We start from the raw sequence: 267,545 nt of genomic DNA, 5'->3' as shown, positions 1-267,545 counted from the left end.
CCCCCCCGGGTCCCCCCGGCACTGCTCGGCCGGGCGGCCCCGGGACCCGTGGGACCTTTCCCGGGACCGGGACCGCCGCCGGTCGGGGCTCGGCGGGGCTGGCAGGGCCAGAGGGGAGAGGGTGGGAAGAGAAGAGAAAAATGGGAAGGGGGGAAAAAAAGGGGGAGGAGAGGGAAAATGGAAAAGGAGGGAAGGGAAGAAAGGCAAGGAAAAGGGGGAAAATGGAAACGGGGAAAAAGGAAAGCGGGGGAAAAAAAGGCAGGGCAAGAAAGGAAAACAAAAAAAGAAAAGAAAAACCCCGGGAAATAAATTAGGGGAAAAAGAGGGAATGGGCGCGGGGGGAAGGCTCCGGCCGGCCCCCACGTCCCACGCGTGTCCCCATCCCGGGGTGGGTGCTCCCGGTGGGTGCTCCCGGGGCTGGATGCTCCTGGAGTGGATGCTCCCAGGGTGGGTGCTCCCAGGGTGGGTGCTCCCGGTGGGTGCTGCAGGGGTGGGTGTTCCAGGGGTGGGTGCTCCCGGTGGGTGCTCCCGGTGGGTGCTGCAGGGGTGGGTGTTCCAGGGGTGGGTGCTCCCAGGGTGGGTGCTCCCGGTGGGTGCTCCCGGTGGGTGCTCCCAGGGTGGGTGCTCCGGGTGGGTGCTGCAGGGGTGGGTGTTCCAGGGGTGGGTGCTCCCGGTGGGTGCTCCCGGTGGGTGCTCCCGGTGGGTGCTGCCGGGGCGGGCGCAGCCCCGCGGCGCTCCCGGGGCGCTCGGGCTCAGGGCGGCGGCCGCGGCGCTACTCCCTAGCGCGGTCTCTGTGGCGCAATCGGTTAGCGCGTTCGGCTGTTAACCGAAAGGTTGGTGGTTCGAGCCCACCCAGGGACGGGCCGCACCTTTTCCCTATTTAGCTCACTTTTTTATTTTTTTATTTTTTCCTCCCTCCCCGCCCAAGTCCAACCCGACGGAGCGGCCGAGGGCGACAGGCAGAGGAGGCCAGCGCCGGGCAGGGGGGGGTCATTTTGCAAAGCCTGCGGGGGGGCTTTCCTGGCTCCCCTGCAGCAGGAGGGAGGGGGCAGCCGGTGTCCGGCGGCTCCTTGCCCTCGGACCGGGCCGAGATGGACCGGGAGAGGCTGCGAAGGGGCAGGCGGTGGCCCTGTGCACACCGAGGGCTCACAGCTCGCTCTGGGGGGAAGCTTGCCCCGGGTCAGAGCCTGAGCACGAACGGTTCTGCTCAGCCCCTGCCCCCTGCCCCCTGCCCCGAACAGAGACTTGGAAGCGTTTCCACCCAGAGCCTGCATTTTGTTTCAAAAAAAGCTGAAGGGGGTCCAAACTCTGCATTGCTAAAGTTCTCTCCTACAAAGTCTTGTATAATCTATTTATGTTCCCCGCCTGCCCAGATTTTATTTTCATACCCGAAATAACGCAGTTAATGTTTCGATGCGGGGCGCGAGGCAGTGCCAGGCGGATCCCCGGTGTTTCCAGCCCAGAGCCACAAACAACGCTCCCCTGGCCGAGCCCAGCGGTGCCGGGGCTGGGGATGAGGATTTCTGCTGCCGTCCGCGTCCGAGAGCACAAAGGGCAGAGAGGTGCCCAGCGGGCATCGCCTCCCCGGCACCACCTGAGCCCGCCGGGGCCGCGGAGGAGCGAGGCTCTGCTGAAATCTGCCTTTGATTTCCGTCTGGCTTTGGTGCTCCTTCTCTCCCCAGCGTGTGGCATGTTCCTGCCAGACAAAGTGTGGCCTCTGACTTCATTCCCGCAAGAAACATTTTACAATGGAAAACTCTTTAAAAATACAACAGCCATGGGACAGGCTGAGCCTCTGGGGCTCGGTCCCTGGGCGGGTGAGCAGGCCCTGCACGGGCCGGAGGTTTTCATTGAAACCAGGCGGGCTGATCTGGTGTGCATTTGAGAGCGTTTCCAAACACATGGATCTCTTTCCCTTTGGCACAACATCACTCCCCTAAATTAAACGTTTAATCCTGTCTCCTCCAGGAGAGGGGAGAGCTGGCGAGCGGGGATGGGGAAGGAAATCCAATACTCTGCAGAGCGCAAATCCCCCTTTCATTTGCTTTCTGAATAAAAAACACCCTCGCAACCACTTGCCAGGCCCTTTCCCCTCCCCGGGATGGGCCACGACTCACTGCTCTACAGAGCGACTTCGTCGTGCTGCCCTTTCCAAAACGGGGCACGTCTGGGCTTTTGCCCCTGGCTCCCAGTAGGACAAGGACAGATGGAGGATGCACGAAGCCTGAGCCGCGCAGGGCTGTGCCCAGTGAAGCAGGACGGGTTTCCTGGGGTTTTTAGTTCAGTTCAGAGAAGTTTGGGCAACTTTTTCCAGTGCCGAACAGGAGATGCCGGGGCCACACTGGGCTGAGTTCGGCCGATCTCAACTTGTCCCCCCCCCTCCCGCTGATCGTGGCTGTGCCAGGGTGACAGGAACGTGCGTGTGTGCAGGGGACAAGCAGGAGGCTGCAGCACAGGGACAGCTCCAGAACCACCAGGAATGCGCCTGCCAGCTGGGCACTGCCTCTGCACGGACACCCAGCTGTGCATTGCTTCTGCACGGACACCCAGCTGTGCACTGCCATTGCACGGACACCCAGCTGTGCAACCACCCAGCTGGGCACTGCCTCTGCACGGCCGCCCAGTTGCACCCTGCCCCTGCACGGACACCCCGCTGTGCAACCGCCCAGCTGGGCAACGTCCCTGCCCAGACACCCAGCTGTTGTGCCGGGGCCTTGCACACGCGTCCAGCTGTGTGGTGCCCTGCACGTCCCTCCGGCGGGGCGATGCCCCCGTGCCCATCCAGCTGTGCCCCCTGCCTCCAGCTGTGCCCCCCGCACCCAGCTGTGCCCCCCCGCACCCAGCTGTGCCCCCCGCCTCCAGCTGTGCCCCCCGCCTCCAGCTGTGCCCCCCGCACCCAGCTGTGCCCCCCGCACCCAGCCGTGCCCCCCCGCCTCCAGCCGTGCCCCCCGCCCCCAGCCGTGCCCCCCGCATCCAGCTGTGCCCCCCGCCCCCAGCTGTGCCCCCCACATCCAGCTGTGCCCCCCCGCATCCAGCTGTGCCCCCGCATCCAGCTGTGCCCCCCGCACCCAGCTGTGCCCCCCGCACCCAGCTGTGCCCCCCGCACCCAGCCGTGTCCCCCCGCCTCCAGCCGTGCCCCCCGCCTCCAGCTGTGCCCCCGCACCCAGCTGTGCCCCCGCATCCAGCTGTGCCCCCCGCACCCAGCTGTGCCCCCCGCACCCAGCTGTGCCCCCCGCACCCAGCCGTGCCCCCCCGCCTCCAGCCGTGCCCCCCGCCCCCAGCCGTGCCCCCCGCCCCCAGCCGTGCCCCCCCCGCACCCAGCCGTGCCCCCCGCCTCCAGCCGTGCCCCCCCGCATCCAGCCGTGCCCCCTGCCTCCAGCCGTGCCCCCCCGCACCCAGCCGTGCCCCCCGCACCCAGCCGTGCCCCCCGCACCCAGCCGTGCCCCCCGCCTCCAGCCGTGCCCCCCGCACCCAGCCGTGCCCCCCGCACCCAGCCGTGCCCCCCATCCAGCTGTGCCCCCCCGCACCCAGCCGTGCCCCCCGCACCCAGCCGTGCCCCCCGCACCCAGCCGTGCCCCCCGCACCCAGCCGTGCCCCCCGCACCCAGCCGTGCCCCCCCGCCCCCAGCTCCGCTCGCCGCGCCCCCGCCCCTCGGTCCGCCGCCGTCCCGGCATGCCCCGCTCCCCGTGACTCTTCACTTTTCTCCCCCTGCCCACACCCCTCCAGCCCCGCCCCTCGGCGGGCCCAGCCGCCAATGGCGAGCGGCGAGCGGCGAGCGGCGGCCAATGGGAGGAGGAGGGAGGCGGGACGAAGGAGCCGGAGCGGCGGCGGCGGAGGCGGCAGAAGCAGCAGGGTCGGGCCTGGCGGGGGAAGAGCGGCCGGCACCATGGTGAGCACCGGGGCGGGCCGGGGGTACCGGGGGGTACCCGGAGGGCTCGGGGGGGCCCGGAGGGTCCTGGGGGGAGGGCAGGGGAGACCCCGCGGGGTTCCACGGGAGTCCCGGGGGGTCCCAAGGGCTCCCGGTGGGGCCTGGGGGAGGGCCCCCGGGATGCCGGGAGGGCTCGGGGGGTCCCGGAGGGTCCCGGGAGGAGGGCAGGGGGGACCCCGGGGGGCTCCCGGGGAGTCCCGGAGGGTTCCAAGGGCTCCCGGGAGGGTCCCGGTGCGGACTGGGGGAGGGCCTGGGGGAGTCCCGGGGGGGTTCCGGGGTTCCCGGTGCGGCCCCGCCGCCCCCCCTCACCCGGCCCCGTCTCGCAGTCGATCATGTCGTACAACGGCGGGGCCGTAATGGCCATGAAGGGGAAGAGCTGCGTGGCCATCGCGGCGGACCGGCGGTTCGGCATCCAGGCGCAGATGGTGACCACGGACTTCCAGAAGATTTTCCCCATGGGGGAGAGGCTGTACATCGGGCTGGCGGGGCTGGCCACCGACGTGCAGACCGTGTAAGCGCTGCTCCGGCCCGCGGGTTCACAGAGGCTGGAAGAGGCACCTTTACGTGGGGACTGACGGCTGAGCGTCACCGGGTTTGCTCGTTTGGGGAGGGCGCGAAGCCGGTACCAGCACTCCTCTTCTTGGGCTCCCCTCGCTGGGGCTCTCTTGGGCTGTCTGCAGACAAGCCAGAAGGCTCTGACTTAGGTCAGTGCTCTGCTCGTCTTTGATCTCACAGTATATATGGATTGTGCGATTTCCCTAGTTTTTTGTTTCTCAGGTTTATGAAGCTTCTGCTTATGTTTGCAATACAAGAGCAGATTCTTTTCTAAAAATAAAACTGCATGTGATTTAAGGTCTCGTCACTGCTAAGACACCTGAATCATTTCATGTATAAAAGGAGCTGCATCTGGGGTACTTGCCTATCGTAGGCATGCATCAGATTTGCTACCTCTCAGCACACAACAGAACAGTTCAGGCCTGGGTGAAGATGAAAGTGAAAGGAGCCTTCTCTGGCTTTAACGTTGTTTCTCCTCTCTTCTTGCAGTGCCCAACGACTGAAGTTCAGGCTGAATCTCTACGAGCTGAAGGAAGGCAGGCAGATCAAGCCTCAGACTTTTATGAGCATGGTTTCCAATCTGCTCTATGAGAGACGGTAACTGTCAAACACCCAAGTCACTTTGTGGGTTAGTGAAGGCTGTGGTTGTTGGAACCGATCCTATTCCAGAGAGCTGGGAGGATGAGGAGGACTCCTTGTAAAGACTTGTTTTGGTATGGGAAAAGGAGATTTCCATCTAGAGACAATGTTATCTTTAATTTTCTTGCAAAACAACACTGAGTTTTGTTAAAATGTTCCTGTAACAGTACAAGTTCATTTAGTTTGCCATGCTAAAACCATTGCGGGATGCTTCTAGATTGACCTGAAAGATCCCCCAGCAAAAGGATCTGTGTAATTTTTTCCTTGTATGGAGCCTTACATGTTAATGTGCGGCTGCTTCCAGGTGGTTGAACTGGAGCAAAACTGAGAATAAAACCATGCTGTGCTTTTCTTCACAGGTTTGGACCTTACTACACAGAACCGGTCATTGCTGGACTGGACCCCATAACACACGAACCTTTCATCTGCTCTCTAGACCTGATCGGCTGCCCCATGATAACCGACGACTTTGTGGTCAGCGGCACCTGCTCAGAGCAGATGTACGGCATGTGCGAGTCCCTCTGGGAGCCTGATATGGTGAGTGAGGGGGCCAAGTTCAGCTCTGCTTCTTGGATTCAGCCTCCTGCTGTTAACTGGAGAACCTGAGCTAAACAGGCTGGATGAAAAGCTCTCTCCTTTGATACTTCCTGGAGAAGTTCAGAAGAAAGAGGCTATAGCTTACAGCAGCCTGCAGGAAAAATCTTGCAGCATCTATGGCTGATATCTTGAGGTTTGAACAAAATCTGATGACTCAACACCTAGTTTTTACACCAACTAAAATAGCTTCTGTTCTTCAGGAACCCGATCACCTCTTTGAAACGATCTCGCAGGCCATGTTGAATGCAGTGGACAGAGATGCCGTATCTGGAATGGGCGTAGTAGTACACATAATGTAAGTGCTGCTCTCTTCCCCTACAGAACAGCAGTAGAATTTAACAAGCTGTATGTTAAAGTCAGGTGAGGGATCTCACTTCCTTTCAGTAGCATTCTTAATAATGCTGTGTCTGTTCTAAGTGCTGTTTGATTTCTCATGGCTGCTCTCTGCTGCAGTTTATGGCTGTTGCTACAGCAGCCAGGGGAAGTTAACTCTAGAGTTCAACTCTCACTACGTAGGGCTTCCCTAGCTGCATTCCCATCGGTATTTAGTAGTGCAATTCCTCACATGTGGGTAGCACTGGCCAAGAGATTGCTCTTTGCCAAAGCTGGATGCGTGGTTTGCTTCAGAAGTCCAAATGCAGTCAGGAAGCTGCTTATTTTGCTCGTGGTGTTGCTTACTACTGTGTACAGTAAGCAGTATCCCAGGCATTACTGCTTATTGCACCTACTGAGCTCCCTTGGGGAGAAGGGGCAGGAGGATTGGATTTTCCGAGTTTTAACAGCCACCTTCAGGTTTAGATGATCCCGCCTGCACTAGCAAACAAACTACATATGCACATTCCATCTTGCTAAGGAAGTGATGATCTTTAAGGAAGTATTTAACAGGAATTTACTGGTAGTTTTCTCTCTCTCTCCCTCTCTAGTGAAAAAGACAAGATCACTACCCGGACCCTGAAAGCTCGCATGGACTAGCCCAGCACAACTGTGTGTGCGTTTCACATCCCAGTCTGCTTGGATTTTTTTTTTTTTAATAAAATTCTTTATTGTAGTGAACTTTCCTTTTCTTGAATCTGAACAGTAAGATTAAGTTCTAATCTCAAAGCTATCCGAAGGAGCTTGGGTTTCACATAGTAGAATTTATCTTTCTCTCTAAGCCACCTATACTGATCTTTCCAGGTACACCTACATGTGGCTGAGCTTCAGCTGCACCCTAGGGAGTCAGCAGCATCTCCTTCAAGGCAGTGTGAGCTTTTCCTGTTAGCTCTAATTTGTTCTCATATCCAGTACTTGGTAAAATTAGTTTTTACTTAGGAGCCCCAGTTTACAGGCATGTATAAACAGACTTTTCCAGCTGTGGTTAATACAGGACTTAAAATGAGCACATACCTCATGGAGTAACAGCTGATCATTAGAACACTCTTAAACAGGACAACAACGAGGAACAGATGTACACAAAGTTTTAATTTTATTTTTCTCTGGTTGGAGACTCATCTTGTAACATGCATGCATTTCAAAACAGTAACAGTGTCTCAAACTGCTCCTAGCAAACAGACAAGCACAGAGGACTTAAAATTCCTATTTAAAAAACAGCAGTGAAAAAAACCTAGAATGCATTTTTTTTAAACTTAATTTATTCACATTTTTTTCAGTTGCACTGATTAGCCCTGCCCACCCTTGTAACCTGTGTGTAATACACTCACTTGACACAACTCCATCCAGCTGCACTTAGCATTGTGCAGCTAAACAAAGACCAGCACAAGTTCTGAGTGGTGAAAACTGAAACCACTAAAAATGATGGATGACCAGAAGTTGGTTCCCCACGCTTTGCCATTGCTATTACACAAGAATTCATTTCAAAGAGCAAGGAAAATCAGTAGTGGCTAATACGGATACTGGAGAATGGCTCTGCAGAAGTAGGGGAAGGTGACAGGCAAACCTGAAATGGGGCATTAAGACACGGCTGGGGAGAAGATAGCCGTTTTGTTTTTGGAGCGTAGTATTACAATGATCTGTCTCAGCTCGGTTACGCCGTGTTGCAAACCACGTTTTAGTACACACACTGACTTCTGGAAGGTTTGTACCACCTCAGGGTTGAACACTTTTGACCTCTGTGCAGCTTGAAGGGAGGCGTCTATGAAGACTGCATAGTAGTCACAGGACTGGGAGGCAGCTGTTGAGAGCGAGCCACAACCCCTACACCGAACACGGCCCGTAACTACCATACGGCCTCACTTTGTGCCTTTAACTGGGCTGAAAGGAGAGACCCCATCAAAGGTCCCACTGGAAGTAGCTGGGGCTCTGGAGGGGAAAGCAGGGCTTTTCTCCCAGACAACAAGGAAATAACGTCTGAAGTGGTGCAGTGGTCTTGCTGGTTACGATAAAGCAATTTAAAACTAGGGTGCTCAGATGTGGGAGAACAGCCTCGTTTACACAGGAAATCAGGAGACACCTACCGCCCCAGAAGTTTTCCTTGTGAGGAATTTCATGATCGTGGCTATTACAATTAAAAACCGATCAATCAGAGACTGTCCATGAGCCAAGAGGGAAGGGTTCCCCTGCTCCTCGTGATGAGAAGTGAACTCTGCTGACACTGGTTACATATTGCAAATGCCAGGCCCTCTCCCTGGCACTGACACAAAGGATGGGTGCTGCCTGCTATCTCCAGAACATGGGCTTCCTATTAAAGGGTGACCCAGTGTTCTCAAGTGGTTTTTATTGCACTAAAGGTGCAGAACAGCACTCTAACTGTGACCGCACTCTGCCTTCTCCCTCTCCCACTCTTCTTTATGCCCTAGGAGCTATCTCAGCGGGGAAGAGGCAAGCTCTGGATTCAAAGCAGTTTGTAGTTCTTAAATTTTGACGTTTTTGGCCCACGTTCGCAAAGAGAGAGACCCCCAGTACAGGCAGGACGATGGATCGAGCAGCTCCCTTCTGACACAAACTCACCCTGCCGTCAGGCACTGGAGTCACTCTGCCCACTAAGGTTTTCTTCCTTTTTGAACCTCCAGCTGACCAAAGAATTGCACTGCAATTTCTTGAGAAATCCTGCACTACGCCTGGGATCAGAGCGATCTGCCTACCTACAGCAACTCTTTCAGCCGAGGGTGGTTTTCAGTCAAATGCACTTCAGTGTAAAGTGTTCCGCAGGGTACATGCTACAGACAGAAATATCTACATTCAGCAAACTAGAACTAAATTCACACCAGAAACAGACAACAAACTAGCACAAGCAGTTGTAAAACCAGAATTGAAAGGGCTGGGTTTTCTTTTTAAATACTTGAGTTAAAAAAGTGACCTAAAACAAGATTAAAAAACAAAACAACAACAACGAAAAAAAGAAAAGAAAAAGTCCCTTTTAAAAACAAATCAAATATTTGCAGCTTCACCTCTTATTCTGGTAATAAAAATACTGTCTAGAAACAAAAATTAGCATTTTTAACATAATGCTACCTCTCAAAATGTAAACAATATACAAAATGCTTACGTTAAACAAAGTTACATACCTGGGTAATACATCATTAAGTGAGAAAATTGCATTTAATTACTTTAATACACACAGTATGGCAACTCGACAGAAGTGGCAGAATTGGGGAAGTGCTAAAGTGAATAGAGTTCACGGGGCTTTTTTGTATCACTTGAGCCAGAGACATCCAATTCAGTTCTAGGAGTTTGTTCAGAGTGGAGTAAGAAGAGCAGTTAGCTGCTCTTAAGCCCTTGGGATCATGAGTTCTGTACAGACTGCTGCAGGAATTAACTGCATCTTAATTTCATTCCTGTTTACGAACTTCAGTGAATGAAATCGTTGCTCCTAGCTACACAAGCTCCATTCTTCTACCGTCTCTGGGTTGCTTGGTTTTTTAGTGTCTCATCGTAGGATGTCTGCAGTTCACTGATTTCCCTCTCTCTCCTCCCCCCCTTTCTTCTTCCTTTTTAATACATGATTTAAGGATACACAGTTTAAAAAGTACAAGCTAGTTTCCCAAAAGGAGAACAGCAAACTTACCAGGCCAAAGTTGCAGATTCAATGCGGATTTTTAAAACTGTCAAGAATAAAAAGTGATTGGTATTTAATTTCCAATTGATAGTAAATGTAAGTGCTTATTTCTAAGAGAAAAGGAACCAATATAATGCCCACAAAACTAAGCTGACAATACCCTCTAAGTCCTCCCTTTTCAAGGTGTTCTCATACCTGCACTTGTTTTGTGGCTTTTGCAGCTAGGCACCTTAAGACACGAGACTCACCGGCCTCTCGGACAACGGTGCGTTAGCCCCCCACGTCACCCCAAACAGGGACTGGACTACAGAGGCAGAAGAAATTTGTCCCACATCAAAGGGAATGACCCACGAATGAATAAAGATGTATATCCCATTATGACTCCCAATATTCACGTCTGACTTCCTTAACGCCCTACTTACAGTGCACTCTCATGGGCTGACACTTTAGCCCCCTTTTGTCCCCTTCAAAGCTGAGACCTGCGGCATTCACATCGCGAACGTGGGTACGGACACAAAAACCCAGGCCCACATTCAGAATCCAGACCAGAGCTAGCATTAGTCTAGGGAAATTACCAGGATGTGATGAGCACCAGTTATCTCTCAAAAGGACCAAGTTCCACACAGCAAACTGTTGCACGCGTTACAGCACAGGACAGACATTCAAAAGAGCTTATTCCCGAAACAAAGGCATATGTGAAAACAGTTTCAAGGCAGATAAGCAACATGTTTCAACTGCAAGAGTTTGGTTCAAAACACTAAATCCTGCTTAAAAAGAAAAAGAAGATTAAAAAAAGAACCAAAAGATCTGTAACTGTTGTGCAGCGGAGCTAACAAAACCCAAAGCAAGTCGGACAAGCTTGGCTGTGAAAAATATTACAAGCGTTCTGGAGACAAAACAGGACGTTATTCACGCAGATCAGTCCCAGTCTGGGAGGGGGAAAGGATGGGGGGGGAGAATCTGGCGCAAGTGTTCGAATATTTCCACTCCTTGACTGTCGCTCTAGAGAGGGGCATGGAGCAAAGAGTAAAAACGATTACAGCTCAAGTCCTGAGTCCTCTTGAGCAGCGGAACTTGCTCCAGTCACAGCTCCCAGCACTCCCCACGGGTAGCGAGTCCAATTCCTTCGTGTGCAAGTCACATTGCCATCTCAAAAATAAACCAACCAGGCAAAGAACCTCTGTCAGGAAACAAATTCAAGTACCTGTTGCAGATCGGGTGAGTAAGGAAGACTGAACATTAGCTAGATTAACACTGGCAGAACTGCAATGTGAAGCTATATCTAAGAGACATGGCAATTCCTGACTGAGGTGCAAGAGGGAAATGTTCCAGATAGTCAAATACTATCCCAAACCTACAGGTACAAAACACATTTTTCTTCTTCTTTCACAAACTCTTCGTAGCTGGCCAATTTAAAGCACGATGGCTCTGAGCACATTATCATCTGAGGTTGTGCAATGTCTCTACTACTTCTCACATTGTTATTTTAAGTTCCAGGAGTTACACCTTTTTAAGCGATCATCTTTGGTAGATGTTCATTTCCCTCATCTTTCTTGTAAATCAAGTGCAGTTACAAAAAAAAAAAAAAAAAAGGTTTTGTTACTTAAATTAACCAAAAAATATAAAGTGTCCCAGTCTGAATTTACCTAAAGTTCAGCGACTCCTCCTTATCAGAGTAATATTTTCCGTCCTCGAAATGGTGAGCTATTTTCCTTCCAATTCCTACCAAGAGGGAAATAAAAGGGCTCGTACATCTTTCTGTTAAAGACAGTCCAATAATAATAATAATTAAAAAAAAAAAAAAGTAGTAGTTTGTGGAATCAGGCACTGCTTCACTCTCACTGGATGTGATCTAGAGCGACCCTTTCATACAGTGCCACATGTCATATCCCTACGGGAGTCTCTTGATCAGAGAGGAGAAAACATCATTACAAAGAGCAGTGCTGAAACAATGCACTTTTCTCGTTTTAAAAAGCCCTCGAATCTACGTCTGGGCACTTCTGTAACAAAAACCCACTTTTCCACCTGGGTCAAGTGGACTGTTGGAGGGTGCACCTAGAATTAGTTTTCTCTTAAGTCACACAGTGCCACACACTCACTCTTGCTCACACGCGCACAAACACACACACACACCCCACAAGCTGCTACAGTGTCTGTTTTAGTGTCACAGGCTGCGTTCTCTGGTTGGAAGTAGCCCCTCTTCTCTTCATTTTTCGCTGAAGGCTGAAGATGACTATGTCAGGATATTGGACATAAATTCGTTGAAGCGTTTAGAGTACTGCTCGGGGTTCACGGTGGAGATCTCTGCCCCAGCCTGCAAGGCAGAGAGGAGACAAGTCAGAACACCCTCCTCGGGAGGCAAACCCTGCCGCACTGCAAAGCTGGGGGACGGTGGACAGCAGGAGTGATCACGTCAACATGGCCTGGCTCTGCTGGGAAAGACCCACAGAAGAACCTGCAAGTTCTAGGAAAAAACAGGTCTAGAGAGATCCCCAAGGAACCTGATTTTAGCTCCGTCTGGATCCTCTGCAGTCCACTGAGTCAAAGCACTGGAGTTGTTCTTTTACGGTTTAGAAGAGGAAGAGCATGAAAAACTCCACGTCCCACTAAACAGGGATTTTTGAGCCCCTTTGGGAAGTTCGAAGTTGATGCCAGGGAACAGGACTGGCCCCAGGAAGGGGCAGGGCGCTGCGTCTCCCTGCAGCCAGTCCACCCCTGCTCTGTGAGGCCGCTGGGTCCACACCAGGGAACCTGAGCACCTCCCAGACCAGGTCATCTCCCAGGCATTGCATTACCCAGGTGAAGGGCAGGCAGAAAGGGATCATTAAGACCACCAGGAGCAGATCAGAGAATGCAGCGAGGCACACCAGTGACTGCATGATAATTACTTGTTCTGCTCCAGGAAGGAACAGGGAACCTCAGGTCTTGCTATCCACCAACCAGAGGGAAAGCCTTCCAAGACAGTCTGAGGAGACAGTGAAGGAACAGCTGTTCCTGGACACGGGATCACCAGAGGATTTCCATACTGGTAGAAAATCAGCGTCAAAAGGCATCACTCACGCACACAGGCATGCAGGCAAAGCAGAAGCCCCAAAGCCCATCCTCCCTGCAGGCGGCAGGCTGCTTACCCCATGTTTCACCGTTTTGGCAGCGTGTGCAGCTTTCTTCTTCGCATCGTATGGCGTAAGAATGTCTATAATGGCCATGAAGTACACTTCCTTCTTGGGGGCACCTAGCGAGGCAAGAGAGTTGCTAGCACACCCTGAGCTGTGAGCAAAGCCCGGCTGCACCCCCCTCCTTAAGAAATACACGGCAGGTCTGTGTCAGTGCAACCAGCAGAGAAAGCAAGGCAGCTGGAGGCTGTAGAAGGGCAAAGAAATGACTGGAAACGGCACACCAGAGACCCCCACACTCTCTGAACACTTAACTGCCCTCCAAGCATCACTTCCAACCTTTCAAACTCACACCATCTACAACACTCCAACACTTGGCAGGCTCCCTGCCTCTCTGCGGACAGCCCTTCACTCCATTTAGCTCAGCCAGACCAGAGGACACCTCCTCTGCCCTCCAGACCCGCTTCGGGGCAATATTCCACGATACTCACTTTCGTGACTTTTCATGGCATAGACGTCCACAGAAGGATCGAACTCTCCAGGCCCAAAGAAGCGAGGGTAGTTGAGGAGATTGCCAGGGCTGTCAGGGGGCGTGCCGTAGGAGGAAATGGGGTTGCCTCCAAGACCATCGTTCTCGCACTCCTCATCCTCTGCCCGATCCTCCACTTCCATCTCTTCCTGCTCTGCTCGGTCAACATCATGGATCCCGACCAGCAGGCTGTAGTCCATAATCTTCAGCTGAGCTAAAAACTGGGAGAAAGAGATGAGTGGGGAGAAGAAAAAAAAAGAGTATCCATGTGGGATCAGAAATCCTCAGTCCGACCCTCCCAATATCTCCCTAAGGAAGTGCGGCAGTGAAAGCTAAACCCTTATTAGACTCCACGGAATCTACACAGGCACTCATGTGCCCTCTGCCACCAGCACAATCCTGACTGCGTTTGTCTGGCTGGTGCAGGAGCGACCTGCTTCTCAGCCACTGCTGGACCGCTTGGGCCAGAGGCCACAGCGACGACCCAGGTATGGGAGGCACACTCGGAGTAAAAGCCGTCCCCAGGAAACTTTACCTCCACGTCCCGCTTCAGCTTTTCAAGGAAGTTCTTTTTACTCTCCTCTCCAACGTGCAGCTTCTGACCCTCGTTCAAGAAGTCGTTGTCCTTGAACGTTGGCAGATCCTTGGCCTGCAACAAAAAGCCCGTGTCAAACTCTCCACACCCTCACTCCTCGGAGGAAGGCAGGTACGCCGATCCTTCAGCGATGTGCTGATGTTGCTCAGGGACCGAGTGTGGGGTGGCACCAGAATATCTCTTGCCTATCTGTAAGGCCTCATCCTGTCCACTAAGTATGAAAAATGCAAGAGGCAGAGCACAGCGTTTGCCAATGAATCCACGTGCTGAGCCGTACCTCAGGGGAGGTGAAGGGAGACAGAGAGCAACTCAGCTTTAAAGACTGCCAGGAAGATGTGCTGCAGGCTGAAAGCTTGACAGCTGGGCTCTAGCCAGAGACGATCCAACCGGCTCCCAGAATAGAAAAGAAATGCGTTTTGTTGTTTTCTGATGGGGGGATGAAAAAAAAAATGCTTCTTTCCCTAAAGACTTGAGGAAAAAATTAAAACCACCATGTTTTGAGGAATTTGTTTGCAACAGGCCCCAGGGAGTTCTCAAGGATATAGAATACACAACCCCTTGTGCAACTGGGAATTAAATTATTTTGTTCTTAGAATGATATATGAGTGCGCGGTGGCTTTATATAGATCTAATATGAATAGTCTGAGACAAACTGCATAAGCAGAAAAAGCCAGAGACTAAACAGCCAGTGAGCCAGGGGTACTTGGGCACCATGCAGCTGTGCCTTGATGCCAGAGCTTTTGGCATAAGAGGGACTTCCTTTGCTTATGACAGTGACTAATTTTGGGGCAAACTGAAACGGGCTTACTCTATGGTCTCAAGCCTGCAAAGCCCATGTGCATGTGCAAATCAAACAAAAAAGTAGCACCAGGACTTTTCATGTCAGTGTCAGAGCCAAAGTTTTCAGGGGCAGGATTCTTAGCTGTAGGTTCCCCTTAACAGCACCAGAAACCAATTTCACAAACATGGTGAGATATGCCAAGAATCTGAGAAGAGCTGCTCTGGTTTATAAAAGCAGCTGCTGGAAAAGCTAACTGCTGACCTGGCTCAGTTTGATACACTCGAGGGTGTTATCAAGAACTCCTTCCATACAGACACCACTGCACTTACGTGGGTTTTGGTACTTGGGGGGTTGTCTCACAACAAGCTCCCCTCCCACCCCGGGTAGTGTCAACATAACGGAGCAGGGCAGCACCAGGTCTGCACCATCTCTGCCTAAGCAGTTCCTGGGTACAGCCTGGAAGGTGGGACGCAAACAGGGTACCGCTCAGGGCCCATTTAACTTCCCCTGCTCAGTGCCCCTTGGGAGGAGGGAAGTCAGTGGGATCCCACCTGCTTCCAAAGACCAGGAGGAAGGAAAGGCTGGTCGGGGACAGTCCATACCTTCTCCTTATCGCTCGCTTCCCTGGATACTGTTGAGCCCTAGCAAAAGAATAAAGAGGTCATTGTTGCACTGTGTTATATTCCTGAGGAATTTATTGACACCATTTAAGTCCTTTGTGCAGGTTAAAAAAAAAAAAAAAAAAAATCAAACCACCAACCAAACAAAAAACACACCCCCTCAACAATATTTAAAAACCAGTACCAAATCCCTTTTCATGCCTGAGACGGACTTGCAGACCTCCCTGGTGTAGCACAGGCTGCTTGGAATGGGGGAATTGAATGATACTTGAGTCTTAAGTGGAGCCCTAGCCAGAGACCCCAAAACCTGAACAAAAAGCAAAGCCCTGGACCTCCTCTAGCAGGTGTTACAAAGACCAGCTCTCGCCCTCCCAGAAAAGGAGCCCTCCTTTCCACGACTGCCATCCAAACGCTCACCTTCAGGTCGTATTTCCGATGCACAGTCAGCCTGTGACTAAACACGTTTCTGGTAACCACCATGTAGGTTTCCACTCCATCCACGGTGAGCCGGTACATGCCAAGGAACTGGGGCAGGAGGGTGTTCCCATGGCACTCCACTATGAACTGGAGGGGTGCGGGGAAGGGGAGGGCAGAGAAGGACAGCACTGTCAGACGGAGCCCATCCCCGACAGGACACGAGCTCAGCAAGAAGGGGACAGGGAAGCCTCTGGTTCCAGCCATCTGACACTGATGTGAAAGGAAAGGAGGCTTGCAAACGGCTCCTGGCACCTCAAAAAAGGCAAGTTAGGGCATTGTAAGATGCTTCCAGCCCTGAACTGAGACAGAGCATCTCGCCGCGTGCGTGTCCAGCCTGCTGTAACAAGCTCCGTGTGTATTTCTGTAACCTGCTCACAGCACGGCAGGTCTGTTGTTGGCACTGGCTAATATCACTTCTTGGGGTTACGCAAATGTATCTGAAAGTAAGGAGCAGATGGACCGGCAGATAACGTGGGCCAGGGTAGAATGTTTCCAGTTGTGCCACTTGCCTCCTCTTCCCTGCTGCAAGAAACTGTCTCCTCCCCAGTCCCTTCGGAAAGGCTAACCCAAAGCACTGAGTTCGGAGCACGTTTACAGGTCTCAGGTAACAGCAGCCCATCATTCACTGATGGAAGGGACAGGGTGAGCTGCGAAGGACTCAGAGCTGTGAAGCAGCAGGCGGCCGTGCCCTAGTTGGCTCTCAGGTGCTAAGGAACACCGCTTTCTTCTGCAGAAGCTGTTCGCAAGCTCTGCCAGGCTGCTCACTGCGCATCCGAGCTCCAGTTCTCCAGCTAATCCCAAGCCGCTCCCCGAGCCGTTCGCCACCTCCCCTCCCAGGGTTCCAGACTCACCATACCTGATGGTACTTCTTTAAGATGTTGTGCATCTCCGCTACGTCCTCGCTTGACACCGCCTTAATGACAAACCTCCTGTCGTAGGTGGTGAGGAACCGGGCCCCGCAGCGGCCCTGGCTGTCGCTGTTCACCGGGGCGCTTCGCGTCACCGAGTTCTGAGGGAACCAGGACAAAAACGTGAGGAGGAGAGGCAGGAGCTGCCACCCCCCCGGAGAAGAAAAAAGAGCAGCCTCAGAAAGCAGGTGAGACACGGGTGACCAGGACCAGCTCCACAGCCCGGCTCTGGAAGAACACCAGCCCAGGGACTCGATGCTCCACCTTCGGAGCCGTGGCAGCGTCCCAGCCAAGCTCCCGAGCACACTCACAAACCAGCTGTGACTTAATAAGCAAGCATCTTCGAGAGCTCAGGTCTGCTGAGGTTAAAGCCCGCTTGACTCATTTAGAAGTCCGAACGTGGAGTTTAGAGCTTTCACCTAGGCCTTCAGTTTGTTAACGTTTTACTCCAACACCTGGCACGCACTTCTGAAGATTATTATTATTATTTTTTAACAAATTGGTTTTTAAGAAGGCAGTATCAAAACTTCTTGGGATTTCCTCCCGGAAAACTAACAACTGTCAGAATATTTCTAAGGTTTAAGTAAAACCAGAACAAAATGAACGAAAATGGCCTGTCTCCCTTCCCACCCAAAAGCAGCGCCTAAGCTGGCAAAAGTCTCCTTGTTCAGGAACTCCTCACAGGTCATTCTGAAACCAAAAGCCAGTTATTCTTACAATCGGATGGAAAGGATTGTGAGTATAAATAGCCCGGCCGTTCTTCCAACAACCAGCAGCATCTGTCTTTACATCCCTGTCTCCACCCTTAGCAACGAAACACCGCAGCTTCTTTTTGTACTTGCAGCACAACTGGAAAATCCCAAGCAAACTGCAGAGCTGCTGCCTGCTTCCTTCCCCGAGCCACGCCACCACTCTTTGTTCTCATCCCACCCCGATGCCTCTGCCCAGGCGGGAGGACTTTCTGCGAGCCTCCTCCTCCTGTTAGAGCACTTCGCACCTTCCAGGCTAACCTGAGCAGGTCGCCCGGGCTCCGCTGCCACGTCTCAAAAACTGCCTTGCAACTGCACCGCCCCAGTTACCTGCGTGTGTTCAGAAGCCATTTTGTCAGCCCCCAGTACAGGCTCAAGCTGGTATTTCCTTGCCACTGGTGCAGCTGGGGCCAGCTGTGCTCCGAGGCACAGCGGCACTGACGTCTCAATCACGGTCTTTAGCTCGAGGTGATGTCTTTCGGGATCTCAGGGCTGGCAGCGCAGCTCGTGATGTATTTTTTAGCTACCAGTTACACTGCTCTCGCCTCCCCTTAGCTGTCTGAGGAGCAGACGGCAGAGGGAGCCTGCTCTTCTGCAGACGCAGACACGCAGGCGAGCAGAGCCTGCTGCGACCGAGGGATTTACCATGTCACGCTGCAAGCGAGCCGAGAGGTTTCCTTTCAGAATGAAGCATTTAAAGCTTTTAAAACTTTAATGAAGCAGGGGAAAAACTCTACTCCTGCCAACGGCTTTAGAAGCTGTCAGGAAAATAAAGGCAAACAAAAAACCCTCACTTCTTGCTGACATTTGCAAATGAGTCCGTGCTACACAGTTTAATCACCCCTCACCTCAAAACCACAGAGCGTTTCTGGTAGAGGAGATGGGAAGCAGAAATTGTGACCACATATGGACATTACCAAACTCCCAGCCCTTAGGTTTACTTCATTCCCTTCCTGTCATTTCCACCTCCTCCAGAGCCGGAGTGTTATATTTAGCATCCTGGCTCAATTCCCACTGCATTTTACCCACCTGAATTTAGCTCAATAAATGTTTTCTGCTTTCTGTTCTAACTAGACACTTTTAAACAGCCGAACGGCTCTACCCGAGATGGAAGAAGCAATCCTTCAGCGCAACAAGTGAGGTGTAAAGGACAGGCCAGGTAATAGGAACCAAGGGGACTGGGGGTGCTCCTACGGACGTTACTTCCTACGGTTTTGACCATTTCTTAAAACACAAAATAAAAAAAATGTCTAAAATATACCGTAGCAGATGGACCGGAAGAAAAAATAATTAGGAGCTGATCACTTCACTGCATGCGAGAAGTTCATTAAAGGGTACGGAGGAAGGCAGCACGAAGCAATGCCCCGGCCCAGCCAGCCCCAGGGGCAGGGTGCTGCTGGCCCCGCGGCCCCCCCGAGAGCCCCACAGCCCGGCGTTGACTCCTGCCAACACACCGGGAGGCAACGGGACCCATTCCCCTGGCGAAACGCCACCGCTGCCCAGAGAAAGGGCCTGGGGGGACGAGGGGGAAAGGAGAATGAATAATCCTACCGGCAGGCGGGCCGGCACCCAGAGCGGGGCTGCCACGGGCAGCAGCCAGCATTTACTGCTCCTCCTGGGGATGGCCAGCCCCTTGCGGAAGAAAAACGAAGCAAACCATCAGTTCTGCACCAAAAAGGCGTCTTGCAGAGCAAACACCCTCGGTGCGCCCAGCTCCAGCACGACGGGGCAGGCAGCAGAGGACGGTCCCCAGCAGCCAGCAGAGAGGCAACTCTGAGACACAGAAAAAGAAGCAAAAAGCCCCAGGCACCGATGGCAGTGTCCTCGGAGGCTGTCCCTTCTCACAGAGGGACCCGAGAGCTCTCCCCTGGGTCTGGGAACAGGGCAGAAGAAGGGATGCAGGTGCTACGCATCTGCTCCTCGTGCCATGAGACCAGAAACCAGACTGGGGACATCCCGTTCCTCACTAGCACAACAAGCCACGCTGCTGGGCTAAGCGAACCCATCTCTTCGTTCCGTTAAGCTCAGAAGAGGAGCTGATCAGCAATAACCTAGACATGGGGAGAATTCTGACAGTCGTGGGGAAGTTGCGCACACGCACGTGGGCTCACCTACTACCAGAAAGAAGCAGCTCGGTGAGATTTGCAGGAGTAACCCCGCTCCCATCTCCTCTCTCCCACAGCGCAGCGTGGCCGGGCTCGTATGAGAAGTAAAGAAGGGAAGGAGCACGAAGCTTGCAGCCCTCACCCCCTGCTATCTGCTGCTCTGCGCTGGCAGATCCCACCGAGCGTTTTGGTTCAAGCCCTCGACCAGTCGGTGCTGGCGCAATGCCCGCCTTTATCAACGGCAGCCGAGTGCCAAAGATAACGGGTTTAATTACCCAGCACTCGGCCGGCTAAAGGCCACGCAGCTATCAAAGCCACCCTCTTACTGCCCCGCTGGCTTTTCCCTCATTTAAGTGGCCTCTAACCAGCGGGCTGCTGCACAGCCTCCCGCGTGTGTGAGACTACGAGCTGCGCGCCGAAGGGCGGCCCTGCTGTAAGAGCTTCAACATCTTTCACTGGATTTAAGCCCAGCTGTACCAACACAAGGAAATGTCTCCTCTCCAAGGCAAGCCGGAGCCCCCGGCCTTGGCGGACGTGTCCCCACGCAGCAGCCACCTGGATAAACCCAATTCAGCAGCACACGCTTAGTTAAAGCAGCACCCAAATCTGCCAAAACATGACAGGCGGATCTGGATCGTTGTTACCCCCAGCTCCTGCCTGTCTGCAGCAAGCTGCTGCCTCCTGTTGTATGCCCACCCTGTGAGCTCTCTGGAGCAGGGATCACCTTTTCGTTCTGCGACTGCCCACTGCTTGACACAGCAAGGTCTCATCCACTGCTGGGGGCCAGCGGTAAAACCATTCAAACCGTGATCATAAGCCCATAAAAACTGACCACAAAGAATGTCGGTACTGTGTTCTCTCCCCCAGCTTTGTTATTCTGTCCAGGAGAAAGGATTCAGGAGGGCAGGGAGAGAAGGGAAGGTACCTGGTAGTCTTGATCGTCAATCCCAAATCTTTCCCGGAGGTTTCGGAACACCAGCGGGCAGTACTCCTTAAATTTAAAGCGACTCGGCAAGTTTTCCCTAGGGCAAAGCAGAACAGATATCCTTGTGAAATGATCAGCTGGTGAAATCAGGCTCGATTCGCCTCCCTCTACATCACCCACCCCGGATATCCAAGCCCCCTCCTGCCCACGAGGGCCCCGTCCTGCAGATGTTTGCCCCTGGTAGGGCAGCTTGTTTTTTCGGATGCCTACAGAAGTCATCTGGTACAGGAATGCTTGCAGGATCCTTGACTTAGAGGCTCTGTGGACGAGGACGTCTGCCTTACGGAACAACCCCTCCTGTCACAAGCGCAGGTCTGACAGAATAATTTCCCCTTCCTCCTCCTCTGTCGCTTTGCTCCGTTCGGTAACACGGCTGCCCCCTGCAACACGCTGCTGCTGTTTAAGATGAAAAGCTGGAGGAAAAGGGGCGTGGGGGGGGGGGGGCTCTGATTTCAGACGGGATCAGATCACCGGTGCGTCAAAAGAAAGGTCGGCGTGAGCCAAACCTCGCCCAGAACACAGGGGAGAGGCTGACTCGGCTCCAGCCTGGCACGCTGCAGAGCACTGCGACCAGCCCAGCGCTATCCCTGTCCCTCGCTGCCCAGCACAGCACCGAGGGCAGCGTGTGCTGCTCCCTGGAGCTGGGGGACATCACCGGGGCTCCCTCCCACGGCTCTTCCTCTGCCCCGTGTTAAGCAGAGGACGGTCCTGCCCGGGCACAGCGGGAGGTTTTGTCTGCTCCTCCTCCACGAGAATCCTTTGGGCCAAAGCTTGGGAAAATAAAACCTAGGTAAAGAGGGGAAGAGCAGCTACTGCAGATTGCTGGTGCCAGAGACAAACTTTTGAACCACGCTCCCGCTCTCTAAAGCTGATCCACGTGAAATTTGGTGAAAAGGAAGCACCAGTCAGGGAGCACTGCGGACCTGCACACGGAGCCAGGGTGAACACGGCTCTCGGCACCAGTCACAGCCATGGTTTTAAAACGGTTTCCAAAAGCTGATCTCTTGGGAAAAGGAGAAGGGGCTGACTCCACACAAGCCCCAGGGGGCCAGGGGCACAACGCAGCATCACGGCTGTCACCTGTGAACAGCCTCAAAGAGACAAGGATCCCGGCAGGCCATGGGGAGCAACTCCTGCCCTGTCCTCAAAGCGCAGACACGAAGCCACAAGGCAGCACCTCGGTGGCAGATGCCCCCCTCCCACGTCCCCGTGTCCCGCTGCGTGGTCTTGGCAGGACACAGCCAGCCCAGATCCTCTTGGCATTAGAGCAGGGAACAAACCAAAAGGCCTCCACCGCACCAGCTGCCCCTACTAAGGCAAAGAGCTTTAGTTACAAATAAGGTGTGGAGCTCACGCTTACTTGTTAAATAGATGATTGTCCACCTTAATCTTACTGTAGGCTTTGAAGTCGTCGGGCATTAACATGACAGGGACGGGAACGTTGCTGAGTTCATTGATCTAAAAGAGAAAGGAAAAGCAGACTCAAAACCCAAATTCCACCGCCCTGCAGTTACCATCCATGGATTCACGGGACGCCAGCTACCCCAGGAGCTGGTTTTAATGGGATATAACCCATCAGGCTTTCAGAGCAGCTTGCTGTGCTGAAGCAGCCTGGAGAACACTGGTTACAAGCCACAGAAACATCTCGTTCAATCGATCACGGGGCGAGTGCTCCCCCAGCCAGCCTCGGCTCTTTCATCTGATCGCCCAGGATCCAGCTTAGAATCGAGACAAACCTACAGACCAAGAAACAGCAGGTTTCACGTTTTAAATAAATCGCCTTCGCCTTTATTTAGGGAGCGTTGCGTCAGCCCACTTCTGGACTAGCTCTCGGTGTTACAAACCACGGACGGCCGAAACCTCCAGCGCGACCAGCCGGAACAACGAGCGGGCAGCTCGGGCGCAGCGCCGCGCAGCCCCCCTGCGGGTGCCGTTTCTCTGTTTGCTGCCTCTCGTTGCTCTTATCCCACCTTCTCCGGAGGGATGAGTCACTCCCCTAGCTGGTTTTTGCTCCTCAGGCATGTGCGGCAGCCACAGGGATGGAGGGGAGCGGAAGAACGAATGCTCAGCTACGATTGTACGGGCGGGCTCACGCTGCAGCACCCCGCAGCCACCGCCGAGGACGGTGCTGGGCTGCCCTGCCCCAGGCAGCGCCCTGACAAGGAGGTGCCAGCGCTCGAGAGCAGGCAGTGCTGGAGAGCAGCTGGGTTCTGCTCTGGGTTCTGCAGCTGGGTTCTGCTCCCAGCGCCCAAAGCCCAGCAGGCCGAGCGACCCCCAGCACGCCCGGACAGCGCGTGGCATCGTCCTGCCGCCCGGGGACAGGGTCCAGGCTGCCAGCCTAGGGACACGGAGCCCAGTGCTGGGGCTCCCTGCACGCACAAACAGCCCAGAGATGCCGCCACGTCTCCACCGAGGAGCTGGAGACGAAAGGAGGCAGGAGGAGAGCATCCCGCAGCGGGATCCGTGGCACAGTTGGGCTCCGCGAGGGGCACGGCGGCGCTGGCTGCGGAGCTGTGCCGCGAGCTGTCCAGCACAGGAGCACGCCCTGACGAGGCGGGTATTCTTCACATCCTCTCCCCGTCGTTACCGACGAAAAAACCGGACCAGATTTAACAAACGTCAGGCTGGAAAGACACGCGCGCGCTGCAAAGAGAAACGACGCCTATTTTCAGAGGCTGCCATCCCACACAACAGATAAGCGGAAAGGAAAGCGGCTGCCGCTCTGCCAGGAGCCACGCCGGTGCTCTCTAAAGCCCTGCCCAGTATTTACTTTAGAGCAGCACCGAGGAGCATTAAGCACTCCCATGAAGTGCTTCGGGACGTATGGGGAATGCCGCGCTAGGGAACGAATAAATCACGTCACACGCCTCCGTCGGCTGTGATCACAGCGGAGCAGGAGGCCAAAACCCCCCGGCTTCAGCCACGTCCTGCACCGAGCGGCCCCTTGGGCTACAGCGAGAGGAGAGGAGAGGCAACAGGACCGGGGGAGGCTCCCAAACCCCGGGGTCCAGGTCCCAGCCACTGCAGGCAGCGCCTCGGCGAGCCCCTTGCTGTGACTTTCCCGCTGGCAGAAAGGGGAAGAGAAAACAGCTAATTCCGCGCCGAGCAAGAGGTGCTGCCTCCAGCCGCTAATTATTGCTGTCTAACGGGAGGGGAAGCCCGACAGCGCCGAGACACGCCTGCTCTCAGCCCTCTTCCCGGCGGTGCTGAGGCACAAACAAGCCATTAGCAGCCTGTTCCAGGGTGGAGGGAGGGTGCTGACGGCTGAGAGGGAACAGCAATTTCGAGATTTTCTCCTCCCTGCCAGAAACGCAGACACGGGCGTTAGCAAAGTGAGATGTCAAGGCGTCTCCGGGTGTCCTCGTTTCTGCCAAAGCAGAAACCTCAAAGCAAACGCTGTACCTGTTGCGCGTCTCCTGACTGGCAGAAACGGTGCGCCAAGCTGCCTCGCCTCGCTTAAAAGCGGTCCGCACTCCTCCAGGATACGACAGCCAAAAAAATACCCCCACGGAAGCCTCTCCCCGCTTCCAGCTGCGTGCGGCAGAGCTTTCTGGATGCTTCGGGATTCTGGCTCTGCAGGACAGGGGGAAGGAAGGGATTTGTGCCACGAATCGCCGCCTCGCGGAGCTGCCGAGGAGCTGAACTGGCCGCCTGTGGTCCCAGCGCTCGCAGCAGCTCCTCCACCGCCGTCTGCGGGGTCCTGGTTCCTGACACCAGCCTGAGATAAAGCATGGCTTTGGGATCGATCGATTTATGTTTTAGCAAGAGGGATGTGCCCTGCGTGCTCCCACAACTCCGGTGCTTGATGCTTTTCTCAGGATCCCAAGGGAAGAGGAAGGAAAAGCCCCACACCGTGCCGTGGGTAGGGGAGATCTCAACCCCGCCTTCTCGCAGGGCGATCCCAAGGGTGGCAGGGCCTGGCCCCGCAGCAGCACTGAGCGACACACCAGGTCTTGCCCAAACCGAAGCAGAGAACGGCAGTGGCCAGCCCTGCTCCGCAGGGCTCCTCTCCTGTGCTTATCGCGGTGGAATCTGAGCAGCCTCCGGGAGCAACGTGACGAACGCCTGGCACATGTTTGCTCTCTCGCCTTCTCCCCAGGGAGAGGCGTGCAGCAGATTATATATAGCAGAGCGTGTCTCCGGGTATTTATGCTACAGGAGGCAAGGTCACAGCAAGGTGCCCAGCAGCGAGGTGCCCAGCACTCCCACGGCCCGACCCCGCTGTCTCCCCCAGGTGTATCCCATCCGTACCACGTTTGCCTGTACCTGGAGCTCCGGAGGTCTCCCCCGGGGCTGGCGCTGGCCACGAGGTGGGCAGAGGGATCTTGGGCTGGGTTCTTGGCTCTGGAAGAGGCAGCTGCTGGGAGCGGAGGGGCAGCGGCAGACAGCACCCGTCAGTCCCTCAGCATAGGCTCAGGTCGTCTTGAGAGGCACAGGAACAGGAGCGCAGGAGTTTCCCATTTCCCCGCTGGGCAGAAAGCACAGGCAACCTGACGGGGACCCAGCCCCGAGCTGACAGCACCGCCGAGAAGAGCATCTTGCCACTGCCACCCGCACTTTGCAGCAGCTCCCACAAAACCGATCCTGCCCCAGGTCACGGCACACAGGGCACCAGCCCAACGGCCTTGCAGGAAACTCAGGCACCCACCAGGCTCGCAGGGCCCCAGGGGATTTAAAACCAAGCCCCGTTTCAGACAAACCGGCCGGCATCCTCACCAGGCAACGGCACGGGTGCTGCAGGAGAGACGCTTCACGATGCTCGGCTGGTTTCACCATGCTCCGAGACCAAAGGACAGCCCCGTGCCCGGAGGTTGTCCCAGCACGGAGGAACAAGACAGCGGTGGCTCGGTGTCAGGACAGCCGGTCCCAGCCGCTGCTTTTATGCGGGGAAGGGCGACCAGGTGCCACCAGAGCGGGGACCACGGCTTGGGGCAAAGCAGCAGGCGAGGGAGGGAAGAGGAGACCCCCCCCCTTTCTCTCCTGAGCCTCAGTTCTCCCTCCTTGCCCCTTTGCCTGGCAGCAGAGGAACAGCAGTCAGCAGGACCCTGGGTTTATCTGCGGCTGATCGTTCGTCTCTGCCACCAAAGCCAATTCCTTCTTCAATAAAATACGCATCAATATTCCGTGTCATTCAGGGACAGCTGTCAGAACGAACGGGCCAGGCATAATTCTGTTTCAAAACCTGACTGGAGCCTCAAAGTGGCAATTACCATTAGTAAATTGATGGGAAAATGCGATTTGTTTACTAACAAGATCCAGATGATGGAGTGTGAGAGTCTCCTCTCTAGGATTCTTTACAACAGGAATTTGTGCAGGAAAATACAAATACTTTGTTCCTCTCGATGCCTTTCAGCCCGGCAGCCCCACGTACCTCCCGAACGCCCGTTAAACCTCACAGCACCCCGAGGAAGCAGGTAAGAGACGCGCAGCAAAAATCACTCCAACCAGCACGGAGACAAACCCACATCTGCAGCAAAACTTTGCAGCTGCTCAGCACAGAACAACCAGGCGATGGTTAGAGGGAAAAAAAAACACCGTTTTCCATGAATTAGAGCGTGATTAATCAGCATCCAGGCTAACAAACCCCCATGCAACGCTGTGGGAGAATGATTCTTGGAGTCAATAATTTCTATCAGCGCCCTGGGGACGCCGGCGTGCCTTGAGAGAGGAGAGCAGCCCCCGGCGACGGCGGAGCCTCCTCTTTGGGAGCGAAGTAGTCGGAGGCCCGCTGGCAAGCAGTCCCACGTCCTGACGGGGCCGCAGCACGGACAGGGCAGGCAGCACCGTGCCCCCGGGGGGAAAACGGGGCCGAGGAGCACAAAGCTTCAGCCACCTACCCACAGCCTGCAGCTCAGCCGGCACCCGAGCCCCGCGCTGCTAGCTGAGCTGCCCGGGAACAGCTCCTTTCCTCGGCGTTTCCCCCAAGGGAAGAAGCTCTCGGCATCCCTGTTTTAACAGAAGGTCCCGGGATGCGAAGGCTCACAACCTATTATCATTAACCTAATCAACAACCTAAATCATTAACACCGGCTACCATCGCCCCCCGCCGTACGCCGCGCTCTGCAGAGCTCCATCAGAGCCGCGGCAGGCAGCAAGTGCTGCAGAGGATGAGCGCCCGCCGCCTGCCCCGTGCCAGTCCCAATTTACAGGGCTTCACCGTTTGATACGTGGCAGATGCTGCCCTGGCTGGAATGAGCACGGCAACACCAGAAACAACGCTGCAGAGAAGGGAGAAGCGTGCTGCAAATCCCAATTTTGCTATTGCGCTCGAATGCTAACTAGCCGCGCTTTGTGCTGGCTGGCACCGCTCCTACGGGGCCGAGGAGATCGGCTGCTGCCTCGGCCAGCAATCCGAGCCTCTGGAGCGCAGGAGGCTGCCTCGGGCGAGATCCGCAGTGACAGCAGCGGAGATCTACCCCTTTTCAACAGAAACGGGAATTTTTTTACACCTGCCAGCATCCCTGGAGCTCCAGGGATGGCTTCCAGTTGCCGACCTGGCTCCTGGAGAAGCGTCGTCGCGCGCCGCAGGAACTCGCCCGCTCGTTCAAGGAGCAGAAACACAAGTCACCCCCCCCAGCAGCCCCCGAGCTCGCCGGGATGGCAGCGCCTTGCACAATCAGCACCTTCCACCCGTTTCTATGGTTTCCGGAGCATCACACCACGCCGCCGTGTTCGTTTTGCCGTTCGTTCGGTGCGAGATGGCTTCTCCCCTCCAGCCACCGCGGCTTCCCCCTCGCTGCCGGCGAGCTCCCACGTGCACGCACCCAGCCAGGGCACAGAGGAGGCGCGCGGAGCACGGCGCCGAGGAGCTGCGTCGCCTCTCCCAGTGCCATGACAACAGCAGGCACGAGCAGAGCTCCCAAGGAGCCATCTCCACGTTTGCCGGATTTTACACCGCTGGCTAGCGGCTCGCAGAAGACTCAGAAATCGAGGGCGAGCCTCCGGGACTCCGCTCCCTCCTCTCATCTGCAGGAGTCCGCGCAGAGTCCTCTCCCCTCCGTGGTTTTCTGGTTCGAAATTTGGCTGCTGGGCTGACGCCACCCACGTTTGGCCCTGTTTACGCCAGCCTCGGCCCCACCCCGGCTCCAATTGCTCTAAGTGTTGGCTGGGGACCACCAGGACAGCCAAGACCCGGCTCAATATTTGAACAGAACTGCTCGGAGTTGGTGTTCCAGAACCCAGCTCCTGTTCCTCGCTGCTCCAGATGCTCTCCAGACCCATCGCTGTATTCGCACCAGCTGCTGGTCAGCCTGTTCAAACACAAGGCAGGGCCGAACCGCTGCCAGACTCGGTTAATGGACCCAAGAGAATTTCCTCACTCAGCAGAGATGGTGGATTGCATAAAACGCTTGGTTGTTTGTTTGATTTGTCCATGAAAAAGTTCGTCCCAACTGCAACATTTCGGACAGCATCTTCCTGGCCGTGCCAACAGCGGCGCTTTCTGCTGCAGGGACCCCGAGGCAGGTCCCACAGCCCCGGGATCCACCCCGCCTTGAAAAACTGGGGTGCAGAAGCCAAACACCAAAGAAGCCCCCGTAAGATTTCTAACGACGTTCAAAGGCACTCCTGAAAACGCTCGCGAGCTGCCCAGACCCATCTGCTGGAAGAACATCAGCAATTCCGCTCCCTGGATAAGCGGGACACCGACATCTCACCCTGCTCCGCGCTCGGGAGGCGCAGCTGCTCGCGTGTTGAGCAAACACAAACGCTCCTGGCGCGCAGCCGGCTCCGCGGCACGGCCACGCCAGCTCCCAGCCCTTGCAGGCACCCCAAGGCTCACCCCAACGCAAGGCGAGAGCAGCGGCAGAGAGCTGGGGGAAAGCGAACGAGGAAGAGTCTGTTGGGAAACGCTGGGTGCCTGTCCAAGGGTGAGGAGGTCACGGCTGAAGTTTGCTAAACCCTTTCCCAGCCCCTCGGGGTACGGACCTCATTTCTGGCAGCAGTTTCTTCATAACAATCATCTGATGTATCTCGTTACTTCAGCGTTCAGACACGGCTATCAGCTTGCCTTCTTCCCCGTGCCCAAGCATTTCACGGCCAAGTGCTCCAAAAGTTACAGCGCCCTGATTCCGAGCCTAAAAAAGATGCCAGGACTCCCAGTACCAGGCAGCTACAAAAGAGACGGCTCGCTGCCACCACGCAACCACTGTCCCTAGGAGCCCACAAACGAAACCGGGAAGAATCTCGCCGATCTCCCCGTTTCTTCACGGCTCCTAATAGCATCACTGATCAAAGCCTGATTAATTCCATTACCCTGCTTCTCGGGCAAGGCTCTGAGCAGCAAGCACTTGGAACATCCTTTGAGGAAGACAATGCCGTGTTGAACTGCACTTGGAAGCCTTCACTCCGTTGTCACGCACGCTAGAAATAAAATTCTGTTCTTCTGAGAGCGTTATTTGTTTCTGCAAAGAATAAGCCCTGACCCCTTTCACTCTCTAGGAAACCTCTGTTAACGCAACAGGGAAATAGGTGTCTGAACCCGAGGGTGCGTCCACTTAAGGGATGAGGCTTCTGAACCCTTTGGCCACCTGAACCACCTCCCAGAGCAGCGTCCATCACCCGCATCCAGGACTGCGCAGAGGCAAGCTGCCCTTCCCGTGCGAGGTTTGTGCCTGCCCTCGCCGAGAGGGGAGAGGTTCCCAGAGCAGAACCTAAGGATGGGCTCAGGGACGAGCAGCGGAGGTGGGCCCGAGAGCGGAGCCTCCGCCGGCATTTCCACGGGAGCCACCGGACCGGTGCCGACAGCTCCTGGGGAAACTGAGGCCGAGCCCCGGGAGCGCACGGCCTCGGTTCTGGCAGCTGAAAGCCTGAAGTCGGAGGGAGGCGAGGGCGGACAAACGGTGCCCGAGCGTTTTAGGACGGAGCCGAGACACGTCACGCTCCCGTACCGCCGGCGGCGGGATCCTGGGGGACGCAACGGAGCCCCCAGCCCACGGCAGGGCCACGGGGGCCGCCCTGAGCGAGCGGGCCGGGGGCTGAGCGGGGGGGTGCGGAGCTGGGGGCGCTGGGGGACGGCCCTGGGGGCGCTGGGGGAGCCGGCAGGACACCGGCACCCTGCGGGAGGGGACGGCACCGGGCTGGGCAAGGAGGGGAGGCGCTGCGGAGGGGGATGCGGGGGGACAGGAGGGTGCCGGGGGGGCGGCGGGGCCGGGGGGGCCCGGAGGGACCGGGGGGGGGCCCGGAGGGACCGGGGGGGAGGGGGCCGAGGGAGCCCCCGGTGGGGGGGGGCAGGGACCGGGGCCGGCCCCACCGAGCGCCCCTCACGGGGTGGGCGCCCAGGGGCCGGGGGGAGCCCCGAGGGGGGGGGGAACCGGGGGGGGGGGGGGGTCCGGGGGCGCTCACCGTGTGGTTGGCCCCCCACATGAGGACGCTGAGCAGCGGCTCGGAGGCCCGGAACAGCTTCACCTTCTGGCACACGAAGTGCTTCTTCTTCGTCTTGGTCTTGCTGGCGCTCAGCGCCGAGCCCAGCGCCGAGCCGCCGCCGCCGCCGCCCCCCCCCCGCCGCCGCCGCCGAGCCCCCCGCGCAGTTCGAGGCCATGGCGGAGCCCCCGAGCCCCCGGCCGCGCCCCCCCCCCCCTACCAGCGCCTCCGCATGGTCCCGCCCGGCGCGGCGCCTCCCCCCCCCCCCGCCCGCAGTGGTACCGCCCGCCCCTGTCAAGCCCCGGCGCCGGCCTGGCCCCTCGGCTTCCCCCACCCCCCCTCTCTCCGCCGCGGTGGTTCCGTCCCCGCCTACCCCGTCCCGTCCCCCCCGCCCCCCCCTCCGGCTGCCCCCGCAGTGGTTCGTTCCGCCGCGCCCGGCTGAGCCCGAGCGGCGCCGCGCTGAGGGGGAGCCAAGATGGCGGAGGGGAGGGGGCGGGGCCGGGCGGGGCCATGGCTGAGGAGCGGGGGGGGGGGGGGATAAGGGGGGTGCTTAAGGGGCGGCGGCGCGGAGCCGGTCACCGGTTAGCCCCGGGCCGAGCGGAGCAGAACGCAGCGGACCGGAGCGGAGCGGGGCTGGGCTGCGGCGGGCTGCCTGCCGAGGAGCCGCTGGAGGAGAAAGGACGCGTAGACCAAGGCCGGCCCCCCCCCCCCCCTCCCTGAGGTGGTCTCGCCCAGCTGGCGTGACGTCCCCGCCCGGGCCACGCCCCCCCTCGCGGGGATGGACCAATCAGCAGCGAGGCGCCTGGAATTATGAATGGGCCGCCGGCGACGTCACGGGACGCTGCGAAAAGGCGCCCCCGGTGTTGCCCCGCGCCGCCGTACGGCCCCGGCCCCCCCCCAGCGGCACGAGAAGGGGCTCGGCAGGAACGGCTCCGGCAGGAAGGGCTCGGCAGGAACGGTTCTATTTAACACGCAGTTCTTTGGTGCCGCGCACCCACACCTCGCCCGCACCCACCCCGAGCCCCCCGTGCGGCGCCAGCTCCGCTCCTCGCCGTTCCCTCCGGAGGCAACCCCCCGGGAGCGATCCCCCCCCCCCCCCCCGGCCGGGGCTGTTTCACGCACCGGGCCCGCAGCAGCCTCCTCACCCGCACCGGGAGGGAGCGGAGCGGCGTGCTGCCCTGGGTGCTGCAGCGTTACCACGGACAGCGAGCTCGCGCGGGGACTGGGTGGGCTGCGGGGGCTGCCAGAAGCGGGGCTTTGCTCAACCGAAGGAGCCTGCGCACCCTGCCTGACGCGGAGCAGCTGCCGCCCCGCGGAGCCTGGCACTAAGGATCTACAGAAGGGTACCACGCGAGGTGGAGAGAACAGGAAGAGATCTGGCACTAGTCTATGCAACACGAGGGCACGCGGCTCCTCCAGCTGCGGCTTGTTGGCGAGGTCGTGGTCATCACGAAGGGGTTCGCAGGGCCAGAAGTTCAGAGCGCCCCGCGGGCCGCAGCAGGGAAATCCAGCGCCTCTTTGGGAGACGGGAGCTGTCCCCGGAGAGAGCAGTGAACCTGTGCTGGAGGTCTCACCTCTAGGGATACGTGTCCGCTTAGCTCCTGCACAGGAGCAGAGGAAGAACAAGTTTCATCTCTGCATAAAGTTTTTTTCCAAGGCCGCAGGAGTTCTCTGAAGGGAGTGGATATTGCGTTTTACTCGGTCTTCTAGAGTGGAAGTAGACGCACTCTCTAGTTTTAAGCGACTGCAGAAAAAATAACGAATCAAAAAATTAGACTCTCTTTCCAAACGTAACACCATTTCTAGCAGGCTTCGTTATCCCCAAGTCATCCACCTAAATGAATCTAAAATAGAAAGCAGCAAATTGTTTCACATTAAAGTCTGCTCTGAAAGAACTGCCTAGCTTTTACTTTGGCTTGTAACAAATTCAGTGCTTTATTTATCTGTGCTCAGAAACATACTTTCAGTAGTTTTCAAGTCTCCTCCATCTTCCAAATATAACTATTAGTTATAAAAGCATCTGTCACAGGGGAGTTGATTGCTTTCTGGGAAGCAAACGAGGGAAAAGCAACGTGTTCCTGAACCAAGGGTGGCATGCCACTACAATGGTCCACGTTGTTGTTGCGCACAGGTTTCAGTCCCACACGCCCCTGGCACACAAACTCCCAATGGATTTGCAGGACTAAAGCTGTTGCAAGCTCCTAAAAATAGATTTTTTTAACATCTGCTTGTGAAGCACTAGGCATTTCTACAGGATGGAGAAAAATAACTAACCGCCAGTCTCCTGGTCTGAGTACTGAGACTAACACAGAAGTTTATGGTATTTTTGGGATTAAGAACAGAATTTGGAAAAGCTAGATGTCACTAGTTCTACTGCACAAGAAAGCACAGACAGATCTACGCCATAATCTGAGCATCTCAAACGCTGATTCCACCACCCACTCACTCCTGAAAAGATGTGGCCTGTAGTTCCCCTGAATGAAAAAGCAGATAATAAAGACACTCACTGCAAGAACTTTCCATCTCGGGAGTCCAGCTTCTCCAGCTCTCGTTCCAGCTCCTCCTCTTTTCGGTGTTTCCTGAGGTTGTTTGCTCTCTCTTCTTCCCGCCACTTGGCATTTTCCATCATTTCCTGGCGTTTACGCTCCAGTTCCTCCGGAGAGATCTTTCTATATGTGCAGAAAACACCACTATAAATAAAAAGTACACTAGGCCACCACCCTCTCTTCCTTTCGGTTCTTTATGAGTTATGACCCTCAAAATTAGAGGTGTTTAACATGGCTTTTCCTTTGGTACCCCATCAGCAAAGCTTGCAAGTTCAAGTCTAAATGTTCTGCTCTACCATGCCCCCAGGAAAGCCTGTTTTTCTCCTCTTTTCAGCCTTCTCATTTTTAATTGACAGGTAAGGTGATGCTGTCAAGGTCACGTTTTCCTGATGACAGTAAAACAGAACGCTTCTAATTAACAGTCCGTAGGACAAAGGCTTTCTTCACATTACTGCCTTGCGAAGTGATGCGAGACACATGGCGAACCAGCAGCCACGTGAATCACTTTGGGAAGCTGTCCAAGGAGTTAACTAACACCCAAGCTCCAGAGCACTGAGCTGAGCACTTCATCGCTCTCTGTCTGACTTTCTCGACATCTGATACAATCTATTTCAGACAGAGTAAAATTTGATTCACAGATTACACCCAACTGTTTCACCGTCTTTGGGGCAACCTCCCCCCAAAAGCACAGGGACAAGATTTTGCTTACCTTGTGTACCCTGGAACATGCTGTCGTCGATAGCTCTTTTTAGGGGAAGGGCTTCTAGCTCTTCCTTTCTCCTCTCGATTGCTGTGTTTGTAACACAAAAATACCTCTTTTTAGTACAGATGAATAAAACATACATTATTACACCTCTAAATGTTACCTGGATTTTTTGTACACATTCTGAAACTAAAATCTCTCCTGGAACTAAAGGACCGTTACCTGGCCACTTTGTAAACAAATTTTAATGGAAACTAATAGTGTATTGAGTCATATATTTTTAATCTGTTTTAATTATTTCATTAGCAAGCAATGAGTACTTGGTATCTGATTTTATCAGCGTTTAGTAGGGGTAATTCAGCAATTACAAGTACCTTCTAAAGGAAATTAGTAGCCCAAATTAAGTACAGTCATAAGCAATACCTAATGTGTGCACCCAGAAGGAGGGTGTCGCAAACGAACAGCACACTGTGGAAACAGGCCCCCTCCAGCTGCTAACTCGTGTTTCTGCACTCACGTACAGCTGTGCAGCTCCTGCCTTTACACCCAGAACTGAACACTGTGGCAGAAGGAGACTGAGTAACAGGGCTTTCGTTTCTCAGGAACCACCCCCACCAGCAGCCCTTGGTTTACGTTACCCGTGTCAGCCACACTCACTGTTTGCTGTGTCTAGATGGAGATCTCGATCCCCTGCACCCAGACTGTTCTGTGCTCTTCTTGCTCACACGTCTCTGCGGCGAGCGGGACTGGCTCCTGGACCTGGAGCGATCCCGGTGCTTGTGGGGGGCCCTCTCTTGGCCGGCAGCTGGGGAACTCCGAGACTTGTGGCTCAGGTCAGAGTCTCTAACCTGGAATGCAAAAGTGACCCTCAGGAGAGAGGTCCCGTGAGAGCATCACAGCGCTGGGAGGCTACAGAGGAGACCTCAGGTTAGACGAAGGGCAGGAGCCAGCAAACATTTTTGTAAACACTTATAATAATAAGTAAACACTTATCTCACTTCCTAGGCTCTTATTAAAGCCTGTACCTAAGAAGAGAGTTTAACTTATGGTGCATCATACAAGAAATTGTCATGACAATTAAGCACAGTATTTAAACAGATGTGTGACCCTGGTAAGAGAAAGTAAATAAATCCTAACTTGAGCTCAGAGAGAATAAAAGTCCTACCAGCATCTGAACAGCTCTGGTTTCAAGACTTGGATGGCTCCAAATTGAACTTTCTTAAATCATAATCCTCTTCTACTTGGTGGAACAGCCTCTTGCAACAAGCTGCCTAAACTCTTGCTCCTCCCTAACCCACGAATTTGCTGCTGAAAGCTGTGCGAAACACAGGTACTTACCTGTAAGCCGTATCCTGGGACTTTGGTAGGAGCAGGTTTCCAGGAGGAACTGTTCATCTTCTTCTGAGACCTAAAGAGAAAACAGAAGAGTAGTTTTGAAGCAGATGAACTCAATAATATAACATTTTTTAAATTAAGATGTCATAAAAATAATGATACAAAAACAATGAAGTAACAATGCAGAAATGGTTAAGCAAATTAAGAGCATTAATCAGAAAGGTAAGACTTGCAGAGGATTAGAAAGGCAAGAAAAACAGCCAACTGAAACAGGACACGATATTTTTATTACAAAACCCTGAAACATACCTAGCTTTGCTTCGCTCCTCATCACTGCTGGCACTTTCACTGCTAGAACTGCGATGTCGATGTTTCTTGTGCTTCTTCTTCTTCTCTTTCTTCTTCTTTTTCTCTTTTTTATCCAAACTGTTTTGCAGCTATAAAGCAAAACGCTATCTCATTAGCAATAATTACTGTCCCTACACCCGTGCAGTCAGCATCACAAGGAAAGGGCAAAGTAACAGAGTTCTCTGTGGAGAGGCTCTTGGGACAAAAGATAAAGCTTTTAGCAAGGTCCTCTCTCAAAACTAGAGAGCTCAACGGAGTGTCAGCACGGTACCAATTCACGCAAAATCCTGCATCTGCTATCACTCTGTGGTACTAAGTCAACAATTAATCACTAGCTGAAAAAGCACATCTTAGGAGCAGGAAGAGAAAAATACGCCTGTATCCAAAAGGATGAGAAATTAGTTGTTGCCGACAGACTGATAGGGAACCTTGTCCTATTATACGGGGATTATACAAAGCTGAATTTATTCCGTTTTCCTACGAAAGTCAGTAAACAGAACTCAGCTCCTCCTCCTAAATATTAACTTGACCTATGAACCTGTCCTCAGTGCGTTCAGTGCTTTGAGTCTGTGAAGGAGTACTGAGAAACACCTACCAGTTCTTTGATTTTCTTCATTTTTACAGGATTATTCAAAACTTCTCTCTTCTTCTCCTCCTCTCTCTTTCTAAAACAGAGTAAAAGAAAATTAAACTAGTATTTGCAAGCAACTCAAAGTATATTTTCATGAAAGACCCCAAGCGCAACCTCTAAAAACATATAAAGCAGAAAAACAGGCAAGTTTGGTATATTCAGCAAAACAGGTCCAACTAAGATGAAGTCTGTCCTTTTCTTCTCCACGAGAGCACAACTAGTAGGGTAAACAAAAATTGTTTTGTTAACATCCATTGGGCTACAGCGCTGTTAAACGGCTCAACTCTCAGAGCAGACCAGATATATTTACACGCACATAAGTGGGTGACCTAAGTTTGCAGAGATGAATCAAAGAAGAATGACAATCTTTGTTCAATTCAAGTTAGCACAACTATTGAAAAGCAGCAAACTGACTCAAATTATTTGACATGTTGCTGTGTCTAGAAAACACAACCAAAAACCTGTTAGTCACGTAAGCAGCTGATGAACTCTGCAGCCAGGACTGCCACCTACAACCTAAAGCTCACAAACAAACAGAAGAAACTCTGAGGAACGAGCTTAACGGCAATCTTTATGTAAAAGACTAAGATAGTTCTTATCAAGCTACTATCATGAATGCTTTGCCTGATCCACTACTGCTTTCACCCCCACATTTGGTACCTTATCATGAAGAGCGGATCCTCACGGATTTTGTTCGCCATGTCTAGAACAGAATTGGCACCAGACTTGGCAAAAATGGAGCCTGGGAGAAGTCCTGTCTCGTTGGAACAGCCCGCATCCTTGTCTTCTGTCTTCTCAAAGACGTATTTGTCCACGGGGCGACCCATCAGGTATTCCTCTCTGTTGACCATGCCCCCAGGACCCTGGTACATCCACTCCAACTTCTCTTCTCTTTTCCTGTTGCAAACAAGAGCGTTTTATTTTCTATTACAGAGCTCTAAAGGTAAAACTTTTACCTTCTAAAGGTAAAACTAAAAGGTAAAACTTAAAGCGCTGGCTTACGAAGGTGAGCAGAAAACTTTCCGCATCGTACACGTTAAAAACAGTGCTGAAAATACATCCCTCAGGGGCACCAGCAGGGCACGGAGCACCTCGCCAGGCAGCACCGGGCCCAGCGGCCGCTCCTCACCTGACGGTGCCCATGTCCTCGGCGTAGCGCTGCATCTCCTCGCGGGCCCGCTCCTCCTGCAGCTCCCGCTGCAGCTCCTCGATCTTCTTGCGCTCGGCCTCATGCTTCTGCTCGGCCTTCCACACCTTCTCCACATTGCGCAGGGTCTGCGGGTGCCAGCTCTTCTTCAGGTTCTGCAGGGAGCGACACCACAGGAGGGCCCTTACTCAGCGCCCCAGTAAGGGGCCGGGGAACGGCCTCGGGACCCTCCCGAGCGCGACGGGGCCCTAAGCCCGCACCCCGAGGCCCTGTCCCGACCCCCCGAGGCCCGGTGCCGGTACCCGGAGCCCACACCCCGAGGCCCGGTGCCGGTACCGGAGGCCCGGGGCCGCCTCCAGGACCCCACGGGCCCGGAGCCCGCACCCCGAGGGCCCTTTCCCAGCCCCCCCCGAGGCCCTGTCCCGATCCCTCGAGGACCCGGGCCCACACCCCGAGGCCCGGTGCCGGTGCCCGAGGCCTCCCCCCCCCAAGCCCGCCCCCCCCTCACCAGGTCGCCCCCCCCCATGGCGCCGCTCGCTCCGCGCTCCCCTCCCCGCCGGGCCCCGGCCGCCGCTCGTCACCGGGCCGTGACGCCGTTTGTCGACGTCACTTCCGCCGCGCCGCTGAGGGCAGCCGCCAAGATGGCGGAAGGAGGCGGCGGGGCAGGGCCCGGCCCCCCCGCAGCCGCAGCCCGTTCGCGTCACCGAGCCCCGGTGCCCCTGGGGCTGGGTCCGCCCGCGGCGGGCTTCGAACCGGGGACCTCCAGGCTCCCAGCCCGGCGCCTTGCCCCGGAGCCACGCGCGGCCCCGTAACGCGCGGCCCCGGCCGCTGGGGCGTGGCGCAGGGGGAGCGCGGCTGCCCGCGGGGCCGGAGGTGGCGGGTTCGAGCCCCTCGGGGGGCGGGAGTCGGCGCCTGGCTGCGTTAATCACGGCTTCCATAAAGCCGCGGTGCCCGCTGTTTATTTCAATTACTACTCAGGCAGGAAAAACTAGATCTGCATCGCCTCTGGTGCTTGTGTGTACGTGCGTTGTTCAGCAAAACCACAGGAGAAACAGGAACGTCAGACCTGGTGGTGTGGCGTAAAGCCGGCAGGAGGCTGGGTACCACACGGCTGCTTCCAGCTCCCTCTCTCCAGGTGGGATGGGGGAGAGAACCCGAAAGGGAAAAATACAAGAACTCATGGGTCGTAATAAAGGCAGTTTACTAGGTAAAGCACAAGCTGCACACACAAAGCAAAACAAGGAATGAATTCACCATTTCCCATCACCTGGCAGGCGTTCAGCCACTCCCAGTAGAGCACGGCTCATCATGCATGAAGGCACGTGCCTGCCCAAGAAACTCCAAATGTTGTCAGCCGCCTCCTTCTTTACCCCAGCTTTTATTGCACGGCATCGTATGGTACAGAGTACTTCTTTGGCCAGTGTGGGTCAGCCGTCTTGGTCTGTGTCCCGCTCCTGGCTTGTGCATTCCCAACCTTCTCCCAGCAGGGCAGCACGAGAAGAAAAGTCCTTGGTCCTGTGGAAGCTCTGCTTTGCAGCAACTAAAACATCAGTGTATTATCACCACTATTTTCATCAAAAATCCAAAACACAGCATCATACAAGCATTAACCAAGAAAATTAGTTCTCTCCCAACTGAAACCGTGACAGTTTGGCAAAAGAACTTGAAGTGACTTCTAAAACCTCTGGGGAATAAGAAGGTCTCTCCCTATTCTGTCTGTAAAGAAGAAAGGTTGGAAAAGGAGGTAAAGAGGGGGCACCTGGAGTTGAACCAGGGACCTCTTGATCTGCAGTCAAATGCTCTACCACTGAGCTATACCCCCTGCAGCACCACCTGCACAAGGTGCTTTTAAAAGCAGTTACACACGCCCAGTGTCTGACCAGAGACTAAGATTCATCACCCTGACAGCAGCCTGGATGGGGCAATGGACGTCATTTCTGCAAAGAGTTACTACAGAAAATCCCAAACTTACACAAAAACAGCGCAGAGCAACTCAGAGCAGAAGCCCTGAGCTTTCCTGGGCAAAAGGCTGGCGGAAAAAGACATTTAAGGGAGGGGGCACCTGGAGTTGAACCAGGGACCTCTTGATCTGCAGTCAAATGCTCTACCACTGAGCTATACCCCCCTAAAACACCCCCTGCCCAGAGGTATTTTACACCATTGTGCGTGGAGCCCGGTGTCCATGTCCAGTGGTTAGAAGCTTTTAACTGACAGCCCCCCGGGCATGGTAATGTACGTAGCATAATGGCAGCAGGGAGTCACTGCAAGAAATCAAGAACAACCACACACAGACAGCACAGAGCTACTCACGCAGTGCAGAAGCCCAGTAGTTTCCTAGCAGGCAGGCACTGAGTGTCTCGAATATTGCAGCACAAAGACTTCAACACATAGGGCAAGCTCTTGAGACCTCAGGTGATGTGTCCATCTTCTTCCTGTGGGGAATTCTGGCAAAAGGCAGGCTGAAAAAGAGGGGGCACCTGGAGTTGAACCAGGGACCTCTTGATCTGCAGTCAAATGCTCTGCCACTGAGCTATACCCCCTGCAGCACCACCTGCACAAGGTGCTTTTAAAAGCAGCTACACACACCCAGTGTCTGACCATGGGTTAAGATCCATTCACTTGGCAGCAGCCTGGACGGAGTAATGTACATAATTTCTGCAAAGAGACACTACAGAGAATTACAAACTCACACAAAAACACACAGACAGCACAGAGGTACTTGGAGCAGAAGTCCTGACCTCTCCTAAGCAAAAGCCAAGTTGAAAAAGATAATAAAAAGAGGGGGCACCTGGAGTTGAACCAGGGACCTCTTGATCTGCAGTCAAATGCTCTGCCACTGAGCTATACCCCCCTGAAGAACCACCTGCACAGAGGTATTTTACACCATTGTACATGGAGTACACAGCATCTGCCCATGGCTTAAGGTTCAGTAACTTGGCAGCTGCCTGGACAGGGTAATGGGCGTCATTTCTGCAAAGAGTTACTACGCAGAATTAGAAACTCACACAAAACACACGGACAGCACAGAGCTACTCAGAGCAGAAGTCCCAAACTTTCCCAGACCAAAAGCAGGCTGAAAAAGACACCACAGAGGGGGCACCTGGAGTTGAACCAGGGACCTCTTGATCTGCAGTCAAATGCTCTGCCACTGAGCTATACCCCCTGTGCTAGACTCCTACAAGGCTGGAAATTTTCTGGTCATTCCGAACAACCCCAGCACACCAACAAATTACTCCCGGCACAAAAAACACTGACGGAAATACCTCTCTGCTCACAACCTCCACGGTGCTGGTCCTCTTCTCTTGTCAATCTTCTTCTTGATGCCAGGCTACCACCACGTCTGCCAGAGGACGTTCCCTGCAGGCAAACAGTTCAGGGGAAAGCAGTCAGCTGAGAAGCCCCAGATGGACCTTTTGGGGACAAAAAGAGGAAAAAGGGAGGGGGCACCCGGATTTGAACCGGGGACCTCTTGATCTGCAGTCAAATGCTCTACCCCTGAGCTATACCCCCACCTGGCCAACACCTGCCCGGGAAGCTCCTTGTGGCCGCTCACGGGGCAGCTCTGCCGCATTCCAGAGCCTGCGCTCACAGCACCTGCAGCACGGCTCCCGCAGGACCTCCCTCTCCTTGGGCTCCCCCAGGACCTCCCTCTCCTTGGGCTCCCCCAGGACCTCCCTCTCCTTGGGCTCCCCCAGGACCTCCCTCTCCTTGGGCTCCCCCAGGACCTCCCTCTCCGGGGCCTCCTCCCGGCCTCGCCAGCCCCAGGCCTCGCACCGCGCCTGCTCACGGGCTCCTGGGGGACGCGCCAACCGCTTCCCACCTTGCTTTCTCTCACAGCACCCCGTGGTGGAGTGGCAAAACAGAACGCTCGGAAACACCCACCTCAGAGCCGTGCCGCTGTTTGCTCAGGGCCTGCCCTGCCAGCAGAGCACACAAACCTCACCGGGAGCAGCTCCTGCGCTGCCCGCGGCCTCGCTGCCTTCCCCTGCCGACGGGCCGGAGGCTGCAGCAAAGGGAACCGCCAACACCCAGAGGCTTTCCTCCAACTTCCAGCCGTGCCGTGCCCTGTGAGGGTGAGAGCAAACGTTTTAGCATCAGACAGACATCAAAGGCTTCAGCTTCAGGTAAAAAAATCCTTGCAAGAAGTAGCGAGTCACAGCTAGGGAGCGCCGGGGTGTGTAATTAACGTAATGAAGCAAAGGGATAATGAATTATAAGTGGGGATAACGAGCTATAGGTGTGGATAACGAGCTATAAGCATCTCCCACCCCAGCCTGCTTATGCAGGGGTCGCAGCCCCGTGCCCAGCCCACCTCACACCGCCGCCCGTTACAGGCCGGGCCCCACCAGCGCCACACCAGACCCCGGTGCCGGGCAGACCCCACCCGACCGCGGCTCCCGGGGCAGGCGGGCAGCGGCTGCCGGTAACGGGGCCCAGGGCAGGGGTACCGCCAGGCCCGCGGGTGCCCCCGGTGCGCATCGCCCCCGGCCCCGCCACCGGCCCGGCCTCCGCCGCCGCTCGTCGCTGAGGCCTGGCGCCGTTTGACGACGTCGCTTCCGCCGCGCCGCTGAGGGCAGCCGCCAAGCCGAGCCCTAAGCGGGACCCCAGGCAGCACGGACGGGGCCTCCTTCCGCCCTTAAAATGTGCTCCCAACGGGAGCCTTTGGGTACGCCTCAGCTGCCCGGGGCAGCCTTTACGAAACCTCACACGCGACAGGACGCTGCGCCTTCTCTCTTTCCAAACAAACCTCATTGTATCCATAACGGTACCACGACACCTAAACCTGACCCTAACACCAATCCCTACTCTAACCAGAACCCTATCCCGAACCCTAACCCTAAACCTAACCCTAATGATACTACACCTAACCCTAAACCTAAACTTAACCTTAACCCTAAGCTAACACTAACCCAAACCCTAACGACACTACACCCTATCATAAACCAAACCCTAACCCTAACCCTAATGACCCTACACCAAACCCTAAACCTAACCATAACTCTAACCCTAACCCTAACTCTAACCTTAATCCTAGACCTAACCCTAACGACCCTACACCCAATTCTAAACCTAAACTTAATCGCAACCCTAACCCTAGCCCGAACCCAACCCCTAATCCTAACCCTAACACTAATGACCACACACCTAACCATAACCTAAACTTAACCCCAACCCTAAGCTAACACTAACCCTAACCCTAACCCTAATGACCCTACACCCCCAATCATAAACTTAACCCTAGCCCTAGCCCTAACCCTAGTGACCCTAACAGTAACCCTAGCCCTAACCAATGATACTACACCTAACCCTAAACCTAACCTTAACGCTAACACTAACCGCAAAGAGCCCCTAACCCTAACCCTATCCCTAACCCTAAACCTAATCCTAGTCTCTAGCCCTAACCCTAATGATACTACACATACCCCTAAACTTAAACTTAACTTTAGCCCTAGCCCCAGCTAATGACTACACCAAACCTTAACCCTAACCCTAACCCCTACCCTAAAACCCTACACCCAAACTGAAACGTGAACTTAACCCCAACCCTAATCCTAACCAGAAACCTAACACTAACACCCTAATGACCCTACACCCTAATAACTGTAACCCTAACTCTAACCCTGATACCCTAACCCTAACCCTAATGACCCTATACCCTAACCGTAACACCTAACGAATGACCCTAATAAACCTGACCCTACCCCTAACCCTAACCATTACCCTAGCCCTAGCCCTAACCCTAACGACCCTAATCCTAACCCTAACCTTAAAACAAATGGAGTCTCCCCTGTGGAGCTAACCCTACCCTAACCCTACCCCTAACCCTATCCTTAACCCTTACCCTAACGACCTTAACCCTAACCCTAATCCTAGGCACTGGGCTTCATTTCTGGACATGGCAATGGAGTTAATTGCTGCAAAGAGATACAGAGAGCTACAAACACACAGAGCACATGGACAGCACAGAGCTACTCCCAGCAGAAGTCCCAGACTTTCCCAGACCAAAAGCAGGCTGGAAAAAGACACCGCAGAGGGGGCACCCGGAGTTGAACCGGGGACCTCTTGATCTGCAGTCAAATGCTCTGCCACTGAGCTATACCCCCTTTGGGGCAGCAGCCAGAACGGTGCAGGAAAAAAAATACAGACAGCTCAGATTTTATGTCCACTGGGGAGATTGTTTTTTTTATTTGACAGGCTCCTTTGCATTAAAATGTACACGCCAAAGTGTATTCAGAGAATCAGTACAGGAGACAAAGCGTGGAACCACTGCAGCCTCTTGGCTGATCAAAACACATGACTCCTACAGCCCAGGAACTGGCATCGTGCCTTTGCCTAGTCACTGACATGCATGCGAATTTGGCCGTGAGTTTTTAGATTAACGCTCTGTGTTGGGTTTGGTTCAGAGAGCAGCCCTTTGGCCATGCAGCAGCACGCAGGATCTAAAAGTGAGGCACGCGCCTCATACATTTTCCTGAGAAAAGCACAATTGCAAGGGGGCACCTAGAGTTGAACCAGGGACCTCTTGATCTGCAGTCAAATGCTCTGCCACTGAGCTATACCCCCTGCAGCACCACCTGCACAAGGTGCTTTTAAAAGCAGTTACACACACCCAGTGTCTGGCCACAGGTTAAGATTCATCACCCTGACAGCAGACAGGACAGGGCAATGGACGTCATTTCTGCAAAGAGTTACTACAGAAAATCCCAAACTTACACAAAAACAGCGCAGAGCAACTCAGAGCAGAAGCCCTGAGCTTTCCTGGGCAAAAGGCCTGCTGAAAAAGACATTTAAAGGAGGGGGCACCTGGAGTTGAACCAGGGACCTCTTGATCTGCAGTCAAATGCTCTACCACTGAGCTATACCCCCCTGAAGAACTACCTCCACAAGGTGCTTTTATAACCAGCTATACGCAGAGCCCAGCGTCTGACCACGGGTTCATCACGCTGAGAGCAGCCCGGACAGGGCAACGGACGTAATTCCTGCAGGGAGTTACCACAGAAAATCCCAAACTTACACAAATTCAGCCGCGCCGCCGCTCCGTGACGTCACTTCCGCCGCGCCGCTGAGGGCAGCCGCCAAGATGGCGGAAGGAGGCGGTGGAGCAAGGTGCGGCCCGGCCCGGCTTCCCCCCTCCCCCCGCCCTCCGCGGCTCCCGTTCCCCCTGGGAGGAAACCCAAAATCTTTTAGAGCAGCACCGCGAAGGGCCGCAGGTAAAGGAGCGCGCCCCAGCGAGCCGGGCGCACGGGGCCTGCCCGCAGCCGCAGCCCGTTCGCGTCACCGAGCCCCGGAGCCCCTGGGGCTGGGTCCGCCCGCGGGGGGCTTCGAACCGCGGACCTGGGGGCTCCCAGCCCGGCGCCTTGCCCCGGAGCCACGCGCGGCCCCGTAACGCGCGGCCCCGGCCGCTGGGGCGTGGCGCAGGGGGAGCGCGGCTGCCCGCGGGGCCGGAGGTGGCGGGTTCGAGCCCCTCGGGGGGCGGGAGTCGGCGCCTGGCTGCGGCTGCACCTTTGTGGGATCAGCCCCGGGCTGACTCCTGCAGCGCCTGCCCCAGCTGCCTGCACCTAACACCTCAGTCGAGGTCCAATTTTCTAGAACGACACTGTGGTTAGAGTGTTTACTCCATCCTTAATGGCAGTTACTCAGACAGGAAAAACTGGAATTGCATCCCACCTGTGCACAACCACGTTGTTAGCTCTTACATGCGTTGCTCAGCAAAAACAAAGGGAAAAACGTCACAGTTTTCTTCCTGGCAAAAGAACATCGAGTGATTTCTAAAATGAGAAGCATAAGAAGGTCTCTCCCTATTTTGTCTTTAAAGAAGGAAGGTTGGAAAAGGAGGTAAAGAGGGGGCACCTGGAGTTGAACCAGGGACCTCTTGATCTGCAGTCAAATGCTCTGCCACTGAGCTATACCCCCTTGGGTTCATACCCTTCCGAGGAGCACAAAAAAAAGGAGCTGATTCCGTGGCACAGGGACTACAAGTACACCTTTGCTTTCTCACAGACAAGGGTATTGATTTTGGCCACATATTTTCTGGTAGTTGCTCAGTGTCTTAAATATGGAAGTTCAGAGACCAGTCCTCTGGGCAAGGCAGAAACACACAGGTTCTAAAAGTGGGGGATTCATCTCATTTTTTCCTTTAAAAGAAAAAAAAAATCACAACCTTAAGGGGGCACGTGGAGTTGAACCAGGGACCTCTTGATCTGCAGTCAAATGCTCTACCACTGAGCTATACCCCCTTGTAATAACACCCTCACAGAGGTGACTTTAAAAGCACTCACACCTGGAGCCCAGTGTCTGACCATGGGTTAAGATTCATTAATTTGGCAGCTGCCTGGACTGGGTCACGGACATAATGTCTGCAAAGAGTTACTGCAGAGAATTACATCCTCACACAAAACCACAGAGACTGTGCAGAGCTACTCAGAGCAGAAACCCTGAACTTTCCCAGGCAAAAGGCCGACTGAAAAAGACATTTAAAAGAGGGGGCAGACTGAAAAAGACATTTTAAAGAGGGGGCACCTGGAGTTGAACCAGGGACCTCTTGATCTGCAGTCAAATGCTCTGCCACTGAGCTATACCCCCTTGCTTTCCCAGTTGGACAAGGAGCAGAAAAAAGCACAAATACAGAGCCCTATATAGTTTCTCTACTGGTTATGCTTTTTGATACGTCAGGCTCCTCTGCATCTTAACATACCCGATAAAGCGAGTTCAGTCAGAATCACAGACGAGCGCACGGCGTACATACTTACACCGCCCAGAGCCGCCGCGGTTTCCTCGCTGATCAAAATGATGACTCCCAGGGTTCAGCAGCTACCAGCCTTCGCTTAGTCACCACCAAGGAGAGGGATTTAGGCCACACATCTTTAGGTGAACGCTGAGTGCCTTGAATATGCAAGTTCAGAGACCAGCCCTTTGGGCAAAGCACAAGGAATTTAAAGGTGATGAAAATATGGGTTTTTTTCTTGGAAAAAAAAGGGGGCACCTGGAGTTGAACCAGGGACCTCTTGATCTGCAGTCAAATGCTCTGCCACTGAGCTATACCCCCTCCTTGCAAAGGAGTGTACACACAAATAAAACAGCAGTTTAAAACAAGTTCTTCCCCTATTTTTCTACCTGCCCTCAGTAGGAATCTAGTGCAGCAAATCCTGCTGTGGAAGATTTTATTCTAAGCTTAAAACATCACAGGGGCCAAGATACCGAGACCCCAGCCTCCCTCGGAGGACACGCTCTCTGGTTCTCTTCATTCCCTACCAACCTTCCCAATCCCTCTCCAGTGACACCTGCTTCCTCTTCTAATTTTGCTCTGTTTTGGTTTACTGCTCTGTAACTTAGTGGAGAGAAGCACTGCCTCATGGTTTTTAAATTTGGCCACCATTTCTAAGTCTTCTGGTGATGTGAAAAACGAGAGGAAGCTGAGCTCCTCTCCAAGGCCAGGGAGGAAGACCTCGTGTTAGACGGAGCCCTCCAAAGATCAGAAAAATCCATACTGGAAAGATGATTCCAGAAATGCCTCCTAAATTGAGGCATTTTCCAACATTCTGAGAAGATGAAACTGCAAACCTTTATTGTTACAGTTCTTGTGACCCCTTAAAAGCTCTGAGAGAGGGGACACCCCCCAGGGGGCACCCGGAGTTGAACCAGGGACCTCTTGATCTGCAGTCAAATGCTCTGCCACTGAGCTATACCCCCTGTGCCAGCCCCCTCCTGGATGGGATTTTTCTGCTAATTCCAAACAATCCCAGCACACCTTGGCAAGGTACTCCCAGCACAAAAAGCACCGCTCAAGGCTGTGCTCATCTCTCTACTCACAACCTCCGTGGTGCCCGTCCTCTTCTCGGCAATCTTCTTGGTGCCTGGCTACCTCCGCATCTGCCAGAGGACGTTCCCTGCAGAGAGCTCGGGGGAAAGCAGTCAGCTGAGAAGCCCCTGATGGACCTTTTGGGGACAAAAAGAGGAAAAAGGGAGGGGGCACCCGGATTTGAACCGGGGACCTCTTGATCTGCAGTCAAATGCTCTACCCCTGAGCTATACCCCCACCTGGGCAACACCTGCCCGGGAAGCTCCTTGTGGCCGCTCACGGGGCAGCTCTGCCGCATTCCAGAGCCTGCGCTCACAGCACCTGCAGCACGGCTCCCGCAGGACCTCCCTCTCCTTGGGCTCCCCCAGGACCTCCCTCTCCTTGGGCTCCCCCAGGACCTCCCTCTCCTTGGGCTCCCCCAGGACCTCCCTCTCCGGGGCCTCCTCCCGGCCTCGCCAGCCCCAGGCCTCGCACCGCGCCTGCTCACGGGCTCCTGGGGGACGCGCCAACCGCTTCCCACCTTGCTTTCTCTCACAGCACCCCGTGGTGGAGTGGCAAAACAGAACGCTCGGAAACACCCACCTCAGAGCCGTGCCGCTGTTTGCTCAGGGCCTGCCCTGCCAGCAGAGCACACAAACCTCGCCGGGAGCAGCTCCTGCGCTGCCCGCGGCCTCGCTGCCTTCCCCTGCCGACGGGCCGGAGGCTGCAGCAAAGGGAACCGCCAACACCCAGAGGCTTTCCTCCAACTTCCAGCCGTGCCATGTCCTACCGAGGAAAAAGTCTTCATAAATCAAAGACGTACCACGAGCTGCTGAAAGACAGATCAAGACAGAACGCTTTTATTTAGTGCTGGTTTCTTACTCGTAAGCAGGTGCCTGCTCCTCTCCCCACGGCCTCACAAACAGCTCCATCACCACTGAGGGACTGGAAGGTGTTCACTCCCCAAGGGGTGTTGCAGCAATTCCCCCAGCAGCTGCCAGACCTTCCAGGGTTTCAGGTCTGCTAGGAAGCCCCGACTGCTCACCCGCTCTGTGGAACAGCCTGGAGAAGAGACAGTCGCCCTCGGTCCACCCGAGTCCCTTTCCCAGTTTCCCCTCCCCAGCTGCTGCTGGTGCACAGCTCGTGCTGAATCCAGCAAAAAGTCTAAAAAACTACTTCTAGGCCACAAGGCGTCGGCCTGAACACCACAGAACCGCAGGCAGCTGCTTGGAAACATCCAGGCTCCTTTTTTCTCTGTTTCTCAAGCAAAGCATTTAGCTCCAGAAATGCATTCACAGCTCTTCTTCAGCTAGAGAACGTCACAGGCAATTTCACATTGCTTGGGGAGCTCTTACAGCATCTGGGGCATGCAACACCCTGCAGCTGATCGTGACGCCCCTCAGGCGATTCGAACGTTCAGGCCACCCCCTGTACTCGCAGCCGCAGCGCCCCCCCTGCCTGTTTCACCACTGCTCGAGGTTTTGAGGCACAGACTGCAGCCACCCCCTCAGCTGACAGCAGTGGGCTCGATGTGTCCTTGCGGTGTCTTCAGCAAGGTCTGAGAAAGCCTTTTTTAGCCGGCTGTACAGAACAAACTCTGCAAGTTTAATCCGAGCCAGCTCAGGCAAGAGTTTTCCCCGCACAGAATCAGACTTTAGTAAAATTGCCCATTCTGGAAGAAAATTTCTTACGCTGAGAGCCCCTGTACAAACGGTTTTTGTAGAACAGTTTTCAAAAGGACCTCTCAGTTTTTATCCGTGTTGGATGAATTCAGTCGGCGCTGGGAAGATCTGTCCTTCCAGGGCAAGCACCCTCCAGATGCAGGAGCCCCAGTACGCAGGAACTCGCCTCACAGAGGCTGGTCACTGGATCTTAACCACCAGGCCCCCTCTCCCGCTGCTGGGCCTGCCTGCATACAAAGTTCTGGAAAACGTTTCCCAGACCTGAAATAATATCTTCATTTTAACACCGTCATGCCTAGCAGAGGAGTGTAGTTCAAGCTTAACAATGGCAAGAAAGACACTCTTTATTTGGTACAAGTACTTTTATTTCATCTCTGCAAGAACGAGCACGTTTACGCAATGCTTCCTGCATTGGAGGCTATCCTGGGCCACAGATCTGCACACTCCTTAGCCACAGGGCCTGTGATCGCAGAACCTGGCGAAGAGAAGAACAAGACAGCGCGTTAGAGAGCCGTGCAGGTGTGACGGTACGCAGCCACATCTTGCACAAACAGCAGGTCAGCCTGGCTGCACGCTCAAGTCTGAGGAGAATCCGGAACCTTCTGCCCAGGCTGGCCGAGCTCTCCAACAGGTACTGCCCGCCACCCCGCTCCGCCGCTGCCCGGTGCAGGAAGGCTCCCGTCCGTACCTTTCATTTCCCCTTTATTGTTTACTATTACTCCTGCGTTGTCCTCGAAGTACAGGAATACTCCATCTTTTCTTCTGTACGATTTCCGCTGCCGGATTACCACCGCTGGGTGCACTGCAAAGGGAAACGGGCAGCTCAGTATCCTCAGCATCCGGCTCAGCAGCGGACACCCCAGAGGAGCAATTCTGCTGCGGCATTTAACCCAACACACCTCTCGTCTGTGCTACTTCACTAGGGAGCTGAATTGCGAGCTGGGGCCGCAGTTCCAACGCAGGCCATGCGTTCCGCAGGGCTGACAGCTAAGTCACCTTACTCTCAGCTTTTCAGCACTCGCATCACAGAACGTATTAAGTTTCTTCAGCAACTCCTGGGATCACAACACCCCCTGGCATCACACTGGCAAGGCAGGACTGATGCTCACGGAGTAAAAGTTTACCCTGACAGCAATTTTTTTTAACCACCCTTATAAGAGGTAGCATTTTTTCCACTCCTACCAGTTCTGATTAACTGCAACAATTGCACATTTACAGAATTTGAAAAATCTAATATGAACTTCACGTCTTTAATAACGGAGAACTCTGTCAACTCATTACTGGCTACACTGCAATGAAGCTTCAAGTTCCTCTAGAGACACGGGTGTAAATATAAGGGTTTTATTCATACCTCAGGTACAAGAGAAGAAAGTGTCAGCTGCCATCGTGTCTCACATTCTATAGCATGTGGTGCTTTCCTTGGTTCTAAGGGAAACTATCTTGAAGGCAAGAGTACGCTTAAAGCTGACAACTAGATTTCGACTCACAAAAGTCACTGTTTATTCCTAAATCTGTCAATTTAGGAGACAACACTCAGCAAGAACCCCTTCTTTCCCCTCCAGAACAGCAGCAATCTCCCAGAGCTTGTCACACCACTGATTGAAATGAACAGCACGAGCTGCCACTTCACCCAAAAGCGATGCTTTTCTCTGCCCTTCCACGACAACTCACTGAGCCACTGGACGCAGACCCAACAAGTGCTTTTTAGAAGGGTGGAGCGAGCGCCCCGGACAGCAGGCGCCTGCCTCCTGCAGTGGTGCAAGGCAGGACTCTCGGTGCCGTTGAGGGGAAGGCCTGCAGCCCCCTGCTCACAGGGGCACCTCTCAGAGCAGCAGCCGTGCTGCAGGTCAGGTTGAGAAGCGCTCCGCAGGCACAGACACCCCTCTCCACACTCACCTTTCTTTCTCAGCTCTGGCTTGCCCTTTTTGACGGTTGCCATGACCATGTCACCCACGCCGGCCGCCGGCAGCCTGTTCAGGCGCCCCTTGATGCCCTTTACGGAGATGATGTACAGGTTCTTGGCGCCTGCGGAGGGAAAGGCTCAGCATTAACCAGCCTGCACCGCGACACGCCTCCCCTACAGGACCCTACCAAAAAACCCACTGAAGCTCACAGCACGAGCTGCTGCTCCACCCCAAAGCGCTGCCATCGCCGCGCCCTCCCACAGGGGCTCAGCAAGGCACAGACCCCCCGTTCCGGGCCCACGCAGCCACCCCCCGCCCCAGCTGCGGGCCCAGGGCCCGGCTCACCCGTGTTGTCCGCGCAGTTGATGACGGCGCCCACGGGCAGGCCGAGGGAGATGCGGAACTTGGCTCCGGAGGAACCGCCGCGTCCTGCGGGCAGAGAACAGGCGTGAGGCCGCCGCGGCCTGCGCGGGGCCGCCGGGGCTCAGGCACCGGCTGCGGCCTCCGGGCCCCGAGCTCCCGGCCGGATCCCCGGGCTCAGAGGCGCTCCGGGCTCCCCCCGGCCCGGCACCAGCCCCGGAGGCGGCGGCCGGGGCCGGATGGGGCCGGATGGCGGCGGATAGGGCCCAGGCCCGGCGCCCACCTCACCTCGCTTCGACATCTTGGCGCCGGAAGAGAAGGAGGCGCGCGGGGCACGCCGGGATATGGGGCAGCACCGCCCCCCCCCTCCGCCGCGGCCGGTGTCACGTGGCGGGGATGTCACGTGGCGAGGGGATATCACGTGCAGGGAGCGGCACGTGGCGCCCCCTGCAGGCGGCGGGCGGGGGCGCAGCGCCGGTACCGGGAGCACCGGGCGGGGGGGGGCAGGGAGCGGGGGGGGGGGGGGGGGCACGGCCCCCTTCGGGCTCCCCACGCGTGCCGCGGGCGGACCCCCCCCCCCGCCCTGGGGTGCCCCGTGGACACCGGGAAAGGCTTCCGACCGGGCCCTGGCGGTTCAGTTTGGGGTGAAAATCCACGGTTTGGGGTTTTGTTCCCGGAAAGGGGAGAGGAGTAAAGGATTCGAAGGTATGAGGGGCCAAAAATACATATATAAATAAAAGAGAGATAGAGAAAAAAAGAGGGGGCACCCGGATTTGAACCGGGGACCTCTTGATCTGCAGTCAAATGCTCTGCCACTGAGCTATACCCCCTGCCCTGCAGCACCCCCTCTGCACCCCTTTACCCGTGGCGCTGGGGGGGGGGGGGGGGGGGGGAACCAGGACTCGGCCTCTTGTGGATTTTACCCCCGCGGGACTTTTCCAGCCCCGGCAGCTTTACAAAACCCGGCGTCGTTCTCCCGCAGCATGACGGAGCCTTTTGCCCGGAGGCGACGTACGATCGGTTTGCTCAGGTTTTGCTCCGGGTTTACTTTCAGGGAGGCACAGACGCCGCTCGCGGTGCTCCGTCGACCCCGAACGCTGCGCGGGGCTGGGGACGCAGCCCGATGGGCTGAAAGCAAACGACGGGGAATAACGGCGGCAAGTGCAGAAGTACGGGGTTTAACGGCCGTAAATTGAACTGCTGGCGGTAAACGCCCGGTTTGCAGCTGATGAGGGAAGTACAAAAGCATTGCCCGGAGTAACAGCGCAAACGTCCTGCTCCGCTCTGTCTTCCAGGACATCTTCCGCGAGTGGGGTCCCGAAAGGCCATCGGCTCTCACCCATCACCGGACCCATCAGGAGAGGAGCGCGGGCCAAACCGCGGGGCGAGCTGACTGCGTGGGGCCAGGCCGAGTGTGCCAGACGCAAGATGCAGCTCCGGAAAAAAAAATAAAGCAAGCCGTAGGTGGGACGGCACCCGGCAGAGCCGTGTCCTCGGCTGCCCCGGGGAAGCAGCAGCTCCGCCGCGTGTAGGGGTGAGGCTGAATCGTGGCGTACGGGGAGCGTGCCCTCCCGAAACCCTCGGGCGACGAACGGGCTCTGTCACCCAGCAGCATCTCCTGAGCCAAGAGAGCAAAAAGCACCCACGAGGACATCCCAGAGAGCTGGGTGCACAGGAAAGCGTGCCTTATTTTAAGGCAAAAGGGCCCAGGAAAGGGGTGGGAGGCTGGCTGGTGGGGGTGGGAAGTGCCGGGTGAGGTACCAGGAAGGGAAGGAGTGGGCGCCCTGCGAGAGGATCAGATAAGCTGCTTTTAAACGAAGGAAACCAATTTGAAGCCGCATCCTGAAACGAAGAAGGGGGAAGAGAGCCGAGCGCAGCCTCGTTTGGTGTGGGCGTGCGTCATTAAAGGACTCCTGGCTTTGCGAGGCTCCTTCTTTTGCGACAGGCTCAGGGCTGGGATAACGCCAGGGGACCCGGGGCGCAGCTGCCCCCGGGTGGGAGCAGCGACAGGAGCGGTGGCGGCGTCCTGCCCGCGGCCTCCGCGCCGTGGGGTCCGGATCCAGCGCCGCCGGCCCGACCCCGAGCGCAGCGCTGCGAAGCTGCCGCCCTGCGCACGCGGGAGGCACCCACGGGGGCCGGGGCCGCGCGTCTGCGCCCTGCGGGCTGCGCGTTCCCGCTGCGTCTCGAAACAGCGTGGGGGGAAAACACGCGTGGGAGTGGGGAAAAAAATAAAATAAAATTGTTCTTCGAGGGGGCACCCGGATTTGAACCAGGGACCTCTTGATCTGCAGTCAAATGCTCTACCACTGAGCTATACCCCCGGCTGCCGCTGCGACCGCCCCGCGCGCTCTAAGTGCGCGCCGCGGCCCCACGCGTGGGCGAGGCGGGACCGGGGGGGGGCTCGGCTGGGGTCCCGGGGGGGGGGGGGGCTGCGGGCAGGGGCAAAGGGGCCGCGCGTGCACACGTGGGCGGCCGTGCACCGCGCACGTGCACGCGGGGAGGGCCGCCGCGAGCACGCGCGCGCGGGCGGGAGCCCCCCCTCGGGGTGTGTGGGTGGGGGGGGGGGGGGGGGGGGGGGGTGGGGGGGGTGCCGCGTGTGCCCGCCCCCGCCCACACCGCGATTTGCTCGCGGGGGGGGGGGGGGGGGGGGGGGGCGGCGCGCGTGCAAGGGCACGTGTGTGTGCGTGCGCGCGCGGAGGGCGGGGGGGCGCGCGTGGGTGGGCGCGCGCCGCCGCTCCGCCCTCCCCCTCCCCGAAACCCCTCCCCTGCCCCCCCCCCCCCCGTTCCCCCCCCCCCTTATTTAGCGGCGCGGGGCGCGGGCGGCGGCCCAGAGGCGGCGGCGGCGGAGCCCGGCCATGAACCCCAACTGCGCCCGCTGCGGGAAGATCGTGTACCCCACCGAGAAGGTCAACTGCCTCGACAAGGTGGGTGCGGGGGGGGCACCCGCCCGGCCACGCTCCGCGCTGGGCACCCCCGGGGCTCCCGGTGCCGCCGCCCGCACCGGGGGGTGCTGCGGGGGGGGACTGGGACTGGGACTGGGACCGGGACCGGGATCGGGATCGGGATCGGGGGGGTCGGGGGCGCAGCCCCGGTCCCGGCCGGCTGGGGAGCGGCGGCGAGCGCTGCCCCCGGGAGCCGCATCTGGTTCGCGTTACCGCGGGTTTTGTTGATTTCTTTTTATTATTTTTTGTTTTAATTATTATTTTTTTTTTTAAGTCTCCGGTTCCGCCCGCTGCCTCCCGGCTCCGGGTTCTCGCCTTGGGGGCTGCCCGGCGGAGCGCGGTGCTCCCGGTTCTCGGGGGGGGGGGGGGGGTGCTTTAACCGAAATAAACCCCGGGGCAGCCTCTCGGGTGCTGTCGGGGTCTGGCCTCAGGCCTGGAGGAGGAGGAGGAGGAGGAGGTGGTCGTGCCTCGATCCCTCGCTGTCCTCCGGCTGCTGCCGGGGCTCCGTGCCCCCCCCGGGACCCCCCAGAGCCGACCCCTCCCGGCGAGCGGAGCTGCCCCCCTCCTCCTCCTCCTCCTCCTGCCCCAGGCTTCTGGGACCATCCGTGCGGGGACTAAAAAAAGTAACTCCAAGAATGCAAAGATCTCAGCAGCGACATTCCTGAGCTCCGGCAGACCCTATTGCTCGCATTTTTAGCGGGTGATGTTTCCTCCTTGGGCCGGCGATGGCTCCGTGCTCAGCTCTCAGCCCGGCGGCCCGGGGAGCCTCCCGTTCGTGCGGAGCGGCGAAGCGCCGCTGTCTGCCGGCCTCCCGTCGCCCCGGGGGCTCTGAACTGGGGGTAACTGGAAGGGAAGGGGGCTGGCGCGTCGCTTCTTCCTGTGCAGGCAGCCTCTGGCTTCTGTGCTGCTTCTGAGCTGGCGATTGTGCGCTGCCATGAAGGCATGAGTAATGTGCGTCCTCGCACCACGTATGCTAGCTCTTTGGGGGCAAGCCGACAGCTGCAGTGGTCATCCTGTGCTTCTGGGGCCTTGCTGCGTGTCTCTGCTCCAAGTCACCTCGTGACATACAGCACCCCCTAACAAAGCAGCTCCCCCAGCAAGCTCCCCGTTAATCCTTCCTGGGGCCCCTGGCTGCTGAGGCAGGGCTGGAGGAGCCCGGCCACCTCCCGTAGGAGCACAGGATAAGCAGTTTTATCAGCGTGGATGTCCCCCTGCTTCGCTCTGCCCCGAGCAAAGTCTAAAGGGCAGCTCTGGGGCTGTTTGCACAAGGCTGGAGTTGGACCGAAGGCAGCAGCCGCGAAGGGCTCCTGGGAGGAGAGGTGTGCGAGGCTTGCACGGAAGCTTTCCGTGCCTCTGCTGGTGTGCGACAGGCAGATGTTGTTTGGTTTTCTCCCCAGCGTCCTGGCAGTGAAATCAGGAAGGGCAGCTACCAGCTTCTCCTCTGAGAGTCGCAGCAAATGCGGAAAAGTTGCTTCTGCGCTGGGCTTTAGAAACACAGCACAGCGGCCGAAGTGAGGCTGCCTGCCCGAAGCGCTGCGTGGGGCGAAGCTCTGCCTCTGCCCTTCCGATGTTGACACCCCGTGAGAGGCGAAGGCACCGGGCAGTGCCCGTCCTTACCCCCCCCCCCGTCCCACCACCAGGGTGCTGTGCCACAGCCAGCTTCCGTGCTGGGAGTGGCTGGGGCTGCCGAGCTCCAAGCCCTTGTGAGGCTGATGCTGGGTGACTTTAAAACAAGCAGAAGCCGGAATTTGCCCTTAACTGTGTTAAACCTCATTACGAAAACCTCGTTATGAGTGTCCCCAGCCCTGTTAGTCTCTCCTGATGCCATCTTAATCCTCCGCCTCTCAGGTGGTGCTGGCTCCCAGGCGTGCAGCCGTGGTTTGCCTGCTGGGTGGATGCTTTGCAGCTGCAGCACGAGCTGCGAAATGGGTGCGGGACGTGCCCTGGCTGCGAGCCCTGTCCCTTGTCCGCCACAAGTGGCGGCGCTCAAAGCGCTGCGCGTCTGGAGAGCGGCTGGCCTGGATCGCAGCGGGCTGCTGCCAGTGGAGCCCAGCCTGCGGGCACGGTGTGCTGTGTGGCTGTACCTAGCGCCTGCTCCAGGTGCTCAGAGCACTTTAAGCTTGGAATTGGAAGCCCAGGGGTCGATGCTCCTGCAGAAAGCTCTCCGAAGCTTGTCCCCCCTTCTCTGCAGCGCTGCTGGAGGGTGAGTGGTGGTGGCAGGGGAAGCCTCTGTGGCTGCTGTACCTGTGCTGGCTGCGGCAGCCCTTCAGCCCTCCTCCTCGGGGCTGGCTGAGGTTCCTGGACCTGGTGGTAGCGCTGTTAGGGGCGAGATAACAATTCAGAGGCAGTAAGGCTCAGAGGTAGGGGCGGCTCTCCAGGCACCCCAGCTGCCTGCCCAGCCCTTGAAGGGCCCTGAACTGCCTCTGGGGTGGCAATAACTCAGCTGAAAGGCTGTAACTTTCAGGATGGTGACGACTCAGCTGTTGATTTGTCTGTCCAGTCTGAAAGCTTAGAGAAGGAAAAAAAAAAATCCCTGTGGGCTGGATGTGAGCTAGGGTGTTAGCACGGTGAGGCACAAGGAGTTTGCATAGACTGATGCAGCGAGAGCCGCTCTTGCTCGGCCGCTGCTAGCAGCAGGCTCTGGAGGAACTCGTGTAACTGGAGGAAAAGAACAAATATGTTGCTCTGAGCAACTGAAACGAGGCAGCAAATTGTCCTGCTCGGCTGAGTCATCGCCCGCGAGCGCGGCGGTGTTTGTGCTCGGGGTGTGGTACCTGGGGTAGGTGGCACAAGGGCTTCGGCCGGGCTCTGCGCAGAGCGCCCAGCCGGCGGTGCCAGCGGTGGAGGCGACTTTTTAGAAGCTTAAGGGTGGAAAAAGCTGAAGGTGGAAATAGCAGCAGCTGCTGCCAGCTGTTCTCCCTGTGTCTGCTCCGTGCACGCTGAGCGTAGCCTGACTCAGAGCCCTGGGTGTCTTACCGGGCTCGCTGACGGAAGCAGCTCTGAGCAGGTCTCACTGGGCTCCTTCCAGCCCAGAAACCCCTTGAGTCAGATGAGCTCTGAACGCTTAAAATGCTGCTTTAGAGCTCGGTTGGTGTTGCAGCTGATAACGTTGTGATCTGGGTTTGTCTCTACCCTGGAGTCCCAGTGTGCCTCCTGGCCCAAAGGAGAGCCGTGCTGCTGGAAAGCTGTGTCCGGACCTCAGGTGGGGTGAGCCCGAGGCTGCTGGAGCAGGGGCAGGGGGAAGAATGCAGGCACTGCTCCACCAGCACCAAGGAGCGCCCTACAGCAGCGGGGAGAGGGGGGCTGAGATGTATGTGGGGTCACCCGGCATCTTGTGGGGCTGTAGGGCTCTGCGAGGGCTGGGGTGAGCCACTGGGCCCGCAGGAGGGTGGTGAGGACCTTTGGGACACCTGTGTTGGTCCGTCTGCTTCTCGTGAGAACCTTTCCTTCGCTATCTTCATTTCCTTGGCTCAGCATCTCTGTGCAGCCTCACCTGACCTGCTCTTCTGGCTATCTCTTGGCTAACATCAGCAGAAAAACCTAAAGTGGTAACTTTGAAGCCTGCGAACCACAGCTGTTAACTCTGCTGACAGTCTCCCTTCTTGTGTTTGGCCTAGCCCAGTGAATTCCCGATCTGGAGATAAGGCAGCGTGCTGCTATAATGCTAAGCCATAAATGTTGCTGCCCTGTTGAGATAAGGCACATTGGCAGAGGGGGATTTGCTTTGTCCTAAACTGGTAAGAGAATTATTGTCTGTCCGTGGGTTTTGCTGGGGTTGGGGATGTCAGCACTGTCTCTCAGCTGAAGGAGCCCGAGTTTGAATTACACAAAGCAGGGCCACGTCCCATCAGAACAGCAAGTCACTCGTGCTAATGCTTCTCTCATCTGTTTCCAGTTCTGGCATAAAGCATGTTTCCACTGCGAGACCTGCAAGATGACCCTAAACATGAAAAACTACAAGGGCTACGAGAAGAAGCCGTATTGCAACGCGTGAGTATCTGCTGCCGGTTGGTGCTGTGCTGGTGCTGGGTCTGCGCCGTGCTAAGGGGATTGCTGGACCCTCTGGGTCTGGGGGTGCTGAGGGGGTTGTTGGACCCTTCTCCCTCTCAGACACTGGTCCTCATGTCCTGAAATGTGGGGCACAGGGAGCCCCGATCTCGCTCAGCAGGAGGGGTCTTTCCCCACTGCTCTGCAGCATTTCCTGGGGGTGCACGTGAAGCTCCAAGTGGAGGGGGGATGCAGGCCAGTTAGATGGGGTGACACAGGCTGGTTAGAGCCCCATTAAACAGCCTTTGCCACCATAAATGCCAGCCGATGGCCTCTGCTCTGAGTTCCAGCCTGGGCAGACAAAGGGTGGATAAAATTCAAATACCGGCAGGCATTTAGGTGGAGCTGCTCTTAACCCGCATCCCTGCGGAGAGGAGGGGAAACGAGAAGGTGCTTGTTCCCCCAGTTGAAGGCAGGTGCCTGGGGACAGAGAAATGGGACACGGGGGTGTCACTGCAGCTTGTGCCCTGCTAGGATGGGAGGTGACAGCCAAGTGTCTTCACCCTCGCCTGCTGGCACGTGCCCTGCGGAGCAGCCTGTGGGGCAGGTGCAGCACAAGTGTCTGGCTGCACCGCTCCTCAGCTCACTTCCCTGCTTCTCTTTGGTGCTTGCTGGCCCCCACGATTGTTTTTTCTTCTCAAGGGAAGACCCTTGATTGTGCGTGACAGTGGGAGAGCGCTGACAAACAGACTTTCTGAGCAGTAAGGGGTGACTCCAAGCCAGCGCTCCGTTCTGAAGCTGGTTTTTTACTCTAGGAGGTCTTAAATGTGATGTGCCGTGCGTGGTTTGTTTGGGCAGGAAGCTTTGCATAAAAACATCAATGCTGTCTTTGTGTTGGGTTTTTAAAGTTCTCCTTAGTCAGTTCCTCTGCAGTTGATGATCACTGGAGTTAGGAGCTTTAAATGGTAACCCAGCCTGCTCGTTTGTTGAAGTCTAACAGAGATAGCTGTCTGGGTTCCGGGGTTGGGTCATGGAAGCTAGTCCCTACCCAGTTCATAGGTAAGTGAAAGTGTGCTTGCTGTGCATGTTAATGTGTATAAAGCAGCTTTGCGGTAAGATTTTTGCAGCAGCTTCTTATATATTAACTGGCCTTAGAAGGAAAATTAGATAATGTACCACTAAGCTCTTGTACAGCAGGTTCCATTCACAGAGTACTTTAAAAACTGTAATCCTGACAACATCCTTGTAAGATGGGTATTAATCATCTTAGTGTCTAAGAATGGAAAGGAGAAGCAATAAGTTCACCAGTCAATGGTGCTCTGGCGAAAAACTTCCCCTTCAGCTCAGTTACTGCTGGCACCACGTGCTGGCGGTGGGGGCTGTGACTTGGCTGTGGTGGGCAAACTCCTGCTGGACAGGGTGAGGCGGGCAGCGTCCAAGTCTGCTGGTAATGCTGTGTCCTGGGACCTTACCTCAAGCGCAGGGCGGCAACGGTGTGAAAAGCAGCAAATAGCCCTCGTTATCTGGTAGTGGGGGCCCCTGGCACTGGCTCAGAACTCCTGCTTTAAAGGTGAAAGGGAAATCCCTGGGGTAATGGCATGGTGCGGGGGGAGCACGCAGCCTGAGGGGACTGAGCTGCTGGGGCTCCCCAGCACTCGTTCCTTGGCTGTGGGGTCCCCAAATCTGCTGTGGCGGTGGAGCAGCCAGTCCGGGATCCGAGAGCTTGGGGCCTTGGTTTGCAGCAAGCAGCAGGTCTCTGCAGGAGCTGATCCCCCCCCCCCCCGAGCTCTCCTCATTGTCCTGAACCTCGTTGTCCTCACCTGCGCCCCGATGCCAGCGCTGGGAGCTCTGAGCCTGGCCACAGGCACGGCCCTGGGGTCCCTTCAGTGCTCTCCCTCCACGCTGCTGCAAGGGAAGTGGGATAATAATGGGAAATTCCTGAGATTCCAAGGAGTCTGCGCAACCCCGACCCATCTCAGCTTCTCACCCCCCTCTGCTCAGAGCTCCCTTTGATGCCGCTCGCTGCCTTAACCCTTCAGCAGCCTCTCTCCGGAGGCAGCTGCGTGGCTCGCCTCTACCCCAGGGCGCTCAGATGGCGCACGGAAACCTGCGTTTGGTTCTGTTCTTCCTGCTTGGCGTGGCTGTGCCTGGCCGTGGAGGGAGCCGAGGGCAGCTGGGGGCTGCACGGGGCCAGTGCCCATCGTGGGGCTCAGGGAGCTGCAGGCACAGGGCTTGTTCCCTCCCAGCCTCTGCCGCTGCAGCTGGGACCCCTGGTGCCCCCGGAATATCCTGGGGAGGAAGAAAGGGTTGGGCAAGGCGGGTGAGCCCCGAGCTGCCCCCGAGGGTCCCACGGTGTTGGGGCTGAGGGGCGACATCTTCTGTCCCTGAGCAGAAGTGGGGGGAAAAGCAACGTTTGTGCTGGCAGGGAGGAGGCTGCTTTTCTGAACATGCCCTAGCACAGGGTCTCCTCTGTTCGAGCTGTGGCCGTCTGCCAAATTCCGAAGTTTCTTTCTTCAAGAGAGCAGGAGGAAGAGGGCTGGGCTTCCTCCCCGTGTGACGCTGCCCCAGCAATAAATCTGCGTGCTGCCTTTCAGGAAGGTGGCTGGTAGCTGCCCCGAGGGCTCAGCTCCCCGTGCCCAGGGGGAGCTCGGTGGTAGATGCGACCAGGTCCTCAGCGTTCCTCTTGTGGCTTCGGCTGGGTACTGGGGTGACTGGCTGCTCACTGGGAGCAGCGTTTGAGGCTGGGCTCATCTTTTTATGTGAGTTCCTCTGCTTCCACCTCTTTCTGGTTCAAGGTAGGGCTGTATGCAGATAGTGTGAGGCCTCTGAGGGCGGAGGAGAGCTGAGCTGCGAAGGACAGGTGAGACTGCGTGGGTGTCCAGGGGACCAGCTGCTCCCAACTACACATTATATACAGGATTTAATTTCTGCTGCAGGGATAACGGAGCTGTGCTGCAGCTGGCAGAGCTGGGCCAGTTTCTTGGCTGCCGAGTCCTAACTGGAGGTGGTGCCTGCAGCAGCGCTGCTCTGGTCCTCTCCTGGAAAACCCCGGGGGCTGGCAGCTCCATGCCTTGCCTCGGCAGTCACTCATCATCCAGCACAAATTAGTGTCTTGAGAATCCTGCCTGAGAGTTCAAAGCAGTGTGTTTGGTCTGGGGACTTCGGCATCTTCACAGATGTCACTGGGTGTGGGAGCTGGGGTGGAAGCATCCCAGGCAGCTGCGGGCACCAGGCTCCTCTCCTGTGGAGGCAGGAGAGGTTCCTCTGCTCTGTCCTGGTTATGAGGTTGTTCTGCTCCTCTCCCTCAAGAGAACATCTAGACAGGGCTGGACTTCATCTTAGAGCGATGGGCTCACACGAATTCCTGCTGGAGTAAAAGCAATCCCTCTGGATGCGTCTCCCTGCTGGCTGAAGCAGGGCTGGCTGGAGGGGCTGCCCCTGCCCCGCGGTGCTGGGTGTGAATTTTGGGCAGGCAGGGAGTGATTGACCTTCCCCTGCCCCCCCGGGAGCCTGGTGCGGCTCCGGCATCCTCTGCTGGGGCTCGCACGGCCGTGTGCTGCTGGCCAGACCCTGCTTGCCTCTGATGTGCTGCTGGCTGGACCCTGCTGCTCAGCGTCCGGGGCAGAGCCCTGCAGGCAGGTGCTGTGCTGCTCCCCTCAGCCCCCTCGTTGGCAGGGGAAGGGGAAAACTTTTTTTTTTTTCCCCCCCTCCTCACAAAGGGGCTAAAGGCTATGTGAGACTGCCAAAAATATCTTACATAGGTGTGTCAGCAGGGTCCCCGTTCCCTCCATCTGCTGTGTTTGCGTGACTTCAGCGTCTCTTCAAGGAGATGCCTTTCCCTGCAATAAACCACACCCGGCGGTGGCTGTCCTCTTTGTGCCAAGTGTGTCTGGGGGGATCGGGGCCGTGGGGCCAGCGGGGGGGTCGGGGCCATGGGGCTGATGTGCCTTGTTGCCAGCCCCAGCTTGCTAGCAGCCCCCCGGCTCGCCTAGCGAGGAGCATCGCTTGGGCACGAGCCACAAACCTCCCACTTCTGGTGGCGACCCGAGGAGCCTCCCCGGCAGATTTCTCCCTGGTAACTTGATCCCCGCCTTTCCATTTGGAGCGAGCTCCCTGATACCTCTGGGGCTCGCTTCTCGCTTGGAAAAAGTTAGCGAGCGGTGGGCAGAGCTGCTCCAAGTTCCCCAACGAGCCAGGGATCTGTTCTTGGCACTCCTCGCCGCTCCATCTGGTAGCAGCCTACTACACTAATAAGTGATCCTCCGAGTTTGGGGGGGGGGCGGGGGGCAGGAAGGGAAAGAGGAACAACTGTGTTGCTGGGACGCGGTCCAGGTGTTTATCCCGATGCTTTATTTGTGCCGAGTTTCTGGATGAGAATAACTGGCTTTCTGTCTCGGTGCACACACTTTGTGCGCCGTGGAGCTCCGAGCAGGCACCGCTCTTTGTCCTGGTGTAAATGGGAGCTGGCCCCCAGCACGTGGTGGGTGCTTGGGGGGGGGACCCCAGGGGGGGGCTGTGGGGGGGGGACCCCAGCACGTGGCTCTAAGGAGAGGCTGGGGAGCGCAGGGTGCTGCTGTCACTGCTGGGGAGTTTGGGGAAGGGCCCCAGGCCCCTCTTTTGTAGGATGGGGGTGTGGTATATGGGAAAGCTGCCCCGTGTGATGCTGTCACGTAATGGTTGGGATGCTGCAAACATCAGTGAATCCTCTTTGGGCTGCAATGTCTGTCCCCTTTGGGGCGCGATGTCTGCTTTCCGGAGTATTTAGGAAGGGCAGCTTACTCCAGGTGCTCTCCATGTGCTTGGGATTGATGCAGGGACCTCCGGTAGCTGACATTATTGCTCCAGGCTTCCTGGTCAGTTCATGGAAACCCAAAATCCCTCTCCAGGGCTCTGCTACCTCCCCCCACCCCGTGCTCTGCTGCTGCCTCCTCCGTGGCTGGTGCCTGCAGTGTTCACGTCAAACCAGAGATGCCCCTGTGCGCGCAACCCCAAGTGTTTGCAGGTGGAGCCTCTGCAGAAGCGGGAGCCGGGGCAGACCTCGCGGTGCCCCTCTGCAGCTCGCTGCTCCCTCCCGGCTCCCCCTGCGTTGCCGGATCGCTTCTCACCATAGCCCAGGGCGTTCTCTCCACCCGCCCACCTGGTGAACGTGGGCTCCCTGCCTCATCCCCTAGCTGCCCCTGGCGCCTGGAGGAGGGGAGATGTGCTCCAGCTCGGGTAGGAGCTGTGTCAACAGGACGCTGCCTTATTGTTCAGGACAAAGCAGATGGCAGGTGAGCTTGTTCTCCAAGGAACACGATCCCCTGTAGTCAGGGCATCTGTGGGCCGGGGTCCTCCTGCTCGTGCAGCAGGCACCGTCTCCCCGTGCATGGCAGCAGAACCCAGGCGGCTTCCCCGTGCCCCCCGCAGCAGCAACGCAGCTCACCCCACACGGGGGGCTCGGGCAGAGCCCCTCGCCCTGCCCTGGGCAGGGGGCAGCACCCACAGAGCCTCGGGGAGGGTTTTGGCTGAGGCCGCAGCAAGGTCTGCCTGGCACAGACCTCGCTGCGTGGGGCGGGGGTGGCTGTGGATGGCTGTTGACTTTCCTGAACTTATTTATCTGAACTTATTTATCCACGCCTGGGGCCAAAAGCCTTGTGGAAAAAAACAGCACCGTCGTGACGCCTGCCCTGTTCCCATAAACAGCTCTGTAGCTCCTCTGAGCCCTGTCTGTAGTGGGGGGGGGTTGGACAGGCCCTGCTCTGTTTTGGGGGCTGAGGGATGGGACGGGGGCAGCGTGGTGAGCAGAGCCGATTCCAGAAGTGACTGCTGGCTTCACAGCTTGGCACCCCTTGTGCTGCTGCTTTCACTTGAAACCTTTCCATTGTGGATTGAAGCAGGTTCCCGAAGCAGGCTGCTTTCCACCCGGCAGCATTCTGCTCTGCAACACCCTCTGCTATCTGCTGGCAGAGCCCCTGGGGAAGGGGGAGAGGCGCGGAGCTGCCCAGCAGAGCGCTGCGCCCAGTGCTGTGCCCTGCTCAGCACCCAGGCAGCCGAAGGGAGCTGGGGGCGAGGGGGTTTTCCTTCTGCCTCCCCCAGCCTGGTGCCGGTACGTGGGGTTGGACGGTGGGAATCGGAGCAGCAGTGTCCTGTGGAGCGGTGCCGAGCTCGCACACCCGACTCTCAGTCAGGCTGCGAGCAGCTGCTGGGGAGAGGCGGCAGCTGCACACGTGGAGAGCTGGACCAGCCATTTTGGCAGCCTCTCCCTGAAAGTGCTGGGAGGAACTGAAATCTCTCTGCGCTGCCTGCTCTTTTATGGTGGGATGTTTGCAAGCCTCTTCTGCAAAGTGGCACGGTGCTGCTTTTATTTAAAAAAGAAAAAGTTTATTTTGTTAAGCCTGTCCCCAGGAATCAGCAAGTCTTTGAAAGGCAGGATGTGAACTTAAAGCGTTCTGGCAAGGCAGAGTCTATTACTTCCTTTGTTTAACTCTTCTTTCCCAAAACCTCGATGCAGCTGCACGAAGGCGGCCGTCGCCCCCAGGGGGGCAGGTCTGTGGGTGGGGAAGGGGCTGCACGTCCTCACCCAGGGCAGCACCGCTGCTCGCCAGGCGGATCTGCCGAGGCACTTGCTTAGTGCCTGTGCTTGAATAGAAGCAACTCTTGGAGCTAGGGAGGCTCTTGTAGACACTCAGCCATCTCCCGCTCGTCCTGCTGGGGACAGACACACGCTTGAGTCCTGCTGAAGGTGGCATATCTGTGTCCTGAAGCTCTCAGACTAGGGGGGGGGTCTCGGTCAAGCAGCGTGCATGACCAGAGCACTGCTTACGAGGTCCTGCAGCCGTGTCCCACCGGTGTCTTTACTGGAGAAGTTTAACTCTGCCTCCCAGCTCATGCGAAGCTCCCCAGGCTCGAGCCCTGCTGCTTGGGAGGGAGCAGAGTGGAGGTCCTCTGGGAGGGCGGCTCTTGGGGGCGGCCTCCTGGGCGCGGGGATGTGCTGGGATGTGAGCAGGCTGAATTTTGTGTTGGTCCGGGGCTGAGGTCGCTGGCACAGCCATCGCTGCGCTGGGTGCAGGAAGGTGGAACTGCTGACGGGGTTGTCTGCCTCGGGGTCACGGGAAGCCGGGGCTGGCACGGGGCTGATGCTGGTCAGCGCGTGGGAAAGTCTGCGCCCGCCGCCCCGCGTCCCTGCACCGGGAGCTTCCTGCCTCAGCCCTGCCTTTGCTTGTGCAGCTCTTTGTGGGGGTTCTTCGGAAGAACCGGGGGAGCTTTGTCTCCTCTGGCGGCACGAGGGCCCCGTAGTGGCAGGGGGGGAGACGGCAAAGCCCGCTGGGGGAGGGCTGCTGAGCAGACGGACCCTTATCCCATGGTAATCCTACAGCTGCTGTGAACAGCGGGGTGAGCTTCCAGGTGCCTTGGAGTTAACGCACCCAAGCAGCTCCTAATGCAGGAGCCAGACAGGCTCGGTCTGGCTTGCAAAGACTCCGCTGACCTGATTTAACAATGCAACACGAAATGCCTCGTCTCTGGCGGCCGTAGCGGAGCTGGAGCAGCCTCGCTGGGAGGGCTTGCAGAGGGCTTGGATGCTTCGTCCCCCCCCTGCACCTGCAGCCTTCGGCAGGGAGAGCAGCCCCGTGCTTCTGCCAGCCTGGGAGCAAAGAGCTCCGGTGCTGTGGTTGTGCCAGCCAGAGGAAAGAACCGGGGCACCTCTGCGTTAGCTCCCGTGGTGGTTTCTTCCTGGCCCCCATTTGTTCTGGAAAGGTTACTGGTTTTGTCTGGGCAGCTGTTACTGAGCAGCAGACTTCGCCCAAATGTCATATCGAAGGGTGCGTGGGACTAATTAGTTCCCATCAGTGTGTCAGAAGGATTGTTTGGAGCAGGGTCCCCTGTTTGTCATCGTGGTTGTCATCTTCAGAGGCCCTGGAGCACTGAGGGTTTTTCTGCTGGCCCTTCAGGGCTCGGTCGCCTTGGCTGCATTGTCAATTCAAGTGACTTTTGCTCCTTGCGTGCTTTTCTACCTGTTGGATTAACTTCAGAAATGAGCTTCTGGGGAAGAGCCGAGGAGCAAAGGGCGTCGGGGCGAGCGTGCACGTGTTAGAGGAGGACGTGAACGTGGTGCTGGCGTGGAGCTGCTGGCAGCAGCTGGACGAGCTCCTGCACCCTGCACCCTGCAGCGGCTGGCAGAAAGCCGCCTCCGTCAAGGACTTTGCAACCTCCGTGTGGCGCCGAGCCCGGTGGTGTCGGGGCTGCTGAAATTCCCCCTGGTTCCTGTTTTTTGAAAGCCATCTTGTGCCTTCAGCGCTGGTCCCTGCTTGTGAGGATGGTGCACGGTGATCGCACGGGTGCCTTTGGTGCACCTCTGGAGGCAGGCTGAGTGCTGAGCCCCCTCCTGCTTCCCTCCCCAGGACATTTTGGAGGCGGCTGGGGGAGGGCAGCGAGGACCCCCCTGCTCTGCTCCTTCCTTGGGCCTGGTGATGGGGAGGGGGAGAAGTGAGACTGCACAAGACCACCCCCATGGGGAGGGCAGGACCGGTCCTGTCCCATCCTCAGCACCAGATCCGCGGATCCCAGGGGAGCGGGAGCCCGGTTCCCACGCGCCCGCTGCCTCCCGCGCTCTCCCCAAACCCAAGGCAACTCGCTCGGTGCTTTCTCATTAAGATTTAATTTACTGCTGACTATTTCTGGGGCTGATTCTCATGCATATGAGATGGCTTTCCCCTCTCTGGCGTGTTGCGGGGATATGGGCGGCTGTGTTTGTGCTGGCTGAGCAGTGGGAAGCGCTGGCTTTGGCGGGGGGGCTGTCACTGCTCCTGAATCAGCAGCTCCTGGCCTTAAATTCCCAAAGGACTCAAATGCCTTTCCTTTACCAGGCGGATCTCATGAGCCACGCTCCAGAGAAAACCGATGCCTAATATTAAGGGAAATGGTTCAACTTGTGCGTTTCTTCCTGTGCCTCCCATGGACAGGTTGCTGCTGCCCCCCCCCAGCGGTCTGTAGGGGCTCAAGGCGCAGAGGAAGGCTGCCCCGAGCCTCGGGAGGGTTCCTCAAAATCTCACCGACAGAGGCGGAAACCTAATTCCGGCGTAGTCAGTGCAGGCTGTGCCTATCTCTTCCTCTCCCTCCCCAGGCTCTGCAGCAGGGCATGGACTGCTGTGGGCACAGCGCTCCTGGAAATGCAAGAAGCAGCACTGTTGGCTGTCTTGCAGAAGATTGATTTTATTTTTATTTTTTTTGCCCTATAGCTGTGGCTTTTTGGTTTCTCTGAGCTCCACGGGGACGGATTTGTGTCACTTGGTGCCCAGCCCTTGCAGCCACTGGGGCTTCCCTCCTCCTGCCCTGGAGGCTGCTGCTCGGACTCGCCTTCGGAGCGATATTGGCATGCCCAGAGCATCGGATGCGGTTGCCATGGGAATGGGATGATTTAGGCTCACAGCACCAGCAGACAGCACGGAGCTCGCGGGCCGTGGCTGAGCCGTAAATGCAGCTCGGGCTCGCTGGTGCGCACAACTGGAACCGTGTTTGCCCTTCATGGGAGCCGTGTGGCTCCGTGCCGCTGTCTGGCAGCGCTGACGGCCTGTGGCTCCATCCCACGGTGGGTCTGGGGCTGATCCGAAGCCTTTGAGACCTCATTTGCCAAATGGAGAATTAGCAGTCAGGGAGGGCGTTACGGTTTAACTGCATTTGTGCTTAAGAAGTGGCTTTGTTCTCTTTGACCTTGGTGTGAGTCAGGCGGTGACTTCCAAGAAACCCAAGCGAGGGCTGCAGGACGTGAGTAGCTTGGGTGAAACAAGAGCCGAGTCTCTCCCTGTCCCGCAGTGCCCGGTGAGCCCAGGCGGTGCACTTCCTGGGTTGGCGCTGCTGGTAACTAAGCCCCGGCTCCCTCAGCGGCTGCCTGATGGCACCCGGCACTGCACAGACATGCACGTTTGCTGCTCCTTACCTCTCCTCCTTCCCACAGCAGCAAGGTGAGCACGACCTCCCCCAACACATGCAGCAGGCACCACTGGGTTGCAAAGACGCATTTCTGGTGTCTGTACCCTCGTCTAAGGCCCGTTCCCCCTGATGCTCTCTATTCAAGGCATTGCGAGCATTACACCCAGTGACTGGTGCAACTGCAGCAGCCTTTATGCGAAGGAGCTTGCTAACCACAGGCTGGTGTCATGTACACAGGCACCCCCCTGTCCTTTGTCAGCCCCGCAGGCTGCTCATCCCTTAGCAGCAGACAGCAGCTGGCGTGGATTTGGTCCCAACGCGTCTGAGGCCGATTTGCTGCTTCTAAAATGTCGCCCGCGGGCGCAGCTCCGAGCAGTGACCGTAGCAGGGCCTTTGGGTGGGTCCGGGCAGCACCCACCCCGATGTTTGTGCTGCTTGCTTTAGCCGCTGGGAGAGCAGAAACGGTGGCCAGAACAGCAAGAGCTCTGTTTCCACGTGAGCACTTAAGTAAATGGCAAAAACACACCCGGTTCTGTGCTGTCTGTTGCTCCTGGTGAGCACTGGGCCCTCGTAGAGGATCGGATTTTATTGTTACCGGAGTCTCAGTGCCAAAATCTCCACAGCAAGCTGCGGGAAGCAGCGTGGAGAGGTATATGCCCTGACACCGTACCCCGGCGTGAAGCCTTTTGTGACGGTTCCTAGCAGTAGTGGGGAACGGAGCCCTAGCACACGGTATTATATCCCCTCTAATCAGATTAATCTAAACAGAGATTAAAGTATATCCTCGAAGCAGTCGGTGATCTGTTGCCTAAAACTGATTCTTGTGCTTTTCGGTCTCTCCTGTCGCCAGACGTTTGCGGGGGGCTGTGTAGGGTTGCTTTGGGCTCGCTTGGCACAGGTCCGGCTGCACGGCGCTCGGTGGGGGCTGGCTGGGATCTCACCGAGGCCGGCAGGACAGCCGGGCTGCCGTGGTGGTGTGTTTTTTGGAGGCTGCCCAGGTCTGTCCCCTGCTATCCCGGACGCTGCAGGGCTGGGGAGAGGGGAGCAGGCAGCGAGCTGCTGCTTGCTGAGTTGTCTTTTCCCCTTTCTGCAAACCACATCTGCATCTGTTTGGTTTCTGTGTGTACATGGAGGGTTCTTTATTTTTTCAGCGAGGCTCAGGAGGAGTCTATTTTTATTCTCGAGCTTCCTGCATTGCTGCTTTATGAGGTGTGTGCTGCTCTTGCAGGTCTGTGGCTGTGTCTGCTGCTGCCCTGCTTGGAGGCCAGCAGCTTTCGGACAGATTCTTCGACTTGCAGCTGGCTTTTTGCTAACTTACCCTCAGTTGGCCGCATTTTGGTTAGCCTCAGACAGAGGTGCTAATGCTGATTCTGTAAATAGATGATTGCTAACGCTGCAGCACACAAGCTCCTGGAGCGCAGCCTGGGGGCCTGAGACCCACAAAGTGTCTCATGGCCTGGGAAGGGGCAGGAGCCGTGGCTGGCCTGGAGCTTGCGTAACCCTCGAGAGCTTGGTTCAGCCACCGGTTGGGCTGTGCTGGTGGAGGTGTGGGACTTGGAGGCTGCCCGGGCTGGGTTACAGCCCTGAGACTGGGGTCAGCGCCACGCTAAAAGCCCTCAAACCCCCGAGGGGAGCCGGGCACCGTGCCCCGCTGCGAGGAGCCACAGGCCTCTGTCACCTCGAGGAGCCTCTCTGGTGGGCGATGGCTCGGTTGCCCTTTTCAGGAGGTTCTAACCCAGTTCTTGTGTTTGAAAGTGAAACCAGGCTGAAGCGGTGCTGTGCGGCGCATGCCGGGAGGCAGCGAGCGCGGCTCTGTGGTAAACACAAACCAGGGCCGGTGCGGCCTGTGCCTCCCGGCCACGGCACTGTGCTGGGAACTAGCTTCCTAAAATCCTTTTTGTGCCACCGTGCTGAGAGTCCTGCTTTAAATTGTGCAAAAGGGAAACCTCCGGCCCTTTGTGAAGGCCGTTTTTCCCTTCTTGCTCTCTGCTACTTGAGTTACAAACCCTAAGTGCTGCCGTGGGACGTCTTCGGTTTCCTTTCCATCCCGTGAGAGCAGTTTCCATCCGTTCAGTGTCAGGTTTCCTCCGTGGGCACTTCCCAGGGGGCTTGGTGCATGGAGCTTGACACGGGGGCGGCCAGCACTGAGCATCCTGCAAGTGCTCCTCTGGTGCAGAGCTTCCTCCGTGCTGCTCGTGGGCTGTGGATGGGGCAGGATGGTGGGGTGAGGGCGTCCCGCGGTGCTGAGCCTGACCCACACCGGGACCCGAGTGCCAAAGCATCCTGCTGTCAGACTGCTGCCTCTCGGAGGCATGAGGCTCCAGTGATAGCTGCTGCCAGGCTCTGGCCAAGCCCAGCGAGGGATTTCACCCACCGAGCACCCCCTGTTACAGCACTGCTTTGCCTCCTGCTTTTTCCACACCTCCTGGGGGTCTGGAGGTGGCCACGTGAAGGCTCCCAGTCTGCCTGGAGGGGCCTCGTAGCAACCTCCAGCGTTGGGATCAGATATTTACTTTCTGCCAGTGCTTGAGTTCTTCCAACTGCTAATTTATGTCCACAGCAAGGGCTGTGTGTGCTTTTCAGAAACTGCTCCATGGCACTTCAGAATAATAGCTGCTGGGCTCGTCGCCAGGCCGCGGCGGAGGTCTCCTGCCTCATGCTCCCATTTCAGGCATGCCCTGAGCGTTCACCGAACACGCAGAACTGGAGTAGATAAGAAGCACAGCCTGTGCCCCCAGGACAGGCACGGTTGTGCTGACATGGTTTATGCTGGGGCTGTGATGCTCTGCAGTCAGCAGGCCGTGGTGTGAGGTCTGCGTGGCTGAGGCTTCGGTAAAATCAGCAAGTGGAGTCACCCTCCTCCCTCTGACCCTTCCCAACAGAAACGGTGAAGCAGAAGCAAAGTCTTGTAAAACCAGGGCATTCGTAGCATTTACTTGGCCCGACGTTACCCTGAGGACTACTTAATGAAAAATTGAAGGTCTCGATGAAGATGTGCTAAGGTCTGTCCAGAAACCAGACAGGTACAGCCCTGGAAAGCCATTGCCCTCCGGGGGGGGAGGAAATCCTCCCCTTCCCCTTTTCCTGATAAAACTGCTGACGGACTTTAGCTGCAGTTAATGTGAGAAATGTGCCTGCTCTGGAGGTGCAGGCGAGCGCACCCGGTAGCCATCGCCACTGTCCCATGGCCGTGGCCCCGTGTCGCAGCTCTCATGGGGTCGGTGGGGTGGAGGTGGCCCGCAGCAGCACCGCAGGTTAACGATCTGCTTTCCCTCCCCAGACACTACCCGAAGCAGTCCTTCACCATGGTGGCAGACACTCCCGAGAACCTGCGTCTGAAGCAGCAGAGCGAGCTGCAGAGCCAGGTGAGTGTGCGGCCCCCTCCTCGCCCCGGGCGGGCGCGCTTCGCCCCATCGCGCCGCCGCCTTCTGCGCGCTGGTGCTTCCCCAACGCCCTCGTGCAGCGAGCTTGGGGCTGGGCTCCTCTTCTCGTGTTCCACACGTCTGAGCTTTTGCTGTTCTGTTCGTCCCTGGTGGTGGGAAGGGTCCGGCCCACGGTCTGCCTCTCCCAGTCACGTCCATGTCTTGCACTGTTTTGTTTTTTTTTTTCCCTGCTGGCACCCAGCAACACAATCAGGTGAAATGGCAAATGGCCTCATCTGGACAGACTCTGTAGGCGAGTATTTCAGGTAAACCCAGGTGTTGTAGGGCTGGGAAGCTCTGGCAAGCAGAAATAAACAGATAGAAGGGATAACGACTGGCACAGACCAAGATCTCTTTCTCCGGAGGGAAGAGAGGAGCCTGTTTGAGAAGGGTGTTGTCCAGGCGCGTCCTGTTCTGTACCCTGGAGGTGTCCCTGGGTCAGCAAAAGTCCCCAGCCCTGACGCACGGCTCTGGGCTGGGTGCTCGCCCTGATAACTTCTGGTGGTGCAGGGGGAACTGCTCGGCTCCTGGGTGGGCGCAGGAGCAATCTGCTTTCCTTCCTACTCCAGGGCACTGAGAATATGAGAGGGAACTGTGAGTGACACTACTGCGAAGAAGCTTTGTCCCTTGGAAGGGCAAGATTAGCACAGGACAGGCAGCCTTGGTAGATCGCCTCTCTGTGAGACTTCACTGCACCAAGAATTGGCATTCGTGGGGCACGGCTGAGCCGAAAGCATCCAAGACATGGTCCTGAGCTGTGGTTGTGAGCCTTGCTGTACAGCTGCAGATGTGTGCTCGGAGTACGCTGCAGTGGAAGAAAACGCATCCAGGGGCAATTTTGGCTTGAGTCACAGTCTCTGAGGAGAACACAGGATGTGGCAACTGTTCTGGGAATCTATTTAATTATTTTTCCTTCAATGGGAAGGGGTAAAAAGACTGCCCGGAGAGCTGTCAGCAAGGCGTGTTGGCTCAGCTCAGTGTTCCAACAGTGCTGGTCCACAGGTCTGGACAGAGGGAGGATGGCACAGGATTTGTCCTGCTAGCGGGCTCAGGGTGAGCAGACATCTTCTGGGATCAGCGCGTTCCTCTCGCGGCTGTGCTCTGAAGGACACAGCGACCTTCCTTTCTTCCCCATTAGCCTGGGAGTGCCAGGAGCTGAAAAGCAGACTGCTCAGGCGTGCTTCCTGCTGGAGGAGGGGGAAATCGGGACCTCACCTGTTAGCAGGCAGAGCTGGTGGTGCCCACACAGCCAGCGCCGAGTTTTGAAACCTCTGCTTTGGCAAGGTCTGTTCCTCGGAGCGGGTTGCCCAACAGCTCCTGGCTTGCACAAACGCAGCTTGGCTCGAGCAGGGAGCTAGAGCTCAGCCCGGGGCTTGCGTTGTGCTTCACAGAGCTGCTAAGGGGACACGGCTGCTTTTCCATGGTAACAATCAAGATAACGCTGTACCAAATGCTCTGGAGTATCCAGTGCTGTTTTTACAATGAACTCGGGCTCTTCATTAGTTCTTGCTTATTAAAGGAGACCCTAGGGAGGGAGGGAGCGTGCTCCGCACTGCCGGGGCTTTTCTGTAGCTTGCTGGGACTTTCGGCTCCTTGCGGTGTGTGCTGTGCTGGAAGCAAAACTAGGTTTCTCTCCTCTCCGTGAGGTTGTTGCGGGGTCTTACTCACCCCATTTCCCTGTTAACCAAGTGTCTGGGGAGCTGTGCAGAGACCCAGACATCTGTGCCCGGCTGGAGCAGCTGCCTGGGAGCAGAGGAGGTTACAGGGACAGTGCCACAAGCAGCTGAGCTTGGGGAGCAGGGGGAGAGCCCTGGTGGAGCAGCATCCCGTTCCTACGCAGCACCGAAAGGCAGCCGAACAGCACGGCAGCTTCCAGCGCATCGTGTGCATGGCCCCTTTTAAAGGAGGGAGCTGGAACAGACATTTTATACCGTCTTAAAGTTCCCAAATGCTTGGCAACTGCTGTTCCTTGTGGGAGGTGCAGCAGAGCTCTGAGCAGGGCTCTTGGCACCGCTGGGGCTGGGTAAGGGCGCTGTGACGGGGGCAGCCCTCTGCACGGGCTCCTGGGGGACAGTGCCACAGGGCTGGCGTCAGGGCAGGACCGAGGGGCTGAAACACAGCTGCAGGAGGTGCCGGAGCACTTGAGGAGGTGCCAGCTGCTGTCCCTGCTCCCCTTGACCTGCCTGGCAAAAATACAGGCAGGAGCAGGGGCGCAGGAGCCTTCTGCACCTGGCTGCACGTGAACAGAAGAGGGGCTGGGATGCAGGCAGGGTCTTGCAGCCCCTCGGACACCAGCACCGCACCTTTTCGGTGCTGGTCTCACACCGGGATGTGCTGAAAATACAGCTCGTGTGAGCGGGAGGGAGAGGAGGCTGCCGGGGTGCTGTGGGCACAGGCAGCCCAGGAGGAGGGGATGGGGACGGGGATGGAGGTGACAGTGGGAGATGGCGCAGCCAAATCAGGTGGAAACTGCCTCAGCCCTCCAGGGAGGATAGATCCTGAATCACTTCAGATAAGATCTTAATTCCTCTCTGCCTTTGTTCTGCCTACAAAGGGAGTCTCCTATTTTCCAAGAGGTAAACGTTTGTGTTTCTTGAAGCACTCTAGCTAAAATGCAGCCGCTCTGTTTCACTGACAGCCTCTTCGTGGTAACTGCAGGAGCTGAGCAAGCCCTCCAGGACCAGCAAAGGTCACCTCCAGCCCCTCCAGAGCAGGCAGCAGGGCTCAGCCCTGCAAACTGGAGCTGTTAGCTGACACGGGGAGAGGCTTGCGAAGAGCTTGCTGGCTCTGCAGTGACGGCAGCCTAGCAGGGAGGCTTTGTGCTGCGGGTTGCCGGTTCAAATGCCACCTCAAAAGTGCATCCTGGCTAACGCCGCTGGGGCAGGCAGGGCTCTGCACGCAGGTCTAGTGGTAAAATCCCTCGTGGTGCAAGGTCAGGGTTATGTGAACAGCCACACCTTGCCTTCATTTGCCAGCCAAACTCAGCTTGCGGACCTTGGGGTGAGGCTTCCCTCATCACATCCCTGCAGAGGTGCCGTGGCTGGGAGCTGCTTTAGGGTAAGGAAAATTGGTGGTGGGGCTGTGTCCTCCCCAGGGGGTTCTGACCGCGGGAGCATTGTTCCCTGCTCCCCAGCAGCTTTGCCCTTCCCTCTGGAGCAGGGCTCCTGCAGAGCTGCTGTTCTTTGGGTATCCCTGAGGAGGTCGATCCACCGAAAATGCTCCTGTCCCACCCCGCTGTGGCTGGAGTCCCACCCCGGCTGTGCACCGGAGCCGCTGCATGAACAGGGTGGTGTCAGGACAGCTTTGTGGAGCTGGAGCGGCTTCGTGCACGTCCCGATGCCCTCTGTTTGTGTGCCGAGAGGGCGTCTTCTGTTCCGGTCACTGGCAGACGCTGGATAATAATACCTCATGCAGCTAAATAAGTCCCCAAAGTGACAGCTTTTACGCCTGCAGCCTCCTCTTGCAGCCCACGTGTGGCAAGAAAATTGCAGGGTTCCCGTTCTGTGGCTCCTCTGAAACTCTTAAAATTGGTATCTCCGGAGGCAGCCTCTCCTGCCCGAGGGTGGAGGCTCTGGGGGTGTGGGAGGCAGGTAGCTCTCCTGTCCCGTCCTGTCCCCAGCGTTTCCTTCCTGCAGCAGCACGGCTGTCACCTCGGGGAGCTGCTGGCAGCGACGTGGACGTGGGCACTAGTTTAATTTGCTTGAGCTGAGACCCACGAGGGGCTGCAATGTGCAGAGGGCTTCCTCCAGCTCCTCCAGGGATGTGCGAGCTGTCGATCTCCTATCATGAAGGGAATAATTCCTCCGGGGAAGTTAGCGTGGATCCTGTTTTGTTATGGGGCCAGGTGTGGGTATGGGTCTGGAAGTCCCACGGTCGTGGCCCTGTCTGTGTCACTTGGCTCTTACATACAGTGCCTAGGTGAAAGGCAGCTCTGAGCCAGAGCGATGTGCACCCAGTGCTCGCTGCCAGCGACGGCAGGAGCAGGCAGAGGTGAGGGCTCCCTGCATTTATCTCCCTCCATCGCCCAGGGTCGCCTGGGCTCGAGGTTTCGAGGGACTGAGGGGAGCGGGACGCCAGGCATGTGGCCGTGCTCTTTGTGGGCAGGATTGAGGTGAGGACTTGCACCCCTTGCAGGCACCTGGCTGTGGAGGGGGTTCCTCTGCCCCTTCCCCCCAGCACCCCTCGTCCCTGTGCCCGGCAGCGGGTGCCTGGCTCCGGCCCGGCGCAGGCAGCGCCGCTGCCCATATAAGGGCAGGGAGCAGCAGAAAATCGCCGTTTCTGAGCACTTCCTCCCTCCTTTCCGGCCGTGGCTGCGGCCCCGCAGGACCTGGCCGTGCTGCAGCAGAGCCAGGAAGGGCCGCGGCTCCCCTCGGACCGCCGGGCTCCTGACCCCTGCTCTTCCTCTCCTGCTCCCGGTGCCGTCCCCAGTGCTCGGGCTGTGCTCAGACCTCGTGGCACAGAGCCCAGCCCGCTGCCAGCGCCGGCTCCCAGCGCACGCCTTGGGTTGACCAGCATCGGGCTCCCCCCTGCAGTCAGGCATCCCCTACTTCAGTTTTTAGGGCCGGGTTGCCATATCCCGAATGCTACAGAGCGGGAGAAAAACAGGGAGGATGCAGGGGGTGAGATCTAGGAGGGTAAATACATGGAAGCTATCAAAGGAACTGCTTAGCCTTGTGCTTAGCTGATCGCCTGGAGCTTCTTTCTCTTCCCTGGCTTTCTGAAGGCTCATCACTTGTGCGTTTGCAGCCGGTGCTGGCACCCACTGACCCCTCCTGGGGGGGCTGAGCTGAAGGCTGGGGGACTGATGCTGTTCTGAGCGGCACCTCCAGCACGAGGGCAGGGACAGCATCCCACGGCCAGGCTGCGGAGATCTAAAGGAAAAGAACCTGGATGGAAAGCCGAGCGGATAAAGGACAAACGCAGCCCCCTGCCCGCTCCCTGGGGCCGGCGCTTCCCGAGCAGCGGGCAGGGCGACTTCACCCCTCCTGCTCCCTCTCTGGGCATCCCGTGGGCTTGGCAGCAGCTCCATTAACTTCTGGTTCCCTGTGCCTGGTGCCCAACGCCGTGAGGCTGCTGCTTCCCACCTCATCACGTTCGAGATGGGTTCCTCACCCCAGCCAGTAAAGTTTTTCTGTGCTTCTTGCTGCTTCAAGCCAGCAGAGGCTTCTGCCTTGAAATCAGTCTCTTGCGTTCCTCTCTGATGTGCTTTGGCATCTTGGTTTCATTAATATCCTCCCCGGGTAGATGCTGCAGCCTGGTTCATTAAACCTTTGCCTCCTAATGTCACTTCTGAGCTGGAAATCTAACCTGACTCGTGGATCATACCATCCATGCCGTGGCTCTGAAGCGTGGGTAGAGGCTCTGACGAGCTTCCAAAGCTTTGATTTCTCCTGGCTTGTGGGATGAGGACGTGTTTGGTGCTCTGCTCGCACCCTCTGGTCTTTGCAGCACGGTAATGCGTTGCAGCCAGCGGCGAGCTCTCCCCTGTTCCTCCTGCCCGTTGCAGAGCCGGTGCCTGATCTCCCCTCGTGCCCCAGGAAAGCCCTCGGAGCTGGGGGGCCGGGGCGAGCCTCCGCTTCCCACCCGCCTCCCGACACAGCCGGGATCTCGGCACCGCTCCAGCACGGAGCTGCAGCCACCTTCCTGGGCTGCGATCCCCCTGCATGAGGCCATCGGGTGCTGCCGTCTGCGGAGGGGCTGGGGCAGGACGGGGGAGAGCTGCGTGTCCCCGGGCTGCCTCTTGCGAGGTGTTTGCTAGCCCTGGGTGCAAGCAAGCGTACAGCAACGCGTGCTGGCCAAGGGGGCCGTACCAAGCCTTATCTACGCCAGGCTTGTTAAAACGCTGAAGTCAGGACAAAGCTGTCGCTGTGCCTCCGCGTGGCCCCTGAGCCACCTCTGCCTCCTTCCAGAGCCAGCGGGTGTGGGAAGGACGCAGCTCCCCGCTCCCCTGTGCCAGCCCTTCTGCCAAACGCAGACAGCGACGTCTCATCTTCCCTCAGCAGCCCCTCGCCTCCTGCCTGGTTCTGCCCCCTCCCCGGGTGCGGGCCCGCTCTGTGCCCCCCATGGGGGTGGAAGCTGCGGGGTCTGACCCCTCCACGTCCCCTCTGGAGCCGGACGGGGCCCTGGGACAGCCCGGAGGGCAGCAGCGATGCCTTGTGGTGCCTTGGCTTCTGCAGACGGTGACGAAACGCTTGGCGGCTTCTCCTCCAAGGTGCTCCCAGGCCCGGCGGGACGCGACCCAGCGAGGCTTGGAGCAGCGCCTCCATGGCAGCGTTTTGGGGAGAAATCAGCGTTATCCTGCCTCCCCCGCAGCGCTGCCCGTGCGCTGCCTCCCAGCCTTATCTCATGTCCGTGGGGCCGATGTGCAGGCGCAGCTCTGCTCCTACACACTCCTCCGTGGGGCCAGCCTGGCTTCCCGTCTGTCCGTCCGTCTGTCTGGCGGGCGGCCATCCCGCTGCGGGACGGGAAGGCTTGCAGGAAGCCGGCCACACGCGCCGGTGTCTGGCCCTGCTGGGACGAGCATTTCCCGGCTCTTGCCCGGGGAGCAGCGGGTCTGGTCCCCCCCAGCCCTCTCCGTCGGGGAGGCGACTGCTCTGCTCCCCCACCACAGCCCCGCGTTGCACCCACGCGGCCAGGCTGCTCTGCCCCCGTCGTGCGGGTGGCGAGAGGTTCATTCCTCCTGCCCTGGAGGCGGAGGCGACCTTTGTGTTTTAGCGACAATCCGCGGCTGCCTGCGGTGCGCAGGGCGAGCTGAACCCCGGCTGCTAAGGGGGTGAAAGTCAGCAAAGCCGCTGGTTGGAGCGGGCCAAGCAGCTGCTCGGCGTTTCCTTCCCTTTCGGAGCAATCGAGTCAGCGGTTGGGTTTTGGCATCCGCAGAAGGTGCTTCTGCTTCCGGAGCAGGGGGGCGAGGGCGCAGCGACACCCGGGGCCGAGGCTGCGGGTCTGGGCTGGGCGCTGCGTTGGCTCCCTGCCGCAGGACAGCTGGAAGCCTGGGTCTTAAAGCCGTGTAGAACTGTTTAAATTAAAGAAAAAAAAAAAAAAAGGTGGGGGTGGGAGCAAGTAAAAACGGGACTTTTCGGCTCCTGGGTGTGATGGGAGAGATGCTGACGTCAATGTCTGGCAGACAGAAACGAGGATGCTTGTGTTCTGCTGGCCTCTGTCCCCACGCCCTGCCTTGGTTTTAGCCTTGCTGGGTGTATTCCTTTCCAGAGGACGCTAAACATCCCCGACACGGAGCTGCTCTCATATGGGCGTAGCTCACAAAATCCTTGGGACTCTCAAGCAGGCGGATTGCCATGGATGAGGTGATCTGCGCTGTGTGACTTGTGCTCTGCTAGGCCACGGGACATGCAGTGTAAATCCAAGTTAGCCCAGCCCCTGCTGAAAGAGAAACCAGAGCAGTAGATGCATGGGAAGCTGTTTGTGTGTATCAGCTCTTGGCAATGCCCCATTTTGCTATTACTGGATACGTGAGGGGGTCTCCAGAGCGAGCCAGAGGCCCAGTTTGAAAGCTGCTGCTTGTCACGAAGAGCGCGGGTCACGGTGAGGTCTTGTCTTGTCGAACACAGCTGCTGTGCGCACTGGGTTTCCCCCATGGCTAAATCTGTTTTTTTTTTTCTCAATTCCACCCAGATTCGCTACAAGGAGGAGTTTGAGAAGAACAAGGGAAAAGGCTTCAGCGTGGTGGCTGACACCCCGGAGCTGCAGAGAATCAAAAAGACTCAGGATCAGATCAGCAACGTGAGTAGCCTCTGATCTCCGTGCCCGGTGTCGCTGCGCCCTTCCTCCTGGGCCTGCGAGGGAGCCGGCTCCCTTCCAAAAGGAGGAGCCCCGTGTCCGAGGCGGGTGGCAGGTTGTGCTGCATCCCGCACCCTCCATCCACGTCCAGGTGCTGGTTCCGTGGCAGGCGATAAGATGTGCGTGGATGGGTGGATGCTGCCGCGGGGAGAGGAGGATGCGCTCGCGGAGCCGCTGCGTCAGGCTGGGAGCTTCTCCCCTTCCCAAGCTCAGCCCTGTACTGCAGGCATCGTGGCACGGGAGCTCGATAACGTGCCTTCAGCAGCGTGCAGAGGGTTAATTCACCTTTCGCTGATAGTGAAAGTCGTGTTTGTTCCTTATCATACGGCCGGGAGCTGTTGCAAAACCCGGCCTAGCAGCCGGCAGGGCTGGGGGCTGGTTCCTCGCTCACCATGAAGCCTGCCCCCAGAGATGCAGCCGAGCATGAGAAACCCCTCGGGTTTGGGTTTCCCCTCGGACGGGCTGCTGGGAGCTCCCCGCCCCCTTTGGGGTCTGCGGTGCCCAGAGCAGGACCCGGTGGGACAGAGCCTGGGAGCGGGGCAGGCACCGAGCTCCCCCCAGCCCCTCCTGTCCCGACACCCAGCCCACCTCCTCCTTCCCCGCAGCCCCCCGGACACGGTGTGCCTCGGCTCTGGGGTGCAGCCCGGGGAGCTCCTCCATCCTTACCAAGTGTCTCTGTCTCGGGGACGAGGCCGTGCTGGGAGCCGCTGGCTGCCCCCAGGGGAGCAGGGTCTGGGCTTGCAGCAGGGTGCGGGGGGAAGGTTTTGTGCCTGCGCCCCGCGAGGGAGCGCTGCTCGAAGGAGCTCCACGCGCGCACAAACACAGAAATGCCCGGCGGGCCGGGAGGGGGTTGTTTATTCCCTCGCCTTTTGATCTCATTGTGCAGTTCTCTGGCAAGCGCTGCTCGCTCCCTGGGGAGCTGCAGGGTGTTATCTGCGCTCGAACCCCACGACAGCGCAGGCCTGGGAAGGGTCCCCTGGGGAAAAGGACCTGGCTGGCAGATCTCCCCTGGGGGCCGCTTCTCGGTGGGCTCTGAGCCGGGGCCGTGCAGCCCTTCCACCCTCTGTGAAGTGGGGCTGTGGCCTTCTCCTTTCCGAGGGACACTGGGGAGGGTTTGGGGTGTTCAATACCAGCAGGACGAGGGGTTACGGCTGCTGCGGGCAATCCCGAGGGGCTGCTCGGCCCCCTTCTCCCCCCTCCCGGCCACGGAGCGGTTCTGAGCTGCTTCCCCAGGGGCCGCTGGCTGCCAGCCTGGGGTGGCAGTGACCCACTTAGCGCAGGCGTGGGAGCAGCCCCGCTCCCTGCACAAAGCCCGGCTCCGCGGGCAGGGTTTTAATCCGAAGGGTGAGCGAGCAGCTGGGCTCACGCGGGCGGCGGAGGGGCTGCGCGGCGAGGCAGCAGCGGCGTGAACGTCTCTGCGGCACGGTGCCCCCTACCCCCCACCCCTCTGCACATCAGGAAACCCTCCTGGAAATGGGGCTGTGCAAGGGCTGAGCCCGTGCCTCTGCTGCTGGAAGGTGCTGTCCCAAAGGTGTCCCTGCAGCACCCGGAGAGCGGCTGCGCCAGGCTTTGCTCCTGCCTGCAGAGGAACCCGTAGCGCCCTTGGGTAGGGAACTGTTTAACCGGCAGGCAAATGGGCTCCAGGTGCCTTCCAGTGGCAGCGTATTCAGGGTATTCATTAACACACGTGGCTGTTAATTTTGTGCCCAGGCCCTTGGGTTAACCCTTTCCTCCTGCCCGCCGTGCTGGCTGCCGGGAGGGTTTGGTGAGGTGCAGCTGGTGGGACCTGCTGGGCCTCCTGCTGGGTCTCCTGCAGTGGGAAAGCCTGGGGTATTTCAGTTAGAGACATCTGGGAGCAGGTAGTGGGTAGGAGTGGTACCTCCACGCCACCGCCTGCACCTGGCTGTGGGTCGGGGGTTTGCACAACTGACTCGGTGTGTGCGGAGTGGAATTCCTAAAGCTCCACGCTCCTGCGGTGTGGGGGCTTGGGAGCCTGGTCCTGAATCTCACCCACGCCTGAAAACTTGATGTATCCCACCCACGGGATCCTGAAACCTCCTTTCTCTGGGCACAGAGGACGAATCTCCTGGTGTCTCAGACCGCCTGCTCCTCCCCGCAGACCTTGGCGCACGTCCCCCTCCGGGCGATTCTCCGCCTGCTGCTGCGGTCGGGGCGAGGAGGAGCGCTGCGCTCAGGCTGACCCAGCCACGGTGCTCGTGCAGCCGTGCTGCCCTCGGAGGCAAACAGCAGCGAGCTGGGAGCAGCTGAAGGACGCCCCCGGCACCAAAGGGCTGCAGGAACTGCCGCCGTCCCTGGGGGACCGAGGCCAGCACAGGGGCAGCACTGCAGAGCTGCCCAGGCTGCGCTCTGACCTCTTCTTTCTCTTCTGCCCCTGCAGATAAAGTACCATGAAGAGTTTGAGAGGAGCAGGATGGGCCCCAGCCCCAGCGAGGGTGCCGAGATGGAGCGCAGGAACTCCCAGGAAAGCACCAATTACCGGAGACCCACGGAGCAGCAGCAGCAGCCGTCTCATCACGTCCAGCCCAGCAACCCAGGTAGGGCGCAGGGCTCCAGGACGGGCTGGCAGCTCTGCTCTGCGCCAGCCCCGTCGGCTGCTAGAGCCTTGTACTCCCTCGCAGGGGGCTTTGTGTGCCCCCTGAGCCCCAGCGCCCAGCGGCAGCTCTGGCTGACAGCCCCAATCCTTCCTTCCCAGTCTACCAGCAGCAGCAGCAGCAGATGTCGTCTCAGTCCTACGGCTACAAGGAGCCCGCGGCACCAGCCTCTACGCAGCGCAACGCTCCTTCTGGAGGGGGGGTGAGTACAGCCCAGGCTCCACAGCGCCCACCCCGCCACCGCTTCCCATCCCCTGAGGGTCAGGGGTTCCTGCTGGGAAGCTGCTCCCCATGCCCGCAGGCTGTGCTGGGGAGGAGCAGTTTGGAAGGTGCCCGTAGGTGCCGTGCTGGGTGCCGGGCACCCGCTTGCCGTGGCTCTTCCTGGCACCGGCATCCCTCGGTGGTGCCCAGTGAGGACCTCCTGGGTCCGGCACAGCTCCCGCGGGGGCTCGGTGGGACTCCGTGCCCTGGGACCCTCCAGGAGCCGGCCCCGTGCCCACTGACCTCTCTCTCCCACAGAAGCGTTTCCGCGCTGTCTACGACTACAACGCAGCCGACGAAGACGAGGTCTCCTTCCAGGACGGCGACACCATCATCAACGTGCAGCAGATCGATGACGGGTGGATGTACGGCACGGTGGAGCGCACGGGCGACACGGGCATGCTCCCCGCCAACTACGTGGAGGCCATCTGAGCCGCGGGAGGGGACGGGGCGCGCGGCCCCCCCCGCCGAGCCCCCCGCCCGCGCCAGCCCCAGTGTGTGTGTGTGTGTGCGTCTCCCTCCCTCCCACCCAGCACCCCTTCTCCAGCGTGCTCTGCCGCTGCCCGCCGGAGCCGCGGGCTGACATCTCGGTTTCTTTGTGTTTCTGCAGCCGCCTCTGGTTTCTCTTGCCAATTTAGCTTTGTTCTCGCTCTGTCGGGACTGAGGGACTGTCTGCAAGGGATGTTGGGGGCTCAGGAGACCAAACGGCCGTCGCTTTCCTTCTCCCTCAGTCTCCCCCCTCTCTAGCCTTCCGGAGGGGCCGGGGCACCCATGCCAGCCGGGGCCCCCCTCCCAGGTGCTCGGGCAGTTACTGGCTGGGGGAAGCAGCCAAGTTGCTGGGAGCTGGTGCAGAGGGAGGAGCAGATCCTCTGCTGGGACCAAATCCCCCCACCTCGCACCAGGACGGGCCGGGCAGGGAGAAGGGCAGGGAGGGATGCTCGTTCTGAGGGCTGACGGGGGGGGGAGATGAGCTGGCAGCCTCCACCCTGTGCTGCTCTTGCTCTGGCTCGCCCCGTTGCTTCTCCCAGCTCCGGTTTGGTGTTTCCATCCAGCCTTCTCTCTCTTCAGTCCTCACAACGTTGCAAACCAGAAGAACGTTTGCGGTTAAAGTCGTAAACGAGATCTGTCTTTCTTGGGATTCAGAGCGGCTGCTCTGGCCAGCCCTGGGCGCTGCTCCTGCCTCGGGGCCTGGCTGCCTTGTCCCAGCTCCCCCCTTCCTCCGGGCCCCACGGGGCCGAGCAGGGGCCGAGCTGCTGCAGGGGCCGGGGAACCGCAGGGCTCCGGGGGCTGCCACGGGGCCGGGCCGTGCTGGCAGCACCGCGCCACCCGGGCCTCGTGTCCCCCCTGTGGCTCCCTATTTCTCCTTTGGGGCCCCGCGTGCCGGGGGCAGCCTCTTCCTCTGTCAGCAGTGGTCGTTCCCCAGATCCACCCGGACCCTTCCTGCTTTCCTTTTGCTGCTGCGGGGCTTTTGGGACCCTCCTGAGCCCTCCACCCGCTGGGCAGATGGTCTGGGGAGGCAGCAGGATCAGCCCCCATCCCTGTGCCTCTTCTGGGCCGAGCGTGAAAGATTTTCCCCCCCTGCCACTGTGCTGGGGAGCATCCTGGGGACTGTCCCCCCCGGTGGCCCAGCCCTGAGTGGCAGAGGCAGAGACGGGTTTGGCACCCCAGACCCCCACGCCGTCCCCACCTCTCACTGGTCCCCAGCCGTGGTGGCTTTTGGGGCCACCACTGACTTGGGATCGCATCACGGACCAAAATTTCAAAGCACATCCTCGTCCCCTTCTCCCTTGGACTGCGGAGGTCCTGGGGCTGAGCAGGGACGGGTATAACTGGAAGCGTGCGCGCAGGGAGGGAGGAGCGAGGAGCTCCTGCCCCGAGGGACTCGAGGGACCAAAATGGCTGAGTTCAGACATTCCTTGGCTCCGTCTGGGGCCACGTCCCTGGGGATGGCCTCACGGAGTGGGAGAGGACCCCGTGCCTCCTGCTTGCAGTCCCCTTTCTCAAAGCACACAGGGTTGCAGGGTTGGGGTGACCGGAGATGGGGTTTGGGGCACAGCGGGGCCAGAGACCCGCAGCAGGGTGTGAGCGGGGAGAGGCGAGCATCTTGCTCCTGGCTCGTTTCCCAGCCGGCTGCAACGGGAGGAGAAGCGTGGCCGGGGTTCCTGGCACTGCCATCCATCCCTTCGGGGACCCCAGGGGCAGCCGGGGTGGGCTTCACGGGATGGGAATCCCGGTCGGTGCTAAAACGAGCGAGCCCGAGGGTAGGGGAGAGGGGGCGGCGGGGGCGGAGGAGCCCGCGTCTCTCCCTGCTCACCCTGTTCTTAATCACGTTCTTGTCTGGGAATGGGGGGGGGGAGTGTCAATGTGAATAAACCGTTTTTTAATGGACCAAATAACACAGGTGATTACGTTTTGGTATACAGACCTTTTTTTAATGCTACCTGGAAACCATTGTCCTAAGTCTCCCTGCCCCTGCCCTGCCCCTTCTCCCCAGCCATGGGAAACAAACCTCTTACTGCTTGATTTCTGCCTTTTCTCTCAACTTATGCACTTTTTTGCCTTTTTTCATAGCTGAAAAGCACCTAAACCTGTATTTAAAATAAATAAATAAATAAAATGATTAAAAAAAAAAAAATAAAAGCTAAATTGCTTCTCATCATGTGTAAAATAGACCTCATCCATCTTTGCTTCCCCGGTTGCATCTCGGTGCTGAGCTTAGAACGTGTTTTCTTCCGGATCCGTTGCTTGATTGGGGTTTGTCCTTGTGTACTCCTTCCCCTCGGGTTGAGCATCCATGAATAAAACATTATTTGGCCTTTTTAACCAAACTGTCAAATGGAACAAACCAATTGATTCTCCTTCCTGGTTTACTCAAAAATAAAAGTATAATTTTTACCTGCCGATTGTGCTGGAGTTTAATTGTGGTTGCTTTTCTGTCCGTTTTCCATCCGTTCTCTTGCTCCCCTGGGACACGGGGGGGGGGGGGCTTGGGGCAGGGGAAGGCTGTGGGTGCCGGGGTCCTTGTCTCTGCCTGGCTGGGGTGGGAACGCCGCTGTCGCTGGGCGCAGCTCCTTGAGGCCAGGCGTGTGCTTGATGTTTGGGGGGGGCTCCCTGGGCATAGGGACAGTCAGAAGCCACCCGGAGAGCACCCAGGGCCACAACGGGGACCCACAAAGGCAACATTCCCTTGCTATTGCTGTCAGGGGAGTGTGGAGAAACCCTCGGGGGGCAGAGGTGCAGCGATGCCTCCCCAGTGGCCAGCCCATTTTGGGGTCTTGCCGTCAGAGGCCGAGTGCCCCATTACAACGTGGGTTTAGGATCTCCTTGGGTTCAGCCCAGAGACCCGACCTGGGGGCAAACGGCTCCCCTGTGGGCAGCACGGTGCCGGCACCGCGTCCCGACTTCTCCTGCCCTCCTGGGGAAGCTGCAGGACGCGGTCTGCAGGCCGTCCCCAGCCCCTTCCCCACGGAGGGGAAAGCCCCCGCTGGGGTGGAAGGGCTGAGCCCGGCTGGGGACGTGGCGCTGGGTCCCCCCCGGCTCCGCCAGGCTCCATACACAGGAGCAGCTGGCGATGGCTCAGCTCGGCTGCTGCAGCCTCCCAAGGTGGGGTTTTCAACAGCCCCAGTGTTTAGTCATGGGAGGAAAAAAAAAAACCTTGAAGGTGAGTGAAGGATGCTATTCGCATCCACAGCACGAGATGAAAAAATAAAAACAAGGCTCCATGGCTGTTGCTGCTCACTGGCAGCCACATCGCTTAAAACAGCACCGACGCAGGTGTTCAGACACGGAGCAAAGGATGCTACAAGGATGCTACAGCCTCCTGGCCCGGGGGAGCCGGGCTCCAAAAGGTGAGCGCTCAGAGCGCTCCCAGGCAATCGATGTCAGCTTTGGGAGAAGGAGGCTCATTGTCGCTCTGTCCCCCAAAGCCTGGGCCCTTTCGGTCACATTCCCATTGGCACCCCCGGAAACGAAGCAGCAGTTTGGGCAGAAAAAAAGCAGGGGCAAAACAATCCTGCTGCAGGCAGCTGGTGCCTCCAGGGAGCCCGGTGCGCGCTGCGTGAGCGCTCCTCCACCCGTACAAGGCTGAAAGCCCCATCTGACCGCGCGCGTTCATCCCTTTATCATCCGCCTGGCTTCTGGCGAGCGGCTCAGTCGGCTCGGCGTCATCTCCATCCCGAGCGGGGCCGGGGCCGGCGAGCACCAGCCGCGGCTGTGCCGAGCATCCCCGTGCTGCTGCGCCCAGCAGGAAGCCCCGGCAGCCCCCGCCCCGCCGGCTGCTCGCTCACCATGCTGGATATTTTCATCCTGATGTTCTTTGCCATCGTCGGCCTGGTGATCCTCTCCTACATCATTTACATGCTGTAGAGCGATGCCGGGGGAGAGGCGGCTCAGCATCAGCCTGGCGAGCAGCGCGCGGCACAGGTGAGACGTCTGCGACTCTCGTCCGGCCAGGCTTTGATTCCTGGGGAGGGACGTGGCTGGGGGGAGAGGGGAGGAGGGTTATAATTTATTTATTATTGCCGTTGGCTGCTGCTCCCCCCGCCTGGCTGCAGCAGCCAGGCTGACGGCCCCAGTGCAGCCTTTTCCTGCTGGGTGCTGGCAGGAGGGCACCGGCGCTGGGTTTCGAGGCAGGCCACAACGCGCCGGCCATTGCGCGGCCGCTGCTTGCTCCCTGCGGGGGCTCCTCGGCCCCTTCCCGCGCGGAAACGCCGCGCTCCCTCCCCTCCTGCAACGCGGGCCCGCGGCTTTTGTCCCCACGAGGGGGAGAAACGGAACAGCGCTGGGGAGACGCAAGGAGCGATCCCGGTTGCATCATTGTAGGGGAGCTGGGGGGGTCTTGGTGCCCCCCATAAGCAGCCGGGGGGGGGCTCCCTGTGCTCGTGGTGTTCGTGGTGGGGGGGCTGCTGCTGCCTGTGCGTGCTCGCGCTGCCGCCCTCCCCCCCCATCCCCATGCCTGCCCCCCCATCCCAGGGCGCAGCTCACACGAGCATCTCCTTTCTCTCCCACAGCCGCCACCCGGCCCCACTCGCTCGGATCCTTCTGGAAAAGCATCAGCCCTCGCACGCGAGCGGCTCCCCACGCCGGAGGAGGGAGCAACGCGGGGTCGGCACTGCTGGGGGGGGCTGAGGGGGTGAAGGAGGGGAGATGGGGCGGCGGGGGGACGCCGCACATCCACTGCCCCACTGAGGGATGCTCCCGGGAGGGAGGCGAAGGGTCCTGACCCCCCCACGTGGGCTGGCCCCTTGGGATGAGCGCTTCCAAGGTCCAGGATCTGGGTTCTGTTTTGGAAAGCACTTGGGGTTTTTTTTTTTGTGGAAAACGATCAAGGAGATGAAATAAAAAGGAGGAATGACGCAGGAGGAGATGAGCGCACCTGTGGTGTCGGCCATGTTGAAATGCACCTCCCGCTGCGCCCGGGGGCAAACCCTGCTCCTCGGAGAGGTGCCGGGCGTCCTGCAGGCCGTGGGGAGGACGTGGAGGTGGCAAAACCACACCGAGACCTCTGTATGTCCCGGCACGGGGGCAGCCACAGCAGAGGTGTCAGGGTCCGTGAGCCAGCCCAGAGGGTGCCCAAGCAGCCGCGCCGGGGCTCGGCCTCCCTCGGGTGCCCCTCGTCCCCCCAAGGTCTCCGTTCATCTCAGCGCACAAAAGGAACGTTTTTGATCCGATGGAAATCTCTGTGGGATGGAAAGACCGTTTCAGAGCTTCATTTTCCCCAGCTTTGAGAGGTCTGGGAAGGTGTTGGGGGCACCCACAGGATTTTTTCCTGTCCTTTTACGAAGCCCCGCACTGAGCCCTGCCCTCACGCCGTCAGCCACGTGCAGCGCACTTCACAGGCCGCGTGTGGCAGCCTCCTATAAGACAAGGTTTTCGCACGCCTGGCCTCTCCCAGAACACCTTTTCCTTGTAAGCAATAAACACCTGAAACACCTCCAACGGGGAAAGCTGCTCGTGCTTCACCCACGGCACCAGCACGGGTGGGTGGGAGAGGACAGGGCCCAGCGCGGGTGCAGGGGCAGCGCAGGCACCCACGGGCGCGCTGGAGCTGGTAGGTGAGACTTTTGGGTGAATGAGCTAAAGAAAGGAGAGGGGTTGTGGAGTCGGGAACGCTGGATGCGGTCAGTGCTGCCAGCTGCATACGCGGCTGGTTTCCTGTTAGTAAAACTCCCAGAGAAACGCGAGGTTGGTGACTTCGCCTGTGGCTCCCAGGGCGGGCTCAGCGCCGCGGCCTCAGCCCCAGCCACCCTGCAGTGCTAGAGCAGCTTCTCCTCGCTCCACACCAAATATAGTCGAAAACCAGAAGCCTGAAATATTCTGGGAGGAATTTCTTCAAACATAAGTCATGTTCTCGATAAGCTCCGCTCCGTAGGTCGGTATCTGATGTCAACATCTGCAGTGATTAAGAGAGAGTGAGTAAGGAGGAATGCGTGGAATGGAAACTCAGCTGAGTGTGAAACCAGGAACAATAATTTTCTCTTCCTCTGAGCGCTCCGCTCGCCTCGGAGGGCCTTACGAACCAGCCAGCTATGCATAACAATCGCCCCGCATCAGCCAGCTCGGTGCTGGGGCCAGCAGCTGCTCTGCAAGGTGTGAGGGCTGAGCAGGGCCGGAGAGGTGCCTGCGGACAGACGGACGGCCACGGCAGACGCAGGACAGCCGGAGCGGTGCGGGTACAGTCCTCCAGTCCTCCGCAGCTCCAGCTGCAGTCGGGATCGGTCCCGGTCTGACCAGGGCGGTGCCGGCACAGGGGGAATTTTGCTTCTCATCCCAGCGGGGCGTTGTTGGCTCCCCACAACCGCAGTTAAAAATCGGTGGCGGAGGAAGAAGCACCATGTTCTCCAGTGTCACTGTCACCGCTCCAGCTGTGCGGCCCGGGGCTCCCCACCTGGATGCCGTTAGCCCAGCGGTGTTTAATTGCGGGAGGTGACCAGGTGGTGATACTGCAAAGCGTGGCTGCGGGGATGGCTGCAGGTGTTGTCTTCCAGTTCAGACAAATCTGGTTCGGGAAGTGCCATTCCGGTGGGTCCGAGCTTTGATCCTTCGGGAAGGAAAGTCCTTGTCTGGTGGAAGTGTTGGCGCATGTATGAATGCTACAGAAATCCGAAACTAACGCCAAACACTTGCTGAGCTATTGTGTATGTAAGAAAAAGAGCAGTGATTAATAATAACTAATAAAGCCATCAATAATTCATGTTTGGCAGCTACATGAAACTCGCATTCCTGAAGGATCTGCTGCAAGAGCGAGCTAGTGCTGGCAGAGCTGACATTTCATCTTTGTCGACTGCTGCCAGTGAATCAAAGAACTTACTTTTCCCGTATCGCTGTGCTCGCATAATGGCACTCCTTGTGATGGGCTGAAATTTATCACCGCTGTACTCGGTCCCGGGAGCAGAGATACACGCTGGCAGGGAACCTCCACCCGTCCTGCGGCTCTTTGTGTCACTGCACAGCAGAGCAGCATCACACGCGAGAAACACAATGGGCCGAGGAGATGTGGTGGCTGAAGGCTCTGCTCCATTATTTTGAATTTCATCTGCTGAGGTTATTTATTGGTAGCGAGTGCTGCTTGCAAGGGGAGGGATGGTAACGAGCTGGGCTGGAGCATTCCGCCTCAGCTGCTTCTTGGCTACGTTTCCCTGCCGCTCTGTGCACTGCAAGTCTGTTTTCCCTCGTATTTTGAGATCATTAGTGATCGGTTTGGGGGCATTCAGTTCACTGAGAGGGTTTCAGAGAAAGAATCTTGCATTTTGCTCACTTCACTAATTGTAAGTAGCTACAGCACAATTGTGGTACTGCAGTATGCTCGCCCATATACCCTTCAAACAGCTAGAAAAAAGGGATGTTAGGAGCAACTGCTAGCAGGCACGCCTGCTCCCAGGGAAAGGTTTCACCTCTGCCATCTACCGGCACATCACAAGGAGCCTCAGCAGATTTACTTCCCCTATCCACTCCTGAATGTAGACAAATCCTGTCCGTAATTGTATATTCAAAAAATGTCGCAGGAATTTTTAACGTGCAAACTTCCCAGCAAATCATCACAGGGTTGTTGTCAGCTCGTTACTGATGAAATCAAGTGAAGGCAGCTGAGATAAATTGGTATCACTTCAGCTGCTTCCAGCAGTTGAAGACTGGCTTTCAAAAGCTCATCATAGGTATCCACAGCTAAAATCTAGTCCTAAAGGAACACTAAAACATCTGGAAAGTCATTCAGGTGGAGAAGAAGAGTATTTGATAATATGAAGAAAGTAGCCATGTTGCAAACAATGCACAGTAAAGTAAGTGGTTTTTATTACGTATTACGTATTTTTGTTTTGAAGGCAATGTAGCAGAAAATCAAAGGTTTTTGTAAGTAGCAAACATTTATATACGTTACTGAAATGGTGACCTTAGCCTATGTGTATTTATTTAACTTGTCTTCAACTTAGCTAAGTCCTAGGAAAGGCAAATACACTTCAACAGTTCAGTTACTACAGCAGGTGGGGAGAGGGATTTGAAGTTTCTTCTGCTGTATTGGTTAAAAGGCACCTGGAGTTTGAAGGAAAAGAAAAATCAAACTACTTAATCAAAACAGTTAAATTGCTTTCACGAATCAACTCTTTCTGCCAAAATTGAACATACAATCTATGGAGCACTTCTGTCACAGAATGTAAGAGTTAGTGAGAGAGAGACCCAGGCAAACTGGAAAAAATGTAGCTGTGCTTCTCTAATTATGGCTGTCTTTTTTTTTCTCTCCTTGGATTCCCGAGAGAAAACAAAATTAAAAGATCAAAATGTTTTTGGTTCTTACCTAAGATAACATTCTTTATTATGTGTATGTGCATCAAATATGAAAACCATGTTACTTTTATTGCATATGCAAACATACACAGTGGGAAAAGAATGCAGTTTATGTTCCCAAACCGAAGGCCCCCAGCCCGCTTCCTCAGCGCGTCTGAACACAGCCTCAGAGGGGCCTGACGTGCAAAACTCTGCTTTGAACACTTAGAAGTCCCCCAGTACGTTCCATGAGCTCATTCAGCTGTTATGACATGTATGCCACTAGCTTCTCCTGCTGTCACTCCAGCTCTTACTGGGGTAGAAATTAGAGAAATAACCAGGCACCACTATGCAAATGTAAAAAAAATAAAATAAAAATAAATAAAGGGAAAAGACATCCAGCAGGATTAGAGCAAGAGTCTGTACAATTCAGAGCATCAAATAGTGTTGCTGTTGCTTCTCATGGTCAGGTACAGGATTTCCTTATGGAAGTTAGCTTGTGCATTTACAAGGTGAAACAAATTCAAAAAGCTGATGTCCTCTTCATCACGATCCCCTACGAGCACAAAGAAAAACAGTTAAGAATGATTAGTGAAACTAAATGGCTTCTTTGAAGCTAAATCTTATTCAGTGTTTTCAACAGAGGCTGAATCAGCAACTTCTGCTTAGATTTACGAGGCATCAGCTACTGCACCTGATGGTAGGACAGCTGTGGAATAACACAGGAGACTCTCTCCAAAATTCCTTCATCAGTTTGTCCAAAGATGGACAAGAACAATTGTGCGTTAAGACAAAAATCTGTCCTAACTGAGCTGTACAGATTGCCAGCGTAATCAGACTCAAGGTTTTATCAGGGCTGACAAGCTGTGGACAGGGAGCAACTGCAGCTTGTTGAGTTGAACAGGCTGGCTGGCAGCTGCTCAAAGCCTGTGTTTAGAGCAGCCCAAAAGGGCTCAGGCCCAGTGCTCTGCTGGGATGTATTTTTAAAGGACTGTTGGTTTCACCATCTGTGGCCGTAGGAGTCTCTTAGTCCGAGTCTCTGCAACTCATCACTGCCCCAAGGGTATCTACCTGTTCTAGCATTTGTGGGCGAGTGTTCACACTGGCTGCTTGCACGTTCATTTCTACAAATAGTGCCTGCCCCGAAACCGCACCAGGGGATGCTTTTAGCATCCCTTGAAAAGATGCAAACTGTACTTTAGGTGACAAGCCCAGATAAAACAAACACCTTTCCTGATTACAGTAATTGATCGATTGCTGTATGTTGTCAAAAACTTCAAGCGCTCCAGTATCATTCTGCCTGGAGGGGTAGGGATGGAGGGCAGGCTGTTATGCCACATCAGCTGTGTTGCTTGATGTCTTGGTCAGTGCTAGCTCCCGATTAAAGTCCCGCAGGCTTACCGGACAGTACTGCCTGTAGCATGTCCATGATCATATGAGCAAAGGCGTTCTCCATGCTCTGCAGGAAGTTGTTTCTCTCCCCTGGAGTGCTGAAAACTTTGCAGACCTTCTGCATCATTTTCACTGCCCAGTCCATGCAGTACAGATCCTTCTCACAGACCTGACGTACACAGGAAATACTAGAACACACTCTTTGTGATGAGTATGACAATTTAAAAGGCAAGATTCAATCTCAGAATTAACTATTGATTCTAATGAATGACTGAATTTGTTGCAGGCATGCCCTGGAAAATTAAGGCTTGTTATGGGGACATGCAGGTTGTTTTTATTGTTGGCACGCTAACAAAGGAACTTCTCAGCCTTTTGCTAGTGGTACTTCTCCTCAGGAGCAGGCTTGCTACCTTGCAGAGATGTGTTGGATAGGGCCCAGAGGGCAAAAGAGAACGAAGACTCTTGCCGGACTAGTCATGGTTTGTAGGAGTAGATAGGGACACAGTTTTCAAGTCTAAGAAAGCAAATCGGGGTGTAGAGAGACAAAAGGCCCCGCTCAGTTGTACTCACCAAAGCCAGGAAGACCACAAGTCTGGCTAACTCAAAAGCTCTTCCATTCACAGCTTTGCTGGCCATGAAAGTGAAGCAGATGTTGTTCCCACTCAGAATAAGAAGCCGAGCATTGTTCTCCATGAGCCACTCCCGGGGAACAACTTTGCAATAAAATAAAGACAATTTTAGTGATTTTTTTTTTCTTTTTAATTATTATTTTTTGAAAAGGAAGGAGTGCCATTAAAAACCATTCTGGAAGACGTGAATTTATAAATTGTTGGCTTTGGTAGCTAACCAGAACTTGTGAGGAGACACTCTCTGAAATACAGAGCGATGAAGTTACACAAGCAATTCTTACTAGCACTACAGTTAGAGCTCTTCACAATAGCTTCTATGATATGATCTCACCCAAAACAAACTTTCAGTGTAAACGTTAACATTGTTCTGTAGAATTTTGGTCAGAACAAATGTTGTTTGGCTTACCCAGCCTGGGCAATGTTTCCTTAACGATGGTTACACAAGATTTGAATTTTAAGGTTCTTCATAGATTCTTAAAATACTTCACAATGGGGAAAGCCTGAATTTATGACCAGTGCTGGGTTTCGTTCTTCCCCAGTTACTGCCTGACTTCCAAGTGTAATGACTTTTCCAGTTACACTTCAGCTACTGTAAGGAATATTGCAGTTCGTTTCCCAAGGCACCCGTGTGTCTGAAGCACAATTATTGCCAGATTTGGAGGACATGAGCATATAATCCTATGGATTAGTGATAAAGGCAAAAACACACCTGACAGCTCATCCACAAGACTGATAACATCGTCTGCTGTCCATTCTCTAGCTTCCGTATCATACAGCAGTTTAATTGCATCTGCTAGACCTTTCAGACTGGTCTCATCTGTTGGTCCTTCTATCATTTTCTGCCAAACCACATGTCCTGAGCAATATTAATCACAACTGCTATTAAGTGACAAAGTAATATTTTTAAGCAAGGAAGGTGCTAAACTGGGCCTTAAAGCAGAGTCAGGGGAGGGGAATCCAGGTAACATAACTCAGTCTCTGTGACAGTGAGATTTTTTTCCATCTGTCATTTAATAGGGACAGTAGTAGTTGCAGCATGAATCACAGAGTGATTTAAAGAAACGCCGGTTTAACAGTTAAGCGAGAAGGGGGCTTTTCTTCAGAGAAGCAGATGTTTCTTTGAGGTGTATTCAAGCTAACTTTACCCTAAGTGCGGGAGAATAGAGGAAGAGAGGTGCCATTTCTTCACTTGAATTGTAACTTTATTTATTTATTTTTTGGTATATGAGTGTATATATATGTGTGTGCACACAGAGAGGATATGTATTTTATACGTATATATATATGCACACACACATTGGTCAGGTCTGGTTAAGCAGGAGGATTTTTTTCTCTAGGCAATACAATTACAGTTTATTTGCATAAAGTCCGTTTTTCAGAAATGCTGCATCCTACAGGGAAATCTCATTCTCAAGGAACAAACTTTGAAAATTAATCCCTGAAACTACTCACCGTCAAGGGAGGACACTGGCCCAAAGATGATATACAACAGGCGAGCTTGATTAACCATTGGCCACGGCTTTAAAATACGAGTCAACCAAAACGCAGAATCACGTCGATGAATCCAGTGGTTCAACAAGACACTACGATAGAATAACCTTATCCGCAGCTCCAGCTTCCGGGCACTTCCTGGGGTAAAAGAATGTAGATATAGCTCCATTAAGCCTTGCATAATACAGATAATCATTTTATAGGAAGAGAGAGAAGGGATTTCTTAAGGCTGCCCAAGAACATCTGAGGGGTTCATTAAATTCTCAGCTGTTACTTCCTGAGTTTGGCTCTTTTGAATACATTGCAGTAATTTAGACCATAGATTCTGTCAATGCATCCTCTGGTACCTTTCTGCAGCATCTCATGTATGCATTCAAGGGCTCTCAGCTGTGTTTTTTCGGTTACTCTGATCTTTTCTCTTTGATGGCATCAGTAAGCAGCAATAGGAGGAAGTGTGTGAGCGGCCATGTATAAAGCGTTCCACAGAAATGCCTGGTTCTGTGCTAGCTAACTTAAGAATTTATTGAGAGGCGTGTGCCACTTCAGCGTTGTATTTCAGAAATATTAAACCTAACTTTTTACTGCATTTAAATCTTTTTTTGCCTTCCCATTGATTCATCATCAGTGTTGTACAGTAGGAGACATTCCAGTCCATGTTGCTGTTCTCTCTATATATAACTTATGCACTGGTTTGATAATGGAATAATAACATTTAAAACAAAACACACGATCTCAAGGAAACTTTCTTCACTATAGGATATGTGTCAAAGACAAAAGCACTTAGCTTTGCTTTTGGTGGAAAAAATGTATTTATCTATACGAAAGCAAAGTATTTGAAATGGCCACTTTCTGCATAATACTGGAGCTAACAACGTACGTATGAGTCGGGAAAGGAGCAGTACTAAAAGGCTCAGCTGAGCTAAAATGTTCTCAAATCCAGATGCATCTTGTTTGCAGTAATCAAGATCCATTTTCTGCCTTCTCCATGACAGTGCAGTTTGATTTTGTAGGACCTTTGTCTGCTTTGATGATTACCTGGTTTGCTGCTGACAACTGTCTGTACTTTACGGGGTAAATTGCTCAGCTCACAGAGGGAGTTAAAAACCCGGTGACACTCCAGTTCATCCCAGCCTGCTGTTAGGATCTGAAGATTACAAAAGAAAGGGGGGGAAATAGATGGATTGAGCCATAGATTTAGATCACAGTGCAATTTCTCATATTAGATAAATAAAATCTGTCCTACAATTTATCAGAAGAATAGAAAGGGAAGATGGCATACCTAAAGTGTGGCTGCCAGCACAGCATCTCCCCGATGAGTGTGGGGAAACCATTATCTGCTACAGGGATGCTGTACATTGTACCAGAGGACATACTTAAGAATCAAAAGCCTCTAACAGTGTTCCACATTCAGGCCCAAGATCTTATTTTTTGAACCTTATGTGGAAAAGTACACAATAGTATTTGCTACAAAGACAAATGTCCTGGCACAAGTAATTGTCTTATCCTTTGCTTTTAAACTAAGTGATCTCTCCTCTTGGTTTGTGAATTCGAAGCTGTGTAACAAAATGCTCCCCTTCTCCAATGTCTTCTTAGATAATAAATCACTAATCAAAATCCAGACTGCTTGGTAGTGAAATCCAGACCAAGGAATTCTCCAGAGTCAAATCAGCAACTTTAACAACCACAAAGGAAATTCAGAGAACTGAGTGAATAAATACCCCTTCCCCCCTCCCCAAACCTTAAAACAGTCTTATACTTCTAAATATATTGCAAAACCACAGATTAATTTATAAAACTACTTTAATTTTCTTTTATATTTGTGATACTTGCCTTCTCTCCAGAGAGATACTATACCTGTAAAAGTACCCCATAGCACTGTAATCCTAAACAATGCAAAGGACTTGGACAGCCATTAAGTTTAAAGCAGGAAACCTATAAGCACAGAACATTAGTAACTTATTGTAACTGCCCATAAGGAAATTCCTGAGACTGAAGATACTCAGTACTCCTTGTGTACATCAATACTGATTATGGGCATGCAGAAGGAGTCCCTTTTCTTATTGTGTAAGGCAACACGTTCAGTACGTATGTGATAGTTTAGCTTTAATTTCAAAACCAGGGTCGACTGGGTGGCCAAAAGGTATCTAAGCAGAGCAATGCTACTTGCAGGAGATTTAAATTTCTGTGGAGAGCTGTGCTCTTCCACCACAATATTTCTAGTTATCCACAAACTGAAGAGAAGTTAACATCTGATCTTGGAATATGAGGCGGAAAATATTTTGGGGGAGAAGTGATATATTTTATTAGCCCAGCTGAGGCGTTTGGGGCTAAGACTGATGTAACAAATCACCCCCAACTCTCCTCCCCATCCCAGATTTTCATCTTCCATCAGTTCCCTGATGTAACTCACCATGTAGTACCACAAATAACTTGTTTAGCTCAGCTGAGACAAGGGGGAAGAGGGACAGATCTGTTATGGGGTGGCAGAAGGGGATGTAGGAACTGCTTAAATCAGCATTGCTTCTCAGAAAAAAAATCCCAGAAGAGCAGCCTCATGTTCAATACGCTGGTTTAGGCTTCTTTATTATTAGTGAGAAGAGACTGATTTCAAATCAATGAATTCATTATACTGTGGTAATAAACTCCAGCAAAGGGATTGTAAAAGACAATTCACTAAAAATTACCTTATAGAAATGTGACAGTTCAAAGCACTAGTGAAAGGAATGTGAACTTACTTCTGAGAGTATCTTGTGTATATACTTTAGCCTATCTTTTGTAGGTAATAGAAGTGTGCATCTTTTAAGCAACAATCCTGTGAACAAAATGAACACACACACAAATATGAGCACACATACACGGCACGTACACTTCTGAATTACCTTAAGCATTCACACCACGTGCATGTGATGCATTTCTCACCAGTGAGAAAAAGATGCTAAGGCAAAAAGAGCGGCACATAACAGGGAGCTGTGCTTTGTAGAAGAGATGTATGCTTTGTAGCAGGGGTACCTTTGACAAAAGGAATGCTGTCAGGAAGTATGTAAGCTTCCTACAGCATAGCTTGTTTGTTATGTTGTCTTAGAGTCCCTATTAGTCACAACTAATCCCTATTAAAATAACTATATTGCTTTTAGAATTACAGCTGTTAAAAATATTGGAAATAAACGTTGCTCGTTGCACCTCTTTTAACAGTCCCCCAGGGAACTCCGCTTTTCCTTTACATCACGGAAAGCTGAGCTTCCAAAATTTTTTCAAGATAACCACATGCTCTAAAAAGCAAATATTCTAAACTCTGTTAATGTAAAACATAGCTAAGAGGTAAAATTATTTTCCTATACAGGGCTGAAATGGTATGTGTTTAGGACGTCAAAGTCTGGAGTTCATTATAGTGTGGAACAGCTGTTTGTTAAGAATAATTTTTTTTCTAAACTATTATGAAAATGGGTTAACAGCTTGCTCTTCAAAAACTTCTACCAGGATAATATATAGAGCGAGCTTGTTAATTAATCAAACAAATCCATAGAAAATCTGCTACTTTTCTTCCTGAACTGTCAGTCTCTCCAGAAATACATAACTTCTCTAATGTCAAAAAGTACTTTATACATTTACCGTGGTTCTAAATTGACTCTTTCCTTAGAAGTGTGTTAACATTCTTCCATGACAGACATAATTTATTTATCAGCCTAGGACATGGTCCAAAGCTCAGTAAAGTCAATTTTCTGTTGACTAGGTTAGACTTTGGAGAGAACTCCCTGAAGAACAGTTGAAACTGTTAAGACAGTGCAGTTGCAAGTAGGAATACAGCCATCAGTTTGGGGAAAAAAATATGCTGAGTTAAAAGGGTTGAGCAAAATGTACTACCCCTGGTTTTGTACAGCAAAATCCCCTCTGTGCTGAAGGTCAGTGCCACAATCAGTTATAGCTCAAGTCCATTTTAAACAATGACTGAAATTTTGACCCCATTACAAGTAATGGAAGATTTTACCATGCACTAGAGTGCAGCCAGACTCCTCTAAGTTTAAGTGAGATTTATGTATTACATAGACTCTGTGCAGGCTCTCTGAACAGGAATGAATTTTTCCCATTGAGTCCAGTCTTTCCTGCTGTAAAGTAAATATTGATTTTGTAACTGATCTCTTAAGAAAAACATTTTCTTGAGCCTTCCACTGATGAGATAGATATTGCCAATGATCTATATATTTTAAATATGTCTTGTTTTTTATTACTAGGCCTACTACAGTGATGGGTTCACACCTATATTTAAATAACAAGTTGTCATTTCGTATGTGGTTACTACAATGCCAAAATCAATTTAGATTTTTTTTAAACAGTTTCAAAGTATCAGGTTTAATTTTAAAAACAAAACAAATGCTAAAATTATTTTAAGATACCCCAAAACCTATATGGATTGCTTATAATAAGATGTCTTTATAGTCTAAATGACTGCAACTGTATTCCTCTACTTTGTGTATACCTTTATTTAATGTCTTAAGTTCAAACCATACTTCTGCCTATAATTCTGCATCTAACCATGGCACCATTTTATTTTCCTGTCAAATAAACTCAAAGTTTTTTAATCAGCTAGATAACAGTTAATTGATATGGATCAAATTAAGATTTAATTTAATTTGTTTCTGATTGATTAATGCTTATTGTGGGTGGGTGAAAAAAAATTCAGCCTTCTAGATGCATAAGAAAGAATGTTCCTTTTCTGAGTGATGGGCTGAATGAGTTAGAATCAGTCTTTTAAAAATTAGTAAAAAACAGTTAGAAAGCAAACAGTTTCTAATATGAAGATGTACAGCGTTCTTCATTACCACCAACCCTATGTTACTGTGATCTGGGTTTCTATTATGTTATGCCAAAAGAGGTCTGAAAGAGAGAACAATTGAATCTTTCCATCCAGAAGGAGTTATACCATGACTGCCAAAGTGCAGGCGTTTCCACATAAGTGAGAGGAGAATGTGTTCTTCATGCTCATTTCAGCCTTTGAACTCTGATACACGGCTGCCAAGGGGAATGCTGATCAGTGACAACTGTGATAACATTTTCACGATGAGCATGCTTCTTTTCTAAGAAGCGGAATGTGATCTGCAATACATCTCCAGTAGGCTATCAGGCTTTCTGATGGAAATGGTTGTTGGTCATTTTAGAGCTAGACTGCGTTTAAGTACTGCAGCTACATTTCCCAGACTGAGGAATGCAAGCTAGTCCAAAGTGATACATGAAGGCAGTCTGAACAGCCAAATTCCTTAGCTAGTGTGGGGCCTGGGAGTCTTGGTTTCTGCTGCAGTTTCCAGTTGTGGTGTCCAAATAAACTAAATTTGGAAAAACCTACTACTGAGAACTGATCCAGTTCCTCTGCTCAAACCCTGCTTTCCATTTACTATGAAAAAATAAAAAATAAACATGGATGAGGCAGAACATACATTATTTTCTGCAAAACTAAAAGGTTTTGGAATCATTTCAAGCAATACCACTCCCCTCCGATTTAATGGTATTTGAGTAGGCCGTTTGACATGGGGAGGAACTTTAATCTTAGAGGGAGTTGCACAAATGTTTTGGGCCATATTCTCAGCATTTTACCAATCAATGCATATAACAGAAGAAACCTTTTAATCAAGTTTGGTTCTCCCGTAATTGTTACCATTTGCATTAAAGGATCACCTAGAGATTTGTAGTGCTCTAATATATAGGATCCTTCTCTCTTGCCAGGTAGCTCAATGTTATGAAAGTCTTGCAATAACAGCCTTCGGTTTCCTGATGGGGTTGAGATGTAAGTCATAAGGCGGTTGCTGATGGTTTTTGACACCATGCACAGCATGCTGATATCCTTCACTGAAAAAGCAAAATTCAGTATGCATGTAAATTTTTACTGCAAGAAAAATGCTGATCATTAGTCAATAACTTTATCTTGCTTCAAAAGTAGGTCAAGAAATAATAATAAAGTATTACTGTTTATCTCCTTTGCCAGCAGACGGTGATTATTATAAATGTATAGAACTAAGGAATACTTTTCACATAATAGGCAAAAAGAACTTCAGATAGTCTGCAATTATAAATTATTTTTGGTCATGTGGTTCTTCATACATAAAAATTCAGAGAATAAGTCACATAAAATGACTACTATCTAAAAGGTAAAACATTTTAAATAATAATGTATTTTTCTATGGAAAACTTTTGTGGTAATTTTCAGATATTTGAAGTAATACCTTTCTTATTATATTCTCACCTGAGAGATAATTCAATAGCATTTGAAATATCTCTAATGGCAGTGTTTTAAAATATCCAAGTGTTGACAGAGATTGGGGATCTGTATCCATGACGTTGCAGCGCTGTCTGGAGTGACGGTTACTGCGTCTGTATTTCTGGTTAGGAATCAAGGTGTAGCTGGTCCTTGCAGTGGATGTCATTGTTCTGTTAGTCTCATCAATTCACTCTGGAGAGAAAATAGAGAGAGAACCTTTTTCCTGCAGCATCTAGCATGGCTTAATTTCATATACCAACTACATGTGTGATATACAAATGATATAACATCGCCATCTCAAAAAATTCAGTGACACAAGTTTTCCCAAAATGAAGGTCTGAAAAGTAAAGAGTTTTAAAAGAACAATAAATATGTTTTTACGATTTACCTTCTGGTTTCTGAGTCTCTAGAGTAGGTACACTTCATGTTGTCAAACAACAATGAGACTCACTACATCTTAAAAAAATTAACTGAGATTTTTCACACTATTTTTTGATTCCAGCAGATGAGGCTTCAGGGAAAATGCCAAAGAGAATGAGTGCTGCAGTATAATTACAAGAGCTGGCAGCACTGGTAGTAACACAACTGGAATCTGTCCAAGCTGCACTGCAACATCTCTGGTACTATCAGCGGGAAGTACACTCAGACAATAGACCTCATTGTTTCAAATATTAAAAATTTACAAAAATTACAGAAAACAAGTTCCAAAAATCCTTCATATTTATTGCTAAAGCATGCAAGCCAGGCCTCTCTAATATGCCACTGAGCAAAATCGCCACATCCACAATGGAAGCACTGTTTATACCGACAACTGGAAGAATATGGGGCACTTCCTTACCCGTGTTACAAACTGGTTTGGCTGACTGGTGCTTGTGCACTGTATAGAGCGCATTCCTTACATTGAGATGTCAGGAAGTTGTACTTTGGCGGAAGCATTTTTAGTTTAGGTATGTTGTTATTCTAGCTAGCTAAGGAAGCTTATACTTTAAACTTTCCCAATGCTCATGAGCAAATGTGACTGCTCCTAGAATGAGTGTTTCATTTGGCTCTTACGCTACTTAAGCAAGAGACAGAAAATTGATGTAACCTTCAAGAATCCTTTAAGAACTTTCCAGAAATCACCCATAGATAAACACACAGTTATATGAAAAAATGTTTATCTTTTAAAAGCAAAGAAAGCATGGTCTGAAAACCAGTGGAAGTTTTATACACACAACTGTGGATTCAAAACAACTTAAATTCCAGGTCTTGTGTAAAATATGCAAAGTAGCTCCAGTCCTGTTTAGAAACAGGGCGCCACTAAATTTTGTTCAAGATACGCTAAATCTGCTACCTATTTCTGATTCTTACTTTAGAAATAAAGTTCTAATCCTATGTTACTTTCTTTTCTTCCTCTGCTTCCCTTACTGTCTTTAAGAGGACTATACTGCAAGAATTTATGGCATCTTTAAGTGTTTTCTGAAAAGCTTGCCTTGGGTCTGCATGGGGCGGGGGGGAGGGAATACTTCAACACAAGGGAAGTTTTCAGAAGTAATCAGCCAATTCCAGTCTGTTTCTATTCAACTCGACTGAAGTTGGATTGACTGCCATTATTGTAACTTAGAGCAGGGCTAGATAAAGTTAATGTAAATAAAAATGAGTACAAGCAGGAAGTTTCATAGGCCAAAGCTTAGAGACTTTACTGAAAGCTCCCATTTGCTTCCTCTCTGACTTAATGTGTTTTTTATTTCTTAGGGAGTTCAGCCAGAACAGTGCAATGGACTGTGCACCTCCATCTGCTGCTGGGACACCACTTGTTTAGAGAACTGCTTAATCGAGACTGGAAATTGAAAGGTAAACGTTAAATATTTAACTAGCTGAACCCATAACACTAGCCAGGAAAGGGTCATCTTATTTGTTGCTATAAACTGATTTGTTTACAAGCCAGAAAGCATCAACTTTCAATCTTCTATACAATGTTTCTTATCCTTAAGCAGTCGCTAAATTCCTGCTAATTGATGCACTTTTGTCCTGATCAGTATTTTTCTGAGTATGTGTTAGCATTTGGCAAACATTTATTACAAAAGGTTGTTTACTTTGGAGATTGGTTTGGAGCATTTCTGTTTCCTTTCTTCATCACAAATTGCATAAACGAATCTCTTCAAATATTAACAGGAATTTTCCCTTTTTCCTTGTCAACACACACAAAAACGTACAAGTTCAAGTGAGGAATGACAAACCTCAGGGCACCCAGCACAGCCACGGAGTACATAAATACTTGTTACCCTGTGGCCTACACCAACAATTTACAGGAAGCGTATTTATATTTGTAAATACTTGTTACCCCATGGCCTACACTGACAATTTACAGGAAGCGTATTTATATTTGTGCTGAAGGTTCTAACCTTGGGTTGGTAGTTCAAACCAGACCCATAAACATCTAAATCTGTGAATAACTGTGATGAGAAAGCATGGTTCAGGGAACCCCGATCCCGCTGCTGATGGTGACGGGGATTTCTGTGTGGTGAGGGATTGCTGGTTTGGGCTCATCCCTTTGGGAATTCCTCAGAGGGGAAATGCCAGCGTCTGATTCTTTTGGCAGAGACTGGGCTGCACGTGCTGCTCGGGCGGCAGTGCTGGATGGAACGGTTTATATTTGGCCTTTTACCTGTGCTTTTGTGTCAGATTTAGTGGGGCGGTGAGGGATCCTTAGGCCAAATGACAAGCCCCGTGCACCCCGCTAGGCCGCATTCCCCTCTGTTCTCTGGATCCGCTCTCACGTGCAGCCCTCCAAAATGCGGGTTAGCTGCCTGAAAACAGGGACCTGCACCTCCGCACCCACGTCCAGTTAATAGAGAAGGCCACGCAGTCTGTACCTACCCACAGACAGGACTTTATGAGCTCCGTTTTACCTCACGGAAATGCCTTCCCCACACGCACCCCGGGGCCAGGCTGCCCGCCAGGCTGCCTGAGGGGAGCGGGCAAAGGAGCGGAGGCAGCGGCGGGTGAGCAGGCCCTGGCGCCTGCAGCGAGCACCGATCGTGTCCTGGAGGGAAAAGGAAACACTGAAATTAATTTTATTTATTTATTTATTATTTAAAACATAACTGATTTTATTTCAGTCAAACATCACCACCTCCTTTACTTGAGTTCAAAGGTGGGGCTGGGCAGGGTTATGCACACAGCAAGATGCGCACACGCACGGGCACACCTATGGCTGTGTGTTTTGGTCAGGAGCCGAACTGTTTGTAAACCCAGCGCAAAGACGATTAGTTTCGGGGCTGTGGTTATCAATGGGGCGGTGATTATCAGCGGGGCAACGGCTGCTGCACTAAAAGCAGCAACGGATGTTTTGGAGGGAACAAATTACTGCGTCACTTCATTTCAGCCGTATTTCAAAAGTATTAATAATAATTCCTCCCTTCCTGTCTGTGTGGTGTGGGAATTATTAGCACAAATTATTGCGCTAATTAGCTTGCGATAATTATTTTCCCGCCTTTTTCCCTGCTGCCCCTTTCAGCAGGAAGCCGCGGGCTCGGGGCTCGCCTTTCCCACCTATTTGTCCATGACCCTCTTTGAATACTCAATGAGACTGTTATATTACCATGCCCCCCTCATGAATAACCAACTGTTGTGGGATGTGAGGCCTGTGGTCATGGCATGGGCAGGTTGTGAATGTTAGTGTGCCCACACGGCTGTGGGTGTTGTGTGCATGTTGCTGTCATAGAATCATAGAATCACAGAATCATTAGGGTTGGAAAAGACCCCCAACATCATCTGGTCCAACCATCCCTTACCACCAATGTCACCACTAACCCATGTCCCCAAGCACCTCATCCAACCTTTCCTTGAACACCCCCAGGGACGGTGACTCCACCACCTCCCTGGGCAACCCGTCCTAACGCCTGACTACTCTTTCTGAGAATAAATGTCTCCTAATTGCCAACCTGAACCTCCCCTGCCACAACCTGAGGCCATTCCCTCTACTCCTATCCCTAGTTACCTTTGAGAAGATGCTGACCCCCAGCTCCCCGTCACTTGTGTTACCGCACAGCCCCGATGCCATGCAAAGTTGTTCCCATCAGAGGCCAGGCCCACCGAGCCCCGTCCTCCATCTCCTGGGGAAAAACATGACCCCAAGCAAAGGAGGCAGGCTGTGGGAGAAGCTTGTCCTTACGCAGGACATGAAGCCTGCATGCAAACTAACGATGCTGCAGAGGAGGGATGTCACAGCACCAAGGCACGGTGCCATAACTTGTGTCTCGGAGCAAAGTTGTAGTGCTGTAAAACAAAAATATGGCACAACACCAGCTGCAAACACTGCTAGTGGAAACTGTGCTGCAACAGGCGGTTACAAATTGCTGTGCGGGCACTGAATGCTGTTTCACTGCACTGTAAGAGAGGGCACAGCATCGTTCTCGGTGTTGGATGATCGGGGAAAAACACAGCGAGCTACCATTGTCTGTTGGAGCAGTGAACAGTTCATATTCACTACAAAGCTGATTTTAGAACTATTATTTCTTTTCAGTGCTGCTTCTGAAATAGCTCTCTAAATAACTAGTTCTTTGGGGGATAGTAACAGAACCCCTGGGGAGAGGTTTTCTTGCTGCTCCTAAGGCACTTCCCATACGATGGCAGCAGAGGGCTGCAGCTGCCTTAAAGGACTTTTCCCCAGTAGGCTTTTCTTCACAGTTTTTTTTTTTTTTTCCTCTGTAAGTTTATTGAAGGAAAAAATTGCCTTAGCGAAACTGAAATAGAAACCAAATAAGAGTCAAACCCAAATATAATAATACAGCATCCTCTGCTAACTGCTGCTTAAATTAACGACAATGAGAGTGGGAGCGCCATGGTGCTGTAACCATAATTGCAATATTCACCTTGAAAAGGTGAATTAGACAAGTGTACAAAAATAATGTGATTCCACAGCGGTTGCATTCTGCACCCGTAAGCTCCTTCAGCATTTCTGTCACACGTAGTAAAGTATCATTCTCATCTTCCTCCTAAATTAGTTCTTGTTTTGCCTTGCTGTGTTCCCCTAGAGAGAGATGCATTTTAGGGATGCCTGAGTAAAGACTTTCACACTTTTCTACTTGTTCATTTGCTGGAAACACTGGTCCCTAGCGACCAAGTACCATTGCCTGGGGAAAATGGAGCATATATGGAGTATGCTTCCCCTGGAATAACTTTAGGGAGCCTGACAGTGAATTAAGGGCTTCTTAGTTGGGGGTTCATCAAGATTCCTGTGTTAAACATGTACTGGTGGATCTAACCTACATAAATATGTCCGACTACTTAATGATTGGCATAATTAATGGTAGTAACAGTGACACCCACTTCGGCAATTAAATTGTGTTGTGTGGTAAAAGTATTATCTCGTGTTTGTTTCAAATTGGATGAGTGACTCACGGTTGTGTTTTTTATTTGAGGTTCTGTAATCCTAGCCAATGTTTGTAAACTGTTCTGAGATGACAGGATGAAAGCTAATAAGGAAAAAAGTACAATTGAGTTTTATACACTATGGTAATGGTTCTGCTCGGGTGCTAACTGCTTATTCTATGCATGAGTGGCCTTGTCTTGTGTACCCAATTTATCTTTGCCCTGCCTACGCTGTGTGTGTGAGCAGAGTTATGTAAGTCTGGTAAAAATACCGGTTGTGTCTTGAGTGCTCTGCTACTGCCAATGATAGCAACGGTGGCAGCATATTTAAATGACAAGAGCGGGACTTGGATGGAGTCAGCTTTTCAAATATGTAGGGTTTCGACGGCAGACAGCTGCTAGTGAGATTTTCCGAGGAGCGCAGGCATGTCAGGCATCTAAAACTCATAGGAAGCTACAAGGTAGATGTGAATGCTCCGAAGCCGTGTTCCAGCACTGCATTAAATTCCGCAGCAATGCTCCTGTAGCAGGATCTAAATCTTTCCTGCTATTAAACCACCACGGCTTTCACTCATTACGCATGCATGATTTTCGAGAAAAAAACATGGCAGAACCCTGTGATAAGATCATCGGCTATATTTAAATGGGTAACTAGGTGCAAATAGGAAATAAGACACCAGTTAGTTAGGGATACCTTAACAGAAAAGCGAGGAAGAATTTTGTGCTTCAGGGTGGGGAAGGGGAGGCCCCTGGGGCCCTGTCCAGCCCCAGTGGTGCCAGGGTTTTGAGTATGGGAAGGATTGTCTCGCTCCCCCCATCCCGTTCAAGCGAGCCTTCTTACATTTTAGACGCTGAGGGCAGGAAGCGCGTTACAGTAATGCCAAGCCACTACGTTCAGCCTCCCAAAACTGGCTTTATATATTACTTATTTAAGGTGTTCTTTTTGCCTTTTAGTTTAGAATACTCATTCTTCATGTCTTCCGATTTTCCCTACTTCCACAAGGGCTAGATTCTGACTAAATAACTAGAAAGCTATTGAGCAATGGACAGAAAGATGGCATTTTTTGGCGGTTTCTTGAATTGAGCTGGGGCTTTAAAAGAAAATGCCAAATGTGGTGGGACTCAAAAGAGAGTAGTGGAAAAAATGCACCACTAGGACCAGCACTAATAAGAACAGCATCTACTGCACTGTAAACATTACAAAATGGAAATAATAATAATAATAAGCCACAGAAGACAAAGCGCTTCCAAGTTTCATGTCACTTCATATGCAGTCTTAGGCAGTAAAATTTCTTCAGTATTTACTCTGTTTAAATCTAATTTTTCCTCATTTGCCAAATGTGAGGTTTCAGTGAAATTCTGAAATGTTATTAAGGAGCTCCGATGCAGTCTTTCACTTATAGTCGAGGAGAGCAGTTTAAGGCTCGTTACAAAATGAGAAAAGTGTACGATTAGTGGGGGGGTTGTTGACTCATCCAGCGCGAGCTCTACTATGCGTTGTGCAAGGACATGGAGCAAATCAAGGCTCTGTTTTGTGTCATCCCTTTTAATGAATTCTCCTGATAAAATCACCATGTCCTCTTTGGTTTGCAGCTCTATTTAAGGGCTGCTGAAAGGCTGATGAATGGCACAGGTCTAAGGGGGGCAGGAATGTATACGTCCAGAGTCCTGTCCCAGACCCCTGGAATTGATCTGCTCGGAAGATGATCATAATTTTGATAATGCAAAGTCCAATTTTCATGTTATTTTGCTTGCAGAACACAGCAATATGGATGAGGTGCAGCTGGAGGAATTAAAAGGGGGAAAAAAAAAAGATAATTGAAAATCCAACAAAAAATAGGCAAACAGGGTAAGAAATTACAAAGTAATTACTTAATACATTCCATGTACTAAGTGATTAAGAGTAACGCCTGGCCTGGCTGCTCTGATCCTTGCTGCAGTTCTGTGGTGCTGTATCGTCCATGTACTCACTTCAACATCAAAACAAAGTGGCATCCTACCGAACTCAGGGCTGCAGAAAATCATGTCAGGGTCTTCACTACCACACAGAGCTCCACAGTGTCCCTGTTCCTCTCTGGATCCTAAGTGTCCTAGTCTGGGGTGTGTGAGGAAGGGGAGCAGAAACGGACTTAATGCCAGGACTTGCCGTTTTCTCCTTGCCTCTCCAAGCTGGAGCAGGGAGCCGAGGGACTGCCTCAAGGCTGCTTGGAAGTTACGTGGCAGTGCTGAGGCTGAGTCCAGAGCTGAAGGAGGAGATGTAGAACTGAGACAACGGAGGACACACGGGTGGTACGGGTCTGTGCCCCGCGTATCCAGACATTTAGGGTCCCCCTCACGTCAGAGTAGTCCCTTGGCAGTTCCCAGATCCTAGCTGAGGATCTAGTTTCTGTGTTTTCCAGTCTGCTCCTTCCCTAGAAATATTCCTTATATTATTCCTGTCTTCGGCATTTCTCCATCTTCCAGATTTGCAGGGAAATAGATACCAGCACAAAAAAAAAAAGTGGATTACTAAGAATTCATTAGCATCTCAAATCAAGTTCCTCGGGTTTTCTGAAGAGCTGAGCAAACCTGTCAGAGTGTAACTGGTGCTATTCCTTTCTGTTTCTTTTTAAGATGCAATGTTCAGCCCTAAACAGATGGGAACCTGTCAGCACAACATGGAGATAATTATCCGTTTGAGCCATGGGAAGCTTCATAACAGATAGGAAGTTATTGCAGCCAATACCGCTCTGCTTTATGATCTTATCAGTTTGCTCAGGCTGAGCATATTGGTAGGCCCTATTATTCCTTCGAAGAAACACCAAGAAAAACCTTGTTTCCATAGGGAAAAATTCACTGATGATTTATGAATCAGCAATTGATCTTCCTCGGGTATTTGGGTTTGCCTTATATCAAAGCACGGAGATCTGACCGTGATAAATAACTGAGCTTTCCAGTCACGTCTCTGTGGTAGCAGCTGTTCGTGTAGCTCTGTAAGAAACTGGGGATGCGATCAGCCAGGAGCGGTCTTTGCTTTTGTCCTTACAAAGTGATGGCCTGGGGTCTGGAGGGCGCCTCAGACAACTCGCTCCACTTCATCGTTGTAGCATGGTGCTGGGAGGCTGGTTTGCTCTCGTCCTTTCCCTGGGAATGCAAAACTGAGACCCTGTTTATTGACTCTTAACAAGCAGAGATTTTTTTTTGCTATCCCAGAATCAGATGGTGAATCCCAAAGTTTCCTCCTTATACTTCAGTCTGGAAAATTACATTTTGCACACCTAGGCCTGGTCTTCACTTAAGATTTGCTGTTGCTGCCATGTTAAATTATCGTCTCCTTTCTCTGTGCGCAATTAGTCCTGCTGTGCTCCACGTCAGAGTCCGATGCGTTTCACTGAGCAGAAGGGTGATACCTTACAAATGTTATTGAGGCAGAAATCTGGTATCTTTCTGGGTGAAACATGTAACAGAAATATAATAATCACTGTTGGAGTATTTTTTGTGGCAGAGGGGGAAATGTGCATGTAGGTTTACAAGAAGTCAGCCCCTTTTGTGATTTACTTTGTTCATTTATTTTATTATTTACTTTATTAAACACCAAATCTACAAATGCAAATATGTTAATCTTTGTGCTTAACATTTTGTTTCTAATTTGCAGAGGTTTAGGAAAAGCTGAATTCCTGAAAGATCGTTGGGTTAGGAACACCTAATAAGGGGAAGAGAAATTATTTCTTAACACCTCCTCCACTCATCCTGTCGGTCTCATATCTGTTTGATAAAAGCTTCCCGATTCACCTCAGACTCAAGTTCATGCAAAATCAGATGCAAATGCTCTTCAGAGTTGCAAAGCAGCTCCACGGAGCCAAGGAGGCTCTCCTGGCTGTTGAGGAATAAAAATCTGGCCTGCAGCAGAGGCACTGAAATAAGAAAGTGCAATAACAAGGGGGTAGCATAAATGCTAAACATATTGACCCGATGATTGCTCTAAGCTTTCCTTACTCCATATTGCCTCGTGATGAGCAGTCCCTGGTGCCAGTGCCAGGCAGCTCGGGGCACAGGGGGCTCCTGCAGACCCATGCACAGCCCTGAGCTGCTCCGCCGCTGCCCCCAGGAACCCGCAGGCATCGCGGGCTTGCTTTGCCAGCAGCAGGAGCTGCAACACATCTCCATTTCTTTGCGGACACTCAGGCGCACTGAGTTACCCCCGCCTGCGTCAGGGAGCAGCAGGGGAAAGGGTGAAGGAGGTAAGAGAGTCTCCCTGTGGGTTTGCTTATTGTTCTGCGGGTCTGCGTGCTGGTGGTGTTAAAAGCCCTTGTACAGAGGAGTGGAGAGGCTGAACCAACCCTCAGCAGCGGGCGCCAGGCAGCCAGCAGGTACTAGCACGTGGCTTGCCATGGAGCACGGAGCCCACCATTATTCTTAAGAGAATAGCAAACCTGCTACTTTCAGTACTTAAAAAAAGAAAACAAATTTAAACGGCTTTCTTTTTTCTTTATCAAAGCAACCCTGGCATGTTACTAGTTATGTATGTTGTGCAGAGGAAAAGGGCTCAACTTGCCTTCTGCCGGCACATGCGAAGATTGTCAGGTTTTTTTATAAAGGTAACAAAACCACCTGCCGATTTTTGTGACTTTTACTTCAAATTGGGGGGGGCATCAACAAAATGCAGGTCAGTTTTTCTGAGGAAAAGGACAGTCTGCTGCCTGCTCTGACCTACTTGTGAAACAATCAGGATCTGAGGTGTAAAAAGGCAAAGTAAAAAAAAAATAAAGCCCATCCTTTGTATGTTTTACAGTCTATAAATTGGGCTCCCAGGTTCTTCTCGACTCCTTTGTGATGAGGAAATTGTGGGAAAAGCTGAAGGTTATTGCCGGGATCCTCTGTTGGTAGCTGGATGGGAACGTGCAGGTGTTTTCTGCCTCCTCGGAGTCAGCCCGTCAGCTGAGGGTGAGCCTCTGCTAAGGAAAACAGCGGTGTGCCACGGCGAGGGGGGGAGGCATTCCCCTTCGCTGAAGCCACAACAAAACCTGTCTCCTGCAGCCAGTAGAGGGAAATGTTTTCTGTGCAGACTAATAAAATCGTCTCCCGAAGGTAATGAAAAGCCCAGCACGACCACCAGACTCGCAGCTCCCCACAGACCTCTTCCAGGGCTGGGGCACATCCTGCTGCCCCCAGCCCAGCCCTGGGCGTGCGACCTTCGGTGTTGCAGCCAGGCTGAGTGCCCCAGCGCCCGCTTCTCGGCCTGAAGGCTGACTTGGGAAGATCTCTGCGTTCTTCAGAGTGAGAGGTAAGGGATGACCCAACCAGCTTCTGAGATGGACACGGGTATGATGCTCTCTGTCACCTAAGCAAGTATATTTTTTTTTCCCCTTGAAAAACGCCTTTCCCCTGAGCAGCTGTAAGTATTTTACAAATATTAGCAGATTTACGGTTTGTGTGTGAGAAAGGAAATTACTCCCACCCCTCCTTTCGAGACGAGGAAACCCAAGGCATAAAGACAATTAACATACAACCAGGCAAGGACTTCGGGAGCCCTAATTCCCCGTTCCCAGTTGTAACTAAAGCTTAATTCCGCAGCACTTGTAAAATGCAGATTCGGAGCAGTGCATCTATTTGAGGTTTTCTTCCACCACCCACAGGCCCTTTTGTAGCAGTCTGCTCCCCGCTTGCTTTCAGAGCTATTAATTACGGTTCAGTGTGCTGGTGGACCTGAGGTTGCAGTTGCATTTCCAGGATACAGCCTCTTGTTTATTTGCATAAAGTCTATTTTTTCCCTGTTTCAGGGATGATGCTTATTATGAAAACTATTTGTTCACGAGAGCTGACTTTTTTACATTTCTGCTTATTTAGATACTAGGAAGTATTTGCTTTACATATATATATATCATATACATTCTAATTATGTATCTCCTACTTGTCTGCTCAGAAAAATAAGTCGAACTGGGACAGCAGAATTCTGTTATCACGTTTAAATTGACTTGGAGCTGTATTGTGGTAGCATCATTTCTCACAAACCTGGGAAAGGCTCCGGGAGAGGAGGGGATGAACAGGATGGGAGGGGATGATCAGGATGCAAGGGGCTTGGGAAGGTGAAAGGAAAGCAGAGAAGCAGCAAATATGTAACTTCTTTACCAATACTGTGACATGGTCATAGCCGTTGGAAGGGGTTGCAAAAAAAGGGTGACATTCACATCTGAAGGACAAAGTTGCTTAGGAAATTATGCATTTCGCTCCCCGGGTACTATGGAGGTGAGAAGCAGTGCAGGTGTATGCTGTGTAACAGCCCCAGGCTGGGGAGTTTACAATGGCAATAGCCACAGGCAAAGCACAGCCACCCTGTGCCCGAATTAGAGACCAGGCACTGAGATACCAGCGGCTGCCACGGCTGCCGAGACTCATGTAGTCTGAATCTGGCTGCATGTCTATAACGGGGCTTGTGCTCACCTCTGGTAGGCGATGGGAAGCAGGATCAAGGCGCTGCCGCTTCTGTGCTGCCTGCATGTTCCTGCACAATGCAGCATTTCACCAGGTACGTGTATGGGAAGGGTCGCCAGTGGGCCCCTGCTCCAGCTCTGCCCTTATCAAGGTGCAATACAGCTGGAAGTGGTGCTACCAAAGCCCCCACTGGAATTAATCTTTTGATATCCATAGCTAAGTGCAAGAGGGGCCTTTTCCTACAGCTCATAACCTCCTCTCAGGTACTTCGTTGTGCTGACCTGTTCATACCTCTACTGTACCATAGTGAAGGGAGCCTACAGCTGCAGGTGATGCCCAGCAGCCTCAGACAACAACTTTACAGGAACGTGCGCACACGGAATAATTTGGGACTCGGGCAGAGAGCCAAAGACTTAGCTGCTGTCAGAAAGCTGAATGGAAAAAACAAATTTCATTGTTCAAACTGAAAAGCCTGCTAAAATTCTAAATAAGCCAAACAGATAAAATTAGAAGAAAATTATGGTCTTGCTTCAAGCCTCAATTGCATTAGTTTTTATCCTAGATCTGTCCTGGGAACACCTCCTGATAAGATGTGTTATTACTGAGCCAGCAAACGATGTCTTTTAAAAAGATCTTTGCGCTCTTACAGCGGCTGTTAAAAGCATACAAGGTGAAAATAATCCCCACTGTGCTTAGAAATTTGCAGAACATGACCAGTAATCCTTTGCACTTTTTATTTCGAAAACAAAGCAGTCCAAAAAGGAAGATTTATTTTTAATAATAAGACTCTATTCCATGCAGATTATCCATAGTAAATACATTGCATTAAAAGACAGTTAAAGTGCCTTTAGTCCCCCCAAACAGTCCAACTGTGCTGTAAATTCAAGTATGTGGAAAGTAGGCCTTTAGTTAGTAGGAGAGTATTTTTTGATCTGGGTCCTGCTCCCACTGATGCCAAAAACATGGGGGGTCTGGCCCCAGCTCTAGTGGGAGCAGGAGCAAGACCGTGGTTTGTGCCGAAGCCCCCGTTGTGTTTTCCCAGCTGCTGAGCAGCCGAGGACCCCCCCACGACGTCGCTTTCTGCCCGATGACAGCAGTTGCCTTGCACAGGCTGCGAGGGCACCGTGCTTGGGAAGACGAGTGAGGGGGGTAGCAGGTGCTTGTGTTTGGCACCCCTTGGAACCAGCTGAGCGAGGGACTGAGCACGGCTGACAGCCCCAGCCCACGACAGAGCTATAAAACAGACAGGTCTGTATACACGTGTACGTTACAGTCCGCTCTGAAGCTCCAGTACTGGGAGCCTTGGAATCCAGAGGAACGCCTTGGGATACAGCTGGAGAAGCCCTGTGAGTAAAAGCAAAACCAAAACCTTTTTATGTCGTAGTTGTCATCATCACGTTCCTGCTTCGGCACTCGAGACTAGCAAGATTAACCCGCATCCTGAAGTCGGAGCTGCGCAGGTAGGTGAGGAGTTGTGATCTGGATGTGCTTGGCTTGGTGCTGCTCTCCTGTTTCCTTTGACATGAGAGCAGCTCTTGGTGATGTAAGGACATTTGTTTCTCTTTCTTCTAGGCCTCAGCAACATTGCAATTGGGTTTTCTGGAATTTAATAGACCGCCTCTTCAACTACAAGGACATGAGCACAGAAAATGCAGAAGAGGTTGTTCCCAGCTGACCTCATGAGAGGTAGGAGAGATGATTATTTTCCTTCGTCCTCGAGACACAAGTGCCTTGCTTCTCCAGGGCAGGCAGTGGGAGCCGAGCACTGCCCAGTTACACAGCCTGGACTGGGGGATCCAGACCTTCAGCTTGGGGCATGACTGTGGGCACTAACCTCATCTGGGGATCAATGGGAGCTGCTAACGCCGTACCTGACAATACCCCGAACCATGCTCCTCAGGAGAAGCTAGAACAAACGTCTACTGCACAACTACAGAATACAGAGGATCCTGCTTTGTTTTGTTTCTTTGCGTAAAGGCAAAAAAAAAAAAAAAAAAGGGAAAAAAAAAAGCCTTTCTGACTCCAAATTTGGCATCTGTCCTGTGGTATACTTTATGCATCTCAGCCGTTTCTGTGCTAGGGCACTTGGATGTTGTTTTTCTCCACCTGAGGATCTGATCCTCTTTTGAATTCTTTTAAGATTCTGGCTGTAGTAACGCAGCAGTGATTTATACAGCTCAATTGCACTCTATTTAAAGTCTGTTTTCTTTTCATTTGCAGCATTTCAGACTTGCTGGATGTTACCTAGCATTTCTAGGGGCTGTAGAGGAAGAGGAGTACCTAAAAATCTTGCTGTTATTCTGTATGCATGTCAAGAAAAAGAGGAAAATCAAGGCCATTTTTTGAAAAGATTAAGATCCAGTAAAAAGTCCTTGCCAGCTTATAACTGTTTCAAAGATCAGATCCGGGGCAAAAAAACTAGATGACAGCGTTCCTTTGAGTTCCTCAGGGAAACAGGGAAAAAAAACAACTTTCCAGCTGAAAGCTTTATTTGGGAATAAGGTTTATCTTCAAAATACATCTAAGGAGAGACTGTCTGGGTCATAACAGCTTGGCACGGCTCGGTCTGACTTACCCTGTTAGAGCATTTTGGTGCCTTTATGCCATAATAAGATGCAGCAAAAGTCTCCCTAGTGGCTACACATGAGGAAGTATAATCTGGGGTCTAAATGCCACAAAGCATCCATATTTATCTTTAATGGCTATATAAATTCAGCAGATGAGAAGGAAGACATTAATTAGACAGACCATGCCTTTGGCAGTAATCACCACCAGTGACAGCTGAACCAGCCAGTGGATAAAATATGCACCAAAGATGATATCAGAATAAATAACTGAGGAGCAAGAGGGGAGGGGAAAAAAAAAAAGAAAAGCCCATACAACCAACACCTTTTTTTTTGGTGGGGGAAATTAAACTTTACCTGACACTGGACTTTGGACTCTGCCTTTTTCATACCACCTTTCCTCAGTTTAGGGACGAATCCTGCTATGGCTGGTGGCTGTGGAAGTGGGATAAGCATTTCTGCAGATTAGTCTGGGATTTGATTGCACAGAAGGAGCAGAACAACCCTGAGAGGTCTGGTGTTGAAGCCCTTAGGTAGGGTCAGATTCTGGAATCACAGTATCGGTACCAATGCAGACCAGGGCCTATCACAGACACAATACGAAATAAAAATAAAAAAATCCACTGACTCAAGGCTCTGAATACTATGATGCTAACAAGGCATTTTCCAGATTTTCAATGTATCAAGGCATGTAAGGCCTTTGTGTTTTATTTATGGGACGCTCCTATGAAGGAGGGTTTACCTCGGGATGTAGCCCATGGGAGCACACAGCTTTTGCTCGGGCTCTGTCCCCATCCTCTGCCTTTAAAACCTACCCCACTCCTGCTGGATTAGCAGCTGTGCTGTGAAGATATGTCTTGAAGAAATCTAAGATATTTTTTTCGCTCTCTGAGTCCTTTAGGGTAAAGTTTGTAGTTAGTAATTGCGGAAACTAATTGGAAGCGAGAAAGTGCATCAGAGCCACGGGCTCATGAACATCCTGAAGGTGAATCCTCAGCGGGGTTTTTGCTTTTAAAATACATCGGGTTTCCCTTTCTGCCGGAGCAGGGGGAAGCAGCTGTTACTGGGACGGGAGAGGAGGGCAGGGAATGGAAGCCATGGAGGCGCGGAGTCGGGATGAAGATGAAGCCAGGAGGCTTCTCAGCCCTGAAGACAAAATTAATCGCTGCCTGCCCCAAAAAAAAAAAAAAGAAGGGAAAGGAGAAAGGGAGGGAGCTGGGGGAGAGGGGAAGGGACAGAGGTGAGCCCTGGCGAGCCAACCTTACAGCCCTGCAGCCGCCACCGTCGCCGTCCCAGCCTCACCTCGCCGCGTGCCAGCAGAGCCGGGGGGGCAGCACGCGGCCCCGGGGGAAAACTGGGGGCTCTGCCGAGATGTGGCCCACATCAAGGGTCCTGGTGGAGGAGCAGAGAGGTCAGCCCCACACAGGTGGGGAAAACCCAACCAGGAGACAAAAACCGGAGCCAAGCTAAAAATTGGGCCGCGCTCTTTTCTACTGACACGTGAAGGGCTTCGGAGCCGGGCTGCAGGCAGAGCCCAGCGTCCCGCCACTGCCACCGCTTCAGGCTCTGCTGTCCTGTGAGGAATCCCAGCAGGTCCCATCCTCACATCGCCCCGGCTCCTTCCTTTCACGCTCCACTCGGTCGCTTTCCTCTACTTTGCTCTTTCTTTTCCAGGAGGGGAAAGACTTTGCGGTAACAGAGGACCCCCAAGGCGTGGGACGTGGCGGTCAGAGGCGCGGGGAGGGGGGGGAAGCAGCGCTCAGCACTGCTCTGCCTCCACGAAGCCCTCCTTCTCGTGGCCGGCTGCCTCCACCTCGGCGTACGTGGCGTGGCTGCCGTGGTTGCGGAACTTCATGGCCGGCCAGCGGTGCGGCCGCCGCTGCGGGCAGAAACAAGGAGCCGTCAGGAGCTGCGAGGCGGCCGTTCGCGCCGGGCCTGCTGCAAAGGGGGCAGCTCAGCCCGGAATAATGCTGGCTTTGTGGAAGCTCAGCTTTTTATTAACAAAAGAAGAATCGCTTTGTGCTTTCAAGAGCGCATTACGACGCAGCGGTCACGCTGAGCTGACCCACTGGTAGGGCTGAGATGGGGAGTGGGTGGAAGGGGAAACTTGAAGGAAAAGCTCACTTCAGCCCCAGAACAAGGGGGCTGGGGATGCCAAGAGCTGGCTGTGTGAGCACAAACACATCCCCCCCGTGCTTCCCCTCCACCAGCAGCACGGGGACAGCAGCGCTGCCCAGTCTCAGCCGGGTGCTGCGAGGAAAAAATGCACCAAACACTGCCAGGTGCTCGGGTACTGAGCTGGTAAAGGGCAGGGAGACTGAGCCTGCAGAGCCTGGCCCTTCCGAGGACACAGCCGGAGGGAAGAGAAGGGCTCGAGGACAGAGCCGGCGAGCAGTGAGAGGCTGAGGGCCACGTGCTGCTCCCTCCCTCCGCAGCAGCTCCTGTGCCAGGATTCAGCCCACTGCTGCCTGCCTCGGGAGCCTGCACCAAGCGCTCGCCTGGCTTTTAGCAGCAGATGGAGACTGTCGGACCCCCCCCCCATCCTTCCGAGAATTAAATTCTTCCATTTAGAGCCTTCACGCCACCGCTCACACGGTAGCTGATGGCATGACATCTATCAGCAAAGTCTGACAATTTTAGTCAACAAAATCCAGCTGGGCAATTCAAGAGGCAGCGATCGCCGTTAAGTCACGGCTCCAACCAAGGCCCCCACGTACAACTGCTTGTGGAGGGAGGCAGGTGGGAATGTCTAACGTTGTATGGGGAGAAAAGGCAATGTGTGAAAGGGAGGGTATGAAGGAGTGCAAAATAAAACAGCGTGGGAGGGAGGGAGCCTAAGTTTAAAGCATCATCAGCTGGAAGTTGGGAGATTGGCTGGGACTGCAGGGCCACAGAAAGAAACTTGGATGGGAGAGCTATCCAAGTTTCTCTCTCCTCTCCTCTCCTCCTGCCCGCCTCTGGAAGGGCAGGATTGGTGCTGATGGCAAAGAGCAAACCGGCCGGGGAAAGGTTCTCTGCTCACCTCAATGAAGAACAGGGCGGCGTTCGAGGTGGGGTGGCTGTTGATGTAAATCCCAGCGAGGATAATGGCTGCGATGAGCAACACGGCCAGGACGATCCCCACGATCGTGCCGGTGTGAACCGGGGCGCCTGCGTCCTTGGCTGGGAGGCTGCTTCCCACACCTGCAAAAAGAATCCACGTTTTTGTATTTGAAGGACATGTTCTGTATTTGAGTTTTACAGCGCTCTTTGGCACAACTGTTTGACTCTGTTCATGTAAAAAAAAATGCAAAGAAAGGCAGTCGCATGGGAAGAGCAAACTCATCATCGTGGTGCGCCTGGCAGGACTGAGAAAGTGGGAGAAGCAAAAAGAGCATCAGGGCAAAACAGCTAGGCCCCAACCTTCGCGTTTCACAGCCTGAAACGGTATTAAGGTAAGGACAATGGGATTCTTATCTTGATTACATCGTTACAATCTCACTTTCGCCTGTCCACCCAGCTGGCTGATCATAACTCTCCTCTGCATTTGATGTCAGTATAACCTGTTCCCACCTGGAGCAGAGTGGGAGCAGCTGAAGAGGAAATCGGGGCCTTACCTTCGCTCCCTGCATACTGATTGAGCTTTGTGTCATCTGAAAGAAAGCAACAGCAAAGAAGTTAAGAGCCTTCTGAAATAGTCTCCGTGCTTCCCACCCTCTTTTATCCCTCTGTAACAGGGATGCTGCCAGCACACACCTCTTGGCACAGTGTTTACACAGCAATTACACATTTACTTAGTTTTCAGCCTCGGAATATGATGGAAGGGAAAGGCACCCAGAGAAAAAAACACAATGGTGTAAGCACGTGCCTCGTGGTTTATCTTCCTTCACAAAGGTGGCACCTGGAGCACAAACATCTGAGGAAAACAGTCTTTATGTGTCTTTAACAGTCTTTAGTAGCCTAAATATGCTTGGTGTGCAAGGCAGAATAGTCAGGGATGACTTCACGTTCAGACGACAGCATTTGCTGTGCCGTGCTGCCAGTACAGCCCCAATAAATCACGGGGACGTTGCTCTGTGGACGCCTTCCATGGGGGGCCCAAAATCCAATTATTTTCTTTCCTTTTTTTTTTTTTTTTAAAAAAAAAAATCTCACTCTGGAAGCACCAGGATGTGCTTGTACAAGGCTTTGGGTCTTGGTGCTCCCCACCACTGTGCCCTCGAGAGTCCAGCCGAAGCCCTGAGCCAGAACCATTGCCACCGGGCTCACGCTGGGCTCGGCCACGAGGCACCACCACGAGCATCCCCAGCACGCAGGGACACGGCTGGGCTGGCCTCGAGGGAGGACCCACGCCTGGGCTGGCCTCGAGGGGTGGACCCACGCCTCCACTTGGCTTCTGCCTTCGCCGCGCTGCTCCAGATAAAGTTCGCTGCCTGGTGCAGCTGGCTGTTTGTTTCCTTCCAAGATTACAAATTAACTTCATGCTTGACTACGTCACAGAAAGCCTCTTGTTCTTTTTCCAAGAATTGGCGATGAGTTGGGAAATAATCTCCGTGGTGGTGTCGCACTCCCCCTTCCTTTAATTGCTCCTTTCAAAGTCAACTCCGTCAGCCAGGCGCTCCGTTCCCCCTGCCAGCTCCTTCCCATCGCTGAAGGACAATTACTAATGTTCCTTTCTATTTATTCTAATTAGCAGTTTGCGTTAGGGACTATTAAGCAACGAAATTGAAGCGATACCTGCCGCTAGTACCCGAGGAGCGAGCCCTGCGCTAATAGGATTATCAAGCTTCAGAACAGGGGTGTCCCGGGGGGAGGACGGGGCTTTATTTGGAGCCTTCCTATGCTGGGACGAGCACCGCTCGTGAGCAGAGGGCAATCACACGTCTCTGCTGTGTTTCTGCCAGGCTGACAGCTCTGCCAGCCCTGAGCAAGAACCAAGCACATCAGAAACGTGAGCCCCCGCATGCAGCATTAACCTCCGTTACGGTGCTGGGAGCCCGACCACCAGGGGCTTATGCTTTGGTCTGTCGCCTCCTCAGACCTCGACGAAGCACAAAAAGGCAGCGATGCACCTGTAACGCTGCACCGGGGGATGCCCCGTCCCTTTTCCCGTCGGGGTCTCACCTCCTGGGCTGCTCCTTCCCTCTCCCACTGCCACCAGCACCCACCTCTGCCCCCCTGCTCGGACGGACACCTCCGTAGGGGACTTGGGTGGACATGGCCTGGCTTTACGAGGTCTGGAACGGAGGTCCCTGGGGATGGGGTGTCCGTGCCGCAGGGGTTGGCCCCATCGCCCCGTACCTTCCGTAGTGAGGCCGTCAACGAAGAGCGAGGAGGTGGAGGCGGCGACGTCCTCCTCCAGCGGCGAGAGCGAGCTGCTGGGGGGAGCTGAGTAGTGGTCGTCCTCTGCCAAATCCTCGCAGCTCTTCTCATCAGACTGAAAAGGAAACGGAGCGGCTGGTGGCCCTAGAAATCCTCCAGCACGAGCACCAGGGTGCCAGCAGTAAGGTCTGGGCTTCCCGGCCTGAGGGCTGGTTGGGCTTCGGATACTGGCATGGGACAAGGGGACGTGGTGCGGGGTGCCAGAACTGGAGGGGAAGGGGCTGGAGAACAGGAGGAAGAGTTTGGGGACCACTGAGTTAGGGGATGACAATGGCAAGGTCCCACGGTCTGACCTCCTCGCATCCCAGGACATGGGTGTCGGGCTGCTGACCTCCCTTTCCCTCGCTCAACCCTCTCGGTAAACAGGGAACAAAGATGAGTTTTCAGCAGGGGAAAAAAAGGCAAACCAAAACAACAAAGCACCAAAGCAGAAACAGATGTTGTGTTCGAGCTGATCTCGCTGAGACAAAGAAACGAGTTCATCCAACGTGGAGGCAGTTGTGCTAACAAGGACAGAAAAAAAATAAAAAAAATCCCAAGGACTGATTTCTTCATGCTTCAGAGTGAGCAAGAGTCCCACTGCAGAAGGCGAAGAAAAACCATCCCGGAGCACTCTGGCTGCACCAGGCGTTATCCTGGGGGGGGGGGTCTCTGAGCACCCAGTACCAACCAGCAAGGCGAGGACTGGTGCTGGTGTGGCTGGGCCATCTTTTAGCTGCCCCAGAGGAGCAGGGAGGAGATGTCCCTACTGATACCCCCATGGGTAGGGAGGAGATGTCCCTACTGATGCCCTGCTGTAACAGGAACAGCTACGTCTCTAACGGGATACCCCATCTGTTCCAGAACAGCACGGGGCAAGTGGAGCCGAGAGCCCGTTGCCAGAGCAGGGACGCGGCCGCGGTGCTGCCTGTGGCTCAGCACCGCTCCCAGCGCCTGGCAGCAGCCGGTCCCTGCCTTACCTGCTGGCCGCAGCCGTAGGACAGCCACTCCTCGCGGTATCGGTCGAACCCGCTGGAACACCTGCGGCGAGAAGCGGGGTTAACGCGGGGCAGGGACCCCGCAGGCAGCAACGTGCAGGGTGCTGACGGCCCCTGAGCTGCCCAGGAACCCCGAACGCTACCCCGACGGGCACTGCCTGCAGGTACAGACAAACGGCAGAGGAGCGGAAAGATGACACACACGCTGGTCTCCGAAGGCACGGACGGGGTTTCCAATACAGCTGTGCTGGAAGGGCCCAAATGTTCCTCTTTACAGAGGTGGAAAATGGTCAGCGCTTCTTCTCCAAGGAAAACAGAGAAGCAGAGGAATAGGAAAAATATATAGACTGAGTTTGAGTTTCCATTCCCTGGACTCTGTGCCAGGGCAAGGTCAAGATCTCCATGATTTTATTTTATTTTTTTCTCAACAACATCTGCACAGGAAAAGCACATTAAAGAAATTATAACTGACACTGGGAAAACACCAGCTACAGAAACAGAGGAACTGAAGCAGTACGCTGACCTTTGGAAAGCCTCTGGGGACTACCAAAACACGAAACACGGGCTCAGCTCGTACAAGCAGCAATTTTCCCAACTACCAACCAAGAAAAGAGGAGAAGCCACAAAGAACTTCAGGTCCCGCTGAGTCGCTGAGCGCTTTTGTGGCAGAGTTCCTGTGACAACTGGGGGCTCAGCATGAGCAAAATGCAAACTGTACCGCCCAGAAGAGAGCTGCAAGGATGCTGGGGGGTTAAAACACTGAGTTGGACTCGGGGTGCGAGTCCAAACCCTAGAAGCCACCCTCCCAGCTTCCCTGGAAAGATTGCGTTGGCTCTGCAAAACCAGCCCGGTTGAAAGCCAACACGATAGGAGTGGACTTGCTCTAGCTTGCAATTTCCAGCACATGTAAGCCCTTGCCATCCGAGCTTTCCATTTGTAACCTAAGCTCTCGGGGACCGAGCTGCCTACGTGCGGTTACAGCTGCAGCACGCGCGGATTTGGGGCAAAGCACCGAGGCGTCACCGCGCTGTAGGTGATGAGAGCAAACACAAGCGACAGCAGCCTGGATTTGAGAAGATCAGGCTTGTGAATGCTGTCAGTTTGAAACAAGCAGAGTGATAAAGTGCTCGAACGCTGGGGTTTCAGCCCAAACCAGACCCAGACCAAGCCGCTGCATCCCGGGCCTGGGTTCGTGACCAGAGCCACCTCTGCTTTCAGGCATCCCTCAGCGGCGAGGGCACAACATCCTCTACCAGTGGGGCAACTGTCACCGAAAAATGATCGACCCCTGGCTCTGGGGATGCTCCAGCCTGTGCTGACTGATGGGGTAACCTCTGCGATGCCTGCGGACCGTCCCTGTCCCCGCTGCCCTGTCCCTGCCCGGTGCGTCGCAGGAATCGCCAGCGAGCGCAGCCCGGGGAGGCTGCGGAGAGGAGGGGGCGGCGCGGGGCGAGCCGAAGATGTGTGTTACTGGGTCCCCTCCCCTGCCGCCAGCTCTACATAACCGGGTCTGCAAAACCTCATTAAACGCTCTCTGCTGGAGCTGAAGGAGAGCAGGGCACGGGCTGGCTTCAGCGCTGGGACTGCAGCACACTGGCATCCCCAGCACAGCCAGTGTTCCCAGTACAACCAGCGTCCCCGTCCTCGATGTCCGTGATCCCCTGCTCTCCTTGCATGCCCCAGCCCGAGCCAGGGCCGGTTTCCCCCATCCAAAAATCTCCCTGACAAAAGCCTCGGCCTTACTTCTCGCCCCAACTTGTTCAGCTTCTGCATCAAAGCGCTGGGACCAGGAACGCCAGCCCCGGGAAGTGTCTCCTCCTAATTGCTTTGCTTGCAACCTGAGATCAGGCCGCCACTTTATCACGGGCTGTGACACAGTGAGAGCAGCGCTCTAATGAAAAAAAAGGAAAACCACTTTAAAAAAGAAAAAAGAAAAAAAAGCCAGCAGCAGCAATAGAGGCATCGCAGGAGCTCAGCCCTGGAGTGACACTTGCTCTCCCAGCTACACAAGCGTTAGCGAGAGGAGAGGTGGGAAGGGACTCGTCCACGCTACCTCTGCAGGACGTGGCACCAGCTGCAGTTGAAGGTCAGCTCCGAGGTCACGCACATTTCACAGCTCTGATGCTGGAGACAAGCTGCAAAGGAGAGAGGAGAGATGAACCAGCAAGGCGCCGGCACCTGCCCGGGGCACTTCGTTTTGGGAGAGCCGGCGATGGAGGCAGAACGCCAGCAGCTCCCATCCCAAAAGGCAGCAGTGCCCCTTTCCCACGGGGACGCCTGCCCCTGCCTCCCTTCTGACCTCGATAAGGCAAAAAATTAACACCCCCTCCCCGAAGAAAACCTTGAGACCAGGCCTGCTAACCCCGTGGCTCCTCTGAAGACATTGCTCTCATCTGCCCTGGCTGCCAGGGGGAACAAAATAGCAAGCCTGAAGGAAACAAAAATAAAACTGCAGAATGCTTATTTATGATCTGCTCTGCAGGAGCCCTGCCTGCTGTTAAAGTTGCCATAAAATACCCTGGGGGGGCTGTTTGGATGCACAGCCTCGGTATCCTCGTGACGGATTTACTCCCTGCTCTGTATTTACGGACCGCATGACGACTTTCCCTCGTGAGCGTGGATCCTTGGCTTTGAACACTAAAAATGGATCTGGTTAGCGGGATGCTCAACAGATTTCACCAGAGTATTGACTGTGGGGGCGTGGAAACTGCCTCGTGGCCAGGCCTGAGGGGAGGCAGCATCCAGCAGAAGTGCCTGCAGCGTGCGGGGCAAAGAGCAGGAACTTCAGCAGCCGGGCAGGTGGAAGGAGCCACCCATGCTCCCTGCACTATTTTTGCTCTTTTGCTCTTTCTTTTTGCAAGAAGTGTGTTTGCAGCTCAGCCCCTGGCCCTGCTGGCTCCTGCAAACAGCACAACTGCAGGCACATGCCCAGGACCAGCGCAGGATGGGCCCCGTGCCCACCAAGGGATGGAGATTCGGGGATGGTTGCAGCAGGACGGGCTGCCCTTGAGAGGGGAAAACGAGGAACTGAAGGCCCCCCCCCCGACTTACTGGGCAGCGGGGTGAACTCCACGGCCGACATGCTGGTGATCCTGCTGGTGTCCAGCTCCACGCGGTGGTACTCGTAGATGGTCCGGCGGCGGGACTCTGAAAGGCGGCGGCTGCGCGTGAGGCTGGGCACGGCCCCACGGCGCTGCCCCACGCAGGAATCCCGGCACTGGGGGCTCTGCCGGCTGCCAGCTGAAATCAAATGGGACGCAGGACAGGACAGCGGTGGCTGCCAGGCTGCAGGGGCAGGAGGCGTTGGGGTTGGGGCACGGATCTCCTCTTCCCAAGGAGGAGCTCGGAGCTCTCGGCCCCCTCTCCCTGACCAGAGGATGCCGAGGTGGACGTGGACCAGCCCTGCGTCGCCCCGAGCAAGCAGGGAGCTGCACAGCACATTGCTTGGCGGTGACTCACGGGCCCGCCAGCCTCCCCCGGAGCTCCTCGGTGCTCTGCAGCCTCCACTTCCCCCCTCTCCCTCGCACCTTGCCCCCTTCCTTCTCTTTCCCCGCTCTCCTGGGAGCCGGAGGGGTCTCTCCCGGGCTCAGGGTTCCCCCACGCATCTGCTGCTAATGCCCGTGGTGACACCACGACGGTGCCCTGGCTCCGTGCCGCAGGGGGGCTGAGCAGAAGCGCCCCTCCAGCACAGCCACGGCTCCTCGGCTCTGCTCCTGGGGACCGGCAGGCGAGCAGGACAAGGCGCTCTTCCCCCAAATCCCATTGCCTTCAAGCCTCGTTTCTTCACCTCGCGATGTTTTTCTCATCCAGCCCCTGCATTTCCCCGCAGGCGGGAGGAGCGGGCAGGGGTCCGCGAGACCCCGGGCACAGGGAGCAGGAGCAGGGGGGCAGTCCGGTGGGGAGGGGGCACCAACCCTCTGGGCTGAGGCTTTTACACCAAGTAGTGAACGGGTAACAAACGAGGGCCAGATGGCAGGCGCCATAAATAACGAGCAGAAGCAGCCGCACGGGTGCAGCTCGGGGAGGCAGGAGGAGCGTGGTCGGGGAGCCGAGAGGCTGAAGCTGCCTTTGCGTCCTGCTCACGCTGTGCCTGGAGCTCACGTCACGCGTGGAACGAGCGTGTGGCCACACACGTGGTCCCCGTGTCCTGCTGGTGGTGGTGCAGGTCCCAACCCCACCTGCAGCACTGTGATCTGAGGCTGAGGACACCCCGGAGCCCCAGCGGTGCGGCTCCTCCGATCCTGCCCCCAGTGGCTCCCCGCAGCCCACCCCACCCACCCATCTCCATTCCCGTTTGCACCCGCTCTGCCCCTCATCGGCTGGAAACCAGGAAGCGATGCTCGGCTGCTGGCAGCGATTCTGAACGCTGCTCAAGAAGCCAGAAGCCCTTCTGCCTGCAGCACGTCCCTGGAGCGCGCAGGGTCCGTGGGCCGGGGCCACGAGCAGGGAAAGACCCCGGAGAGCTGCGCCCCATGGGAGACGCACGGGGGGCATGGACACGAGGGGTCCCCAAGCAGCCCCACGCACCTCCTCACGTCCCCACCGTGCCTGCGAGCAGCGCTGCTTTCCTTGTCTGTGCAAGTCCCCGAGGACGAGGGTGTCCCCGCTCCCTGCATGCCTGTCCCCTCGCAGCCGCGGTGTCGGGGACCCCCGGCACCCCGAGAGTGACCCCAACAGCCGCCTGCCCCCGTCCCCCCCACAGCGACTCACCGGGCACCTCGGGAGATGGGTTGAGGATCATGAAGGCGTCGGAGAGGCCGGCTTTCACGGGGTGCTGCGTGGCGCTGATCTGCAGGACGGGCACCGGGATCTGCAGGGGGGAGAGTGCGCGATGGAGCCCGGCCATGCTCTGGGCTGGGGCTGCTCCGCAGAGCCCCCGGCACCTCGGTGGCTCTGGGAACGCCCAGGCTCGGTGCACCGATGGTTCCCGGACCCGCGGGATCCCCACGGGGCCCTGCAGCTCCCCCCCCAGGCCCAGCCGGACCCCCGGGTCCCTCCGTGCCCTCCCCGCCTCTCACCTCCTTGTACCCGAAGACGATCCTCCCGGTGCTGTGCAGGGCGGCCTGGAAGGTGAAGCTGCCCATGTCCTCCTTGCCCTGCAGGTATACCTTGTCCCACTGCACCACAAACACCGTCCCTGGGGGCAGACCAGAGCAGGTCACCCTCTTGCCTCTCCTCACCCCGTGTCCCTGCAGCCCCGTTTACCGTCGTGTCCCTGCGAAGCTCCCCGACACCTCATCCCCATCCCCCGAGCACAGCCCCTGCTGAACACCCCAGCCGCCCCTACCCAAACCCACCGGGCGTCCCCAGGTACCAAACAGCCCCCGCTGCTCCATCCCCCTTCCCCACCCAGCTCCAGCCCCGTTATCGGGGTCCGAGAGCTGAGTTTCGCCCAGTTCCACGAGGAGGCGGCGGGACCAGCGCTCACCGTTGTCCAGGTACTGGACGGTGGAGTTGCGGGAGTAGCTGGGGTTGAAGTTGGCCATGAGGGGCGCCACGTACTGCGTGGCCGTGAGCATGCGGTGGATGACGTCCCCCATGAAGATGAACCCTGCGGGGGCAGAGGAGGGTGAAGCGGGCCGCGAGGTCGTAGCTCGAACCGGGGCTGTGTCCAGCCCCCGTCCCATGGGAACGCCGCGCCAGCCGCCCCCAGCTCACCTCCCGTGGCGATCGTCACCTGCCGCAGGAGGTGGCCGTAGAAGGGGAAGTCAAAGGAGAGGACGATTCTCTGCGGAGGAAAAGGGGGGTGAGAACGGCAGTCAGGTGGTGGAAAACCTTGGGGTGCAGGCACCGGGATGGGTTCATGCCCATCGGCATCGGCTCTGCCCTGCCTTGGAGCCGGTGCGTGGAGGGATGGGAGCGGGATGGGAGCAGGCACCCAGCACCCACGGCTCGCCCCCTTCCGCCCCCCAGGGCTGGCTCTGGGGAAAACCAAACGCTTCCCACGCCTTGGTCTGCACCAGGAGACGTGGAGGAGCTGCTGCCGCCCCCCCGGCGAGCTGCCCCCAGGGAAATCCCTGCTGGGAGAAGGGACCCCGGGGACAGCCCAGGCTGCGCCAGGTCCCGCGGGGCTCACCGAGGCCTGCCTGTGCGTGTTGGAGAGGATCCCGTGGATCTTCACGTGGCTCCTGTTGGCCGCTGCCATGTCCACCCACAGCCCCCGCAGGCGCGCATCCCCCGGGCCGTAGGTGCGGGACACGTAGTAGCTGTGGTTGTCCTCCTGCAGCGGGGGGGGGGACAGGGGACGGCGTCAGCGCGGCTGCTCCCCGGGGGGACACAAAACCCCCGGGCACAGCTCGGAGCCCTGAGCCCGGTGCAGCGCAGCGGTGACAGCAGCGCAGCGATTCCCCGCGGGAAGCCGGCACCGGGGGGTGCGGAGCGCCTGGGGAAGGAGCGGAGAGGAGCCACGAGCCCGGCTCATGGCAGGGAGCAGGGGCTGGCTGGCAGGAGAGGGGCCATGGCTCACGGGAGCCTTCAGCAGAGCAGATGCGGCCGTCCCGAGAAGAAAATACCTGGCGGGAAGTTGGAGCTGAAGCGACCACCGGGCGCAAAGCAAACAGATGAAGACGTCAAGGCCCGGAGGAAACGACCGACCTCGGTGCACGCAGCTGAGGGGCGGCGAGCACCTTCACCAAGCCCAGCCAGAGGGACCCCGGGGCTCCCGCTGTCTGCCCCACAGCTCCGGGGGGGCCGCAGCCCCCTGGGGACACAGCCGGGAGCCGCCACTTGTCAGGGCGGTGCGGTCGTGCCGGGGGGGGGTGGGTGGGAAGCATCCTCATTTTCCTTGGGAAAACTTTGCTCCGTGCCAGATGCTGGCACACCGCCGTGCTCGCCGCTCGTCCCCGCGTGCTGCCCTCGTGCTGCTCAGCCCCTTCCGACCCCAGCCCTCGCCCCCAGCACCCCCCCAGCCCACTCCCAGCTTCACAAACCCAGGCGCTGCAGGCAGGGAAGGAGACGTCAGCCCAAGAATTAATGGGTTGGAGGGGGAAAAAAAGAAGGAAAAGGCCCGGCCCTACACAGCCTTGTTATTTCCCAGCGCACCGCCGCAGGGTCTCTGGGGGTTGTAAGGAACAAAGTGGAAGTGCTATCAGAGAAGCCCCGTAACGTGCAATTTCTCTGCTTCAGCAGAAGTCAGGGAGAGCTGCTGCCCTCCTCTCCCTCCCGTAGGTCCTGGTTCCAGGGGAAGCTTCCCCAGCTCGTCCCTTACAGCAATCCAATGTTTTAGCCCCAGTTTCTGTCCCAGAGGGACGGACGCAGCCTGGGGAGCCCCTTTGGCACCGATGGGAAACTGAGGCACGGAGGAGCTGTGCCGGTACTGGCTCATCCCAGCACACGGCCCCGTGCAAAGGTTCTGGGGGCCCTGGGATGTGAGGACAGAGCGGTGCTGTCCCCAAAACCCCCACGCCCCCGCACCAAGCCTCGCCGCCCGCGGCCCCCGCGCCTGCCCAATGTGTTCCCAATAAACCGGGGGGGAAGGAGCCAGGATGGGAGCGCGGAGGAGCTGGCTGCCGAGCTCCTGAGCTCATCGCTGACTCACTGGGGTGTCCCAGCCTGTCACCTCGCGTTGCTTACAGGACTGGGAGAGGTTCGGACACACAAACAAGGGGCAGCGCAGCGCCGCGGGAGCGCACGGCTCCTGCGCCCCGAACCCGAAGCGTTTTGGGGGCGAGAGGCTCTCTGAAAGGGCTCCAGCAGCTGGGGCACAGAGAGAGGCAGGGACTGGCAGCGGAGCAGTGTCCCTGGCCTGGAACATGGCCCTGCTCTTGGGGCGGGTGCTGCTCGCCCCCCGACACCGCCAAGCCCCGGGAAATCGCTGCCTTCCCCTCACCGGGACCCACAAGCGCGGCCGCGCCCTCCCTGCGGCTTCCTGGCGCCCTTCGGTGCTGTGCTGTGGTTGGGCTGCTCGGGCTGGGATTTAAAAACACTTCCACATCGGGGATGTTCCTGGCTTCTGGCCCCTCTCCATCCCCAGCCCTGGTCAATGAGCGAGGCCGGGCGGGAGCTGGAGCGGAGCGGAGCCAGCCCGGGGCCCCCCAGCCCTGCAGCCACGCTCCCTGCGCCCCCCTCGCCCTGCGCCCCCCTCTCCCATCGCTTCTCTCGTCCTCGCAGCCCCTCAGAACAATTCCTCGCTCACCTTCCACCTCCTCCGCTGCTCTCCCTCTCTCCCCAGTCCCGCCGGGGTTTGCAGGGCCCCCGCAGAGCTCCCCGGGGGTCCCTTTACCAGGGGCTCAGTTCTGTTTTACCACCGTTTCTCTCCTGCACCACCTCCTCCGTGAACTAATCCCACTGAATCCACAGTCGGCTGCCAGCAGCAACCCCAGAACAAGTCACGAGTCACCAGAGCGGGGTCCTCATCCCACGGAAAGCGTCCCGCTCCGAGCCCATCGCAGCCTGGGGACCCCCGCATCCCCCCCCCACAAACAGCGGGGAGCTGACTGCGGGCCACGAGTTAGGCACAGCCGAGGGGCGAGAGCTGGGTGCCACCCCCCCAGCGGTGACACTGCTGCCACATAATTCCACCAGCAGCCGTAAAAAAGTGCGAGAGCCCCCCCCGGCCCTGCACAGCCCCTTGCAGCCCCCAGCAGCATCCCCGCTGCAACGTGGCACCGCAGCGAGCGGGGCGTCCCCGAGCTGCCCAGCCCAGGGCTGGCCCTTGGGTGCCCCCGGGGACCTGGCAGGGCTCAGAGCAGCCCCCAGGCACGGCCGCCTCCCCAGCAGGCTGTAATTACCCCCCCCCCCCGTGCTGCCAGGATCCAGCCCCACGCGTTAAATCAGGGCCAGCATCTCTGCCAGCTCCCTGCCCAGCCTGGAAATAGCTCGGGGCAGTGGCGGGGCCGGATCCTGCCTCGGGGGGGTGCAGGGGGCAGCGTCAGGTCCCCGACTCACCACGATCCGCGTCTCGTTGGCCGGCAGCGTGTCGATGGCCAGGCTGCGCCCCACCAGGTCCTGGCTGATGTGGGTCCCCTCCGGCCCCGCCGCGGGCTCCCCAGCTCCGAGCCGCCCTTCGCCCGCCGCGGGGCTCCCGGGGGGGCGTCCTGGGAGAGGAGGGGGGCACAAAGAAGGGTCAGCGTGGGGTCAGGCTGGTGCCAGCCCTGTCCCCCCCAGCAGGGCAGCTTCTGCCTGGTGGCACGAGCCCGGTGGCCCCAGCGAGCAGCACGGTGATGGGGACGCAGGGAAGGGCACCTTGGGTCAGGGGTGGCTACGGGGCACAGGGACGGGGGGGCCACGGGCAGGGGAGGACAAGGACGGGGGGGGCAAAAAGAGGCAAACCACCAACAGAGCTGCCCCCTGCCCGGCTCCCACCCTGCGCGCACCAGTGCTTGAGGGGGGGGCACCAGGGGGCTCCAGGCGCCCACCCCGGCAGCCCCTTCCCCAAGTCCCTGCCTGCTGCATCCCTGCCCCGGGGGGGCTGCCAAGGCCAGAACGTGGCGGGGGGGGATGAGGAAGCTGCTTGGGACCAGCTCTGGAGGCTCACGAGGTTTCCTGGCAGCTCCGCACGGCGTGGGCAGCGCCGCCGGCACGCGCTCGCCCACGGCGCGGGGACCCACGGCAGGGACAGAGCCGGGACGCGTGGGAGAGCAAAACCTCCCGTGGGGGACCAAAACCTCCCGTGGGGCCAGGAGCTGCTGCCCTGAGGGGGGGCTCGGGGCTGCCGGGGGCTCACTGCTGCCTAAATGAGCTCCCGGTGCCCCCCCCCCAGAGCCATCGCGCAGGGACCGTCCCCAACCCCTCCGGGAGGGGAAACTGAGGCAGGGGGGGCGCGGGGCGGACCCGGCGGGCAGGGGGGCTCCGGGGGTCGGGGGCGCGCTCGCCAGCCCCTTCCCCACGGGGGGGAGCCCCACGCCTCCACCGTGCCGCCGGTGCGGGGACATCACGGGCACGGGGTGGGAGGGGACACGGACACGCGTGGACCCCCGCGGCAGGCAGGGGGCTGCGGCACCGGGACGCGGCGCCCCCCCGCAGCCCACGGCCACGCGGGACCGCGGGCACGGAGCTCAGCCCCGCACCGCCTCCGGTTCCCCCCCACCCCGGAGCTCGTCCTCCCCCCGGCCGGGCACGCTCCCGGCCCCTACCTGCGCCCCGCGGGCCCGGCAGCAAGCAGAGCAGGATGAGGCCCCCCCAGCGCATCGCGGCCCCGGCTGTGCTGGGGGCTCAGCGCCCCGCCATGGGCCGCCACCCCCCCGAGCCGCCGGCACCCCCCCGAGCCGCCGCCGCCGGAGTCGGAGCCGGGAACCGGAGCCCGGGCAGGGGCCGGGGGTGGAGCCGGGGGTGGGGCCGGGGGTGGGCAGGGGGCCGGAGGCAGCGCCCGGCCCCGGGGGATGGAGCCGGGGGTGCCCCGGGGCAGGGCCGGGGGTGCCGCGGGGGGCTCCGGAGCCTCTCCCCGGCCCGGGGCTCCCGCAGCCGTCGGGGGGTCGGGGGGGAGCAGCGCGGGCAGGAGGGGAGAGGGGCTGCCCCCCCCCCCCCAAACACACACGGGGCGCACAGAGCTTGCACCCCGAGCAAGCACCCCAAACTGTGTGCACCCCAAACCACGCACCCCAAACCGCTCATGCACCCGAACCATTTGTGCACCCCAAACTGTGCATGCACCCCAAACTGTGTGCACACTCCAAACTGTGCACCCCAAACCGTGCGTGCACCCCAAGCTATGCGCACACCCCAAACCATGTGCACACCCCAAACTGTTCGTGCACCCCAAACCATGCACTCCAAGCTGTGTGCGCACCCCAAACCATTCGTGTGCCCCAAACCATGCGTGCACCCCAAACCGTGCACACACAGGCGGGCACCTGCACCCACGGGTGGGAGCGCGGCCTCCTGCACGTGCAGCACTTCGAGGCCCCTCGTGGCCTCCTCCAGCACCCGGCTTCCTCGTCCTCTCCGTGGCCCCGGTCCCGCAGCCCCTCGACACCGGCTGCCCCCTAAGGACCATCCTGGGGTGGTCTCGGGGCAGAGCCCCGCGCCCCCAGCCCCCCCATCGTGGCAGAGACGGATGTGGGTGACAGATGGCACCGGGCACGGCCTCCCCCTGCCGCAATTAAAAAATCAGCCAAGCAGGTGCCGCCCGTCCCGGTGCCCGTGCTCGTCCCCGGGGCATTTCTCCGCAGGGAAACATTTCTCCAGGGCCTGGGGGGGGGGGGGGGGGGGACACCAGCCCTGCAGGGTGGCACAGGTGGCACCGAGCCCACGAGTGCCACCACCCCGTCCCCACCGCAGGCAGCCCAGGGGCAGTGGCCTGGTGCTGGGGTGCTGGGGCTGAGCCCCCCCCCCCTTTGCTCATCTTCTCGCCCCCTCCCCAGCCTGTCCCAGCCCCAGGGGGGGTCCACGGCCCCCCAAAAGCAGCGCACGGGGCACGCACGGCCCGGCACGTGGCCAGCTGCCATCTAGTGACAAGCAGCAAGAGGACAACAAGCACAGCGATCGCAGCCGCTGTTTTGGGGGGCCCAGGTTCCCCCCCCCCCCCAGCCCTTGCCCCCTGCTCCCCCCCCCCGGCTGGGACCTGACCCCGATGGTCACGGTGCAAGGTACCAGGAGCGCACCCTCGGAACGCAGGGCTGGGTTTCCTTCCCAAGCCCCTGTTTTTCCCCCCTTTGCAGGAAAAATGATTCCTGGGGGGGTTGGGGGTTCCCCAGGAGGAACTGGGCTGGGGAAGCGGGGTCAGGGGCGTCACCGGCCCTGCGGGCCCCGGAGCCACCCGAGGTGCTGGTCCTGTGCTCGGGGTGTGGTGACCGCACCGTGACTTGGGCAGCAGCTGGGGGCTCAGTTGGGTGCCCAGTGGTTGGCTCAGCCCCAGAAGAGGGGGGAAAGCGGGACAGGAGCACCCTGGGGTGCTGGGGCAGGTGCTGGGTGCTCTCCCTCCCCGTGCTGAGGGCCTTGGGGTGACCCCGACCCCCAGCCCTGCGCCCAGCCCCGGGGATGCAGCGGAGCTGCGGGGCCCTGCGGCTGCTCGGCTGCCTGGAAGGGGAAGCGGGGGCAATGCCCGGCCCCGGGGGGGGCACACCTGGGAGCCCATGGGGTGGGGAAGGTGCTCAGCACCCGGCGAGCTGGATCTGTCCTTCGGCAAGAGAGAGAAGTGTCCCGTAACGGGGACACGGCGCCGCAGAGGCAGCAGGAAGCGGGCTGCGATGCGGTGCCACGTCCCCTCGCTGCTGCTGCTGCTGCTGGGGAGCAAATAAAGGGGGTGCAAAAAGGGGGGGGTTCCCCCCAAAAAGAAGGGGGCACCCGGATTTGAACCGGGGACCTCTTGATCTGCAGTCAAATGCTCTACCACTGAGCTATACCCCCTCTGCTGGGAGCTGCCTGCAGAGCTGCTCTGGTGCCTGCAGCCTGCACCGTGCAACTTCTGTAACTGCGCAACTGCGCACTGCACACACTGCACACACTGATCACACTTACACACACTTACACACACTTACTTACACACCTGCACACGCACTGTCTCACCTGCACACACAAGCAGGACCCCCGCACGGGGGTGTGGGGGGGCAGGGGGGGGGGTCCATGCCCCACTGTCACCTGCGGTCGCGGCTTTCGGGGCCACACGGAGCCAGCAGAGGCTGGAGTGGGAAGGAGCCGAACCCCAAGTTGTGGCAAAGCCAAACCCGGGCTGTGCGGGCTGCTGGGTGCTGGGGGAGCCCCGAGCCTCCCCTCTGCCCCCCCCCCCCCCCCCCCAAGCCACCAGGGCTGGGGGGTGCCGAGCGGTGCGGGGATTAAGCAGAGGCGGCGCCGGGGCGAGCACCCAGCGGGAGGCGGATGGGGAAGCGGCCGGGATTGTCCCCGGGGAGGCCGGGTCAATATTTAATATTTGCTCCCTAAGCCACTGCGCAAACGCGTGCGGGGGCGGCCTGGGGGGGGGGTCCTGGCCCGCAGCACCGGCACGAGGCAAAGCGAGGTTTTTGGGTCGCCCCGGTGCCAGCAGCTGCTGTGGGTTTGCAGCCACTGCTCCAGGGGATCCCCTCCCAGAGCTGCCCCGCGTCGCTGCAGCACCCCTCAGGGTCTCTTGTACGCATGGGGAAACTGAGGCACGGGGGCAGGGGGAGTCACCTGGGGCAGCAGGAGCTTGGGGATGGAGGCCCCGAGGAGGAACCCGTAGGAGGGGTGGCCCTGGTGCACCCCGCTCCCCTCTGACCCCCAGTGACAACCCCCCCCTGCTCCCAGCTGGGACAGCCGCCAGGAACAAGCCCCGGGGGGCTCTCCCCACTGCGAAGTGTATTGGAGGGGTCTGGGGGGGGGGAACACCGGGGGAGCCCCAGCTGAGACCCCCGCACGCCTGGGGACGCGGCGGTGGCACCGTCTGGGGACCCGCTCCGGGGAGCCCATTTGCGGGTTTGCTCAGCACGGCGGGGAGATAAGGGGCAGGCAGCAAACACCTCGTTTGCGGCGCCGTTAGGGAAGGTGCAAAGCTCGTCACCCCTGGATGCCGAGTGCGTGGGGGGGCTCCGGGGCAGCGCAGCCCCCATGGGCCCAGAGCACGGGGCTGGAGCCGAGCAGGCGCCGGGGCCAGACTGCTCCGAGGGGGCCGTTTGCTTTGGGGCTGTTGCCCCCAGCGAGGGGAAGGCTGGCAATTATGTTAATCCCTTAACCCCTGATTGCCTCCTCCTTCCCCATTAGGTGGGCAAACAGTTTTAGCAGCGGGGGCCCAGATAGGCCACGGGCTACAAATACCGGGCGCCCCAGCGCCGAGCACCCCAGCGCCGAGCTCCCCCAGCAGCCATGCAGCCGGCCCTGGCCCTCCTCTGCCTCGGTGCCACGCTCCTGCCCGCCGCCTCCGGCCACCTCTGGGCCTGGATGTACTCCCTGCCCCGGCACCCGCCGGACGAGGCCGCGCTGGGCAGGAGAGCGGGGCCTGGGGACGACCTGGAGGAGGTGAGCGGTGTCCCCAGCCGGGGGGTGCTGGGGAGGGCAGGGGGGGGACAGGGGGGCAGGGGGACAGGCAGCTGCAGCAGGGCTGGGAGCTGGGGTGGGTGAAGGCTTTGCAGCAGGGGTGGGTGACGGTTTTGCAGCAGGGGCGGATGAAGGCTCTGCAGCAGGGCAGAAGTTTGGAGCAGGGGTAGGTGAAGGCTTTGCAGCAGGGGGGGAGGAAGGCTCTGCATCCAGCTGGAGAGGAAGGGGGGGGGGCACAGTTCCCAGCCAGGGTGGGAGCAGGGTTTGCGGCAGGGGTGGGCGCAGGGTTTGCAGCCGGGGGGTGCGGGGGGTGCAGGGGGAGGTCGGGGGGGCCGCAGGGCTGGGAGCCGGGAGGGGGCGCGGTCCGCAGCGGGCGCTCCAGTGGCGCAATCGGTCAGCGCGCGGTACTTATAGGGCAGTACGCGGAGCAATGCCGAGGTTGTGAGTTCGAGCCTCACCTGGAGCAGGACTTTTACGGGCTCCGGCAGCGGGGTGGGGATGTCCGGCTTCCCCCCCACACCCGGTGCTGCTGCCCCCACCCGCGGGGTTTTGTTTTCCCGAGAGAAAACGGCTGCTGCAGCGGGCATCCTCTGCGGATGGGTCCCCGTGCGCCAGCGGCACCCAAAAGCCCCAGGGACCTCGGTGCTGCCCTAAAAGCCCCAGGGATCCCGGTCCAGCCCTAAAAGCAGAGGGACCCCGGTCCTGCCCAAGCACCCCTTTGCCCCCCCCAAAACACCCCCTGTGGGGTCCCAGCTCCCACGCGCCCACACCCAGCCGCAGCCGTGCCCCTTCCCCGCCTAAAACACCAGCACAATTTTCGTGCCGCCCTAACGAGCTCCTCCTGGCCCACCGTGGGGATGGGGACGGGCCCCCCCCCCGACCCTTTGCTCTGCCCCCCGTGTCCCCAGGTGACAGCGTGCGGCCCCGACAGCCCCTGCGCCCGCGGGCACTTCTGCGACGAGCACTTCGGGCTGTGCCTGCCCGCGCGCCCCGCCGGGCAGTACTGCCGCCGCGACGCCCACTGCGCCCACGGCCTGCTCTGCATGTTCGGGAAGTGCCAGCAGCCCGTGCCCGACGGGCAGGAGGGTGAGCAGGGGGCTGGGATGTGGGGGGGGATGGGGGGGACGAGGGGCAGCCCCCCCAGCCCCAACCCTGGGAGCTGGGGGACGCGGTGCTGGTGGGGACGCGGTGCCGGCGGGGTCGGTGCCACCCTCCTGCACCAACCCTAACGCTCAGCCCCATCGCAGCCTCGTGCCCCAGTGTTGGTCTGGGGGCTCCCCTCCCCTAACCCCGCTCTCTGCCCCCCCTTTCCCCCCCCCCCCAGGAGCCCGGTGCCACCGGGACGAGGACTGCGGGCCGGGCGGCTGCTGCGCGCGGCGGCACGGCGAGCGGGTGTGCCAGCAGCGGCTGGCAGCGGGGCAGGGCTGCCACGTCCCCCCCGGGGGCCTGGCCTTCAGCATCAACCAGGTGTGCCCCTGCCAGGCCGGGCTGGTGTGCCGGGCCTCCGCTCCCCAGCGAGAGTGAGTACGGGGATGGGGGGGGCACGGGCAGGGGTCCTGAGATGGGGGGGGTGGGGGGTGGGCACCCTGGCTGCAAGCCTTGTGTGGGCTCGGGGTAGGGAGCGGTGTGACCCCGATGTCCCCACGCGCCCCGATTTTCCCCCCCGTGCCCCCAATGTCCCCCCGTTCCCCAATGTCCCCCCTGCGCCCCGATGTCCACCCCGTGCCCCTGATGTCCCCCCGCCCCCCTGATGTCCCCCCCGTACCCTCAATGTCCCCCCCCCGGTGCCCCGATGTCCCCATGCGCCCTGACGTCCCCACGCGCTCTGATGTCCCCCCATACCCCCAATGTGACCCCGATGTCCCCCCCGTGCCCCCAATGTCCCCCCATGTCCCGATGTCCCCCCATACCCCTGAGGTGACCCCGATGACCCCCCCCCCCATGCCCCCAATGTCCCCCCATGCCCCCAATGTCCCCCCCATGCCCCCAATGTCCCCCATGCCCCCGATGTCCCCATGCACCCCGATGTCCCCCTGGGCCCCGATGTCCCCATGCACCCCGATGTCCCCCCGTGCTCCCAATGTCCCCACGTGCCCCGATATCCCCCCTGTGCCCCCAATGTCCCCCCAGTGCCCCCCCCCATGCCCCTGACATCCCAGTGTCCCCCCCCCACAGGAAGGCGTTCGAGTACTGGCCGGAGAAGAGCGAGTGGAGGTGCCGGCAGCCCTGAGCCGGCAGCGCCGGATCGATTCCCTGTAAATAGCCTGTACAGCCCCCCCCGCGCGGACACGGGGCGCTGCTCCGTGCCTCCGTCCCCCCCCCGGGGAACCGGGCAGGTCCCGGCCACCCCCGAGCCCCCCCCCCCCATGGCAGAGGTTGGGGTCACTGCGGGGCTGAGCTGTGCTCGGTCCCAGCTCTGTGTCCCCCCCCCCCCCAGCCCCACGCCCCCCCCCCAGCAGGCGAGGCCGCGGGGAGATGTCACCGAAATGTTTATTACAAAGAACCAAGCGAGCGGGGCGAGTGTCGTCGTGTGTCCCCCCCCCCCCCCCCCGACACACGGAGGAGAATAAATAAATAAAATACACTTCGTCGGGCCTTTAAATTAAATTTTGCGGGGGGGCGACATAAATACGGGATGGCCCTCTGCCCGCCGGAGGGCTGGGGGGGGGGGGGGGCGGGGGGGGGGCCCAGCTGCCCGGCCCCCGTGGGGGCAAGCGGGTCTCAAAGCACTTGGCGGGCAGTGACACCGAGTGTGTCCCCCCCCCGTGAAAAAAAAAAAAGGGGGGGGGGAAACTGAGGCACGCGGCGGGCGGAGGCGGCTTGGCAGCGGCAGAGCTGGGCGCCCCGGAGCCCCCCCCCCCCCGGTGGCAAGGCTGGTGGTCTGGGTAAGGCAGCGACCCCGGCCCCCCCCCAGCATCGCTCCGAGGGTGGGGGTGGGGTGTGGGGGGGTCTGCCCCCAAAACGGGGTGAGCCCAGCCCCATGGCGAGGGCTGGATGTGGGGTGCCCCCCACCCCGGTGCGGCACCCCACCCCTGGAGGCACGGGGACGGGGGGGGCACCCCAGTGGGGGCACGGGAGGAGGCAGCACCCAGGGGTGCTGCTGGGGGGGGGGGGGGAAGGCAGCCCTGCAGGCAGGGGGGGACGGACGGACAGGCTCACAGACGGACGGACGGACACGGCTGGACGGGGCGAGAGCAGACAGGCACGGCGGGGGGGGTGGCACAGAGGGGGGGGGTTGTGGGGAGGGGGGGGCACACCCCGTGGTCCCGGGGGAAGGGGGGGGGGAAGGGGGGGGGGCGGTGTAGGACCCCCCCCCCCCCAGGGCAGAGGGACCTGCTGGGTGCTGCCAGGGCTGCGGCAGGCCAGGGCTGGGGCAGCTGTTAGCACGGGTTAGAGCCCCCCCAAACTGGCTCAGATTTGCCCCCCCCCCAGCCCCATTCAGAGCCCCTCCACTGCAAACACATGCAAACCGTGCTCCCCCCCCCCCCACCCCGCCACAGGCAGGCAGCACCCAAGGGGGGGGGGCAAAGGCCTGGGGTGTTGGGGACCCCCCCACCACCACCCGGAGCACCCCAAAACCCCGCACACACCGCACACCATGCACCCCTCCCGCTGCTGGGGCAGGCACCGGCTTGGGGGGGGGGGGGGGGGCAGCTGGCAGGGCCCCCCCCCCCCCGCCACCACCCCGCAGCGGGGTGGCAAACAGCACCATGGAGCAGCGGGGACACCCGCGGGGGGTGCGGGCAGCCAGCGGGCAAGGGCTGGGGCGGGGGGAGTTTGAGGGGGGGGGGCACGGCCCCCCCATACCCTGTGGCACAGGGGATGGGGACGCGCCGACTGCGGGCTGAGCCCCCCCAGGGTCCCCTTTGGTCACTTTCTCTCCCTGTAGGGCAGGGAGCGCCCCGAGGCACCGTGAGATGCTGGGGGGGGGGCTGCGGGGGGGGGGGGAGACCCCCCCACACACGCCGAGGAGCAGGGCAGGGGGATGCCCCCAGGGCAGGGGGAGCCCCCAGGGCGGGGGGCTTGGGGCACGCAGCCCCCAAAGGCAACCAGCGGGGCTCTCCTCGCCCCAAAGCCGGCGCTGCTTGGGGGGGGGGGGGGGGCCCTATGCCCGGCCTGGCCCCCCCCTCACCCTAGCGGATGTAAACGTCGTGGCCCCAGCCCTCCACGTCGCTCTGGTCCAGGCCGAGGGGCTCCGGGGGCTCGGGGCCGTAGCGGTCCTGGCCCTTGGCTCGGCCCCGTAACGCCCGGCCCCGTAACGCCCGGCCCCGTAACGCAACGGGGTGCCGGTGGCCGTGGCCGGAGCCGGGGTGGGGGGGGCCCCCCCGTGGCTCTTCGTCGTCGTCCTCCTCCTCCTCCTCCTCGCCGGGGTCGGTCTCGACGTCCATGCAGGAGTCTCCGGGCTCGGTGCAGGCCGAATCCCGGCTGCCCGGGGTCTCCGAGTCGAAGGTGTCCTGGCGGGCCAGGCCGCGGGGCGCCGCGCGGGTGGGCGGCGGGACGGGCCCCTCGGGGGGGCCGCCGCGCTCCCCCCGGCCCGGCGGCTCCCCGTGCACGAGGTACGGGCCCTGGTTAGGAGGAGAAGCGACCACACCGTGCGGGGACAGACGGGGGGGGGGGGGAGTGTTAGTTGGGGGGGGGGCAGGTTAGCCGCGCGCCGTGGGGCTGGGGGGTGCAGGGGGGGGGGCGCATGCAGCTCCTGCCCAGCCTGGCCTGCCCGTGCCAGGCACCCTGGATGTGACACCACAGGTCTCTGTGCAATCCGGTACCGGGGGGGGGAGCACCGGGACAGGGCTGGGGGGGGGGACACGGGGGGGGTAAATAGCAGAGCAGGGGGCGCAGTGGGGTGGGGGCTGGCACCCAGCAGCGTCCTGCCTGGTGGGGGAAACGGCGACGGACAACACAGGACAGACGTCCCTCCTCTGCCTCCTGCCCCGGGGGTGCTGGGGACCCCCCCCCGGATTGAGCACGGCTGCTCCCCACCAGCCCTGGGGGGGCCGAGGGGCGTCCCAGGGCTCGGCCCGCGGTGGGAGGGGGCTCGGCCCCCCAGCACCAGGGTGCCCCGTAAGCCCTAGCTGCCACCCGGAGAGCTCCGGAGCGGTGTGGGAGTGGGGTCTGCAGCCCCTGGGGGGGGGGCTGGAGGGACCCCACATTCCCAGGGAGCCTCGTAGGGGGCAGATCCCTGGGGGGGGGGGGCACAGATCCCCACAGAGACCCGATCCTGGAGGGTGGCAGGGGACAGGTCCCAAGGGGGGCCATGGGGGGAGCAGAACGCAGGGGGCTGGCCCCAAACCCAGGGTGGGGAGGGGGTCAAACCCGGGGGGGGGGGGGGATGGGGGGCAGCAACCCCAGAGCGGGGAGAGCATCCCTGGATGGGGGGGGGGGGTGACCCACAACTGTGGGGTCCCCCGTGGGGGTGTCCCTGCTCCCCCGGCGTGGCCATGACATTGAGGGTGGGGGGGTCCCCAGCGCAGGACTTGGGGGGGGGGGGGGGGGGGCATGTCCCCGCCGCCGTCTCACAGCGCGTGCTCCTCCAGGGGCGCGGGGGGGGGGGGGGCTCGGCGGCCCCCCGCCCCCAGAAGGCCAGGTTCCTGCGCAGGGAGGTGAGCACCTGTACCTGCAGGTTGGAGACGGGCGCGGGGCTGGCGGCCAGCGCCGCCGTGGCCATGGTGCGGCTGAGCAGCGGGTTGGGGGGGTTGCTGCTGGGGGGGTGCGTGGCCTTCCAGTAGGCCTCCAGGTACTCGGCCAGGTGCTCGCACGCCTCCTCCAGCTGGTTCTCGTCCAGCACGATGTCGAACATCTCCTGGGGGGGGGGGGGAAGGGGAAACGGGTGGGCGGGGCTTGTGGGGAGGGGGCGGGGCTTGTGGGAGGGGGCGGGGCTTGTGGGGAGGGGGCGGGGCTTTGGGGGGGGCATGGCCTGTGGGAGGGGGGCGGGGCTTGTGGGAGGGGGGCGGGGCTTGTGGGAGGGGGGCGGGGCTTGTGGGGAGGGGGGCGGGGCTTGTGTGAGGGGACGGGGCCTGTGGGAGGGGGGCGGGGCTTGTGGGAGGGGGGCGGGGCTTGTGGGAGGGGGGCGGGGCTTGTGGGGAGGGGGGCGGGGCTTGTGGGAGGGGGCGGGGATTTGCGGGGGGGGTGGGGAGGGGGTGGGGCTTGTGGGGCGGGGGCCTTTGTGGGGTCTGGGGGCGGGGCTTCAGGGGGCATAAGGTGGGGGGGGGGGCCTGTGGGGATGGGGGTGGGGCTTCTGGGGCGGGGGTGGGGCTTGTGGGGACCTGGGGGTGGGGCTTCTGACCCCAATACGGGGCGGGTGGGCCTGTGGGGACCTGGGGAGGAGCCGATCTGGCCTTGGGGGGTGGGGGAGCCTGTGCGTGTCTGGGGGTGGAGCTTCAGGGCCCAATAAGGTGGTGGGCGGGGCCTGTGGCACATGGGGGTGGGGCTTCAGGCCCCAAAAGGTGGTGGGTGGGCCTGTGGCACATGTGGGCGGGGCTTCAGACCCCAGAGACGGTGGTGGGCGGAGCCTGCGGCACATGGGGGCGGAGCTTCAGGGTGCCAAAGGGGAGGTGGGCGGAGCCTTGGCACATGGGGGAGGAGCCTCAGGGCCCAGAAAGAGGTGGTGGGCGGAGCCTGTGGCACATGGGGGCGGAGCTTCAGGCCCCAAATAGGTGGTGGGCGGAGCCTGTGGCACATGGGGGCGGAGCTTCAGGCCCCAATGAGGTGGTGGGCGGAGCCTGTGGCACATGGGGGCGGAGCCTCAGCTCCAGGACAGCTCACACCCCCTGCCTGGGGGAGGCGGTGGGAGGGGCTTCAGGCCTGCAGGGGGCGGAGCCAGTGACGGGGCGTGGCCGGGGCGTGGCCGGGGCGTGGCCGGAGGGGGCGTGGCCGGAGGGGGCGTGTCACTCACGGGCGGGCACTGCGCCAGCTTGTCGGAGGCCACCATCTGCACGTTGAGGTGCTTGGCCTGCGACTTGCCGCGGGACTTCACCAGCCGCTGCAGCACCTGGGGCGGGACAGGGGCGCTGGGCGGGACGGGGGGGGGGGCCGCGGGGACACGCGGACCCCCCCCCCCCCCCCCCTTACCGCCCCCACGCCCCCCCTACGCCCCCCCACCCACCTTGGGGGAGGCGATCTTGATGTAGACGACGATGGGCGCCAGCGAGGTCTTGGCCAGCTGGGCCGGGTGGTTGATGGTGTCGGCGTCCAGGGCCACCAGCTGCAGCGTGCGCGCCAGCTCGAAGATGCGCTCCGTCTCGCTCTGCACCTCGGCTGGCGGAGCGGGGACACGGGCAGGGTCGGGGGGGGCGGCACGGGGGGGGAGGGAGGGCCATTTTGGGGACGACGGCTGGGGGAACGGGATGGGGACAGGAGGGGTTTTGGCCGCTCCAGCGTCACCCCAGGGACAGGGACGGGGAACGGGATGGGGACAGGAGGGGTTTTGGCCGCTCCGGTGTCACGGACAGGGACGGGGGGGTCCCAGCAGGAGGGAGGTGGCGGTGGGGTCCCAGCACCGACTGCTGCAGGGTGGGGAAGGGGCTAAGCCCCCCCGACCACACGCACTGGGGTGGGTGCTGAGCCACTGGGGTGTCCCCGACCCTCGGAGTGCGCCCCGGGGACCCTGCAGCGTCCCAAAACCCAGGCAGGGCCACGCAGGGAGGACGGGGGTCCGAGGGGCCGGGCGGGGGTCCCGCCGGGTCCACGCTACGTACCCAAGACATCTGTACCAGGAGCAGGGGAGGAAGGAAGCGGCGCGGAGGGGAGGAAACCCGAAGGGAAGGAGAGAAAAAAAAAAGGAAAGAAAAACACAACAGAGAGAGGATAAAAGGGGAGGAGGGGGGGGGACAGAGACTGGGCGAAACCCCCCGGGGGGGGAGCGAGGGGTCCGTGCCCCGGGGGGGGGGACGGGGCGGATACAGATGGGAGCTGGGGGCCGTGGCGGTGCCTTACCCAGGCTGGAGCGCGTGCTGGAGCGCTCGATGATGGTGTGCTTGCTGGGGTTGTTGAGCACCGAGCGCTTGGCCAGCGAGATGTCGGCCGTCACCCGCGTGATGGAGATCCTGCCAGGCGCAGAGGGCAGGGGCTGGGGGGGGGGGGGGAAGACAGCGGGAGACCCCCAAACACCCCCCCCCCCATCCACGACGAGACCCTGCTCCCACCCACCCACCCCACGCTCAGGGCCGGTCGCATCCAGGGCGCGCAGGCGTCCTCGGGGGCAGAGCTGCAGCTCCGGCATGGGGCTGAGGGACCCCCATGGGGCTGAGGGGTCCCCTAAGGGGCTGAAGGGACCCCCATGGAGCTGAGGGACCACCATGGGGCTGAGGGGACCCCATGGGGCTGAGGGGGTCCCCTAAGGGGCTGAGGGGACCCCCATGGAGCTGAGGGGTCCTACATGGGGCTGAGGGGACCCCATGGGGCTGAGGGACCCCTATGGGGCTGAGGGGTCCCCTAAGGGGCTGAGGGACCCCCATGGGGCTGAGGGGACCCCCATGGGGCTGAGGGGTCCCCATGGGGCTGAGGGGGTCCCCATGGGGCTGAGGGACCCCCTAAGGAGCTGAGGGACCCCCCTAAGGGGCTGAGGGACCCCACTAAGGGGCTGAGGGACCCCACTAAGGGGCTGAGGGACCCCACTAAGGGGCTGAGGGACCTCCATGGGGCTGAGGGACCTCCATGGGGCTGAGGGGACCCCATGGGGCTGAGGGGACCCCTAAGGGGCTGAGGGATCCCCATGGGACTGAGGGGGTCCCCCAAGGGGCTGAGGGACCCCCCTAAGGAGCTGAGGGACCCCCCTAAGGGGCTGAGGGACCCCCCTAAGGGGCTGAGGGACCTCCATGGGGCTGAGGGCTCCCCTAAGGGGCTGAGGGGCTCCCCATGGGACTGAGGACCGCCCCCAGGGGGCTGAGGGCCCCCCATCCACCCGCCTCACCTGCCATCAAAGCGATGCTTCAAGAAGTCGAAGAGGGCTTTCTGCATCATGTCCGTCACCTGGCGAGGGAAGGGGGGAGCGCGTGGGACCCGGGCAGCCCCCCAACATCTGTCACCCCCCCCCCCCCCGGCCCCGCGTTCCCCCCCCCCCCTCCCCTCCTCACCTCGTAGCCCTTCAGCGAGGGCCCCACCAGGATGATGGGCCGCATGGAGGGCACCACGTCGTAGGGCGGCACGTGCTCGGCCTGCGGGGCACAGCCGGGCGTTACGGGGCTCGGGTGGGCGGGGGGGGGCAGCAGGAGCCTTGGGGTGGGGTGGGGGGGACACACACCAGGGGATGGGGACAACCGGGGCAGCCCCGGGGGGGGGGGGTCACACACACACACACAAAGACACACGCGCGTGTGGCCATGCCGGGGAGCGCGGCCACCACTGGGACGGGCGCTCGGCTTCACCCCGCGATGGGTGGGGGGCAATAGTGGGGGGGGGGGAGCACCCACCCCCTTGCCCAGCCTGGGGGGGGGGGGGGGGGTGAGGGGGCGGGGGGGGTCCTGCCGCTACTCACCGATTTCTGCTTCTGCTTCGCTACGTCCCGAGGCGCCGCGCGCGGGGCCGGGGCGGGCGAGAGAAGACAAACAAGGCATGCGTGTTACTGCGGGCGGGGGGCGGCGGGGGGGGGGCGTCACGGGGGGGTCCCAGACTGGGCGCGGGGGTCCCTGGGGGGCTTGGGGGGGGGCAACGGGGGGTGTCCCCCCCCTGCTTCAGGGCACTGTGCTGGCGGAGGTCTGGCAGGGAGCATTTCCCTGGTGTTAATTAAAACTGGGGGGGCGAGCGGGGGGCTTTGCGGGGCGAGGGGGCGTGGGGGGGGCACGGCGGGGTGCCCCCCAGCACTGCTCGCCCCTGCAGCCCCCCCCCCAAGCCCTGCGGGGCCATGTCAGCCCCCACCCCCCCCGGCCCCGGGCTGTGGTTGCGCCCGAGCCCCCCGGCCCCCTGCCCAGTTTGGGGGGGGGGGGAACGTTCCACTCGCATTCGAGGGGGGGAGACGAGAGGGGCACGGCACACACCATGCGCACGCCGGGGGGGCGAGGCAGGGGGGGCACGGAACAGTCCATGCCTGGATCGTGGGGGGGGCAGCCACGGGCTGAACCATCCCATGATCAGGGGGGGGGGGCAGCCACGGGCTGATCCACCTTATTGATCATGGGGGGGGGGGCAGCCACGGACTGGTCCACCCTATTGATCACAGGGGGGGGCACAGCCACGGACTGAACCATCCCTTGGATCATGGGGGGAAGCAGCCACGGACTGGTCCATCCCTCAGATCATGGGGGGGGCAGCCACAGACTGGTCCATCCTATGATCGTAGGGGGGCACAGCCACGGACTGGTCCACCTTATCAACCTATAGGGGGAGCACAGCCACGGACTGAACCATCCCATGATCATAGGGAGGGCAGCCACGGGCTGAACCATCCTATTGATCATAGGAGGGGGGCAGTCACGGACTGGTCCATCCCATGATCATGGGGGGAGGCAGCCACGGACTGCTCCATCCTATAGATCTCAGGGGGGCACAGCCACGGACTGGTCCATCCCATGATCATAGGGGGGACACAGCCACGGACTGAACCATCCTATGACCACAGGGGGACGCAGCCACGGAATGGTCCACCCTATCGATCGCAGGGGGAGGCAGCCACGGACTGAACCATCCCATGATCATAGGGGGGGAGCCACGGACCGCTCCATCCCACGACCACGGGGGGACACAGCCACGTCCCGAGCCTCCCACGCCACGTGGGGGCACCCCGCTGCCGCCCCGGCCCCGCTCCCCCCCCGCCCCGTTGCAGACCGTTTTCATGCCCATGCTGCGCAGCGGCCACGCGCCGCCGTGGCGCGGGGGGAGGGAGCAGGGGCACGGCGTGCCCCGAGCAGCCCCGGGGGCGCCGCCGGCACCCCCCGGGGCGGTGTTAGGGCAGGCAGGGTGCAGCAGGCGAGCGCGAGGCCGGGCCGGCGTGCGCGGGGGGCTCCGTTACCTTCCTAAAGAAGGGGATGCGCTTGGTGTGGGCGGGGGGGTGGTGACACTGCTCACGCTACTCTTAGGGGAGCGGTGGGTGTCCGCGGCCTCCTCCTCCTCCTCTAACTCATCGGGCTCAAAGGCAAAGCTAGGCATGTCCAGGGCACCTGGGGACGCACCGGAGCCGGGGGGGGGTGCGGGGGGGTGGGGAGGGAGAGAAGAAGAGCGATAATGGCAGCGAGGGGGGGGGGGGCGGATGGGAGCAGGGGGGCTGCGAGGGGCAGGAGGATGGCGGGGACGGGGGCAGAGAGGGGCAGGGGGGGCTCCTGGGTGCTGGGGGCTACCCCGTGCACGCCCAGCCGTCCGTGCGCACACGCGTGTGAGCGTGCCACAGAGGGCTGACACCTCCGCCCCGCGGACCCCCCACGGTGCAGAGGGGACGCGGCAGCCGCGATCGACGGGACGGGCAAGGGGGGGGGCATTACCCAGAGGGGTGACAGACCCCCCACCCCACGCCGGGCCGGTCCCGCTCAGCCCGGGGGGCTGCGGGCACCCCGGACACTCTTACCGCTGGCCGGCGGGGTGGGCCGGCGGGTCCCCGTCACCACGTCGCCCAGGCTGGAGCTGGAGTTGTCCCCCGATTTGCTGGGGGGGGAGAGAGGCAGAGAGAGAGGGGTCAGTATCGTGACAGGGGCGGGGGGGAGGCAGAGGGATTTGGGAGGGGGGGCTGGGGGGGCGGCACCTCGAGCTGAGCCGGTTCTGCCTCATCTTCTGCTCCTGCAGCAGCCGCATGTTCTCCAGCTTGACGGGGCTGGGGATGAAGCCGACCTCGCAGCCCTCCTTCACCAGCCGCCCGATCCACCAGTCGTTGTTGTACTTCTGCACCGCGACGGGGGGGGGGGGGGGGGGGGGCACAAAATGCCTGAACCCCCCCAACAGCCAACCCCACGGCCACCCCATTGCCTGCCCCGCGGCCGCCCCACGGCCACCCCACTACACTTGCCCCATGGCCGCCCCCAGCCCCACACCCCCGCTGGCCCCCCCAATCCCAATCCCCCCCCCCCCCCCCCACGCAGCCCCCCCGCGGCCCCCACCTCCTTGATGTGCAGGAAGTCTTTGGGCTCGAAGCAGATGGCCATGCCCTGCACCGGCACGTCGTCGCCGGCCGACGGGTTGTAGCCCACGTTCGTCCGCACGGCAAACGCCACCGGCTTCGTCTGCCGACGGGGCAGCGCTCAGCACGGGGACGCTGCCCCCCCCGGCCCACAGAGCCCCCCCCACCCCAGCAGGGCCTGGCCGGGCTCCTGGAGGAGCCGGGGCAAGACTGAGGGTGCTCGTTAGCTAATTGCCCCAGGCCTGCAGACAAGGAGCAGGAGGGCACGGCGGGGAGCGCGCTGAAGGGTCCTGTGCAGCACTGAGGGGGGGTCCCGGGGGTCCCATCCCGTACTGGGGGGTCCTCTCCTGCACTGGGGGTCCCAGCCCTCCCCATCCTGCACTGGGGAGGGGGTCCCACGGGTCCTGTCCTGCACTGGGGGGGTCCCAGGGGTCCTGTCCTGCACTGGGGAGGGGTCCCAGCCCTCCTGTCCTGCACTGGGGAGGGGTCCCAGGGGTCCTGTCCTGCACTGGGAGGGTCTCAGCCCTCCCCGTCCTGCACTGGGGAGGGGTCCCAGGGGTCCCGTCCCGCACTGGGGGGGGTCCCAGCCCTCCCCGTCCTGCACTGGGGAGTGGTCCCAGGGGTCCTGTCCTGTACTGGAGGGGTCCCAGAGGTCCTGTCTTGCACTGGGGAGTGGTCCCAGGGGTCCTGTCCTGTACTGGAGGGGTCCCAGAGGTCCTGTCTTGCACTGGGGGGTCCCAGCCCTCCCTGGAGGGGGTCCCAGCCCCCCCTTCCCCCCCCCCCCCACCTTGGCTTTCTCCAGCTGCGCCAACGCCTGCCGCTCGGCCTCCTTGCGCAGCGCCTCGCGGTCCTCCTCCAGCGACACGTCCGAGTCCGAGGGGCGGCTGGTGTACGACTCCGCCGAGCCCTGGGGGGGCGGGGGGGGGGGCAGCGAGAGGGGTCAACCCCCACCAACCCCCCCCCTCAAACAGCCCCATTTCTCCCCCCCGCCCCCCCACCTCATTACATTCAGGCACCGGGGGGGGGGGAGAAAACGCCCCCAAACCTGCCTCCCCCCCGCAGCAGGGGCAGAGGTTTGGGGGTGTCAGGAGGAGCTCGGCCGGGCCCTGAGCCCCCCCCCCCCCCCCCCCCCCCCTCGGGGCGCAGGCCCCCAGCCCGTGTTCCCTGTGTTCCTCGGGGGGGGGGGCCGGGGAGGCCGTGCCGGGGTTACGGCAGGCCGCAGCTGTCGCCACCGCTCCGGCACGGAACGTGACACCGGGCCTCCCGTTAAACCGCGAGGGCAACGGGGACCCCCCCGGACCCCCCCAAGACCCCCTCAGACCCCCCCGGACCCCCCTGCCTGCTGCCCCCCCCCCCCCCCCCCAGGGAAAGCCCCGCGGTGCCGGCCTTGTCCCGGCCACCAAGGGGCCCAGCGGTGATGCGGGGGGGGCACGGGGGGGGCCGGGGTCACCCCAGGACAGGGCCGGGGTTGGGGTGGGATCACCTCGACCTGTGCCCCCCCCCCGGCCCCCTCCCCTCGCTGCGGGGGGAGCCCAGGAGGGAGGCAGTGGGGACACCCCAGGGCCGTGCCCTCTGTGGGGAGAGCAACCTTTTTTTGGGGGGGGGGCTGCCCCCACCCAACCCCTCCGTGACCCCCATTGCGGGAGCCCCCAGCCCCCCGCAGGGCAGGGCAGCCCGATTTGCCCCCCCGTTCCCAAACAGCAGCAGCATGGGTGCAGACCCCACGCCGTCCATGGGGCAGCAAGCAGCCCCCCCCCCAAAAAAAAAAAATAAGAGCCATGGGGGCAGAGATCAGCTGCCCCCCCCCCTCCAAACCGCCCCCCCCATAGGGACACGTCCCAGCCTGGGGGTCCCTGGGGGGGGGCAGTGCAGTGGGGTCCATGGGGGGGTGCCAGGAGGGGGGGGGATTGGGGGGGCTGCTGGGGGGGGGTGCAGGTGCAGTGTCCTCCCCCACAGCCCCACCGCGCCCTGGGGCCGCCTGCTGCAGCCCCCCCGGGACCAAGGGGGGACCCTGCATGGGGGGGGGGCGAGGGGGGGCAGGAAGGGATTTGGGGGAGGGGGGGCACTGGCAGCCCTAGGGGGCGGCGGGGGCACTCACCAGGGCGGCGGGGGGTCCTTGCCGGCCATCTCCATGGTGGCAGGGCCGGGGGGCGAGTGGGACTGGGGGGGGGGGGACACGGGGAGGGGGGGGGCGGGCGCTGGGCGCCCCGGGTCGGGTTGCAGCATTCGCAGCCTGCCGGGGTAAATATAGCCCGGGGAGGCGGCTGGGGGGGGGGGCCGGGGGGGCCGCTGCCAAGCCCTGGCGGTGGATGGGGCTGGGGAGGGTGGGCTGTGCCCCCCCACACCCCCCCAGCACCAAGCGCTGCCCCCCCCCCCGCCCCCGAAAGGGGCAGGGGGTGCCGGGGGGGGGTCCAGGACCCCAAAGGATCCCAGTAGAGGGGGAGAAATGCCCCCCCCATGCTTAGGGAAGGGTGGGGATGGGCTTGGGGACCCCTGGGTGCACCCCAAAGCTCTGCTTCAATTGGGGGGGGCCACACACCCCCCCCCCCAGTGCTTGGCTGCACACCGGGACCCCCACCTCGGACCCTCGTGGGGGGCACCGCAGCCCCCAGGGACCGTCCCCCGCAGGATGCGCGCCGGGGGACGGCTGATGGCTGGGGCCAACCCGGGGGCTGTGCCCCCCCCCCGCTGTGCCCCCCCCCCCCCAAAAAAAAAAGCCCCCCCAGCCCCGCTCACCTGCCGGACGAAGCTGTTGGAGGTGGTGTCGGACGAGGTGCTGCCGTCCGAGCGCTTGAAGCGGCTCTTGCGCTTGCTGTACTTGCCCTGGGGGGGGGGGGGGGGGAGATGAGGGCTGCAGCAAAGCCCCCCCTCAAAAAAATCCCCCCCCCCCCCAAAAAATCCTCCCCCCCCGGACCCCCCATCCCCAGCATCCACGCCTGGAGGGAGCCGCTTGGACCCACGGGGAGCCCCAGCTCCCCCCGCCGCCCCCTCCCCCCCAGCAAAATAGGGCAGTTGGAGCCCCCCCCACGCTGCACGGGGGGGCACGGCCCCCCCAGCCCCAGCCCCAGCAGACACCCCAGAGCCGAGCCAGCACCCCACGGAGGGGTTGGGGGGGGGCAAGGGGGTGTCCCACCCCACGCCCCCCCGCCGTCCCAGTGTCACACACTTGTGCACCCCCCGCCCCCCCCATTAACAGCCCCCCCCCGTCACACACCCCCACCCATTCCACCCAGTTCCCTCCAGTGCCTCCCGCTGGGACCAACTGGGAGAGCCCCCCCAACACCCCCACCCCCTGAGCCCCCCCCCAGGCCCTGGGGATGGGGGTGCTGGGGTGGGGGGGGGGGGGCCGGAGCCTGCTGGGAGGGGGGGGGGCGGCGAGCGGGACCGTGCCCCCCCTCGTAGGACAGCTGGGCCCAGCTGCCGCCGGCCGGGCTGGGTGGTCCCCCCAGACCCGGTATTTTTAGGTCCTTCGCCCCCCCCCCGGTGCCCCCCCCAGCCCCATCCCTCGCTCGGAGCAGGGGGTGGTGGAGGTCCCTGGGACTGGGGGGGCAGCCCCACGGAGCCCCCCCACCCCACAAATCACGGCAGGGGTGTGATGGGCCAAGCTTTGCCCCCCCCCAGGGCCTGTGCCCCCCCACGCTGTCACAGCCCCCCCCCCAACCCAGGGCAGCCCCCCCCCGCCCACGCCACGGGCACGAGATGCTCCCAGGCTCCTGGGTGCCCCCCACCCTAGAGAAGCCCCCCCCATCCCACCCCCCCCCAGGGGATGGGGCTTTTTTAGGGGGGGGGGACACATTAGGGGCACCCCCCCCGCACCGACTCCCCGTGCAGTTTTGCTGAAAGTTTCCCCGTGCCCAAGGGGGGGGCACCACGGGGCTGTGCCCCCCCCCGGCCCATGCACCCCCCCCCCCAAAACCCGGGGTGCTGCGGGGGGGCACACCCGGGGAGGGGGGGGGGGGCGGTGACACAGCAAAGGGCGCAGAGCCCCCGAGCGTGCTGCCCCCCCCCCCAAAAAAAAATAATAAATAAATCTGGGGGGCTCGAGCCCGCCTCCAAAAAATAAATCTGGGGCTCACCCCCCCCCCAAAAAAAAAGCTTGGGGGATCGACCCCCCCCCCCCCAAAAAAAGCGGGGGGGGTCGACCCCGCTTGGTGCTTTTTATTCGGGGGGGGGCTGCGTTTGGGCTAGCTCGGCTGGGGGGGGGGGTGGAAATCGGGGGTGGAGGGGATGGGCCGGGGGGGCCCCCCGGAGCCGACCCCCCCGGGGGTGTCACCTGGAGGGCGGCGTTGTCCAAGACGTCCATCGGGATGTCCTGCGCGGCGCTGCGGGGGGGCGCGCCATGCCCCCTCCCGCACCATGGAGCTCGGCCGCCGCCGCACCGGGCCCCGCGGCGACGGGCGGGGGGGGGGGAGGAGGAGGAGGAGGAGGAGGAGGAGGAGGAGGAGGAGGAGGAGGAGGAAGGCCGAGGGGGGGAGGAGGAAGGAGGAGGACCCTGGGGGGGGGGGCCGGGCACGGCCTCTGCCTCCGCCCCGGCCGCTCCCACCGCGCTGCCGGAGGGATGCGGGGATGCGCCCCCCCGCAAGGCAGGGCACCCCTAAGGGGGGGGGGGAGACGAGGAGGACCCCCCCCCCCAGAAAAAAAAAATATATATAGATGGTTTAACCCCCCCAGCAAAAAAATAAATATATATATAGATGGTTTAACCCCCCCCCCCCCCCAAGCAAAAATAAATATATAGATATATGGTTTGGGGGGGGGGAGCGCAGCGTGTAGCCTGCAGTGGCTTTGGGGGGGGCGGGGAGGAGGAGGACCCCCTCATTAAAAAAATAAATGTCTACATATGGGTTAACCCCCCAGTAAAAAAAATAAATATAGATATATGGTTTAACCCCCCAGCAAAAATAAATAGATATATGTTGTGTTTTTTTGGGGGGGGGGGGCACAGTGTGCAGCCTGCAGTGGATTTGCTCACTGGGGGGAGCTTCCCTACAAAAAATAAAATAAAATAAAATAAAATAAAATAAAATAAAATAAAATAAAATAAAATAAAATAAAATAAAATAAAATAAAATAAAATAAAATAAAATAAAATAAAATAAAATGGGGGGGCCCAGCCCCTTCCCCTGCTGTCAGCCCCCCAGAGGGAGGTGCTCCGGGCAGCCCACGGCCCCCTTGGGACGAGGCTTCCCCTAAACCCACCCGTGGTGGTCCCCGGGCAGGGCCCCCCGGGGGGGGGTCCCCATATATCGATCTGTGCCCCCCCCCCCCCCAGCCCCTCTGCTCCCCAGGGGCACCCGTGCTGGGCCACCCACCCGCTCACATGCATGGTGCGGGGGGGGGGGCACCCAAGGGGGGGGCACCCAAGGGGGCACCGTCGCTGTTGGGACGTTGGGAATCCCTCGGGACCCCCCAGCCCTGCAAGGGGGGGGTCCTCCGGCCTCGCCCCCCCCCCGGGGCAGCTGGCACCGCATTTTCCATGAGCAGGCCCCATCCATCACCGCCCCCCCCCCCCCCCGGAATGGGGCCTACGGCGGCACCGGCTCCATCGTGCCCCCCCGGGGGGGCTGTGGGGGGACTTGGGGGGGTTGTGGGGGGTGTGGAGGCCTGTGGGGCCTGTGGGGGCTATGGGGGGTCTATAGGGGGCTGTGGGGGGACTTGGGGGGGTTGTGGGGGGTGTGGGGGGGCTGTGGGGGCTATAGGGGGCTGTGGGGGGTGTGGAGGGCTGTGGGGGCTATGGGGGGGTCTATAGGGGGCTGTGAGGGGGGTTGTGGGGGCAGTGGGGGGCTATGGGGGGGCTGTGAGGTTGCAGCTGTGGGGATGAGGGGGGCTGTGGGGGATTGTGGGGGGCTGCGGGGTCTGGGGGGGGTTGTGGGGGGCTCCAGGGGGGCTCTGGGGGCTCCAGGGAGGCTGTGGGGTTGTGGGGGGCTCTGGGGGCTGTGGGGGGGCTCTGGGGGGGCCGTGGCCCCACAAAAGGGCGGTGGGCGCAGCCCCGCAGCCCGGCCCCCGGCCCGTCTCCTGCCCCCGTTCCGGTGTCGCGGTTTGTTGTAGGAACACGGGCGGCGGTTTTTGCGGAGCAGCCGCCGTGTTTACGCGCGTTTTCTCTCGAAACCAACCCAAAAGCTGCCGCCACCGGCTCCTCTCCCCGCGCCATATGCCGCCTGCCGCACGGCGGCCAGGCTCGGGGGGGCGGCGTCGGTACCCGTCTGGGGGCTCGGCGAGGGGCGGGGGGGGGGCTCCGGGGGCTCCCCTAATCCCCAGGAGCCCCCAGTCTTGGGACCCCCAATCCCCGGAGACCCCCCAGCCCCGGGGACCCCTCAACCAACCCCAGGACCCCCCATCCCCGGAGACTCCTCCGATCCCGAAGACCCCCCCCCATCCCCGGGCATCCCCAGGGACCCCCCCCCCAGCACCGGGGACCCTCTAATCCCGGGACCCCCAACCCCGGAGACCCCCCCATCCCCAGAGACCCCCCCTTACCCGGGGACCCCCACCACCGGGGGGACCCCCCCCATCCCCTGGACCCCTCAGACCCGGAGACCCCCCCCGAGCCCCGGGGACCCCCAACCAACCCCGGGACCCCCAGTCCCGGGGACATCCCCCCCAGGCACCGGGACGCCCCCCCCACAGCAGGAGCAGCGCCCATCCCGCGGGCACAGCCAGCGGTCCCGGGACCCTCAGAACCCTCAGGGGCGGCGATCGCCGCCGAGAGGCCAGCGGGGGCTCCCGCTCACGGGGCACCGGGGGGCGGCCGGTACCGGGGACCCCCCCGGGGCATAACGGGGGCTTAGGGCTCGCGGGACGCCGCAGCGAGCCAGGCCCGGTGCCCGGTGCCCGGTGCCCGGTGCCCGGTGCCCGGTGCCCGGTGCCCGGTGCCCGGTGCCCGGTGCCCGGTGCCCGGTGCCCGGTGCCCGGTGCCCGGTGCCCGGTGCCCGGTGCCCGGTGCCCGGTGCCCGGTGCCCGGTGCCCGGTGCCCGGTGCCCGGTGCCCGGTGCCCGGTGCCCGGTGCCCGCGTGCTGCCCCCGGCGCCTCACCGCGCATGCGCCGCGTCCCCCCCCCGCCCTCCCCATCGCGCAGGCTCCGCTCGGGCCGTACCACCCGGCGTGGAGCAGGGGGTGCCGCGTTGCTTTTCTCCCCCTCCCCACGCCGCGAGCGGGCCTCGACGGCCTCTCGCCCCTTCTCCCACCCGTGACCGATCCGCGGCGTCTCCTCGATCCCGTCTCGGTGCCCCACGGAGCGGCGGGGGGGCGGCGGGGGGGGAGGCGGGGTGGTACGTTCCGGTCGCTGTGGGCGCGGCGCGTGGCCCCGCCCCTCCCTCTCGGCCCGGCCGCCGCCATGAGGTGAGCGCCGCGCGGCGCCGGGGGGACCCCGCCGGGATGGGACGAGGGGGGCTCGGGGGGCGCCGGCACCTCCCTCGGGGCTTCACCGGGCCCGTGTGAAGGGAGCGGGGGGTCTGGGGGGTGCGGAGCGCGGCTGGGCCCCGCGGGGGCGGCTGCGGCCTGCTCGGGGCTCGGGGGTGGGGGGCAAAATGGCGGCCGGGGCCTGGGGAGGGGGCGAAATGGCGGCGGCGGGGGTGGGAACGGGGCTGGGGGGGGGTCGGGGGTCCTGAGGAGGGCAAGGGGGGGCTTAGGGGGACCTGACGGGGGCTCGGGGGGGGCTGAGGGAGGTCCGGTGGGCTGAGAGGGGACTGGGGGCCGAGGGGGCTCGGGGGTCCCTCAGGGGCTCGGGGGTCCCCCTCCGGCGGCTGAGCTGGCCCCCTGCCCGCCCCCAGTATGCTCCGGCTGCAGAAGAGGCTGGCCTCCAGCGTCCTGCGCTGCGGCAAGAAGAAGGTCTGGCTGGATCCCAATGAGACCAACGAGATCGCCAATGCCAACTCACGTAAGGGGGCATGGGGCGCCTTGCTGGGGGAAAGGGAGATGGTGGGTGGGCTAGGTGGGGTCCCTCGTGGAAAAAGGAGGTGTCAGTTGTGCTAAAAGGGGGTTTTTGACCTGCTCAGTAGCAGCGGTGTTGGCCCAGGTAAAATTCTGACACCTGGGCAGCTGCTGTGTGCTGTAAAGTGGGATTCAGCCACCAGCAGGATTTGCAGAGCTCCCCCATCACGTTCACAGGAACGTGGTGCCCAGCGGGTGGGTTCTTGTGGTGCATTCGGTATGTGGCGTTCTCTGAGATGACAGACGGGAGAAATGGAATGGGGAAGGAGCATCTGCAAAGCCCTTCCTATTGCTGGAGTCGTGTTTGGTTTGTCTATATCCAGGCTGGATTGCAGTCTGTCTAACGTGGTTTCTCTTAGCCCATAAGATGCTGAACATGTTTATTTTTCTAGGCCAGCAAATCAGGAAGCTGATTAAGGATGGGCTCATCATCCGCAAGCCTGTGACCGTGCACTCCCGTGCTCGATGCAGGAAGAACACCTTGGCCCGCCGCAAGGGCAGGCACATGGGCATCGGTGAGTGCTGGCTTCCCTCGGAGGACTGAAGGAAGCGTTCGTTTTCTGTGGTGCTTGGTGCATCTACAAGCTTGTGTTGAGCAAAGATCTGTAAAGATCTTGCAGCAAAGTTTGTGCGTTAGCAGTTTACTTCTTAAAGAGAAGGATTAGACACAAGCAGAAGTGTTGTGTCCGACTGGCAGAAGCCTGGTCACGTTCTTACCTCGTTTCCTCCCCCTAGGTAAGAGGAAGGGTACGGCCAACGCTCGTATGCCCGAGAAGGTGACCTGGATGAGGAGAATGCGGATCCTGAGGCGCCTGCTCCGCAGATACAGGGAGTCCAAGAAGATCGACCGCCACATGTAAGCCTGCCGCACCGGCACCCAGCTTTGGGTCGTGGGGAGCGCATCCGCGTGCTGACCTGTGTCTCCCTTGCTGTACACAGCTTTGCGGCCAGCTCCTTGGCGTGGAGCTTGCTGATGAAAAGAAACCCTCTCTAGAAAGCGCGCACCGGGAAGGGCGCGAGGCGCCTGGAAGCCGCTGGGGTTTGATCCCTGGGCAGCCTCTCACGGTTCGTTCCGTTCCCGTAGGTATCACAGCCTGTACCTGAAGGTCAAGGGCAACGTGTTCAAGAACAAGCGGATCCTGATGGAGCACATCCACAAGCTCAAGGCAGATAAGGCTCGCAAGAAGCTCTTGGCGTAAGTGCTGCCTTGCCGTTAAGCTTCTGTCTTCCAAGTTGCGAAAACGACTTCTCTTGTTTCTTAAATAAGTGCGGGGAGGTAATTCCGGGGGGCTCCCGCCTCTGGCGGCTCTGTCTGGAGCCCTGGGGAGGAATCAGAACCGAGTAGGGCTGGCTAGAAGCAGAGCGGTGCGTCGTCCTGGCAGGGCTGTGCGCGTTCCGCTGCCTGGGCAGCAGGTGGACGTCGCTCATGCTGCTGCGAGCTGGGAGATCTGCCGGCCCCGCCACTTCGATCAGCGAGGGGCTGACGGGGGAAGCACGAGCCAGTGTTTTTCCAAAAAGCCTGGTGCCTGCTTGGTTTAAAAAACAAAGCAGGAGAGAGGAGGCAGGGCCAGCAGTGAAGGCTTTCTCTGGGCTGTTGGGGATTTTCCGTGCACGTTCGTGAGCTCTTTATTTCTCGCAGTGACCAGGCTGAGGCTCGCAGGTCCAAGACCAAGGAGGCTCGGAAGCGCCGCGAGGAGCGCCTGCAAGCCAAGAAGGAGGAGATCATCAAAACCCTCTCCAAAGAGGAGGAGACCAAGAAGTGAACGCTGTCTGTCTTGTGTACATAGTGCTTTCCAGCCACAAGGGTTAAATAAAACACCGCTTCCAGAGCCGCTGCGCCCGGTGTGGCTCCGTGGGGGGGGCTTCCAGAGCTGCCATGGCGCTGGGGGTGAACTGGGGGTGAACTGGGGGCAGAGTGCTGGTCCCCAGTTGCGTGCTGGGCCTGCCCTGCGTGTTGAGAACCGACCGAGTCGGGCAGTTCCTCACGTAAGGGTGGGCCCCAACCCGCGGTGCTGCCGGCTGGGTGCTGCGGGGAGAAAAGGGTCTGGGGGCACCCGGGGCCCTTCCCCGCATCTCCAGAGGGGGCCAAGCCCAGCTGGAGCCCCCAGCGCCTGGGGTGGGAGTGCTCGGGGACAGGCGCGTCCCTGAGGGTGTCCCAGACCCTCTGAAAGGGGCCCTGCTGGACCTGGGCCCCCCCCCAGCGCATCGCTGCACCCCAGAGCCGTGGGGGTGGCTGTGGGTGGGCGCAGAGCGGCTCAGGGTGGGGGCTCGGAGCCCTCGGCCTCCGTTTAACGGCCCCAAAGCATGGCCGGACAGCTGGGCCGGGGGTGCGAACGGGGGAAGGCCTCAGGTGCGGGTGGTCCTGGGGAGGCAGCAAGAAGCCCCCGCGGGTCCCCAGCACCCTCCAAGAACCCCCCCCTGAGATGCCCCAGGGGGGCAGGGCGCAGCCCGGGGGGGTTTCCAGCCTCAGAGACTTGAATGTGTGCCCCCGGGGCCCAGCGCAGGGGGCTGGGGGCCGGAACAAGCCCCAGGACCCACCCGATGGGCGCAGCCCCTGCACTCACCGTGCTCCCCCCCCCCCAGACCCCCCAGGACCCCCCCAACACCTCCCCCAAGCCCCCCCCCCCCAACACCCCCCTCAAGCAGCTCCTTACCAAAACCGCATCCACGGGAGCTGCCGTGGCCACGAGACTGGGACCGGGACCAGGACCCCCCCCAGAGCCCTGCACCAGCTTTGGGGCAGGTTTGGAGCTTTTCTAGGCTGCGCCCTCCCCCCCCCCCCCCCCAGGAAGCTGAGCCCCTCCCCGCTCATCACACAGGTGGGGGGCACCTGGGCCGGGCAGCACCCAGGGGCTCGCAGCACCCAGGGGCTCGCAGCACCCAGGGGCTCGCAGCACCCGGTGCTCGGCGTGGGCCCATCCCTGGGGGGGTGACACCGTTGGGTGCTGCCAGCACCGAGCCCAGGACCCCGGGGGGGGCACAAGGGGGGGGTGCACCCACGGCCCCCCCCGCCCTATGTGGGAGAACACCCCCATGGCAGCCGCACTGCGACAGCAACGTTTAATTCAGGCTCCGCGCCGCGAGCACCCCGCGAGGTGGGCACGGGGACGCGCTGCCCCGGCACCCGCGGAAGGGGGGCAGCTGGGGGGGGGGGGCAGCTGAGTGTGCAGAGCCCCCCCCCCGTGCACCAGCGGCGCTGCACACGCGCGTGTGAGCGCACGGGGACAGGCGTGAGGGGCTCGGGAGTGCGCACGGTGCAAGGGGCGGTGGTGTCGGTGGTGTCTGCGTGTGCGTGGCTCTGGTGCGTGCACGGGGTTGCACGCCCGGGGGTTGCACACCCGTGCTGGTGCTGCGCACGCTGGCGTTGCACACGCGTGTGCGATGCGGAGCAGCGGGGGTGAGGAGCAGCCACGCAGCGGCCGTGTCCCCGGGCACTGCCACCCCCACGGCCGGTCCCCGGGGGATGGGGACGCTGGGGACCGGCCCTGGGGGAGTCTGGAACCACTCGGCTGGGGCTCCCTGAGCCGCCCTGGTCCGGGGCTGGGGACATTGCTGCTGGGGTTGGGGGGGGTGGGGGGCTCGGGGGGGTGCTGGCGGAGATCCGGACCCTAAATCTCGGTCAGCGCCTCGGCGGGGACGAGCCCCCGCTTCCTCCCGCTGGTGACGCGGACGAGGCCCCGGCTGCCGCCCACGCCGACGCAGATCTGGGATGGACGGACAGACGGACACCATGGGGGGGGGGGGGGGGGGGGGGGTGTCACTGCCCACCCAGTGCTTTGGGGGGGGGGGGGGGGGGGGGGGGGGCACTGGCCGGGCCCTACCTGGTTCTCCCTCAGGCTGAGGTGCCCCCGCTCGCGGCTGCCCGGCACCGCGCGGCAGCTCCGCCAGACGCTCTCGCCGGGCCGGACGCGCTGCACGAAGTTGGCCGGGAAGAAGCCCAGGCGGTCGCCGACCTTCCCCTGCGGCACCGCGCGGCTCAGCCCCGGCATCAAGGGAGGGGGCTCCGAGACCCCCCCCCACCCCAGCCCCCTGCCCCTGACCTTCCACCACTCCTCGTTGGAGTCGTCCACCAGCGTGATCCTGTCCCCGGGCCTGCGGGCAGGAGGGGGGGGGGGGCAGTGCGGGGGGGGGGGGGCCGTTCCCGCTGCCCCCCATGGTGGGAGGGCAGTGGGGGGGCCGTGGGTCAGCCCCCCGCCCCCCCAAATCCCCACTCACTGCAGCGCCAGGTCGTGGTGCTCCTGCGGCACGAACTTGTAGAGGGCCACGTAGGAGAACATGGGCGCCCCGTCCCGCCGCGTCGGCCCCCGGGCAGCCTGCGGGCACAGCCGGCCCTGCCCCACGGCCCTGCCCCACGGCCCTGCCCCACGGCCCTGCCCCTCTGCCCCACGGCCCCCGTTCCTCTGCCCCACAACCTCCTTCCCATGCCCCATCCCGCTGGCCGCGGCCCCCTCCCGCTGCCCCACACCTCTGCCCCACAGCCCTGTCCCAGCACCCACGGCCCTGGTGCACCACCCAAGCCCCCCCTTTATCCCCCCCCCCCCCCCACTCCCCATCCTCCAGCCCCATCCCACCCCCCCCCCAGGCCCCCACCTGCTGCCCGGGGCTCTTCTGCTCCACGCTGCCCCTGTCTGCCGGGGTGACAGCCGCTGGGACAGACGGACAGGACAGGGGACAGGGGGACAGGGTCAGCCCCGGCCCCAAGCCAGCCCTGACCCCCCCTCCAGCCCCCCCCTTACCACCATTGCTCGGGCTCTCTGCGGTGCTCGCTTCCTCCCCGGCCGCCTCCTTCTCACCCTAGTGCAGATGGAGGGCTCGGGGAGGGGGCCGCACACCCCACTGGTGCACCCCCCCCCCCCCCAAGCCGTGCAGCCCCTCCTGGGGGTCCGGGGGGGGTACCTGGCTGCCGGGGGGCAGCTCCGTGGGGCTGGCGCCGTGTGCCAGGGAGGTGCCGAACCTCAGCGCCTCGTACACCGGGTCCACCTGCGTGCTGGGGGCTGCGGGGGGGCGGCGGCATCAGGGCCCCCCCAGAGCCCAGGGCTCGCCCCACGCTGGGGACAGGGGGGCTCCGTGGTGCAGCCGGGGGCTCGGGGGGGGCTCACCTGGGGGGCACGAGCTGGGCACGGGGGCCGTCTGCTCCTGCAGCAGCAGGGGGGAGCTGAAATTGCGTCGGAAAGAGGTGGCCTGGGGGGGGGAAATCGGTGTTGGGGGGGGAAGAAGGGTATGGGGGGGGCAGAGCTGGGGGCTGGGGGCTGGCCAGGACCCCAGGGCAGGGCGTGCACAGGCGCCTGCAGCACAGAGCCTCGTGCAAACGAGTCCGCGGGCACGTCCCGGCGCACGTCGCGGCCCGGCGCATGCACGCGGCCTGGTGCGGGTGGGGGTCCCGGCGCGCGCACACGTCCCAGCGCGTGCACGAGTCCTGGCGCGTGCAGGAACCCCGGCGTGTGCACAAGTCCTGGTGAACGCACACGTGCAGGCACGCCTGGCACGCCTCCCCGCCTGCGCACACGCATCCCAGCACAGGAACACATGTCCCATTACACACACGTCCCGGCACACACACGTCCCGGCACACACACACACACACACACACCTCCCAGCACGCGCACACACACACACACACACAGACACACACACACACACGTGTCCCATCTCACCCCCCCCCCCCCCCCCCCTTTCACACGCACCCCCTGCACCCCCCCCCCCCCCACCTACCGCCCTGCCGGGGCACCGCTGCTGGGAGATCTCCTGGCAGCACCAGAGGTGCACGCCGGCCTTGCAGCTCCTGCAGCGCAGCCCCTGCCGCGAGTTGCCTGCAGCAGCAGCGGGGGGGGGGGGTCAGGGCCGGGGCCGGGCTCGGGACCCCCCCCCCCCCCAGACTCCCCCCCCCGGCCCCCACCTGCGATCAGCTGCCGGCACAGGCGGCAGGGGCAGTGCTTCTTGAAGACGTGCTCCTGGAAGCCGTGGGTCCGCAGGGGCTGCAGCGGGGCCGGGGGGCGCCGGGGGGGGCCGGGAGAGGCCGGGGGGGGCCCGGGGGGGGACGGGGGGGGCCGCTGGAAGAGGCTCTCCACGCTCCTGCTGCGCAGCAGGGTCCGGAGGGACAGCGAGCGCCTCAAGCGCTGCATCTGGGGGGGGGGGCACATGGGGGGGGGCACATGGGGGGGGCACATTAGTTCCCTGTGCACGCTGCCCCCCCCCGGTACAACCCCTCCCGTGCAGCCTCCCCCTTTTTCTCTCCCCCCTTATGCCCCCACCCCGTGCAGCCCCCCCTTGCACCCCCCCTTGCAGCCCCCTCTTCTTGCTCCCCCCTCTTACGCCCCCCCCCTTGCAGCCCCCCCTTGTGCTCCCCCCCCCGTGCAGCCCCCCCTTTTTTGTCCCCCCCACCCCACCCGTGCCCCCCCCGGCCGTACCTTGCTGCCCTGCCCGGCCCCGGGGCCGGCGGGGGGGGGCGCGGGGGGTCCCGGTGCCTCGCGCTCCCCCGGCGGCTCCGTCATACGCCCGCCCCCCCCCCCGCGCCTGTCGCGACAGCGCCGCGAGCCGGTCGCGATAGCCCCGAGCTCGTGCTGCCGCCGGGCCCCCCCCGCGGGGGGGGTGCGCTGGGGGGGGGGGAGGAGATATGCAAATTCGCGCTCGCTCATTGGCTGCTGTCCCCACAAGGGGCGGGGCTTGGACACACCCCCGGCGATGCACGCGGGGGGGGGGGCACTGGGGGGACCCCCCCCCACTGACAGCCGGGGGGGGGGGCAGCACCCATGGGACCCCCCCCCCCAATCTGCACCTGGGGGGGGGCAGCACCCATGGGACCCCCCCCCAATCTGCACCTGGGGGGGGCAGCACCCGTGGGACCCCCCCCACAATCTGCACCTGGGGGGGGCAGCACCCATGGGACCCCCCCCCAATCTGCACCTGGGGGGGGGCAGCACCCGTGGGACCCCCCCCCCCCCCAATCCACACCCAGCTCCCCCATTAAGGCCCCACTGCCCCCACTGACACCCAGGGGGTGCTCAGTGCCCCCCCCCCCCCATTTCTCCCCCCCCCGCCCCAAACTGCACCAAATCCGGGCCGAATTGGGATGCGCCGGGGGCCGCGGGCTGGCGGCGGTGGCGTTGGCTGCGAGCCCTGGATGCGGGGAATTGGGTTGGTGCGGGGGGGGGGGATGACAATGGGGGGGTGATACAATGGGGGGGGTGTCCTTGGGGACAGGGCAGGGCTGGGGGGGGTCCGTCGGAGCCCCCAGGAACACCCCCCCAGCACTAAAATCCCCCCGCAGCGAAATCGTAACGCCAACAACCACGGGGCTCTGCCCCCCGCCCCCATTTACTGTAAATTCTCCCCAAACTGGGGGTAAATTTGGGGCAAATTCTCCCCAAACTGGGCCCAACTGGGAGAACCCCCCCTCGCTGCCACCCCCCCCTTCCAGCACCCCCATAAGGACCGGGGCAGGGGGCGCGGGGATGGAGCAGCGCGGGGATGGAGCAGCGCGGGGATGGGGCAGCTCGCTGCTCCCTGCCGAGCACCAGATAATGGTCGATGCCCCCCCCCCATGCTTAATGCCCCCCATAAATGAGCCCCCCCCCGGCATCCCTCATCCCTTCAGAGCAGCCCCAGGGGGATCGGGACCTTCCTCAACAGCCCGCAGCCCCCAGCCCCATGGGGGGGCAGCCCCCAGCCCCAGCCCCATTTATTCCGCTTTTTCCCCGCTCTTTTCTCCCACAGAGGCGTTCCCCGAGTATAAGGCGAGGCTTGGAAAATGGTGTTTATTGGTACTTATAAATACAAACATCAGGAAGAGTCCATGTAGACAGACAACCACCTAAAGGACGCTGCCCAGGCGCTCGAGCTACCTTACGCCGTTACCCTGTCCGAGAAACGAAACGAAAACAGGAGAGGCTTTTTTGGGTTCGGGACTCGGGAGTTTTTCCCCCAAAATTCTGCTCTGGTACCAGGCAGCTGCAGCCCGCTTTCGGCTCCCCCCCGGCTCAGCACCACCTGCACCCCGCGCTCTGCCCCCCCCCCCCCCAAAAAAAAACAAGGACCAGAGCAGGGAGCTCTGCGGGTGGGAGCGCAGAAGATGCTCGCTGAGGAGGGAGAGGCCGTGGGGCTGGAGGGGATTTGAATAAATAGCAGAGACTGAAAGCAACCTGCGGGGAAGGAGCTGGCAGCAGCCTCTGCGAGGCGGCACGCTGCCTCTGCTCCAGCAGACTTCATTAAACGCACACCGGGGGGGGGGAAAGGCCGATTATATGGGGCTGGTGGCGGTCAGCGACCCTTTGGAGCGTCCTCAAGGCAAGCAAGAGTGAAAGGCGCCCTGGGGACCCCCGAAGAGCCGCTCGCGCTGCAGCCGGCTCCTGCCCACGGCAGGCCTCCGGCAGAACAGGGCAGCCCCCCCTCCTCGGCTGCAGAGGGCTGACGACCACCCCCTCCTCCGAAGCACCGGGGGCAATCCCGCCTGAAACAGCCCCAAAAGCGGCTGCCGTGGGCACCCCCTGGCAGCCGGGAAGAGCCGGCCCGTGGCAAAATCTCGTTGCATTCGCTTCACCCTTCTCCACTTACCTGCGGAAGGTGCCGAAGCGAGGAAAGCCCCCGGCACCTCGGTGCAGCACCAAGCGACCAAAACCCGGGGCACGAAGCGAACAACCCAGGGCATGAAGCGAATAACCCAGGGCACGGCCCCGCGCCCCCCGCTGCGTTACGGGGTCCTTGCCTCTTGGCCAGCGCAACGAGCAGCAGCCCCTACGTCCCTGCTTTGCTGTTCCTCCGGGGGTAGGATGGAGGGTCGGGGGGGAAGGACAGGCAGAGCGGGGGACTTACGGTCACCGGAACAGACTCTAACTCGCCCCCCTACATCGAGGGGGATACTCTCATCACTGGGGTAAAACCTGAAATGCAAAACAAATTCAGACACCCGATCTCTGGGAAAAACAGGCCGAGGAGCCCACGAGCGCAGCCTGTGGCGCGGCTCGCTCTCGGTGTAAGAACCTTCCCAACGGGTCGTTACAGGCTCAGGCTCCTAGTGGTGGGAAAAGAATAGTTTAAATTGTTGCCGTAACTTTCGTTTGGTAAATCTCAGAGTTACTGAATTACAAATCGGTAGGGATAAAAAAAAAAGAGCAGGATGTGGGAAGGGTAAAAAAAAAAAACAAAATAATAATAAAAAAAAAACAGCTGATCCTGACGTTACAGACTTCAAGCTATATCACAACAACCTAGGAAGCCGCCGAGCACAAAGGGGATGAACCTTCAGCGTGAGCATGCTCAGGGCGCTCGGCCGGGAACGGGAAGCAGGGGAGCGCGAGGAAGCCGTGCCTCAGCAGCTGCTGGTTCGTCCCCTCACCGAAAAACGGACACGGAACTCGTTGGGGTTTTCTTTTCCTTTTTTTTTTTTTTTCCTCCCCCTCCTGGACAGCGGATGCAGGGTTAAAGCACGCTCCTTCCTCTCCCTCTCCCCGTTTCAAAGGGCTGCAGTTACCACTCCAACCTCCACAGCAGCAGCAGTCCTTGGGGGTTCGCAAAAGCCTCCCCTCCTCTCCGCAGCGCTTTTGTGTGAGCATGCCCAGCGGGAATGGTTCCGAGTTCTCCCAGTCCACCTACAGAAAAAGCCGACGGCTCCAGCTCCGGGGCGCGGAGTTCAGCGGTTTGCTGGAGCAGGTGGGGGTGTGGATGTATGCGTATGGGTGGCTACGGGGGCCCGGCGCCACGGCCCCGGTCACTGGCCCTTGCGAATGACACTGGTATCGCTTTCCTCGAGGGTACTGGTGTCCACCGTGACTCTACGGGTGTCATTAAATACTCAGTCCGCGAGGCCGGCCGCCGCCGCCGTCATAGGATGATGCAGCATCTGCAGAAGCGCTGTCTGCTGCCCCCGACCGACGGAGGGGGTGTCACGGGCGCGAAGTAGGCATGGACTTTGATGTTGGGGAGGTGGGTCTGCAACGACAAACACAGCGCGGGGAGTAACAACGGCAGGGGCAGGGCAGCGGCCACGCAAAGGGGTCGGGACCGGCCTGGTTCGCGTGGGCTAGGACTACAAACACACAATGCCTGTAAAAAAGCAGGGTCGGACTCCTTCATTTCAGCGCGGTGATTTCCACGAGCTGCAGATTAGCAAATTGCGTTAGCTGAACACAGTTGCAGCGAGTAAGGACTGACGACACCCTTTCCTCCTCTTGGAGGAGTGGAACATCTCTGTACCGTCCCACGTGCTCTCTGCAAACAAGCCAGCACTCCTATCCCTCTTTTACGGATGGGGAAACTGAGGCACAGGGCTCGGGGTGCCTCAGTTGGCCCCGCAGCTACTGACAGCCGCTCCGGCTCCTCGCCCACCCAAACGGCCACGTAGCAATTACAAAAAAAAAAATAAAATAAAATAAAAACAAAACAATAAAGAGACACAGCAATTCCATTTCTCCCCGACCAGCCAGCATCCAGCCCCACACAAGCTTCTGAGCACCGGAGCGCTGTTAATTCTATTAGTTTGGTAGATGATTGATCTCAACGCTTTCCAGAACGAGCACCAGACCACGAGGAACCTACGGCCTCAGCCCTCCCCTCTCCCCACCAGATAAAGCACCCAAGTCACAACCCCAGCAGTGCTCCTCTTAATTATCGTTATTATTTTTACCCTGAGTCTCTTGATCCCCGCCCGCGTGATCTGCTGGCAGTCGTACAGTTCTATCCTCTCCAGGCTGTGGCAGCTTTTCAGGTGCTCCAGGGAGGCGTCTGTGATCAGCGGGCAGTTGTCCAGCTCGATCACCTCCAGGCGGTCGTGCGCGCAGGCGCCGTTTCCCAGGTGGCGGATCCCATCGTCCGTGATCAGCTCGCAGTGGGACAGGCTCTGCACCCGAACGGAGATGGTTAGCGGCCTCTGCCACCAGCAGCAAACGCCCTGCCGGGGGTGTTTTGGGACAAGAGACAACCTGGCCCAGGTTTTGTAGGTGCAACACCCGTGGGTCTGCCCCACGGGTGCTCCGGGCAGATCCGCGCTCTCCGTGCGCTGGAGCCACCCCTGGGGGTCCTGGGGGGGGAAGGCGAGGGGAAAGGTGGCCTGGGAAGGATGAGGCCCAGGGCCAGGAGACAGGACAGCAGATGCTCACTGCAAGGGAACGGAACAAACGCCTCTGCTGCTGAAGAAGCCTCCTTCATAAAATCTGTGGCCTCACACATCACAGGCAGGACCCTGGTGCTGGGTGTAAGAAGCAGCAGGAATGCAGCATCGCCACCTGCTTGGTGCTTTTGGGGGGCTGCACGTTACAGGTTCTGCAGGAGGAAGAGGGCTTGGTCTAGGAGAGGGCACCAGCCTGCTGCTTTTCACGGGGGCACAGGCTGCTGTGGGTCTCAGGTGCCCAGCTCCATGCTACGGGTGAGAAGGGCTGCAGGCTCCTCTCCCACACGTTTACTGACAGCCTGCCTCGGGGACAGATTCTGCTAAGCGTGTTGAGGAAAACCAGAGGCTGCTATCAGAATTCAGTGTCCTCTAACTCATTTTCAGGCAGCCGTGGGTGCCTGGCACACGATTCACGCTAGCAGTAGGGGAGGGACAATAGGTTCTCCGGGGTCAAGTTTCTAGCTGAATTCTTCTAGGACTTCGCAACACATCTATGAAGTCAGAGAGACAAATCCCCACAGGCAGTGCTCGAAATCCCTTTGTTTGTAGGAAGAAAATGCTGCAAGTCTCACTTGTAACACTCACCAGAACCTGAAGCCGCGGACAGTGTATGGAGAGCTGGATTAGTGTACTGTCTGTTATCTGGAAAAGAGAAAAGCCTTTTCATGTCGGACGCTTGCCACAAGGACTTTTTACCCCCCTACCAAAGACCAACCGCAAACTTCTGCCTAATCCATGGCCGTGTTCACCACAGGCACCGTCCTGAGCTCCTCAGGACTCATCTCCTGCGTGACCAAGCTTCAGATTCCTCTGCTCCCTCACAGAAACCAACTCACGTCCTTAAAGGACTGCTGGGGCACGGCTATTGCTGTTGTTCTGAGCCTCCTGAAGCAGCTCTTGTGAAGCAGGCGAGCAGAAACACGACGACTCCTAAATGTTTGTCTCTGAAGTACAAGAGGTGTCCAAAGCCCTTCCAACAGCTCCGTGGACTGAATTGTTCTTCGTTATTTCTTCAGGAAGAAAGTGACTCAGCACAACGGGTTTCTCGTCTAAAGGCTTTCAGAGGGAACTCGCCGGGCTGCCTTTGTTCAACGCAGCCCAAGGACACAGCCCGATTTTTCTTCTTCCTTTTTGGGTTAACTTTAAATCGCTTCCTGTCTGGACTACTGTCATTTCCTCCTACGACCTCCTGAATTTCTGCCCCGTAAACACCAGGAAGCACAGAATGCTGGGGTCGCCGTGTTCTCATCGCAGGGAGCAAAACCCAGTTACCTCGATCAGCTTCAAATCTGTCCTTCAGGCTGGAAATTTGTCCTGGGATCCTCAGTAACTTCAACTATTTTTCCCTGTCAAGGTTCTCCTGAAACAGTAACCAGCTTACGGCACATCCCTGGGGATGTCCAGAGCCAACAACAAGAGGCTCCTTACACTGCATCCCACTGCCTTTGAGGAAGGCCAAGACTAGAACGGGCACCCTGGTTTTATTTCAAGTTGTTTCCATGTCCCGTGTACAAAATTCACTGCTGTTCCAACAATGTCTTTTTCTTCTCCAAGAAAAAAAAAAAACCAACTTAACTTCCTTTATTCCTAGCAATATTATATGGCACAAACCTTCCCCTATGTGCAAAGATTTTATTCTGGGACTTTATCTTGTGTCAAAGGTCATAGCTCACACAATACATGACCTCCTAGACGCATCTACTACTATTAAAGATCTGTTTTATTACACTTACAGTAGCGTTTATTACTATGAAATACAAACAAAGGATTAAACTACAAAGGCAACGTTTTCTTGTCCAAAGGTATCTGATCTTTTTCCTCAGGATCCTAAATCAAGCTCCCATTTGGAGACAACTTGCTGCTTTTTCACCATCTTTCTACGCTGCTGTGATTGTGCTAAAACAAAAAAAAAAACAAAACAAACAAACAAAAAAACAAGTAACTGCCAGAGGTGGCACCTCCTACCTGGACGCACTCTTCCAGGTCCATTTTTTCAAGTTCGTGGCAGTTCTAGGAACAAGCAGAAGACCAAACACAAAACTAGGTGCAAAGTTCAGACAGCAAACACAAAGACATCTACAAGACAGACAGCCCTTTTTAAGAACAAAGGTTTTTCTCCATGAAACAACAGGGATGGAAAAGAAAGTTCACTGCATCTTTATGCACACCACCAAAGAGTAAAGGGAATCTAGCAATCTCACTCATTTAAACGCACTGAGATTTTTTTTAATTCATAGAAAGTAAAGGGGGTTTTAACGTAGGGTCAGTTGTACAGAGCACAGATTAATCTAGAACAAACATTCAGATTTGTAACTCCCAAGTACTTAACATTTCACTTAGTTCAGATGCAAATCCTCTAAGGGGTGTGGGTCAGGACAATGCTTAAGATATCGGAAATTATGTACAACCTAGCTTCCATCCAAACTTCAAGAGGAAAAGCATTAAAAACGCTACACTCAAGAGAGAAGGCTACTGTTTGTTCATATCCATCATGAAAAGAAAGCAAAGATACTCGAAGAAGAGTGGAAACGAGCACTTACCCTAGCTAGAGTAGTAAAGCCCACATCTGTTAGCTGAGAACACCTTGCAACTTCTAATATTCTGCACAGAAAGAATTGATAATAACCATGGTGGAGTCGTTTTGCTTTTCAAAGTTTCATTAAAAGCTTCAGCAACCCAGAAAAGTCTGCCCCGGTTTAGGCTGTGCTCTCTGAGGACGATCTGCACAGAGCAGCCACCCTCTACACCTCAGCATAGGTCACAGGAGAAGAAAAGGAGAAGTTGGGCTAAGGGGAGCTCCAAGGCTCGCTCAGTCCGTGCCTGCTACGACGCAGGGCAGGTCTGATCTGAAAAACATTGGACTAAGGTGCTCAAAAAAAGTCTTCATTGCTCTGGTTTCTACCCCAAACCCAGGGCTCATCATGAAAAGTGTGCAATACAAGCCAGGACGCACGACAACCCAGCAGACGGACACGAAAATAAATATTTAATGCCTCGACAGAAGAGCTTCAGGTCTTCTCAGAGGCCAACTGCCTGCTTGTGCGACAAGAGACGAGCTTTCTGGTGGGCAGTTACTGCAGCTCTGCAGGGGTTTGCTTCACGGCATTAACGTTTATGTGCCCTTAGAGAAAGGCAAACCAACTTTCCCAGAACTGTGTGGAACTCCAGCTGAACACACAGAGAAATCGCCTGAACTGAAGCCACATTTTGCCTTCCCCTTTCACAACTAGTTTCTTTACACTTGCACACCGCACTTTACACCACGATTCTTTAAATGAGCTTTTTGTGGAAAATAGGTACTCCCCCCCCTGTATTTTATGTTAATTAATACAGGCTACCCAGCTGTTACAGATGCCAGATAACAACCACCCCTTCTTCCTGCACCTGGCCATTTTCTGAACTACAGCAAAATCTTCCTGGAAAAACTTTTCCTGATAAATTAAGCCTTTAAATAAAAGCAAGCACCTGCAGAGCTGCCGCTGGAAGCTCATCCTTTTGAGCGAAAGCACAAATTCCATCTGCTATAAAATTATCACAAAAATCCCGCGAGTATCACACGTTAAGGGGAAACAATATTGTCTAAATGCATTTTCAGTTCTCAGTACTGACGTAACCTAACCTCAGCTGTTTTCCACAAAAAAACAGAAGTAAATACACAACGGTTTGAAGCGAGACTGCTGCGAGCGAGTGCCCTGGCAGCACAGAGAGCCGCGGCACGGAGCTCTCCTCCCAGCCTTCTGTCCCCTCGAGTTTGTTCCTAAACTTGAGGGATTTTTTGGGGGGTACAACCACGGTCACCTCGCAGCACAGGAGTAAGCTCAGCAGTAACAAAGCACCCTGAGACCTTCAGTGCCCGAAGCAGCTCAAGCACGGCGTGACCGTGTCCCCGAGACCCTCTGCTCACGCTCAGGGGTTGCCGAAACTCAAGGTACCCACTGAGAGCTCACCTCAGCCTGGGGCAGTTCTGTCCCAGGGCGTTCAGGATGGCGTCGGTAATGTTACAGCAGCCCGAGGCACACAGGGATTGCAGCTTGTGGCACCCTCTGCATATCGTGATGAGCCCGTCGTCTGTTATTTGCTGCAAGAGAAACAACAACAACATCACAAGCCGTAACGGAGGAGGGGGAAGAGCAACACGCTGCACATTTTCCTCTCAGATTTCCAACCAGGAACTTAACCGAGGCCAAGTCATGCTTCTTTCAACCCAAAAACGCATTCAAGTATTTCACTGGAGCAGCTGACACAGGCTAAGCCGCACTGCGGTGACTTGTAAACATCCCCAGAGTGATCCCAGACGCTCGGGGATGGGTTTGAGCTGGGCCACGTGGATGGCAGGGGGAGGCACAGGAGCACCCAGCCCGAATCTCCTTCCTACCTCTGCAGCTCTTGGTTGTAAAAACCAAACACTTGAGCGGTTTGGGAACACAACCTGAGTGGAAGGAGTCCACCTTGTGGCCCAGACCCCGTCAAACTCACACCACAGCAACTCCACTCTGCTCACGGGGCCAGGGCAGCAGCGAGGGCCCGGCCCCACAGCCCCCAGGGGCCGTGCCCACCTCCCTGGGAGAGGGCCGGGACCGCCCATCCCCGCTGCATCAGACCGACTGCGTGATATTACGCACAAAGAGCCCGCTCCGGTTTCGTTTTGGGCGTAAATACGCATTTTTGGCACTGCAGAGCAACTGGTTGAGAGTCCTGAGCAGGGAAATCGCCCCTCTCGGTTCAGTGTGAGGAGAGCTGGGAGGAAGCTGGCTGGAGCGCCGCGCCGGCATTCCAGCCCCATGGAAAGAATTTCTCCAGCTAGTCCTGCAAAGGAGTTCAGAAGCCCTGCGGGCAGGGCGAGGAGACAAACAAAGCTGACAAGCTGAATGCGGTGACACCGTTTTGGGGGCTTATTCAACACTGCTGAGCGCTCCCAGAAAGCTGTTTCTCATCAACTATTTTTTAAGAGTCTCGTAAATTTACAGCAGCCCCGCCTGCAGAGATGACGATGTTTCTGGGATCGAGTCTGTTCTGCGTGGTTCTGCTTAGGGACGGCCTCAAAACGCACGCGGGCTGAGCCGGGAAGTCACAGCGCGGTTTACTTACTAAGCACGTCTGAAGGTTTAAAGTCACCAGTTCAGGACAATGTGCGCCGATATATTTGAGAGCTTCATCCTCAAGCTGGAAAGAAAAAATTAGAGGCTGAAACAACCTGCTAATACTTGAGACAGTCTTCAAAAGGAAGCTTTGAGAACAATAAAACGTCTGTGGTTGGGACAGCTGTGGGGGAGGAGGGCGATGCAGTCTCAAAATACGCAGCAGTAAGCGCGTGCCATTTTGTACATCCCGGGAACAGAGTTCAAAGACCCACGGCACTAAGTTACTGATTTAGAGAAAGGCTGATCCGATCAAATGTGTGATTAACAAAGCCAGTCGTGAAGTCAGAAACTCTTTACGGGAATTAAGGCAACGCTTCACTAGCGAGGGCCCACGAGGAACTGCTTTCATACTGCAACAGTGGAGCTCTCAAAAAAGATAAAGTATTATTTCAACATGAGGAGCACAAACACATCCACGTTGCTTTCTGATGATAAAAAAAAGCTTGTTATTCTTAAATCTATAAGAACAGATGGCAAATAATTGATAACAAGGATGTACTACCATCAATATTACTCATGACTCTATAAATTACTAGAAACTCAAGCTGTTTCCATGACCTGAATCCTCAAAATAGGCTGAGATTGTTATTATCTTTAATCAAGTCATTTTGACAGCCATATATACCCACCTCACATGTTAAAAAAAACAACAGCAATAAACATTCAACGAAAATTGCCGACTATTGCCCTTACAGCTGGGCTTTCTTGTGCACACAGGGGTATTTTGGCCTTGTGCACGCACGATGTGTTGCTGCTCTGCCCATCACAAAAACCTTTTAGGACTTTGTGTCCTTGCACAAGAGAAACGTGCTTTTTGTAAGATAAAAACATATAGCTGTTTATCTATATGCAGCAGATGAAAATGGCACTTAATGACTCATACGAAAGGAATGCCCGCCCCCCCAAAAACAAATCCAAACCAAACAAGCGCTGATGGTGTCTGGGGACGAGGACCCAGCAGATGAGAGCGACCGGCTGCTGGGTCCACCGTGGGGCTCTTCAGCTCTCAGCAGCCTCTGGGCCACAGGTTTCAGCCCCTGCAGGGTCAGCTTTCCTCTTTTCCTCTCCTTTTTCAAGGGCAAAATTCTGAGATGCAGCTTTGCTCTTTCTAGCCTGATCTGTCTGCGTTGAAAAGACTGCACCCCAGTTAAGAAATGAGGATCGGTCCCCACATTCTTTGTGAAAGAGCTTTGCAAGCTCCCGCTCGCTGAGAGAGTAACGCCCAAGGCTGATGTTCCCTGTGCCCCAGCTCACAATTAATACAGCTCCTTAGTAAAGATGTAGTGTAAATGTTTCCCTGTATTACACTTTCCAATGATTCACCAGACAAGAAACTGAAGTATGATTAAAGGAAATTAAGTCTAAATATCGAAAAGGGAGCAAGCCAGTTTTCAGCTGTAAGAGCTGGCACGCCGTTTACATATTCCGAAGAAAAGCAGCACGGTCTCTGCAGCCCCTTCAAAACGTACTGCTATGGCTCAAGAGCTACATGAGGGACTTGAGGGAACAGTACTACGATCCTGGCTGGCTGCAGAAGTCTTTTCAAGGAGTCCCAAACACGGGGATTTCTCTGACCAGCTGGAAGGTCCAACTGACACGGAAAGGCAATTCTATCACCGCTGCAAATGAAAGGCCTGCCACGCTTTCTAAAATTTTCTGAGCCTTCAAAACCAGATGGGTCTAGTCACGAAATAATAAAGTTATCTTTTCTTTAGGAAAAAATAAAAGTTTGCTCAGTGTGTTCCCGATGGGGGGGGAGAAGAATGATTCTACAGCTAGACAGGCAATTTGTTCCCTGTCCCACTACTCACGCTGAGCTCCAGCTATTAAAGTATTTCCAAAAAAAAAAGCCGTTAATCTCCACCAGACAGATTGTGAATTATTTCAGTAATGCAATGTTTCTGGAAGCAGAAAATCCCACAGCACTTCATCCCCAACACTTTGTTGCAGCAGACATCAGCCAGCTGCTGTGGCTCGCTGGAGCACTGCGGAGCCGTACCTGCGTGCAGCCCTTCAGGAACAGGGCTTTGAGCCCCCCGCAGCCTCTCACCAGGGCCTGGATGCCATCCTTCGTCACTTGGTCGCACCAGGAGATATTCAGCTGTTCCAGCAGCGGGCATCCCTCGCTTGGGAGGCGAAAGGAAAAGCGCGTGGCAACTTTTTGTTTTACAAAGACATCCTGCTTCGAGACAGAACCGGGAATCCCCCGGTTTTGGGACCCACACGAGCACCGATGCACACCCACACCCCACGGGGAACGCTTCCTTGCCAAACACCTCCAGCTGTGAGCAGCTTTCCGGAGGCACTGGGAGCATACCCCACTTTGGGCACCTCCCAGCTCCTACACACACACACAGTTTGTGTGTTTATGCGCTTTCTGGACCCAAACACAACCAAACCACCTGCAGCCAGAGCCAAAAATTGTGTTGATTTCCACCATGCTGCTTCTGACTTTCCAGACGTAACTCTGCATTTACAAATAGCTGCCAGCAGGAGCAACACTCAAGTGCAATTTGCAATCAGGAAGAAATACAGATGCTATCAGGTATTTAAGGTAGCTGCAGCACAAGTCTGACCATTTGAAATTAGAGACAGGGATGAAGACCCTCAAGGGAATAAAAAAAAAGCTCAAAGTATTTTAACATAGCCACAAAAATAATATAACCATTCATTTGTTCTTTTAAACCCGTGTTTTTCTTTTGGTACCTAGGTGAACCCTCCAGTTTTTTCCCCTGTGATACAGCTTTCCTGTATTTTCTTCCACGGGGATACCACTTGAAACTTTTTTTTTTTTTTAAAGCTCAGCCTCTATCATTACCTTCAGTGTTTTTTTGCCTCCTTTCCTCTGTCCCAATATCTTCCCACCAATGTCTGTCTTTCCCTTCCTTTTCTAGATTACTTGGCAATTCCATTTAGCAGATTTAAGCAGTTACAAGTCTCCTAAGCAGTTTGAAAAGACAAATAGTCACATGCTGGTGTTCACCTTCTGGCTACACAAACACCAAGTATGCAGTGGTACACTTACAATGCAAAAGCTGACTGTTAGCAAACGAACATTTAAAAAAGGCAAACTGACTAAGCCTTTTTTTTTTTCCCTACACCCCCGATCCCTCCTCCAAGACTTCAACGCAACATAATTCTTCTACCGCTAACAATCGCCAGGACGGATGCAAACAAGTTTAAGGGCAGCTTTTATTGCGTCCCCCTCCCCTGTCTCTGCAAACCAGGAGGCACGACATGAACATTGAGCTCTGCTGGGGGATGCCTGAACTCTAACCACGGTTAAACCTCAGCCTACTTCAGTCTCCTCCAAGGCACACAAGGAACACGGGGCTGCAGCAGGTCACACTACCTGGAATCAACGGGCAAAAGTCAACGTTGTCAACTCCTACCTCAGTGCTTTCAGGGACAGGTTGGTTATGGAAGTGCAGGAAGCCAAATCAAGGTGCCTGAGCTTAGAGCAGAACTTACTGAGGCTGGTACACGTACTGAAAGAGAACACACAAGAGACTCTGACATGACAGACGTATTCCAAGTCATACGCATTTCATACGACATGCATTATACTACCTGCTGCATGCACAAGCCTGGCCCTCCCTTAAAAAGGGAGCTGAGACTATAACATGGTGCACACAGAAAAGGGGGATAACAGCGGAAACAAAAGAGACCATTACTCACGCGTCTGTGATCTTGGTACAGCCATTTAGGTTCAATACTTCAATATTTCTGCAGTTCTGTGCAAATGTCCTTTATTAAAGGAAAGGCAAAACGTAGCACTTGTCAGGCAATAGATTTCCAGGTGGTCTACTGCGTTTATTAACACATCAGATAAAATTTTGTAAAATCCTCTCAAGCAAAATAAACAAAAAGTAAATTCATGTTGCCCTGTATCTTGCCCTGGGACTTCACAGAATGGAAATAAATTCACAGATTTCCCAGCCCAACGGCAAAAGTTTGTGATTTAGCAGCAATTACTGCTTAGCCTGTAGCAGCAGCTGGTATTATTTTAATGCGAACAACCAGTGAGTGAAGTTCAGGAATGATAAAGATATCTAAGATTGCTTCTGTGTTACTGCTCTCAGTGTTTTAAGTCAGACACAGGCTAAAGGTCTCAGTTCCAAAGCGTTCATGTCTATCAGTCCTCTGCGGCTGTAGAGACCGAATCACTCTCTACTTTACTTTTAAGAGCAGAAGCAAGCCGTGCCATTACCTTAACGCATTGTCTCCCACTCCTTGACAGCCACGCAGGCTTAACTTCCGCAAGAACCCCCCACATCTCTTGGAAATGTTCTCAACTACTCGGCCCTGTCGGAGACAGAAAGAGCTACGTTAAAATCCAGAAGAACCCAAAGTGGCTTCAGCATTCAAAAAGCCGAATTCACAGTTTTGCACATTAACAACAGCTTGCTATTCTAGGGAAAACATTGCTAAGAAAACAAAAGCGCCATGATGATAATCTAAGGCAGGGAGAGGGGAAATTATTCAGCTTCTGAAGATGGAGAGACAAGGCACCTAAAGCCGGAGGAGGCGAGTTCAGGCTGACAGCTGAGGATCTGCTCCAGCCCAGAGCCCTGGACGCTGATGCAGACTACCCGAAGAAGGAAAGCAGCAGCGCTGCTGCTACGGCGGGGCAGAAGACTGACAAACGAGCACAGTGAGCGCACTGTGAATGGAGATACTTCAACTTCTGTTCAAAATAGCGCTGGGACAGAAGTAGCCCACGAGCCTTCCTCTTGCAGAAAAAGGGATCCAAACGTTTGTGTTCAAGAGAGCTAGAGAAATGGATTTTTCCCCCCCACATTTGCACTCAGTGGAAGTCTGCGAAGACCCTAGGACAAGGTAGCATTTAGCCAGGTATTTCTGACGGAATGAAGTGCAAAAGCCACTGAGAGAGCATTAGTACCAGTGTCCAGGAATTCCAGCACCTTCCCCTCCGCTTTATTCTACGCTTGTTTATCCCACAACAGGAACTCCTCTCAGTTCTTCAAGGCACCATTTAAGCCCCTTGTAGTGCCAAAGATGTTTTCCCACTATCTTCTTCCAAGCAAAATAACTAAGAATCAAGCAGCGGGCTAGGCACCACGTAATGCCACGACTGAAGGAGGGGCACCAGCCCCACCACATCTCTGCGTGGGCTCCTGCTAACACCCAGCCGCCGGCCCTGGGGGCAGTGGGAACAGCCGAAAGCCTGACCTGCACGGAAGGGGTGGAGGGTCCCAAACAGCACGCGTACCTTTGTGATTCCTCTGGCCAGCCTATGAAGTCATATGCTTGAACGAGAAGATTTGAATAAGTCACATTATAAACGGAATTCGTGTCAGCTGGTGGATTTGCATTGCTTTAAAGCAAGAACATTTAGGACATCGGGACGCCTGGCAGGTGCTTGGAGGTTAGGTGCAACACTCCACGGCATCTTCCTTTGAAAGGGGAGGCTGGGGCTCGTGGAAGAACACGTGTTTGATGTGGAAACCGTGCAAAAAGCAGTTGGTAAGAGCAGGTGGGGCTGTGCCCGCAGCACTCTGCTCTCCCTCCTACACAGACCAAGCGCAGCGGCTCCGGCCACGCTTTGTGCTAGACCGGGCACCTCTGGCTGTGCCGCACCTCTGTGCAAGGGTGATGGCACACCTCCGGCACGTCCGGGGCACGGTAAGAGATCGGTATCTGTTATCAGATCGGTAGCTGTTATCGACAACAACAACAACATCACACCATTTACTTCCTGCAAGGAGTCCCAGCCCGGCCAGACCCCTTCGGGCAGGCAGAAGTCACCCAGCGTCACAGGGTGGTGACTTTATCCGGGCACCTCACTTAGACACAGCTGGCAGGGAGGTTTTAACTCCTTCCTCCAGCAATACTGCGTGCATTTCCCTCCAGTTCCCACAAGGTGTGCATCTTCAGTCATCATCTGCTTCACGTCTACAGTAAGTTGAGCGATGCACTATCTCCCTCCTCCAAAACATTTCAAAGAGCAAATGAATACTGTGATAAGAAACAAGTTTCTTGTTGTTTTTTTTTTTGGGTCTCTTATCCTGAAAAATGCAATTTCAGTTTTTAGAAGAGGATGACAGCAGCATCCCTTCCTGCGTGTGCTAACTAGACCACATCCAACAGATTTAGAATAGCTGCAACGAAGCACTTCTAAAGCTGCGTCTTTTAGGAGCAACTCTGCCCCTGGTGCCCCTGAAACAGCCACATTTACATCGCATTTCTTTACATTAAAGATAGACGGGAAAGGAGAGATGTTGTGGGCCACGTTTCAAGAGACATTCAGAGTCTTAACGGTCCAAGTCCATGCTATGAGAGCATTTTTATTTTTTGAGTCAAAGGAAAAGCAGCCTGAATTCTGCTATGCAGAACTAATTTTCCTCAATGTACTTATTTACTTATTTCTGGTTTTAGAACACATGCACGAAAAACCTCTCCCTCTATTACTATCTTTAAGTCTTGATACAGATATGTAATTCTGTCCATTTTCAAAAGCTGAATGGATTGCCAAGACTTTAAAGACTCCCTGAAGCTAAGAAGAACTGAAATTAATGATTTCTATCTCCAGGGAAGGTAGAAGGGGTTACGCTGGGAATATTAATCCATCCTAGGCTGTAATTACATTTTAACAAGAAAAAACGGGTTTGTATGTCACTTAATTATACCTCAATATCCCTCTGGAAATCAAACAGGTCAATTCGCTGCCAGTTACTGCCATCCAGGGCCAGAACATTCCATGCCTTTATCGGGGGGAAAAAATGTAAATGTGTTGTTAATACGAAAAAAAACGCCAGCAGGGACCTAGTCACAGTTCGTTCCTTTCAGAAACAACATTCCGTCTCGGGGGAAAACCCAACAACTGATTACGGCCGACAAGGAAAACCGATCGGTTACCGGCCCCGATCAGTCATCGCCCACAGCACGGCTCCTCCGGGGGTCCCTCGGGGGCACCACCAGTCCTGCCGGAGCCCCGTCCCTCAGCACAGCTCGCCAGCACCTTCGGAGGAAGCCAGCAGCCGAGGTGAAGGATGTGAAGGGTGCCAGGACGCGGGGGAGCCACGCAGGAGAAGCGACCCCAGGCTCCTGCGCTGCCCCGAGGAGCACAGCTGGCGCCAGGCTCGCGGTCGGATCCCATCAGAGGTGGGGGAGGCTGGCATCCTGCACACCTTCTCCTACCTCCAGCAGGAAAAGGTGCTCGAGGCTCTTCCATGGATCGGTGCTACGTCCCCCAGACAAATTCAGAGCCTCGTAAGCTGCCCAGGTGAAGCATCCAGCTCCCGAGAGCCGTGTACCACTGCTGTAGTGACAGCGTTTTCTACCTCTGACTTAGAGTGGGTTTTGGCTTGTTAAGCAGGCAGGGGTGGACAAATAAAAAAAAAAACAAAACAAAACAAAAAAAAACACCTCTCATATTGCTTATGTTACAAATGAGAACGAGGAATTGAAAGTTAGTAATTCTGCCCTTAATAAATCAAGGTTTTTAACAGAGCTGATTTTCAACAGAGTTGAAAACAGTCATCAATACCGTACTTGAAGTTTTAATTGCATAATCAAAGTAAACAGCTGAATCTCATAATAGCCGTGAGTCCATCATTGTGAAAGAGTGTGTGCGCGTACAGGCGTATTCCTGTACTACACCTATTACAAGCACTAAGCCACATCTCCATCACAACATACTAGTTCTTGTGCAAGCCACGCAGGGACTTACGGCAGCTCACAGAACTGAGCGTTGACTTTCTGCGTTTGCAGCCTCATTACAGGTGTTTGTTTCAAGGTCTGGTTATTGGCAAGAGAAAGCCACCAGCTCCAGTGGAAGAGAAACCCATCGGTAGATGCAAGCTGTAACGCTGCGTGTTTTAATGTCTAATGGAGAGATTTCTACACGCGAACTTCTGTGGCTCTGCGGAGGTACTTTGGCCCTTTACAGCACACGCGGTGCCAGTGATGGATCTGCTCTCAGATGCCCTGTGGAAGCAGAAGGCAGTGACAAAACTGGGAGCACAACCTGGGACCGGCACAGATGCTTGACCAAAATGTGCTGTCAGTGCTGGAGCAGCGAACTTCAGCTGGAGGAGCTTTCATCGGAAGATCTGTGGTATTCTGAGAATGTGGAATCGTAACCACACTGCTTGGACATCACAGGACTTCTTTAAAATGCAATTAAAAACGTTAAGCATAGTATTTCGTATTCTTGTATGCTCTGAATAATGAACAAAGTTATGGTTCGGGTTTGACCTGAACCAGGTTCTGGCAAGATGAAGCACCTGAACACATTTGATAGCTTTAGATGGCTGGGCCTGCAGGTGGAGTTTTCCCAAGTGAATAACCCAGGCCAGGTCTTGCTCCCTGAATCCCGCAGGACTATGAGATATTTAAGGAAAAAAAAAAAGAAGTGTAAACAAGACACTTGTTTTTTCTTCTACATTTGTATCAACTAAATCCAAGTAGGAAAGTAAACACTCATTGACTGTGCCTTGTCAATCAAAATTTCTTTACTTCCACCAAAACCAAGAAAGTTTTAGACTCATCCACACGTCACAGCTGAAGTTCAGTGCTTGCATCAGTGCAGGCCTCCTGTACAAAGCCCAGGTTGCTGGGAGAGCTCTTTGTCAAAGTCAGCTGCTTCCCTTTCACAGTCTGCTCGGGGCCTTGGGTGCCATTAAAACAGTGTTCAAGCTTGATTTCAGCGGCCATCAGAAGTTTCTGGCATTCCCCTTTAATACAGGACACTAAATAACAATAGTTGAAATGTTCAGTGCACAAAGCTCCCCTGTACAAATTCCCCGGGTCTGAAATGCCAGGGAGGGCTGCAAGCGAGAGCCGTAACAGTCCCACGAACCACGGAAATCCACCAGCAAGGAGGAAGGTTCTTACCCTGGAGACTTGAGCACAGCGACACAGAGTGACCACATCCAGGAACGAGAAAATTCTGCAACAGAAACAGAAGGTACCTTTTGGTTATCCACATTTACAACAAAGAGAGCATGGAAAAAAAAGAAAAACAATGGGAAAAAAAGGGCTGGAGACAGCAAAACTTCTTTGCAAATCAGTCGAAAGCTGAACCGTGAAAAGAAGTGCAAACCTAGCAGTTAACAAATGAAAGCAGAACCAGAGACACTGATGTGCTGGGGAGCACTGACCTCACACCCGGCAGCATTCGCTGACAGTGAGCAGGACGAGCAGGTATTGAAACAGATGCACACAGGTATCATCCTACAGCTTAACATAAATGACTGGCTGGGCCAGGATATGGCCGAATAAAGTCACTTTTGGCTGTGCTGGCTCCTCTCTGACATCAGAGTAGGGCTGCACCCAGCGCTGCCGCTCAGCGAAGCCCATCCTCTTTAACAACCACGCTCCAAAAGCGGGCAGCATGCTAATTACCAGCCAATAAATCAGAGCAGCACGATGGCCCGGTTTCGGCGCACGGCTTGCTTCCTATTTCTCTCACCGCTGTGCTAAACACGAAGTGTCATTAACACAGGGCTGGGAGGAGAGTTTTGCTCCGTAGCGCTGCGAAGCGACTCGCGCAGCTGGCCGGTGTTCTGGCGTGTGTCGGCGTGGCGTGCTCCGTGCTCCGCCAGCCCTCTCTGCTACGTGTGCTCCTCTGCCGGGCACACCCCATGCTCAGGACAACACCCCGGCGCTGCTGTCCCACTTACTGGGATAAAGGAGTTAGGCAGTGAGACTTGGCAGTGCTAGAGCGGGGTGAGACGCCGATGCTTTTATCTCGGGCACCTCCGTCTGAAGGCATGAAGTACCGTGCCCATTTAAAGCTCCCAAATCCGTACCGATCACATACCTTTATCAATAGGATCGTTTTATGGTGTATTTTATGGTGTGTGGTTATCCAGTCACATAGCAAAAACAGAAAAGGTGAAACAGTCAGTGGAAAGCTAGTAAGGTTTCATTCTCTGTGACAGCAGTTATAAAACCACAGGATGCAACGTTTTTGGAAATAAAGAATCACAGGATCATTAAGGTTGGAAAAGACCTCCAAGACCACTTGGTCCACCTGTCCCGATAATACAGGTGGCTACAGGAACACACCTGCACGTGTGCTTTGGTGTTTTAAACCTGAAGACCACCAGGAAGAGAAGGCAAACGTTATCAGATGTGAGCGTTACGGCTTTGGGGCAAGCAGTTTTGTTCCAGTGCTATTCCGCATTTCTTAAAATACTCTCGTCAGATAAAGCACGGCTATCCAGAAGAAATTCTGAGAATGAGCAGAGCCCCACCGCTCCAAAAACCTCCGGATTTTCTCAAGAGAACAGCGTACAGCCTGACAGGCAGTTGTTTGATATCCACAACACTCGATTCATCCCCCCACAACGTGGTGGGCCTGGGAGGGCGAACACAAGCTCTCCTACGTCCCCAGGGGAGCCGCCTGTGCTGGAAGAGCCTCCCGGGCGAGATGCTGCCAGCAGCGAGCTCTTTATATATAAGACCCAAACGCCCTGCGCTAACGCTTACTGAAACTCTCCTACTAAAGAGGAAAGCCGTACGAGGTGCTCACCCACCCAGATATTTACAAAGAATGCATTTGAATAAACAGCACAAGTGCTGATAAAGCTGGGGGGAGAGCGCTGGGAACAACAAACACCGCGTGCATGCAGGCCAACTGCACTTTGTCCCAGAGATAAAGGAGGAGCGTTACCTCGGCTTGTGCTACGGACCTTGGTGGCAGCGTGCACGTTACCGTGCCGTGCACATCCACAGGCACACGTGTGCGCGCACACTGCTAGGTACAAACAGCGAAACAGACTTCCAAATTTTAGGAGAGGACAGGAGCAAGATTGAGGTGATGTTACAGGTGATTTCGTATGATGCAACCACGCGATTCAAGGTGTCCGACCTAGCAGGTACACACGAAGCACTTCAGATACACCCGCAGTTCCACACTCACTTCTCACTGCCTAGGAACAAGTCTTCCCTTGAAATAAACGTTATTTACGTGTGCGTGTATGCAAGCGCTGAGGATTTCTTTAGCACAATATGAACGAACAACAATACAAGGAAAGCCTGTGGAAGTGATAGAAGCTGGGGAAAATTCCTACTTTTACCCTGGATTCCCAGCACAGGAGCACAAAAACCACCTCCATGGGAACAGTGGCTAAGTCAATAACTAGGCACACTTCTATATTTTCATTAAAATCGCTTTCTCCGTGGAAATCCCAGGCTATTAATAACCCCCTCATCCCTCTGTCAGGGCCAAATTCTTCTCTGCTTCCTGCTCCTCCCTTCCCAGCCTGCCCACACAGCAGAAGGGATGCCAGCACCGAACGCTTGCCCCTCACCTCCCAAGCTCACATTTCTGAGCTTTGCCAGGAGCTCCCCTGCTGCTGGAGGGCTCCTGGGACGCACAGCCCACCCCCCTGCTCGCTGCGAGGCTGAACTCTCCGAGGGGAAGGAGAAATCCCGCTGCTCCGGGCGCTGGGGTGGCAGCCCGCACAGCACCTCGGTAGGAAACCCACGGACCCCAACAGGATTTGGGGACTTCTGCTCTGAGAAGCCTAAGAGCGTTCCTCGTTTCTGCACTGCTCTGATGGTTGCTGGGGAATGTTAGCCAGTGACTCAGCAGAATGTGCTGCAAAAAAAAAATCACTCTGCCAGCAGCAGGGCCACGCTGCTGCGTGGTTCTGCCGCCTCAGAGCTGGCTGCAGCCACAGCCCTCGCGCGAACTGCTGGGAGCAGCAGGAGCACAGCTGACGTCCTGCAGGCACAACGGCCTCAAGTTCTGTAAAACAGCCCCAAGGATGGTCTGCTGCTTCTCCTAGGAGCTCCTGGGGAACATCAAACCCCCCCAAATCCCACCACCAAGCTGCTTGCCCTAGGAGTGACCGGGCAGACGTCTTCATCTGAGCACAGCACGGGGCATGAGTGCTGGGTTTCTTTTCAGCAATCTGCACAGGATAAAACAAAGCAAAGTAACCTACACAGTCACTTGAAATAATTACAAGCCTGACAACAAGGCAGCATCCTGGGCCAACAGGAAATCTGGATGAAAACCGTCAGCTCCAGACACAGCAATAGCAGGGCACCAGAAAGCAGCCGTCCCCTTGGGACTGTTCCAAGACACCAGAACCTTAGCAAATATTATCTGCTGCTCTGCTCAGATTCTGCTTCTCTGGTGAAAGAAAGCAGAAAAAAAGTAAGTAGCAGCAGGCTGAAGAGCGCTGCCTGAATAATGGCTTCCTGGCTCTGCCTTCGTCGGGCAGCAGGCACGGAGCTGGGCGATCGCAGCTGACTGCTCTCCCCCCGCACTCGCCTTTCTGCTCATCGGAGCCAACAGTAAGAAAATAATCCTCACCGGTCACTTCAGCATCGAGTGGTGACCAAAGGTGAAGGCAGACCGAGCGCTCCCGAGGGGAGTTAAACAGGCCTGGCACCGCATCACATTAAAGTATCCTGCTGCAAAGCGGCTCGCTGCGGGCAGTGACGAGGCAGCAGGGCCAAGCAGGCTTTGGAACACGCTGCAAGGACAGGCCTTGCCCGAACAGCCCGGCAGCAGACAATTTAGCTAAAACACACTGCGGCTGGAGCATTTTTCAGGTTTCAACCTCTTAATCCACTGCGGATTTTCTAAGGGCTCCTCACTTTCCCACTGCCGCTCTAATTAGATTAGGGCCAAGACTGATGAGGTGCCTGGCAGCTGCAGGCTCTGGGGTGAGCCAGCCTGGACCTTCACCTTCCAAAACCGCCAGCGCCAGTGGCCCACTGCTCAAGCTGAATTTCGCTCCTGACCCATTTTAGCAGTGGGCTGGCTGGGAGGGGGCACAACGGGTGTCCCCACGGCCTCTCCGCCACCTCCTCGCCCTGGGCAGATCCAGAGCTCCAAGCAATGACGCCAGGCGGAGGTCAGGACGTGGAGCTGGAGCAAAAGCTGCTTACGCCAGGAGAGACCTGGCCCGGCCTGCCCGCCACCCAGAGGGGACGTGGACGGCTCCCGAGGCCACCTCACCCCCCAGGCACAGCAGTTCAGCAGCCCCACGCCACGCTGAGAGCAGTGGGCACCAGCGGCGCCTCAAGGCCCGGGCCTAGCCGGCAACGAAGGGGATGCAGCCGTGGGGCAGGCCATGGTGGATGGAAACCAGGGGAAGGGACCCAGCCAGAGCCGCCCAGAGAGGAGCTGGCAGCACCGAAGTAACAGAGACAGCCAGCAGAATTCTGCTTTTTCCTGGTCTGGCTCATTTTTAAGAGCATGAAGCTCATGCACAAGCCCCCGGAAGCCCAGCGGGCAGGAGCAGACAAGGCCGAGGCAGGTACAGCAGTGTTAGGACGAGGCTCGGGGCCATCAGCTGCTCTCTGGCCCCAGGTGCTGCAGGACAGCTTTGTTTAAGAGCGCTGCTCAGACAAAACCACCGCTGTGTGCCAGCAACACGGCGGGCAGGACACGACAGCTGAAGCACGAATGGTTCCTGAGGTCGGCCTCGCGGGTGCTTTACACGTCCACCCCATCCTCCCAGTCAAGAGCGCTACTGGAGCCACACACTTCTCTGTCGTGGGGCGTGACAAAGACTGCTGTTCACCTCTCGCATACCCTCCTACTCTTTATTTTGCTCAAGCACAGCTTTCCACTTTGCAACCACATACATGAGACATCAATGCCATCTGCAGAACGAACACGCCAGAGAACAAGCCTTTACGCAGCAGCGCTGCTTAAACACATAAGTCTTTGTCTTGTAGATAGCGACGCTCATTTACAGGAGATTCCTGCAGATAAATGCATCCAAGTTTCTCTTTCAAAGGCTGCACTGTCGATCCACACTAATTAATTTTCACAGTATGCTAACAGTGAATTCCAACTCTCAAAACTATTACTTATGAACTTTAACATTTATAAACTCCATCTCCTGATTTTCCCTAGGTTCCACGCGATCCCGAGCGCTTGCTCTTCCTACAGCGCGTTGGGACGATCGGTGACAGCAAGGCAAGACCCCAAAGCGTTCCCATGCTGCAGAAGTGCATGCACTGCTGAGAACCCAGCCACGGGTGTGCACTGACCGAGCTCCCACGGGGCACAGGAGCTTCCCTCGCTCACCACAAATCCTCCTCCAGCCATCCGGCGATGTTCCTCAACGCCACCCAAGTTGGGCTGATGCCCAAGTGCTCCCTGGTCACTTTGACCAAGCTGCCAGAATCTCGCCCACACTCCAGCAAGGTCCTGCCCCGGGGGAGCCCAGCGCCCGCAGACCGCTGCCCCCGAGATCCATGCACATCCTCAGTTAAACTCTGTCCCAACAGCCTTCGCTTTTTTTTTTTTTTTTTGGCTTTTGGGTGAGTAATACTGGCATAGAAGTAGCTGAATCCAACTAGAGATACTGCTGCAGAAAATACAGGAGACAGTGTGGCCAAGAGAAAGTCAATATATTTTTTTCCTATTCATTTCACGAGTGAGCTAGGAGCTGCTTCTTGTGCCAGAGCTCTTCTCCCCAGGCTTTTATCGCCATTAAACGTTGACAGTGCTGCACAGTTTCTTGCAGCTCGAGAATTTTGTTGGTGTTAATAATTCAAGCCACCACCTACAACTGCGTGTCACCGTTTACAGTCTCGCATCTCAGCTCGAAGCACTGACGAGCAAGGCTTCGAGATGCCGAACGGAGGGCTGAGCCAGCCACACATCATCCGTCGTGCTGCTCCTGTGCTGAGAAGGCAAGCTGCAAATCGTGTGCAGGGGTGTGTGCGAGCGAGGGGCAGCACGGGGAGCGGGCAGAGCTGCATACCCGCATCCCCCGAGCCTCACCCCTTTGATCCTGGCCAACAGCACCATTCTGCCAGGTGCTGAACTTTTTATTTGGAATTTTTATTTAAATGTAGCACTTGCCAGAGATGGGCAGAATCTTGTTCTACGCATTACCCTATACTTACATCTCTTTTCATTAAGGGCCTGACTAGTCCTACAGTTCTTCCATCTACAAAACAGGTGACCAGCAAATTAATTTAACATTTTAAAAAACAAGCCCTAATAACATTTAGCATAAACTGCCACTGATGCAGACCTTTGATCTGCTTCTGTTTGTCCATGGCTTTGTAAGTGACCCAATCCAGGCTTGTGATTTACGAGCATACCAGCAAAACCAGCTCCTGGCTGCAAATAACAAAACACAGCTGAAATACAAATCAAGAAGGCTTACCGAAGCAGCAGCTCTTTTGGAAGTTTTTTGTTGATCACAGCTTCGTCATTGTTTGAGAACATCTGTAAACAAAACCAATTCAACAATTTAGCCATATATTTTCATTAAGGAAACAAAACCTCCTTTGCTCTAGGGAAGAAACCGCTGGTTAACGAGGCCGTTTCCAGAGACATCAGCCCAATAAATTCTCCAAAGGTAAACTTTGTGCTCAACTCTTCAAACTCCTGGATTAGACCACAGCTAATATTACACCCCACGTGGTTTTTCAAATGGCCCCAAAACACTGGGTGGATTGGCAGATTAAGTATAAACGGAGAGTTTTATTTATTCGTTAACGTGAATGGTAATTGGTGGGTACTTGTGAGCTGGCACTGCCTACAGGAACACGGCAGCAACCACACCACTCTAGGTGGTGTGCCACAGCCCTGCCAAGGCAAAACCTTCACGTTCAGTTCAGAACAGCGACGCAACGACACGAACAAGCACGTGGGGAACGGGTCGCAGGGAAGGGCAGCCACAGGAACAACCGCGCAGCTCTAAATCCATCAAATGGAGGCCGAGGATGTCAGCACGGCAGGGCTGGTTTCTGCAGCCCGAAAGGAAGCAGAGGGCTGATGAAGAGGAGCCTAACGAGGCTGCATTACAGCGCTCACACGGCTCTCAGGAGCCCTGGGGAGAAAGGCAAACAGAATTTCTTGCAATCCTGAAGCACGGCTTAAAGGGTGGCATGATCTTCGGTGCTGTGTCAGGAGGAGAGGCGATTCTGGGAAAGAACTGTGTTCTCCAAGGACCTGAACCCAGAGCTTCGTTGTATCCCATAAGCTATTTCATGCAAACCAGCAGCGAAGCGGCCGGCGATGGGAGCAGTCCAGGATGGGACCCGTCCGGGATGGGACCCCCTGACCAGCTAAAGCAGCCCACAAGCTGTAAGAGGGCGAGAAACTTCTCTTCCCCTGGGAGTCCAAAAAACCAAACAAACTGCCAAGCCTCGTTTGTTTCTTAAGGCGTACCGACATATATTTAAAAGACTTTGTATAGTCTTGCCATGGTGAAAAAACAAACAAACAGAAAGCCTCCACACGCTCCTGCCCGTGGGAGGAATGATTAGAGCGCTCCGCGAGCGGCAGCGCCCCGCTCCGCTTGGAGGCGTGCCTCCAACATCCCCAGCACCGACAGCGAACGAGAAGGAGCTGTAATATTAATACAGGTTCCCTTCAGCCTCCTGGGGAACTAAGAGCTGGTCCTCCTGAGCTACACACCTGGTAGAAACTGCTACTGGACTACGGGCTGAGCAGGCTGCTTCCCACCAGCCGAGGCAGCGCTCCGAATCCAAATCGGTCGGGTTGCAGGCACACGACGCAGACAAAACCAGCCCCAGCCAGGTCACTTAAGTGGCAGAGGATCAGATTAAGAGTTAAAAAAGGAAAGTAAGGGCTTAGTGGCTTACGGGGCTGCGTGTGAGGCCCCGATGGGAGGCAGCAGCCGCCCAGCTCCAGCAGCAGGACAGCGGAGCCCAGCGTGAGGAGCCAACGTGCTGCCGCGATGCCTTTGAGCACGGTTGGTGACAGCACGGCGGCTATCCCAGGATGATTCCGCCATTACAGGAACACGACAACGCCCCTGGAGCCAGAGCGAAGCTCGAAAGCCGCTCTGAACCACGGTTTGCTTTCTCCTGTTCGTTATCTGGAGGTACCGAAGCGCGCTGCTGAAGCGGGCCCTGAACTCTCAGCGTTCCCTCCCCGAATGTCACGCAGACGAGAGGTGTCGTTCTCCCCCGCAGACGCTTTTAGCGCTTCCCACCAGCAGATATCACAAGTTAGCAAGTCCTGAATGGCCCACGAGACGACGGGCGACTTCTCAGCCCCTTTTGCAGATGAACCAGGAGGGAAGCGCTGCCGCCGCCCGGCTGGGGCACACCACGGGGCCTGGCAGCAGCACGTCCCGCGCCCGCGGGTCCCCGGCCGCGCCAGGATGGGATCCACGGTGCTGAGCTCCGGGATCCCATCGTCATTAGGTGGCTTGCTCGATCAGCTGGGAAACGGAGGAAGTTCTGGAGAAAGCTCTAATGAAAGGGCAACGCAGAGGCAGGGGAATGATTCATGGGAAAACGAGTGTGATTTTTCTGCCCCCAATTACAAGAACAATAGTAAATAGGCCTATCTGTCCTCTCCTTCCCATTATTGTCCAGGCCGAGTCTGACATCCGAGCCAGCGCCCTCCGCCCCCTTCAAAAAAACGGGGGGAGACATTCAAGGACCAGATCTGATCGGGGTCGGGCGCTTCCAAAAAGGAACCGGACTGGAAGAGAACAGGAAGCGTCAAAACAGAGCCCAGCAGCAGCAAGGCCTCACCGGCACGGGCAGCGGGGCTTGGGCTGAATTCCCATTTCACTGCAAGACCCCAGGCAGTCGCCGTGCCCGGCCTTAGCCGGAATCGTCCATCAGGGATGCTCACAGGCGGCCCCGTGCTACTGCACACAGCTTCTTGAATTTTTTTACTCCTCCGCCGTGGGGAGGACAAGAGGCCTGGCGAGGCCGCGCTGGGACCCTGTGGCCAGCTCGGTGCACCCATGGAGCGAGCCCGAAAACGTTAGGGCCTATTCCAGGCTTCCAGGCCTCCAAAACTATTTCTAGAGACAAGCCTTTCCCTTGACGTCCTTTAATGCCAGGTGTTATTCAGTAGAATAAGTTGGTCTTGACAGGATATAGAAAAATATACACTTCTCACATAAATTTAGCAGTCTGCACGTACCACAAAGCTCAGCTGCCCAGAGCTTTTCCTCTCTGGGCAGTCCCCACGGTGACGACGTACGTGGGCCTGGCAGGTCAGGAGGTTCTTGCCTTTGGTAGAATGTAACCCAAAGATTTATTTTCACGAGATTACCATCACTGACACAGCGTCTTAACCTAACGCAACGTCTTTTCTAGCTAGAACAGGAGGGACCGATCCAGAACAAACGCCGTGGAAGCGCGCGCTAGGCTTTAAGGCTTGCGTTAAATCAGTATAGGTGGTGGTCGTAGCCTGCTGCAAGGTTAAGGGAGATATGTCCTGCCAAAACGCCAGAGCTGGACAAAATTCGAAGCGGAGAGTGCTGCGAATCCCAGTTATTTCAGATAATCTCCTCCTGGGATCTTCAGGGCCACGTCCGCAGGTGGCAGAAGGGCCGGTCACACACAGCACTTGGTCGGCAGCAGTTCAGATTTACTCTTCCTGCCACCCCCGCGCCATCCAGGTCTTCTACCACGGCTGGAAAACGGGCAGAACCCGCAGAGTTTTCCAGGGCTGCTGTCTGCTGGCAGCAGCTTTACAATGAAAGATGTGCTACAGCCCTGCAGGTATTTGGCGCGCACGTTTCAGCGCCCTGTCAGTGGAAACGCTTCCCCCTTCCAACAGGGGCTCAGAAGGGAGTACGAACAAAATCCATTTAATTGCAGCTTCAGTGTTCAGCAGCACCTCCACGAGCCCAAAGAAATGATGAAGCTGGGAGATCTAATCCTTAAGTCAATCCTTTATCTAGCAAGCCCATTAAGACGTTAATGCGCCGCTTACATTTACAGGGCAATAAAAGGGGAATTACAAGCAGGTGGCTCGGTTGAGAGCAGGTTGGTGCAGGCAGGACCGAGGTGCACCCCGGGTGCCCGCACGGCACGGCGGCGAGGAGCAGGCAGCCCCAGGAGCCAGCAGCGAGGAGAAGACCATTCCCCGTCCGGCCACCAGTCCTTCGCACGGACTCCCCAGGTGCCCCCAAATTCAATCACCCTTTCCTGCTCTCCCGCACAGCAATTAGACGCCCCGGAGATGAGGACGCAGAGGTCAGGAAGCAAAGCCAGAGCTGCTGGGATGCGTTTTTGGGCTCTGCTCTGCCTCTCCCCAGGGCGCTGCCACCCAGCAGCACTCAGACTGAGCGAGCTTACGAACACAGAAAGGACAAAAGCGTCCGAAAAATGCCCTTATCGCCCCACATCGAAGTCCCTTAGCACAACACTCCGTTGTCTTTTTATTTTAGTAACTCTTTGCTTGCCCTTTCAGAATATTGGACGTTTTGCAAGCTGGCTCCGTTCCTCGGGGGGGGAGCCCTGCAGCAGCCTGCAAGCACCCCGCACAGCGCCAGCGGGAGCAGATCCACCCGCCGCGAGGCTCTGCTGGCGGTGCAGAGGAGTTGCCATTGAGCACCGGTCGTGTCAAGCACTCATCGCGGGGCACAGGAATCCCAACTGGGTCACGGTGCGTGACATCAGCGCGGGAGCAAGGTGTCAGCCCTTCGCAGCCGGGCGTGCGGCGGTGACAGCGTGTAATTACCGACGGCCCCGCACGAGAGACACCCAGGTACGCCCCGTGCTCGGCGCGCATGCAGAGAAGGATGTGACCAAGAGCTGACGCAAGCCCCAAGTGAAGCAACCCGAAGCAGGCACGGATTATTTGAGCTGGAAGGCAGAGCAGGACGTTGTGTCACCCCTGCGGCCACCCGTCGGGCCCCTGAGCAGCCCGGCTCAGCCTCGCTCCGGGAGCCGTACGAGCGCAGGACTCGTCCCCCCGCCGTGCTCGGAGCCACCGCGCGTCTCCTCCCCGTAACACACCGCGTGTCGTACCAGCCAGGGTGACGCTGGAAGCTGGCAGAGCCAACAGCTCCTCCCAGGAAGCCCCCACTCCCCCGCGTTTTAGACATCCCCACCTGGGAAAAAGAAGCTGCACTAAGGGAGGAGGCTCCGGCATCAGGCTGCTTCAGTCTGCGCGAGCGAGGACAAGTTCCTCCGCCGAGAGCGAGCTTCCTGCTCACTTTCAGGATTTTAAGTCTCTGCCCGTCGAACTTTTGAGCTCCTGCCCCCCAGACCCACAGAAAGCCCCCGGCACCGGGCTGCCCCCTGCCCACGGGGGGGGCCTGGAGGAGGCGCGGGGCCGGCAGCGGGGTTCGAGGCTTCCCTGCAGGCGCCGCAGCTGGCAGGGGTGCTGCTGTTCCCCTGGGAAGGACTGGGCGTGCCCACGGGGAACCGGAGCTTTGGTTTTCCCTTTTTTGCAATCGGAAAAAGACACTTGAGAAGTTTCTAACGGAGCTGTTACAGCGTTTACAGTTTACTGGAAGTAAATGAGGAATATTCAGCTGGAGAACACAAAGCGCGTTTCATTTTACTTTGCTCTAAATATTCCAAACATTTCTCTGTAAGCAACTCTGAACCCGTTGGCTGCATTTTTAGCGAACAACAGCAAACCCGCCCGACGTACCAAAAAAAGACTCGCCGCTAGAACAGCGGCAGGGACATTCCTTCTCCCCAGAAAAGTGCAGATCAGACACAAAGAGGTACCCGGCCGCCTTGCCTGGCGCTGACCAACACCGGCATTTCCCCAGCGCTTTGTTCCTGAGAAGTCTGCCCACGGAGGAGAGGCGAGGAGCAAAAAGGACGGAGCAGACGTGCCATACCCCACACAGGGGTTGGGGTGCCCGGAGGCTGGAAGGCCAGGACCTACCTGGACACACACGGCGTGGCAGCCCGGCACAGCAGGAATCCTGCCTCCTCCGCAAACCCCGGGGAATTCACTGGCGTAAGAAGTAAAGGTTGCCCACGAGGACTCCTCCGCTCTCAGCCTGACCCTTTGCAGGGCTCGTTCCCGCACAGAAGTGCCCACCGTCAGGGGCGCCGACGAGGTCGGATGCTCCATCCCCTCCGCGTCCTCCTCAGTGCTCCCAAATAAATCATTTTTAATTAAAAAAAATCTCCCAAGCCCTAACTCCAGCAGCATCTGCGCCGAGCCCAGCCGGCACCTGAGCACCCGGCGCCAGCCTGGACGCGCGGACTTTGGACTCAAACATTTTTCTTCTAAAGCTCAGCGGAGAAAAAGGGACACGGGTTGTTGGGAGCCTCACGGAATTTAGCGCTGCAAGGGGCAGCAGAAGCGCTCGTACATGGGACCGGGGGCTTTCTGCCCTAACGTTCACCCCAGCCCAGAACACGGGGTGCGCCTGAGAGCCCCGAAATCCTGACCAGCCCAGGGAGCACCCGCAGAAGGTGGCGCCGGCTCAGGTCGGTGCAGACCATGGACAAACCAACCCCCCAGCCCTGCGGCCGCAGGGAGCAGGAGACGTGTCCCTCCAGGTGCTCAGCAGGAAATTAAAGCTATAAATATTCCTGAAAGCGAGCACAAACACCATTGGCATCGGGTTCTCAGGAAGCGTTTCGTGTCTCGATACAAAGCAAGCACCGCAGAACAGACACAGAATTTAAAAGCACACCCTCTTCAGATCTGCGAAATACTCATAAATATCATTTTTTTAATGCTGTGATTTGTTTAGCAGGAACTGGCGTAAGACAACCTCTTCGGAGCAGCCTTACAAAGGAGGAAGCCAACCGCGTGCTTCGCCGGGGCTGAAGGCGTAGCTGCTGCTGGGACCTGGAGCTCAGCGCCCCCGGTCCACCCGCACTCGCTGGCCAGAGCCTCCACGGCCGCTCGCAAGCGCAGGAAATTAAGTGATTAAAACCAAGGCGGACACCAGACTGCGACTATTAGGGGATAAATAACGCATCCTGGAAATTGTTTTTAAGCTAGGAAAGGTGGGGAATCAACAGCTGCCACCGTAAATTAGGGATGGCAAAGGCAGCCGGCGCGTTCTGCCAGTTCACATCCCTCCCCAGGCTGTGCTGAGACGTTTCTGAGATCACCCCTCGGAGCTGCGAGGGAACCTTTTACTGCTCTGAAAGGAAAGAAACGAAACGTCTGTGCAAATTCATGCCAGGAGTTTAAATGCTGGTGAGTCAGAGGTGCCCTGAGAGGTGCTGGGGCTCCCCAGCTGCTGGACCCCCCCCCCCCAAGAAGCCTAGAGGTACCGGAGGTTTTTAATCACGGCCACACGGAGATGAACGAGCCCGGGAGAGCCACCGAAAGGCGGCAGGACGCACGTCAAACCTAGAGCATCACACACAACTCGAAGGTAGTAAAAGAAAAAAGAAAAAGCTGAGCATGAAGACCAAGACGTGGAACCCCGTCTGCGCCTGCTTTGCAGGAAAAGCTCAGCAAAGCTCCGAAGTGACTTCTTACAGACGCTGCCGGCACGCACCGACACCTCGCCTCTGGTTCTGCTCTTCTGAAAAAAAAAAACCCAGCGCTGCTACAGGGCTGAGGCACCCGCAGCATCACCGGCACGCCTGGGGGACCCCTCCTGTCCCCTCTCCCCAGCACGGGGCTCAGGGGAAGCAGGGGCTGGGGCGGGCTGAGCCTTGCCAGGGGCACCGAGAACTCGCCGTGTGGCAGGGAAACGCCGTGTGGGGCGACAGCCGCGGCTCCTCGGCACGCGCCGCAGAGCGCGGGGCCGTGCACGCGCACGCGTCCACGCTGGGGGAATTCTGCTGCCAGCCCGCGGTTACGCGGCGAGCTTTATTTTATCCCATCCAGCTCCAGTGGTGCGAAGGCTCCAAGGAAGGCGGCTGGCTGCCCAACAAAGGCGCTGCCGCGCCGGGGCAGCTCCCGCGGCACCGCCAGCGCCCGCCTGGCTCCGGCCACGGCCGTGACTAAGCAGCCACGAGAAGCTACGAGCTAGACCCCGGCCGGCAACGGCTGATTACGGGCTTAATCTCCCTAAAAATAGCTCGACGTGCAGTTCACTCGGCGCACACCGCCGCAGCGCTTCGCCCTCACCGGCGCGTTAGGGAGCTGGGCAGCGGGGAGCGGACGGGGCCCAGGGAGCGCAGCCTGAGCGGCACCCGCACCCGGGACCAGGGTTAAAATAATTAACGGCCTTTTTTTTTTTTTTTCCTTAATTTGGCAGCGCTGGGAGCGTGAGAGCAATGGGAGAATCAGCGAAGCCCTACAGAAACCGACCCCAGAGAGCTGCCTGCTGCGCAGCCCCGGCACCGGCGCAGCACCGGAGCGCAGCAGGCAGCTGGCGAGGGCGCCGCAACCCGAGGGCAAAGCCTCAAGTACGGGTACGCGGCACTGGTGACAACCCGGGGGACGTCTGGTGCAAGAAACCCCATTTTGGAGGAAACACCGGGCGCTACGCCCTGTGGCTGTACAGCTACGGGCTGCTGCCAGGTACCAGGAGGGCGCGTTCACGCGCTTTTTGCTCATCTGGGCTGTTCTCCTGCCCCAGCCCCGGCTCCAGGACGGCTTCCCGCAAACAAAGCAGCCGCGGACTGCACCCGAAAGCTCGCGGGGTTTCGGTGTGGGGCTGGAAGGCACCACCCGGAGCCCCCCAGGGCGTCCCGGCGGCGAGGCTGGGCGGCACCCGGAGGCAGAGGCTCGCGGTTCATCGGCTTCGTCCCTCCCAGAAGTTGTGTCTGGAGCTGGGTGAGGAGCTCCGACGGCGTCACGGGCAGGCAGCGCAGCCGAGAGCTGCAGAGGTCAAAGGCGGCTGGCATCTCATTTTAAATAGATGGCAGAAACAGCGAGAGGCAGAAACACCACGTATGCTGTCATCAGATGTGGTTCTGGGCGGCGCTTTTCTTTTCTTTTTTTTTTTTAAGCTCCATTAAAAACCTCAGCATCCTACAAGCGGTCATCTGGGTATTTTATGACCTATTACATAGATTTGATTTAAAATGATGCTACTTTCTCACACACACCCTTTAAAGCTTTAAATATAGACGGCTGACCATAAAAAACAAACATCCAAGAGCAACAAAGGAGAGTCTAAATACGACAAAGACTTCCTGGCTTTGCAGGGACGTAGCCGTGGCCATGAACCGCGCCATAAGACAGCCGGTATCGCTGTTTGTTTTTCCCTTTGGCCACTTTAGCAGCTTATTTTCGCAGGTCAGCAGCTTGCTACAAATACCTTTTGAACGGATTTTTCTTTCACGGAGTCACGCTTGAATATTCCAGGCTCGAAGCGAGCCCTCCAGCTCCCCGCGGACGTACCCAAGCTCAGCCCGACTCAAAACGCCGACTGGATAAACAAATTGCTCGGCGCCCTGCCTCCAGCTCTGCGCTTGCGGCCGGGAGTTTGCTCAGTGCCGGCTTTGTCACCCCCGAGACGGTGACACGGCTGGCACGAGCGCTCAGAGGGAGCTGAGGACGGTGCCGGGGCGCGGGACGAGGGCAGGGGGCGACCCCGACAGCCCCGGCCCCGGCCGCCGGCCGGATGGGGCCCGACGCCACCACCTTGGCTCTCATCTCGGGGTGACTCAGACGGAACCCGCGGGGAGGTAACCCAGCAGCGAAAACAGTAATTACCTGCCCCGTGCAGGCCCCAATTAGCAGCGCCCACAACGAAGCGAGGCAGAGCCCCGCGCACCGGCCAGCCCTGCTCCTGCTGGGCACGGCGCGGGCCAACGCCTCTCCTGGAGGGCCCCGGGGGCTTCCCGACGGCCCCAGTCCACGGGAAACCATGGGCAGCGCCCCGCAGACCCCCAAAATGAGGCTGGGCCCCCCACAAACGAGGCCAGGACCACCCCCACCCCGCCCCGCAGACCAGACCCGGGTCCGGTGCTGCTCACTGCCCCGGTGTCAGCGCGCAGCTGGGGAGGAAACGCAGGCGGCGGCGTTTCTGCCTCTTTCCTGCCCCAAACTCCACGCTTCCACCCCTGCCCGAGCTGCGAGCGGCTGCCGGCAGAGGAAGCAGCGGGAAGAGGACACGGGGACACAGCGGCCAGCAGCTCCCGCGGCCCCCACGCCGCCTCTCGCAGGTGGCGCAGGCTGAGGTCGGGCACTCGCTCACCTAATCCCCCCTCCGAGAGCTGCCGCTCCGCCTAATTACGGCCCGGACGCGCTAATTACGGCCAGGACGTGCTCCTGGCCGGCCAGCACAGAGCCGACACGGGCAGGGAGCCCGAATCCTGCCCCCACTTAACAAAAGGATGCAAGGCTCCCGAAACGCCTTCCCCTTCACCGGCACGTTTTGTGGCCGTGGCCGTTCCCCCGCGCGGCACCGAACGCGGCACGGGGAGCGCAGGGGAGCAACTCCGAGCAGCTGGGACCCCCCCACAGCCCCCTCTCCTCCGAACCCCACGCTCCTGCCTAATCCTACAGCCTGCCCCGAGTACCTTTAGCTCAACAAACCCGCCTCCGGGTTCCAGACCCAGCTGAGCCCCTCGGCTGGAGCACGGGGCTGAGCCGCAGGTGAGAGGTGGCGGCTTCTCTCTCCTTATCCCAACTTCTACCCAACTTCGCAGGCAATAAAGGAACGCCGTGTCATGCGTCTGCCCCCAAAAGCCCCCGTCTTCAGCAGCGCTGGCTTAAAACAGAAAGGGAGGCATAAGGCAACACCGAAATAAAATAACAAACAGGAACGGGGAGCCAACGAGAGACTGGAAAAGCTCGGACATCAGCTTTCACACCTCCCCACCCTGAGTCTGCGCTGCAGGCACCTACCACGGTTCTCGCTACCCACGAGCCACACCAGCAGGTACCTGCTGAAACCAAACTGCTCCGATTCGAGCGTCCCCACCGTGCTAGGCCAGCAGTGTTTCCTCTTCTCTTTCGCCACACGCAGCGAGGCGCCGCCGTGAGCCTAGCGCCGGGCTCCGCGCGTTCCTGCTCCGACAGCGAGGCGAGAGGCCGCGGGACGCAAGGAGTTACCCGCTGCCCTGCCCGGGTCCCTCTGTTTACACAACCTCGTGGCTTGAAATAACAAAGCCCTGACCCAGCGCAGGAGCGGCCGTGCAAAGGGAACAAAGACGGCCCCAAAAAGGATCTGCTCCGCATCGCAAAGCCGAGCCCTGCCGAAACAGGGAGGCACTGGGAGCCGGGATCCGAAGGGATTCGGAAAGGGAATTGGGGTAACCGAGGTTACGCAGCTCGGTTTTCCGGGCGCAGATGGGGTTATCAGAAGGCAGCTCGGGTTTGGGGCATTCCAAGCTTCCCGTTCTGCTTTCGGCTCACCTCATTTCACGGCAGGTCTAAGCCCGAGCAAGACCCAGGAGCGAGGCGGGTCGTTCGGAGGAGTCAGAGCTGCCCGGCATTCACCACCCTAAACCCGAGGAGAAAAACGCCCCAAAACCACGGAATCGATGCGTTTGTCCTACGACGGGGCTTGCATGGCCCCCGCACGCGCCCGCTCCTCAGCCACATCCCCGGTGGTTATTTTTTGATTTTCCACTGCCCCGCAAAGAGCCGCTCGCAGCCCAAACCGGCTCCTGCTAACGGGAGCTTTCGGCATCTCCCGGAGGAGGCTGAAGGGCCGGCGCTCGCTGTTGTTTTGCTTTCGGTTAAGGACGTGGGGGGGACCGCGCGCGTCGCTCACAGCCTGGAAAACCCAACTGTAACCATTCGGGCCTGACGACGTGGCTCGGTGCAGCGAGGCTTCGCAGGGCAGAAGCTCCCTGGCACGGGGACAGCCTAAAAGCGAGGATCCGTCCGTGCTGAAGACGCTGGCAGCCCCCGTTTTCGCGGGGAGCACCCCACTCCTGAAGGCACGCGGGCGCTCCTGCGCTCAGCAGCTCTTCTCTTGACGAACCTGAGCGGCCCTGAGCGCGTCGGCTCCAAACAGCTGCCCCTCGGTCCCGTTTCGGTGACAATTCGGTGGCAGCGAGGCGCCTGCTCTCCAGCTGCACCCTACGCCAGGGGCGCGCGGATGAAATATTGAAGCCGTGGTGGGCACCAGGGGCTCAGAGACCCCCCCCGACAGCTCCGGGAAGCGCCACCCCCTGCTCTCGCCTCGGCTCCCAGGGCTGGAGCTCGGCCGGCGCCGCACGAGGCAGAGCCCCGCCGTGCCCGGCCCCGCTCCGATCAAAGCGCCAACACCACCACCGGGAGCCAGGAGCCGGGCCGGGCGACGCTCTCCTCTTTTGTTTGCTTCGCTGCGGTGCGCGGCCGTGCTCCCTGTGGCGGCCGCTCCTCCTCTGCGGGGACTCATCTGGGACAGGCTCCCATTTGGGCAGGAGGGGGGCTCAGCCTCCCGCCTGCCCCGGGGAGGGCTGGCCGCCCGCACGCCAGAAACCCCCCCCCACCACGCCGCCGTCCAGAAGCCCAGCCCCTACCCCCTCACCGTATTTTATCACTACGGTAAGGCCAAATCGTTACCAAAGCCACTTGGAAGCCGATTTCGGAGCCCAGCAGCAGCAGCTCCAGCTCAGGACCCCACTCCCGCAGCTCACCGGAGGCCCACGCGCCCCGTCCTGGGGGTCCCAACCGGCCTCCCCCCGGCGAGCTGCGCGTTACCGGGGCCTGGAGGCTGAGCCTCCCGGGGCAGAGCCTCCCCACCGGCCTCCGCCCCGAGCCGAAGCTGCCCGAGGACCCCCCCCCCCCCCCCCCCCGACCACCACTCCCAGTCCCCCCCGCAGCCGTCCCGATGCACCACGGCTCCCGGGCGCAGAAGCTCCCGGTGCCAGGGCAGGGACGGAAGGGCCCGGCCGAACTTCGGCCGCGTCCCCTCCGAAAAACAAAACCCGGTTGCGGGGGCGCAGCCCCGCGCTCGGCTCTCCAGACCCAAACGTGGCAAAGCCAAAACGAAGCAAAAACGAAGCAAAAACCCAACAAACCCCACGAGGGGGTCCCGGGGGGGGGGTGTGGGAGGGGGGGGGGTATGGGGGGGGCAGGCTCAATTCACACCCCCAGCCGGTACCGGAGCGCTGCTTCCCAGCTGCCCACCCGTGACCACAAGAGGGGGGAGCACAGAAACCCCCCGAGACACAAAAGCCGCCGCCCCCAAACCGCGAACCCATAAATCCCCCCCCCCTCGCACCCCCCTCCCGATCCCTCAGAGGCCCGGGGCGGCCCCCGGGGGGGGCAGGGGGGGGGGCCAAGCCCGGCCTGGCCGCGGACAAAGGGCCCGGAGGCCGCACAGGGCCCGGGGCTCGCAGGCGCCCCCCCCGCACTGCTCAGGGGCCGGGGACGAAAAAATTACCCCCCCCACGACCCCCCCCCCCAAATCCGACCCCCCCAAAAACCCTTCCCCTCTCCGTCCTCCCCCCTCCTCCTTCTCCTTCCCCTCCCCGGTCTCTCCCCCCCACCTCCCCCGCAGCCCCCTCCCCCTCCCGGTGACCGATGGGCGCGGGGGGGGCCGCAGGACACCGCCCCCCCTCCCCCCAACCCCCCCGCGCCCCCCCCCTCCCCGCGGCCTCACCTCGAAGCGGCTCCGGGTGACCCCGTTCATCTCCCGCCGCATGGCGGGGCCGGGGGCTGTAAGGGAGGGGTGGTGCCGGGGGGGGGGGGTGGGGGGAATGTCCCGCGGGATGGGGGGGTCCCGGGGGTGCCGGTGGCTCGCGGCCTCCGCCCGCCGCCGCCGCGGCGCCTCCTCCGGCCTCAACTTCGACCCAAAACAAAAACACGGCACCTGCCAGCAACGCGCCCGCTCATTGGTCGGCGCGGCGCGGCGGGGGGGGGCGCTGCGGCGGGGACGCCCCGGGACGAGAACGGGAGGGGGGAGGGGAACGGTCCGCGCCCCCCCCCCCCCCGCCTCCCTCCCTCCGCGCACCGCCCCCCTCCCCCCCCCGCGCCCACCTACCCCGCAGGCCGCCGCGCCCATCGCGCCGCCGCCGGCCTCCGCACCCCCCCCCCCCCTCCCGGTACTTCCGGGGGGCTGCGGCCCCCCCCCCCCTCCCCTTCCCCGGTACCGGGGGGGGCCCCACGGGGCGCCCCCTCCCCCCCCCCAACCCGGGGCCGCCCCGAGGGGGCCGCGGGGGGGGCTCCGAAGGGGGGGAGCGGCCCCGCCCCGCCACTCCCTTCCGGGTGTGCTGGGAGGGGGAGGCAGCTCCAGCCAATCAGGGCCCCGGCTGGCGGCGCGCCGCGGTGACGTCATTACCGCGGGAAAATCCCGCGTGGCCGCCGCGGCGCGCCCCGAGCCGAGGCCGCTGGGGGCGAGGGGAGCGATCGGGGGGGGACCCGGCCGGAGCCCCACGAGCAAAGGAGGCTGAGAAAGGAGCTCGGCGCCATTCCCAGGGCCGCCCCCGCAGGAAAAAACGGCTTTTAACGCCCCTGTGACGCTTCTGCAGCTGAGATTAAAAGGTTTGGCTTTTATTTTGTTTACACGTTTTACCTTTCCAATACTGAAAGATGTAAAATATCGTCGAGAATAAGCAAAAATATTTTAAAAATAAAACATTTGTAAGAGACCAAGCGTTTACACACAAAGTGTCTGTGTAGGGAGGGGTGCACCTCATCTCTCAACGCGGTAGAAGCATCATGCAGCTGGCGCCTGGCTCTGGTCTCTCTCTCTCTCTCTCTCTCACGCGATACAAAACGGAGGGTGTACAAAGGGGAAGGGTACAGTGCATCAAAACGGATCCAAAAGCTTTCAGCCTGCTACGACCGCAGTTCAGGCCCCCGTTTCTCTTGCAGCACTCGGTGTCGCGGAGGCTGAGAGAGGAGGAGACTTTGTTCCCTGTACTTCTGCGGGTGTCCGCGACGCCCACCTTTCGCAGGAGAAATGGAGAGTATTGAACTTTGGTCTTGGGCAAGCAGAGAAGGAAACGTGTTCAGCTGTTCCGTTCCAAACGCAGTTCTGTGTCAATGCTGAAGCTGAACAGTATTTCCTTTTAACTTTGACTGCGTTTTCGCATTGGTAAAACATTACTCCGATCAGCGACAAGTCCAGCACACTGCTCCGTGAAATCCCCAGCCCTGATTCGACTTTTAAGAGGGCTTCTCTTGAAGGCGGTTTGTACCTTCACCCAGCCCTGAACAGATCAAACTTTTTTAAAAAGATCAGACTTTTTTAAAAAAAAAAAAAAGTAACTTACAAAATGAGAGGGGCAGAATGAAAACAGCTGACAACCTGCTGGAGCCTGAGCAGGTATTACTTCCCCGGTGCAGCCGCTGTAGCAGGGTCTCAAGACAAAGCCATCTGGTGCTGTATTCCTTACATCCTCTTCAGAGGCACCCCGCAGTCATCCGATTCTGATGCTGCGTAAGATAACGTCATTTGCTCCGGGTTTAGGCTTTATTCACTACTTTTCTATCATCTCAGCACGTGAAGGTGGGAGCACTGGGGAGGGGGAAGCTACGGTACGCAGACCACAAGGAGCAAAGGATGACTGTTGGAAAACACAAGGAAGGGCAGCTCTCTGGAGTTCAGGGTGGCTTTAGGAAATTCAGGGCTCCTGCACCCTACAGGAGCCTGGGAATGAAGCTGAAGGCAGGAGGAAGTGGTGAAAACCCCCTACAATTAACTGATTAGTTGCCACCCTACTGAAAAGACAACTACCTTGCTATGGCTTTGAACGAGCCAGAAAAGAAACTGCTTGCCTGGAATATCACTGGGGTCAGACCGTGAGCAGAACTGGAAATCTGTGTGTTTAAAAGAAACTTAAATCCTTGACATGTTTTCAGGCTGCATCCCCAAATGCGAAGTCTAATCTCCTTCCCCCAGGTGAAATCCTGGCCTCCAGGAGTCAATGACAAAATCCAGTGGGAGCAGGACTCTGCCAGTACAAAATTCGAATGGAGAACTCGCGATTTCCCACTTTTCTTCTTCAGCAAATCACATTTAACTGCTTTTAAAAATAAAACACGCTCCTGAGTCTCTTTTCCTTTCAGGGACCACAAGATAAGACCACACAGGATGCCTGAGTCACGCTCTTAATTCCAGCCAAAAGGGGAAAATCCATCACTTAAGGAAACCACTGCTTCTGCTGCAATTGTTATCCAGACGAACCAGTTAGGGTCTGCTTTTCCAGCAGTGTAAGTGCTAACACGAGGAAGTGACTGACTCACAGTGCTAGGCTAACACCTCCCAGAGAGAGAAGGGAATGCCTGTGTGCATTACCAGAATTACTATTTGAGAAGTGTGCTGCAAGTTAAAAGAAAAAAAGAAAAGAAAAAGAAAAAAAGAAAGAAACCTTAAGCGCTTCGGCAACAGAAACAGCTTGAGAAAACAAGGCCCGTTTTTAACCATGAACGCACACGAGCTGTTCTAGCGACAGTAACGGAGCATTCGCTGTGGATAGACTTAGCACAGCTCTAAAGTCTGCAGGACTGAGGCTCGTGCGCGGCTTACAGTCTCTCTCTTTACAAATGCAGCATCGGGGGTCCCGGGGACGTTGTTTGCTTGGTTTACAAGGAAGCAGCGCTCAGATTAAGACAGTGGAGTTCCTTTTCAATTTAGGTGTGCTCCAATGCACGCCAGAATTTTACCAGCTTCACCAAAGCTACAGTGGCTGCACGTGTGCAGAGCTTTCCAAATCCACAGGCTCTACCCAAATTCTCAAGTCCCTTTGGACTCCATCGTACAATTAAAATGGAGATCGCATGAAAACAAGCAGCGTAATGCACTCAGATACGGACATAAATAAATAGCTAAAATGAAAGGGAAGTAAAAAATTCGACAGCATTCCTTCATCACTTCGACCTGGAATAAAACGCCAACATCCCTCACAGTGTCTGACTCCGCAGCACATGCCAGAGGAAGACAAAGTTCCTCAGCACTGCTCTCAATCAGGCAACGAATGAAGAAATGCCACAAAAATAAAAATAACTAAAAAGCACTTTTTTTTTCCTCTTTCCTCCAACCACCCTTTTTAAGAGAGTAAAACCCAGCCCTAAAACATGCCTTAAAATAATTAGCTTAAAACTTCCTAAAAGCAAAACCAACTCTGTCTGAGGGGGAAGAGGGGCAGAGGAACTCAGATTCTCCCAGAATAGCCTATGTTTGTTTGCACCAGTTGGAGGTCTGCTCCCACGCTTACACGCACACTTAGCTTTACACCCATTACCTCTAATGGGCCTATTAATACTTATAAATTAAGAACGAGTGTAAGTGTCCGTAGGATGAAGGCCACAGTCAGGAACCTGGCTTGCAGAATGAGCTGCTGGCACTCACACGTTCTGTGTGAACTTTGGAGATCCTTGGAAATACTTTTTTTTTTCTCTTAAAACACCTCATTGACGTCAGCGTGGCAGGTTTGCAACGGATGGTTCCTTTCTTCCATCTCTAGAACCCGCAGGTCCTGCGTACTTAGTATCTTTCAAAGATACTACGAAAATTAATTGCCAATTAGAGCAACATCCATGAGATCATCATCTTCTTCCCCGATCAAAAACTCGGGGCTAGCCCGGGACGGTCGCTCGGCCGAGAGCATAGCGCTGCTGGCCATGGAGAGAGACTGGTCAGCGGAAATCGGGGATTTAGACCAGCTCTCCGGCTTGATGCTGTGAGATTTCTTCTTGTCTCTTTCTTTGTCCCGATCCCGGTCTCTGTCCCGGTCTTTGTCTTTCACCTTTTTCTTCTCTTTTTTGTGCTTCTTGTGTTTTTCTGAGCTATATTCGGGCAGTGGCCTAATGCCATCGTCAGAGCTGGGGCTGTTCTGATAGGATTTCTCTGCTATGGAAGAGCCCGACTCACTCTCGCTGTCTATGTTTTGGGGAGTGTATGCTGGTGACTTACTGTGGCTGGGAGAGCAGCGTTCGTGCTTTGGAGTAGACCCACTGATTAGAGGGGATCCGTAGCTTTTGGAAGAAGCCATCTGAGGCCTTAAGCTATCCCCACCTCCTTCCCCAGGTTTCTGCAAAGTTACTTTGGCTTTAATACTAGGGGAACCACCATCATGCTTGCTGATGATAATTTTGGCCACTCCAGTGCTTCCGACGTTTTTGGAATCTGAATTCTTCTTGGAAGAGTCAACAGATCCTCCGGAAACAGAGACTTTAGATTTCTCTTTGTCACTCTTCTCGCGTTTGCCCTGGAACTCCCCCCCAGACATATTGTGTTTGGAGGACATAGTATGGCTTGAGGAATTGGAACTTGGCCCCATTTGTCCATCCATCGGGTCATCTCCACCAGGCCCGCTAGTGACAACCCCGTGTTTAAGTTTGTCTATGACTGCAGTCAGAGATGGCTTCTTGTTTCTGCTGGGAGACTTGCCTTTGGAACTTCCATGCTGGTTTTGAGATGAAGACATGGAAGACCCGCTAGATGAAAAGGAAGATGAAGATGCCGTGGAAGAATTCGATGAAGGAGGCGGCTTTTGTGACATGGACCCAGAGGATCCCATTCCTGAAGACGATTTCATACTCGAGCTCGATCCAGTCCCAGACATATGAGAGCCTCCAGAACCTGAACTGATAGGTGACTTTGCCTTCGATGACGGGGGAGTACCTGGAACAGGCTTCATGGGAGAAGCAAGCTTGTCAGAACCTCCTGAAGGTCTAGAATGAGATGGCGAGATGTTTGGTTTACTCATGGAAGGGTTCATAAGCGACGATGGCTTTCCTTGAGGTTTCATCTTGGTACTTCCAGACCCGCTGCTGAGGCCATGCTTGGTGATGGGGGAGGATCCAGGCTTCCCCACCGACTGAGCCGAGCTTTTGGACTGACCTGAACTCGAGCCACCTTGGCTTGAGTAGAGGCTGCTGCTCATCTTTGAGCCCGAAGACCCTTCTGATTTGCTGCTTTTCATTTTGCCTGAGGTTGACGAGGAGGAGGAAGAGGAGGAGGAGGAAGAATGGCTATGATGGCTTTTGCTGCTGGAGGAGGTGACAGAGCCACTACTGCTATACTGGCCGTGAGAAGACGGTTTGCCCACAGTCACTGTTCCTTTTGGGATCTGAATGGTGATTTTTGGAATAGGAGGAGTAGCCACACCGGGAGGAGTCTGAGATCTGCCTGAACTGCCAGGAGACTTGGACCCACCAGTGCTCGCTGGTGGCGTGAAAGGCCTGTTCGATGAACTGTGAGATGGAGATTTCCCGTCTGTCTCCTGCTTCTTCCGCTTCGGGAGTTTCTCTTTGCTTTTGCCGTCACTGGATGGCGTCCGGCTGCGCTTCCCCGGCTTCCCATCTATTCCAGGACCTGCCAGGTTACCTCCAGAACCATTGCCTTCCTTTACCCGTTTCTGAGACTTTTCTTTTCCTAAATCCCCTGTATTCAGTAAGGGGCTCTGACCCCCACTGTGGTGCTCCATGATGTCAGAGGACCCCAGCGCTTTGCTTGCAGCTGCAATAATACTAAAATCTACTGTATCGGACTGATTGCTTCCCTTAAATTTATTTTCCCCCCCATCGCCCCCTAATACTTGTACCCCCAAAGTACTTAGAGCCTGGGATGCATAGCCCTTGAAATCATCCGTGTCTCCACTCTGACTACTCTCATCAAAGTACTCCTCCCCAAAGCCGCTTTGGCTCTGACTGTTCAGCAAGTCAGGATTGAAATCTACCCCGTCTGGAAAAAAATGGTTTGAAGAATCGCTGTTGGGGCTCACAGCAGCATCTGCTATCAGGTCTGCTGGGTCTGTGTACGGGTTCTCGCTATTGTTCGTCTGAAAAACATCGGGGTCAAAGAGGGCACTTTGTGAATGTCCTGAACTAGAAGAGTCTCTCACTGGAGTACCAATGGGCGGGCAGTCCTCATTAGTGGTGGGTAGCTTGGAAGCCTCCTCTGCTATATCCGAAAGGATATCAGTAACATCGGCTCCAATGCTGTCCGAACTAGAGAGTCGAACCATTCTCTGAATACTGGGCTGCGAGTGAGGTATAGGCTGCGGGTATGTAGTAGGAGGAGTGCTGCATTGGCTGGGTGCTGGAGTAATGTGAGGGGTGTCCAGGGTATCTGCAGTCATGTTGACATCAAAAATGGGATTCTGGGAGTCAACATCCATTGAGAAGAGCTCCCTCTGGAAATCATCCTCAGTCTGATGCTTGGGCTTGTCGGCTGGCATGCGGGATTTTTTTTTCTTTTGCTTATTCCCCCCAGGGCCCATTTCCATTCTGGGAGAGCCAGAGGAAGAGTTCTGCCTTTCGAGAGGGCTGCTCCCATACAGAGTGGAGAAATCCTGAGGGGGATTCTCTTTAAGAAGGTTCATGAGCATGGGGTGGTTCTTGGTGTTGCTTGCTGGTGAGGATACTGGTGGTGGTGTGTGATGGGGAGGGGTTGGACTTGAGCCAATGGTAGACCCCACATTCCCTGTGATCTGCAACAAACTAGTGAGAATAGGGTTCTGAGACACTTTGCTGAAGTCCTCCCCATGGCCCACCGAGTCATGCCTCTCTTTCATGCTTATGCTCATGTTAAACAAAGTAGTGATGGGCCCCCCAGGAAAAGTGTTTGTTGGGGTAGTGGTACCACTCATTGGGTTGCTGCCTGTGGTCATGCCATACCCTGGGCTGCTGGCTGGGGGAAGATTTTTCTTCACCATATCTTCTACTGTTTCTGCAATGAGGGACAAGGCTGGTGTGTCTGCTTGAATCGTTTCTGCTTTTCTGCGAATTGCTCGCATGGTCACGGGAATGGACATACATCTGCAAGACACAAGGCAAAGGGTTTAGCAGGCATCTTGCTGCCCTACAGCGACGCTCACCAAAGCAGTTTTAAACCCTTCATCAAAGCAAGCAGTGAGACTCGTGGGCACAACAGAGCAACAGGTCCAGGCACTGTAAGTGCCTTGCTGCTCTGTTTGTATTCATACTTACCCCACCGTGCTTATCCAGCCATGAGACAACTGTGTCTTGCAATCACAAATGCAGGGATAATTAATCAGTCAACTAACTCTAATAATTAATAGCTGACAGATGATAATCTTGTAGTTAAAGCACAGGATGCAGCCTGGGTTGTTACTCTGATTCTGCTAGGGAACACCTTTGTCTAAGCTTGGCAAGCCTTACGCTTCCTGCAGTCCTGTAAAAATCAATGATACCGTCACATTCTCCTCAAGGTCAACTACCCTATAATGTTCTGAAATAAAAATAGCTACTCTCACTCAAGAGGTCTATGCTGTGCACTGTTAACATTCTGCTGCGTTCTGCATGCCTCCATGGTGGCTGGGGTGGAGTAACCTTGATAAAAGACCTGGGTAAATGACAACCTGCAGGGGAGCTCTTTCACACTTTCAAGACTTTGAAAGCAACCAACTAGAGGAGAAAGCATAAACAGGCAGGCACCTCGGACACACACCCAAAAATAAGTAGCTAGGGTTCAATGTTTGGAATGGAATTTTCAGTAGGGCACCAGGTTTGCCTCTCCTCCAAACAACCGCAGGTAAAACTCACTCACAGACAGAATGGCTCCAAAAACGACTAGGAGAAATACAACAGAGTTCATCCTCACGATTTGGAGTGCCCTGAACAGAGGCATGCCATTACTAAAGCCACGGTACTCACCGATACGTTCTTAACCGTGAAATATCTCCTGTCTGTTACAGCTCATAAAACAGAAAGGAGTGAACCTGAGAGCCTGGTCCTACAGGCACGGCACCAGACTGACTCAGGTCTGAGCCACCTCTCTGGCTCCGGCGCCGGTCGGCTGAGTAACCACAGACGTGCCACGCAGTCTGCCTGCACCTCGGCTCATCCCGGTGATGAAACCGGGATAATGACACTTACTCTTATGGAAAACACTCTGGATAGAAATCACTTATCCTGATCATTACACAGAAATCCTGGGAACATGGGAAAGCAATTAAATTTTCGCTATTCTACCACTAATTTTAGCTGCTTCTGGGTTACTTTTGGGGCCTGTTTTTGCATTGTCAGTTCTCCTCCTGAAAGCTGAATTTTCTGCAATATAAAAAACTTGGTAGGATGCTATCAAAGGCATGTGCAATTAACTGTACTTGCAAGCTCCTGCATATTGGCTTACAAACATCACTGTAAGCAACACGGAACATCGGAACAAAAACATCCAGCTTACCTTTGAACAACTTTGGCAATGAAATCATCCGTACAGATAAGAGCATCAGATAGCCCTTTGTACAGCTTACAGTTCACATGAGTGGAGTCTTGCACATCCATTACCACTGAAAGAGAGAAGGCATTTAGAAGAGATAAAAATTCTGGTTACAGTGGAAGAAAACCCTGCCGGCCTGCCTCTAAATACATCATGCTTTTAGCAAGTCCACTTACCACACACTAGGGAGTCATTCACAGGGTGCTGAAAGGATACACTGAAACAGGAGTCAGAGAGAGGACAAACTTCAAACTGCAGGATCCCAGGAGAATCTGAAAGACATGGGAACTATTACATTAGGGAACACAGGAGATGAACCAAAGGCGCCAGCTCAGTACACCCATATAGAAGAAAAAAGAAAAAAGGAAGCAGCATGGGCCTTACTGCTAATTCCTACACCTGGGAAAATCACCCACAGCTCCTTATTATCCCCACATTACATTCCACTTGATGTCGTACCCACCTTCTTTTAAAACTGTTCGCTTGACGCAGCTGCCGATTAGTGTGTTGTATGCCACCTGATGTCTGATCAAATTAAGGATGAGAGGAACCCGTCCAGGGTGCTGGAAGGCGATTTTACTGATCAGTGTTCCTTGGAGGCTTCTTCCATCTGGGAGAGGAGCATCCTTGTTCAGAAAGTAACAGTGCTGCTGTCCTGGAAGAGCCTGACAAACAATTTCTGCTTTACTCCAGCCAGCGCTGGGTACAAGGCGATAACAGACATCTAAGGAGGAAAGAGCAGGCTCCAGACCTAAATGATGCCAAGCCACCTTTCTGGCTGAAAATGACAATGAAGACATCTTCCTTCCATTAAATGACAAGCAGACCCGAACAAGCAAGACAGGACTTTGGCTCCTCAGAAGCAGTATTGCCAAACAGCATTACCTGTCCCCCACTGCAACAGCTTCGTGTGGCACGGCATCCCCTTCTCAGGAAAGAGAAATCCTCTGAAGTTAATAGGAGATCTGTCGCTGACTAATTTAAGAAGTAGGATTTCTCCCAAGTGATGCAAGTGATTCAGCCACAAATTACAGTCCAAAGAAAAAGGAAAGGACCGAATCTGGCAATGCTGACCTCTCCAATACCTCTGCTGTCATTACTGCAGCTGCACTTTGACTGCAATGGATTTTTCACTACTAAGTCACTTTCCATTTCTTATATGTTTATTTATTTGCACACAAAATCAATGAAAATTGCAAACATCACAGGTGATCCTGATGTCTTCCCACAAGCCCGGTCTAGCCTCTAGAACACTGCTGCAGCTACCTTCAGTGTTCTCACCTGCTACCCAGGAACAGCCAACAGACCTTCTGAAGAGCCAACTCACATGCCTAAATTTAAAGTCATTTATTCAAGGTTTGCCCTGTGTCATTTCACCTTTATTTACATCACCCACTCCACATAAAGCTTTCTGGTATACAATTTTAGCTAAAGAGAAAGAAAACAACCCCTGCAACCTCACTGGGTGCGCGCACATCGTCTTACACACCAGTGTGACCAAACAGCCTTTGCATCCATCTTTCAGATCAGAGAACAGGTCAGATGTAGACACAAATAATTCGGTGGGAATGCATATTATGACAAATCCACGTTTAAGACAAAATAGTTTATTTTCCTAATTACTGCGGTCATGTCCGTATCAGAATTCTAATGACTGGATAGCACAGTCTTTCCCCACAAACAAATGCTGTACCAATTTCCTTTATCCTCTTTGAAGAATACCCAGAACAGATGAAACCCCCCCAGTGCTCCTCTACAAGTATAATGCCCTGGTTGTCATGACGTACTTACTGCATAGAAGCGCATATTGTGGTTTAACGGTACAGGATCAGCCTCCTTAGACAATTCAAACTGCGTGATCAACTCATACAAGGGTACAAACGTTGGTGGTGTGTCGAACAGTGGAATACCTGAGGGAACAAAATGGCACAGAATGGTAGCACTGGGAGCTGGAAGGTGATGGTGGGCCAGAGGAGTTACTATCTCCTGAAACAAACCTCTCTGGTTCTTACCAAAACCAGCACAAAACCATAAACAACTTTCATGGCGTGTTTTAAAAAATAGCAGCAGTTTTTTGATAAAAAACACCTAGGGAGTGTCCGTCTCACAGATCTGCCACTCACCTGTGCAGCTCTGAAGTTTCTGAATGAAAGCTCGAGACACTGGAATGGGACGTGGGAATTTCAAGAAGAAACAAGCTGGTAAGTCCACACTGTTGGCACTGGTGATTGATGAGAAAGATGGAGTTCTAGAAAATCAAGTTAATACACGGTCTTTTTAGATGCAGGGCATGATCGCGTGTGCCAGATGTACAATTTGCAGCTAGCTCAGATACAAGCAGACTGGTATACCTTCTTAAAAATTAAAAGACAGTCCTCAAAAGCATGTCACGTGCCTGAAATACCCATTTCTCAGCTTCATATAATGCTGTGACATCACGCAGTCATCTCCCCACTCTGACTTCAAAAGAGGGCTGAATATTGAGTTGGCGTCTAACCAAGGCCACTGAGAAAGGCCTGGCCAATAGGTCCTTTGCTTACCCTTTGCTGTCAACTGGATGAGAGCCCATAATCAGTGGTGCAATTGGAAGTTTGTACATCGCCATGGTTCCCTCGACTGTTACTGACACATTCATTCCTAAAGATCGAGGAACTGCAAGAGGAGGCAAGAAAAAAAAAGAGAACAACATAAGGTGATGAAAAAACAACGCAGCCTTTATGAGCTAAATATCAGTATGGTGGAAATGAATTGCTTTCTCCACAGAGCAGAGTTCTCAGCATTCACTGCTATCACTAAAAGGACTACAGCCAAACAAGTTAATTGTGCTACCTAACACTATTTTTCTTACAAGGTTGATCAGTGGCATAATTCCTAAAACATATTTCAAATACGTTCGCCAGTCTGTAGTATGTTCTTTCAAAGCCATTTATTGTTTTGCTTTGTAATAATTTCACCCTTTTCTTTTCCAAGACCAGCCTCAGTTTTAACTGCTGCTGGGTTCTGTCATTTTACCAAAAGACAAATATCCACACATACGCATGAAAAACAATCTTACAGTAAGACAGCAGATGGGAATACCCAAGTATTCTGACAATAAAATAACTCTCATGTTAACAATGAATTTCATCCTAAGGACAAAGGCTCTGTCTGCAGACTGCCACCACTGGTAGCAGCCCAATTCAAACTCCAGAACAGCCATGAGGCTCAAGAAGATGGTCAGCTCAGACGGCATTTACCCATGTACTAATTAAACCCGTGTCCTCTGTAAGGCAGCCTCTGCTTTCCTCGTATTACAGTGACAGCAGAGGGCAGCCAGACTGCTCCCCTGGACTTCTGCTTTCTTCTCTCCTTCAAGCAGCAGTAGGTCCACAGTAGCTTCCAAAGGCGACCTACCGTTGTTCTCATGCAGAATAACGGGGGCTCCAGTGCCGTCTTCAAATAAATCATAGGGCGAGACATAATACTTGAGATTCATAAGGAGACCTGTGGGAGAGAGGCTTATGAGCAGGCATCCTGATGCCGCAGGTTAACCCCGTCATTACTAGCCCCTGTAACCACATGATGTTTGCACTGTAACACAGCACACGCTGCACAGAGCTCCTAGCGCACCTTCAAAGCTGTTCTCTGCTGTCACAGCCACAGACGTAGCTTTGTAACGGAAGACTGGCTTTCCGGACCACGTGCGACTTACAAATATTCAACCACCTTGTCCCTCTTTGATTAGCGTTTTTCTTTATTACCACCAGTTAATTTCCAACTAACGTTAATAAAGGGGACCCTGAACAAAACCAACTTCTTCTTTCCTTTTTCAAGCGTTTATCAAAGATACCTCCACTCCTGGGGGTGAGATAGCCAACACTGCCATGAAGAATCTTGTCGAGCGGATTTGCATTGGTGGCTTGCCTGCAAGAGAGGCAATCACAGGTCTGTAACAAGCTAGAGCCGTATCTGAAGCCAGAATTCATGTCCTGATGGCAGCCTAAGATTTTAACTCAATATACACACTGCTCAGTCACAGAAGTAGCTATTTTAAACTTCACAGTGTCATAGGCAAAGCAGAAGCTACTTTTTATTCCTACAGCATGAACGGTTTATCTCCTGAATCTACAGTAGTAAAAGGTGGTCAGATGTTTCTTCGTTTCTGACTGTAAAACAGTTGTTACCACTAATCCATCTAGTCGTGAACTTTTTTTGGCCTTCCAGACTTTCCTTCAGTTGAATTCTGTACTTAAAAAGGACAATGGTAAATTCCAGAAAGCTCTGAGCGGTTTTTCTGTCTCTCTTTATCACTCTCCTGCTAGCATAGTCCTTCTATAACCTCAACACTGTGCTTTTTAGCAATAAAGTCACAATTTATAGGGATTGATGTGACACTTCATGGATATACAGTACTTGGCATTATTATAATCAGTCAATGTGATACGGCAATTAATTAAAAAAAGAAAAAGCAAACCATAGAGATGTTCTTACCAATACATCCCTGCCATTTTTGAGAGATCCAGCTCCAAGGACTGTAGAGCCAAGTACATTTTAGTTTTAAGTTTGCTGGGGAAAAAAAAAGAAAAAAAGAAAAATTAAAAGGAACCACGCAAAGAAACTCAACTCACAAACCCATGGCTGACAAGCTGCAGTACTTCCTATCAGATTGAGCATTTAGAAATTTTAACTTTTCGATCTGCATTCCCACTGCTCTGCATTAAATCCTTCCAGCCCACTGTGTTCGCACGCAAGCCATGGTGATGAAGTCAGCAGGATCACAGGAACAATGAAAATTTAAGCACAAAGCTAAAAGCTGGTAGGTTTAATTGTATATACACGGACGTAAATAAATATCATACATATTCTAGACTTACTTGTCTCCTGGCAACTTATACAGGTTCACAAGTCCCCTTAGATGCTTAGAAAATTCATCAAAATTTTTCTCTCTGAAAGCAAGAAGGAGAAAAAGTAACAAGCGTTCAAATTTGTTGCAGATAAGGCTTCGTTTTTAAAAGTTACATTAATACAAACATTAAGTCACTTTAGAATAGACTTTTGCTACATGACAGCTAAAGGATGCCTTCTTGAAATGATCCAGCTTTAACAATTCTGATGAATGTTGTGCTGTGGCTCCCAAGATGCCAGGCATGGCAGTCAGGATCAGAAACATCTGACCCAAAGCCAGAAAGTCCCCTGAGGAGGAGAAACTTTACGGGGAAAGAACAGTTTTGAAATGTTTTGTGTTTCCAGGCATGAAATAGCATCACATCAACACTGCAAAGAGAAGCCAACCCGAAAACGTAACAACCAATTCTTGTTGCTCACCTCAGATGCTGCACCAATTCTGGACAACTCTGAAAAGGAAAGAACATGCAGCAACATCAATGTCAAACGCATCAGATTAAGCCTTTGTGCAGCACAGCAACTGTAAAATATTACAACGGTGAAGTTTTTGAGCATCATCTTTGGATGAGAAGCAACAAAATGCTCACAACTACACGTTGCTATGTTTCTAGTTCTGCTTGTCAACCCCCCTTGGAACGAATACAAGCAGTGTTCTTTCTTCTTAAACAACTGATTGGGAATAAGCTTTTAAAATTGTGACACCATAGGTTGAAAGCCTACGATCTCACATAGAGATATAAAAATGGCCTGTTTGCAGCAGAGCAGCTACACCAACATAAAGGGCAAGTTCAAACTCTCACACCTGAGGAGGAGGGAAGTAAAGCCACTTTCTTTCAGGATCTCAACCATAACATTCCACATCTTAGTAGTTTCCATTCACAAATTTAAGTTTTGTAAGATTCGTTTCCCTATCCTTCCTCCAGAAATAAAATCCTCAAAAACACACCAAAAACTTCCTCAAATCATTCTTCCAGTTGGAACGCTACTCAAAGGAATAGAGAGACCATGAGTAAAACGCTCCTCGCAAACTACTCCACGGGGGCTCTGACCCTCCGTTAGAACAAGCGAGCAGCAAAGGCACAATGCTAGGTCTCGCAGGCCATTCAGTGTGATTTTTCTCTCTGCTCAAACGAAAGGGAGGCGAAACCACAGTTCCAAAACCAAAAAGGTATTACGCTCGTCTTTCTCAGTAATACGTACCACAGGGTTTTCTCCGTGGTGAGCCACCTTGACATCACACAGCAGCCCTGTAGGATCTAACTGGACTTCCACATAGAACATGTCTGAAGTGATGTAACATTCAGTGCCATTTGCACTAAGGTGAGATCCAAGGCTTACATACAAAACAAAACAAAAATTGCTATGAGATGCACACAAAAAACAATCAAACCAGCAGTGAGATTACGATGCGTACAGATAAACAGGAAATGCCTTTGCCGTAAAACAAAGGAGTGGACGTACCCGTTCTGTCTGGCTATGGACTCCAGGCGATCCGTCATGGCAGGCAGAGAAGACACTGGATGGAGAGAGCACAAAACAAGGCTTACTGAAAGGATTCAGCATCTTCCCTGGCATGAGACATCGGCATTAAAACAACCCCAGCTCCTTGCTCACTCCTACGTCTGCTTATACCTTAACACGTGCACCTCTAAACGTTACCTGCACTCAAAACTGAAACAGAACAATTTGTACAGAGAAAAACAAACGTTCTCAGAAGTACAGAGGGAGAACGGATTTATTCCTCGAGTGGAATTCGGGTACGGGCAATAAGAATAAAAATAACACAAGCGATCTTGGCTGATACTGAGTCATAAGACAGAAGCATGCTTATGGAAACGTGAGCACCACGAGCACAGTGAGATGTGCTAGCAACGACCTTGCTTCTGCGACGCAGAGAATTTCCACGCTATATCACAGTTAAGCATTTCCTGAAGCGCATGCACAGAATGTACCAACCTTTTAATGCCTTCTGCAAAGTCTCCAAACAGCTCACCAGGTGTTGGTGCCCCCCAGAGTTCATCACAACTCGTTTTTCCTAAGCCAGGAAGAAGAAAAATGTTCTTTTTGTGTGTCACTCAGTGAGAGGGAATCGCTGCAACTCTCGTTCAGTCAAGTGAAGTTTATTCAGGTAATTAAAGGCAGATTAGATTTCATCCCGAAATTACATCCTCATTTTGATTCCTGTACGAGAACAGCACCCATTTTGGAAGCGGGTAACAAAGGCAGGCCTGGAATTGATTTTTTTTGAGCAACGTGCTCCTGTGGAACAACAGGCTGCAACAGCTTTTTAATAGGCATAAGCTGAGAGTTGTGCACGAGGAGACAGAAACAGAGAGGCAAACTTTTACCACCACAATAAACGCAGCAGTCCTTGAGGTAGCTCTGCCCTGCCTCCTGCTCCTCCCTACCCTCACCTAGCTGGAAGGGTAAAGGGTATCCCACCCCTCCCTGCACGCTGCCGGGTGTGAGGACACCCAAAAGGCAGCCAAGGCTTGAACAAAACCTAAAGCACTTTGCAGAGATCCAACAAACCAACAACAGAACGAACAGCAAAGGAACTCCAGCACCCTCCTACTCGGATCCCAGCCCTTCTCACCATGACTTGACGGACTAGCTTCATTGTTTCTGTCCAAGGCCTGTTCTGGTTGTACTTTGCGTGAAGTCTTTCTAAGAGGGTGCTCATCTTGTTCAGCTTCTCCGCTTCTGCAAGACGAACCACGGGGACAACTCAGGAGAGAGACCAAGACAATATCTGCAGGTTTTACAAGTAACGCAGCCTGGCAGTTGTAACAATAACTCTTTCTACCTTTAAGCTATGCATGATTTCAAAAAATATATATATATTTATTACTGTTTTACCCCTGAAACCTAGGCTTTAAGGCTAAATAAGCGTTAAGAACATATCACCAGCCATCAAAACCTACAGGTCCCTAAAGGGCCTAAGGGCCCGTTGGAGAAGGGCTCCTCTTATGCATGGCCCCTCCCTGAATGACCCGGGCCCGTCGGGCTAAGTTCTGGCACGACAGGAATACGCCGGCAGCCTGTTTGGGGCTACGACAGCATGGCCTGAAGATGAAGCTTCCCCACAATAAGGAATAGAGAAGTAAAGAAGAGATGTTACGCTTAATTCCCGGGGTTCCCCCTCACTGTTCACTCCTCCACCTTCTTGTACAGCGAGGATCTTCACAGACCTTCCCTCACCGAAAGCCTCAGCCAAGAGAAGCCTTACACAAGAGAACGTGGGCTTTGGTACTACCATAACTTAGCTTTTCCCCCCCGCTTTGTGCTGAGTTTTTTCTTCAGTTGCATTTACCAAAAAAAAAAACCAGCAGACATCAGTGCCAAAATAAACCCTGCCGCAGGCACTACTGGCTCCAAGGCAAACACGAGCCCGTGACACATTAACTGCCACAGCACAGCCCTGCAAGCCCTCGGTGCGGAATTCAAAGGCTTTGTTCTCGTTACCGATGCACGCAGGGTTCACAGAGTTGACGCTGGCACCACCAAGTCCAAGGGTACGAAATAACTGAGCGCTTGTTAAACGTTTTCAGACACTTCACACCTCCCAGCCACCTTACGGGCACACGCTGGCTGAGGTTGGCAAGGGCACCTGGGTCCACCTGCAGCAACCCCTGCTGCAGCAGGGCCACTTGTGGCCGGGGACCTAGGACCACGTCCAGCTGGCTTCTGGCTTCTGAACTTCTCCTGACAGGGGAGAGTCCACAAGCTCAGGGCAACCCAGCGGGGACTCAGTCACCCGCAGGGTGACAAAGTGCTTTGGTGTTCAGCCAGTGCCACCGGGGCGTCCGCTGCCTCTTGCCCTGTGGCTGGGAACCCCTGGCAAGTGCTTGCCTTTTCCCAATAGCTTCATGCTCACAGAGCGGACCCCTCGCAGCGCGGGGACAGGCTGAGCTGTGACGTGCTGAGCCTGCTGCCTTTATTTCATAGAGTCCTAGAACCATTAAGGTTAGAAGAGACCTCCAGGACCACCTGGCCCGACCCTGTCACCAATGTCGTCAGTCACCCGCTAACCACGTCCCTCAGCACCACGTCCGACTTTCTTAACCCCCCCCCAAGGGACGGCGATGCCACCACCTCCTGCCCAATCCACCCCAGCGCCTGCCCGCTTCCTGACGAGAATTCCTGGCCCCTTCCTGACCGTTGCTCTCCTCATTTCCCTCACCAACAGCCCTGGGAGCTGCGGGCACGGCTCTGGAGCGGGCCCAGCCCGGTGCCACCGGCCCTGTCACCCCTCTGAGGGCTGAGGGGGGGGCGGTTGGACCCCTCCCAACCCCGTACCCCCCCCCCACCCCCCATCCCCGGGCCCCACCGGCGAGGCCGCGGCCTCCCCTCAGCCCCCCCTCCGCCTCAGTCGCGGCCCGCTGTCGCTGGGCGGCACTACTCACCCTCGGCGCCGCCCGGCGCCGCCTTCATGTCGCGGGGGCGGGGAGGGGAGGCCCGCGGAGGGGCCTCGGCGCCGGTGTCGCCTGAGGAAGGGCCGGGGGGAGGCCCCCGAGGCCCCCGGGGCCGCTCCGCGCCCGCCTCACACGGCGCCGGCCGCCGCCGCCATCCCCCGGCCGCGCCACCTCTCGCGAGGGCCGCGGAGTCTCGCGAGAGCCGCGAGGTCTCGCGAGACGTGGGGAGGGCGAGCGGAGCTGGCGGGGCCTCCGCCCGGACGCCCCCCCGCCCCTACGCCGTGAGGGGCGGGGGGGCGTCCGGGCGCAGGCCCCGCCCCCGCGGTTCAACCTGCCGAGCGCTGATTGGCCGCCGCCTCCTGTCGTCAGGAGAGGGGCGGGGCGTTACTCACCCCCCCCCCCCGACCTCATTCCCCGCTCCCCGTCGAAGCTCTCGCGAGAGCACGTAGCGCGCGCGCGTCCCGCTCCTCCCCGCCCCTCCCCTCCCGGAAACCTCGCGGAGCTCAGCTAGAGGACGGCCGCTGGGGAAGCGGGGTGGTTCTCGCGAGAGGTCTCGCGAGCTTTGCCGGGAGTCTCGCGAGAGTTGCCGGGCGCGTCCCCCCCCACCTCTTCCACTCCCCCCCCAGCCCCCTCCGCCGGAGCCGTTTCGCTTTGGGCCGTGAGCGGGGGGCGGCGGGGCCGGGGCCGGTGCTACGGGAGGGGGCCGGGGCCGGGCCGTGGGGGGGGGGGCGAGGGCGAGGCGTGGAGTGAGCGGAGGCAGCGCGGGCCCGGGCCCCGCCTTCCCGGGGCTCCCCCGCGGCGGCGGCGCTGCCGCCCTCCGGGCCTGGGCCCTCCTCGGATGAGGCGCTGAGGCCGGGCCCTTCCCCGCCCCCCCCCCTTCCCCCCCCCTTCTCCCCTCACGCAGACGGGGCCGCGAGCGGGGGGCCCGGGGCCGCGCATGGTGCGCGGAGGAGCGGCCGCCGGGCGACTTTGAGCTGCCGGGGGGGGGTTCGGGGGCGGCCTCCTCCCCCCCCTCCCCCCCCCTTGCCCCCCACCCCCGGGAGGGATGCCCAACCCGGAGAGGCACGGCGGCAAGAGGGACGGCGGCGGCGGGGGCTCCTCGCAGCACGGGCCCGGCGGAGGAGGTTCCGGCAGCAAGGAGAGGCACCGGGCGGCCTCCAGGCACAAGCGGCACAAGTCCCGGCACTCCAAGGAGGCGCCGCCGGCGCTGGCGGCGCAGGAGGCGGCGGCGGCCCCGCTGGGAGCCGTGCTGAAGCCGCTGGTGGAGTACGACGACATCAGCTCGGACTCGGACACCTTCTCGGACGATGTGGGCCTCAAGGCGGAGCGCAGGGAGAACGAGGAGAGGAAGGCGGAGAGGAGCGAGAGGGCGCAGAAGCACCGGCACCACCAGCACAAGCGGGTCCGCGAGCTGCTGAAGAGCAAGCAGGCGGAGAGGGAGAGGAAGCTGGAAAAGAGCCTGGAGGCCTCCAGCAGGGCCGGGGCGACCAAGGACAGGGTGTCAGGGTCCTCCAAGAGGCTCCTGGAAAGCGAGGAGCACCCCAAGGCGCCGTCGTCCAAGAGCGGCAACAAGGAGTCCCGCTCGGGCAAGGCGCACAAGGAGAAGTCCAGGAAGGATCGGGAGCTCAAGTCGAGCCACAAGGAGCGCAGCAAGAGCCACCGCAAGCGGGAGGCTCCCAAAAGCTACAAAACCGCCGACAGCCCCAAGCGGAAATCCAGAAGCCCCCACAGGAAATGGTCGGACAGCCCGAAGCTGGACGACAGCCCCTCGGGAGCCTCCTACATCCAGGAGTACGACCTCAGCCCGCCCCGCTCGCACACGTCCAGCACCTACGAGCCCTACCGCAAGAGCCCCGGCGGCTCGTCGCGCCGGCCGTCCCTCAGCCCGCCCTACAAGGAGCCAGTGGCCTACCAGTCCAACGCCCGCTCGCCCAGCCCCTACAGCCGCCGGCAGAGGTCCGTCAGCCCCTACAACAGGAGGCGCTCCTCCAGCTACGAGCGAGGCAGCGGCTCCTACGGTGGGAGGTCGCCCAGCCCCTACGGCCGCCGGCGCTCCAGCAGCCCCTTCGCCGCCAAGCGCTCCGTCAGCCGAAGCCCCATCGCCAGGTGCGTGCCCTCCGCGCCGCCTGGGGAGCGGGGACGGGGTGGCCGGGGGGCGGCTGGGCTGGCTCCGGGCGCGGGGGGAGCGACCCCTTTGTGGTAAGGGGGTGCCCTGTGGGGTGGTAGCGGGGCGGTGACCCCCGTGGAAGGGTGCCCTGCGGAGCGGGGCTTCAGGAAAGCCCTCCCTGGCGGGCACCCGGGAGCTCGGGGGTTGAATTCCGTCCCCTGGGGAGGGAGGCGGCCCCCTGCGCGCGGCCTCGTGGGCAGCTTTGTGCTCCTCCGGGCACGAGGCGCTCCCCGGCGGAGCTCGGCCGGGGGGGGGGCGGGGAACGCCCTCACCTCTTCCACCTGTCTCTGGATCCCTCCCTCTGTTTGCCGGCTGTGAAATCGGATCGGGCTCTTCAGGAGGCGGCTTTGTTTCCAGCGGGGTTTGCCCTTTCTGAACTGACTCGGGGGTTTCTCTTCCCCCCGAATTAGACGGCTCCGTGCGAACTCCATCTTTCCAGCCTAAACTTTATTTTCCTCTGCAGCTGGTTGCTCCCGTTCTGAAACTGGGGCATTCGGGGAGCAAGGGTAGGAATCGGCTGATTTTGGCTTAACCGTAATTGTCTTTTTTTCTTTAGAGAGCAGTTTGCTGCAGAAGGGAACTGTTACTTGAAGGCAGCGCCAACTGTTTTATTTCAGGTGTTCGTTGATCTCCCCGTTACGCGCACAAGTACGCGGCCTAACGTTTTTTTCTAGCTGCAGATGGTGTTCAGCGAGTTCCCTGTGTCACCACGGGTGCCGCGGCGCTTTGCTGGCGGCTCCATGGCGATTAAGATGTGACCTGGAATGTGAGAGCCTCGAACCGCGCTGCCCCGCACTGGCTGCGCCGCATCCCCTGCTCCGAATGGGAGCCGGGCCTGGGGGGCTGCCTCCGGCACGTCTCTGATCGGCAGGTCCCGGAGAGCTTGGGGGGGGGCTTTCAAATTGAGCCTTTCCCCCCAGAACTCTTCTCCTTGCTTCAGGAATACAACGTGGCGCGGCGGGAGCGAGCTCCGGGCTTTGTCCTCTGTAAGAGGCGTGTTGGCTCTGGCACCCGGGAGCTGTTTGGTGAAATCTGCCTGCTCTGCTCCGGTTCTGTGGCACGAAATCGGGCTCTGCGTCAGCGGCCCGGGGTTCAGTGCTGTCTCCCCTGCCTTGCCGGTTGCGTGCACCCCGGGAGGCACCGAGGGACAGCCGGTGTCCGTCTCCTCCCTGCCCCCGGTGCTTTTTTGCCCTGGTGGCCCTGCCCGTGCAGGTTGTGTGCTGATGCCTCTGGAGGGGGGAGAGCACGGGAGTAGGAAACACGTGCGTGCTTCCTGATGGGGTTGCATTGTGGCACCTGTTAAACGTCCGCGCTCAGCCCCATGCGGGGGAGAAAACCCCGTGGGAACCGAAGGGGTGTGGAAAAGGGGCTCTTTCCTGGGTGTTTCGGTGTCCCAGGCGAACCCGGAGCTCCGTAACTGGCGAGTTGAATCTGTCCCGAGGAAACCACGGCGCCTCTCCTCAATCTCGGTCGTGGGAGCCACTCAGCAGCACCTTGTGCTGCTCCCCGGGCTGACAAACTCACGTGGGAAACGTTTTAAGGGTGGCTCTGACTCCCTGACAAAGTGCTGGACCCCGAACCAAAAGAGATCCCAAGGCTACGCGCTCTTTATGCTCAGCCCGTGCTGGGTTCTTTGCATCCCCGCCTTCAGGCGGTGCCCGCCGGCTCTGCTCTGGGCCGGTAACTCGTGGTGCCGTCCGTTCTCTAGGCACACCCAAAGACAGACGGGTTGTGCCTTCGGAAACCGCTCCTGAGGTGAATCCTAGCGAAGGGACGGAGGGAATTGATGCGTTTTCTGTATGGTGGGCGAACCCCGCGCTGTAGCTCACGTGTCGGTCAACGTGGTCGTGGTCAGATGCCGGCTCCAGGAGCCAAGGGGCAGTGGCAGCGATCGGAGCACCTCCGGTGGCGCGCGCACGCCGTGAGCACCCGGCGGTGAGCGAAGCCCTCCGGGGAGGTAACGCGGGCCTTTCTGGGGCACTGCTTTAGTTCTGCCGGCTGGAAATATATATATATTCATTTTTTTTTAGCGTTTAATTTCCACGTCCAAAATGCAGCGTTAGGAAACCAAAGCGAAGTGCTGTGCCGGTTGGAGAAAAGTGACGTTTGCGTTTCAGGCGGCCACGCGGAACAGCTCGCTCTCCGTTTAGGAGGAACGGGGATGGGTCGGTCGGTCGGGAGGGTGTCGGATGTGGCTTGCCGTGCCTCGCAGCCGCCGTTGTCGTCGCAGCTAGAACCAGAGGAAGGAATTCCAGATGGGTCAGCTACCTGAAGGCGGGTCATGCTGTCACCAAGCCCAGCAGCCCGGCGTCGGTGCGGCACGTGCGGCGGGCAGGGGTCGGCGTGCCTCGGGGTCGCGGGGCGTTCAGGAGCCGATGGCGGCTTCTGGTTGCCCATCTGTCGAGCAGGTAGGGCGCGGGGCGTGCGGTCGGACCTCCCGGGTACTGGGTTGCTCCCCACCGTGCTGTTAGAGCTCGTGGCAAGTGAAGTACGGGGGTGTCTGTGGGGCCCGGGGGTCGTGTGGCGGCCCGTCGATGCGGCAGCGTGCTCTGCCAGCTCGCCCGGGGTCAGCTCTGCGAGCAGCTCCTCGCCCCGCTCCTTCGCACGGCGCCGGGCCTGGAGGCTTCCAGCACGCCCTCCTCCCAGGCCTGTCCTAACTCGGATCGTATCGGGGAAATTAACGCTCCTTTAATTGGGGTTTTTAAATGGTTCCTCATCGCTGACAACTGTATGCTCGCTCAGTCACGGTTAGCGTCTTGTATTTCTGGTTCCCGGCGTTAGGGAGACGACGAGGTGGTTTTTAACCCCGTTTATCTGGACGAAGATCTGCTCGTGCGACCGAACCCGCCCATCCCTGGTGACTCCAGCGGGCAGTGGAGCTGCAGAGCTCCGGGAGGTGCGGGGGTTGAAGGGGACGCGTGAGTGGCTGCAGGTGGAGCCTTGGGGACATCGTTCCGGAGGGCAGGAAGCGGCTTCGAAAAGCAAAAATCTGCCCTCGTGCACCTTCCGTGTCCCTGTAGCTCTTCTGGAACGCGCAGCAGTGGCGCGAGAAGTGTTGTGGAAGTGTCGTTGCGCTGCAGCAAGCCCAGCCGGGGCTGCTGGTGGTGCAAGAGGCAGGGTCTGTTGTACAACCGCGGGATCAGTGCCTCCGGTAGGGCTGGGGAAGCCAAGGAGCTTCTGGACGCCGTGCCCCTTCCCAGGTCTAACAAAGCCACGAACGCCAAGCTGGAAAACGCGCCGAGGAACAGCGGCTCTGTGTAACGCAGCTGAGGAGAAAAAGGGTGAGCGGGGGAGGGAGAAGAGGAGCGGGCCCAGGTGAAACGGCGGCGGGCGAGCTGCCGGAAAGGCGCGGAGCCGCCTCCGTGCCGGGGTGGCAGCGGTGCTGGGGCACAGCCCCGTGCCCCACTGGTGTCCTGTGACAAACGCAGTAGGAATCGTGCTCCTGGAGAGGTTTCCCTTCGGGTGGGCAGGGCGATCTCGTCCAGAGGGAGGCCCCGTGCCCAGCCGCATCGGTGCGGCCGTAGGGGGTCGGGTGGGTGGGCGAGGGAGCAGGGAGCGGAGTGCCGCCACCTCCTACCCTATCCCCAAAGAACAGGACGGGGAGTGCTGCCCCCCGCACCGCTTGTGGTTGTGGTCAGCTACATCCTGCAGGGCCCCTCAGGAACGTTTTAGCCTGCCCGTGTCTTTGAGCACAGCGACAACCCAAGGGCAGCTGCAGCTCCTGGCAGCTCTGCGCTGGGACGCGGCAGGTGAGGCGCTGCCCGGGCGGTACGCTGGGCCCGAGACAGTTAAATTTGTTCTGCAGAAGCCTTGGGAAAGGTCAGGATCCTGAGGCAGCATTCCCATCGCTGGTGAAGGACCACGTACGGTGCTGGTGCTCTGCCCACCGCTCGCCGGGGGCCCCACGTGCCGCAGCTTGGGGCGAGGGCACCAAGGAGCAGGGCTCGGGTCAGCCAGCAGCACGCAGGCACCTCTGCTGGTGCCTGGCAAGGAGCTTTGCATCGCGCCGAATCATTTTTCCCACTTATTTTCCAAACTTCTGTTATCTCAGGATAATGCTGGTTTGTGGAGCGCTCCTCGTCGTTAATTGTGCGGTTCCGGGTGAGCCAGCGCCTGCCGTACCGACCCCTGTCCGCAGCGGGGTGCTTCGAGGAGTTCCAGCTACTGCGGAGCTGTGCTTTAAGAGAATTCTGTACCTTCAGAGCTAGACACGTTCCCAATAGTAAATGATGGAGTAAAAATCAACTTTAAGCAGAGTTCCTTTTACAATATCCGTAGAATCTGGTCTCAAATCTTCCCTGCCGGCTACCGCAACTCCTCAGGCCACCGAATCCTGCCCCTCGTGCGGTTTGGTTGCTGCCTCGTACCCTGCAACACCCTCGTTCCTCCCGAGGTGGAGGAAACCCTTCTGTCTCGTCAGGAGTTTTGCTGTGTACGCCGGCAGTACCGGTTCCCAGTTCCATCTGACTTTTATCTAGTTTCCCAATCGGTCTTCAGCAGGTTTGAGGTTCCGGCCGTCTCCTGACGGGGTTCGCCCCGCGTGCTGTGCGTGCCCTGGTGGTGCGAGGCGCTTCCTGCCTGGCTGCTGTCACCACCCGGGGTTTCAGCGGGGCTTTCCGTTCTGCACATGCACAGATTAACAAATTCAGAGCCCATTTATCGTGGGCGAAGACTGAGACCCTCTGAACATCCCTCAAACAATTAAAATTCTCGGGTTTTCTTCTCCCGAACCCCAGGATGCGAATCTAAGTTCTGGTGGTGGTAAAAGAACCGGGGGAAAATCAGCTTGAAGTGAGACGTGTCCTGAGGCGGCGTTCCCATGAGGGCACGTATTTTATCTGTTGTTCCCTCTAAAGCTGTACGTAATTACTGCGGAAGACTTGTGCGCTGCCAGCTCACAGCCTTGACTCGGGTTTCTGTTGGGGACGTGCATCGATCTCGCCTTTACCTGGGGGCTCCTCCAGTCTTCCTCCTTCCCTCGCCTTAACGGCGTGGTTTGTAGGGGCAGGCTTGGTGCTGGGAGGCTGCGCGGTGACCTGAAGCTCGTGCTCACGAGCTGGTTTGGGTAGCTTCGGTCTCTCCTGCCAGGCCTGCCTGAACTGGGAAATAACTTGGCGGTGTTTTCAGGGAGCCGTGGCTGTCGGTGAGTAGCTCGGAGGCTCTGAGATGCTTTTTCATTTATCTCCCTGTTCTGTCCGCAGGAAGTCTGTGAAGTCCCGAAGCCGAAGTCCCGGCTATTCAAGACACTCATCTCACAGCAAAAAGCAGAGGTCTGGGTCGCGCAGCCGCCATTCCAGTATATCGCCCACGAGGCTGCCGCTCAACTCCAGCCTGGGGGCAGAGCTCAGCAGGAAGAAGAAGGAACGAGCGGCAGCGGCGGCAGCTGCCGCGAAGGTAGACGGAAAGGAGGCGAAGGGCTCGCCGGTTTTCCTGTCTAGGAAGGAGAACAGCTTAGCCGAACTTAAGGAGTCTGGAACAGAATCCAAAAAGGTCACCAAAACTGTTAAATCTGAAAAATCTTCTTCAGATACAGAGCTAGTTAATTTACCGTGTACAAACGCAGAGACTAAAGCGCCTGCGGAGACGACAAAAATCAAGGCAGAGGAGAACTCGGAGAGGAAACATCCTGCTCCAGTCAGAGATTCAAAACAGCCGGGAACAAAAGACTCAAAGCCTGTAGCAGCAGCAGCAGAGGACCTTCGGTCTCCAAAAGAGACGGACACGGCAGAGAAGGAGATCCCGCCCCCGCTACCTTCCATAAAATCACCTCCTCCGCCTCTGCCGACAACCACGCCGCCACCTCCAACTCCACCGTTGCCACCTTTGCCTCCGTCACCTGCGGTCCCGCCTTTGCCACCATCCCAACAGACTCCTGTTCAGGTCCCTACTTCGGTCCCAACGTCTTTGCCATCTTCTTCCCACCCAAGGACGTCTACTTTATCCTCTCAGGTGAACTCCCAGTCCTCTGTCCAAGTCGCTACGAAACCGCAAGTGTCTGTGACGGCTGCTATCCCACACCTGAAAACTTCAACGTTGCCTCCGCTTCCGCTCCCCCCTATTTTAGTTGGGGAAGATGACTTGGATAGGTAAGGTCGCAGTGTCCTCGTTGTGTTTGCGAGCAGGCAGGTTCGTGGTTCTTCGGGGTGGGCTGACAGTCGCTAGCTCGTCCCGCAGAGTCCCTTGAAGACTGAGCTGCTTGTAGAAGTGCCTTGCTGCTGGGCTGGTCCCGCTTCTGGCTCGTCAGCTCTCTGTGCAGCCTTTTGTCATCCTGTGCAGGTAGTTACGTACGGTCACGGTGAGGAAGAGAGGCTTGGCTTCTGTTTTCATGCTGGCTAGCAAAAATTCTGTGACCTTTTGTTTATATTTTTCATAGTGAAAACGCAGATCTGGAATTACGCATCCCGTTGTGTTGCAGCCATTTGCACGGGCTTGCTTTGAAACTGCTTTTTCACTTGACTTGCCTAAAACCTGTACTTAGGAAGGAGCTGACAGCTCCGGTGTAGGAGCACGAACCAGGGCTGTGCCTCTCCCAAATTCGTTGAACACGCAGTGCCCACAGGTAAAGAAATGGCATTGGTTCAGTGTAACTCTCAGTTACCCGAGCAGTGATGTATTTATTAATCACTGAGGAGGCATGGCTTGTTTGAAAACTGAAAAAGTGCACCTACCTTCAGCTTTTTTGTCTTTTATTTATATATATATATATATAAAAATATATATATATATTAGTGCCTGAGGGCTAGTCTCTTGAGCTCAGCTCTTAAGCTGTAACGCTCACAGCTGTAACACGCAGGAGAGGAGGGGAACCCTACTGAACACCTGAAGTGGAAGTAGAAAAGAGCATTTTTTTTCTTTTGTAGCTGTGAGTATGTGGTGGTTCTGATACCGCTAGGTCGCTACTGATGTTTTTCTGCTCGGCCTGTGGTTCTCCTAACAGCTTCTGTCTCTCCAGCCACTGCTGAAGATGTATTGGGTGTCTCGTTTGTCAGTGCTGTATGATTTTAACAAGGAGGGTGTTACGTGACAGTTAAGATTTGCTTTAATTACCCCATGGTGTAAGTGAACACAAATATTCTGATGAAATTTCATTGATTTTTCATGGGTCATCCTGGTGTTGGTGTAAATGAGGGTAATGCTGTCACCGCTGTCGACACAGAAGTCAAACTCGTGCCTGTTCACGTTGCCCTTCCTCGGCTGTTTAATGCTGCTCAGCTAATACCTATTTCATTTAAATGCACCAGTGATGAGCAGTAGCTTTTAATAGATTACAGACTTTTTCAACTCAAATGCACGCCTCAGCAGGATCCCGCTGCTGTGTTCCCCTGCTTCCAGCCACAGAAATGGTTCTGCGAATTCCGTGTTTTATTCTCAGCTGCTCGCACCTCGAGCGCCTTTTCCCTGCCCAGGTGTGGCTCAGGTTTGTGGAAGCGTGCTTTGTCCCCGCCGTCGGCGTGAACTCGGGAGGGTGGACGATGGCAGGGCTGGCTGTCAGCTTAGGGCAAGGATTCGGGGACTTTTTCCCAGTAAAAGGATGGGGAAACTCCACTTGATCTGCTGAGGCCGGTGGCAGGCGCGTATGGCACTGACCGCTGCAGAAGTGCGCTCTTCCTCAGCTTCGTTCTTAGGAGCAGAACTTTGTAGAGCAGCCTCTTGTTTTCACGTGCTTGGAGTGGAAAACACCTCTGCTCTGAGGCCCTGGTAAGTGTAGGGTCCAAAAACAAGCTTTGAAGCATCCCAGCACAAAGCGCGCCTCCTTCAATTAGAGGCTCCGCAGCCTCTCCAGCCTTCCCTGGTGCCTGCCGAGCTCGTGAGACTTCCCTGTCCGTGAGCTTCGGGCTGTGCCGCGGGTCCCCTCGCCTTCCTCCCCGAGCAGGAAGCGGAGCGGCAGGAGGGCAGAGAGAAGAACCGGGTGGTACAGACATCGTCTGTGGCGTTGCACCAACTCCCTTAGCTTGCACAGACCTTTGGGAACCTCTGGCTGGCTTCACGGCGCTAACAGTTAAAAACAGAGACCCGACTGATGGCATCTGTGCTATCTCGGGGTGGGGAGGACAGGAGGTAGCTTCTGGGAGCCTTCGTTAGGGGGCTGGCGTTTGGACTTTGTCATCTTTATGCTTGGCTAACCCTGAAGCGCCCGTTTAGCCTTCTCAATGCCTGGTGAGGAGCCCGAATGTCCTGGTGGTAATCGACGTTCCAGCAGCCGCCTCGTAGCTCTAAGACGAGCGGCTGTGAACCGCTAACAGAGGGCGTCAGCAAGGGGCTGAGAGCGAGAGAAGGGAGCTGAGGCTGGCTGCCAGGGGCTGGAGCCCACGGGCACACCTGCGCCCTTCCCAAGGAAGTCTTTAGAAGACATCGATGTTTGTGAGTCTGGAAAGGAGGCTGAGATCTTGGCAGGGCCGGAGGGCCTGAGCTTGGCGCGTACCAGTAGGTATTTTTATAGTATCAGAAGCAAACAGCTGCCAGTTAGAAGCGGATTAAACGCGAAGTCAGATAAGGAGCTGCCGCCTTGTCACTGCGAACTTCTGTAAGGCTGGGCGCTAGGTCAGCGTTGCGAGTACCCGTGTGAGAGCCGTGACGAGCTGGCTTTCTGGCTGCTGCTCTGCGGAGCCTCCTCTGGGCTTCACCACGGCTCCTGCTTTGAGGTGACCTCCCTGGGCACCGTTCAGCTCCCTGCGCACCGTTCTGCACGCTAAGCGCTCCCAGATAACGGGGAGGGAGCTTCAGCACGCACAGCTCTCCTGCTCCTGTTATTTCTCGGGTGTTTCTTGATTTTCTTCCTCCTAGCAGCGCCTGCCAGCGAAGGTTTCCCTCTGGAGGCCTGGCTGCTGTGGCTCGTGCTGAGCTCCGCAGCTGCGCGGTGACTTGTGTAGCAGGGGATGGTTGCTGCCCCGTTCCTTTACAGAACGTACCTCGGTGCCTTGCTTTGCCTCGCTTGTACCTTAACTATATTTCACAAGAGCTTTTCATGTTAATTGGGCAGTGTCTAGGAGGAAAATCAGACAAATGACCCACTTCCGAGTGTTCATCTGAGCGGAGATGTCTGTGCCGGTGAGCGCTAGACCTGCTGATGCTGACAAGCTGCAAACCCCCCGCTGGCCACCCAAAAAAATGAACCTTGGAAGGTTGCTCATACCTCTCAGTCTTTCTTTGCCTGGTGAAACAGAGTTGCATGTAGAAGAATTCCTGCCAAATCAGACCTAGGAATTCTTCCTGCCGTGTGCATACACGAGAGATGTACACGGACGAGCTCCTGATGCCGTTGATAATTTAACTGCAAAAAAAAAAAAGTTCTGGTTTCTCAGCCCAAGTTAGAGCTGTGTGCCAGTCCTTGCTAAGAAGTTAAGAGACTCACGGAGAGACGTAGTGCTGGGTTTGTATTTATAGCGATCCTTACCAAGCCATGCATTGAATTTCAGTGCGAAACGGACTAGATAGAGGAAGTAAGGGTCGGAGAGCGGGTGCTGGCTGATAACCTGAGCGGTTGGACAGGAACTTCAGAAGAAGCAGTTATTTGTGCAGATTGAGCAAGTTCTAGCTGCGGAGAGCCGCGTGTTTATTCGAAGACGGTGCGTTCAAATGTAACGCTCGTTTCCTGACTTTTATCATTGTGAAATTTAAGGCTGTTTTCCAGTTTTATACTTGGCTATGCTAATTTTGGCGCTTAAATGTGGGCTCCTAGCTTTATGCTCTCCAATGGAGAGCTTTTGTCCTACAGTAGAATGTTTGTTTGTTTGTTAATTGGCTGTTAAGTCTGATTCCTGTATTGTATTAACTTTTCGGAGTTTAGTCCAAAAGAGATTCTTCCTCCAAAACCTGTGAAGAAAGATAGAGAGCAGAGACCACGACACTTACTCACGGACCTCCCGCTCCCTCCAGAGCTCCCTGGGGGGGATCCATCTCCTCCTGACTCCCCGGAACCAAAGGCAGCCACACCACCTCAGCAACCCTTCAAGAAGAGACCAAAGTAAGGCTGCCTGTCTTTTTTCAGCTCTTTCTGGTTGTTGGGTTTTGTATTCTGGGTTTCCGAAGATTTACAGTAGTGCTGTGGTGCACACTGAAGCTCCTAGAAGAGCTGACTGTGTGCGGGGCACCCACGGCTTCCCTTGGTAGCAAAATTTATGCAGCTGTCGAGACAGCGAGCTCCCTTGGTAATTTTTGTACACGGTGCTAACTGCACTTCGTATAAACACTGGAAATTTGGGTTTTATTTAAAAGAAAAGTTCCAAATAATAATTTTGTCTTACTGTAATGTAATTCTTTGATATTTGTTAGATAAAGATACGGCTTTGGTTCTTCAAGCTACTCTGCTAAAGTCTGTAATGAGATCTGTGTAGAAATCTGCGTAGTAACCTGCATGCCCCAGGAAGGCTGTAGCAAAGTGGCTCTGCCATCTCAAAGCCTGTGGATTTAGGGCGGCATGCTCTCCACTTTGCTCGTCTTCTCCACTCTGCTTTGTACTCCTTATTTCCTCAAGAGGAGAAATGCATTGCTTGTTAGCAATGCGCAGCTGGTAGGTGTGTATCAGAAGCGGGAAGATCTGATACCGAGAGTGTTCTGGCTGGGGTGCCTCAGTCTCTGGAGTAGGATTATCTCCCTGTATGACAGCGCCTGGATCTGGAGTAGCTGAGATCACGTAGCATAATTCGTTAAACTCTTAAGTGTACGCTCCTGGCATATGAGAGCACAGACAAATCCTGCTGTTGTTTTTTAGGGCATAGCCCCAAACGGTTGAATGGGGGTGTTTGAGGGGTGAGGTGGAGCGCTCAGCTGTCTAACAGTCCTCTTGCCTCTTTCAGAATCTGTTGTCCTCGATACGGGGAAAGGAGGCAGACAGAAAGCGACTGGGGGAAGCGTTGCGTGGACAAGTTTGATATCATCGGGATTATTGGAGAAGGGACGTATGGGCAGGTGTACAAGGCCAAGGACAAGGATACAGGTAAAGGTCATTTCAGGCTCTGAAATGCTGCTGAGTGCCCAGCTGCCCTCTCTGCTCCTGGAATTGTGTATCCAGTGTGCACAACGTGGCGTGTGGTCAAATGGTCGTGGTAGGCACAACCATGGCAGCCACAGATGCCAACTGAAGCCCTGCTCCTATCGGGTTTTATTGGAGCAGAGCTTGTGAAAGGGACTGGAGCTGCTTCTGGGGTAATTTAAGTTCACCTGTCTGATTTTTCCGCTAAAGCAAACTGAGAGGAGCCCTGGTGTCATCTGCCTTGTGTTGGTGTGATAACTTTTGACAGAGCAGTGCTAGCAAAAAATAGTGGGGTGGTAGCTAAAGCAGCTCCGCTGTGTCTGAGTGGACGTTGGCTGTGCCTGTAGCTATGTTCAACGCCCTGCTGGAAACCCCGAGTTGTTAGCAGGGATGTGTGCGGAGGCTTTAACGCTGCCTTGTTCTGGCAGGTGAATTGGTGGCTCTCAAGAAGGTGCGACTGGACAATGAAAAGGAAGGCTTCCCCATCACAGCCATCCGCGAGATCAAAATTCTTCGGCAGCTGATCCATCGCAGTGTTGTTAACATGAAGGAAATTGTCACGGACAAACAAGATGCACTGGATTTCAAGAAGGACAAAGGTAGTGTTCGCTGCAGGGTGTGGCTTCAATTAGCCTAAGAGGTGTTGCAATTTCATTTGTTTGTTAGTGTGAAACTAAAAATCCCGATGTTTGTAGGTTTCGTTGCTGTTGCATTCCTCCTCAGTGCACGTTTCCAGCAAGTTTGGTGTCCAGATTTGGCCTTACATCAGAGGATAGATTCTGGTTACTGTGCGTTGTCGCAGTGCAGAGGTAGACGCAGGCTTAAAAGGATGCATTGCATTTTTTCTATAGAGTCAGAGAAGCAATTTTAGAGGGAAAAAAAGCCTATATGGGGTCACTTAACACTGATTAGCGCTGACAAACTCACCAACAGGGGAAAGCTTTCTGTCCTCTGCCACTGTGGAAGAATGGTGCAACAGCATCCCACCTGCTTTGGTTTCTTTGTGGACTTCCCGATCATGAGAGAAGGGGACAACAGAAACACCAGTTTAAGGCACGCATAGCAGTAGTCTTCAACAAAGTAACTTTTAAAAATAAAAAATGGCTGGATAAACGTGACTGTTTCGAAGGTAACTGATTTGTTCAGAATTTGGACATTCGGATTTCAGATGTTCAGCTTGAACACACAAAGAAAAGAATGTTTCAACAACTGAATGTACTTTCATTCTTTTTTCTTCCTTGGTCTCTCCTCTCTTGTCTTAATTATTCCTCTTTATTTTACCAGGTGCCTTTTACCTTGTGTTTGAGTACATGGACCATGACCTAATGGGGCTGCTAGAATCTGGCTTGGTACATTTCTCAGAGGACCATATCAAGTCTTTCATGAAACAGTTAATGGAAGGTCTGGATTACTGTCACAAAAAGAATTTCCTTCACCGGGATATTAAGTGCTCCAACATCTTACTGAACAACAGGTAAGCTGGCAATCGACACAGTTCTTTCCAAGTTCCTTTCCCTGCATTCTCCATGGGTTCAGCTGAAAGCACTCAGTGGTTGTCTTCACCTTGAGTAAGCTTAGGAATAGGAGGTGTTGAACCCCTGTAAGAATAAAGTCCTGCATGTTTCCACCAGCAGCGTGACAGACGATTGAAATTAAGTGTTAGCTTTCCTGGGTGCTGCAGCTGGCTGGGAACACAGCTCCTTCTGCAAGGGGGAACAGCCCTAAGAGCCTTCTGTGTAATGTGCTGTCAGTAGCAGTCTCTCCACATGAGACCCTCTGATCTTTGGCAGCTTCTTGTAGTTAACTTTTTGTGTTAGCTTAAATTGGATCTCCCTCTGCCCTTGGTCTCCATGGCATTTTGGCAGAAATACCATTTATTGGAAGTGCTGGTATGCCGGGAAACCATTGAGGGTTAAGGTCAAAAGCAGCAGCTCTCCCTGAATTCTTTCTTCTCCAGATAGTGTTTGGCAGTAACATGGTTCGTTGCAGAATACATTACAGTTATTCATTTGCTGTTAATTATCAAGTTGTTGTCTGGATACCCTTAAGAAAACTTTGAACCTGTGAGAATGATACTGCACATAACGGCATCCACAGGTCTGGTTGTCATATAGAAGCTTCTGAGACATTGGTCTGTTGGGATGGTGAGAGAAATAGGACTGAATTAGTACTTTATTTCTTTTAAGCATTAAATGGGGTCTGAAAAACTAAGACTGATAGAGCCAGAAGTAATTGCTGCAAGCGCTGCTTGACTAGGCCTTTCTGCTACATGGAGGGATTTCCTTCCCTTTTACTGCTTGCAGCACGTGAGCCCAGCTCAGTTCAAACCAGTGAATGTTTTTGTCTTTCAGTGGGCAAATCAAACTTGCAGATTTTGGACTCGCCCGACTCTACAGCTCGGAGGAGAGGTGAGGCTGGGGGTAGAGGAGAAGGGAAATGACTTACCTAGGTGGGATGAGTTCCTTTGTTCTTGATACCCTCATAGTCCCTTCACTTGGAAGTCCTGGCATTGCCTGAGAAATGGTTTCCAGTGTGGTGTAAGTGGTGTACTGCAGTTCCAGCTGTCAGGAGAAAATCCTCCTGGCTGGTATTAATAGCCTCCCATTAGACAGACGCACCCATGAGGAACTGAAACATCTCTGCCTGCCATGGACCACATTTTGCTGTGAGCTGTTGAGGTCGGTCACTATTCAGTTGCGGCAGCATGCTGCTGCCTCTTGCAGGTCAGGATTTTTCAGTCTTGAATACCTACAACCCGCTGTCTGGTGCGTTTAGGCAAGATTATAAAAGCTGCAATGTCTCAGCAGCTCTATTTAACTCAGGTGCTGTGAAAGTCGAGGCACTTGAAGGCCCACTGCTTCTACTTACGTGCCTAACTCCATGCTTTGGAATTAATAATTACCCTTTGTAAGGATTTTATGGTTCTTGATGTCAATTTACATTTGTGTTTCCATTCCAGCCGTCCATACACAAATAAAGTCATTACGTTATGGTATCGACCTCCAGAATTGCTGCTAGGTGAGGAGCGTTACACGCCAGCCATAGATGTGTGGAGCTGTGGGTAAGTGCCTGGTTTGTATCTTCTGTCCTCTTTGGGCTGGGAACATCATGTGAGTGGAGTAGTTCTGATGGAAGGTAGCCGCTGACTTGTGCTAATCTCTGAAAATATCTGTGACAGCACGCTCTGCCTAGCTGGAATAATATAGGAATACTTCCAAAATTCTGTGCTTTAAGTAAATAGGTGGCTGTCACCTAACTAAAGCTATCTTTGGGCAGTTCAGCTGCAAAGATAAAAACTCTTCCAAGTGATTCGGAACCAAAATCTTGAGGATTCAACATTTAGAAGTGGGACTGGATTTCCTGAAGTGTGTGCATCCCATTGTGATATACACGGGTAAACTTTTAGTGGAGCTTAGTACGCAAACAACAAAGGCATTGTAAAAGGCAGGCCCTCCTAATTACTTCTGGAAACTTTGGCCATGAAGTCCCGTTGCTATTCCCAGTCCTGTGCCAAATGAGTGGGGTCAGCCCAGCGCCAGCAGACAGGTGCCGCTATCAGTCTGCTGCTATATTTGGCACTGATTGTCATTCCTACCAGAAGGCTTCAGGGTAGATGTTGAGGACTGACTGAGCCAGAGCTGTCCCCTCTCCTTCTTTTCTTTCCCTTCCAGCTGTACAAGCGTTGTGTGTGCATTCTGTGTCTGTATTCTGTGCTTGGCCATGACAAACAGCAGGCTCCTGGCAGCTGAGGATATTTGGGCCCACAGATATCCCCCAAATTGTGGCGGTGAAGTTGGAAGGATAATTGGGCTGAACCTGGAGGAAAAAGATGCCTGTTTTCCTTACTGAGCTATTGGCACATCCTACTTTCCCTGCAAAGAGTTAGCGTGAAGCCCGTGACGTGTTAACCAGACTAGTGAGTGTTATTTCCCAGCTGCGTGGAATTGGTGACTGTACACGTAGGTTAGTTTGTCAGTCCTCAACTACAAGCCCCGATGCAAATAATTCTCTTTAGGCAAACCTGCTGCTGAACAGAAATGCTGCAGTGTTCAAACGATCATCCCAAGGGTTTGCTGTCGTGACCTCTTGCTTTTCCTCTTTCCAGCTGTATCCTCGGGGAACTGTTTACAAAGAAGCCTATTTTTCAAGCCAATCTGGAACTGGCTCAGCTTGAATTAATCAGGTAAAGCATTGCACATGCATGCCTATGAGAAGAGGTACTGCAGAAACTGCTCATGCACATAGTCGCTGTATTATAAGAGTCCTCTTTCTTTAATCTGCCTGCAAAATAGGATCAGTAAATGACTGTAACTGCAAATGTGAATAGTTAAGCATCTAGGTGTCCATACCTACTATCAAGTGTGTGGCCACTAATATATGCACCCTCAGTAAACTTTGCTGTAGTTAGCTGAGCGCAAAAATCATGACCTTAAATTACATCTCACACTGAAAATTCATTTTGTTGGATGGCTTATAAACTCAGGTAAGCATTTTTCCTCTTCCTGATTCCATCTTTTTAACCAGCTGTTTACCTATGCTGTCGGTATGCTGAGCTGCTTAGAAAGGAAATGTCTTCACTTGATTCAGTGACACTTCTGCTTCTTGGTGTGTCTCACCTGCTGATTTTACTCTGCTTTTCTGCTTCTCAGCCGCCTCTGTGGGAGCCCCTGTCCAGCAGTGTGGCCAGATGTCATCAAGTTGCCCTACTTCAACACTATGAAACCCAAGAAGCAATACCGAAGGCGCCTGCGTGAGGAGTTCTCCTTGTAAGTTTCCACTGAGGAGAGGATAAGCGGCCGCGTGGGGGTTACGGCCGCCTGTTACCTTGTGGGACAGATCCATCCCTCGGCTGCAGTGTACCTGGCAGGGTGGAGCGGTGCTTCCCATGCTTCTCCTGTGTCCTCAGGCAGCCATGAGGGCTTCTCCCGCCTGTGGAAGGCTGGAAGGGGCTCACTGTCCACTAAATAGCTGATCTGCCACACGTGCTTTCCAGAGGGAATCCCTGCCTCTGCGCACGTGGGATACTTCGAGCTGGGTCTTGCCTTGTCGGTCTGTATCTGAAAGGCACGCCTGGCAGTGTGGCATCCTCCCGGTGCTGAGGCTGTGTGACTTCAGAGATGTGCTCTCTGGGGGGAGAGGATAATTGCGTGATAAGCTTGTGGGACTTGTGGCAGGGCTGCTCTTAAATGGGAAAAATTAGACTAAAAATATTGCGGATCTGTTTCCTGTCGTGATGTCTTTGAGCTGTGCATCCCTTAGTAATAAAATCTGACTGTACAGACTTCTCCTGGGGGTGAGGTGGCGCTCTGAAAGCTGGCAGCTCCCCCGGTTCAGAACAGCCCCTTAACTCAGCCGTGTTTCCAACTCTGTGCAGCATTCCTTCGTCTGCTCTCGACCTGCTGGACCACATGCTGACGCTAGACCCTGGCAAGCGCTGCACAGCAGAACAGGCCCTGCAGAGTGACTTCCTGAAGGATGTTGACCTGAGCAAAATGGCACCTCCAGAGTAAGTTCCAGCTGGCATCCTCCCCGGTGGTGGGCTCTGCTGAGTTTTGGGAAGGAATCACTGACTTGGCCTTTTTTTTTTTTTTCCCCATTAGAATTAAGTTAGGATTTCTGGATTTGTTTCTCAGCTCTGCCCCTGGATGTGGATATGGCTGAGCAGATAGCTCTTGTCGTCTCTTCATTTTTGCCTGGAACTGGGGCTGGTTTTATAAAGCTCAGCGTAATGCTCGTAAGGTGCTCTAAAACTTGGGAGATATGAGAGCAGCACATAGTAAACCCCTGCCCTCTGTGCCATCGAGGACTGGCCAGGCCGTGTTTATCCAGGCCTTGTTCATACGGCTTGTTAGTTGGCTAGAAGAGCGAACACTGCTCAGCAGCCGCTGTTTGCGGCTCTTTTCTCCCACCCCAGTTAGGCAGACTGTAAAATTCTGCTCTCGCTACTTTGCATGCGAGTACAGCAAGCAGCTTCTGAGGTTCCCCTTCATTCAGAGTTATTAAAATGAGTTGCTTTCTAAAGCCACTGTGCTCACAAAGCTGGGTGTAAGTTTGCTCGTGATGGGTGTGTGTGTACTGTAGCGAACCCAGTCCATTCAGGAGTGCGACCTCGGTGCAGCTTACGTGATTCACAGGAAATTGAGCTGCCCTTCCTGGTTCTAGCGCTCACCCCTTCTGGGTTTAATAGTAGAGCTGCAGTTACAGGAACATCCGTGCTTCTCTGACGGCACTAATAATTTTCTGTGGTCTTCAGATGTGGTTTGTTTTTTTATTTTGGTGCCACGTTCCTTACCTGCCAAGTCTTGTTCTCTTCCAGCCTTCCCCACTGGCAGGACTGCCACGAGCTGTGGAGCAAGAAGCGACGGCGGCAGCGGCAGAGCGGGATTGCAGTGGAGGAGCCACCGTTATCAAAAGTTTCTCGGAAAGAAACTACCTCTGTTACAAGCACAGACACTGTCAAAAACAACAGCAGTCCTGTGCACTCACAGCCTGCCCAGCTCAAAACAGAGTCTGGCGTTGGAGATGCAGTAGGTCAGTGCCTCGTCTGGCCTGTGAAGGGCTCCTCTTGATATGTTGCCTTCCCTCTGTCTGCAGTTTCCCCTGGATGTGGGGTGCTGGAGTCTCTTCATGCCAGTCTGATTCTTTCACCTGCATTTCTACACAAGGGGCATTCCAGAATCTTCCTGTTTTTTTTTTTTGTCTGCTGTGAAAACTGTTGGCTACGGAGCATTCTGGCTGGTCTTCAGAAGTCAGAGTTATATTATCGGCTCCTAAGCACGCTTTAACAAAGAATAATGCGAGGAATCCTGGAGTTGCTTCGGCCAGCAAAGTAACAGATAACAGGCTGGCAGGAGCAGCCATCTAAAGAGCGTGCAAATGAACTGGAGTTTGATCCTGCTGATCAAATTATATAAATATTAGGCATGGGAGATAACAGACTAGGGGTTGGTGGGCAAAAATGTATATTATTGAGCATTATTCCTTAGAGAAAAGATCCTCTGGTCTTAAAGACTCCCAGGACAGGGACTTGTGCACTGTACCAAAATGCATTCAACCTTCTGGTGTCCCAAAAATAGTTGGAGGGGGGAGGTATGTTGATTCCCGGGAATGTAGAGATACGCAGAGCTGCCCAGACCATTCCGATTGTTCTCTGGAAGCCTGAGGAAAACCCATATGCGGGCTGAGGATTCCTTTGTGTCAAATGTTGAACAGACAAGTAGCAAGGAAGACAGTTCTTGCTCGAGGGAATGCACAACCCATGTGTTCGCTGAAACATGGCAGATGGACAAAAGGTGCTGCTTGGGTTAACAGAGAGAGGAGCGAGTGTCAGGGCATCGGTCGTGTACCAGTAAGGGAAGCCGAATTTGCACGGGAAGATTAATTTTAAGCTTCTAAAACCAAACCAGCGCGCCGTGCTTGCCAAGGAGCTTGGCTTGCAAGGTCAGTGTGAAAGGGCCACCCGTGCCACTCAGAGGGCTCTGGTCCTGCGTGGCGCAGAGGGAGGCGATGCCGTTTAAAGGAGGCATTTCAGACAAACTGACAGGTCAGGACGGAGCCCTCTGATCCCAGGCCAGCTTTTCATGAGGAATTGCTTTCAGCTTGACCTAATTTATTTGGCCGCATCAGCGGAACACACCCATCTTCCATCCCGAATAGCAGCTTAGCCCCGTCCCAGGAAACCTGCTTTCTAGTGCAGGAGGGAGCGCTCCTGGGCCACGGGGCGCTGCAGGGGCCTCGGGAGGCGCTGACTGCTCTCGCTTGCTGCTCTGATCGCCACTGAAACGGGCTCAGGTCTCCATCACGCATCTCAGGCTCGCTGCCACGACCAGGGGTGTAGTTGCTGTGATTTTTGGGACGACCTCGGTTAGTTAACGGCCCCGTGGGGGGCAGGTTTGGCTGAGCTGATTTTAACAAGCAGCCGTGCGTGGTTCTGGTAGGTTTGGGCGGGCGGTGGCAAAGCCTCCCTCTTCCTAACAGAGCAGAGCTGCAGCCGTGGGTGAGTGCAGTGTGTGAGCGGTGCCACGGGGTGCTGCTGCAGTGCTGTTCTGAGCTGATCGCAGGCTGGGGGGGGGGCAAGCTGATGGGGAAATCTGAGCAAACAGTCTCACGGGCTCCGGAAGGAGGATTCCACGCCTTCCCCAGGCCCACGGAGAAGGTGTTGGCTGGTGCAGTGCCACGCTTACTGACTGGTGAGACGTAGCTTCCCCTGACCTTTCTGTGATGCTTCTTGTGCTTCCTGCAGGCCTCGGAGACATCACCCAGCAGCTGAATCAGAGCGAGCTGGCTGTCCTATTGAACTTGCTGCAGAGCCAGACTGATCTGAGCGTCCCCCAGATGGCCCAGCTGTTAAATGTACACTCGAACCCGGAGATGCAGCAGCAGCTGGAGGCTCTCAACCAGTCCATCAACGCTCTGACGGAAGCCACCACGCAGCAGCAGGAGTCTCAGGCGGCGGCGGCAGCAGAGGAAGCCATAGAAGAGCCACCCACGGAGGCCCAGCCACTGGAGGAGCAGGTGACTCCAGAAGCAGCCGGTGCTCAGGGAGATATGCAGAACGTGCTGGCCGTTCTGCTCAGCCAGCTGATGAAGAGCCAGGAGCCTGTTATAACCCTGGAGGAGAGCAACGGGGAGAAAAGCAGCGAGCAGCGGGGGCCAAGGAAAACCCCTACAATGCACCCGGAGGAAAGTACAGGTAAATACTCACGGCCGTAGCCTGTGCATCTGGGATGCCATTCACTTGTTTGAACAATTAGAGCCTTCCATACGAGTGCCTATAGTCTGACTGCCCGGGAGGAACCGAGGTGTTTGGAGAGTTGTGTCAGAGGGAGGCTCGTGGAGCGGGGCAGGGGGGTGAGGGTGGGAGGAGCTGGGGGCTAGGATGTGGTGGTCAAGCGCTAGATTTCCAAAGAAAGCCACTGACCCACTCCCTGCGGTAAGCACAGGACTGTTCAGGAGGTTTTTAACAACTGCAGAGAGCCAAAACACTCGCTTACCAGTCTGCTTCAGGTCTCCAAAACACGGAAACCCATAATACTCCACTGTGAGTGGGTCAGTGAAGATTAAAGGCTTTGCTTTTTCCCTAAAAAACAAAATGAAAGGGGGAACTTGTGGCGGGTCAGTTCTTCCTCTGATACTCCTAGCAGCTGCTAGTCTGCACCCTGTCATTAGTTGCTGTTATTTCACACTGGGCTTACACACGCAGGTAGGGCTTTTTGCACAGGGCGTTGGATCTGCAGCTGCGCAGATTTCCCCGTCTTATTTACCCCAACTATTTTTTCACCGTCCCCTTCCTACTTGCCTGCCCACTCAAGAAACAAACAAAAAAAAAAGCGCAGAGAGGATTGTAAATATCATGAGAACTGAAATATTGGAGAGTGCTGAAACGGAAGGCTAGTAGCAGTTCTGCACACAAACTGTGCGTCCGGCTTCAGCGTGCCTGGTCCGTACGCCCTAGTCTGACTTTTACGAGCACTGAAATTCAGCAACTTCTGAGGTTGAGCCGCACGGCTGGTTCTTGTAGAGCGAGTAAGAGGCATGTTTAAAGACCTACTGTATCAGTGATCTCTTGGATTTCCTTTTCAGAGGTGAGTGTAAATGTCTCCATGTCTTTTTTTTTTTTTCTGTTGATTTTTTGAATTATTAGCAACATCCTGTGACGACCTCACCAAATTCTAGAAGCGCCTCCTGAGTATGTCTCAGACTCTCCAGGGAGCCTCTTTTGGCCCGATACACAACTCCTCTGCAATGTAGCTGAACGTGCTGTGTTCTCGTGCCTTCAACACACCCGCCCACCACAAGCCAGTTGTGATCGTGCTTTTTTTTTTTTTTTTTTTGCCCTAGTACTGGAAGATAATTAGGTTATTGTAGAGCAGATTCAATTAAATAACATTGTTCTCTGTTTATAATTATTTTAAAATGCTATGCTGTCCCCAAATCAGCTTGGCTTTAAAATTACCTGAAGATTGTTTTCTGGATTTAAATACAATCTAGTTTTAAAGTGGACTGACGGATACGGGTGGAGGGGTGGTCCTGGAAGACTACTGGTTTTCACAATAAAGTTTGACCTTTTTAATAACCACTTTTTGCAAATGATTTGAGGATCTGATTCGAGTCAGGCGTTCGTGGCCTCTTACGTCATCGCCAGTAATAGCTTTAATCACCACGTAGCCGATCCTGGTGGTGAGTGAGACGCAGGCAGTGCAGGGCTCAGGACCGGGGTGAGCGTCCTGCGGGGCGGCTGCCTCGGCAGGATAGGGCCCGAGCTCTGCTCTGGGCTCCTGGCAGCGCCTCACCCGGCTGCTTTGTTCTCCTGCCGGCTCAGGAAGGCGAAGCAGCAGGATCGTGGTGGGGGCGTGCTAGGAGGGTGCTTTTGTTCTTGCCAGGAGGGATCCTTTGGATCCAGCAGTGCTTGTTGCTTCGGGTCTGAGCGGGGAGGGGGGGAAAGGGGACGGGCTTTCGCGTGTGGCAGGGCAGTCTGTGCTACGCAAACGGTTGGGGGTTGAGATTGTTTGGGGCTGAACGCTGGAGAAGTACTCCTTAATACCTCTTAAAAGGGTCGGGGAGCAGGCAAAGCCGGGAAGCCCCTGGTAAGGAGCCCCGGAGGCAGAGAGGGGACACGGCCGGGGACGCGGCCGGGGGTAGCTGTCCCCTTCCCATCAGTGTGGGTGCAGTCAGGAGCTGGTGCCGGGGCGTGGGACGGGGTCGGGGCTGGAATTGGGGCTGTTTTTTGGGCTGGGTTTTGTTCTAAAGCCTTTACCAGCACGGTGGCACGCAGTCAGGCACCCGGCTGCCAGCGAGCGTGCCACCGGTGTCCCTGTGGGCAGGAGGCCCTGCTTCCACGGAGCACGGGCTGTCTGTGGCTCACATCTGTCTCCCTCCCCGCCTTAGCCTTTGATCCGGGAGCAGGAATTCCCTCTGCGGGTGCCCAGGTGTTAGGGCAGCTGCTGCTGAGTAGGTGGGAGCGCGGGGGAGCCGTTTACGGACGTGTGCGCTGGGCTTGCAGCGAGCGCCAGCCCCTAAAATCCTCCGCCTCTCTTCCAGCGCCTCCTGCAGAGCGGGCTGGCGTGGTAGGGCTCTTTGCTCTTATGTTTGTTTCGGTAGAAATGTATTTATATCTGCTCGCGTGCTTTTTAAGACGGTGTTTAAAAGGAGTAACCCTTCCACAGCATGTCCTCCTCGCATTCTCCCACCAGAGAAGAGGCCCCCCGAGCCCCCCGGACCGCCGCCGCCGCCGCCTCTCTCCGAAGGAGACCTCTCCAGCGCAGCGCCGGAGCTGAACCCAGCCGTGACGGCTGCTCTGCTGCAGCTTTTTTCCCAGCAAGAGGCAGAGTCGCAGAGCCACGTGGCGCACGAGCACCAGGCCTCCAGGTCCGCGGACTACGCCAGGTCCCACTCGTCCAGGACTTACGGCGCCGAGGGCTCCGAGGGGGGATTCGGGGCCGAGGAGCTGAACTCTGGCCAGACGCTGCTGGAACCCTCTGCCCAGCCTCTGGGGAAAAGCAGGACCTTCTTGGGCTCCGTGAGCCACCTCGGGGAGACGAGCAGTTACCAGGGCACGGGCTCCGTCCAGTTCCCAGGGGACCAGGACCTCCGCTTCGCACGAGTCCCCGTAGCCATACACTCGGTCGGGCAGTCCTTCGCCAAAACCGAGGGGAGCAACAACACGCTGGTGCACCCGGAGGCCAAAATCCAAAACTACGGCGAGCTGGGCGCGGGGACGGCCGCCGCCAGCGGGGCAGGAACCGGCCACGCCTGGGGTGCCCCGACCCAGGCTGCGCCCTACGGGAAGGCTTACCGCGGGCCGAGCCGAGTGCCTCCGCGCGGGGGACGGGGCCGAGGGGTTCCCTACTGATCCCTGCCCTCTGCCGTCGCCTCTCCCTGCCTCGCCTCGCGCCCGTTAGCGACAGGATTTGGGCCGGAGCGAGGGCTGGGCCGCGCTCAGCTGCTGCCCCGCTCCCCGTTGCGTTCCTCGCTGCGGCGCCCCGCCACGTACTGTGCTCCCGGCTCGGGGGGCGCGCTGGAAAAACCTCTCGTGCTTGGGTAGTGATAAAAAAAAAAAAACACGGTGAGCTTTCTGCCCTGAGCCAGCGGTGGGGGGGGGGGAGCTGTTGGAAAAAAAAGGAGGAATGGGACAAACCAGCCGCAGTGGAGGAACGAAATAAAGAAAATTCGCAAGCTGGGCTGCTCGGAGGGAGAAGCGGGGGGCAGGTAGGGCTGAGGGAGAGCCTGCTTCCCAAAGCGATGTTTTCAATCCCCTTTATAAAAAAAAAAAAAGGAATAAATAAATGGAAATATATCACTGCAGGGACACTGGGCTCAGTTGTCTTGGCTGTGGACAGCCAGGACGTGGCACTGGCTTCTACTCAGCCTTCCCCACACCGCTTCCTTCCCACGCAGCGCCCGCCGGCCCCTTCCTCGCTCGATTCCACGTTGAGTTTCCGACCCCGGCCGCGTCTCCCCCCCTGCCGTGGCTCTGGGGCACTTCTCTTCTGACAGTAGCCTTAGAAAATTGGCTTTCGTGAAGGGTCTCTTTGGGTTTTGTACCTCTCCTGCCCTAAAGTTGCAGTGGGAAGTGTTTTTTTTGGTTTTTTGGTTTTTTTTAGATTCTCGAGAGCCGAAGAGAACACCTCACTTAAAAATATGTATTCTGTGTCATTCGGGACATCCAGAACACTGAAAGAATTAAAGTTTGAAAACAAAACCAACGCCGGTTGTGGTGGGGAGGCTCCAGGAGGCCGCCTGTGGGGCGGGCAGCGGCTCGAGGGGCCGCCGGCGTTCCCCCACCCTTGGGCTGAGCGTAAATATTTTTGTTGGGGAAGCGTCCCCGTGGGTTTCCTCCCCCCGCAGGGCGCTGCGGTGCCCGTTTCCGTGAGACTTCGACAAAAGAGACGGATAAAACAGAGGTACATATTTATGAGCTTTTTTTCCGAGTAGGCCTTTCCTATGGAAACCGGAGTTGTTGGTTGAGTTCGAGCCGACCGCTCGCAGGGGCCGCGGGGCCTTGCTCCTGGCAGCCTTTGGCTTTATTTCTTTTTCCCCCGGTGCGCCCGGCCGGGAAGGGCGAGCGGCTCCCCCCAGCACGGGCTGCGCATCCCCGGCGCGGGGCTGGGGCTTGGGGCAGCTTTTTGGTTTTTGTTTTTTTTTTTTAATTGCCAGTTTATGCCTGATGTGCGGGGGGGGGGGAAGAGAAGTTGTGTAAGATGCAGAGCGCGCTAAATAAAGCAGTCACCTCTCCAGAGTTGGGTTTTTTTTTTTTTTTTCAATTTATTTTTTTTCTCTCCACCGTGCAGCTGCCAGCGCTGGTGCGTGTTGGAGCTTTTGTTGTTGTTGTTCTGCCTTCTCTTCCCGAGCCCATCCAATTTGGAAGGAAAAGCCGTGTTCCAGTGCTGAATCCTCTTAGGAAGCGGATGCCTATTTTATTATCTTTCCAAATTGGCTTCTCCCCAGAAAAGCCCGACGAGGACGGAGCCTTCCTTAAACCAGCAGGGCAGGGGCGGCCTCCCCGGGACCTGGCGCAGCCCCGCGAGCCTTCGGGGCCGAGCTCGGGGCCCGTTCCCCACGGGGCGATGCCGGGGCCGGGAGGCACCCCAAGGCACCGGCCCCAGCTCCGGGACCCCTCGGGTTTGCAGCGGGGACCCCAGGTGGGCTCCTGGCCCCCTGCGCCCCGAGCAGAGGACAGAAATCCCGGACTTCTGTCCCTTGTTCGGGTCCGTGACCCTCGCCGCTCCCTGGCAGAGGCGTGGGCAGAGCTGGGGGCTCCTCCACCAGTGGCTCTTCCAAACTGGTCCCACCACCAGGCTCCCGGTCCCTGCAATGACAGAAGGAAGGGTGCGGGTGCCAGGGCCAAGGATTTGGTCCCAAACATCACCCCATGGTGCAGGAGAGCTGGGGGGTGCTCGCCCTCCTGCAGCCTCAGCGTCCCCTTTTTCTTTTTCTTTTTTTTTTTTTTTTTTTTTTAAGTGGCTCTGTACAAAGAAGACAAAAGGATTTCCTGGGTGGTGGGGGGGGAACATGCATTGACAGGATTTAGGAAGCGATGCAGGTTGCAGACAAGGCGTTGGAGGAACCCACCCCGCCTCTCCTCCCGAATTTGGTGGCGTTGGGGTCGGTGCCCGGCGGGGAAGCGGCTGGCCGGGCTCTCTCTGTACCTCTCCCGAGTTCCGTTTCGAGACTGAGCGCGCCTTTTTTTGGTTGTACCTTTGTCTCTGTACAGATATTTTGTAATATATTAAGATTTTTTCTTTTCAGTTTATAAAAATGGAAAGTGGAGATTGGAAAATTAAATATTTCCTGTTACTGTATCACCTTTTGCTCCGTTGCGCTGAATTATTCCGCTTCTCGCCGTAGCCCTGCCGGATGGCGTGGTAGCCGCGGTTTCCCCGAAGCCTTTCCCCCCTCCCAGCGCCCGATCCTGCTCCCTCGCACCGCGGGCGGTGCCGGTAAGTGAGCGGGGCCGGGGCCGGGTGGTCGCGGTGCTCACCCCCAAACCGTGCCCCCCTCAAGGGGTCCGCTAGCCCCCGGCCCCCAGCAGCGGATGTGGTCGGGGGGCGATGCCGGGGCTGCTGCGGGATGGAGCCCGGAGCTGAGCGGAGCCCGGGGGGGCCGGGAACAGAGACGCAGCCTTGGGGGGTCCCCACGGCCCCAGGGACAGAGGCAGCCCCGTCCCTCGGGTGCTCCGCGGCCCCTCGGGGACGGACGCGTCGCCCTCCCTGGGGCGTCAGCGGACGCTCCCTGGGCTTCTCCATGCCAGCCCCGGCCGTAGCCTGGCTCGTGGGGTGCTCAGCGGGGGCTCGGTGCTGTGGTTGCCCCCCAGCGATGGCACCAGCCTGGGGCATCGTGGCACCAGCCGTTTTTGGGGACCCTGGGGGGTGCAGGCGGGCGGCTGATCTGGGGCCTGGTGCGAAGGCGGAGGAGCAGAGCCGGTGGCGGGGAGATGCTGCTCCTCCGCGCTGGCTCCAGCACCCTCGGCGCCAGCCAGGCCCGATCCTGCCGGGCCGCAGCGAGCAAAGCGGGGGCCCCAAGGAGGCTGGGGTCCGCGGGCTTTGTCTGGGGGCTCCCCACAGGGTGGGGGGTCTGCGTGCCAGCGCCGTGCCTCCCGCTCGGCAGCACCCGCCCCTCGTCTCCCGCTGCAGCCCCGGTTCCTCGCTCTCCTCTCGCCTGGTTTAGCATCCCCGCCGCTGACACGTCTTAAAATACACCCGCGTGCAGATGGCGGGGGGGGGGGGGGGGGGGGGGGTGGAGGCGCCGCGCTTTGCTGTGCCTCCGAAAGCGGGAGCGAGCTCGCCAGCAGCCGGACCTGGCCGCCCTCCCTGCCGCCCTCCTCGTGATTTATGAGCGGGGCAGCTGGGAGCCGGGCAGCCCCATCCGTCCTCATCCTCATCCTCCTGCGCCCTACCCAGGGCTGCTCAGCCCCGGGGCATCGCCCAGGGCGCAGCGAGAGGACCCCCCCCCGGTGGTCTCAGCACCCCGAGCAAAGCCCTTTTGGTTGCAGGACGCAGCGTCCTTGGTCCTGTTTGAGCACGACCCCCACGTCCTCCCCACTAGGAACCTGTCGGGGGTGTCCCCGTTGCAACCCGATGGAGCCTTCGAGACGGGGGATTAAATCCCAGCTGGATGCTGGCTGCCCCCCCACCCTTGCTCCTGCGGCATCGACCCCATCCCAAGGTGACCAGGGCGTTTGCTTCCATTTAATTTATTTTTCGCATTGAACTTCCCTCGCAGCAGCTGCCGTGCCAAATGGCTCGGGGCCGTGCGGCGCTGTAAATCTCCTGCTTTTACGCCGACGGTGGGGCCGCCTTCCCCCGTGCCTCAGTTTCCCCACCTCTCTCCGGGCTTTTGGTGGCGCCTGGTGGCCTCCTCCCGGTCCCTCTGCGTGCTCTTGCTGAGTCTTGCCCCCTTTTTTTGTTTTTTTTTGTTTTTTTTTTTCCAGGTTGCCTTTTTGATGTTCCTTGGCTGAGCCCACGCGTGGGGGCTGTGCCGCGGAGCTGTGCCGATGGTGAGTGTGCATCGGGGGGGCACGGGGGGGGGGGGTGACGCGGGGAGCAAAGGGGGCTCTGACAGCCCCAGGACGCATCCCAGGCGGGGTAGCACATCGGTGCCTGCGTGTGCACGGACGCACAAGTGTGGGTGTGCGGGTGGGTGCGGGTGGGTGCGGGTGGGTGCGGGTGGGCACGTGTGCCTGGGTGTGGGCACCCTGCGGGGCTGGGCACCCTGCGGGGTGTGTGTGTGTGTGTGTGTGCGCGCACCCTGCGTGTGCATCTGTGTGTGTGCACCCTGCACGCGTGTGCACCTGCGTGGGCGCGTGCACCCTGCACGCGCACACCCTGCACGCGTCTACATCCCTGCGCGTCCGCGCGCCCCCCGCACGCGCGCGCCCCCCGCACGGGCGCGCTCACACCCGGGCGCGTCCTGGCGCTCACGCCTGTGCACGCGCGCTCACGCGGGGCCGCGCGCGGCCGTCACCAGGTGTCGCTGTCCCCACGGCCACCGCCTCCCCCCCGCGCCCCCCCCCGCGCCCCCCCCGCGGCCGCTTTTTGCTGGCAGCTGCTCGGGCACCGGCGGCTCCTCCCGCGCCTCCGCCGCTTCCTCCCCGAATCTGTTCCCACCTCGCGCTGCCGCGGGGGGGGGGGGGGGCAGCGGGGAGGAGCGGGGGGACCCCCCCCCGAGGGGCTGCGGGGGAGGGCAGGGCCCCCCCCCTCCCGGGACGGGAGCCCCGGCTCCCCCCCCCAACCTCCCCTCCGCCGGTGCGGGGCGCGGGGCTGCTGCCGGGGAAGGGGGGGGGGGGGGGGGGGCAGAGCGGCTGCGGGGGCTGAGCCCGGGGGGGGGCAGCCCCCAGCCCCCGCCCCCCCGGGGCCGCCCGGCCCCGCGCCCCCCCGCCCGCAGCTTGATTAAAGCGGCGGCGCGCCCAGCTGGTGCCTGCTGCCGGCACCCCGAGCGGAAAGCGCCCGAGATTAAAATCTGCAATTAGCGGGAGCCGAGCGCGCAGCCGGGGGCTTCCCCGGCCCGGGCCGCCCCCGCCGGGCCCCGGTCCGCACCGCTGCCCGGCCCCACGGCCCTGCACCCCCACATCCTGCACCCCCACATCCTGCACCCCCACAGCCCCCACATGCATCCCCACATCCTGCAGCCCTGCATCCCCGCATCTCTGTGGCCCTGCATCCCCATATCCTGCGTTCCCTTACCCTGCATCCCCACATCCTGCATCCCTCTATCCTGCATCCCTCATGTCCCTGTATCCCCATATCCTGCATCCCCACATGCCTGCATCCCCATTTCCTACATCCCAATATCCATGTATTCCCGTATCCTACATCCCCACACCCCTGCATCCCCGTATCCCCATAGCCTGCATCCCCTCATCCTTTATCCCCGTATCCCCATATCCTTCATCTCCACATCCTGCATCCCTGCATCCCCACATCCTGCATCCCTGTATCCCCGTAGGCTGCATCCCCGCATCCCTTTATCCCCGTATCCCCATACCCTACATCCCCTCATCCCCATATCCTTGCATCCTTGCATCCCTGTATCCCCCCATCCCCACACCCTGCATCCCCACATCCTGCATCCCTGCATCCCCATATCCCGGTATTCCCATATCCTGCATCCCCACATCTCCGCAGCCCTGCATCCCCATATCCTGCATCCCCATATCCTACGTCCCCACATCCCCACATCCTGCATCTCTGCATCCATCCCCCCATCCCCACATCCCCGCACCCCACATCCTCCCCTCCCCGTGTCCCCGCACCCCCCCACGCAGGACACCAGCTTGGCCGTGGCGGCAGCCCCCAGGTGTTCCTTCAACGCGTCCCCGTGTCCCCGTGTCCCCACGGCCACGCCGAGCCCACGTGGCTGTGCCACCGCCGCCGCGTCCCCCTGCGAATCCGGGACTTCTCCTCTGGGGCCGTTCCTGCCCCTGCCACCCCGCACGCCGTCCCCAGGTGCCTGCACGGGGACGGGGCCCGAAGCGCAGCCGGTGGCTTTGGGGACACCGGGGACGGGGCTGGCCGAGCCCGGCGCAGGCGCCTAGCGCAGCACCCTGGCCCCCGCTCGGTGCCCCCCCCCCCGCGAAGCCGCACAGCTGAGCCGAGGCAGGCGGCCGGGGGGAGGGCCCGCGCCTGCACGCTTTCACCTGCCATTTAATTGGATGTATTTTTAATTAATGGTGCCTCTGGGACCAACATGAGACAACATGATCTCTGAATAGGGACAGGGGAGGAATTGGGGAAGGTAGGAGGATTGGACCGCGGGGTGCGCTTACCCGGCAAACGCTGCCATCAATCACCCGCCACTTTTCGGCTCCGGACTTTTGGCTGGTGCCCAGGGCCGGGGGGGGGGGCACGGCCCCCAGCCCGCCGCCGCCTGGCACACGTGTGATGAGCGGCACGGCCTCAGCTGCGGCTTGGGGGGGGGCGAGCGGCGAGCGCCAGCAGCTGGACCTGGCAAAGTGCGCAGCCACCCCGCTGCCCCCCGGCTCTTGCTGCGCCCCCCAGGCCGGGCTGGGGGCTGCAGGGCTGGTGCCGCTTCTTTTGGGAGCGGGGGGGCTCTGTGTGACCCCCCCCCGTGCTCTCCGTGCCCCGCTGCCCCCACCTGCCCCATGCCCCTGCCCTCGCTTTGTTCCTCCCTTCCCGGGCGGGGGGCACAGCTGGCCCAGCCGCAGCCCCCCCCGCACCTTCTGGCACAGCCCCTGGGGGGGCCGGGGCAGCTGCCTGGCCAGCGAGGGCCGGGGGGGGCCGGGGGGCTCCCGGCTCGCCCGCGGCAGGTGCCGCCGCGCAATGTAGGGCAGGCATTAATATTTAGTGCCGCTGGGGGGGCCGCGCCGGGGTTGCGGCACAGCTGCCTCCTGCGCTGGAATGCAAACTGCAGCGCTGCCGCCGCCCCGGCCCCCCCGGCCCCCCGCCCTCCTGCACATTGCTGGGGGGGGGGGGCACAGCCCTGACTCCCCCCACCCCGGACACCCACATGCCCCAGAGGTGTGACACGCGGCGGGCGCCGTGCCCCGGCCCCTCGAAGCCACCGGCAGCGTGCAGGGGGCAGGATGGTGCTGGGGGGGGTCCTGACACAGCCGCACCCCCCCCCCGGGTGGGCTGACCACTGAGGGGGGGCAATGGGGACAGCCCTGGTGTGGGGCTGGCACGGGCATCCCGCAGGGCACCGTGGTGCCACCCAGCCCCCCGCCACACGGAGCCGTGCGGCGCCAGAGCCTTTGTTGCAGGATCCCGGTACGAGCGCCCCGGCTGCCCGGAGCGGGGGCACGCGGTGGCCGCCCCTTCCCACCCGCGGCGTCCCCACGGCCACCACCGGCACCGCGTGGCCACGGGAGGCCCCGGCGCGGGCACCGGGCACCTCCCCACGGCCACGCTTCTGCGGCCTCGGCCTCTCCCGGGCCTCGCGGGGAGGCTTCGGGGCTCCCTGCCCGCACCGAGGGTCTCAGCCCCGCGTCCGTCCGTCCGTCCGTCCATCCACGCGCCCCAGCTCCCGCTCCCCCCGGCCCGGGGCGTGCGGATGCGCGCGCATGTGGGTTTATTAGCGTTATTTCGGCATTGTGATGCAGAGAGAGTAAGTGTAACAGCTGCTCCGTGCTCGCAGTGTTTATTGTTACCTAGAGACAGCCCACTGGCTCCTTCCCAGCCTCCCCCCGCGCCCCGGCTCCCCACACTCGGATGCAAAATTTATAGCACGCCGGGCCCCTCGCGTTAACTCTCTGCCTTCCGGGCGGGGACGGCGGCGTGGGACGGGGACGGGGACACGGGGGGACGGGGGCGTGGGTGGGGAGAGGCTGGTGCTGTGCTGGGGATGCTGGGGGACACCGCTCGTGGTGGGGCGCGGTGCGTGGGGCCGCCGGAGCTGAGCCAGATGGGGCTGTGCCGTGCCGTGCGGGGCTGTGCCGAGCCGTGCCGAGCCATGCAGTGCCGTGCCGAGCCATACAGAGCCTTGCAGTGCCGTGCCGTGCCATGCCAAGCCATGCAGCGCCGTGCAGCATCGTGCCAAGCCGTGCCAAGCCGTGCCGAGCCATACCATGCCACACCATGCCGTGCCACACCATGCCACACCATGCCGTGCCGTGCCGTGCCATGCCCTGGAGCCCCAGCCGGGCGGGCAGGCGGTCCCCGTGGAGCCCGTATCCATGGCACAGATAATCCCCGGCCGGGCTGGGTGCCAGCCTGGCTGCTGCCCGCCCGCTGCCTGCAGCCCGGCTGGGGGGGGGGGGGGCTCATCCCCGGCTGCCCCTCACCACCGGCAGTGGCCAAGGGAGCAGTCCGGGGACTCGGCGCAGGCCTGGTGACCCCAGCAATGCCGAAACCAGCGCCCAGGGGGGCAGCGGGGTGATGGGGGGGGGGACAGGGGGCATGGCTGGGGGGTGCCAGGCGCTGGTGGCTGTGGGGGCTCTGCCCATGGGGGGTCTGGGGGGGGACAAGGAGCGGGGCTCGGCCCGAGCATCCATTTGGTGCCACGCGTCCCCCTCCTTTGTTCTGCTGTTGCTTCCCATGGCACAGCATGGCACGGCTCAGCATGGCACAGCTCGGCGTGGCACGGAACAGCACAGCATGGCTTGGCTCAGCACAGCTCAGCGTGGCACAGCACGGCTCGGCATGGCACAACACAGCTTGGCATGGCACGGCACGGCTCGGCATGGCACAGCACGGCTCGGTGTGGCATGGTACGGCACAGCTTGGCACGGCATGGCACAGCTCGGCACAGCTCGTGGCAGGGCAGCGGCCGTGGGGGTGCCCCAGCACCTCTGAGGACAGGGACCAGGAGCAGGTGAGCATCTGCCCCCGCATGACCGCCTTGCGGCCGGACCTCCCGCGCCCCCTCCCACCGAGACCCCACCAGCCCTGGGGACACCGGGGTGACACCGCGAGGGTGGCCTCGCCCTGCCGCTGCCCCGGGCTGCAGGACCACGGCTGCATCCTGCCAGGGCCGTGCCCTGGTGCTGGGGGCTCCCACATCTGCTGCCCCCCGCCGCAGCACAGAGCGGGTGGGTGTCGGGCATGGCTGGGGACAGACGGCCCCGTGCCCGGGGGGGGACCCGGCCCTGTCCCCTCTGCCCCCGCCAGCCCCCGCTGCCCGGCCCCCCCCCCCCCCTCCCTCCCGCTCCCTCCATCTCTCAGCAAGTTTTTTATGTGATTACAGGCACTGCATGGTAATTAGTGCTAAACTCATTTGCACAACTACAGTTAATTGGCTACAACAATTAATTAATGTGTTGGAAATTTGGCACCGGAAAAAAAAAAAGTTTGTCATCAGAGGGACTGGGGGGGGAACAAGGGGGGGGGGGACGGTGCCGGGAGCGCCGGGGTGCCCGCACCCACCTGCAGCCCCGCGCCCCCGGTGCTCCCCTCGGCTGGGGCCCGCGCCCGCCGCCCGCGCTTTGTTTCGCCTCCCCTGCTCCCCTTCCTGCCTTCCCGGCTTCCTTTCGCTCTCTTTCTTTTCTCTCTTTTTTTTTTTTTTTTTTCCCTTTTTTTTTTTTTTTTTTTACAACTTAAGCAAACTCATTTCCCTGATAAAATATAGCATGACTAATGACTGAAGCATGTAAAAATCATTGGGAAAATGTCCTTGGAAGACGAATGCATTTTCAGCAGAATAATTAACTTAATTAACAAATTCACATGCATATTCATCAGGCTATTAATGTCTTCTCAGCTCAGCTTGACGAACATTGCGGTAATAACCATCTCATTTGCATACTGCATTCTACTGCTATCCAAAAAAAAAAAAAAAAAAAGGCGCCTGCACACGCGCAGCCCGCGACACCCGCGCCGCGGGGACGGCTCGGCCCCGGCCCCGGCCCCGGCCCCGCCGAGGGGGGGGCACCGGCCCGGCCTGGCCCCGCTGCGGGCGGGGGGCGCGGGCGGCGGCGCAGCCCCCGGGAGCCGAGCGGGGCCGGATCGTGCCGCGTGCTGGGGGCCCCGCGAGGCCTCGCGGGCAGGGCCGGGGATGCGGCGATGCCGGGGGCGGGGCCGGTGCTGGAGGCTCCGCCCACTCGGCCACACCCCGTTTGGCCCCTCCTTGTTTGGGCCACGCCCTGTTAGGCTCCTCCTCTTTTGACCACGCCCTGTTAGGCCCCTCCCATTTGGCCACGCCCTGCCTGGCTCCGCCTGGTGCCACCCACGGCAGGGGGTGCACGGCCCTGGGTGAGTGCACAGCCTGCAAGCGCGCGCTCACACGTGCGCGTGCTCACACACACGGGCACGCACAGGCACACACGCGCACACACGTGCACAGACACACGTGCACACACACGTGCACAGACACACGCACCAGCTGTGCGCACCCCGTCCACGTAGCGCACAAGTGTGCAAAGCTGGGCTCTGCACGCGCACACGCACCCGAGGCCGTGCACCGGGTAATCGTGTGCACCCCCTGGTGAGCGTGCCCCACGCGGGGGTGACACAGCCCCCCGGGGACGTGCGGGGGGCACGGCATCCGGGGGGAGCAATGGACAGACAGACGGACGGAGAGATGGATGGGTGGGAAGACGGATGGGTGGATGGGTGGACGGACAGACGGACGGACGGAGAGGTAACTCGGAGACGGGTGGGGAGACGAGCAGACGGATAGGTGGGTGCGTGGATGGGAGGGTGGATGGACGGACAGATGGGTGCACGGACGGGTGGGTGGACGGACAGACAGACACGTGGATGGATGGGTGGATGGATGGACGGACGGACGGACGGACGGACATGCAGGAGGGCGGACAGACAGAGGGATGGACGGACGGGCAGGTGGGATGGACGGGAGGTCCCAGCAGGCAGACACCCAGCTGGGTGCACAGCCAGAGGCGGGCAGGCACCCGCCGGACAGACGGACACATCGTGGCGGACGGCTTCCCACGCGCAGGAGCCACCAGAAGCCACCGTGGTGCAGGGGCTGTCCCCGTGCCCCCAGCGCTGGGGGGGCCGGGCCCCGCTGCGGCCCCTCCCTGGGCACCGGGACCCCCGGGTGCCGCAGCACCCATGGGACGGGGGCGCCGGGGGTGGCTCCCGCGGGGCGCCAGCGTCCCCAGCAGCGCGTCCGCACCCCTGGGTGCCCCCGGGGACCCTCCTGGCCCCAGGGACGGGGACAGCTCCTGGCCAATCCCCATCCGGGACTCATTCCTCCATCCAATCCACTGTCAGGACTCGTGCTGCTGACCAATCGCAGCCGGCCCCGCCCGCTGCCCCGCCCACCCCCGCTATATAAGCCGGGTGCTCCCCGGGGTGCTCCAGGTCCCGCTGGGTGCTGCTGGTGGCTGGATGGGGACGCGCGGTGGCAGGGGGCGTCTTGGCCGGGCTTTGTCCCACACCAGCTCCGCGTTCCCTGGGGGGAACCCAGGGGGGGACCCCCGCTCGCCCTGGGGACCCGTGGAGCAATGGGGAAACTGAGGCACGGCTCACCTGCAGGGCCAGGGAGCAAGGCCACCCCCGCCGTGTGGTCCCCGAGACCTTCCCTTTGTCCCCCTGGGCATCCCCCGATGCTCACCCAGGGCCCGGCCTAAAAAATAACCCCAAGAGGGACACGGGGGGCGCGGGGGGACCTGGGGGGCCGCGGCCACGGGGTGAAGGTCGGGTGAAGGGCGCCGGCGGCACGCGGAGGGGCGGTCGCGGAGCCGGCGGGGCGGGGGATAATGCGGCGAGACGTGCCAGCTGTATCCGGAGAAAGGCAAATAATTCAGCAGCACCAACCGGAGAGGAACCAGCCCTCGGAGCCACGTGCCAAAATACCAGCAGTAAAGTAGTTAAATTAATCCAGCGCGCGAGCGAGGGAGCCTGCGAGAGCCGGCTTGGGCCCCAATCCAAAGGAGTTAATGTCCCACAGTATGATCGATTAGTTGTCAGATGTGATTTCAAACCAATACAAGATGAATAGCATAATTTTCCTTCTCTCATTTTAGACAGAATTAAGAATCCATTAGCTAACACAAATTTTTGGCAACTTTAATAAAAAGCTCCAATATACATTTGTAGCAAACGCTCCCCCGAGGTCCCCGCCGGGATGCAGCCGGCCTCCCTCCCTCCCGCCCGGCTCCGCGCGTGGCGCTGCCGCTGGGGGGGCTCGGCCTCGACCCCCGGCCTCCGCCGCCAGGAGGATGCCAACGGCACGAGGCCGATGCCCATGGTGGGGAGGGGTCTTCCCTTGGCGGTGGGTTGGGGCGCCCCGGCCGGACCCCAGCCCGGCGAGGCCACGGTGCCACGCGTGTGATGAGCTGGGGAGGGTCTCGGCGGCGGGGGCTTTGTGCCGGGGCGGCCGCGCAGGGACTCGTCAAGGACAAACCGCGCACAAGCTGCTGCTGCCCGCGTGCCCGCAGGCGCGGGGCCGCCGTGCCAGCCCAGCCGTGGCCATTACGGCTGCGCGCGCCAGCTGCGGCCGCACGATCCCGCGTCCCCGGGGAGGCTGGGGGGGCCGGGCACCGTGCCACCGCCGGGGCTGCCACCGCCGCCACCGCCCTCCCCGCCACGTCCCCGGCGGTGCCAGGCGCGGGGGCTCCGGGGTCGGGCGGGCGGTGGGGAGAGGGGATTCGGGAGCTGTGGGTGAGGAAGAGGGCACCCCAAAGGAGCAGCCGCGGGGGGCTCCCCGAGGTTTGGGGTGAGCCAGAACAAGCTGGGGAGGGGGCCTCATCCTGCCCCATACCCATTCTCTCTCCCCAAGCATCCCCAAACCATCCAGTGATGGAGCTGATGCAGAGCTTGCCATGGGCGATTCAAGGGTGCCCCGGCCTCACCGCTTGGCCCTGCGAGCATGGAGGAGTGCAGGGCTTGGGAAGGGTGATCCCACGGAGCACCCATGGGTGCTGGGGTCCTGGCACCACGCAGCCCCTGCTGCCAGGGGCTTGGGGCCGTGCGGGAGCCCAAGGGCAGAGCTCGGCCGCGGGCACCCCTCCTCCTGCCCTCGCTGCTGGATCTCCGGATTTTAGGCACCAAATGGGGTTGAATTAGGATTATTATCACAGCTGTTCTAAATGTAATTAGTTTTGCTCTGAACTTGTTTGCTTTGCCGGGATTACGGCACAATCCAGCCGATCCGCCCGGCGCTAACTTGAGAAAGGCTTTAATTACTCTAATAAAGAGGATGCCGGGTTAATTTGATGATTCCAAAGGTGTGTTTTTCAATTACATTTAACAAAAAGATTTATAGTCGGGTAAAATTTAATTAGGAGCGTGCGGGAGGGCCAGGCCAGCCGGGAGGCCGCTCACCGCGGGGCAGCGGCGCGGGGGCTGCGGGACCTCGGCCCAGCCCTGGCACTGCCACCGTGCCCCACGCAGCCACCGGGGTCTCTCCGGGCCACCGCGGCCATCTGTCCTGCCCCGCTTCCAGGCCCTCTCTGCCCAACCCAAGGACGGGAGCGGGTCAGGGCTTTGTAGCGGTGCTGCAGAGCCCCCCCTGGTGCTGCGCCCCCCAGCCCCGTGGCCCAGGTGGGTGTTTGGGGGTGGCGGGGCCCCTCCGTCGCCGCTCCGGGTGCGCGGAGGCATCAAGCGGAGCTGCTGTCTCCTCGCTGTCAGGATCCGATCAAAGCAGATGGGATCCAGCTGTGAGCACCAGCATGAGGAACAGGCTGCCCGAGCCGGCGGGAGGAGAGGGGACGGAGCCGAAGGGGGCCCGGGGGGGGGGGCCGGGCGCTGCTGCCGCCCGCCGCAGACCTCGGGCGAGCCCGGCCGCGGCGGAGCTGCCAAGAGAAATGGGCAGATTATGGGAGGGACGCAGGCCAAGGCAGGGCTGCGATGCAGCCGCCGTAAATCAGCTTTTAAGTAGCAACAAAATGGACATTTCCCATATGAGATGTGCCACCGCCTGCCACGGGGAGGGGGGCGAGGGCAGCGAGCCGGGGGGGCGGGCCTGGCCCCGGGGTGCGGGGACGGGGATGGGGATGGGGACAGGGATGGGGATGGGGATGGGGAGAGGGTGGCACACACAGTTGGGCATCCAGAGGTGCCAAGGGGATGGGGCTGGAGCCCAGGATGGGGGTCCCAGAAAAAGGGAAGGGAAGGGAAGGGAAGGGAAGGGAAGGGAAGGGAAGGGAAGGGAAGGGAAGGGAAGGGAAGGGAAGGGAAGGGGGAAGGGAAGGGGGAAGGGAAGGGGGAAGGGAAGGGGGAAGGGAAGGGAAGGGAAGGGAAGGGAAGGGAAGGGAAGGGGGAAGGGAAGGGAAGGGAAGGGAAGGGAAGGGGGAAGGGAAGGGAAGGGAAGGGGGAAGGGAAGGGAAGGGAAGGGAAGGGAAGGGAAGGGAAGGGAAGGGAAGGGAAGGGAAGGGAAGGGAAGGGGGAAGGGAAGGGAAGGGAAGGGAAGGGAAGGGAAGGGGGAAGGGAAGGGAAGGGAAGGAAGGATCCCCGCGGCTGTGCGAGGCTCCCGCCGTGCAGCGGGGTCCCGCAGCGAGGGCCCGGCTGCTATGGGGGGCTCAGGTGGGCGCCACCTGCTCCCCGCCGCTCCCGGCCAGGGCTGGCCCCGCGCCCGCTGGCTCCGGCCTCCCCCGCGGCCCCCGCCGGGGCTGTGCCCCCTCTGCCCCCCCGGGCCTGGGGAGGGCTCCGCAGAGGGGTGCTCCCCCCCCCCGCCCCCGGCTGCTCCCCCGTCCCCGGGGGTCCCCTCCCCGCCCACCCCCGTGCCCGTCCCCACGGGGCGTGGGGAGCTCCCCACGGGCACCACCGCGAGTGGGGGCGGCCCCGGGGGCCGGCCGGGGGTCACCCCACGGGGGGAGAGGCCCCGGGCCGAGCCGAGCCGAGCCGGGCCGGGCCGGGCCGGGCCGGGCTGTGCCGCGGGGGCTGCCAGGCTGCGCAGCATTCCGGAGAACCAGGCATTTGCTCGGCGGGGCCGTGCCAGCAGGCGTTGGCAGGTTTGGAGCTTCGCAGCGATTCCAGGCACAGATGTCCTTGTTTTAACTCCTCTGCGATGAATCCTGGCAGGCCGGCCTGGGGGAGGGGGCGGCTCGGCAGCCCCCCGGTACACCGGGGCCCGCTGCCAGCCCCGGCCCGCCCCGACCCCCCCCCCCCCCCCCACCACCACCACCCCGGGCAGCCCCGGCCCCGGCGGCCGCTCCCGAGCAGACGAAGCCCCCGCAGCCCCCGCAGCCCCCGCAGCCCCCGCGGCCCCCGCGTCCCCCGCAGCCCCCTCCCGGCCCCGGGGGGGGGTCTCGGCCCGGCCGGGCTGGCCCGGTGGCGGCGTCGGGCCGGGCTCCGCAGCGCGGCGGGCTCCCAGCGCCGGCAGCATCCGTTTTTTATGGTATCTGCAATTTTGGCAGAAATCTGTCTTTAATTTAGCTGTCCATATAAAAATCCGCACTGTATAATAATGAACAGATGCCATGAAATTTAAACTGAAGCAATGACTCCTCCTCCCCCCCCCCGGCTGGCACTCGCCGGTGGCAGCGGCGACCCGGAGCTGGCGCTCGCCCCGCGCCCCCCCGCCCCCCCCCCCGCGCTCCGCGGGGCCGGGCCGGGCTCGGGGCACCGGGGGCGCCGGGAACGCCCGACCTGGAGGGGCCCAGGGGCTGGGGGGGCAAAGGGGGGGCAGAAATCGCCCCCCCGGTCTCGCCCTGCCCGGCTGAGCCCGGCCGAAATGCGCCCGTTGGATGCTCGCGGTGGCCCCGGTCCCGCGGGGTGCGGGTCCCCGGTACCCCCCCGGTACCCCCCGACCCCAAATGGCCCCGATCCCGCGGTCACACGAAATTGTGCCAGATCCCAGCGGGGGCTGCGGGGGCAACTCCCGGCCTCCCGGCTCCCTCCGGTGGGAACGGGAGCGGAGCACCGAGAGCGGGCAGGCCGGGCACCGGGGCGGGGAACCGGGGCGGGGAACCGGGGCCGGGCACCGGTTCCTCGCACCTCGGCCGTACACCGGAGCCTCGCACCGTGGCCGTGCACCGGAGCCGTGCAGCGGAGCCTCGCACCGGAGCCTCGCACCGGAGCTCTCCTCGGAGCCGTGCCCGGCGGCGGGGCCGCATTGCGGGGCCGCTCCGTGCCCGAGCAGCGCCCGCAGCACCGCGCCTCGGCGGGGCCGCCCGGGCTCTGGGGAGCCAAAATCACGGGAATTAAAAAGAAACCGCGGCCCCAAACGGAGGCGGTAAAGCCCGGCCCCGCCGTGCAGCCCGGGGACACCGGGCCCTTCCCCGCCGGGCCCTTCCCGGAGCCCCGGGGGCGAGCAGATGCCGGACCCCCCCCTCCTCCCGCAGCCCCCCCGGGGGTCCCGCCGCCTGCCCCCCCCTCCCCTTTCCGGTGCTCTCCCGCATTTCGCCGCCGCATCTCCGGGCCCCGGTGCCGGTGCCGGCCCCAAACGCCGGCTCCTCGCCCCCTTGGCGGCCCCGCCGCAGCCGCCGCCCGCCCGGCCCGGCCGCCCGGAGCCCCCCCGGCCCCGCACCCCCCGCCCCGGGGCTTTTCCCGCAGAGAAACCGTTCCCGTCCCGGGGCCGGGCGGCGGCCGTCGGAAGAGGATCCGCTCCCCCGCGGGCACCGGCGAGGGCCGGGGCCGGGGTCGGCGGGGCTTTGGGAGGGCTCGGGGGGGGCCCCGCGCACCTCGTGGGGACCCCGCTCCCCCGGCCTGGCCCGGTTCGTCGGGGCAGGGCCGGAGCCGCTTCCCGTCGGGCCGCTTCCAGCCCCGGCCGGGGCCGTCCCTGCCCGCGGCCCCGATCACGGCGGATTTTCCCCCAAATCCGCGGGGCCGCAGGGGCACGGAGCACGCTGCCCCCACTCGAGTTTTCCCCCGTAGCGGCTTCCCCGAGGGAAGCCGAGGGCTCCGTCCCCGCACTCCCGGTGCCGGTGCCCGGTGCCTGCAGCCCGCGGGCCCGGGGGGACCGGCGCCGTGTGCCCGGGAGCCCGTTCCGCGTCCCGGGGTCGCGGCCGGCGGGGGATGAGCCCCGGTGGCGGGGACGGCGAAGGCACCGGCGGCGGTTGGCCGGGGCAGGCGGCTGGGCACGGCGCCCGCTCAGCACCGCCGCGGCGGACAGCTCCGCGCCGCGCACCGGCACCGGGCACCGGGCACACCGGGCACCGGGCACCGGGCATCGGGCACCGGGTACCGGGTACCAGGCACCGGGCACTGGGCATCGGGTACCGGGTACCGGGCACCGCGCACCGCGCACCGGGCTCCGTGCCGAGGCTCCGAGCCGACCGAGCACCGGGGCGGCCACAAAGGACCCGGCCTGGCCACCGCCACCGGGCACCGCGCCGGGGCCACCGGCACCGCGGATCGATGCCAGCCGCGGGCAGCGGACCGAGGCCGGCCCAGAGCCGCCGTCCCCGAGGGAGCGGAGCGGTGCCACCGCCCGGGCTGCCCGCCGCGGCTCGCCGGTGGCCGCGGGGCCGGGACCGAGCCGGGTCCGCGGCTCCGGTTCCCGGTGCCTTTATTGGCGTGGGGGGGACACCGCCTCCGCGGTCCCGGGGGGGACACCCGTGGGGCAGAGCCGCGTTATATCAGCGCCGCCCCACCGCGGGCCGCGCACTCTGGCACGGCGGAGCGGCGAAGCGGTCCCGGGGCCGGTCCCGGGGTCCGGCGCGGGGCGGGGGTCGTTCCGCCCCCCCCCTCTGCCCCCCGTTATCCCCCCCCCCTCCGTGCCCCGGGGCGGGCGGGTCGGAAGGAAAGCGGCGAAGGCGGCGGAGTCAACATTGAATATTTATTAATCGCCGTCGAAGGACGCTCGGTAATTACAGGTTCGCCTCGCATCGCACCGGCCGCGGCTCGTCACGGCCGAGAAGTCCTGGCGGGGGCCGCCGCCGCGGGGCTGCAAGCGTCCAGCGGGCCGGGGGGGCCCGGGGGGGGCCGATGCATGCAGTGGTGGTGCCGGGACCCCGGCCCGGAGCCCCCGCGCCGCCCCCGCCGCCAAGCAGTGTCCGCGGCGGCGGGGAGCGGGGGGCGCGGAGCGGGCGCGGTCCCGGCGCGGGGGGGGCTCTTGCATATCGTTGGCCATAAATATTTATTAATCGAAATGAAACGGAACAGAAACACGAAAGCACTTCTGGTGTCGGACAGGCGGGTCCCCTTTGCTACAACTGTTTTTTTGTTTTGTTTTGTTTTTTTTTCTTGGTTTTGTTTTTTTTTTTCTGTTTTTGTGTTTTGTTTTTTTTTTGCAAAACTTTTTGTTTGTTTGTTTTCGTTTTTAAAACATTTCTCAGAAATCCTCCTCCTTCTCCCTGGTCTCTAAAAATGCTGGTTTCTCTAAGGTGGTGCGGGCAGGTTCAAAAATAGCGTTATCTCCGGTTTCCGGCGTCTCCCGACCGAAGGAATGCATCACACCGGGGCGAAGACGAAGGGGCCGGCTCGGGACCGGGAGCCGCGGGGGCCGGGGCGCCGCCAGCCCCGCCGGAGCCCCGCCAGCCCCGGCCGCTCCCGCTTGCATAGCTGCGGGCTGCCCTGCCGTGCCCGGCCCCGGCTCCGCCAGCTCGGGAAAACCGGGGCGGCTCTGCAATTTTTTTTTTTTTTTTTTTTTTCCTATTTTTTCTTTTTTTTTTTTTTTTGTTTTTCCGTTTCAAGTTTTTTAAAACAGGTAAAAAACGTCCTGACACACGCGCTGCGAGAGGAGCTCCGGGCACCGGGGCCGGGAGCGGGGCCGGGCCGGGCCCCCCCAAAGCAAAGTGCATCTCTGAGCGTCCGCCGGGCCGGGCCTGCTTGCATAGATAGAAATATTGGGGTCTCCGTTTCGCCTCTTTATTGCTTCGGAAAGTTTCGCTCCGCGCCGCAGCGCGCTCTCCTCTCGCTCCCACGGGCCGGGGCAGCGGGTGTCCAATGCTCGGGGGGGCTCACGGCGGCGGAGGGGAGAAACGGCCCAAAACCGTACGGGGCGGGGCGGGGGGGGGGGTGTTGGGGGGCGAGAAATAAAAACGAATTAAAAAGCAAACGACGCGGCCCGACCCAGCGCCCCGGGCCGGGCTGCGGGCGCGCCTCCGCCGCTGCCGGGGGGGCCTTGGGCAGCGCTCGGCGCCCCCCCCCCTCGCGGGATAAATAATAATAATAATTTTTTTTAAAAAAAAAAAAAAAAGGAGAAATCCTCCAAAAAAAAGCACTTTGTCCCCACGGGGCTCGGGGACCCGCCGCCGGGGCCGGGTCCCCATATTGCACCAAAGCCCACGGCGGAGCCCCGGGGGCCGGTCCGCGGGGCCGCCGCGGCCCCCCCGGCCGGGGCTGCGGGGGGGGGGGGGGGGGGGAGAGGGAAGGAGGAGGAGGAGGAGGGCGGGCACGGGGAGGGGGCGGCGGCGGGGCCGGGGTGTGTGTGTGTGGGGGGGGGTCAGTTGTGGAAGAAGGCGTTGAGCTCCTCGTACATGGGGCCCCGCTCGTGCGGGAGGTGCATGTCGTAGGGGAAGATGTTCTCGGAGTGCACCCCCCCGCGCATCCCCGCCGAGCCGAAGACCAGGTTGTGGCCGGCGGGGCGGGAGCCGGGCAGCGCCGAGTAGTGCATAGAGTAGTGGTAGCTTTTCTCGTGGTCGGGGGAAGAGTCTTGCTTGAGGGAGAAGTTGCCGTTAATGCACAGGGGGGGGCTGAGCCCGCCGTCGTACTCCGAGCTGTTGTAGTCGGGGGACGCGTTGCCGTAGAGGCTCTCGTAGGCGGAGGCGCAGTAGCTGTGTGTCCTCAGCCCGTGCGAGCCGGGCCCCGCGGGCGGCGGGCACTGCGCCGCGGCCAGCCGCGAGCAGGGGTAGGGGTAGGGGTGCACGGCGAAGGAGGCGTTGGGGCCGTGGTAGCGGCCCCCCTCCTGGCCCTGCTCCGTCAGGAAGTTGCGGGAGTTGAGCTGCAGGCAGCCGGCCACCAGGTTGGTGGTGGGCTGCGAGAGCCCCTTGCACAGAGTCTGCACGTAGGACACCAGGTCGGGCCGCTTGCCCGAGCGCAGGATCTCGGAGAGGGCCCAGATGTAGTTCTTGGCCAGGCGCAGGGTCTCGATCTTGGACAGCTTCTGGGTCTTGGAGTAGCAGGGCACCACCTTGCGCAGGTTGTCCAGGGCCGCGTTCAGGTCGTGCATGCGGTTCCGCTCGCGGGCGTTCGCCTTCTGCCGCCGCAGCTTGGAGCGCTCCAGCCGCGCCTTGGTCATCTTGCGCTTCTTGGGGCCGCGCTTCTTGGGCCGGTCGCCCTCGGCCTCCTCCAGGCCTTCCTCCTCCTCCTCCTCCTCCTCCTCGTCCCCGCCTAGCTCCCCTTCCTCCTTGCTCTCCCCCAGCGAGCCCTCGGGCGGCTCCTCGGGGAGGGCGCAGCCCTTACCCTTCCGCTCCTCCTTGTCGCTGCGGGCATCCTCCTCGCACTCCTCGGCCCAGCTGGAGAATTTCTGAACTTCGGGGATGAGGCTGGGCTCGCTGAAAAGTCGCGTCAACATGATGGCTGCAGCGGGGGCAAAGAGCGCCGTTACCGCGGCCGAACCGGCCCCGCCGCCCCCGCCCCGCCGGGGCTCGCCGCCGGCCTCCGGGGAAGGAGGAGGTTGGGGGGGGGGGGGGCGCGGGCGGAGCCGCCGTTCCCCGGCTCCGGGAGCGGCCCCGGGGAGGCGAAAACGAATGCGCGGAGGGGCCGCCCCCCGCCGCCCCCCGCCCGGGCTGCCCGGCACCGGGGGCACCGGGGCACCCTCGGGGCGGGGCGCCGCGCCCCGGGTCCGTCCCCCCCCCCCTCTCCCCGGTTCCTTCCCCCCGCCGCCGCCCCGCTCCCCCGGCGGCCGCCGCGCCCCCTCCCCGCGCCCCCCGCCCCGGCGCCCCCCGGCCCGGAGCCCCCGCGGGCCGGCCCCGGGGCCGCGGCCCCTCTTCGACGCCTCCAACTTTTCCCCGCCGCCGCAGCCGAAACGGCTCCGGCCACGGCTCCGCCGCCGCCGTCCCGGGGCCGGGCAGCCCGACCGCGGCCGTGCCCCCCACCCCCGCGCCCCCCACCCCCGTTCCCGGCCGCCCCCCACCCCCCGGCCGGGGCAGCTCCTGCCGGGCCCCCCCCCGAGCCCCGCCGCCCCGGAGCCCCCCCCCGGGCCGCCGGCGGAGCGCGGCCCGCAAACCGCGGCGGCAGCGAACGGCGGCGCGGCGGGGGGCGGCGGGGGCGGCCGTGCCCGGGGCCCCCCCCTCCGCGGTGGGGGGCGCGGGGGGGGGGCGCGGGCGGCGGAGCCCGCGGGGTCGCCCCCGGGGCCGGGCGGCGCGGCGGGGCCGGGGCGGGGGGCGCCGCCCGGGGCGGGGGCCGGGGGCGCCGCGGGGGAGCGGGGGGGCGGCTCCGGCGGGCAGGGGCCCCCGGGGGCGGCGGCGCCGCGGCTCCGCGCCGATTTCGTTGATGCGGGGCGGCCGCCGCTGCCCGCTCCGTCCCGGCGGGACCGCGCCGCCCCGGGAGCCCCGGGCGCGGCCACCGCGGGGGGGGGGGGGGGAGGGGGGCGGCGGGGTGTGGGGGGAAATGCCCCTGCCCCCCCCCCCCCACCTCCAGGGGGTGTCGGGGGGAAAAATCCACCTGCGGGGCCGGCGGGGACCGGGGGAAGCGAGGGATGGGGGAGAACGAAAGAAGGGGGAAAAAAAGGGCGAGACGTGGCGGAGAAACAAAATCAACATGGAAGTTGCCTTTTCTCCATTCAAGTTTCCTCCGCTGCCCTCCCAGCCCTCCACTTCTTACATAACTCACCTTCGGCGCTGACTGGAGGAATTCTTATTTCATTGTTCCCAGCATCTTCTGGGACCAGGACGCGGCTCCTTGAGGTGCTCCAGCCTCCTGCAGTCCTCTATCCAAAAGGAGGCGAGAGTGGCATCTCTACCCAGCAAAGGGGGTACCAGCTCTGCTGCCAGTGCCATATGGTTGGCACGTCATGCGCGAGAGCTATCACATGAGAGCTAATGATTGACATGCGCTTGCATTCAGGGAGATTTGTCTCTCTGGGGAAGGAGGACTCGCCATCTGTCACTCTGTACTCAAAAAAAAAAAAAAAAAAAAAAAAAAAAACCCTTCCAAATCTACAGATCTGCCTACACGCCGCAAAATGGGACCTGGGCGAGATGCAGGCGATAGCAGGGCTGGGGCTGAACAATGGAGCGAGCGGGCAGGGCGGCGGGGAGCCGGGCACCCTGCTCGGCCTGCACGTGCCGGGGGTGGCCGGGGGTGCCGGGGCGAGGGGGGGACGCCACGGGGACCCTCGCCGCGAGCTGGCATCTGCGGCTCGCTGCAAAACGGCGCGGCGGCTCGCCCGGCTCCTTCCCCACCCGCAGCCGCCAGCCGAGCGGGGCTGGCTGCGGCGCGGGGGCACGGCATGGGCTGGGGGCTGCGGCCGGGCAGGGCCCACGGGAGGTGGCGGCGGTGCCGGTGCCCATTTCGGCCACGCCGGTGTGGGCAGGGGCTGCCCGTGGCGTGGGGAGGGCGGGGGGCTGCAGGGCCGACGGTCCCCACACGTGGTGGCTCCGCCAGTGTCCCCGGCCCCCTCCGACGCCCCCCCGGGCTGCGCACCGGTGCCAGCCTTTCTCTGCAAAGCCACCGGCACGGCCCTGCGCAAAAAACACGTCCAGCCTTTGGCACCCTCCTGAGTGCACGCACACACACGTACATGCACACACACACACACACACACTGGCACATGCATGCACGATCTCCCCAGTGCACGCGGGGCGCACGCCGATCCCTGAGGCCACGCGCGGGTCCCTCGGTGCCGGCGGCCGAGGCCCAGCTGTGCCGCGGTGCCGCGGTGCCGCCCATGAGGCCTTTGTCTGCCGTGTGCCTCCTTGCCCGCTGCAGCACCACACACCCTCCGGCAGCACCCTGGCACCCCCAGCACCTCCCGGCACCCCTGGGAGCTGCCGGCACCCGGCCCCATTGTGCTGGCCCCGCCGCATGCGCCAGCCAAAAATGGCTGCTGCGTTTCCCTTGGGTTTGCAACTTGGCGCAGGTGATGTCAGGGGAGAGCCCAGGGACCTGTGCTGGCGCCTGCCCCGCTCCGGCCCCACACGGCAGCAGAGCGGCCCCGGGCCCATCCCAGTGCTGGTGAGGGCTGGGTGCCCCCGGCAGGGCCTGGGGGTGGTGCCCCCCTGACATGTCCCCAGGGGTCGTGTGTCCCCTCCAGGCTGAGGACAGCCCTGTCCTGGCCGTGCACCGTGCACCGTGCACAGGCTGTGAATGCCCACGCCCCCCCATGGGACCAGACCCCCCCTGGCTCAGTCACGGGGGCACCCCTGGGTGCATGGTGTCTCTGGGCCCCCCCGCTCCCCCTGCAGCCACCGCTGCCCCTGGGGCCCTCACAAATTCCCGGCCACCACGGCTCCACCCTGGGTCCCCTCTATCCCCGTGAGCCCCCAGCCCTGTGCCCGGCTCAAGGGACACAGATGGCAGCCCTGCACGCAGGCCCGTGTCCCCAAACAGGCCTGGTGACACCGGGCACGCGCCGTGGGGACACGCTGGGGACGCGGTGGCCCGGCGGTGGCCGGGGCTGCTGCCTGCACGCAGACAAAGGGCTCGCCGTGCCCGGCCGCGGGGTCTGTGCCAGCGGCCGCGTCTCCCACCGCCCCGGTGCAGGTGACGGGGCTGGCACGTGACAGGGGGACCTCCACCGGCAGCGGGGGGGGGGGGGGTGTGGGGGGGGGACAGCTCGCACGCTGTCACTCACGGCTGCGGCCAAGCAGATGGCACCTGGGCTGGCGCCGGCCTGCGGGGAGGCAGGGCCCAGCCGTGCCGGTGCCGGTGTCGGTGCCACATCCTCCTGCGGTGCCCGGCAGGGCACCCGCTGGGATGAAGGCTCCCGGCGCATCGCAGCGGGGCTCCAGCTCCCTCGCTCGCCGCCACCTCCATTTTTCAGGCGTCGCTGGGTGGGCAGCGCCGTGGCCCAGGGGATGCGCAGGGCTCCGGGGCTGCCCGAGGCCAAGCGGACGCCCGGGGGTCAGCGAGCGCAGCCACCCCGGCCCGTGAGGGGCTGGGGTAGGGGCAGGAGGAGCCGGCGTGGCCCGGCCGGGCGCATCCTTTAAAGCCTCATTAGCAGCAGGCGCGTGGCGAGGGCTGGGAGCGGGGCTGGCGCCTCATCAGCATGCACAGCCGCTTGGAGAGAGAAGAAAGTGGAGACATGAAACAGGGAGCGCAGATGAAAGGGGCACGGGGAGATGAAAACCCAAACTGGCTGCTTAATTGTGCTGGGGCCACGGCGGTGCCGCACACCCTCGGCCGGCCCGTGCAGGACCCCCGCGCTGTCCCCGCGCCGTCCCCACGCCGTCCCCTCCGCTGCGGCTGCCGGAGGTGTGGGTGATGTGGGGCGTGGGGCAGCCCCATCCTGATTTCGGTGCAGGGCTCACCCAGGGCAGCGAGCGGGGCTCCCCAGCACCGTGGCACCGGGGGCTACATGCGCAGGATCCGGCCCCGAGTGCTGTGCGAACGGGGCTGCGGGGCAGGAGGGCGGAGGCGAGGCCACGTTGACCTCTCCGGGCAGCCAGGGCCGGGCGCTTCGGTGCCGATCGAAGCCCTTTCCTCCACCAACCCCCCCCCCCCCGTGTCCCTTCCCCTTCCTTGCCGCAGGAGGGTGACGGATGGGGACGGTGCCCAGAGCGGTGGCATCTCCCGGAGGTGGTGACGTGACTCAGCCCCAGAAAGCGGCGGTGGCAGAGGGGGCACGCGGGCGTTCGGGGGAGGGGGGGCACCGGCCCCTGGGAGGGGGCCGAAACAGGGGCACGGGGGTTGCTGGCCCCCTCAGCGTGGGGCTGAGCCCCGGCGGGGCCGGCTGGGGGCCATTTCGGCGTCTCCCCGCGAGCCGCGGCGGGGGGGGGGGGGGGAGCCGCACTGCCAGATGGAGCTGGCTCCGTGCTGCAATATTTCTGGGAGGTGAAGGCTGGGAGAGATGGATGCGCGAACGCGCGGCGCAGCCACCGCCGGGGATGTGTCAGCGCAGGAAGAGAGCAGCGGGAGCTGAGCCTGTCCCCGGCCCCATCCCTGTCCCCGTCCCCGGCCCTGCTGCCCGTGGGGACAAAGTGGCCCCGGAGCAGCTCTCCCTCGTGGGAGCCGTCCCCGGGTGCCGTGGAGTCAGCGGTGAGCGGGTCCCTGGCTGCAGGGCGGGGGCACCTCAGGGGGGGGGACAGGGCTGCGGGTGCCCTGCCCGGGTGTCCCTGCTGTGGGACCGCGGGGTCCCGGGCTGGACGGAGAGCCTGGGGTGGGGGGAGCTGGTGGCAGAGGGAAACTGAGGCAGGGCAGGGCGGAAAGGGGCGGTCTTGAGGCGGGCGGGGTTGGGGCTCAGCCAGGAGCTGGGGGGAGCTGTCAGAAAATTCTCTTTCTTTTGCAGGAGGAGGAGGATGGGGAGAGGCTGTGACCGGCCGTGAGGCCCTGGGGGGCTCCTGGCCGTGGGAGGGGTCCGAGGACCCTTTGCCGCCATCCCAGACGCCATCCCCTGCCACCCATTGTCACTCGCCCGCGTGGCTGGGAGGCGCGCGGTGTCACCCGCGGTGTCACCCGGGCAGACGCCTGGGAATTGTCTCCGGTGGGAAAGTCCCGGAGCCTTGGGGGGGGGTCTTGGGTGGAGGCTGGGGGTCCTGGGGCTCGGGTCCCCTTTGTCACCCGGCAGTCGCTGGGGTGGTCCCAGCCCCTCTCTGCTGCTGTGCCCCTGCACCGCTTGGGGGCCCATTGGGGGGGGGGGGGGGGGGCTGTGGCTGTGCCACCAGAGCTGCCTGCAGTGAGGTCACAGGGCCACCAGCGAGGTCACAGGGCCACCTGTGAGGTCACAATGGGCCATGACATCACAGCCACGGGGCTGTGACATCACAAGGCCCCAAGAACCAAAGGTTGGGGCAGGGGGGGCACTGGGGGGGGGGGGGGGGGGGGACACAGCCCGGTGGTGGCACCAGCGTGGGCACAACGCGATGCGGCTGACGGAGCGCTGCTGGCGCCGGCCCCCCCCCCCGGCCCCCCCACAGCAGATGGCATCCGCTTGGGCCCGCTGCGGGGAGCCGGCAGGGCGCGATGGAGGGGGCACGCGGCGTGCGGGGGCTGCCTGCGGCCGTGCCCCCCCCTCCAGCGTCCCCCCCCCCCCAGCCTATGGCCCAGCTCGCTGTC

At 57.9% G+C, this 267,545-nt stretch overlaps 15 protein-coding genes, 3 long non-coding RNA genes and 21 other non-coding genes across 59 annotated transcripts; 8 read left to right on the top strand and 31 right to left on the bottom strand.

The window, feature by feature from the left end:
• The first annotated feature begins 787 nt into the window (after positions 1–787).
• Positions 788–861, top strand: TRNAN-GUU (transfer RNA asparagine (anticodon GUU)). Its single transcript has one exon. It is a non-coding gene; the product is annotated as a tRNA-Asn (tRNA).
• A 2,869-nt stretch (positions 862–3,730) lies between these two features.
• PSMB3 (proteasome 20S subunit beta 3) lies at positions 3,731–6,772 on the top strand. Its single transcript, XM_066981885.1, has 6 exons — positions 3,731–3,889; positions 4,255–4,439; positions 4,973–5,080; positions 5,482–5,659; positions 5,920–6,014; positions 6,643–6,772. The coding sequence occupies exons 1-6, from the start codon at positions 3,755–3,757 to the stop codon at positions 6,689–6,691; spliced, it is 750 nt and encodes a 249-aa protein (XP_066837986.1). The 5' UTR covers positions 3,731–3,754; the 3' UTR covers positions 6,692–6,772.
• Positions 6,773–7,167: 395 nt separating this feature from the next.
• PIP4K2B (phosphatidylinositol-5-phosphate 4-kinase type 2 beta) lies at positions 7,168–30,128 on the bottom strand. Its single transcript, XM_066981883.1, is given in 11 exon segments — positions 7,168–12,027; positions 12,842–12,945; positions 13,318–13,576; positions 13,891–14,004; positions 15,334–15,372; positions 15,769–15,915; positions 16,685–16,837; positions 20,516–20,612; positions 21,936–22,033; positions 29,918–30,073; positions 30,075–30,128. Coding segments are annotated over 11 exon segments (1,287 nt in total). The 5' UTR covers positions 30,114–30,128; the 3' UTR covers positions 7,168–11,946.
• A 1,178-nt stretch (positions 30,129–31,306) lies between these two features.
• CWC25 (CWC25 spliceosome associated protein homolog) lies at positions 31,307–37,309 on the bottom strand. Its single transcript, XM_066981884.1, has 10 exons — positions 37,154–37,309; positions 36,628–36,800; positions 36,159–36,395; positions 35,463–35,532; positions 34,829–34,956; positions 34,523–34,592; positions 33,842–34,032; positions 33,191–33,271; positions 32,443–32,604; positions 31,307–31,679 (listed from the first exon to the last, which is right to left on the bottom strand). Exons 1-10 carry the CDS (start codon positions 37,169–37,171, stop codon positions 31,565–31,567), a joined length of 1,245 nt encoding a protein of 414 aa, XP_066837985.1. The 5' UTR covers positions 37,172–37,309; the 3' UTR covers positions 31,307–31,564.
• A 520-nt stretch (positions 37,310–37,829) lies between these two features.
• On the bottom strand, positions 37,830–43,783 carry LOC136786844 (uncharacterized). Of its 4 annotated transcripts, none has more exons than XR_010826306.1 (5): positions 43,661–43,783; positions 40,528–40,710; positions 39,909–40,002; positions 38,956–39,104; positions 37,830–38,185 (listed from the first exon to the last, which is right to left on the bottom strand). It is a non-coding gene; the product is annotated as an uncharacterized lncRNA (long non-coding RNA). The 4 variants fall into 4 exon arrangements; XR_010826308.1 differs by lacking the exon at positions 43,661–43,783 and adding an exon at positions 42,687–42,734; XR_010826307.1 differs by lacking the exon at positions 43,661–43,783 and adding an exon at positions 40,958–41,741 and having other exon boundaries at positions 38,956–39,300.
• Positions 38,396–38,467, bottom strand: TRNAC-GCA (transfer RNA cysteine (anticodon GCA)). Its single transcript has one exon. It is a non-coding gene; the product is annotated as a tRNA-Cys (tRNA).
• TRNAC-GCA (transfer RNA cysteine (anticodon GCA)) lies at positions 38,699–38,770 on the bottom strand. The gene has a single exon. It is a non-coding gene; the product is annotated as a tRNA-Cys (tRNA).
• TRNAC-GCA (transfer RNA cysteine (anticodon GCA)) lies at positions 39,114–39,185 on the bottom strand. The gene has a single exon. It is a non-coding gene; the product is annotated as a tRNA-Cys (tRNA).
• Positions 39,425–39,496, bottom strand: TRNAC-GCA (transfer RNA cysteine (anticodon GCA)). Its single transcript has one exon. It is a non-coding gene; the product is annotated as a tRNA-Cys (tRNA).
• TRNAC-GCA (transfer RNA cysteine (anticodon GCA)) lies at positions 39,737–39,808 on the bottom strand. The gene has a single exon. It is a non-coding gene; the product is annotated as a tRNA-Cys (tRNA).
• On the bottom strand, positions 40,084–40,155 carry TRNAC-GCA (transfer RNA cysteine (anticodon GCA)). The gene has a single exon. It is a non-coding gene; the product is annotated as a tRNA-Cys (tRNA).
• TRNAC-GCA (transfer RNA cysteine (anticodon GCA)) lies at positions 42,678–42,749 on the bottom strand. The gene has a single exon. It is a non-coding gene; the product is annotated as a tRNA-Cys (tRNA).
• Positions 43,138–43,209, bottom strand: TRNAC-GCA (transfer RNA cysteine (anticodon GCA)). Its single transcript has one exon. It is a non-coding gene; the product is annotated as a tRNA-Cys (tRNA).
• On the bottom strand, positions 43,441–43,512 carry TRNAC-GCA (transfer RNA cysteine (anticodon GCA)). The gene has a single exon. It is a non-coding gene; the product is annotated as a tRNA-Cys (tRNA).
• Positions 43,722–51,851, top strand: LOC125180471 (uncharacterized). Of its 2 annotated transcripts, none has more exons than XR_007159039.2 (2): positions 43,722–43,856; positions 51,424–51,851. It is a non-coding gene; the product is annotated as an uncharacterized lncRNA (long non-coding RNA). The 2 variants fall into 2 exon arrangements; XR_007159040.2 differs by lacking the exon at positions 43,722–43,856 and adding an exon at positions 50,894–51,074.
• TRNAC-GCA (transfer RNA cysteine (anticodon GCA)) lies at positions 44,488–44,559 on the bottom strand. The gene has a single exon. It is a non-coding gene; the product is annotated as a tRNA-Cys (tRNA).
• On the bottom strand, positions 44,811–44,882 carry TRNAC-GCA (transfer RNA cysteine (anticodon GCA)). The gene has a single exon. It is a non-coding gene; the product is annotated as a tRNA-Cys (tRNA).
• Positions 45,157–45,228, bottom strand: TRNAC-GCA (transfer RNA cysteine (anticodon GCA)). The gene has a single exon. It is a non-coding gene; the product is annotated as a tRNA-Cys (tRNA).
• TRNAC-GCA (transfer RNA cysteine (anticodon GCA)) lies at positions 45,620–45,691 on the bottom strand. Its single transcript has one exon. It is a non-coding gene; the product is annotated as a tRNA-Cys (tRNA).
• TRNAC-GCA (transfer RNA cysteine (anticodon GCA)) lies at positions 46,264–46,335 on the bottom strand. Its single transcript has one exon. It is a non-coding gene; the product is annotated as a tRNA-Cys (tRNA).
• TRNAC-GCA (transfer RNA cysteine (anticodon GCA)) lies at positions 46,610–46,681 on the bottom strand. The gene has a single exon. It is a non-coding gene; the product is annotated as a tRNA-Cys (tRNA).
• Positions 48,449–50,787, bottom strand: RPL23 (ribosomal protein L23). The gene is made up of 5 exons (XM_048050832.2): positions 50,658–50,787; positions 50,355–50,438; positions 50,002–50,130; positions 48,794–48,907; positions 48,449–48,580 (listed from the first exon to the last, which is right to left on the bottom strand). The coding sequence occupies exons 1-5, from the start codon at positions 50,668–50,670 to the stop codon at positions 48,498–48,500; spliced, it is 423 nt and encodes a 140-aa protein (XP_047906789.1). The 5' UTR covers positions 50,671–50,787; the 3' UTR covers positions 48,449–48,497.
• Positions 49,688–49,819, bottom strand: LOC125180478 (small nucleolar RNA SNORA21). The gene has a single exon (XR_007159045.2). It is a non-coding gene; the product is annotated as a small nucleolar RNA SNORA21 (small nucleolar RNA).
• Positions 51,128–51,199, bottom strand: TRNAC-GCA (transfer RNA cysteine (anticodon GCA)). Its single transcript has one exon. It is a non-coding gene; the product is annotated as a tRNA-Cys (tRNA).
• A 767-nt stretch (positions 51,852–52,618) lies between the features above and the next one.
• Positions 52,619–52,690, bottom strand: TRNAC-GCA (transfer RNA cysteine (anticodon GCA)). The gene has a single exon. It is a non-coding gene; the product is annotated as a tRNA-Cys (tRNA).
• Positions 52,691–53,154: 464 nt separating this feature from the next.
• LASP1 (LIM and SH3 protein 1) lies at positions 53,155–84,197 on the top strand. Its single transcript, XM_048050781.2, has 7 exons — positions 53,155–53,293; positions 57,207–57,301; positions 70,485–70,569; positions 78,259–78,366; positions 80,822–80,978; positions 81,137–81,237; positions 81,555–84,197. Exons 1-7 carry the CDS (start codon positions 53,225–53,227, stop codon positions 81,726–81,728), a joined length of 789 nt encoding a protein of 262 aa, XP_047906738.1. The 5' UTR covers positions 53,155–53,224; the 3' UTR covers positions 81,729–84,197.
• Positions 84,198–85,488: 1,291 nt separating this feature from the next.
• On the top strand, positions 85,489–111,115 carry LOC106048469 (uncharacterized). Its single transcript, XR_007159034.2, has 5 exons — positions 85,489–85,718; positions 86,306–89,572; positions 101,547–101,645; positions 106,925–107,016; positions 107,781–111,115. It is a non-coding gene; the product is annotated as an uncharacterized lncRNA (long non-coding RNA).
• On the bottom strand, positions 90,219–104,020 carry FBXO47 (F-box protein 47). 4 transcript variants are annotated; one of them, XM_013200398.3, is made up of 12 exons: positions 102,928–104,017; positions 102,672–102,837; positions 99,798–100,004; positions 99,233–99,403; positions 96,301–96,377; positions 95,420–95,497; positions 94,601–94,709; positions 93,527–93,703; positions 92,784–92,930; positions 92,016–92,158; positions 91,455–91,614; positions 90,219–90,609 (listed from the first exon to the last, which is right to left on the bottom strand). In XM_013200398.3, exons 3-12 carry the CDS (start codon positions 99,976–99,978, stop codon positions 90,491–90,493), a joined length of 1,362 nt encoding a protein of 453 aa, XP_013055852.1. In that variant the 5' UTR covers positions 99,979–100,004; positions 102,672–102,837; positions 102,928–104,017; the 3' UTR covers positions 90,219–90,490. The 4 variants fall into 4 exon arrangements, with proteins under 4 accessions (XP_013055852.1, XP_013055855.1, XP_066837512.1 ...); XM_013200401.3 differs by lacking the exon at positions 92,784–92,930 and having other exon boundaries at positions 102,928–104,020; XM_066981411.1 differs by lacking the exon at positions 102,928–104,017 and having other exon boundaries at positions 102,672–102,861.
• A 1,183-nt stretch (positions 111,116–112,298) lies between the features above and the next one.
• Positions 112,299–130,732, bottom strand: PLXDC1 (plexin domain containing 1). Of its 3 annotated transcripts, none has more exons than XM_066981408.1 (14): positions 130,554–130,732; positions 129,367–129,515; positions 126,557–126,700; positions 126,139–126,208; positions 125,909–126,031; positions 125,499–125,617; positions 125,191–125,290; positions 123,532–123,720; positions 122,534–122,615; positions 120,463–120,523; positions 119,423–119,558; positions 117,739–117,774; positions 117,165–117,325; positions 112,299–116,021 (listed from the first exon to the last, which is right to left on the bottom strand). In XM_066981408.1, exons 1-14 carry the CDS (start codon positions 130,606–130,608, stop codon positions 115,902–115,904), a joined length of 1,545 nt encoding a protein of 514 aa, XP_066837509.1. In that variant the 5' UTR covers positions 130,609–130,732; the 3' UTR covers positions 112,299–115,901. The 3 variants fall into 3 exon arrangements, with proteins under 3 accessions (XP_066837509.1, XP_066837511.1, XP_066837510.1); XM_066981410.1 differs by having other exon boundaries at positions 123,532–123,627; XM_066981409.1 differs by lacking the exon at positions 112,299–116,021 and adding an exon at positions 116,030–116,077.
• Positions 130,733–132,693: 1,961 nt separating this feature from the next.
• Positions 132,694–132,765, bottom strand: TRNAC-GCA (transfer RNA cysteine (anticodon GCA)). Its single transcript has one exon. It is a non-coding gene; the product is annotated as a tRNA-Cys (tRNA).
• A 1,974-nt stretch (positions 132,766–134,739) lies between these two features.
• TRNAI-UAU (transfer RNA isoleucine (anticodon UAU)) lies at positions 134,740–134,830 on the top strand. Its single transcript is given in 2 exon segments — positions 134,740–134,777; positions 134,795–134,830. It is a non-coding gene; the product is annotated as a tRNA-Ile (tRNA).
• A 2,010-nt stretch (positions 134,831–136,840) lies between these two features.
• LOC136786766 (basic proline-rich protein-like) lies at positions 136,841–138,169 on the bottom strand. The gene is given in 3 exon segments (XM_066981614.1): positions 136,841–137,758; positions 137,760–137,803; positions 137,806–138,169. Coding segments are annotated over 3 exon segments (1,200 nt in total). The 3' UTR covers positions 136,841–136,966.
• Positions 138,170–138,292: 123 nt separating this feature from the next.
• Positions 138,293–150,759, bottom strand: CACNB1 (calcium voltage-gated channel auxiliary subunit beta 1). The gene is given in 16 exon segments (XM_066981609.1): positions 138,293–138,558; positions 138,561–138,929; positions 139,979–140,164; positions 141,257–141,352; positions 141,467–141,618; positions 142,297–142,406; positions 143,273–143,331; positions 143,436–143,516; positions 143,837–143,856; positions 145,856–145,932; positions 146,030–146,166; positions 146,382–146,504; positions 147,189–147,308; positions 149,138–149,224; positions 150,675–150,744; positions 150,746–150,759. Coding segments are annotated over 16 exon segments (1,767 nt in total). The 3' UTR covers positions 138,293–138,492.
• Positions 150,760–153,617: 2,858 nt separating this feature from the next.
• Positions 153,618–156,158, top strand: RPL19 (ribosomal protein L19). The gene is made up of 6 exons (XM_066981669.1): positions 153,618–153,738; positions 154,170–154,276; positions 154,722–154,844; positions 155,065–155,185; positions 155,414–155,524; positions 155,969–156,158. Exons 1-6 carry the CDS (start codon positions 153,734–153,736, stop codon positions 156,090–156,092), a joined length of 591 nt encoding a protein of 196 aa, XP_066837770.1. The 5' UTR covers positions 153,618–153,733; the 3' UTR covers positions 156,093–156,158.
• A 1,214-nt stretch (positions 156,159–157,372) lies between these two features.
• On the bottom strand, positions 157,373–160,882 carry STAC2 (SH3 and cysteine rich domain 2). Of its 3 annotated transcripts, none has more exons than XM_066981613.1 (11): positions 160,737–160,878; positions 160,226–160,451; positions 160,042–160,139; positions 159,429–159,510; positions 159,226–159,323; positions 159,066–159,123; positions 158,920–158,975; positions 158,545–158,579; positions 158,370–158,421; positions 158,151–158,288; positions 157,797–158,033 (listed from the first exon to the last, which is right to left on the bottom strand). In XM_066981613.1, exons 1-11 carry the CDS (start codon positions 160,818–160,820, stop codon positions 157,938–157,940), a joined length of 1,023 nt encoding a protein of 340 aa, XP_066837714.1. In that variant the 5' UTR covers positions 160,821–160,878; the 3' UTR covers positions 157,797–157,937. The 3 variants fall into 3 exon arrangements, with proteins under 3 accessions (XP_066837711.1, XP_066837714.1, XP_066837713.1); XM_066981612.1 differs by having other exon boundaries at positions 157,799–158,033; positions 158,545–158,642; positions 160,737–160,873; XM_066981610.1 differs by lacking the exon at positions 158,920–158,975 and having other exon boundaries at positions 157,373–158,033; positions 158,545–158,642; positions 160,737–160,882.
• A 1,182-nt stretch (positions 160,883–162,064) lies between these two features.
• On the bottom strand, positions 162,065–199,148 carry FBXL20 (F-box and leucine rich repeat protein 20). Of its 8 annotated transcripts, none has more exons than XM_066981852.1 (15): positions 199,062–199,146; positions 185,691–185,752; positions 179,431–179,485; positions 177,222–177,296; positions 174,782–174,876; positions 174,250–174,318; positions 173,964–174,059; positions 172,571–172,697; positions 170,519–170,593; positions 169,378–169,508; positions 167,971–168,031; positions 167,396–167,440; positions 166,016–166,072; positions 164,948–165,160; positions 162,065–164,253 (listed from the first exon to the last, which is right to left on the bottom strand). In XM_066981852.1, exons 1-15 carry the CDS (start codon positions 199,080–199,082, stop codon positions 164,146–164,148), a joined length of 1,290 nt encoding a protein of 429 aa, XP_066837953.1. In that variant the 5' UTR covers positions 199,083–199,146; the 3' UTR covers positions 162,065–164,145. The 8 variants fall into 8 exon arrangements, with proteins under 8 accessions (XP_066837953.1, XP_066837955.1, XP_066837959.1 ...); XM_066981854.1 differs by lacking the exon at positions 199,062–199,146 and adding an exon at positions 198,681–198,828; XM_066981858.1 differs by lacking the exon at positions 199,062–199,146 and adding an exon at positions 194,454–194,550.
• Positions 199,149–199,549: 401 nt separating this feature from the next.
• Positions 199,550–216,715, bottom strand: MED1 (mediator complex subunit 1). The gene is made up of 17 exons (XM_066981851.1): positions 216,500–216,715; positions 214,690–214,796; positions 214,050–214,128; positions 213,555–213,609; positions 213,294–213,426; positions 212,514–212,542; positions 212,063–212,134; positions 211,680–211,754; positions 211,039–211,112; positions 210,603–210,692; positions 209,750–209,861; positions 209,333–209,457; positions 209,001–209,119; positions 207,673–207,874; positions 207,386–207,481; positions 207,174–207,279; positions 199,550–205,786 (listed from the first exon to the last, which is right to left on the bottom strand). Exons 1-17 carry the CDS (start codon positions 216,525–216,527, stop codon positions 202,537–202,539), a joined length of 4,752 nt encoding a protein of 1,583 aa, XP_066837952.1. The 5' UTR covers positions 216,528–216,715; the 3' UTR covers positions 199,550–202,536.
• A 357-nt stretch (positions 216,716–217,072) lies between these two features.
• On the top strand, positions 217,073–241,938 carry CDK12 (cyclin dependent kinase 12). Of its 3 annotated transcripts, none has more exons than XM_048055639.2 (14): positions 217,073–218,614; positions 223,877–224,761; positions 228,463–228,639; positions 229,472–229,611; positions 230,076–230,246; positions 230,932–231,121; positions 231,999–232,055; positions 232,607–232,708; positions 233,753–233,830; positions 234,297–234,413; positions 235,022–235,153; positions 235,964–236,178; positions 237,890–238,339; positions 240,840–241,938. In XM_048055639.2, exons 1-14 carry the CDS (start codon positions 217,554–217,556, stop codon positions 241,496–241,498), a joined length of 4,434 nt encoding a protein of 1,477 aa, XP_047911596.2. In that variant the 5' UTR covers positions 217,073–217,553; the 3' UTR covers positions 241,499–241,938. The 3 variants fall into 3 exon arrangements, with proteins under 3 accessions (XP_047911596.2, XP_066837552.1, XP_066837553.1); XM_066981451.1 differs by having other exon boundaries at positions 217,074–218,614; positions 240,813–241,938; XM_066981452.1 differs by lacking the exon at positions 240,840–241,938 and adding an exon at positions 239,291–239,725 and having other exon boundaries at positions 217,090–218,614.
• Positions 241,939–260,788: 18,850 nt separating this feature from the next.
• On the bottom strand, positions 260,789–263,510 carry NEUROD2 (neuronal differentiation 2). Its single transcript, XM_013202290.3, has 2 exons — positions 263,163–263,510; positions 260,789–261,908 (listed from the first exon to the last, which is right to left on the bottom strand). The coding sequence occupies exon 2, from the start codon at positions 261,901–261,903 to the stop codon at positions 260,833–260,835; it is 1,071 nt and encodes a 356-aa protein (XP_013057744.2). The 5' UTR covers positions 261,904–261,908; positions 263,163–263,510; the 3' UTR covers positions 260,789–260,832.
• Positions 263,511–267,545: the final 4,035 nt, after the last annotated feature.

Source organism: Anser cygnoides, chromosome 22, assembly GCF_040182565.1.
Source record: "Anser cygnoides isolate HZ-2024a breed goose chromosome 22, Taihu_goose_T2T_genome, whole genome shotgun sequence".
NCBI classification, from domain to species: domain Eukaryota; kingdom Metazoa; phylum Chordata; class Aves; order Anseriformes; family Anatidae; genus Anser; species Anser cygnoides.
The sequence above is the reverse complement of the archived record's forward strand: the minus strand, read 5'-3'. Positions and strand labels throughout refer to the sequence as shown.

Coding starts and splice junctions, on each gene's coding strand:
- CDK12 (XM_066981451.1), top strand. CDS start 217,554: ATGCCCAACCCGGAGAGGCACGGCGGCAAGAGGGACGGCGGCGGCGGG. Junction 224,762..228,462: donor GGGGAAGATGACTTGGATAG/GTAAGGTCGCAG, acceptor TTCGGAGTTTAG/TCCAAAAGAGATTCTTCCTC. Junction 231,122..231,998: donor AACATCTTACTGAACAACAG/GTAAGCTGGCAA, acceptor TTTGTCTTTCAG/TGGGCAAATCAAACTTGCAG.
- PSMB3 (XM_066981885.1), top strand. CDS start 3,755: ATGGCGAGCGGCGAGCGGCGAGCGGCGGCCAATGGGAGGAGGAGGGAG. Junction 4,440..4,972: donor GCCACCGACGTGCAGACCGT/GTAAGCGCTGCT, acceptor CTCTTCTTGCAG/TGCCCAACGACTGAAGTTCA. Junction 6,015..6,642: donor GGCGTAGTAGTACACATAAT/GTAAGTGCTGCT, acceptor CTCCCTCTCTAG/TGAAAAAGACAAGATCACTA.
- NEUROD2 (XM_013202290.3), bottom strand. CDS start 261,903: ATGTTGACGCGACTTTTCAGCGAGCCCAGCCTCATCCCCGAAGTTCAG.
- MED1 (XM_066981851.1), bottom strand. CDS start 216,527: ATGAAGGCGGCGCCGGGCGGCGCCGAGG. Junction 214,129..214,689: donor AGCTAGTCCGTCAAGTCATG/GTGAGAAGGGCT, acceptor TTCCTGGCTTAG/GAAAAACGAGTTGTGATGAA. Junction 213,610..214,049: donor TTTGCAGAAGGCATTAAAAG/GTTGGTACATTC, acceptor CTCTCCATCCAG/TGTCTTCTCTGCCTGCCATG.
- FBXL20 (XM_048055636.2), bottom strand. CDS start 191,425: ATGCTGCTGGAGTTAGGGCTTGGGAGATTTTTTTTAATTAAAAATGAT. Junction 185,753..191,152: donor GCCACGCCGTGTGTGTCCAG/GTAGGTCCTGGC, acceptor TTTTGTTTACAG/ATGTTCTCAAACAATGACGA. Junction 166,073..167,395: donor ACCTGGAAGAGTGCGTCCAG/GTAGGAGGTGCC, acceptor TCTCTTTTCCAG/ATAACAGACAGTACACTAAT.
- CWC25 (XM_066981884.1), bottom strand. Junction 35,533..36,158: donor GATCCGCTCTTCATGATAAG/GTACCAAATGTG, acceptor ACTCTGTTTTAG/AAAGAGAGAGGAGGAGAAGA. Junction 34,957..35,462: donor TGAAGAAAATCAAAGAACTG/GTAGGTGTTTCT, acceptor TTTGCTTTATAG/CTGCAAAACAGTTTGGATAA.
- PLXDC1 (XM_066981408.1), bottom strand. CDS start 130,608: ATGCGCTGGGGGGGCCTCATCCTGCTCTGCTTGCTGCCGGGCCCGCGG. Junction 122,616..123,531: donor GGAGTTCACCCCGCTGCCCA/GTAAGTCGGGGG, acceptor TCTCCTTTGCAG/CTTGTCTCCAGCATCAGAGC. Junction 119,559..120,462: donor CCTACGGCTGCGGCCAGCAG/GTAAGGCAGGGA, acceptor TTTCCTTTTCAG/TCTGATGAGAAGAGCTGCGA.
- LASP1 (XM_048050781.2), top strand. CDS start 53,225: ATGAACCCCAACTGCGCCCGCTGCGGGAAGATCGTGTACCCCACCGAG. Junction 57,302..70,484: donor AAGAAGCCGTATTGCAACGC/GTGAGTATCTGC, acceptor TTCCCTCCCCAG/ACACTACCCGAAGCAGTCCT. Junction 78,367..80,821: donor CTCAGGATCAGATCAGCAAC/GTGAGTAGCCTC, acceptor CTGCCCCTGCAG/ATAAAGTACCATGAAGAGTT.
- RPL19 (XM_066981669.1), top strand. Junction 154,277..154,721: donor GATCGCCAATGCCAACTCAC/GTAAGGGGGCAT, acceptor TTATTTTTCTAG/GCCAGCAAATCAGGAAGCTG. Junction 155,525..155,968: donor GCTCGCAAGAAGCTCTTGGC/GTAAGTGCTGCC, acceptor TATTTCTCGCAG/TGACCAGGCTGAGGCTCGCA.
- STAC2 (XM_066981610.1), bottom strand. CDS start 160,820: ATGACGGAGCCGCCGGGGGAGCGCGAGGCACCGGGACCCCCCGCGCCC. Junction 158,643..159,065: donor AGAGAGCCCGAGCAATGGTG/GTAAGGGGGGGG, acceptor CTGTGCCCGCAG/GCTGCCCGGGGGCCGACGCG. Junction 158,422..158,544: donor CACCACGACCTGGCGCTGCA/GTGAGTGGGGAT, acceptor TCCTGCCCGCAG/GCCCGGGGACAGGATCACGC.
- FBXO47 (XM_013200398.3), bottom strand. CDS start 99,978: ATGACATCCACTGCAAGGACCAGCTACACCTTGATTCCTAACCAGAAA. Junction 92,931..93,526: donor GCCAGTGTCCTCCCTTGACG/GTGAGTAGTTTC, acceptor AATATTGCTCAG/GACATGTGGTTTGGCAGAAA. Junction 92,159..92,783: donor TCTTGTGGATGAGCTGTCAG/GTGTGTTTTTGC, acceptor TTTATTGCAAAG/TTGTTCCCCGGGAGTGGCTC.
- RPL23 (XM_048050832.2), bottom strand. Junction 50,131..50,354: donor CAACTGCGCGGACAACACGG/GTGAGCCGGGCC, acceptor TTCCCTCCGCAG/GCGCCAAGAACCTGTACATC. Junction 48,908..50,001: donor GCCAGAGCTGAGAAAGAAAG/GTGAGTGTGGAG, acceptor TTCCCTTTGCAG/TGCACCCAGCGGTGGTAATC.